Raw genomic sequence first — 288,358 nt, 5'->3', positions numbered from 1 at the left:
CGCTTCCTACTCTCATCAATGATATATCGGGGTCGTGGCTTCATACAATACAACACTGACAATCTGTCTCAGGATTACAGCAATCATGCTGCTTACCACTGTTATCCCTCCAGTGTCCCTGCTGTTGCTCATCAGTCAGCCCAGGCTAGGTGGTCAACCAGGAATTATGTCAATAGACTGGGAATTCAAAGAGGGCAACTCATACTATTTTTTCCTGCCTCCACTGCACCTGCCTCTAATGGTCCAAATGGAGGGAAACCGCAATTCCAGCACCTTCTTGCTTCCTGCAAGGTTAACAGAGGCAGTCAGTTGGAGCAGGGTGTTTGAAAATAGCTAGGCTGCCATGAAATCAGGACTACCTGATCTGCCTATTCTGCAAACTTCCAGTGCAATTCCAACTGCCCTCAGTAAGGTGGCATTAAGCACAGTGTACATGAACCGGACACATTGGTACCACAATAGAACTCATATTACAAGTCCAATCTAACAGCCTCAGAAAGGCTTTACATCTTAGGTGAACTGATATGCATTAAATAATACATAATATTTTGAAACATTTTCAGGCATGTTTACACTAAGAATACACTAGCATATGTCAAAAAGTGAGATGCCAACTTAAGACTGAAAAAAGTAAAGAAACAAGATTGGCAAAACTACATGCAAACAAAATTCCCCCTAATTGCTGGCTTACACAACAGAATGCCTTGTATTTTAAACAGACTGTCGTTTTAGGCATTTCCAGAAATAATATCAAATTTAAAACACATTTAAATCGAAAAAATTATACCAGCCACAAAAATTGTAACGAGTTATTTTCCATTCCAAAAGGATATTTTATTTAGCTTCTATTTATACACATAAACTGCCAGTAAAAATTTATATACTTTTTTCATCAGTCTCTTAGTTAATGTGGAAAATCTTGCACGTTTCTTTTCCAACACACAGACTCTTTCACCTACCTCAAGTCCTTTCAAAGGCAGTTAGTAATTTACCATGTTAATGTCTTTTTCAAAACTGACTGTTTCAAGCAGTAAAGAAACCCTCAACTGTGATATCTTCATCTATTTTGCAGCTGTGGGTTCAGTTCAAAGCGTCTACAACAGAGAATGTGATTTTTGCATTTCCCAAATCTATCAAAAATGTCTCCAGAGGACCGTTGACATTGACTCACTGAGCCTATTTATTCTTTTAGGGAAGTCAGGTCCATGCTGCATTTTACCCAAATAATTCCATAACCACAAGAAACTAGATCCATCTATCCTTTGTAACAGAAACCACACTGATTTTCCAAGGTTACACTGAGGGCACCCATTCCGTAGACAATTTCAGTTCCTATTAGTATTGGGATACAATTATGAAATGCTACAAAAAAAATTAATTATTTAAATAGCTACAAAACCCTATTTCAACCCTCCCCGACATGGCAAAGAAATAAATAAACTCGACAGATGGTTTCATCTAATTCAATACAGATGTCATGTCTGACAGGGTATGTGCAAAAGTATCATTTACTTAAATAAATTGAACTAAAGACAATTGTATTTAGATCTTATTATAGATCTTAAAGACGAAAACACTGGAAATTTGCACTGGGTGTGGATTTTTAAAATGTTGCCACTTCTTCTGAGGGCTGTAAGCCCGATAATGAGAGCTGAAATTTATGTTTTCAGGATTGTGAGGATTTATTTTAGACTGATAAGGCAAAATATTCTGACCCGATTAAATATTCAGCCTTTGAAAGTGTACAATCGCATTCTTATACTTTTGCCACTACTTGCTACTGGGGAGAAATAATCATTCAATTAAAGTTTGCGACAAAAGAATAAAATTAGACACCACAAACAGTGAATTTCTCTCCTGTTCATTAGATTGATCTCATTAAAGACTAGTATTTAGCAGTACAATGTCCTCTATGGAATGCTCTTGAATCTTTTGTACCTCGAGCACAACACTGGGGTAAATTTGTTCTTGTGTAGTTGCACTGAAAGGATGCCAGCCAGGGGCTGGCCCAAGGGTTTTTGGCGCCGTAGGCAATCTATGGCTTTGCACTAACATTATCACCCTTCTCCAAATATAGAGTTGGCATTCTGTATAGCAAGAGATGAGTATAGAGTGTATAGAGAGGGATGAGAGTTCTAGAATAAAATGTTACCTTTATTCACTTCCAGCTAATTTGGCACCAGCCTGCTGCCCTAGTTGACCATCTGGTCTATATGGGTCAGGCCAGCCCTGGAACCAACAAATTAGCAATCCTATTAGACAATCTGCCAAATTTTGATTTTGCCAAACAGTCCAGAAATATAGATGTTGGTTGCACTTTTAAAAATGCCTTGCAGCAAATCCCCAATGTCACTTTTTCTGGGTGAGAAGGCAGGAGGGAGAAGGTATTGACACGTCACCTACAAAAGTGATAATGGGAAATCCGGTGGATAGTCAAAGGAAGTTACACTTGCACAACTTTGTAGTTAAGACAATATTCTTTATCTTGTCAAGCAGGGTAGGTATGTCACCATTTCTGTGCGAGAACAATGCCAGAGTCTTTCTGGAAAGGAAGTTTGAGTATATTAATGGATCTCCCACACATTATGAAGTGTGATTTGTAAAATATAATGTGCTTCTCTTCTATCTCTGTTATCTACATCAAACTGAACTGTCTGTGTCTGCCATTTTCTGCTCCCAATTCTATTTAACTTTTGATACTCTGTACTTAATTCTTCCTTTCCTACAACTATCTTCTCTACTATTCTTGCAGCTGGTGGGTGGCATGGGGAAAAGGGTCACCAAACACTGTAGACTGCATTTGAGGTGAAGATTGAGAAGAAATATGTTCCTTGTGATTCTTGCCAATTCTTCTCCCAATCATTTGTTTTCTGACAATATTCATTCTTTAAGAATGAACCAGGACAGGCTCCAGCAATAATGGAGAGCAGCTGATGCCCTTCATAACATACATTTAAGACTGTTTTTTTGCGGTTGGTAGTTTTGAAATAAACAAAACAAAAATCATGGTAATTTTTCTGGTGGGAAGACACTTAGTTGTGTCTGCTAATGTTTCTGGGTAGAGCAGAAAAAAAGGAGAAAGCTGTTTTTTCTTTATGTGGGCTCATGCACCCCTGTCTCTGAGATAGGAGGCCTGGATTCAAGTCCCACCTGCTCCATAAGTGTGTCATAACATCTCTGAACAGGTTAATTAGAAAATATCTACAATGGCTTGGGCACAAAAAGAAAACTGTCAGCATCTGTTTTAAAAACATCTGGGTAAATGTTTCTGAACAAAATAATAAGGCCGTATTTTTCCTTATGGCACAGTGGTAGTGTGAGCCAGAAGGCCTGGGTTCAAGTTCCACCTGTTCCAGAGAAATATCATTTCTGAATAAATTGTTTAAAAAATAGCTCAAAAATAGTTTATGCACTGAGTTTATGCTGTTTTTTCCCTACTAAGGGGACCTGGTCAGGAAGGAGAGAAAGTGCAAACTGAAGTCGGTATTGAAATATGAAATACAAATAAACAATTATGGAAGACTGACAGATTCCTCCTTCCTGCTTTTGTAAATTGATGACTAGTACTGTGATATTCTTCCCCTCACTTGAATTAGATCAGAAATCACATGATGCCAGGTTATAGCCCAATAGGTTTCTTTGAAATCACAAGCTTTCGGAGCGTGGTACGAAGAGGTTACGCTATGAAATCAGCAGAAATCTGGAACATAAATCTAGTAACAGCGGTGACCATGGAACAACTGGAATGTTACAAAAATTCCACTGATTCGCGAACACACTTTAGGAAAGGAAACATTCTGTCCTACCTAATCTCTTAACTGCCCTCTAGGCTTTCTATCATTTTCTAAAGAACTATAACCATGTTCCAAGATTAATATTTTAAAACTTTCTTCAATAAGTTCATCTTTTCCCTTTGCAGTCCTGTTTTGCCAGTCTCAATCACTTCACTATCAGCTTCCTCATCATTCAGTCTCTGTTTACTTTGCACACAGTACACTAGGAATAATAACTGATGGTTAAATATACATCCTTTCATGTGCATAAAAATTTTCATTAAGTGGGCCATCAAGTATAGGTAAGTATGAAATGTGGTTCATAGAATGAAACCAATGATAAGTTCAAAACCCAATTATCATAGAGTGATACGGCACAGAAACAGTCCCTTCGGTCCATCTCATCCAGGTCAACCAAGTTTCCCAAACAAAACTAATCACACTTGCCCGCATTTGCCTCATATTCCTCTAAACCTTTCTTATTCATGTACCTATCCAAGTGTCTTTCCACTGTGGTAACTGTACCTGCACCTGTCAATTCCTCTGGCAGTTCATTCCACATATGAACCATATCCTACTGAGACTAATGTGTAAAAAAAGTTGCCCCTCAGGTCCGTTTTAAATCTTTCTGCTCTCTCCCTAAAAATAAATCCCCTAGTTTTAAACCCCCGCACCATACGGAAAAATGGTGCTTTGCTTATCACCTTACCAATGCCCCTCATGATTTTATAAACATCTAAAAGGTCTCTCTTCAAACCTCTAAGCTCCAGTGAAAATGTTCCCAAACTGTCCAGTCTATCCTTACAACTCAAATCCTCCAATCACAGCAATATCCTGGTAAATCTTTGCTGAACCCTATGCAATTTAATAATATTCTTCAGGGGAGACTGAGCAAATGTTGCAAAACAGATAACAATCAGAAAACAAATTAATTCAAAATCAGTGAGGTAAGAATACAACATGTTTGGTACAACAAAAAGAGAAGCTTACTACTGGCTGAAGCCTACTCATAGTCTAACTGACTTCAAGTAAGTACATATTATTCAATAATGTAACATTTGTGGAGTATTAAAATTTGAACATTTAGACGAAACTATTTAGTCCTGTTTGGTTATCGATAAAATGTCAAAATTAAAACAGCAAAAAAAGGAACAATATTTTAATGCTAACAACAAACAGCATGGGAAAATTTATGTCCATGCTGCCCAATACATTTACAACACTCTTATTTTCCTATGGTAACTTCAGTTCTGCTGATTTTGTGGGTAGTTGAAGCAACAATCTGAATAAATGCAGGTCAAAAACCAAGGACATCATTTGGACCCCAAAGCAATGGTCCATATCCGACTGAGACTGATATCCTTTGCGAAAGCTCAACTCAGTAAAATCTGGAAACTCAGAAGACATCTTCTCAGATAAATTTAACAGGTATCCTATGAAGGTCAGAGGAAAAAGAATCCTTCGCTCATGCCCACAAATAAAAGTCGATAGTGAGGCATTCCCCAATTTTCCCTGATTCAGGCTGCTTACCCTCCCATACAAACCTACAATGTGTGATAGTTACTGTCATAATTTCACACTTTATATTCACGAGAAGTTAGCTTTTTTTTAATCTAAAGGTAAACTTGATGCTCCTTACTTATCTGAATTGTACTCTTGTTTTTCAAACAGCTGACGTAAGTTCGAACGCTGCATATATAAATCAGACTAATGGCATTTAATAGTGGAACATAATATAATTTTCATTTCTGCCATTCACTCAATTTTATTTTATTAATCTCAATTTTGGGAAAGTGCCAAACATTTGCTTAGACTTGATTCACACTTTACTTAGCTTGCCAGGCTTTAGGGTTACCACATTCATATCCAATAATTAATACTTCTCAAATATCCAGTTATGAAAACCATTGATGCATATGGTTTAACTTTGCCCATTAATTTCAAAACTACAAATACACATACTGAAAACCATATGCACCAGTAGTAAAATCAGGCTGACTACTCATGTCTGTTGATGATGGAAATCTAACTGGCTCATAACGTTTATTGAAGACTATCTGATTTGATTACTCAAAGAATACTTCAAAGATGTAATTAAAAACTTCTAGAAACTGAAGATTTAATAAAGAGTAGTCAGTTGGATTTGAAAAGGCAAGGTCATGATTAATCTAACATGTTGGAATCTGCAAAACTAAACAGAAAGAGTAGTTAGGAGCATAATGTAGTTGATACAGTATGGTTGGATTTTAAAAAAAGCTTTAAATTACAGTTGACTTAAGAAAAAATATGTGGGATGAAGAGACATGTCACAGAATGAATAGTATGTTCACTGCACATAAAGGAAAGGGCATAGGTCAACGGTGTTACTCGGACTGGCTAGTAATGGAACTAGGCGTCACACAAGGATCAATGCAGCTCACCACTTTCATCAACAAATTGGGCTCAGAATCAGAAACACAATTTTCAAATTTGCAGATGACTCATAATCAGAGTTGTAATTAATACACATTTTTCAAATGAACTTCAATCTAGCTTATTATGAGATGATGCATTTTTCTTGAAAGATTAAAGAAGCCAGAAAAACCTTGGAAAATGTCTCAATATTATCTCACATAATGCATAAACAGGGGAGGAGCATAAGTTGGTAACCAGATCCCACGGGTAGGTCTTTGGATGGTGGTGATCCTGATGGTAGATGGAACAGGAAGGGGGAAGGGTGGATTCCAATGGCAGGGAAAATTGTAAGCTTGGCGAATATGGAGAATGCTCTTGCTCCTCATGGTCCACAAGCAGTGATGCAAAGATATTTCCACTAAGCAGTCCTCACCTTAACTCTCAGGTTTCTCACAGTCTGGGAATCCTAACGACCATATCTAATATTGAAAAGATTAAAATAATTAAAACTATTTAAATAACTGACCCACCTCCTGATCTCAAGTTCGTCTCTGGATCTATCCCATCTTCAAAGGACCAGGTGGAGGGTTAAGTGATAGGTTTTAGATGTTTTTAAAAAATGTTACATTTCACTCAACCTCAACCCATTTTTGTATGGATGTTAAAATGACGTAGAATGGCTACAAGAGGTAGAGGAACACAGGGATCTGGATGTGCAGGTGCACACTCATTTTAAGTCGCAAAAGTGTTAATAAGATTGTGATCAAAATACAAAACATTGAAGTTTATTTCTAGAGGGATGTAATTGTAAAGCAGAGAATATTAATCTTGTCTAGAACCTTGGCTGCACAGTAATAGGAATATTGTGAAAAAGGAAACTGAGACACTGGGCAAGGTGCAAGAGCAATACTACCAGAACTGAGAAACTTGAACAAGCTGGAGCACTCTTCTGAAAGGAGTGGAAGCCTGATGGGTGCCCTGACAGAAAATTTTAAGGTAAGGAAAGAGATTGACTGGCAAGACATAGAGAAGATATGTCCACTGGCTGTGATGACCAGAACTAGGACCATAGATAACCATTAATAATTCCATTAAGGAACATCTATAACCAGAGATTGCTCAGAACATAGAAATCATTACCTAAGAAGTAGCTGAAGTGACATAGATGCATCAAAGGAGAACGTGTATAAATCTATGAGAAAGAAAGGGATTAGAAGGACATGTTGATACGGTTACATGAGGAAGAGTGGGTGAAGGAGCACAGTGGGTAGAAAACAAACACTCATATGGACTGATGGCCCAATTGGACTATTTTGGTGCTATAAATATGATCTAAATCTGTTGAAATCCAGAATAAAGTGACGATGAGGACAATGTTAATGTCATCCTTCCATCAGGAACCTGGCACCTTCTATAAAAATTTACAGCCTGCCAGCAGTTGGTGTATACTAAAGCCATTGGAGAGAACTGCCTTGTTCAATAAAAAGCCAGCATTCAGCTGACTGAATTGGTTTACCTGCACAGCAAGCTAGATTTTTTTTTAAAATGACCCTGAAGTGTGGAACATTCAACTTCTGGAAGAATGCAAAACAAAGATAAAGGGTCCATCATCCACAAAACATCCTGCCTAATAACTATCTCAAACCTGCCTGTGTTGCCATCAGTGAGTTACCATTCTGCCTGTTTGGACCCAAAATGGAGAATGACTGATCGTTTGGAAAAAGCTGTGAAAATTCTCACGGGTGTAAAATATTAGCCCATGAAGAAAAGTTCCAAATGTGTATACATAGGGTAAAAACTCAAAGTAGAACAGTGCAGCAGATAAGAATCATAAGTTTAGACAGAAAGTTCTTTATTACCTCAGATCTATCAGACACATAGTGAGCGATCACTTTATTATCCACAAGAGTAAGGTTTCATTCATTCCTAGTATTGTTACTGTGTTACTGAAAAAAATATATAAATTGCAAGTTTTGATTAATTTGCTGGCGAATATTTGAATCTTAGCTGAAGTATAATTCCACTACATTTTGTCACACCACCACAATGTCTTTACTAGAGTATCAAGGAAGAGTAGTTTCAAAAAGTGTATCAATTTATCAATAAGAATAGAAGGCCAATACTCTACACAGTGTCCCAGATGCATTGTCACCAAGTGACCCATATAAATAAAGCATAATTTCCCTACATTTGTATTCAGTTCACCTCACGATATTTGATGATATTCTACGAACTTTCCTAATTACTTGCTTAGTATGCATACTAGCCTTTTGTGATTCTCTGCTGGCCTCATAGTGCCAGGGACCTGGGTTCGATTCCACCCTCAGGTGACTGTGGAGTTTGTACATTCTCCCCGTGTCTGTGTGGGTTTCTTCCGGTGTTCTGGTTTCCTCCCACAGTCCAAAGATGTGCATTTCTGAGGAAGGGTCGCTGGACCCGAAACGTTAACTCTGTTTTTGCCTTCACAGGTGCTGCCAAACTTGCTGAGCTTTCCAGAAACTTTGTTCTTGTTCCAAAGATGTGCAGGTTAGATGAATTGGCTGTGATAAATTACCCATAATGTCCAAGGATGTTCAGGTGAGGTGGTTGGCCGTGGGAAATGCAGGGGTACAAGGACAGGTTAGGGGCGTGAGTGTGGGTGGGATGTCTTTTGGGGGGGCGTGTCGTCAGTGTGGATTCGATGGGCTGTACAGCCTGCTTCTGGGAGGGATTCTATTCTATGCAGGAGGACACCCAGATCCCTTTGCATATTAGAACTGTGCATTTTCTCACCAGTTACATAATGTACTTATTTTTATTCTTCCAGCCAAAATGGACGCTTTCACATTTTCCCACATTACACTCCATTTGTCAGATCCTTCTGCACTCAAGTTGTCAACTATCTTCCATATATCTTCATCACAATCTACTTTCCTACCTGCCTTTGGGTCACCTGAAAATTTGGTAAATATACCTGTCATCCCTTCACTAAGTCATTTATATAGATTTCAAACAAGTGAGATCCTAGCACTGTTCCTGTGGCAGCTTGCCAACCTGAAAGGGTCATATTTATGCCAAGTCACTGCCTCCGGTTAGCCAGACAATCTTCTATCCATGCCAGTATGCTATCCCCATACCATGAGTTTATATTTTCCATATTAGCCTTTGATGTGTCACCTTTTCAAATACCTTCTGGTAATCTAAATTCAGTACATCCCTCAGTTCCTCTTTACCTGCAACACATTACTTCCTCAAAGAACATCAATAGTTTTCTTTTCACAAAATCATGTTGGCTCTGTCTGATTACCCACTGCTGCTGGAGCTTTGTGATTGTCATACAGTTGGACCCATACTTAAACCCCGGTTCCATAGTACTTCAGGAACAGCCCAATGCACTGTGATGCTACATTGTTATCCGAAAGGAAATGGCCCAAAGGGCAAGTTAGGTCCTCAGTTCACTGACAGGGTCCTAGAGGTGCCACTGGACTGATTGATGGAAAGGATGGAAAGTCAGTGATCATCTGCACTTTATAAGGGTAAATAACACAATCTTCTATTCACTACCTCATGCTTACAGGGTCAGCTCTCATTCCAACCTTACAACTGTACACTAGCCTCATTGAGGATCATGAACTGCAACTTACATGCATCAAGTCCGTTCAATGTCTCTGACCCACATCATCCTCCCAAGCTACTAACCTTCTTGCTTTCTGTGCTTCCTACTCACTCACTGGGGATACTTCACAGCCTCTCCATCTCATGCATCACCAGCAATTGCCTTCCAACTATGGTGTAAGTTGTGTGATATATATAAAGTTAACTATCATTTATTTTAGATTTAGGATTTTGAACCAGTACTATATGGGTAATTTGATTGCATTGGAAGAGTTTTACGATAGGACAGAGTAAATTTTCACTCACTTTCAGATAGAAGAATGAAGAATTGATTTTTATTTTGTTTAAGAGTAAAAGTATAGACGAGAGCACTTTTAGATTTCAGTGCTTGGAAGTACTGGATGAAGTTAGACGCAAACACAGAATTCCTTCTGAAGAGAGGAGATGGTTCAGATAAGTCAGGAAATAGGTTACTGGAGTATAAACATAGTTGAAAGTTTCAAATCTCAACTGTTTGGCTAGAAAGGGTTAATTGAGGTTAATAAAATTTAAGCTTGGTTGTGTGACTAATCAAGAGAAGGACTGACAAACTCTCAACACTGGAAATTAAAAGAAGCAGAAAGTCAAAGCTATGGATGTGATAGAGAAGGGAATTATCTCTAATGTTTGAGTACTACGACATGATGATGTTGGGATAAATAGAATGCATTTTGCCATTGTTTTAAAATCTTTCAAATGTATGCAGATTAAAATGTGTCAGCTATGCTTTATTTCTGTTGGTTGAGAAGGAAATAGTATTGTGGCTTACTGTCTGAGTGCCAATATGAGACATTGATATGGGCTAGTTTGGTTAGTGTCATCATGGAATATCACATTGTGTTTTACAGTCAAATGCTCTTCCTTTTTATATTAGGTATCTTGGGAAAAAAAATGAGCGAATGTATTTTTCTCATCTACCTCCAGTCACGTAGAAATAGCTCCGATCAAAATATTATAGTATTGCACTCTACAGTTCATCATCAAGATAAGACCATAACACCATAAGACGTAGGAGTGGAAGTAAGGCCATTCAGCCCATCAAGTCCACTCCGCCATTTAAATCATGGCTGATGGGCATTTCAACACCACTTCCCTGCACTCTCCCCGTAGCCCTTGATTCCTTCTGAGATCAAGTATTTGTCGATCTCTGCCTTGAAGGCATCCAACGTCCCAGCCTCCACTGCAATCTGCGGCAATGAATTCCACAAGCCCACCACTCTCTGGCTGAAGAAATGTCGTCTCATTTCAGTTTTAAATTTACCCCCTCTAAGTTTAAGGCTGTGCCCACAGGTCCTAGTCTCCCTGCCTAACGGAAACAACTTCTTAGCGTCCACCCCTTCCAAACCATATATTATCTTGTAAGGTTCTATTAGACCTCCCCTCAACCTTCTAAACTCTAATGAGTACAATCCCTGGATCCTTAGCTGTTCATCATACGTTAAACCTACCATTCCAGGGATCATCCGTGTGAATCTCCGCTGGACACGCTCCGGGGCTAGTATGTCCTTCCTGAGGTGTGGGGCCCAAAATTGGACACAGTATTCTAAATGGGGCCTAACTAGAGCCTTATAAAGCCTCAGAAGCACATCGCTGCTTTTATATTCCAACCCTCTTGAGATAAACGACAACATTACATTCACTTTCTTAATTACGGACTCTACCTGCAAGTTAACCTTTAGAGAATCCTGGACCAACACTCCCAGATCCCTTAGCACTTCTGATTTGCCGTTCTCACCGTTTAGAAAATAGTCCATGCCTGTATTCTTTTTTCCAAAGTGCAAAACCTCACATTTACTCACATTGAATTTCATCAGCCATTTCCTGGACCACTCTCCTAAATTGTCTAAATCTTTCTGCAGCTTCCCCACCTCCTCAGTACTACCTGCCTGTCCATCTATCTTCGTATCATTGGCAAACTTCGCCAGAATGCCCCCTGTCCCTTCATCCAGATCATCAATATATAAGCCGTGGCCCCAACACTGAACCCTGCGGGACACCACTCATCACCGGTTGCCATTCCGAAAAAGAGCCTTTTATCCTAACTCTCTGCCTTCTGTCAGACAGCCAATCCTCAATCCAAGCCTTTATCTCACCTTGAACACCATGGGCCCTCACCTTGCTCAGCATACTCAGATACTGCATTTGATGTGTCCACTTGCAAGATTTTACAAAATAATCTCTAAAATGCAGTCTAATTCAATGAAGGAGGGGAATGTGTTATTGAAACAATTGCCTCAAAATGGTGAGAATGAATGTGATTCCTCCTGGCATATCAAGGGCCTGAAGTACAAGTATAATCTGTGTGGAGAAGGGCATCTGTTATAAATTAATACACTTTAATAAAATCAATTATTGACATTATGTGTTCACTCTACTAGGTCGTCATTGGTTTGCACTTCACAACATCATCAGCTCTTCTCTAAAAATCCCCTGGGGCACCACAATTCCTAAGAATTAAACATTCATCCATTTTTTTCACTTTTTTGGCAGGATTCATAGAATGATGGACTAACACAAGTGTTCATCTTGAAATATCTGTTATTAAAATAAGGATTGTGAATCACAGAATGAAAGAGAATTATTTACATTCTATCTTAATATTATTGTTGATCTGAGTTTGATACTTTGATGATGATCAGTTTACTGAATATTAGAAGCTGCTGGCTGAAGGTGGTGGAACAATTGATAGATCTTAATGTACACAACTGGAGTTAACAAATCTCAAACTTTCCAGTGTGCATTGGCCATGTCTTATTGACATGCCAAGATCAGATTTTATGAAACCTCCTCTAGCACTTTTGATTTGGGCAAGAAAAATGAGTTCTTCAAACTATTGTTGGTCATAGTTTTTCTCCAAAAAGCATACCTTGAGTCATAAAAGTCCTTGACTCCTTTGAGAAACAAATATTCCCCCTCCCTTAACTAATCATAGCACCAGCCAGACTTGTACGCACAGAATGTCAGCTAAAATGAAGAAGTATCCCAGCCTCATAAGAATTAAGCAAGGACCTACACCTTAGTACAAACACAAACTTGCTCATGCTATGGACTAACTGGGCTTTAATGTCTCTAAAATTAGAAAATTGGAGGGGACATATCAAAAATTCATAATTAAGCCATGTATAATTTTAACTTGGTCATTTTAACTGCTATAAACGTTATTCTTGCGCACTCTATCTGATTGTAATTTTGCCAATAAAAGACACGATTACCATTCTGCCTGTGTTCATTAACCAAACATCAGTCTATAGCTATGAAATTAACCCTTCCAACTTTGTATGAAAGCTTTATTCACAAAGTTGGAAGCCTATTTTCAGATAAAAAGGAAGCCAGGTGTAATTTTCTCAACCAAAAAGCGGAGGTAAAAAAAATCTAAAGAATTAGGGCATTGAAGTAAAATTTAGCTTTGGATTCAGAATGCATGCACACACACACACGCACACACACACACATTATGGAACAAATTACCATGTGAGGCCTTTGAAGCAAATGTTGGACACTTTGCTGGTAGTCACTCTACTCAAACAGTAACAACTCGCAGTACCAACCCTAAAGAGGCAAGATACTTTTCACAATCCAAGTATTGGCTCTTGATGAAATCTATTTGATTCTCATCGACTAGATACAAAATATGTCATATGGCCCATCAAGATTCTTCTTTCATAAACCCTTTACAACTTTAAAGATTTAACAAAGATCTGTAGCTCGGGTTGTGGGTGAGATTGTTGACACATCCATCTTTCTTCATATCAATCAACATCCCACTAGCCAAAGAAACAGTGGCCACATTACTAGAGGAAGCAGCAACAAAGACCAGCAGTTCCATCAACAATGACAACATACTTAAACCCCTAGACCTGTGCCTCACCACACACTTCTTTAATGGTCAAGCACACAAACAGATCAATGGTATACCAAACGGGTCACACATCTCAGGACACATTGCAGAAGCAGTCATGCAAAACTAAAAAAGGACTCAGCGAGTAAGTCAACGACCTCACCACTTACGACTAACACAGCAAAACATTTACACATATTTATTGTAAACAAACAGGAGTGACCAGAAGAACACAGCAAACTAGACAGCATCTGGAGTAATGAGAGCCTGTTCCCCCTCTACGGATGCCACCCAGTCCGCCATGATTTCCAGCATCTGCTGCCCTCAGTGATAGAAAACTGTTTGAGTGACTGGAAGCTGGTGTCCAGTGGTGTACCACACAGATCTGCACTGGGAATTTTATTGTTTTCTCTATACATAAATGATATAGATGAAAATGTTGGGGGGGAGTGGTGTACATAAGCAAATTTGCAGATGACACTAAGATTGGCAGAGTGGCTAATAGCGAAGAAGGTGGTTGTAGGTTACAGGAAGATGTAGATTGGTTGGTCAGATGGGCAGAGCTGTGGCAGATGGTATTTAGCCCTGATAAGCGCAAGGTGATACACTTTTGGATGAAAAAACAAGATGATGGAGTAGTTAAAAAATGGCAGGACACTGGGTAGCTTCTAGGAACAGATGTATCTCAGGGTAATCATTCACACATCCCTGACGTTGGCAGAGGAAATGAATTCGGTGACTATGTACACAGATCCTTGAAAGTTGCCACCCAGGTTGACAGGGCTGTTAAGAAGGCATACAGTGTTTTAGCTCTTATTAATTGAGGGATCGAGTTCCGGAACCAAGAGGGTATGCTGCAGCTGTACAAAACTCTGGTGCGGCCGCACTTGGAGTATTGTGTACAGTTCTGGTCACCGCATTATAAGAAGGATGTGGAAGCTTTGGAAAGGGTGCAGAGGAGATTTACTAGGATGTTGCCTGGTATGGAGGGAAGGTCTTACGAGGAAAGGCTGAGGGACTTGAGGCTGTTTTCATTAGAGAGAAGAAGGTTGAGAGATGACTTAATTGAAACATATAAAATAATCAGAGGGTTAGATAGGGTGGATAGGGAGAGCCTTTTTCCTAGGATGGTGACGGCAAGCATGAGGGGACATAGCTTTAAATTGAGGGGTGAAAGATATAGGACAGATGTCAGAGGTAGTTTCTTTACTCAGAGAGTAGTAAGGGAATGGAATGCTTTGCCTGCAACGGTAGTAGATTCGCCAACTTTAGGTACATTTAAGTCGTCATTGGACAAGCATATGGACGTACATGGAATAGTGTAGGTTAGATGGGCTTGAGATCGGTATGACAGGTCGGCACAACATCGAGGGCCGAAGGGCCTGTACTGTGCTGTAATGTTCTATGTTCTATGTTCTAGAATAGGTAAGGTAGCATATGGGATATTTGCTTTCATCAGTTGTTGAATAGAATGAAAGAGCAAGGAGGTAATGTTGGACTTGTACAGAGCATTGTTTAAGCCACAGCTGGAGTACTGTACGCAGTTCCGGTCACCTCACTACAGGAAGAATGTGATAGCACTAGAGGGGGTTCAGAGGAAGTTCACCAGGATGTTGCCCAGGTTTTTAATCTCCTGAGAAAAATTTCCACAGCTGATTTTGCATGACTTTGGGCTGAGCTTCCACTGAGGTACCTGGAGAATGGGCAATTTCTGCTTGTGCTGTTTGATGAGCCATCAACAGTCAGACACTGTGCCATGCTTGGCCCATAATTGGGTTACTGGAGTTGGCCACATAGGCGGGGATTGGCTCCAGCCCATACACTAAGTTGGTTTTGGACTTTCCACATTCCTTGACATTGATATTCCTGTCAGAAAGCCCGTATGCCATGTACCAAGCTTTTCATAGCAGGTACTCATCAACTTGCTGCCTTTGGCCATCCCATTGGACATGTTCGCCTCAGTTCTCTGCAAATAGAAGTCATGCTACCTCAGACCTTGACAAGTGACAGACATGGTGTGCACATTGCAAAACCCTTGGCTTCTGCCCTTGCACTGGTCACTCATGCCCAGGGTACTGCAACGTGCACATCTTGTCTGTCAGCCTTTCTTTAATAGTGCACTGGTGTCAGTATCTGGGCTTTTGGCTGCAAGTGTGAAAATACTTAGTACTTTCTTCTGCATTAGCACCAACTTTTCTTAACCATCATTTCTTGGGCAAGTGGCAGTTCTTGCATATATTAAAAGAGTAAAGGCATAAAAGTAAGGTTATAGTGAGAAAAGGAAGGGAGAACAAGAACTGCATGCTTATGCCACAAGCTGCTTGTAAATCAGAAGAACGAATGGGATAAAAGGAAAGCAAAAGAAAGATTAGTTTAAAGGTTACTTTCATTTTCCGACATTACTGCTCTGTTGCTTCTAATGCCTACAGCTTCACATAAGCTTGTCCTACAAGGTTTAAAGATATATGTCAGACAATACGCTACAACATGTTTGGATAATGGAGCCGACACATGGAACTGCTAGAACTATGCACGGGCTGTGAGACTATGGAACATAGAACATAGAACATAACAGCGCAGTGCAGGCCCTTCGGCCCTCGATGTTGCACCAACCTGTAAAACCAACCTGAAGCCCATCTAACCTACACTATTCCATTATCTTCCATATGTTTATCCAATGACCATTTAAATGCCCTTAAAGTTGGCGAGTCTACTACTGTTGCAGGCAGGGTATTCCACGCCCTTACTACTCTCTGAGTAAAGAACCTACCTCTGACATCTGTCCTATATCTCTCAGCCCTCAATTTAAAGCTATGTCCCCCCGTGCTAGCCATCACCATCTGAGGAAAAAGGCTCTCACTGTCCACCCTATCTAATCCTCTGATCATCTTGTATGTCTCTATTAAGTCACCTCTTAACCTTCTCTCTCACGAAAGCAACCTCAAGTCTCTCAGCCTTTCCTCATAAGACCTTCCCTCCATATGAGGCAACATCCTGGTAAACCTCCTCTGCACCCTTTCCAATGCTTTCACATCCCTCCCATAATGCGGCGACCAGAACTGTACGCAATACTCCAAGTACAGCCACACCAGAGTTTTGTACAGCTGCAACATGACTCATTGCTCCAAAACTCAATCTCTCTACCAATAAAACTTAACACACCATACGCCTTCTTAACAACCCTATCAACCTGGGTGGCAAGCTTAACAGCAATGCTAGGTGTGTGAGGGTGAGATGATGCTGTGGATGTGAAGTATGAATTGCATTTGATATGGTGGGTAAGTGATGTGTTGTAGTGCATTGTCATTTGAGATGGGGGGTACATTTGGTGAGATATGGCATTTGAAGATATGGCATACTCTTGTCATCACTTATATGAGGTCATTGAACTTTTCACTGCATCTTGGTCTTCAGGACTAGATGGCTAACATTGACTTCAGCAGTTGTCTGGTTCCATTATGTACAAAGGTTTTCTAGAGTGCCTCTGGAACTTTTTTGGTAAAATAAGATCTCCCCTACTCGGCACCTATGCGGCTCACCTTTCTAATCAAACTGTTTCACATCAAAGGGCGGCTCACTGTGCTGTATGAGCTGCTGTTCATGAGGAAGCATGCCACCACCATACTCTTTAAGTCTACTAATTGACAGGCTATGTGATCTACAGTGGAGGAGGAAAAGCACTTAATCCTTTGGTGTTAACAAGATACCGTTTGTTATCTGTCAGCAACTACTTCCAGGTTTCATTGAGACTCCAAGCTGTTCTGCCCATTGGTCCACATCATAATGGCTGGGGCTTATGACTTTCCACAGTTCTGTCCCTTTCAGACTTAGATACAATAGTTCCAACTCCTGCTCTACTCAAATGCACTTTCTTAAGAGGTATTGGCTGGTTTTAAGCAGTAAAGACTGTTGGCCTGGGCAGCTGTTCAATTTAGCTTCGTTTACTTTTACATGCTAGGCGGGGTGGAGGCCTGACATATATGTAGCTATGCATCACAATTATGTAAAAAATTTCCATCAGTTGCATTCTATAAAAGCTTATTTTTCACCAAACAACTGCCTAGTTTGTTTCATTAAATTCTTAGCTTCTTGCAAGAACCCAACCCTGTACACAGTGATACAGTCCTATCTTGTCATTGAATAGCAATGTTTGTAAAAATAGATTCTTTTCGACTGTTGACTGTAATTGTCTGTCCATCTTAGCACAGCCAATATAAATACTATACCTTCCACATAAAAAAGATGCTCTATCAAAAATCAATCCAAGTGTAGGAAATAAACCACAAATCTTTAGAATAATGCCAATGTGGTTCTTATTATATATGTATCCATATAAACATGTGAATCCTTGCACCTTTTATGATTTGTATGGATTGGCTGCTTTAGCCAACAGTAACATTCCCAGGCTCAAATCATCTGTCGGATTTCAATGGAGGAGTTCAATTGGTTATATTAAATCACCCGTGACTCTTTTATTATAAACCACAGAATACCTCACACAAACTAACTATTTATGCAACGCCATAAATACTGTTTTACTTATACGCCATCATTAAGTCTCCTAAGACTCTTATAATTTCCCACAAAACAGTAAAGCAATATCCCAGTGTCCCATGGCACATTTGTTATTTGTATCTGTTTTGCAAAAAGTTGCTGCCTCCACTATTTGCTGATCCAAAAATTTATTTTATGAACTCGATGTACATCTCACATGTGGTATTTGTAGTTTGTACAGAAATGACAGGCCAAATAACCTTCATCTGTATTGGAATGATTCTACAATTATTCAATATTACAATTCAGCCAAGGTTTTCCTTTCACCATTGTACCTCAGTCATACAATGCTTACATGAACATAGTAATGTAGACCCCTTCAACTAATTTTGTGTGATAACACAATAAGGCATGAGGCCATTTGGGAAAACAATTTTTGTTAACTCAGGCTCTTGATTAAAATTTTGGTTGTTATTCTGCACTTTCCTCTATAATTTACTAGATTTACAATGCTAAATGCTGCATAAACATTAGGCTGCATACCTTGCAAGCAAGCCTGAACCTACATTGTATTCATACTTAAGTAGAAAGGAAACTATATTTGATATTCAGGCAATAATTGATAGGAATAAAAGTAGGCAAGCACAAATTAGAAAAATGTTCTTTTGCTCTTCTTTTGCTAAATATGGAAATCTGATCCAAAGCGGAACATGAATAGTTCCAAAATGAGACATTACATATTCCTGTACATCATGTTTTTCTTGTAGCTGATGATTTAATCAAGAATACAATGCTGTGGTTAGGTATTCACAACAATGAACTGGAAAATTAATGCAACATCGGCATGATTAAACCAACCTAAGCCCATATTGGTCTAAAAGTTCCACACAAGCTTGTCCTCACCACCCCCCCATCGTCTATCCCTAACTTCTATTCCTTCCTCCTTCATGTATTCCATCTATCCATTTATGCTTTTCACCTCAGCTCCTCGCCATGGTAATCAGTGCCGTGATCTAACCACACTCAATATTGAGTGCTCTCCAAAATTCCTTTCTACGTTTATTAGTCGCTGTCCTACGCACATGTTGCCTGGTCTTTGGTGTCCACTACAAATGCAAAACATCATCTATAAGTTTATAATAAACATATATTTAACAAAGTTTGGAAAGTACATTCAGTTCATTCCGTGCAGTATTCTGAGAAAATTTACATATCAGGGAAAGTTGAATAGGCTAGAAATCTTTTCTTCAAGAAGGAGACTACTGAGCAGTAGCTTAAGGGTTCTTTAAGATAACAAAAGCTTTGATAGGGTAAATCCATTGAAAATGTTTCCATTTGTGGGGAGTCGAAAAGTGAACTCATAAGTACAATGTAACAGTGCTTCCCAGACATGTTCTCCCATTGTGACCGCTTTTCAAGGCTTGAAAATGACATAAATCATTGGTAAAAACTGGGCAGGGAATATCTGTGAGAGTAGGTGGGGGTAGCGGAGGAGGTGAGATGAAGCTGGTGGCGAGGCTGCACAGCAACCATTTCTGTGTCAGAGTTTGCAACTCCACAATTTCAGCTGATTTTGGGAAGATATGCAGTTAAAAAATAAAATGAAGAGGAACATCAGGAAAGACATCTTATTCAAAAGAGTGGCAAAAGTCTGGAAGTGGCTATAAGTGGGAGTCATTGAGGCAAATAGATTTGATGCATTCAAGGGCAAACTGGATAAACACATAAGGGAGAAATCAACATAGAGATATGCTGATAGGCTTCAAATATGAGGGATGGAAGGAGGCTGATGTGAAGCATAAATTCTGGCTTTTACCAGCTGAGTTGACCAAATGGTTTCTGTGCTGCAGACTCGATGAGAGAAGCATTGGACTTGGTATTGTCCATTTTCAAGGTGTGATACAGACTTGAAGATGTATTTGAGATGCCCTAACCTTACCCCCCAGATAGGAAATGCCTCCAAATACTATCTCAATCAACTGGTTTGCCTACAACAACCCAACAAAGGCAGGCAGGTTGCAAAATCACTGTGATTTGGCACTAACACTGCCATTTTTATCATTCTGTTTCAACTTTAGATTAGATTCCCTGCGGTGTGGAAACAGGTCCTTCAGCCCAACAAGTCCACACCACCCCTTGAAGCATCCCACCCAGACCCATTCTCATATAACCCACACACACCTGAACACTATGGGCAATTTAGCACGGTCGATCCACCTAGCCTGCACATCTTTGGACTGTGGGAGGAAACCGGTGCACCCGGAGGAAACCCACGCAGACACGGGGAGAATGTGCAAACTCCACGCAGACAGTCACCCGAGGCTGGAATCAAACCCTGGACCCTGGTGCTGTGCGGTTGCAGTGCTAACCACTGAGCCACTGTGCCGCTCTTAAACTTAAACTCTCTTAATCTCACACAGCTGAGCACACATCAAACAACATAAAGAAAGGGATTCTGCCATCTCTCTCCTCAGTCCACACTGATGCAACCTAAAGAGATTGTGAAAAATTATAAAGTTAACAGTTGGATTATTTCTTCCGACAGATGGTTCAGCCTTCTATTCTTGCCTAAAGTTTCGATTGACTGATGAGTGATGCCAAAGTTTTATTTAGTTAGTTAACAACTTATGTCAAAACAAACATCTTTCAGATGTGCAAGACAATAAAATGTGAGGCTGGATGAACACAGCAGGCCAAGCAGCATCTCAGGAGCACAAAAGCTGACGTTTTGGGCCTAGACCCTTCATCAGAGACCCTCTCTGATGAAGGGTCTCGGCCCGAAACGTCAGCTTTTGTGCTCCTGAGGTGCTGCTTGGCCTGCTGTGTTCATCCAGCCTCACATTTTATTGTCTTGGAATTCTCCAGCATCTGCAGTTCCCATTATCTCATCTTTCAGATGTGGGTAGTTTTGGAATTGAGTGTGGATGGGAAAATGAAGAAAAGTCACAGAGCAGGATAAGCTTTTAGAAGAGGAAGGGGGAGGAGAGAGGGAAATGGACTCTTAGTCATGTACACTGAGATTCTTTAGGATACAGTTTTCTTGACTCAATTTCATTGAGAGCTAATGATTAAGACTTCTGCACTTCATAAATAAAAGTTTGTGCTTAAAGACTGCATACTGCTGCAGCCACAGCTACACTTTCAAATGAGGTGGAGAGCCACATTGTCTGTGGCTGCCTGGGTTACATTTAACTTTTAAACATCTTATTCCTTCCAGCTTGCTGCTGAGACGAGCAATATCTCAGCTTTTTATACATGGAGGCTGCCTATTCCTCTTTTCATTCCCTGTTGCTAGGAGAACACAGGCACAGTGGGCACAAGACGACAAAATGTGAGGCTGGATGAACACAGCAGGCCAAGCAGCATCTCAGGAGCACAAAAGCTGACGTTTCGGGCCTAGACCCTTCATCAGAGAGGGGGATGGGGGGAGGGAACTGGAATAAATAGGGAGAGAGGGGGAGGCGGACCGAAGATGGAGAGTAAAAAAAAAAAGAAAAATAGGTTACGTGGAACAGTCCATCTTCCGCACCTACACAGGCCCCAAACCCCACCTCTTCCTCCGGTACATTGATGACTGTATCGGCGCCGCCTCTTGCTCCCCAGAGGAGCTCGAACAGTTCATCCACTTCACCAACACCTTCCACCCCAACCTTCAGTTCACCTGGGCCATCTCCAGCACATCCCTCACCTTCCTGGACCTCTCAGTCTCCATCTCGGGCAACCAGCTTGTAACTGATGTCCATTTCAAGCCCACCGACTCCCACAGCTACCCAGAATACACCTCCTCCCACCCACCCTCCTGCAAAAATTCCATCCCCTATTCCCAATTCCTCCGCCTCCGCCGCATCTGCTCCCACGATAAGACATTCCACTCCCGCACATCCCAGATGTCCAAGTTCTTTAAGGACCGCAACTTCCCCCCCACGGTGATTGAGAACGCCCTTGACCGCGTCTCCCGCATTTCCCGCGACACATCCCTCACACCCCGCCCCCGCCACAACCGCCCCAAGAGGATCCCCCTCGTTCTCACACACCACCCTACCAACCTCCGGATACAACGCATTATCCTCCGACACTTCCGCCATTTACAATCCGACCCCACCACCCAAGACATTTTTCCATCCCCACCCCTGTCTGCTTTCCGGAGAGACCACTCTCTCCGTGACTCCCTTGTTCGCTCCACACTGCCCTCCAACCCCACCACACCCGGCACCTTCCCCTGCAACCGCAGGAAATGCTACACTTGTCCCCACACCTCCTCCCTCACCCCCATCCCAGGCCCCAAGATGACATTCCACATTAAGCAGAGGTTCACCTGCACATCTGCCAATGTGGTATACTGCATCCACTGTACCCGGTGCGGCTTTCTCTACATTGGGGAAACCAAGCGGAGGCTTGGGGACCGCTTTGCAGAACACCTCCGCTCAGTTCGCAACAAACAACTGCACCTCCCAGTCGCGAACCATTTCCACTCCCCCTCCCATTCTCTTGATGACATGTCCATCATGGGCCTCCTGCACTGCCACAATGATGCCACCCGAAGGTTGCAGGAACAGCAACTCATATTCCGCCTGGGAACCCTGCAGCCATATGGTATCAATGTGGACTTCACCAGTTTCAAAATCTCCCCTTCCCCCACTGCATCCCTAAACCAGCCCAGTTCATCCCCTCCCCCCACTGCACCACACAACCAGCCCAGCTCTTCACCCCCACCCACTGCATCCCAAAACCAGTCCAACCTGTCTCTGCCTCCCTAACCGGTTCTTCCTCTCACCCATCCCTTCCTCCCACCCCAAGCCGCGCCCCCAGCCACCTACTAACCTCATCCCACCTCCTTGACCTGTCCGTCTTCCCTGGACTGACCTATCCCCTCCCTACCTCCCCACCTACACCCTCTCCACCTATCTTCTTTACTCTCCATCTTCGGTCCGCCTCCCCCTCTCTCCCTATTTATTCCAGTTCCCTCCCCCCATCCCCCTCTCTGATGAAGGGTCTAGGCCCGAAACGTCAGCTTTTGTGCTCCTGAGATGCTGCTTGGCCTGCTGTGTTCATCCAGCCTCACATTTTGTCGTCTTGGAATCTCCAGCATCTGCAGTTCCCATTATCTCTCACAGTGGGCACAAGGGCTTTGTGATGATTGCACAGTTCCTTGTGGTGCAGGGTGGCAATGACTGCATTCACATTGCCTAAGTGAGGTTAATGTCACTCCACACACTCCATGTGCAGCTTGGTGCTATCATAGTACTTAGCTGAGTAGGTCCCAAGAGTTGTGGCAGTGTGTTGAATCCTGTACAATTTGGCCATGAAAAGACTGTGGTCCTTGCCACCATCTGTAACGTAACAAGCTGAGGAGCAAGAGGTTGAGGTAAAGGGAGAGGCTGGAAGTGGAGGAAAAAGAAAGAGGGGAACATTAAGCTCACAAAAAGTTGAGGAACACAAAGAGGTTGAGGAGCTATAGCAAAGACAGCTGCTTTCTGCTGGGCTGGTTAGAATGTTATAATTAATGACCCATACCAGAACTCTCAACCACAACTCCCCAATCTTTGGCAGCAAAATCCTAAATTTCCTCATTCAATGATCATCACGCTTTCATCATGAATAAAAACCACCAATATAAACACACATTTCAACCCAAATTTCTAAATTCAATCATTTTGAATTGCCGGGTTGAGCATAGACATATAGAGGGTGGTGGTTGGTGGACCATGGGATGGTTTGTTGAATTAAGCAGTGGTGTTGCAGGTAAGTTATGCAATGTGAATATGAACTCACTTGACAACTCATGTAGAAACTTTAAACATCTCCCCGCACTGCATCTATCTTCGTGCACTGACATCACTGGCATTGATGTCCTGCTAATTCTTCCCAATGCCTCCTGTCCACTTGCCTTCTGAAATAATGTACCTCCGATCCTTCCCAATTCCTTTTCCAGTGCAGTATCTGAAATTGTTGGTGCACACAGACTTAAGTGTTCAATTATTGTTTAAAAAGTAGGATCAGCTTCCTAGTAACTTCAATCACTGCTTGAAAGCACAATGAATCTCTTATTTCAGAGGTGGAAGCTGTTGTCAAGTATTCTTAGCTACTTCCAAAACTGGGCAACCTCTCACTGATGTTTGCAGCCAATGTACAACCTAGAGCTGGCTGCAGGCAGTAATTCTTTTCAGCAGTGGCCAGTTTCAATTTACCATGCAATACAATAAACAGGGCAGGGGTTAGTTACACATCAACATCTCTGCATCTGTTTTCACGCCAATTTAGTGCCCCATGTACTTCTGTGTTATTCTATTCTTCATTACCCTGCATAATTATGTAACATGCTGAAAAGTATTATACGTGCACAAAAGCTAATGGTTTTATTATAGATAACTTAAAGATGTGTTAAAGCTGTGTGAAACAGGGCACGTTTGTTTTCAATAAAATACTCTTCCTGTCTTTTAACCCCATTATAACCCTGTTCTAGCTTTACAGTGTCAAACGTTCTTTTTACTGTATAATGTGCGGCTGTAGGGAAAACAAAATCTAATGGCAGCAGATTTTGGTAATCGAAGATGTGTACTTAAAAAAGAAAATTCCAAAGGGAAATTATAGAATGGGTAAAAAAAATCAACACTACATAGTGTAAAAGTAAAACGGCATTTAGGAATATGTTTAAGGATTTAATATACACTTGGGACTTCGATAACTCTGTAAAATAGTTGACACTTCTTGTTATGGTTTATGACTTCATCTGAACCGCATAAGAGCGTCACAAATTAATAACATATTTTCAGTTATTCTTTTTGGTCCGATATAATGGAGTCAATTTTCACCTTTGCCATATCAGTAATAATCCAGAGAAATGCTCGCCCACCTAATGTGGAAATTGTCCAATTTTAATTCCAGTGACACTTTTGGAATGAACATCCAATGGGCCCTGTATCACACAGACAATCCTCTCCAACAGATTATGGGCCTCACAATGAAGAAGAGTGTTTATCCTTGTGTGCCTTCAAAAATCCTAAACTAATGATAACTCAAAATCAGTGTTAATTTCACTGCTTAGAAAATAAAGATTATTTCCTTAGAAACCACAGAACCACAGAACAAAACAAGGTCTTATGATCCATTATGTCTGTGTCCTTTGCGAGAGCAATTCCAAGTAGCTGCACAGCCTTGCTCTGTCCCCTTTAGCCCTCTACTGTCTGATTTCATTATGTACTCATTTCCTCTCAATAGACTGGTCTCTGCCTCAACTATTTCCTCAAAACATGCCAAACTCAACAAACCCTTGCATAAAAATATTTGTCCAAATATCTCTCGTCTGTTTTTGCACCAGTTTAGTTTGATAGTCCTGTGTCACTGACTCCTAACCAGAGAGAAAGTCATCTTTCACTCTTAATCCACAACAAAATACTGTGTTTAAAAATAGTGAAATCTTCTCATAGCCCACTCTTGGAAATTGCTACATCAGATTTTTCTTCATTTCCAGTATCCCATGGCTAGCCTATTATTATGATAATTGCCCTGTATGCCTTTAACCTACATTTTCTTACAGTAGGGTACCAGTAACTGCATTAGTGCACAGATAGCTTCCTAAGCAATTTTCTGAACATGCTTAACAATACACGAATAAGAGAATCAAAAAGAGATAGCCTGCAAATTAGGAATTCTCACACAAATTGCTGGGTGAGTTTCGAAACATCACAATTAGACCTGCTATGATCCTGACCCTCCCTGTTGTGTTTGTGAAAGTGCTGCATTTGTATATCAATTATCAGTCAAACTTGTTATAGAAAGTTACATTTAATAATTGGCAGTACAGGTACCATTTTAACAACAAAATAATGTGTAATAACTGCAGATCAGACTCGTCACATTGTGAAATGTTGCTACTCAAGATTTTAAAATGCCAATTTTTTTCTATAACATACATAATGTTTGTTATTTTTCTGTCAAACTTTAATCTTTTCCTCACTTTATTTCTCTATCTGACTGTGATGTGAGAATGAATTCACCCACCCTAATTCACATTCCATCTTCTGTTTACTTGCACTTGATTAAGGAGATATGCTGTTACTCCAATAGTTCACCAAGATCCCAACGATATTATTAAGCTGTAGTTAGGCCCCATTTAGAATACTGTGTCCAATTTTGGGCCCCACACCTCAGGAAGGACGTACTGGCACTGGAGTGTGTCCAGTGGAGATTCACACGGATGATCCCTGGAATGGTAGGTTTAATGTATGATGAACGGCTAAGGATCCTGGGATTGTATTCATTAGAGTTTAGAAGGTTGAGGGAAGATCTAATAGAAACTTACGAGATAATGTATGGCTTAGAAAGGGTGGACGCTGGGAAGTTGTTTCCTTTAGGTGGGGAGACTAGGACCCATGGGCACAGCCTTAGAATTAGAGGGGGTCAGCTAGGGAGTGTTGGGCCTGTGGAATTCATTGCCACAGAGCGCAGTGGAGGCCGGGCGTTAAAAAGGCAGAGATCGATAAATTCTCGATTTCGCAAGGAATTAAGAGCTATGGGGAGCGTGAGGGTAAGTGGAGTTGAAATGCCATTAGCCATGATTAAATGGCAGAGTGGATTTGATGGGCTGAATGGCCTTACCTCCACTCCAATGTCTTATGGTCTTATATTGTCTTATATAATAAATAAAAGTTGCTCCAGCAATTTCAGTTTTTGTCTGGTTTTATAATGGGATAGTTACATGAACCCATCAAGTTCTAATCCTAATCCCAGATCCTAATCAGCACAGTGACTCTGCGGTCACAGCACCAGGGGCCCAGGTTTGATTTCAGCCTTGGGTGACTGTATGGAGTTTGCAAGTTCTCACTGTGTCTGTGTGAACCCCTGCTGGGTGGTCTGGTTTCCTGCCACAGTCCAAAGATGTGCTGGTTAGGTGGATTGACTATGCTAAAAAATAATGCCCCATAGTGCCCAGGGATGTGCAGGTTAGATGGGTTAGCAATGGTAAAATCCCCATGGGGCATTATAGTGTTGGGATGGGTCTGGGTGGAATGCTGATTGGAAGGGTCAGTGCAGACGCGATGGACCAATGGCCTCTTTCTGCACTCTAAGGATTCTATGATTCACTGCTGCCTCCAAATTGCAAATGGCCAAATACTCAGTGCTGTCACAGTCTTACAATGACAAATATCATTTGGGATTTCTCGCCATCAATCTATTATGTTCATATAAGTCTAGTCTACTGATATATTGTGGGGAGGATGCTGGCTCAATTTTAATGACCAGCATTTCACTATATTACATGTTACTTAATAGCTAGTTACATTAAAACTAAGATACGTGATCATTCTTTTTTGTGACACATCAGACTCATCTTAACAGTAAATACACATTACTGCTACTAAAACATTCTGACACAGCATTGGCTACATGCCCAGACTCAGAAGTAGAACCAATTAGTTACTCCGAGGAACAGTCCTTGATATAGCTTGACGGACAAAGTCTGTCTCACGGTGTTGGTCAGCCTTTTAAAATCTTGTTGTTATTCATTTATGGGATGTGGACTTTGATGGCTGGGCTGACATTTATTATCCATCTCTATTTACCTTGGATAAGGTGGTGAGTTGCATTCCTCAACTCCTGCAGCCCATTTGGTGCTGTTACATTTACAATACTGTCTGCGGGGGAAGGAGGGGCATTGGTTCCAGGATTTTGACACAAAAGCAATTGTAATAAATTTCCAAGTCAGGATGATAAGTGTCTTGGAGGGGAATTTGCAGGTGAAGGTGGTGGTCTTATGTACATGCTATCCTTATCCTTCTAAGTGGTAGAGGTGATGGCTTTGGAAGGTATTGTCTAGGAGCCTCGGCAAATTTCTGCACCAAATATATAGTACACATTGCTTCTACTCAGGGGAGGGGATGGCCTACCGATATTATCACTGAACTGTTAATTCAGAGACCCAAGTAATGTTCGAGGGACTGTGGCAAGAGGTGGAGGTGGAATTCAATTTTTTTTTAAAGTCTGGGATTAAGAGTCTAACAATGGCCATGAAACTGTTGCCGATTAGCAGAAAAACCCATCCTGTTTAATGTCCTTTAGGGAAGGAAACTGCCATCCTTACCTGAGCTAGCTTACATCTGACTTCAGATCCACAGCAATGTGGTAAATTCTTAACTGCCCACTGAGCATTAAGCGCTAGCATAGCCAATGATGCCCTCATCCTCTGAATGAATAAAAACAAAAATACTGAGCTTTAGTGATAGGTAAGTTAAAGTTTGTGAATGTGCTGCAAATCAAGCCAGCAGCTTTGCCCTGGATGACGCTGAACCTTTTGAGTGTTGCTGGAGTTTCACCCATCCAGGCAAGCGGGGAGTATTTCATTATACTCCAAACATGTGCGTTGTAAATGATGAACGGGCTTTCGGGAGTTCAACGGTGAGTTACTTGCTCCTCTAGTCCCTGCCTCTCACCTGCTCTAATTGCTACAGTATTTATATAGCCAGTCCAATTCAGTTTCTGAACAATGGCAGTTCCAGGATGTTAACAGTGGTCTGGTCAACAATGATGATACCACTAAATGTCAAGGGTTAATAGTTATATTCTCTCTTTCTGGAGACAGACAATGGCTGGCACTTGTGTGGTGCAGATGTTACTTGCCAAATCTGGATATTGTTCAGGTCTTGTTGCTTACAGAGGTTTCCATAACTATGTTTGACTTGATGCATTGAAACTTCATGAGATCCGGAGTCCATGTTGTGGACTCCTAGGCCAGCTCCCTCCTGACTATATATCATAGTGCTACCACCTCTGCTGGATCTATCCTGCCAGTGGGACAGTACATGCTCAGGGATAGTGATGATGGTATCTGGGATATTGTCTGCAAAGTATATTCTCATGAGTATGACAATGTCAGGCTCTTTCTCAACTAGTCTGTAAAACAGCTCTCTAAGTTTTGGCAGCAGCCCCCAAATATAGTAAAGAAGTCTTTGCAGTGTGGACAGGGCCGGGTTTACAACTGACTGCTATGTATTCAGCTCATCCCACCAACGAATTGATGGGAAAACTGTTTCAGATGCAAGATTCAGGAGAGTCTGACTAACTGTGTGATGCTGTACTCTGGCATTTTCTGGGCCAAAGGGTTATATGGAAAAAGTAGAAAATGCTAGATTTGTTATAACTTTATTGTATAGACTTAATACATATTTTCATGATCCAGTTCCATTCGTTGGATATCTAACCTTGGATATATCATGCTAAATTATGAACCGAAACCTTTTACAAGTATATTATAATCCAACCCACAGTGCCCACCCAAATAAAAGTAAAATACTGCAGAATAAATACCAAAGGAACTGCAGATGCTGTAAATCAGAAAAAAAAACACAAAAATTGCTGCAAAAGCTCAGCAGAGGTGTGGCAGCATCTGTGAAGAGAAATCAGAGCTAACATTTTCAGTCTGGTATGACTCTGCTTTGGAACTCCAGGAGGCAGGGTGTGAAGATGTGTAGCCAATTCGTTCTGAACAAGAGTTACATCAGACTCAAAACATTAACTTTGTCACTCTTGCCCCACAGGCACTGCAGACCTGCTGTGTTTCTGTAGCACTTTCGGTTTTTATCATTGTTTTCAACATTTCAAGGACAAAATTATTCACTGTTACACTTGTTCGTGTTCCAGTCTCTATCTCCACTTACAGACATAACAGACAAAATATTATGGGGATCTAAGCAAGATGAGCTATTGCAAGGTACGGTGCAGAATCAGGCAATCAGCCTGGTGGTGGTCATCTCAGCATTAAGAAATCTCACCCCATCTTTAACACTTTTACACAAGAGGCATAGCAAGGTTCTTGTCAATTGACAGTGATAATTGCAAATTCAGATTCTTGTTGACAGCCCCACTCTCTTCCTTAACACCCCAGTTGCAACTTTACCAAACTCACCCAACAAAGTAGACATCAGAAAAACTCAACATGGAAACCAGATTAGGTGCTTGGCAGATTGACTCCACTACTTCTTCCAAAGTACCACTATATTGGACACTGTGCACCAATGTCTCAACACATGTTCCTTGAGCTCTGGCCCCATGCATATAGTGTCCATAGATATTGGCATCCAACATGTGCCAGCCATTAAGAACTCTCAAGCCACATCTCCAGTCCACACAAAAAACACCTCTGCACTTCAGTGCTGCACCTCAGGCTGCACTGGGAGCCATCATTGTAGCGCTGCAGCATGGACACTGTGTGTTCAGGGTCACAGATCCAGCCAATAGACTGGACTAGCTATATCTCAAAGTGGGGGCTAATTTCCCATTGTCTGTCATGTTCAGGGCAAATGTCAGGAAACATTCCGGATATTTCTGGACTTACAGCGGTTGAGTCCGCGCACAGTGACCTTTCAAATATAACATTGTGCCACAGATGCCTGTCAATTCCAGGATCTGCAGTTAGCAATTATTTGGTTTGGGAACAGCATGTGGGGCAGAAACTAAACATGATTCTCACCATAAGTGCAGGAATGGCAATTAATACAACAAGTTTGGTAAGGTTTGGTGTAGAAACATGATCGGCCTAATGGTGAGAATTGCACCAATAAACACATTGCAACTCACACTTAGCCAAAAAGCTCAGCCTTTAGAAAATTACTTGTCTCAAGTGCATGTTAATTTCAAATACAGCATTGTTCTAGAATCAGGAAGAATAAGAAAGGCATAGCTTTCTTTGAAACAACATCTTAGAATTGAGTTTCGATGAACCAACAAACACTATTCTCCTTCACTGTCAATCAAACTATAATCCATTTCAAACCCATCCCACTTTTGGATGCTTAGAATGCAAGGCTACAATTTATTGTTCATGATTATAATCTGCTATTTTAATGGAGGTTAACCCAGTCAAAGTAAACCAATTAAACCACCACTAAAATAATAGAGAAATGTCATACAAATGTTATACAAACATATTAAAGTTGTTATGACAACAGCAAGTGTCAGTTTATGTAACTCTTTTTACACTGCCAAAAAAGATGTATTTTCTTGTACTTTAACTAAAAATGATCACATGTTGCATTTCATTTTTAAAAATCAAGCTCTGCATAGCATAATTTGCATGGGCAGGCAAGAGAATCTCTATTCTGAATTCTATCCGTTCTGATCAAAGAACAAAGAAAAATACATCAAGGAACAGGCCGTTCAGGCCACTGGACTGCACCATCATAAAATGCTTTTCTAAACTAAGAACTTTTTTTGCCTCTAAGCTGTTGGTAACCACGTATTCTCTTCCTGTTTGTGTATCTGTCGAGATGGTTCCTCAATGTTGCTATTGTATCTGCTTTCACCACCTCATCTGTCAGTGCATTTCAGGCACTTACATCAAGACTTGCCTCACACTTCTCCTTTAAACTTACCCCTTTTTAGCTTAAGCCTACCTTCCTTAGGAATGGACATTTCGACCCTGGAAAAAATACTCTATCTATTTTTTCAATGCCTCTCATACTTTTGTAAACTTTTATCAAGTTGCCTGTCTTTCTGTGACATTCAATTGAAAGCAAAGTTTGTCCAATCTCTCCTCATAACTAAAACCCTCCAAACCAGGCAACATCATCGCAAACCACTTCTGTACTGTCCCCAAAACCTCCACATCCTTCTAGTCGTGTGACGACCAGAACTGCACACAATATTCCAAATGTGGCCTAAAATAAGTTCTATACAGCTTCAACATAACTTGCCAATTTTCATTCTCTATGACCCAACTGATGAAGTCAAGCATGCCATATGCCTTCTTGACCACCTTATCCACTTGTGTTGCCACTTTCAGGGAACTGTGAACCAGTACCTCTAGAGCCCTCTGTGTATTGATGCTACTAAGAATTCTTTTATTTACTGTATATTTCCCTCCCGCATTAGGTTTCCCAAAATGCATCACCTTGCATTTATCCAGATTAACCTCCACCTACCATTTCTCTATCTAAGTCTTTAACCTATCTATATCCTGCTGTATTCTTGGACAATTGTCCTCAGTATCTGCAGCTCCACCAATCTCTGTGTTATGTGCAAACTTATTAATCAAGCCGTCTACATTCTCCGCCAAATTATTTCTGCACCCCAGTGGACCTTTGATCACCAAGCCAGGTTAATTCCCCAAAACCAAGTATCGCCCCTTCCTAGCTGGATTATTTATATGTTGTTTCAAAAAAACTATCCTGGATACACATAACAAATTCCCCCCCATCCAAGCCCCTGGCATCAAGCGAGTTCCTATTAACATAGGGGAAGCTAAAATCACCCACCGCAAAAACACTGTTGTTTTTACACTTTTCCATAATTTACCCACATATGTATTCTTCTAACTCCCATGGCTATTAGGAGGTTTGTGGTACAATGCCATCAAAATAGTTACGTCCTTCCAATTCCTGAGATCTACCCATAAGGCTTTGCAGGGTGAACACTCCAAGGTTCCTCCCTCAGTACAACTGTGATAATCTCCTTTATCAGTAACGCAACCCCCCCACCTCTTTTACATTCCTCTCTATCATGCCTGAAATATCTAAATCCTAGAACATTAAATGACCAGCACTGTTTCCTTCTCTCTCAATCATATCTCTATAGTAGCTATAGCATCACAATTATATGTACTAATCCAAGCTCAAAGTTCATCTGCCTTAGCTGTCTTAGTCCTCACATTGAAACAAATGTACCACAGACCCGTTAGTCCCGCCATGTTCAGTCACCACCACCCCCACCCCCCCCCCCCACCCCCCCCCCCCCCCCCCCACCCCACTCTCTGTTCTTCCTCTGGTCTCACTGGCCTTAGTCTTTGACTCTTCTTTGATCACTTTACTTGCTGACTGACTGCTGTGGGTCCAACACACACAACCTTCACCCCACCTTTCCCACCATTGCTAGACTAGTTTAAACCTTTCTGAGTGATACCAGCAAACCTCCTTGCCAGGGTATTGGTACCCCTTCAGTTTAGGTACAACACTTCCTTCTTGTACATGTCCCACCCACCCACAAGACATACCTGAAGACTCCTCTCCTACACCAGCTCTTTAGCCATGTTTTTATGTGTTCTATCTCCCTCTTCATTGCGTCACTAGTATGTGGCACAGGAGGGAATCACGGAGGTCCTGCTTTTCAATTTGCTACCTAACTCCCTGAACTCACTTTCCAGGACCTCATCTCTCTTTCTGTCCATGTTTTTAGTCCCAATACGGACCACAACCTCTGGCTGCTTACCCACCCTTGTATTCTGTGCCCACCCAATAACAAGGTTGATCCTGGCACTAGGAAGGCAACAAACAATCCTGGAGCCTCACTTGCAGCCACAGAAACATCTATCTGTGTCCCTAACTATAGAGATCTATATCACTACTGCTCACTGTTGTATAACTAACCTGACTGTTGCAGCTTTCCTCTGAGAAGCCATACCCCACAACAATATCCAAAACTGTGTACAAAATAAAGGAACTGTGGATGCTGGAAATCAGAAACAAAAGTATAAATGTTCTGAAGAACAATCACTGGAGCTGAAACATTAGTTCTGCTTTCTTTCCACAAATGTTGCCAGACCTGCGGAGATTTTCCAGCAATTTCTGTTTCCAAAATGTTATACTTGTTTGAGAGGGAAATGGCACAGGGGACTCCTGCACTGCCTGCCCATTATTAATTGTCTTCCTGGGGGTCACCCAACTCTTCTCTGTCTGTGTAGCCCTTACTGGTGGTGTGACCAGTTTGACAAATGTCCTATCCACTGCATTTTGAGCCTCTTGGATGCTCCATAGTGAATTGATCAGCAGCTCCAGGCACTCAATGGAGCCAATCAAGAGCTGCAGCTGAACACACTTCTTGCACATGTAGGCAAATGGAGGCGTCTGTGATTTCTCACACGTTCAGGAGAAGCATTCCACAGGGTCAAGTACTCCTGCCATTTCAAACCTTATCAATGATAGACTACAGTCCAGGAACTGATTACACAACCTTACCCACTAGTCACAAACTTAGTTCTCTCACTCCTGTTTTCTATTCTTGGCTGACCACAGCTACAAAAACTAAGTTCTTTTATATTTCAAAAATATACTTATTCATAAAAAAAACTTTATACCCGTTTTATACAGTATCATATCTGACTTCGATGCAAAGTCTAGTGAGATTATGTCCTCAAGTGAATCTAACTCTCCTTTCTTTCAGGTACAGGTTGAGCACTGATGCTGATTCAGACTCATTTAAACAACAATGACAGTTTCAGTACAAAGTAGAATTGCATCGGATGAACATTATAGTTGTGGTCTGAATGCGCACACATTTACTAATTTCATTGCCCCAGTATTTGCCTATGGATATCACTCTTTCTGATATTGGAAATGTGGATTTTTCTCTGGTTATATCACAAGTACAAAGACACGTCTGTCACAAGCATGCAAACAGGAAATGATCTCCGAAGTTATAGAATGTAAATAAGAGCCACAGCCAATGAAAGGGCAATGATTTTAATTATATATAATTACGATCAACTGTTGCAAAATCTTAAATGGGAATTCAGTGTATTTTTATAATCAATTAAAATTTGTTTTACTTCCAAAACCTTACCATGTAATTGCAGTAGCAAGAATGTTCCAATGAAATATGTTAATGCCTAGTACTGGGAAATTTTCTTCTGATCTCAGAACAGTCTCGAAACACTAAAGTATATTTGTATTAACCAATAGCTCAGAATGCCCCACAGAATACTATTTGAAGAATAGCACTTTTAATTGTTTACATTGATATATATCCTTGCCTTGATGAGTGCAAGAGAAAAAGCTTTGATAGAAAGGGCCTTTTTTTAAAATCAAGAACTTTTAAAAGTTGCATCTTGGCTGCTTAATTTCTGTTTAAAATGTTTCTAGGGTCAAAAGCCAAACTCTTACATTCATAGCTTTAACTCTGAAATGATCAACTCATCCTAGGAATATTGAAACATGTAAAGGTCAGTCAGGCCCTCAAACCTGTTCTCCAAAAGAAAATCAAGGTTGTGACATGCCATTTTGATCTTCATACCCTTTATTATGATTAATATCTAAAATAACCTACATATCTCGGTCTTCAATATTCCCAATGGGTGAGTTTTCACAATCCACTGAAGTTTGGAATTCCAAAGGTTCATGTTACTCAGAGTAAAGAAATTCCTCCTCACCTCAGTCCTAAATGTGTTGTCTCTTATTTTGAGGTCATGTGTCTTGTTTCTAAACTGCAAATTTTAAAACATTCCTTTCCAAGCCTAGAATACAGCCTCATTTGGAGAAATTAATATGTTGGTTCGCTTCCACCTTTCAGGTGCATGACTTGTTCTGACAAGCTACATGGTCTCATTTTCCAACTAATTTGATTGGTTTCAAATATGGTTTCAGTGGGAAACGTTGTAAGCTGGCTCATGAGTTGAAATGTCATAGTTTTGGTTAGTTGACATCTATAGAATAGCTATGTGTGGAACGTATAGGAATGAGTTAGATGTCTTCTCAGCCTTCTCATGTGGCTTGTGTGAAAGCAATATGCACAAGTCCCTGTAGGTATTATTGTTATTCTACTGCCTCAAACCATTCACAGTGTTGCGACGGGTTTACATTATTTGTTCGTTTGTGGCACATCTGCTGACTCAGCATGTGGTTGTGCACATGCTAATATTATTATCGTGCCAAAGCCTTCTCACTGCCAATCTAATTTTTGCTGATAACATGCAGCCACCGATGCACACAGAATAACCAGACCCATGAAGTTTCCCTCATTCAAAGTGAAACGGCTCATTGGCAGTTTTAAAATCGGGCCAATTTTAATCCTTTTTAATGGGCATAAGGAAGTAATTTATGTTGCAAGATCTTATACATTTCACCAAACTATTTATTTGACGATTAAGCAAGCTTCATTTTACTGATTTACGACCAGCCAGTGCACACTCCATCAGAAGTAGATAATCATAAAGATATTTTAAAAGACAGCTCCATATGTTTGCAACTTGTTTAAATCCTTTGGATCAGAAATCTTATTCCCACTTTCCAATGTTGACAGCTGCTCTTTGTGTACAAAGAGGCACAATGAATAACACTTGTTATCTCAGTAGTTTGGTTTAAGGGTTACACGATCTGTCTTTATGTCCAAAAATAAAAGCATGGAAAGAGACAGAAGTGATAACAAATACAAGCAATGTGGTGAAACAGGAACCCAGACACAAACCTTCACTTTCACTGGAACAATATTAAACTTACATACAGTTGTCTCAGTTATGGCAACTGCCCAGTCCCAATTGGCTCCTCCGTATAGTATTTTGATGGACCTATAAAAGAACTAGTAGACAAATTAACTAATTAATCCAAATAAACTAGAGAAGGCCCTTTAAAAGGCACTGTAACAAAAGACAAATTGTTAAAGGGAACTTTGCAAATGTGCATTTAAGTTTGGTTCTGGGGTGTTGCAAAGATGATGTACTCCTACCCATGCAGTGCTCACCAGTCAAAGAATGCCTTAAACGTACCCGTGGACGTAACATGCTTCTTCCCTTGTGCTATCCAGGCACACAATTATCCACAGAAGAGAAGCAGGAAGTCCCGTCAAAAACCACTGACTAGACTTGTTAATGGCCATCTTGGCCAGGACAGGGAACAGACCCATGATGATGTCCTCCTCCTCATCCAAACCTCCACAACACTGATGGCAAACATCTTGAGTGTGAGGCTGACATGCAACCAAAGGTTATAGAAAGGCCACTTGAAACAATAAGCTAGGGACCACAGCCTATCACATTGAACACTGATCCCTTAAAGGCTGCAGTAGTACAGGCTCTCTCCTTTGTATGAATATATAGAAATATTTTCCAATCAACCTGCTCAGAGAAGACCCCAAAATCTGTGCCGCAGGCCACCCCCATCATATGAATTATATGGATAATTAATCATTAATATCCATCACACGTTAACCTTGACACCTATCGCCAGCTTCCTGCATTCATTTGAGATTAGCGTTAATTAATTAATTACCAGTTCCAGAAAAACAGTGAACTAACAGCAAACTGACTTAAAAGTTTACATCCACTAAATTTAAAAAGTACATTTCCACCACAACCCAAATCTAATCAGGAGAGAGATTCATACTTATTTAACATTATAAACAATAAATCAGCTCAGTGCATACATAGATAATCACTGACCAATAGAAAGTCTAGCTCATCAACCCAATGTAATCATTATGTCTATGTTTACACTCAGTTAGGGCAATCCAATTATATAATCATACAACTATTATTTTACAACAAGGATTCCCCAATTGTGAGTTAGGACATGTGCTGCTAGGCATCAGTGGATCAATAATCAGGGTACTAATACGATAATAATCAGAATGATCAATTAGAAGTTAGAGCTGTTGCCTGTATAATAATAAGGATCCTATTCCAGTAAAGCTATTTGCCAACCACATCAAATCTTATCTACATAATATCATATCTACATAAATAATCAGAGTTCAAATATATTAAAAATCGGCTTTAATACCCCATCCTCCAACTCAGCAGTTGAAATCTCCCCCTTCCCACTCGTAAGCACCAAACGATCATTTTAGGGTCACAGAGGCTTTGCAGCATTAAAATGGGGTCGCAGCAAGAAAGTTTGGGGAATATAATTTACAGAGTTACTGTTAAAAAAAATGCAGTTTATGTCATCAGTAATGTGAGATTGCATGGCAAAAATCAACTTGAGGGATGATTCAATGTAAAATCTTTGTGTTAAGCCTTGTCCAGTCTAAGTTGGAAGGCAGTGTTCAATAAAAGGTGATGTATACCAATAGCCTCACCTCCCATTGTCTCTATCAATCTTAACAATGGACCACAACACCAGCTAAGAACAACAATGATGATAATAGAAAAAGCACTGATACAAGCACTGACACAGATACTTCAGCAAAGAACAGTTGTTGGTAAATTGCTGAAATCAGGCCAGCTACTTGCTGATTCTTGTTAGGTCAACTCTACATAAACCTAAACTCTCAGTTACTGGCCCTGAAGCTGCAACCCATTCCAAAGGACCATCATCGGATTCAAATCATCAACTCTGTTTCTCTGTCTGTAAACTTGCTGAGTTTCTCCAGCACTCTGTTTTTATTTAGCTCGTTGAATAGCCCATTCATCTATCTGCTGGTGTTGATTTGAGGCTAGAACATTGGTCATGGACATCATTAAAAACTCCCTGATCTTCTTTAAACATAACCTTTTTGAACCATAAATGGGCGTAATGGCAGTGCAGCATACTCACAGTACTGCATTCAGCAGTAAGCACAGATTGTAAATTCAAGCCTTGAGCAAAGACTATTTTGATTCTACACTAAGAGGCCTACCAACTAAACCAAGATGACAACGTAGATACTGTATCTGGGTCCCAATTGGTCTGAGAAGGGTGAGGAGTGAACACTGAGGAGTGCCTTAAACACCACCAAATATGATTGTGCCACATAGACTTATGCGAAGAACACCTTAAGATCTTGAAGGAGTGAGGGTGAACAGATGTAACAATGTCCAAAGATGTTTAGGTTAGGTGGATTGGCCATGTTATATTGCTCAGAGTGTCCAGGGATGTGCAGGCTATGTGGATTAACCATGGGAAATTCAGGGATACAGGCATGGACTCTTATGGGATGCTGTTCGGAACACTGGTGTGGATTTGTTGGGCCGAGTAATCTGCTTCTGCATTGTAGGGTTTATATGATTCTATCATATTAATGTAACATTAACTACCTATATTTTCTTTATTCATTCATAGGATGAAGGTGTCGCTGGCTAGGCAACATTCATTGCCCATCCCTAATTGCCCAGAGGGCAGTTAAGAGTCAACCACATTACTGTGGGTCTGGAGTCATTAGGCCAGGCCAGGTAAGGATAGCAGTTTCCTTCCCTAAAACACATTAGTGAAACTAGACAGGTTTTTTTCCCGACACTCAACAATGTGTTCATAGTCATCATTAGATTCCTAATTCCAGATATGTAATGAATTCAAGTTCCACCATCTGCTGTGGTGGGATTTAAATATAGATTCCCCAGAGTGTTATCTGGGTCTTGGGATTACCAGTCCTGTGATAATACTACTAGGCCATTGCCTCCCCCAGTGGTTTACTTGCAGTAAACTATAATTGGTTAGCTACAAGAGATATAGTTAGACCAGGAAGTGATTTTCCACCACCCCGGCACTGGGCCAAGCAGATCCTATAATTTCTTAGACTTAAGGAAGATGGTATCAACCACCTTCATCATGAGCACCAGCTTAAACAGTGTATGAGCTGACCTGTTCATACAATAGTAAAGGGTAAAGATCCACATGCAGGTGAATATCTGCTGTGCTTTTACAAAAAGGCTAATATAAAATGCAGTTCCATAACTAATAAAGTCTTGCACATAACCTAGCACAGTTTTAATCAAACACATCTGTGCACTAAGTATATGTATAATTGTTATAAATCAGTGACAGATCACTTGCTTCCTAGGATAGCCCAGTTAAACAATCATTTATTTTTAAAACATCGGCCATTCATTTAAACAAACTCTATTGCAGTATCGCACTGAAACCTCATTTAAAAACATCCTTTTTCTCCATACTTTCTACCCAACAACGTAAAATCCACCCAAAACATACAATCAAATGTGCAACTTTTGACATCATTCAATGCAAATAGTTAAACAGTCTTACACTGGTCAATTTCGGGTCTTTTTAGTTCCTGAAGAGCTTCTGTTTCTCCTCATCTACAGCTTGACTTTAGCAATGCATTCCATCATTACAGCTGCAAGTCAGGCCAGAACAGCAGGAATATTGCGTTCTTCCTGCAACAGCCTGAAAACAATGATGTACAATTGTTGACCAAAAAAAATTATACAATAAGCTGCTTTTGTGAATGCAGTTTGCTCCAAATCTCTGTTTGTTTCCGTTTTAAACCATGTTGTAAGCATATTTAGCTGCCAAAAAAGCAAGACTAGCGCAAACTCAACGGTAATAAATTACCCAGCCTCATTCAGCAAAAGGCAAAGTACAACTATAAACTTTCCTACAGCTCTCCACGGGGCTGTGGAAAGATTTTCTTCTTCCAACGTCTTAACACAAACATCCTGAGATCTTGCGCTCAGGCAATCTGTAGTCTGTGGTAAATTTGAACTGTTAACAACGGTGACTAATCTTTCCAAGTTACATTTCAAATTATCACCACTAGTTGAAAGTACTGAAAAGGAGTTGAAATGCACTAAGACTCAGTACACACGGGAAGATTATGATACATGGAACTAAAATTGTGGATTTAACAAACAATAGCATTGTATCCTGTTTACAATATCAGCTTACCTCTATAAGATTGATCAGTAATGTTTAAGGATGAGACAACTGTACAGACACTTCTGTGCGGTCCTACCCTTGTATGATCTTTTACAAACTAACATCTCGCTGAAAAGTAGGGACAGCCACTTCATAAAGTCAGCAGGAAAAGAGTCAGATGGCACATAAAGCATCAGTACACAGGAAGAAATAATTATTTCCATGCACTCTTCCCATTATTCCCAATATGTGTCACAGATGTATTTAATTAGATGACACCATTTTGAAATTTAAGCATTTAATGGATCAAACATTTACCATTTGGCAGAATCTACTTGACCTGGGGCAATACATCAGGGAGCAGTTGAAATTTTACCCGTTCGTCCCTTTTTTACTAACTCAAGGTTGCAAACCTTGTGTGTCTGATTGAAATTATTCCCAACCAGCATGTGGCTTTAATCGCAGCACTTTGTAGTAAATATCTGCACCTTTTATTTACTGTTTTTAAATGGATAGAATGCATATGATACAACTAATATTGTTGGTCCTTGAAATATATTTGCATAATATTCCAGGGTCTCCAGGAAACTGATGTATTTTCATGCTTGCCAAAATTTGTGATTCTTTTTTAAAGTTTTTCATTTTGCTGAATATGTGAACTGTGGGAAATAATGCACGAGTTCTTTCTGTCATCTAGAGATGGAAAATCTGAACCTGAAATATTTGAGAGTTTTGAGTTTTCGACAGCAAGGTAAAATGCAGTTCCTGATCCTGCACTTGCCATCAGCTTAACTTCTCCAAATCACAGATCTGTTTTGATGCAGAAGGAGGTGATTTGTTTTTTTGTGTTTGTACTATCTCTGGACATTTTAACTTAGAGGCAATCCCCCGTTTTTTCATGTAATCTCGTGCAATGTTTCTGTTTAAGTAACAATCCACGACCCTCTTAAATACCTCAATTGAATATTCCTCCACCACATTTCAGGCAGTAAGTGAAAAAATATTTTCACATCTCATTTGGTTCTTTCACAAAATGGCTTAAAACTCTGGTTCTCAATTCACTTACAAGTCAGAACAGTTTCTCCTTATCCACTCTGTCCAGACTCCTCATCATTTTAAACACTATCAAATTTCTTCATAGACTTCTCCTCTCCAAAGAAAGCAGTCCCAATTTCACCAATCTATTGTCAGAATTGAAATGTCTCATCCCTGGAACATCTTCTACATCCAATGTGTTTATATCCCTCCTAAAGTGTGGTATCTACAACTCTAGAATACTCAAGAATAGCTGAGGTCTAACCATTATCTTATGTATGTTCATCATAATCTCCCCGCTCTTATACTCTATCCCAAATCCAGAATACTGTGTGCTATGTAACAACTCTTTCTACCTGTCCGACCACTTTTAATGACTTACATACATATGCCATCAGGTTTAGAGATAATGGGAACTGCAGGTGCTGGAGAATCCGAGATAACAAAGTGTGGAGCTGGATGAACACAGCAGACCAAGCAACATCTTAGGAGCACAAAAACTGAAGTTTCGGGCCTAGACCCGCTTTTTTTCTGATGAAGGGTCTAGGCCCGAAACATCAGCTTTTGTGCTCCTAAGATGCTGCTTGGCCTGCAGTGTTCATCCGGCTACACACTTTGTTATCTATGCCATCAGGTTTCTCTGCTTTTGAATAGTACTCTATATGTTATATGGTCTCTCCATGTTCTTCATACCAAAGACAATCACCTCACACTTCCCTAAACTTCATCTGCCACCTATCTGCCCATTCTATCAACTCCTCAATGTCCTTTTTACGTTCTACATTGTCCTCCTCACAATTTACAATTTTTCCAAGTTTTGTGTCAGCTGCAAATTTTAAAATTGTTTCTGCACACAAGATCTACATCATTAATATGTATCAGGAACATCAAGAGTCATAATACAAAAGCCTGGGAAACTTGACTGCAAACCTCCTTCCAATCTAAAAGTACCCATTTAGCATTGCTGTATTTCCCTTTCCTTGATTAATTTTGTATCCATGTTGCTGCTGTCTCTTTTATGCTATGACTTATGACTTTACTCACAAGTCTGTTGTGTGGCACTGTATCAAATACCATCTGGAAACCCATGCACATCACATCAACGGTCTTTCCCTTAGCAAAATTCTCTGGCACCTCTTCAAAAATTGGTTTGTTACACATAAATTCCCTTTCTCTGTTCATAACCGTCGCACTTTTATATCATCCAAGCCCTCAATATCTTCTCCTTTCTGTATTAGGAGACAACCTGGCTGTTTCAGACAAAGACTATTCCTTCACCAACAGGCTAATGATATCTGTTAGAAACCTAGGCACAGTCACAGAGTCACTGGTATCATGACAGACTTCAACCACAAGAGGAGAAGTTTTGTTTTTAATCACTCGTGGGTGTTATTGGCTGGGCCAGCATTTATTGCTCATCCTGAGTTACTCTTGAGTAGGTGGTGATGAGTTGCCTTCTTGAACCACCAAAAGCTGGTTTGGTTTAGGTAGGAGCCTAGAAGCTAAAAAGTCCTGGTAAGTAACCCACCTGGAAACCACAATTACAGTTTTAATGGGGCAGGAGATGGGGATAGGAAACATTTTTTTGGTAAATGTGTTGGCCATTTAATTATTTTCACGAGACCATTCACTTTCACTTTAACAGCAGTTGCACTTATTCACAATTGGTGATGTTTACGAGATTCAACAGGTTAAAAAAAATTGAATCATAAGGTAAGAGTCTATATAGCTCAGCTTTGGGGCCAATAGACAGTAAGGTGTTTCATCAAGGCCCAGCAAGTTCATCTCTAATGTACACTCACCATTGTGATTTGTCTGCTCCTTTGTCCCAGCAATCACATTACCCCTATAACTAGACAACCACCATCATTAAAATCTCACAACCATGCCCCATGGGTCCACAACCACTTTCCACAATTTCTCCCCATCCACCTCTTTCCTTCATGACCCCCTGCCTACACATTCTCAGCCCAACATGGCTGCAGCCTCTTGCTGCAGATTTTCTGAACTTAGCAATGGCCAGGGAGAGAGACAGAGATGGTTGATGTTCATGGCCTGAGTCAGGAGGGAGGTAACTGAGCCAGGGAGAGGGCATGGCAAGGTCAATCAGGGAGGGAGGGGGGTTGTTGGTTAAGCAGGGTATTAGAATCAAGTCATGGGAAGCGTTCTGGTCTGGTGGTTGTTAAGTGTCCAAGTGGTGTAAGTGGCAGGAGGATGTGTTGTTGGTGGCGAAGTGGTCAGTTCTATGTTGTAGGGGGCTGGGTCAGTGCAATAGTTACCCAGAGGTTACAGCAGGTTAATTATTAATCCTTGAGCCCTTCTTTGGTAATTATTATTCCTAAGTGACGTCGGACTCCTCCAAATCACTGACTTTAATGAACATTTTCACAGATTACCAATCAGAAAATTCAATTCAAAACCAAAAGAACTGCGGCTGCTGTAAATCAGAAACATAAACAGAAGTTGCTGGAAAAGCTCAGCAGGTCTGGCATCATCTGCGAAGAGAAATCAGAATTAATGTTTTGGATCCAGTGACCCTTCCTCAGAACTGATGGTAGCTAGGAAAACGTTAGTTTATATGCAGGTGATAGGTGGGGGAGGGGGAGGTGGAGATAGAGCCCAAAGAGATAGAAGAGCAGTTGGAAAGACAAAGGAGTAGATAATGATCTGACTAGGGCGATGAATAGCTGTTAATGGACACTGTTAGTGATTAATAATAGATAGTGTGTAGTGGCAGGCTATGTGATAACAAGGCCTGATGTGTGAAGAAGGGGACTAGGACATGCAAGAGTTCAGGCCCTAAAATCATTTAACTCGGCATTGAGTCTGGAGGGCTGCAGGATCCCCAAGTGGAAAATGAGGTGTTGTTCTTCCAGCTTGTGCTGAGATTCGGTATAACACTGCAGCAGGCCTCAGACAGAGATGCTGGCCAAGGAACAGGGTGGTCTGTTAAAATGGCAGGCAACTGGAAGCTCAGCGTCATTTTTGTGGGCAGAGCATAGATGCGGTCAACAAATCTACACTTCATTTCCCCAGTGGGGAAGAGGAGGCCACATTATGAGCAGTGAATGCAGTAGAATAGATTCTGGGAAGTGCAGGAGAAGTGCTGCTTCACCTGAAAGGCATGTTTGGGCCCCTGGATACTGAAAAGGGAGGAGGTAAATGGGCAGATGTTACACCTTACACAGTTGCTAGGGAAGGTGCCTTGGGGCTGTTGTGGAGTTGAAGGGGTGGGAAGGTTTGCTAGGAGTGAAGGAAGAATAGAGCAGGGTCCTCACAGCCTGCTTCCTGTAAAGACTCAATTCAATTCTCCCAGTTCCTCTGTCTCTGTAACATTTGTTCCAATGATACTACCTTCAACAAGGGAGTCTCCAAAATGTCCACCTTCTTCCTCAACCAAGGATTCCCCAGCACCTTTGCCAACAGGGCCCTCAACTGGGTCTGACCCATCTCCCACACTTCCCCCATTAGCCCCGCTGGTCCCTCCTGCAACAAGCAATAGTGTTTCCCTTGTCCTTACCTACCATCCCACCAGAAGATCATCAGCCATCATTTCCACCACCTCCAGCAAGACACCACCACCAGACACGTATTCCCCTCCTCTCCCTTAACCACCTTCTGCATGGACTGTTCTCTCTGCAACACCCTGGTTCAGTATTCCTTTACTCCCAACAGCCCGAACAGCCCCACGGCACCTTACCCTACAACTGGCAATGGTATAACACCTGCCAATTTACCTCCTCCCTCCTCAGTATCCAAGGGCCCAATCACACAATCTAGTTTGCTGCATTCGCTGCTCACAACATGACCTCCTTTTCCCCACTGGGGAAATGAATTGTAAACTGGGTGATGACTTCATAGAGCATCTATGTTCTGCTTACAAAAATGACCCTGCTACTTTAGCACACCACCCTGTTCCCTGGCCACAATCTCTCTCAGGTTTGCTGCAGTGTTCCAGCGAAGCTCAGCGCAAGCTTGAAAAACACATCATTCCCGACTTGGGGACCCTGCAACCCCTCAGACTCAATATTGAGTTCAATAATGTTAGGGCCTGAATTCTTCCATGTCCCAACTCCCTACCCCACACATCAGTCCGTTATAACACACTACCCATTGTTAGCCACTAACAGCCTCTGTTAACAGCTATTTACCCTCCCAGCCAGATTGGTATCTACTCCTTTGACTGGCCAACTGTTCTTCTCTCTCTTTGAGCTCTATCCCCAACTGTCATTTACTCCTTAAAACCTTCCCCCACCCTATCTTCTGCATATGAACCGGCATTTTCCTGGTTACTATCAGTTCTGAGGAAGGGTCACTGGATCTGAAACATTAATTCTGATTTCTCTTCACAGATGCTGCTAGATCTGTTGAGTTTTTCCAGCAATTTCTGTTTTTGTTTTGGAAAATTCAACTTCCCAGACAATTCCAACAGTCAGCTGAGTCAGGGGTTGCACATTGTACTGAGTCCAGTTTATGCTTTACCAATGACTCCTTCACTCTCAAAATATCTGGGCAAAATGTCTAAGTTTGCAGGTGACAGCAAAGGAGTTGGGAATGGACGTTGTGACAAGGATGTAAGGAGGCTGTAAGGGGTGACAAACTGAGTTAATGGGCACAGGTTTAGCAGATGGAAACCAATGAAGAGAAATGTGAGGGTATCCACTTTGGTAGGAAAAAGAAATGGTATTTCTTTAATGAAGAGAATCTATGAAATGTTGAACTTCAAAGGGTTTTGGTATCTTTGTTCATGAAACACTTTAAGTCAACATGCATGTACAGCAATCAATTAAGACAACAAATGCTATGTTGGCCTTTATTACAAGAGGGTATTGATACAGGAGTGAAGATGTCTCACTGCAATCATACAGAGCCTGAGTGAAACCGCAAGCAGAATATTGCGTGCAGTTTGATGTTCTTACTGAAGGAAAGATGTACTTGCCATAGAAAGAGTGCAACAATAGTTCGTCAAACTATTTCCTAGGAAGTCCTATTAATAAAAAGTTAAACACTCTATATTGTATATAGTTTAAATTTAAAATTCTTACATGGATCACAGGGTAGATGTGGTAAGGGTGTTCCACCTGGCCAGGGGGAGGGGGGTCACAGGCTCAGGATTGGGGCAGACAATTTGGACAGCAATAAGACGGTATTTTCACTCAAGGCAGAAAATCTTTAGAATTCTCTACCCAGCAGACTATGGACGCTCAGTAACTGAATGTGTTCAAGATGGAGATGGATAGATTTCTATGCGTTAAAAGCAATTAGGGAAGCAGGCTTGTGCAGGCAAATGGTGCTGAAGTAGATCAGTCATGATCTCACTGAATGGTGGAATAGTCTTGAAGGCATGAATGGTCTACTCCTGTTCCTATTTTCTGATGTCATGCCCTAATGATTTCAGATACTCCTCCAGTTGACCTATTATTACTTGTAGCAGGCTAAACCACATTGCTTGCACTACTGTGCATAGGAACAGAGTGCAGGGTGCTGAAAAATGTTGATTGGCCCCATCCTTCCTTCAGGTTTTGCTCATTATGCTCTGTATATTTTGAGACATCCTAATGTATTAAGCATGGGATAAAAATGCAAGATTTTTATTGTTCTTTATGAGTCAGAGAAGGTACTAGATACCAAAGGGAAAACACAAGCTTCAATGTACTCACCAATATTGCAAGAATGATCAACAGAGGCTTCATGCCTGGTAAGCTCAGTCACCTTCAAATTGATTAGTGCTTCTGGAATGTTATGTATGGTAGAACTATGTGCTGGTAAGAAATTAATAGTGAGCAGATTAGTTCCGAGGTTTCAACATGTAGCCCATGGCAAGATACATTTCAAAGTTGTGCATGTTAGATGGAGCAGCATTGTCAAATTGCTCAGAATGCCCAGGAATGTGCAGGTTGGGTGAATTAGCCATGGTAAATACAGTGATAGATGGGGAGCTGGGTAGGATGCTGTTTGGAAGATTGGTGCAGGCTCAATGGGCTGATTGGCCTCTTTCTTCACAGTAGTGATTCTATGATTCTATCTCCTGGATGAGAAGAAACTGTACATTTACAATACAGAGGTATGCAATTGTTGACCAACTATTGATGTGACCTGCCTGCCTGGACAGATCTCCACATTAGCATGGATTTTAAGGTAAATATTTTTGGATCTTTGTTTAGTTATGTCACTGACTAAGTCTTAAAATAGATGCTAAAAATAAATGTGCACATGTTTTCGATTCCAGCCTTGGGTAACTGTCCGTGTGGAGTTTGCACATTCTCCCCATGTCTGCGTGGGTTTTCTCCGGGTGCTCCGGTTTCCTCCCACAGTCCAAAGATGTGCGGGCTAGGTGGATTGGCCATGCTAAATTGCCTGTAGTGTTCAGGGGTGTGTGAGTGTGATGGGTCTGGGTTGGATGCTGCAAGGGGCAGTGTGGACTTGTTGGGCCGAAGGGCCTGTTTCCACACTGTAGAGAATCTAATCTAATTTCTTGTCAAAAGAGATGATTCCTGTGCAGTTCAGTAGATGAAATAGCTGAACCCAAAGAATAAAAGCAAAAACTGTTCAGAAACATTACAATGAGAGTGATCTGGCTATGGATTTTCATGGGCAGGAAATGTTGATCTGAGGCTACGGAAAGGCTTATACACAACTGCTTAGAATTGGTGGAGTGGTCCATATTCAAGAACTCAGCAGCTAACCTAAACGAGTATAGCACTACTGTTACAGACTTTATTAGTAAGTGTGTAGATGACTGCATGCCAAAAAAGTTAATCTGTTTCCCTACTGGGAATCATCGATGAACTGGGAGAAGAATCCCTACTGAAGTCCTGGTCTGAGACATTCAAGTCGGGCAATCCTGACCGATACAGGAAATCCAGATACAACATTCGTAAGGCCATCAGAGACGCCAAAATGTAATACTAAACTAAGCTTGAGACCCCAACTAACCACACAGACACCTGTCAGTTGCGACAAGGCTTACATGATATAATGGCCTACAAAGCAAAGTTGAACTGAATCAAGAAAATAATACAGCCCTACCCAATCAGCTCAATGCATCCTATGCTCACCTTAAACAGAAGGTCAGTGAAACAATGCTATCAATTCCAACAGCCTCGAATGCACCTATACCCATGGGCACTGCCACAGATGTTGGATTGGCCTTCTTGAGAGTGAATGCACAGAAACCCACTGACCTGGATAGAGGCCAAGGCTGCGTAGTCAAATCCTGTGTGGATCAGTTGATGGGAGAATTCGCAGACATCTTAACCTCTCCTTACTATAATCTGAAGACCCCATCAGTTTCAAGAAGATGACTGTCATCTCTGTGCCAACGAAAAATCATGCAGCTTACCCCAATGATTACCGCCCAGTGGCTCTGACCTCCATAATTATGAAGAGCTTCAAGAAGTTAATCATGACTCACAACAACTCTAGCCTTCCAACCTGCCTTGATCCTTTGCAATTTGCCTGCTGGCACAACAGGTCCATGGCAGATGCTATCTCCCTGGCCCCACACTCATCCCTGGGACATCTGGATAACAAGGATACCAATGTCAGTTATTGGCTACAGCTCTGCCTTCAACACCATAATTCCAAGCAACCTCATCTCTAAACTACGAGACCTAAGTCTTGGCTCCTCCTTCTGTAACTAGATCCTCGACTTCCTGACCCATAGACTGCAATTGGTAAGACAAGACAGAATGCAGGAAAGAGGCAGAGAGCTGAGTGGCACAGGATAAAGACAATAATCTCTCCATTAATGTCAGCAAAATAAAGGAACCGGTGATTGATTTCAGGAAGTGGAGTGGAGGACACACCCTTGTCTGCATCAATGGTGCTGAGGTAGAGTTGGTCAAGATTATCAAGTTCCTGGGAGTGGTGATCACCAACAATCAGTCCTGGTCTGTCCACATTAACGTGACCATCAAGAAGACACAACAACATCTCTACTTCCTCAGGAGTCTAAGCAAATTCAGCATGTCCACAAAGGCGCTTACCAATCTTTATAGATGTACCTATCTGGGTGCATCACGGTGTGGTTTAGCAACTGCACAGCCCAGCTTCCATTCATTGACTCCATCTATACTTCCCACTGCCTCGGGAAAGCAGCCAACATAATCAAAGACCCATTTCACTCTGATTACACTCTCTTCTACCTTCTTTCATTTGGCAGAAGATATAAACATTTGCATATACATATGAAAGCTTCAAGAACAGCTTCTTCCCACTGTTATCAGAATTTTCAATGGACCTCTCAAATGTTAATTTTGATCTCTCTCTGCACCTTCACTGTGTCTGTAACACTGTATTCTGCCCTCTGTTCTGCTGCCCGATGCTCTTTGTACTGTACAATCTGCCTGTATAAGCCGCAAAATAATACTTTTCACTGTATCTCGGTACACGTGACAACAATAAATCAGGCTCAAACTCAAACTCAAACCTGCCCATTACTTGAATGATTCATCTGCAGAAAGAAGTTGGTGAACACTGTAATGGTACCAAGTAAGTTAAGATACCATTCATAAACAAAACATCTATCTCTTGCAAACAACCACATTCAATAATTCAAGAGCTTAAGAGAAACAAACATAAGCAGACCCAACATCTGATGAAGTGTGCTGTGTTCATTAGATAAAGCTCAAGGAGCTAGTTACCTGGTGGCTCAGCTTGTAGCAAAATTAACAAAGGTCCATGCCACAGCCTAAACCTTCATCATGCCAGCATGTAACAGCATTGTAGGCGTGATGTCAGGGCTGGCACTGCGAAAGAGATCAACAAACCTCCACTCTCTCTTACGACAGTTAAACGGTGAGTTGAACGTCAGCTGAATGAAGAAGTGCTGCAAAAGAAGTTAGCCACTAGTGGAAAATTTCCTTTGCAGATTAACGAGTCCTCCAGTATAATCAGACACTGCCAACTGCTGGCCAACATTCGGCGTATGGTGTCCATTCAGGAGATTTTTTTTTCTTTTGTAAGGAACTACCAAGTCATGCAACTGGTGAAGAAATTTTCAGGCAACAGATATCTACTTAAGGGAAAACAACTTGGGACATGTGTTAGAGCATCTGCGCTGACAGAGCAGCCTCCCTGACAGGGAAGTCAAAGGATTTGTCAGTAAAAGCAAAACCTAGGCATGCAGACGCCTGTTGTATATCTTGCAGACATTGTCAGCCATCTGAATAATGTGAATACTAAAATGCAGGGATAAACAACACAAAGGATTCATATCAAATCTAGACTTTTGAGAGACCATGTCACTTGAGATGATTCCACTAGCAACATTAGCAGCAGATGCAGCTGTCAAGCTGCACAGTCTCATGTTCAAATATCTCAAAGCATTGCAAAAGAAGCTTGAATTCTACTTCATTTCATCAATGTGGATGACCATGAATGGATATGTGATCCGTTTTGTTCACTGTCTTCTGTTCATCAAGAAATCTGACATCAGAAGGAAAAAAGGAATATGAGGAGCAACAGCTGGAACGCACAATGAAGCTGAAGTTTGGTTAAGAGTCCTTGTATGTGTTTTGGCTGACTGCAGTACACGAATATCAGACAGTCTCTGACCATGCTACTGCCGTATTCCTGTCATTTCCAACAACGTATCTCTGCAAACTAGCATTTTCTAACTGCTGTACATGATAAACAACAGGAGATGCTTGCCAATGGGGCAGAATTTGCAAATAGTCCTCTCATCAATTCTTGTCCAGATCAAAAGGTTCTGCACATGCCAACAGGTTTCCCACTCAAATTTAATAATGACCTTACTCTTTGTGCATCCTCTCTGCAACTATAACAATGTATTCCTGACTGTTCTATTACCCTTAAGCGCTTTGTGTGGTATGATCTCATGTGCTGCATGCAAAACAGAACTTTTCATTCTGCCTATGTACATGTGACAATAATAAATCAAATCAAATCAAATCACCCAGTAAATTGCATTTACTCTACATTATTTTTTGCTCAATCCATTGTTCATGAACAGTTAGAAATTGTTGAATTGAACAGACTTTGAGAATGCATTTGTGCTTGCAATCAAAGACAATGTATCTTTTCCAGTTGATTTATAACATTAATGCTTTTAGTTTATTGTATGCATAATATTGAAAACCTCTTTAGTGAGGTTACAACCGTAGTAAATGCAAGTATGACATTAATGGGCAATCAGTTCAGTTGGAAAAAGTGGCTGTGCCATAGAATTGTTTATCGTGTTAACATGTGCCTTGATACTCAAGAGGTTGGATACAGTGTTGTGGTGGGTGCACAAGAGAGTTGAGGGAAACATGTGGCAGTAATTGGAGGAGTGCCAGGGTGATCTGGATAGGAAAGCAGTTTGAGAACTGGGGAAAACGTATAGTATGATACCCAGCAACAAATAATAATGAAAATACAAGCTTACCTTTGCTGTCCTTTTTCCATCAGCAGACTTTCTCGACACTGTAGCTATGCCTTGGTGGCAGCATTGCTGGAACTCACACACATTGCCCAGTTCTGCTGGTTAGCTTTGCCACTATTTGGTAATGGACTTTCCTCTCATCCTACTGACTTTCTGTATGAATTTTAGCCACTAATTGAGTGCCTTACAAAGACATGCAAATTTTGCACACGAAAATACATCCAGTCCAATTTCTACCTTTTCTACATATCCAACTGAATGCCAGTACTTAACAATTCTGAGTATCCATTTTCCACTCTCAAGAATATGTTTAGACACAGTAGAATTAGCATTGATGGTAAATTTAATGTATACTATAACCTCAAGTTTGACAGTCCGTCTAAACAATAGAAGAAACGTGGTGGATACAAAACTGACTGGAATCTTACAATATGGAAAGTATTTTCAAGGAGTGAATGGTTAGGATCTGGAATGTAGCACCTGAGAATATGGTGGGGGTTGGTTCATTTGAGACTCTCAAGAGGAAATTAGATTAGCATCTCAGAAGGAAGAATGTACAGGCACCATGAAGAAAGGTGAATTTCTACTTCAGACGGCAAGTATAGAAACAACAGGCCAAATGGACTTCATCTATGCTATAACCATTCTGTCCTACTTCTTCACTTCTGGCCTCAACCCAAAGATTGAGTATCGGCCCATATGGAATATGCAGGCAAAGATTTCTGTTGCCATGTTATTATGTAAAACCAGCATATGTTCCAGGTATGTAGTTTATTTTGATTACAGATATGTAAAACCACACAAAAAAATCAGATAACGGAAAAACAGAGAAACTAACTTATAGAATAATTCACGGAATGGGTCCATTCAGTACCAATCCTCTGTCCAACAAACACAGCTGTCGCTTATTTAGCGTGTCCCATATATTCCTGGAAAACAGAGTGCTGAACCAAAACATGGTGAATAAAAATCATTTTCCTATGAGAAAGCATGTAATAAAGGTAGATTACATTCCTGACCTGGAATTTGTAAAGTAAAAACTTATTTTTATGTATTTAAGTCAATGTATTTAATATAATTGAGCACCTAATTAGCAAAGAGGCAGTCGAATGACTAACAAGCAATAACTTATCAAATCTCAAAACTTGGAAGTTAGTTTCAGGATGTTGTGACACCCAAATCACTTGCCAAACTATAAGCGCCAAAATTTTTTTGCTATGATGAAACAGATAGAGATGGGATTTCAGGGGTCAGGAACACTGGGCTTGTGCTCAAAATTCTATTTTCTATGCCAAGCATTTTGAATGTGGGCTTCGTTGGGTAAACCTTGTACCTACTCAAAAATGGCCCCCTAATTCAGCGAGGAGGAACTATGTAAGTTGAGAGATAATGGGAACTGCAGATGCTGGAGAATTCCAAGATAATAAAATGTGAGGCTGCATGAACACAGCAGGCCAAGCAGCATCTCAGGAGCACAAAAGCTGACGTTTCGGGCCTAGACCCTTCATCAGAGAGGGGGATGGGGAGAAGGAACTGGAATAAATAGGGAGAGAGGGGGAGGCGGACCGAACATGGAGAGTAAAGAAGATAGGTGGAGAGAGTATAGGTGGGGAGGTAGGGAGGGGATAGGTCAGTCCAGGGAAGACGGACAGGTCAAGGAGGTGGGATGAGGTTAGTAGGTAGATGGAGGTGTGGCTTGGGGTGGGAGGAAGGGATGGGTGAGAGGAAGAACCGGTTAGGGAGGCAGAGACAGGTTGGACTGGTTTTGGGATGCAGTGGGTGGGGGGGAAGAGCTGGGCTGGTTGTGTGGTGCAGTGGGGGGAGGGGACGAACTGGGCTGGTTTAGGGATGCAGTAGGGGAAGGGGAGATTTTGAAACTGGTGAAGTCCACATTGATACCATATGGCTGCAGGGTTCCCAGGTGGAATATGAGTTGCTGTTCCTGCAACCTTCGGGTGGCATCATTGTGGCAGTGCAGGAGGCCCATGATGGACATGTCATCTAGAGAATGGGAGGGGGAGTGGAAATGGTTTGCGACTGGGAGGTGCAGTTGTTTGTTGCGAACTGAGCAGAGGTGTTCTGCAAAGCGGTCCCCAAGCCTCCGCTTGGTTTCCCCAATGTAGAGGAAGCCGCACCGGGTACAGTGGATGCAGTATACCACATTGGCAGATGTGTACTGCATCCCTAAACCAGCCTAGTTCGTCCTACGTCCGTGACACCACCCACACCCTCCATCTCCTCCAGGACTTCCAATTCCCTGGCCCCCAACACCTCATATTCACCATGGACGTCCAGTCCCTGTACACCTGCATTCCGCATGGAGATGGCCTCAAGGCCCTCCACTTCTTCCTGTCCCGCAGGCCTGACCAGTCCCCCTCCACCGACACTCTCATCCGCCTAGCTGAACTCGTCCTCACACTCAACAACCTCTCATTTGACTCCTCCCACTTCCTACAGACTAAGGGGGTGGCCATGGGCAACCGCATGGGCCCCAGCTATGCCTGCCTCTTTGTAGGTTACGTGGAACAGTCCCTCTTCCGCACCTACACAGGCCCCAAACCCCACCTCTTCCACCGGTACATTGATGACTGTATCGGCGCCGCCTCTTGCTCCCCAGAGGAGCTCGAACAGTTCATCCACTTCACCAACACCTTCCACCCCAACCTTCAGTTCACCTGGGCCATCTCCAGCACATCCCTCACCTTCCTGGACCTCTCAGTCTCCATCTCAGGCAACCAGCTTGTAACTGATGTCCATTTCAAGCCCACTGACTCCCACAGCTACCTAGAATGCACCTCCTCCCACCCACCCTCCTGCAAAAATTCCATCCCCTATTCCCAATTCCTCTGCCTCCGCCGCATCTGCTCCCACGATAAGACATTCCACTCCCGCACATCCCAGATGTCCAAGTTCTTTAAGGACCGCAACTTTCCCCCCACAGTGATCGAGAACGCCCTTGACCACGTCTCCCGCATTTCCCGCAACACATCCCTCACACCCCGCCCCCGCCACAACCACCCAAAGAAGATCCCCCTCGTTCTCACACACCACCCTACCAACCTCCGGATACAACGCATCATCCTCCGACACTTCCGCCATTTACAATCCGACCCCACCACCCAAGACATTTTTCCATCCCCTCCCCTGTCTGCTTTCCGGAGAGACCACTCTCTCCGTGACTCCCTTGTTCGCTCCACACTGCCCTCCAACCCCACCACACCTGGCACCTTCCCCTGCAACCGCAGGAAATGCTACACTTGTCCCCACACCTCCTCCCTCACCCCTATCCCAGGCCCCAAGATGACATTCCACATTAAGCAGAGGTTCACCTGCACATCTGCCAATGTGGTATACTGCATCCACTGTACCCGGTGCGGCTTCCTCTACATTGGGGAAACCAAGCGGAGGCTTGGGGACCGCTTTGCAGAACACCTCCGCTCAGTTCGCAAAAAACAACTGCACCTCCCAGTCGCAAACCATTTCCACTCCCCCTCCCATTCTCTTGATGACATGTCCATCATGGGCCTCCTGCACTGCCACAATGATGCCACCCGAAGGTTGCAGGAACAGCAACTCATATTCCGCCTGGGAACCCTGCAGCCATATGGTATCAATGTGGACTTCACCAGTTTCAAAATCTCCCCTTCCCCTACTGCATCCCTAAACCAGCCCAGTTCGTCCCCTCCCCCCACTGCACCACACAACCAGCCCAGCTCTTCCCCCCCACCCACTGCATCCCAAAACCAGTCCAACCTGTCTCTGCCTCCCTAACCGGTTCTTCCTCTCACCCATCCCTTCCTCCCACCCCAAGCCACACCTCCATCTACCTACTAACCTCATCCCACCTCCTTGACCTGTCCGTCTTCCCTGGACTGACCTATCCCCTCCCTACCTCCCCACCTATACTCTCTCCACCTATCTTCTTTACTCTCCATCTTCGGTCCGCCTCCCCCTCTCTCCCTATTTATTCCAGTTCCCTCTCCCCATCCCCCTCTCTGATGAAGGGTCTAGGCCCGAAACGTCAGCTTTTGTGCTCCTGAGATGCTGCTTGGCCTGCTGTGTTCATCCAGCCTCACATTTTATTATACTATGTAAGTTGACTTAGCCATGAATCCAGGTACTGTATTGAGAGCAGTCGCACAGTGATGTCTGACCAAACATGCTTCATGACATATGCGCAGTAAGCACCTTACATGGAAAATCAAGGCCATGGTGCTATTCAGGAAAAATCCCTTATTTAGAAAACATTTCAGATGAAATGAACCTGCCCTGAACACAGATATCTATGTTTTTAAGAATTAATGGGATTTATTACTGATTCTTGAGTGAGCAATGTTCCCAGTTGGTATCGATACTGAACAAGTCTGAATCTAGACTGGTATCTGGATTGATAGACCATATGTTTTGCGTTTGCTAATTGTGTACTGTGGTGGTCAGTCATGAAACATATTCACAGGAGTCTGCCTGTGTACTTTCAAAGGAAGAGCAAAGTTTATTATTAAACTTCTGCATTCACTCTTTAGTTCTTGTCACTTTATGAGACCCCTAAACAAACTGCTAAAACTTACTTACTTCTTAACATGTCTTTCCTAATCTCAGCAGCATTGCAGGATGTCTTTCTCTGAGGTATGATCTCGTTCTGGAGCTTTGCTCAAACTAACTTCTAAACCACTCAGTGTTTCACTTTCTTCTGCTCTGATGGTTCTGGAGACTGCTAAACTGTACTGCTATTGTTATCAACTTTTCTGCCTGAATGGCTTGCTTTTCTCTGACAGAAACCTGCACAGTCATTAACCTTCTGGATGGTTCAATCTCTTTTCTCAAAAGGAAACTTTCCAATCTGCCTTTCCATGTTGTGGAGCACCTTGTTGCTCGGTAATAATCCAGTTTTTTTTCCCTCTCTTGCTCTTATTTTCTAAACCACTGAATTACTGACCTCAAAAGGTATTTAAATGTATATAAGTTTCTAATTGATGCCATTCTAATAACTCAAAAATGAAACTAAAACTATGAGCAAAATGTTTTCATTTTATGTTAAATTGTTTTATTGAGTGAGATTTATGGCACCCAGTTCGCCATGGTTCACACCAGTTTTTTTCATGCAACCTTCCTCTCTTCACTTCATTAATTAGATAAGTGGACTGTTTGTTGGCTTCTTATGAAATCTCATGGCAGGAGTGACATAAGTGCTCATCACTAACATGGCATTGTGGCATTGACTTCACCAGCACCACTTTTAAAGCTCACCCATACATCATTTCAGACACTGCAAACTGGGGACTCTATTATGCTTGGCCATTATCACCATGGACATGGCTTAGAAAGAAAAGTTCACACCCACTTCACATACAGATACCTGGAGGTACTGATGGATAGGGTGTGGAGAGAATAGTCCATCATCCAGCTGTGAGTCGTAGGAGGCCACACCACTAGACACAGTCAGTCTGGGCACAGAAGATAGCCTGGGTCACTGTTATGTTTCAGGTGTAAAATAATGTCCATCACTGTAGGAGGAAAGTCAATAGCCTTCTGTGTTCAAGAAGGTTACCGCCCTGTTCCACTCTTCCATTGGCATGAATACCTTATCACTCCCCGTGGCATCTTTCTATGTAATTGCACAAGGTAAACACTTACTCATTTACCTCTTCCTTCCTCACTATCCAAAGTCCCAAACACCTTCCAGGTAAAGCTATGTTTCATCGTACTTCTTTCAATTTAGTCTACTGCATTCGCTACTCACAATGTATTCTCCTTTGCATCGTGAGACCAAACACAGAGTGGATGATCGCTTTGCTGAACGCATCCACTGAGTCCATAAAAATAACCCTGACCTCCCAGTTGCTTGCCATTTCAATAATCCATCATGCTCCCATGTGGACATTTCCAACCCAGGCCTGTTGCAGTATTCCAGCAAACACAAACTGAAGGAACAGCGTCTCATTTTCCACTTAAGCACCTTACAGCTTCTGGAGCTCAATATTGAGTTCAACAACTTAAGACACTGATTACAAGATGTCTTTCCTCCATTGCTCTAATTTTCTCCACTCTCTCTCATTCACTCACACCACAACCCCACTCTGATGAATAGCCTTTTTTTCATTCAATTATGGGACATGTGCATCGCTGATTGATCCCAGCATTTATTGCCATCCCTAGTTGCCCTTAAGAAGGTGGTGGGGAGCTGCTGTCTTGAACTACTACAGTCCATTTGCTGTAGGTTGACCCACAGCGCCGTTAGGGTGGGGGTGCCAGGAATTTGACCCAGCAACAGTGAAGGAACGGAGATATATTTCCGAATCAGTGTGATGATTGGCTTGGAGGGGAACTTGAAGGTATGTGTCTGCTGTTGTTGTCCTTCTAGATAAAGTAGTTGTGGATTTGCAAGGTGGTGTCTAAGGATCTTTAGTGAGTATTTTCAATGCATATTGCAGATGGAACATACTGCTGTTGCTGAGAGTCAGTGCTGTTGGGAGTGGATGCTTACGGATTTTGTGCCAATCAAGTGGGTTGCTTTGTCCTAGATAGTGTCAAACTTCTTGAGTGTTGGTGGAGCTACACTCATACAGGCAACTTGGGAGTATACGATCACTCTCCTGATTTGTGCCTTGTAGATGGTGGACAGTGTTTTGCTGAGTCAGGACGAGAGTTAGTTGCCACTGTATTCCTATCCTCAGTCCTACTCATGTAGTCACTGTCTTTATGTGGCAAGTCTAGTTGAATTTCTAGTCAGTGGTAACCTCCCGGATGTTGATAGTGCGGAGTTAGTGATGGTTACACCATTGAACGTGACAGGATGGTGGTTAGATTGTCTCTTATTGGAGACGATCATTGCCTGGCATTTGTGTAGCATGAATTGTTTCAGTATTTGAGGAATTGTGAATGGTGCTTAACAATGCGCAATCAGCAAACATCCCCACCTCTGGATGTGAGTTTGCTCGCTGAGCTGGAAGGTTCGTTTTCAGACATTTCGTCACCATTCTAGGTAACATCATCAGTGAGCCTCCAACGAAGCACTGGTTTTATGTCCCGCTTTCTATTTATCTGGTTAGGTTTCCTTGGGTTGGTGATGTCATTTCCTGTGTCGGTGATGTCATTTCCTGTTCTTTTTCTCAGGGGATGGTAGATTGGCTCCAAATCAATGTGTTTTTTGATGGAGTTCCAGTTGGAATGCCATGCTTCTAGGAATTCTCGTGCATGTCTCTGTTTGGCTTGTCCTAGGATGGATGTGTTGTCCCAATCAAAGTGGTGTCCTTCCTTATCTGTATGTAAGGATACGAGTGATAGTGGGTCATGTCGTTTTGTGGCTAGTTGATGTTCATCCATCCTAGGATAAGCCAAACAGAGACGTACACAAGAGTTCCTAGAAGCATGGCATTCCAACCGGAACTCCATCAACAAACACATTGATTTGGAGCCAATCTACCATCCCCTGAGAAAAAGAAAAGGAAATGACATCACTGACGCAGGAAATGACATCACCAACCCAAGGAAACCTAACCAGATAAATAGAAAGCGGGACACAACACCAGCACTTCATCGGAGGCTCACTGATGATGTTACCTAGAATGGTGACGAAACGTCTGAAAACGAACCTTCCAGCTCAGCGAGCAAATTCACATCCAGAACCTCAACCTGAGCTACAAATCTTCTCAAAACTCGCTATCCCCACCTCTGACTGTATGATGGAGGGAAGGTCATTAATGAAGCAGCTGAAGATAGTTGGGCATAGGACACTACCCTGAGGATCTCTGGTAGAGATGTTCTGGAGCTGAGATGACTGATCTCCCAATAACCAAAACTACCTTTCTATGCTATATGTATAACTCCAACCAGTTGAGGGCTTGCTGCTGATATTCATTGATTCCAGTTTTGCTAGGGCTCCTTGATGCCACACTCAGTCAAATGTGGCCTTGATGTCACTCTCACCTCACCTCTGGAATTCAGTTCTTTTGCCCAGTTTAGAACCAAGACTGAAATGAAGACAGGAGCTGAGTGGCCCTGGTGGAACCCAAACTGGGTGTCACCGAGCAGGTTATTGTGAGCAGGTGATGCTTGATAGCACTTGTGACAACACCTTTCATCACTTTACTAATGATCAATAGTAGACTGACAGGTTTGTCCGGCTTTTGGTGTATAAGATATACCTGGGCAATTTTCCACATTGTCACGTAGACACTAGTGGTGCAACTGTACTGAAAGAACTTGGCTAGGGGACCAGCAAATTCTGGATCATAAGTCTTCAGTACTTTTTCTGGAACGGTGACAGGGCCGATAGCATCTGCAATGCCACCAACCATTTCATGATATCATGTGGTGTGAATTGAATTGGCTGGAGACTGGTATGTGATGCTGGGCACCACTGGAGGAGGCCAAGATGGATCAACTACTCAGCACTTCTGGCTGAAGATTGCTGCAAATGCTTCAGCTTTAGCTTTTGCATTGATGTGCTTGTTTGTCTCTTGTTTACTTTGCTCTCGAAAGAGAGAACCTCTCACTTTCACACCTTATTTTACACCTATCTCGCATCTCTGTTTCTTTTTCATCACAGTCAGTATTCCCTTTGTCTTTTGCACTGGCTTTTACGCCATCTGTTCTCCTTGCTCATTCTCTACCTTGGTCAAAAACTACAAAACTTCCATTTTCCAAACTCTTTCAATTCTGAAGTAGAGTCATAACAGACTGGAAGTGTTAACTCGATTTCTTACTCTTCAGATGCTGCCAGACCTGCTGAGCTTCTCAAAAGCTGTAAGTTTGTTTTAGTTTTCCAGCACCTGTGGTATTTTACCTTTATGTAAGCTCCACTGCCCTCTCTCCCTACTTCACACGCACAGGGCCAGCATTCACTAACTCTGCCAAAGCAGATGCATGTGATCAAGGACCCATGAATTACAACCCTGAGTGTTACATGCATTACATCCACTCAGTGACACTGACCCATCTCACCCTCACAAACTACTGATCCTACCTGCCCTCTGCAGTTCCTACTAACTCACTGGGGAGAGTTCACCAGTTCTCCTGCTTCTGCATTACCATCCACTTCCACCAAACTTCATCTCTCCATTCATCTCATTGCAGGAAAGATTACGTAAGGTACATCCTGATTAGGTGAATGAGGTGCGTGTGTCCCCATGCGTGAAGCTACCTGGCAGAAGCATGAAAGTCCTAACTGTCCCTGAGCTCTAAATATAAGTGTTGAGAGATTGAATTGGTTTGGGAGTTAGTCCGAGAGTGACCATGATGTTGTGGTGAGGATGGCAGTTTGTCACGACCAACCAGCCAGGTTGAAGGGAATGGTGTATTTGAAGCATACGGATGCATGACTGTGAAAACATAGTTGGAAGATGGTTGGACAAGCAATCGGTGAGTTGAAGCTGTCAGGTATCAGCACTGAGTGACACTTCAGGGATTTGCACCATCCAGTGTCTCAGGGGAAGGAAGGGAAATTTATTGCCGTATAAATAAAGCAAGTTAGCTTTAATGACATGCAAGTATATGGAAATAAGGCCGCTGCCATTCAATAGCAAAATTCTAAAATCACAATTTAAAGCTTAAGGGGAAAATTGGAAAATAAGTTCTCAATGTCAAGTTTCTGAATTTTTCATTCTAGCTCTATTTTCCCAATTTGCACATAATTGCCCACACCACACCTGGGAGGGTATAATTTTCACCTATATCTCCCCTTCATAACTCACAAAATATGGAAATACAAATCAAATGTGAAGTTATACACAGTTCTGATCAATTTAGAACTCAATATTAATTATAACACATGAACCCTCTCACAAATATTTAATCCTATTACATTCTCACATTTACAAATATACCAATCAGACACCAGAAAACTAGCAAAACAACAATAGGAGTTCCATGTTTGAAACTAAGACAAGGTTAACTGAAGGCTATACAGATAAGTGTGACTTGTAGGACCACTGCTGCATTCTACCTACAGAGCCGTGAAATTATACATCACATTGTGTGTTATGTTAAACAGCGATGGACAGCAGTTTAAGATTTGTGCCTTGAAGGGACACGCACATTATGCTATATCTAATCCTAGTTTGTGGTGCCTATCTGGAAACTGCAAGGACCTCCACAGCTCTAGTTCAAAGCATGGACTTTAACAGTAAAAACAGGAAATAGACAAAAATTGCCTTGAAAATACTCAAAAGTTTAACTTTAACCTGACCCATGAGATGAAAAACCATTGACTTCAACATAAAGCAAAGTCAGGCAAAGTGTAAAACCAGAGTTCAATCTGGTAAATCAGTGTCCTATCAAGTGCCTGGATTTAAAATTCCAACTTCAATTCAGTTGCTTTGGCAGTTTGTAAAGTACCATGCAGTAATCACATCAAAAATTATAGCAGATACTTCTGCCTGGCTAATTCTTTTACAATCTAGAAATCCAAAGGCACACAAGTTTATTTTTATGCACATCCTGAACACACAGCACACAGTTTCAACAACTTCCCACAGGCAACATTAGGAAAAACTTAAATGAAGTAATTTTATTCAATGAATTGAAGTCAGAAAATTGAAATGCCCTGGGGGAAGAAGGCTGACAGAAAAATCATAGTAGCAGTCAAAACGTTAGCTATTATATTAACTTTCTTAGTGGGAATTATTCGTAGAAGCTATATTCTGTTGTCAATTTAAACTTCTAGATTGCCACATGCAGTATAATTAGTAGACTGGAATCATTAAGGGATATTACTGAAATCAGCGCTGGACTTGGTTGACCACTGAACACTATCTTGCCACTTAAACTTTTTACTTTGTCCATAAATTTGTAGTGGAAAATAAAATATAATTTACTTCCATGTGTTCATTTAAAAACAGCTTTTTCTTTATATCAACATGCATCACGAGATAAAACTTAGCAGCGTGGAAACAACAAATGCTGCATATCACAACAGGTCAGACAACATCCGTGAAGCGAGAGAAAGCTAAAGCTAACATTTTGAGTCTAGATGATTCTTCATGATGAAGATTCTAGCATCCGCAGTAATTTGTTCAAACTTTACTGTGTGGAAATTGGGTAGAGAAAACATGTATTGCAGTGAAATCAGTGGAAACCACACAGGAAAAAACTAAAACTGAGAGACTTGGTAGAATTCTGTCAGAGATAATGGGAACTGCTGATGCTGGAGATTCCAAGATAATAAAATGTGAGGCTGGATGAACACAGCAGGCCAAGCAGCATCTCAGGAGCACAAAAGCTGACGTTTCGGGCCTAGACCCTTCATCAGAGAGGGGGATGGGGGGAGGGAACTGGAATAAATAGGAAGAGAGGGGGAGGCGGACCGAAGATGGAGAGTAAAGAAGATAGGTGGAGAGGGTGTAGGTGGGGAGGTAGGGAGGGGATAGGTCAGTCCAGGGAAGACGGACAGGTCAAGGAGGTGGGATGAGGTTAGTAGGTAGCGGGGGGTGCGGCTTGGGGTGGGAGGAAGGGATGGGTGAGAGGAAGAACCGGTTAGGGAGGCAGAGACAGGTTGGACTGGTTTTGGGATGCAGTGGGTGGGGGGGAAGAGCTGGGCTGGTTGTGTGGTGCAGTGGGGGGAGGGGACGAACTGGGCTGGTTTAGGGATGCAGTAGGGGAAGGGGAGATTTTGAAACTGGTGAAGTCCACATTGATACCATATGGCTGCAGGGTTCCCAGGCGGAATATGAGTTGCTGTTCCTGCAACCTTCGGGTGGCATCATTGTGGCAGTGCAGGAGGCCCATGATGGACATGTCATCAAGAGAATGGGAGGGGGAGTGGAAATGGTTTGCGACTGGGAGGTGCAGTTGTTTTTTGCGAACTGAGCGGAGGTGTTCTGCAAAGCGGTCCCCAAGCCTCCGCTTGGTTTCCCCAATGTAGAGGAAGCCGCACCGGGTACAGTGGATGCAGTATACCACATTGGCAGATGTGCAGGTGAACCTCTGCTTGATGTGGAATGTCATCTTGGGGCCTGGGATGGGGGTGAGGGAGGAGGTGTGGGGACAAGTGTAGCATTTCCTGCGGTTGCAGGGGAAGGTGCCGGGTGTGGTTCAACCCCACCACACCCGGCACCTTCCCCTGCAACCGCAGGAAATGCTACACTTGTCCCCACACCTCCTCCCTCACCCCCATCCCAGGCCCCAAGATGACATTCCACGTCAAGCAGAGGTTCACCTGCACATCTGCCAATGTGGTATACTGCATCCACTGTACCCGGTGCGGCTTTCTCTACATTGGGGAAACCAAGCGGAGGCTTGGGGACCGCTTTGCAGAACACCTCCGCTCAGTTCGCAAAAAACAACTGCACCTCCCAGTCGCAAACCATTTCCACTCCCCCTCCCATTCTCTTGATGACCTGTCCATCATGGGCCTCCTGCACTGCCACAATGATGCCACCCGAAGGTTGCAGGAACAGCAACTCATATTCCGCCTGGGAACCCTGCAGCCATATGGTATCAATGTGGACTTCACCAGTTTCAAAATCTCCCCTTCCCCTACTGCATCCCTCAACCAGCCCAGTTCGTCCCCTCCCCCCACTGCACCACACAACCAGCCCAGCTCTTCCCCCCCACCCACTGCATCCCAAAACCAGTCCAACCTGTCTCTGCCTCCCTATCCTGTTCTTCCTCTCACCCATCCCTTCCTCCCACCCCAAGCCGCACCCCCCACTACCTACTAACCTCATCCCACCTCCTTGACCTGTCCGTCTTCCCTGGACTGACCTATCCCCTCCCTACCTCCCTACCTACACTCTCTCCACCTATCTTCTTTACTCTCCATCTTCGGTCCGCCTCCCCCTCTCTCCCTATTTATTCCAGTTCCCTCCCCCCATCCCCCTCTCTGATGAAGGGTCTAGGCCCGAAACGTCAGCTTTTGTGCTCCTGAGATGCTGCTTGGCCTGCTGTGTTCATCCAGCCTCACATTTTATTATTATGGTAGAATTCTGTCTTGCTTTTTGACAGAAACAAGCTTAGATACATTTTATTTTCTCAGGTTTTCACTATTAGGGAAGACACTGAATCTCTAGCTGAATTTGAAACAAATTAATCCATTCTTTAAAAAGTTGCTGGTTGTTTCTCATTTTCCAATTGGTTTATAAAGACCAATAAAATGAATGGCATGGTTATGGAAAATTTAGAAAATTTCAATTTATATCTGCAAATTCTTTCAATCTGGTTCTCTCAGGAGCAAAACAAGCTGGTTTCCTGCTAGATGGAAGACTGCAGGTAATGCCAGGGTATTCCATTTGGTTTTGACTGCAAGAATGAATTATTTTGAAACAAATATGCATGAATCAGATGATGAAGTCTGTCAGGAATCTTCAAAGGAATGCAGACAGCTGTTGTTTAGGTTGTGTATGTCTCCTTGGGGAATTAAATAATTTTTTCTTATTTAAAAAAATGAAACAATGTCTTTTTAAGAAATGTATAAAGATTGCCAAGCACAGTATGTGAAGCCAAGAATGGGACTGAGAGTTTAGAAGTAAAATATAAGCCATTTTGAGTTATTCAGTAACTAAAAATCTCAAATATGAGACAGAATATGTTTTCCTTTGGATTGTACCATTTATAAAAACAAAGGTAAAATATTCCCATCTTAATTCATTGAATAACTTTCACTGCATGTCAAGCTCAAATTCTTTGACTTCAATTCAAATGAATAGCTAGGGCCAGCAAAATTTTTGCTGTACTATGTCTGTTTTAGAACTTCAAATATCATGTCTCAAAGTTTCTAATATTTAAAGAAGGAGATAGGATATTTGACCTTGATAAGTTAGCCTTCCCCAAAGGAATCAGTTATTTATATTAACTTAAGGAAGCAAACTGTGTAATTTCTTAATAAATATTGTGTATGATTGACAGACAGGGAGATATTCCCTTGAATAGAAATAATCTGGTCTTCTTCATGAAAATAAAATTACATATTTCAATGAAATATGTTCCAAAAATGCTGCATCTATTATAAAAGGATTTGATTCATCATTTTCTGTTAAAAATATGAATTTCAGCTTTATTCAATTTGAGAAAATTACTTTATGGAAGTTTGTGTTCTTTCTATAGAGCGCACAGTTCAAAGTCTGACCCTTTGCCTGCGGCTAACAGTAGGATTGCTGGAGAGCATGGAGCCACTGACTCACACTGCTATCTCACAGCAGCTTCTTTTTATAGGTGAACAAATGTTTTTTGTTGTCGCTTCATGGGTGTATAGAGTATCCATTGTCAAATCCATGAAGCATTTACAAGTATCCATGGGCACTTCAAGCTAACATGCCACCCACCATTTCAAATACATCTTGATTTGATTACATACTTTACCCTCAAAGTAAATTTTCATGGAAAATTCCTGATTTCAATATACCCGCAATTGGCAATGATAATACATAGTTAGAATTTAGGTAATGCTAAAGCATTATGCTGTCAGACAGACCTATAAAGTTATGCTGACATACCAGCTGCTGCCTGCCGTCAATGCGAAGCTCATTAACCCTTAACCCGGTTCAGTGAAAATAGCAGAACACACATTGTATCACCAAGAAACACTAGTATTGCAATTCCATTTCTAGGCAGAATTGAGTGCCTTTACTCCTCTATGTTTACCTAACAAGAATGTACACATCATTATAAAAACTTTCAATTTTGTCTATTCTAACTTCTTTTTGAAATTTTTAAGCTATAACTCACCTTTACTCTTCTGCCACTTCGTTCTGAACTTTGCATCTAAATGGAAAACAACCTAAAACCTAAAGTTGCTCTGCAGTGACCAGACACACACTAGCCATGATCTAATTAAATGACAGACCAGGCATGAGAGGCAGAATTGCCTGCCTCCTGTTCCTACGTTTCCTCCTGTGATTCTATTGTTTAAAAAATTTAACTTTTCCCTGCGACATTTTATCACAGCTGTCAATACATTGGAACCTCCCACAAAAACATCCCCATCTTTGGTTTTTGGGAAACTCCCCAAATTGAGTCCTTAAGAGTTAACTAAATGAGTAAATGAGAAGAATTTTTCTTACTGAAAGATTGGGCCTCTTAACACTTGAAATTACAAGCAACTGCAGCTTTGGGCAACGGGTTTGATTGCAGCCACACTTTTATTGCCTCAATTAGACCAGACAACAACGACAAATCAGTACTGGTCAAATTTCTTGTAAAAAGCCAGACTTATTTGTTTCATAGAAAGTTTGGAGCTGAAACATTTTGGCTTGCTTGTCTCATTAACAATGGCAAAGCAATCAGAAAAATCTTGAGAGATAATGGGAACTGCAGATGCTGGAGAATTCCAAGATAATAAAATGTGAGGCTGGATGAACACAGCAGGCCAAGCAGCATCTCAGGAGCACAAAAGCTGACGTTTCGGGCCTAGACCCTTCATCAGAGAGGGGGATGGGGAGAGGGAACTGGAATAAATAGGGAGAGCGGGGGAGGCGGACCGAAGATGGAGAGTAAAGAAGATAGGTGGAGAGAGTATAGGTGGGGGGGTAGGGAGGGGATAGGTCAGTCCAGGGAAGACGGACAGGTCAAGGAGGTGGGATGAGGTTAGTAGGTAGCTGGGGGTGCGGCTTGGGGTGGGAGGAAGGGATGGGTGAGAGGAAGAACCGGTTAGGGAGGCAGAGACAGGTTGGACTGGTTTTGGGATGCAGTGGGTGGGGGTGAAGAGCTGGGCTGGTTGTGTGGTGCAGTGGGGGGAGGGGACGAACTGGGCTGGTTTAGGGATGCAGTAGGGGAAGGGGAGATTTTGAAACTGGTGAAGTCCACATTGATACCATATGGCTGCAGGGTTCCCAGGCAGAATATGAGTTGCTGTTCCTGCAACCTTCGGGTGGCATCATTGTGGCAGTGCAGGAGGCCCATGATGGACATGTCATCTAGAGAATGGGAGAGGGAGTGGAAATGGTTTGCGACTGGGAGGTGCAGTTGTTTGTTGCGAACTGAGCGGAGGTGTTCTGCAAAGCGGTCCCCAAGCCTCCTCTTGGTTTCCCCAATGTTGAGGAAGCCGCACCGGGTACAGTGGATGCAGTATACTACATTGGCAGATGTGCAGGTGAACCTCTGCTTAATGTGGAATGTCATCTTGGGGCCTGGGATAGGGGTGAGGGAGGAGGTGTGGGGACAAGTGTAGCATTTCCTGCGGTTGCAGGGGAAGGTGACGGGTGTGGTGGGGTTGGAGGGCAGTGTGGAGCGAACATCTTGATCTTGGTAAAATTTCAACCGGGTGACACTGCTTGTGCTTAAAAGACATGAAATGAATTTTATGTTTCCAATGGTTTCAATAGAAGTGCTTATTATTTTAATATGACAAGTTAGGACACTGAAAATGTTCAAACTTGGGGGACATCATATTTAGAATTCGTTATTTTAAAGCAATTTCAACCGTGCCTTTAACATAATGTAAGTTTTTCAACGTTTTTGTTAAGTTTGAAATGATACCAGTGTAAAAATATTTGAATCAGCAACCAGTTCTTGCGTGTCTTTTTACTTTGCCTTATAAACATTTCTAATCAACTTGTTCAGAGATATTACTACATACTTCTGGAGCAGGTAGGACTTAAACCCAGGCCTCTTGGCTCAGAGATAGCGACAATATCACTGCACCACACGGTACGTTTTTTTCAGTCATAACTGCAATGATGGAAAGTCTTGAAAGCTTTATGAGTTACAATCAAACTATATCTGTAAAAGAGCAGAGGATTAAATTCCCTTGCATTCCTAACACCATACAGCATCACCAAGAGAGAGATCAATTGATGAACAGGCCTGAAATACTCAAACTAAAGACGTTGTCACCATATCAGTGGATAACCAAGACATCATTAATCTCCTGTCATCAGCTCATGATGTGTAAAACCACAGCATGATGTCTCACCAAGAAAAAAATGGAGATTGTTAACTCGCTCTGATATACAGAAGAATTTAGGCGACTTCCATTCTGTGGTGCAGTACATTGATGCCCCAACATAATGTCCCAGTATACTGCCTAATGTAATTTTCTTTATTCTCCTACTGGCACAGTGCTCTCACCCATGGCTTTAAAGAAGGGTTCACCCTGCAAACAATCACTGCTATCTATACCTTACTATGGGGTATTGACATGTCTCTTGTAACGCAGTGACATTATCCCTACTTGTGCGTTAACAAAGCCTGGGCTCAAGATCCACCTGTTCCAGAAGTGTGAAATAACATCTTTGATCAGGTTGATTTAGAGAAATTCTAATAAATGTGCAAAGTAAGAAAATCAACATTTGAACCCATAAAACTGATATATTTCATTTTGTTTAGCGCTTTGCAGGAATTAAATAAAACATAATTCAAAAAATACTCACAGAAAGTCAAAGAGAATTAACTCTCTTGGTAGTACAGAGAGTTTATTCATTTCATAGTTGTGCCAGAAATTCAATCTCCAAAATGTCCTGAGTTAGTTGATCTCAGATAAAGTAGCATTTGGAATCTTACAATCAACCTTAATTATGTTATTTTAAAGGAGAGAAAAATTTGCTGTGGTTCCTGTTCTGAGCTATTTTGGTGTAACCCTTTCAGGAATGTGTGTGTCAAAAAGGGGATTTTGCTTTATTTTGTTTCATAGCATGCCCTTTGTTTTAAATTAAAGTTTATTCTACCAGGTATTTATTAATGTGCAATCTTCAGATTATTTCTGTGATTTAGATACATTTTTTTCAATCATAACTGCAATGATAGAAACTGTCGAAAGCTTTATAAGTTACAATCATAGTTTAACTATAAAAGAATAGAGGATTAAATTCACAATTTTTTGTTATTACATTAAATTCAGCATCCATACAATACCCATCACTTCCAGCTGTCCATTAGCTTTCCCTTTTGTATTTTTAGTACTCTAGACAGAGTACTTAGACAGTGTCTAAAGAATCTTGGAAGTTGAGTACCAATGCATCCATCAATTTCTTAGGACACTTCCTTAAGTACGCTGGGATGTAAATTATCAGGCCCTGGGGATTTAGCAGCCTTCAATCCCATCAATTTCTCCAGCACCATTTGACTACTAATGCAGATTTGCCTCATTTTCCCTCTCTCACTGAATCCCATGTTCCCTAACATTTCCGGAATTTAGTTCATCAGCCATTTCTTTGTTATACATTTAAATTATAATTTTAATTTTTTAAATAATTTATTATTTATCATTATAAATTCCCCCGCTTCTGACTGTAAGAGACATATATCAGTTTTCACTAATCTTTTTCTCTTTATTTACCTACGTATAAGTTCTTACTGCCAGTTCTTATATTCCCTACCAGCTAACTCGCATACCCTTAGTCCTCTTTTTCTGATTCTAAACCGTTCCCAATCCTGGGGTCTATTACCTTTTCTTGCTAATTTATTTGCCTCTTTTTGCATTTAATTCTATCTTTAGCTTCCCTCATAACCCATAGTTTGTCTACTGTTCTCTTGGCATTCTTGTGTCAAACAGGAATAAAAAATTTTTGTAGTTCACCCATTTGCTCTTTGAATGTTTGCTACTGCCTATCCACTGTCATATCTTTCTGTAACATTTCCCAATCCATCATAGCCAATTCATGCTTCATACCTTTTGTAGTTTCCTGTATTAAGATTCAAGACTGTAGTTTCAGAATCAACAACCACACCCTGAATCTTGATGAAAAACTCTAGAATATTATGATCACTCACTGCCAAGAGGCTTCTCACAACTACATTACCAATTATCCCTTTCACACTGCAACAGTCTAAAATGGCTATTCCCTATTTGGCTCCTCAATGTTATAGTTCAGAAAACCATCCTGCATACGCTCTAGGAATTCCTCTTCCACAATATTATGACTAATTTGATTCACCCAATCAAATGCAGATTAAAGTCACCCATAATTACAGATTATCCTTCACAAAGAACAAAGAAAATTACAGCACAGGAACAGGCCCTTCAGCCCACCAAGCCTGCGCCGATCGACATCCTCTGTCTAACCTGTCATCTATTTTCTAAGGGTCTGTGTCCATTTGCTCCCTGCCCATCCATGTATATGTCCAAATATATCTTAAAAGACACTAACGCATCTGCGTCTACCACCTCCACTGGCAACGCGTTCCAGGCACACACCACCCTCTGTGTAAAGAACTTTCCACGCATATCTCCCTTAAACTTTCCTCCTCTCACTTTGAACTCATGACCCCTAGTAATTGAGTCCCCCACTCTGGGAAAAAGCTTCTTGCTAGCCACCCTTCCATACCCCTCATGATTTTGTAGACCTCAATCAGTCCCCCCCTTCAATCTCCATCTTTCTAATGAAAATAATCCTAATCTACTCAACCTCTCTTCATAGCTAGCACCCTCCATACCAGGCAACATCCTGGTGAACCTCTTCTGCACCCTCTCCATCCTTTTGGTAACGTGGTGACCAGAAATGTACACAGTACTCCAAATGTGGCTGAACCAAAGTCCTATACAACTGCAACATGACCTGCCAACTCTTGTACTCAATACCCCGTCCGATGAAGGAAAGCATGCCGTATGCCTTCATGACCACCTTATTGACCTGCGTTGTCACCTTCAGGGAACAATGGACCTGAATAACCAGATCTCTCTGTTCATCAATTTTCCCTAGGACTTTTCCATTTACTGTATAGTTCGCCCTTGAATTTGATCTTCCAAAATGCATCACCTCGCATTTGCCCGGATTGAACTCCATCTGCCATTTATCTCCCCAACTCTCCAGTCTATCTATATTCTGCTGTAGTCTCTGACAGTCCCCTTTACTATCTGCTACTCCACCAATCTTAGTGTCATCTGCTAACTTGCTGATCAGAGCACCTACACCTTCCTCCAAATCATTTACATATATCACAAACAACAGTGGTCCTAGCACAGATCCCTGTGGAACCAATCCAATTTGATCCAATCTCCAATTTTGAGAAACTCCCTTCTACGACTACTCTCTACTACTCTCTGTCTCCTGTTGCCTAGGCAGCTTTTTATCCATCTAGTTAGCACACCCTGGACCCCATGTGACTTGACTTTCTCCATCAGCCTGCCATGGGGAACCTTATCAAACGCCTTACTGAAGTCCATATATATGACATCTACAGCCTTTCCCTCATCAATCAGCTTTGTCACATCCTCAAAGAATTCTATTAAGTTGGTAAGACATGACCTTCCCTGCACAAAACCGGTCGAGAATTACCTGGATTATCCTTGCTACCCTTCTTAAACAAGGCGACAACATTAGCAAGTCTCCAGTCCTCCGGGACCTCACCCGTGTCTAAGGATGCTGCAAAGATATCTGTTAAGGCCCCAGCTATGACCCATGCACCTGGGAGGCAATATACCATTCGGGAGAATCGTTTTCGACCGCAGAACCGCCTATCTACTCCCCTTACAATTGAATCCCCAATGACTATTGCCCTTCCACTCTTTTTCCCGCCCTTCTGTACAGCAGAGCCAGCCACGGTGCCATGAACCTTGCTACTGCTGCCTTCCCCTAGTGAGCCATCTCCCCCAACTGTATCCAAAATGGAATACCTGTTTTGGAGGGAGATGACCGCAGGGGGCACCTGCACTGCCTTCCTGCTCTTCCTCTGCCTTTTGGTCACCCATTCACTGTCTCCCTCAGCAATCCTAATCTGCGGTGTGACCAATTTTCTGAACGTGCTATCCACGACTCCCTCAGCATCACGTATGCTCCAAACTGAGTCCATCCGCAGCTCCAGAGCCATCATGCGGTCAAACAAGAGCTACAGCTGGACACACTTCCTGCACGTGAAGGAGTCAGAGACATCAGCCCTGTCCCTGAGCTCCCACATTGAGCAAGAGGAGCACAACACGAGTGTGAGATCTCCTGACATTATTAAACTTAACTTAGACAAATGAGAAAGGAACCAAAAAAGTTTTTGGCAATCACACGATATATATAAAGAAACGTAAAATAGAAAAAGCCTTACCTTATCTTACCTTCACCGCACATATCTCTGATTTTCTGTTTAATTCAGAAGTCACAAGACACCAGATTATAGTCCAACAGGTTTATTTGTAATCATAAGATTTCAGAGCTTAGCCCCTTCGTCAGGTGAAGTGAGAGAGTAGCGCACACAGACACAGAGTTTATAGGCAAAGAGATCAAGGGCAGAGAGATCAAAAGGTCATGCAACCGGTGTGAGTGGAGTGTTGAATAATAAGGCTCTGCAGGTGACCTTGAGTGTTAGATGGTGTGGGTAAAGTGTCAACAGCTGCATAACAAGCAAAAGGATGACCCATTATCCAATTAAATGAAGTCTCAACTGTAATCTTGTCAGTCAGCCAAGAAGCTGTGAAGTCAACGATCAGGGGTCTGATCGGTTATGGCTGGGGGCTGTTTGTCGAATTCAGTCACAGGTCTGGGGCAGATACTATCCATAGATCATTACGGAAAGTGCAAGGTGGGCTCTGAGAGTGAGGGGGCTGAATCATCAACAGAAGGGGTGGGGAGTTAAAGTTGGGAGGAGAAAGCAGAAAGCATTTGTATGAGTGAAAACAAGGCCGGTGACAGGACCAAACTCAAGGTAACTAGGGAGGGGAGGTTTAGCAGAACAACACCAGTGTTCTTGGTAGACTATGGGAGAGGACAGTATTGCCGGTGACCCACACCATGGCCTCCACTTAGGGAAGCATGGTGAACATATTGACCCGTCAGGGCTCAGGAGGCAGGGAGGACAGTGGAAGCCAACTTCAAAGGAGTGGGTCTCCACATGGTGGGGGTGGGGAGGCAGGTGGAATTGGCTTGTGGAGTAACGAGATGCAAAAGGCAATGTAGAAACTCTGAGGTGAGGGTGTAACTGGCAACCATTAGCTGGGACCCGAAGCTGACTGTGTCCATGGGCCTCCTGCAGTGCCACAATGATGCCACCCGAAGATTGCAGGAACAGCAACTCATATTCCGCTTGGGAACCCTGCAGCCATATGGTATCAATGTGGACTTCACCAGCTTCAAAATCTCCCCTTCCCCCACCGCATCCCAAAACCAGCCCAGTTCATCCCCTCCCCCCACTGCACCACACAACCAGCCCAGCTCTTCCCCTCCACCCACTGCATCCCAAAACCAGTCCAACCTGTCGCTGCCTCCCTAACCTGTTCTTCCTCTCACCCATCCCTTCCTCCCACCCCAAGCTGCACCTCCATCTACCTACTAACCTCATCCCACCTCCTTGACCTGTCCGTCTTCCCTGGACTGACCTATCCCCTCCCTACCTCCCCACCTATACTCTCTCCACCTATCTTCTTTACTCTCCATCTTCGGTCTGCCTCCCCCTCTCTCCCTATTTATTCCAGTTCCCTCTCCCCATCCCCCTCTCTGATGAAGGGTTTAGGCCCGAAACGTCAGCTTTTGTGCTCCTGAGATGCTGCTTGGCCTGCTGTGTTCATCCAGCCTCACATTTTATTATCTCACATTTCATTATCTTGGATTCTCCAGCATCTGCAGTTCCCATTATCACTGTGTCCATGATTACCTGCTTTCCCTGCCATCATTTGCTGTTCTCTGTTTGCAAGCTGTAAGTGGAAAATGGCGAAGACTATGCCCATGTTAGTGGAATCAATGTCAATTTGATGGGTGAACACATCTGTTGAACGTTGAAGGTGCAAATTTAGGAAGCATCCATTTGCAAAATTCAGCTACATTTCATTTGTAGTTATTGTATTTCTTTGTCCATTTGCAACACCTGCAGAATGAATGTGCTTAGGCTTCGAAGTCAGATTGCTACGTGCTGTTGGTGCTTCCATATCTAACATTGGCATCTCAGTGCTACTGAAGTTAATGGTAATGACTTAAAATCAGACAAATGTTGACCATAGGTGTCCCATCACCTTGTGAAACTTCCAAGGGTGTAGTGGGAGGAAGGGTACATCACCTCATGTCATGTAAGCATGATGTCGGAATGATGATGTAAGTATGCTATTGAATCCAGTGGTAGGTTTCATGATTGATGGTGCAGTAGGCAATCCCTTTTGATGTAGCATGTTAGTCAAGTTGGTGCACATGCTACAGCCATGGTAGATGTTGTGCTGAAGATCTGGTCCTGCCATTTGCAGCTGTGTGGCGTGCGGAGTGGGTGGGAGGGGGGCTTTCCAGTATACTCCAGACAGATTGTACCGAATCATCTTAGTGAGCCGTGCTCTGCACATTTGGGACAAGCGATGAGGCGATGTGATAAATGCTGAGGGACTGTGGAAATGGAGGCAATCATCCAGGAGGATGATGAGAACATTGAGAGGAAGAAGCTGTCCTTGCTGCTGACAGAGCTCAGCTACATTGAGTGTACAAGCCAAACAGGATCCAGTTGACAAATCCATCTCTCTGATGAAGGGTCTAGGTCTGAAACGTCAGCTTTTGTGCTCCTGAGATGCTGCTTGGCTTGCTGTGTTCATCCAGCTCCACACTTTGTTATCTCGGATCCAGTTGACTCCCAGTTCCAGTAGATTTCAAGTGGGTGTAGAAGGCATTCAAGGACTATCATTGGTGAACATGCCAGCATTTGATTGGCATTGTGGGGATGAATTGCAGCCTCCACTGGTTTTGCTCATGTTTCCTACGGTTGATTGTAAATAAACGCTCATGTTTGGAACTGTCTAATTACTTGCATGTATGTGATGTTCCCAGCTGGACAATGACAAGCTGTGGGTGTGCAATGAGCATCGTGGACAGAGTAACGGGGAGTTGTTCTGAGAATGCATGTGGTAAGATGTGGGTAGAATAGGATGTAAGCAATGACTAAGGGGTGGAGAATTTAGTTAATGAGACAAGTTTGGTAGATACACCAACAAATCTCATTAGTCCTCGCCGTGAGATTCCCTTCAAAAACACTGATGTAACTCACTGAAAAATGGCAAGATTCAGTGCAATGCGTAATCTGTTACAGTCAGCCTGACTGACCAGTTGCAACCATATTAATATGAATAGTTAATAGATGTCTTGCCAAAATAATTTTTGAAACAGCCAACATTAAAATGAAGAGACAACAAAGTGTGGAGCTGGATGAACACAGCAGGCCAAGCAACATCTTAGGAGCACAAAAGCTGACATTTCGGGCCTGTACAACATTAAAATGAAACTTGGACATGAACATTAATGTAAAAATTATTTCATTGTTAAAAATTGCAATCATTACACTTATTTATAACTGCAATTTAGTTTTAACTGTAATTATAACTGCTACAATCTTACGCAAATTACTCTCAATGCATTTTTGGCTGCTTTTATATATCATATATTTTCATAATATAGATTATAGATTGTAGCTTTTATAGATTATAGCTGAGCCCTTTCTTAGTACAGCCTCAAGATGTGTGTTCATACAATTGATCACATGTGCGTGTTAGCAAACAAACACTGGTCATTTAAATGTGCAGTGCTGAATGGCCTGTTACTTTGCTGTAAATTCTGTGTGACAGACTTTTCTCAGCATTGAGTATGATGTTATTGTAATTATGCCACTGCATTGACAATCAAATGGGCTGGATCGATGATCTGGAGCCGTGAGTACAAATCCCACCACAGCAGCTGGGCAATTTAATTCCTTTAATTCAATAAATCTAGAATAAAAAGCCATAAAATAGTGTCCATGAAGCGATTGAATTATTGTTAACGCCATCTGGTTTACCTATGTTTTTAGAGAAGGAAATCTATTGTTCTTGTGCAGACTAGTGAATACATGAATCTAAACCACCTGGAGCAATGCAATTGATTCCCAAAACACCAAACAAGTCACTCATTTGTATCTAACTGCTACGAAAATCTGTAAGAAGAATGAAACTGGACACACCACCCAGTGACACCCACATCTGGACAGGTGACCCAGCGGGCATCTCAAAAATCAATGGGGCAGTCACACTAACCAAGCCATACCTTATAGGAAATATCTCGGACCCGTCCATCATCAAACCTGGGAATGTGAACTTGTGCAATTAAGTGGTCTGCTGTTCACATGGATATCTGAACAGACAGAAATGTAGCAACATTATTGCCGCACCCCCATTCTCACTCTACATTTCAGGATGGATCCTAAGGGACAAGTACTACCCATTGCAGACCCTGTTACTGTGAGGAGTGCTAAAACTGCAGTTGAGATGAGGTACAACACTTGTCATGGACCAATCTGAACAAACATCCAAAAGACCATTAGGCTTTTAAAGATGAAATTTAGGCGTCTAAATGAACGTGGCAGAACTTTTTAGTATGGCATAGCAAGAGTGTTGCTGGAGGGGTCTAGGACATTTGCAAAGTATGACTTTGTAAATGTGACTGTCGGATTGATCTCGGTGGCCTGCCATACCTTGAACTTTCAAGCACTGAAGAGGAAGGTTGCCTGCAATAATGAGGATTGAGCATCATTGAGCATCACAGTTCATGAGGAAGATGTAAGAGTGGGGTCCTGCTGAACAATCGACACAGGATGAGGAATCCCTTTCACCAGAGTGAAGGGACATTGAGAGATGTGCAAGGGAGGTTTAGGACAATCTCATATATATACCTGTAATTCCATGCCCAACACAATAACAATTTACCTAAATGCTGAGCAGCTGTTACCTCCTTCTTATGCACAATGTCAAACCAGACAGAGTCTTCTCCTACATGGCAACAGACTGAGACTAAAATCTGTGAACCCTAAGTGTATCCTGAGCTCCACTTAGCACACGTACATGTAAATTTTTGCTCGTGGTACAAAGCTGCATTATTGGAAAAAAGGAGACAAGAAGCCAAAACTTTTTCACTTGCATTCACCAGAATAAGGAATGAGAAATAGACTTGAAAAAAGGGACAAAAATTTATTCAGCATAAGAAATTGTTTGGGCTATATTGGGAGTGGAACAGTTAACTTCAATCTTAATTCTCAGACCAGGCAGGTAGATTCTGATTGCTCAAGGTGTTGCCATGGGATTACACAGAGGCAGGCAGTCTTCATGGTTCATGTTTTTCTTAATGTCCATGAGAAAAATGCAACCAATGTACAAATTTCTTTTGCCTATATGAAACAGGGTCCAGGGCATTAATGTATGTAGCTTCTAGGTGTACAAGTACATCACACCATAAGACTGACTGATGACCTGAAATTGGCTTCTGATGTAGTTCTTAGCTCCATCCATATTATTTAATAAGTGATTCAACAGCAGAATCTCATCTAATGGTGGATACACTTTTCTGAAGCTTACAAACACAAGCTGGTCATTCATGAGTGGCATGCTGCCCAGTGCAAATGGTCAACAGGACATGTTTTTTGATATAGTCCTCCAGTTATCAAATACAGGGCCCTCCTCAATTATTGTGGATCTAGTATCAGTGGTAGAGGGGCTAAGGAAACACTGTCAGCACTTGAGCACCCCACAAGGAGCTCCCAGAAGCAGGGGCAACTGTTCCTCTGCTTTTAAAAGGTGAGCTTGCACCATCTCCACTGAGCAGAAAGCCTAATGGACACACCAAGTATTGCATCTCTCTCTGGCCTTATAAGTGCTGCATTGAGCATTTGGGCAGTTCTACACACATAGAATCATAGAATTCCTATAGTGTGGAAACAAGCCCTTTTGCCCAACAAATCCACACTCAACCTCTGAGCAACCCACCCAATCTACATACCCCTTGAACTCCATGGGCAATTTAACATCACCAATCCACCTAGCCTTCAGATCTTTGGACTGTGGAAGGAAACCAGAGCACCCGAAAGAAGCCCACACAGACACAGGGAAAATGTGCAAACTCCACACAGACAGTCGCCTGAGGGTGGAATTGAACTGGTGCTGTGAGGCAGCAGTGCTAACCACTGAGCCACCGTGCTGCCCCTAAAAGGTGGCACCCAGACCCCCATCTTAGGGTCTACTAACATGTCTGCCCCATGAGGCTGTCCATGAGGATTGCCCATCTGATGCAAGAAGGCATGTGTGCACTTGCCTGAAACAATGGCAGCATTTATGACCTGGATAGACATCGCTCACTGATGGGTGCACATTGCCTTGGGTAATCTCTGCCCACAAGTGATGCCAGATGCTCACTTACCGCTGGCTGCAACTCCAGTAGCCACCATCTGATCCTTGTGTAACTCCAGTAGTCACAGCCTGCCAACTTGACAATGACTTAATTACTCCTACTGTTGGCTTTCCATTCAGAATAATCAGGTCGGAATGGGAAACCAAAGTGAGTTCTTTTTTGCAAGGCCATTTTAGCAGGAAAGCATAAAAAGGCAGTAGTGGCCCAAGAAGAAGCAATTTTTGTTCTTCTCTCACCTTTCTCATAGGGTTAAGGAAAGCGGCACTGCCTGTTCAAGCCCATAAGGAGGCCTGGGCCTCCTTTTTGGAGATATGTGGCACACCTATCAGAGGACCCCAAACCTTACCCAGTTGTCGGCAGGCAGTGTTGGGCCGTGTGATTTTCTGTCACTTTGTATCGACTCCCTGTTTCAAACAAATGGGAGTTCAGCCAAGAGAAATTAAATGAGGCTGAGAATGTAAAGTGCTGTAACATAATTTCTGAAGCAGCGGGTATGTTTCTAATTCGCAGTGCAACTCGTCCAGTGGAAACTAGCCTGAAGTTAAATTCAGGGCAATGATTTTCATGACTATTATTGCTTTTTTTAACTCCTTAGGTACCATAGATGACTTTTTTAAAAAGCTCAACTTCCATCATTATTATTATACCATTCTTCAAAGAAAATATTTAAAAAGCAGTTACAGCTTCATAAAGAGTATTTACCATAGCCACATCACAACTTCATACTCGTACAGATCCATTTGTTTCTCAGTCAATTGCATGGAAATCTTCATTACAGTTAGCAACATGCAATGTTCTCCACCAAGAAGTGTTTCAATGCTTCAGTCTTCTGGTTACAATTTAGACAGACCATGGTCCTGCATTCACTGATATTTTTCTTCCAGAATTCTGACAGCTTGTGACTTCCTTGGGAGCAGCCATCTTTACAATCAAGTGGGAATCTTGAATCCCAGAAGCACAGCTCAACTTGACAGTCAGCTTTCTTAATCTAGTGAATGGCATCAAGGACAGGTATTGAAGCACATTGGTTCAACTGCACTTTCAAAAACTGACAGCAGCAACAATGAAAAAAGCAGAAAGATCCTATAGATAGCCTTCACACTCTTTATTTTGCCTTGGCCTGTATTTGAAAGATTGGTGATATTGTCTGGAAAGTAAACGATTCTGACTCTAACATTTAAATATGCCTGTTTTAGGATGGCAGACAGCCTTGTGAGTGAAGGAATCAGCTTCTCTAATCATTTTGAATTGTGTTGTTTTATACATTTCTCAATTCATCCTTGTTTCTTCACTTTTACAGCAAGCCTATACAAGGATCATAGCTGTTAACTATGTGAATAATGATTTCTCCTTCCGTTCAATCAAATTCCACTCTAATCCCTAATACTTTTGTCTCTCAAGTCAAGTGTAGCAGTGTTACAATGCTCCCAGGCATTGGATTTATTTAATGTCTGCAAATATGGTTTTGTGTTTGCACTAACAATCCCGGCAATGCAATCGTCTTGGATCTAGTAAGTTAATGCATTAACTTTGGAAAATGTCAGAAATAGTCAGCAGACCAGGCCCATTCCTCAAGCCCTTAGATGATGAGTCATAACTACTTCATGTTGAACGCTACTCGGAGAATGCATAAAGAGTAACAAGGGAACAGAATGTACTCTGGGCAGGGGATTTCAATGTTCATCACCATGTATATCCTGGTAGCATCACTACTGGCCAATTCCTAAAGGACAAAGATACTAGACTGGGCCTGAAGTAGATGGGGAGGGAACAAACAAGAATGAAAAACATACTTCTTCTCATCCTCACCATGCATCTGTCCATGACAGTATCAGTGGGCGTGACTTTGTTCCACCTTCACATTGAGGATACCCTCCATGGCTGCACAACAACCATGCAGAATGGAATAGAATTCAATCAGATCTAATAACTCCAGACTGGGTAGCTCAGACATATGGGAGGGCTATCAGTTGTTGCATTGTGTTCCATCACAATCTGTAACCTTAATGCTTAGTATATTGCCCTACTCTACCATTACCATCAAGCTAAAGGATCACGGTTGATTTGGGAGCAAAACCAGGCATATCTAAAAATGAGGTGTTGATCCTGTGAAGCCACAACACAGGATTATTTATAAGCCTAACAGCAGAAGCAGAGCTGAGCGATTCTTCAATGTGATCTAAGCTCTGTGATTTTACCACATCCATTCATGAATGGTGGCGGCCAATTAACCAGCTCAGTGGAATAGGATGCTCCACAAATATCTCCAGCTCGGCAAGAGGGAGCATCGCAGATTAGTGCAAAAGGACATGACTGAAACATGTGCAAGAAGAAATATCAAGTGGCTGATCAATCTCAGTTTCCCCCAGAGGTTCCCAACATCACAGGTGACAGCCTTCAGCCAATCCAATTCATCATTTGAGATTTTAAGAAATGGCTGATGGTATTGGATACTGCAAGTACTTTGGACCCTGATAACATTCCAAGAATCGTACTAAAAGCGTATGCTCAGAACATGCTGCACCCAAATAAAGCTGTTCTAATCCAGCTACAAAACTGACATCTACCTGACAATGTGGAAATATATCTAAATATGTCCAACATAGAAAGCAGGATAAATCCAATTCAACCAATTAAAGCTTCGGTCTAGTCACAATTATCAGCAACTTAACAGATGCTGTTGTTGACAGTGATATGAAGTGGTACTTGACAATAACCTATTCAGACTGAGTTTCCATCAGGGCCACTCAGATCCTGACCTCATTATAGCCTTGGAAATATGGATAAAAGAGTTGAATTCCAAAAATGGAGTGAGAGTGACCCCTTCTTGACGTCAAGGCTGTAATTGGCCATGAGTGAAACCAGGATCCCTAGCAAAGTTGGAATTGATGGGAATCAGGGGATAGCTCTCCATTCTTTGGGGCCATATCTGCCATAATGAAAGATAGGTCAGTAATCTCAGCCACAGACTGCTGTAGTATCTGAAGATTTGTAAATGGTGCTGAGCATTGCACATTCATCGGTGAAAATCCCACCTCTAATCTTAAAATGGAGGCAAGGTTATTGATGAAGCAGCTAAAGATGGTGGGGCCTAGTACACAAGACTGAGGAACTCCTGCACAGAAATCCTGTGGCTAAGTGCAATAAGGCCTGAAAAGCATTCAGACTTGAGTTGATAAATGAAAAGGTAACACTTGCATCTCACACTAATCGGGCAGTAATCATCTCCAGCTATAAACATGCTAATGACTACACCTTGACATTCAATGGCATTATCCCATTGCTGACCCTAGCCACCATCAGTTCTGAGGAAAGGTCACCCGACCCAAAACATTAACTCTGTTTTCTCCTTCACAGATGCTGCCAGACCTGCTGAGCTTTTCCAGAAACTTTGTTTTTGTTCCTGATTTACAGCATCTGCAGTTCTTTTGGTTTTTATTATCATTGCTGAGTCCCCCTCTATCAATGTTGTGGTGGTTAACATTGAGCAGAAACTGAATGGGCCATCTAAATTAGAATTCAAATTCCAATTGAGTTTTAATGTCACGTGTACTCAAATACAAGGATACCGGAGTACAGTGAAAAATATACAAGGTTCCTATTCCTAGCACCATATTACGTACAAAGGTACCTCGATACAAAATCCTAGGTACAACGTATAAAAATAAAGAAATAAATGAAAGTTAAAATTGCATTTACAATACTGTAGCTACAAGAGAAACAGTTCAGAGGCTGGGAATTCTACAGCAAGTAATTCACCTCCTGAACGCCCAAGCCTGTACACCACCTTCAAAGCACAAGTCAGAAGCATGATGGGATAGTCTCCACTTCCCTTGAGTTCAGCTTGTCACACCTCACTGGGGTGGTGTGCTGGAAATCAAGCCCCACTATTCTTGGAGCTGTCACAAAAGTTTAAAATTTTATCTATGAGAAGTCTCCAATTTACTTGTTAACAGAAAACACAGCCTAGGTTTCTGTACTTAACAAGAACAACTGCTTAATACAAAAAATAGATTCGAACCTACAGGTAAATCACTATGAACTGTCACCATATAACCCCACTAATTAAAACTCCAACCCACTTTCTTAAACCCTTTACACACACATACATACATACATAAATAGATAACAAAGATGAGGAGAAAAAAAAATTTGGGGAAACAGCTCAATAGGACCAGTCTAAGGATTCGATGGAGTGTTCCTTTTATTTCCCAAATCTTTCAGTTCTCTAATCATCTCCCTCAGATTCTTTTGCTTATACACATGGAGCCCAAACGACAATGTCTGACTTATTGTTTAAAAGTGACAGCTCACAATGACTGTTTAGAGAAAATGACCAGTTTTCATTAGTTGCAGCTAATTTTACTTAAGGAAGACACTAGCTCTCCACCTCCAAGGAGTTCTCCCAGAATCATTTACATCTACAAGCTATTCCTCCACTCAGGATTCAACCAGAGATAAAGAAAGTGCTAATCATGGTAAAGGAGGGATATAGAGATGTAGAATGGCTGTAAATGGAAGTATGAAAAGGGGAAAAATTGGTTCACTTAGCTGAGAGGCACTGCAACAAGTCATAGACAGGGCAAGAATGAGGGAAACGGAGAATGTAGGAAAAAGGATGCGAGAAGTCATGCTCTGAAGTTTTGAACTCGCTGTTGAGTCCTAGATGTTAAACTTTGCCTAAGCAGAAAATGAAGAACTGCTCCTTCAGTTTGTAAGCAGTCCTTTGCTCTGGGTACCCTCACAATCTGTTCTATTCACTGCCCCAACCCCTCTGTCCACACTATTACAAAACACTATTTTTCAGCTCTTTTCAGTTCTGAAGAAGAGCCATATCAAACTTGAAATTGTGTTAGTGATAATGGGAACTGCAGATGCTGGAGAATCCAAGATAATAAAATGTGAGGCTGGATGAACACAGCAGGCCAAGCAGCATCTCAGGAGCACAAAAGCTGACGTTTCGGGCCTAGACCCTTCATCAGAGAGGGGGATGGGGTGAGGGTTCTGGAATAAATAGGGAGAGGGGGGAGGCGGACCGAAGATAGAGAGAAAAGAAAATAGGTGGAGAGGAGAGTATAGGTGGGGAGGTAGGGAGGGGATAGGTCAGCCCAGGGAAAACGGACATGTCAAGGAGGTGGGATGAGGTTAGTAGGTAGGAGATGGAGGTGCGGCTTGGGGTGGGAGGAAGGGATGGGTGAGAGGAAGAACAGGTTAGGGAGGCAGAGACAGGTTGGACTGGTTTTGGGATGCAGTGGGTGGAGGGGAAGAGCTGGGCTGGTTGTGTGGTGCAGTGGGGCGCGGGGACGAACTGGGCTGGTTTTGGGATGTATTGGGGGAAGGGGAGATTTTGAAGCTGGTGAAGTCCGCATTGATACCATTGGGCTGCAGTGTTCCTAAGCGGAATATGAGTTGCTGTTCCTGCAACCTTCGGGTGGCATCATTGTGGCACTGCAGGAGGCCCATGATGGACAAGTCATCTAAAGAATGGGAGAGGGAGTGGAAATGGTTTGCGACTGGGAGGTGCAGTTGTTTATTGCGAACCGAGCAGAGGTGTTCTGCAAAGCGGTCCCCAAGCCTCCGCTGGGTTTCCCCAATGTAGAGGAAGCCACACCGGGTACAGTGGATGCAGTATACCACATTGGCAGATGTGCAGGTGAACCTCTGCTTAATATGGAAGATCATCTTGGGGCCTGGGATAGGGGTGAGGGAGGAGGTGTGGGGGCAAGTGTAGCATTTCCTGCCGTTGCAGGGGAAGGTGCCGGGTGTGGTGAGGTTGGAGGGCAGTGTGGAGCGAACAAGGGAGTCATGGAGAGAGTGTTCTCTCCGGAAAGCAGACAAGGGTGGGGATGGAAAAATGTCTTGGGTGGTGGGGTCGGATTGTAGATGGCGGAAGTGTCGGAGGATGATGCGTTGTATCCGGAGGTTGGTGGGGTGGTGTGTGAGAACGAGGGGGATCCTCTGGAGGCGGTTGTGGCAGGGGCGGGGTACGAGGGATGTGTTGGGGAAGTGCGGGAGACGCGGTCAAGGGCGTTCTCGACCACTGCTTGTAACTGATGTCCATTTCAAGCCAACCAGCTTGTAACTGATTTCCATTTCAAGCCTCCATCTCAGGCAACCAGCTTGTAACTGATGTCCATTTCAAGCCCACCGACTCCCACAGCTACCTAGAATACACCTCCTCCCACCCACCCTCCTGCAAAAATTCCATCCCCTATTCCCAATTCCTCCGCCTCCGCCGCATCTGCTCCCACGATAAGGCTCCCACTCCCGCACATCCCAGATGTCCAAGTTCTTCAAGGACTGCAACTTTCCCCCCACAGTGGTCGAGAACACCCTTGACCGCGTCTCCCGCATTTCCCGCAACACATCCCTCACACCCCGCCCCCGCCACAACCACCCCCAGAGGATCCCCCTCGTTCTCACACACCACCCCACAAACCTCTGGATACAACGCATCATCCTCCGACACTTCCGCCATTTACAATCCGACCCCACCACCCAAGGCATTTTTCCATCCCCACCCTTGTCTGCTTTCCGGAGAGAACCCTCTCTCCGTGACTCCCTTGTTCGCTCCACACTGCCCTCCAACCTCACCACACCCGGCACCTTCCCCTGCAACCGCAGGAAATGCTACACTTGCCCCCACACCTCCTCCCTCACCCCTATCCCAGGCACCAAGATGACCTTCCATATTAAGTAGAGGTTCACCTGCACATCTGCCAATGTGGTATACTGCATCCACTGTACCCGGTGTGGCTTCCTCTACATTGGGAAACCAAGCGGAGGCTTGGGGACCGCTTTGCAGAACACCTCTGCTCGGTTCGCAATAAACAACTGCATTTCCCAGCCACGAACCATTTCCACTACCCCACCCATTCTTTAGATGGATGACATGTCCATCATGGGCCTCCTGTAGTGCCACAATGATGCCACCCGAAGGTTGCAGGAACAGCAACTCATATTCCGCTTGGGAACCCTGCAGCCCAATGGTATCAATGTGGACTTCACCAGCTTCAAAATCTCCCCTTCCCCCAATGCATCCCAAAACCAGCCCAGTTCATCCCCTCCCCCCACTGCACCACACAACCAGCCCAGCTCTTCCACTCCACCCACTGCATCCCAAAACCAGTCCAACCTGCCTCTGCCTCTCTAACCTGTTCTTCCTCTCACCCATCCCTTCCTCCCCCCCAAACTGCACCTCCATCTCCTACCTACTAACCTCATCCCACCTCCTTGACCTGTCCATTTTCCCTGGACTGACCTATCCCCTCCCTACCTCCCCACCTATACTCTCCTCTCCACCTATTTTCTTTTCTCTCCATCTTCGGCCCGCCTCCCACTCTCTCCCTATTTATTCCAGAACCCTCACCCCATCCCCCTCTCTGATGAAGAGCCTAGGCCTGAAACATCAGCTTTTGTGCTCCTGAGATGCTGCTGGGCCTGCTGTGTTCATCCAGCCTCACATTTTATTATCTCAAACTTGAAATGTTAACTTTGTTTCTGTCCCACCAATGTGCCAGACTTGCTGCATTTCTCCAGCATTTTCAGTTTATATTTCAGATGTCCAGCATCTGCAGTATATTGTTGAGTCCGTATACACCAAATCCCATTCATTCAACACCTTGCACTCATGCTGATGTACGTTGGCTCCAAATCATGCAATATATTAAAATGCGCATGCTTACGTTCAAATCCCACTGTGCCTTCAATGTCCGTATCTCTGTATTTTCTTCCATTCCTAAAACACTTCCAGATATCTGGACATTCACCTACTTCTTGCTCCTTGAAGATCCCCAATTTTAATTTCTTCACCATTGGTGGCCATGACTTCATTCGGGAATTCTTGTCTTAAACTTCTCTATCTCTCTATATATCCTTTTGAGCCACACTTTATTCTACTAGCTGTGAGAGGATGCAAGTAGCCTTGCAAAATGTAATGGTGAAAACTTCTGTTTCATTATGAATAAAATTTCTTTTTAATAATTTTAATTAAATACCTTATTAGACACTTAATACATTAAAATGTTGTAAAGAAAATAAATTATTTTCAAAGTAAATGTTATGGAGACAGTTGAGGTTTGTACACAGTGAATCTGCTGGTTCAGGGCAGTGTTAGCATTGGGGAGCAGCATTATTAGTTTAACTGTTGCGATTGGCATTGAGCACTAGTAATCACAGAATCATAAAATTGTTGTAGTGCAGAAGGAGGCCATCACACCTGCGCTGGTCTTATTCTCTTGTTCCAATTTCCTTCCTATTCTCCATTTCCCTGTATGCCATTTCTGTCCAAATAATCTTTCAAGTAATGACAGGAGCAAGTCAGAAAATCAGTCTATGTGTCTGTAACTTTGATTCTTCACATCTGTTTTCAGTCTCCTTTTATTACACTTATTACTACTGAATCCCTCCCCAACAAAGTTCTTACAGGTTCAGTCTATGCCTCTCTTTGGGATCCTCTAATGACCCACAAGAGGTGCCTGTCACTCAACTGGCACCTTCTCTTCTCCCATTGCTTTTGCCACATGATAGACAGACTAAGGGAAAAATTTATTAAGTTCTATCCTGTCCCACTCACACCAACCATTGCTTGTGTCTAGGACTCTGCCAGTAAATCAACTATCACTGACTGTCCCACTTCCTGCAGAATGTTTGTTCATGTCTGAGCAAGGTTCTCATTCATGACCTTAATGTGAGTGATTGCATAGCAACATGGCTTTGACAGAAACTTGCTGAAAGCTATGCAGCTGGATATATGCTCATCATCTGCCTGATAAAGCTATTGTGAGGGTCACGTGGTCTTACTTTTAACCAAAACATGCATTGCCTCTGTCCAATTCTTTTGGCATATTCTTACCCTTAAATTTCTTCCTTCCACTTCTCCTTTGAGTATTTGTTCTCCTCCAGCTTCCCAAGCCCTACCCTAACTTTATTACCATCATACCTCCTTAACTCCCTTAACATTTGCACTAAGCAAATTCTCATCCTCAGTGATTTCAATCCGTATTTCAACTGGCATTTCCTTCTTTGAAATCACTACCCTTTTCTCCTTTCTTAACCTCCCCCATTTTAATTTTAATGTCCATATTTTCGTCAACCCTCTTGTTTCTGATGGCAAAGTCAATCTCATTTCTCCCAGCTTTCCTATCACAACCAGGGCTATCTCAGGAAATGTTCTCATATGCCTCAACACCCACATCATCTTATTTCCTTCCAGTTGAACTTCCTTCGATAGCTGCCAGAGTACAGGTACTTCCAAGTTGGTTACAATGCTCAGTGTTTGGCTCCCATTCACCACTGTCCTGCAGCAGTCCAAAGCATTCCTTTGTCTATCATCCTGTCTTACACCCAGACCCAGCTTGCCTACAGCCCATGCTTCAATCTCAGCACATTGTCCCAATTTCAATAGTAATCATTAACAAGCAAAGATTGCAAACAAAATGTTTCACTCAGTGACCACCTGGCAGGTCTCTTTTTTTTATTTTTTTTGAGACGAGAAGAAACAAAACTGCTCCTCTGAGCCATGGCGAAAATAATTCCAGTTTTCCACGAGCACCACCTCCCCCAGTGATCACACTCAATGGTCATATTCTTACGAGGCCTGACCACTAATTTGGTCTGTCCTTTCAGTATTGCATGAAACTGACAGCAGGCCCACAGTACCCAATCACCACAGTAAACTAAGTTTCCAGAATTCACATTTCTAAATGTTGTGTTATGTCTCACAGTCAGTATATCCGTTTACTTTTAATAGGCATGCTCATGGTATCATCTCTGTAATATTGCATGTGAACTAAAGGTATAAAAGTCTGATAGTCAGTCTTAACTCACATCACCTGAAGCATGCCATACCATTAGAAACACCCTGCTCAATGCTGCCCTGTTGGAGCTTAAGTTAATATTAGACTTGACACTTGAATGTCCAGGAAATGTCATCTTTATATATAATAGTTAGTTGTAATAAACACCTATTGGATTCTTCAACACCATTATAGCCATGTTTCAGTTTCTAATGGCCAGAAGATCATACGAGCATTGGTACAACAAGTAAAATACCCAGCTTGAAGCAAAATCATACCACCAAACCTCATCTTTTATTAAGTGAAAACAAGCCAGTCACTCTATGCCAGGACTTTTTTTTAGTTCCAGAGCCTGAAATTTACAAGGTTTTCCAATCTGCCAAACCAAACAATAATTTAACTCCAATTTATCTGAGGCCCTGTTTACTTAATGATTAGGCACAGGAATGCAGGAATTGTTAGACAAAATATTCCGAGGTCCATTTAGTTTCCCTTCTAATGTTCTGGTAGTTGCAAGATACAGCGATTATGGAGTTGTTAAATAATCATCATAAACAATCTTAATCAATTAGTCTATAAAAGATCTATGCTGATGTGAAGGTAATGTCAGTGATGGAGAGATTTGCAACCACAACTGCAAAGTTACCTCTTCCTTGTACATACACACACCCTGACTCAAATATCATGGCTGTGAATACTCCTACAGTGTTTCAACGATGATCATTTCTAAAAGAAACCCAATTCATTTACATCTGAGTGAATCAATGTTACCGCCTTCCACCATCTCTCTTAGAAGGTTATTCCATAGAAAACTGTAGGTTGAGACCTTGGCTCAGACATGTAGAAGGACAGTAGAAGGGAATTAGCTAGCAAATTTTCAGAAATCCAAAACACAGGAACACAGAGCAATGTTTTGTCTTTGGCTTGGAACGAATCGCCAGCTTATTGTATTATGTAGTTGCTTTAAGATTGACATGCAGGTGCGTGTAATTCCTTCAGGGACTGTGGTTAGTATGTGATAAATTCTGAATTGGTGTTCAGCCCTGCATAGACTAAAAGGGTGATTGACACAGAACTTCCAAGGAACTTGATAGTCTGACACCTTGATCACTTGCTCCCTCCAAGTCCTGCTGAGCTGTGATCCAAATTGACAGTCATTGGGAGTAAATAATCACACTTGAGGTACATTCAGAATAACCTTCTCAGAAGTCAAAACTGCTTCATGATTTGAGCAGCTTTGAATTAATCTTCATCAAGTGCCTTTGGTTCTACATTTCCAGACAAGAAGGAATGAAATCTCTTTGATCTCTTTACCTTGTTTCTTTAAATAAGTAATCCTGTCAATTCTCAGACTCTATTCATTAAAGCAAACCATTTCACAAATTATGTATTAGTCTAGTCCTTATAAAGCAATGTTTTGTTTTACTTTTACTGACAGAAGTGTCTCGGGAGGTTCACTAGTAAAAAATAAACGTAAGACAAAATCGGTCACATGGACTATGCATTTTTCAGCCTGTTCGAATTTCAATCATGATGAAAGATTGCAGTTAAGGATGAAAATTCCAACAACCAGGAATCTTCCATTCAATCAATATAAATTGGCACGTTTCAAAGCTCTATACAATTGGCCCCAAAATTGCTCAGGTCCTGATCTTAACAGAACCACCATTATTGCAAAAGACTGTTACAAACTTCATGGGATACTGTGAACCAAGGTAAACAAATTTACAGGATAGCACCCCTCTCCCCAGATGGAGAAATTACCAATAAGATTCCACTTACTATAATTTTTATTTCCATATAAATCTGTAACAATGGATATTTATCACAAACTCACGGGCAAATTATACCACACAGTCTTCCAGATGCAATCTCACCAATGTCCAACATAACTGAAGTATAATCTCCATACCCTTGCATTCAATTCCCCTTGCATTATCCCACAAATTTCTAATAGCTTTCCTGATTACTCACTGTACCTGTAAACTTTCAGCAATTCATGTAACAAGCCACCAAGGTCTCTTTGCATTTCAGAGTTTTGCAAACTCTCGCCATTTATATTTCACACTTTCCTACAGTGCCTTATCGCCAGAACTTTTCACATTCATTTAACCTATCAATTTCCCTTTGTAGACTTCTTATGTCCTCTTCATAACTCACTTTCCTACCAATCTTTGTGACGTCAGCAAATTTAGCTACCATGCCTTTGATCCGAGATGTCAGCATGTGCTTTGCCCGCCTCACAGGACTCCAGGTGCAGGATGAGAATGAAGAAGAATGTTAGCAGACTGAAGAGTTTGAGCTTAGTGGAAAATCAGCTGCCAGTTCATGACAAGACCATTTCACCGGACTGATGTAAATCAGTTTCTCCCCCACAAAGTATAATGCACGAATGCCTTATATATTTAAAAGATTAGTATGAGAACAAAATTCATTTGTTGGAAGGATAAAGAATAAGTGGTATCATATTTGTCATCCTGCCCAATATTCTCATCTATTTCAGTGGAACTGAATTGGGTGGAACGTCTGGTTGGCTGCAAATACAACGCCACCTGTACTGCATCCCCTATGAGGATAAAGATGATAGACAGTTACAACAACTTTCATTGTATTCCTCACTGTCAGAATTGTAAAGGATCCAGGAGGCTTGGATAAGGAACAGATGTTTTAGAGTTTTAGCCTCTAGCCTCTGGCCACTAGCCATATGGAGCCTTGCAATGCTCAAAATAACCTTATGCCAACAACTACAAGCTGGGATTCCTTTTGTTTCTGAAAGCTAAAATAAACAAATAAATAACTTCCCTTAGTTGAGTCCCTTTTCTTAACAAATATCTACTTTGCCAAGACAAGCATAATAGCAGACAGCAAGGAAATGGGAGACACCGCAGACAGAAACTTATATTCCACAAAGCTGGGCGCCTTTCTCAACTAATAATGGGACTTAGAGCTGCAGGCTGAAACATGGCAAGATAGTTCCTCAATAATTACTTTATCAGATGACAAAAGGAGCTCAAGGGCTTTTGTGTATTTGCATGCACAACAAAAAATATTGCAGATTAAACAGAAGATATAATTTTACAAATACAGTAATGTTACTTATTTCCTGCAGGAGAGAAATGTTTTCTTGGATAATGAAAAGGATCCATTTGTTTCAGAGCAGGATTTTAGCTTTTAAATCAAAAGGATCAACAAAGGTATCAGAGGAAAATGAAGAAATAAGTTATTTCTGAGCTATATTTACCTCTCAAATTATTACGATAATTTAGATGTGTGTTGTGGGGCTTTTGAGACACTTTTCACCCCAGTTAGGATCTTAATGTATAATACTCAAAACTGCACAGGGCCAAGAATATAAGAACATCTGAAATAGTAGCAGGAGTAGGCCATTCATTCTCTCAAGCCAAGGGTCATGTTCTCAATGTCATCTTTGTGCTGAGAGTACATAGATGCAGAAGATAGAAAGTGGGAAGAAGTGGAAGAGATGTGGCTGAGTACAAGTAGCAATGCATGCATTGGTGTGGGAGACCTCTTTAAAGTGAATGACAGAGGGCAGGGCAAATCTGCAAAAGCAACAGAGGCCATGAGCAAATTTCAAAGTGAGTTATAGCTGAGAATAATGTACGGATTCTTAAGACTAGAATGCAGAATGCTGAGCCACAGAGAAATCCAGAGAAGTCATTATTACAAAGCAGCGGCCAAGAGAGGAGTCATGGAAACATCTGGAATGAGAGAGAAACCAATAAGAGACAGAATCCTGACAGCAGTCAGTGTGGAGCAAAGCAATTCTTGGCATAACAGGGAAGGGTTGTAAAGGCAACCTGCCCAACACAACACAATGTAGCATGATTCATATGATCAACAATCACACGTCTCAATCTGAGCATTAAAATTTGCAGGTACTGAAGTGAATAAGTCTGTATGAAGTAACACAGGGATTCAAAATGATGCTGACTTCAAATGTACAAAGATATTCAACAAAAATGCCTGAACATGTAGTAGACAATAAACAACTTGTAAAATTTCATAAATCAAAGCAAAATGCTCAGATGCTGGAGATCTAAACTCAAATCATAAAAGGCTGGAGAAACTCAACAGGCCTGGCAATGTCTGCTGAGCAAGAAAAATAGAGTTAGTTTCAAGTCTGGTGTGGCTTCTTCAGAACTTTGGAGTCTGCAATGGCAACTTGCTAGGAACTCTGCTGTTCATGGTCTACATAAATGATTTAGAGGAAAACATGTTTGGTCCAATTAGTAATGTTGCATACGATATAAAGTTGTGGATAGGGAGGAGGATTGAGTGATCACACCTTAGTCTATTTCTATAGCCTCATCCAGTCCTTTTACGTTCCAATATGTTTGGTGTTCTCCAATTTGAGCCACTTGTCAATTTTAATTGTGCAGTTGTACCTTCATTCTGGAATTCCCTCCATACACCTCTCTACCTCACTCTATTCTTTAAAGCGCTGTTTAAACGCTGACACTTTGATTAAGCATTTGGTTATTTGTGTTTATATTTCTGTACTTCAGACATGGTTCACTATACTGTCACTTCAGAGTCAGAAGAACATAGTTTCAAATTTCACCCTCCATAATTCAGCACAAAATACAAGCTGAAATTTCAGTGAAAAATTAAGGGAGTCCTGCTGGGTTGGAAGTGTCACCTTTCAGATGAGATTCTGACCTGGACTTTAATCTGCCTTTTCAGGTGAATGTAATGATCTAATTGAGTAATTTTGACAAGGTGCAGTAAAATGAGTGTTCTGACTGACAGCTATTCCACAATGAATATCACTTCAAACTGTTTTCCTGGTCATTATCATGCCATTTATGAGACCTTTTTAAGGGCAAATTAACTGCCACCTACTTCACAATATTACCACATTGTCTGCAGAATCCTTTGGGATGTCTTTACAAATATTTTACAGGAGGTATTCTTCTTTCATTTCTTTATTTGTATCATTGGCAGCTTCGGGTGACATGCCAGAAAACTGGAAGATTTTCTTTAATTATTCATTTTGTGGGATGTGTGTGTCACTAGCTGGCTAGCATTTATTACCCATCCATAGTTGCCCCTGAGAAGGTAGTGCCCTCTTGAGCAGCTGCCAATAGGGAGGGAATTCCAGGATTTTGGCCCAGCAACAGTGGAGGAGCAGCAATGTATTTCCAAGTCAGGTTGGTGAGTGGCTTGAAGGGCAACTTGAAGGCAGTGATGTTCCCATGTATCTGCTGCCCTTGTCCTTCCAGATGGAAGCAGCTAATGTTGTCTACATGAACGTCAGTAAAGCCTTTGACAAGGTCCCTCATGGCAGACTGGTACAAAAGGTGAAGTCACATGGTATCAGAGGTGAGCTGGCAAGATGGATACAGAACTAGCTTAGTTATTGCAAACAGAGGGTAGTGGTGGAAGGATGCCTTTTGAAATGGAGGGCTGTGAGTGGTGATATTCCACAGGGATCAGTGCTGGGAACTCTGCTGTTTGTGTTCTACATAAATGATTTGGAGGAAAACATAGCTGGTCTAATTGGTAAGTTTGCAGATGGTGCAAAGATTGGTGGAATTGGTGAGAAGGATTGTCAGAGGATACAGCAGAATACAGATCAGTTGGAGGCACCGGCAGAAAAATGGCAGATGAAGCTTAATCCGGACAAATACGAGGTAATGCATTTTGAACCCTTAGGAGCATTGATATGCAAAAAGATCTGGGTGTGCAGGCTCACTGATCACTGAAGGTGGCAGCACAGGTAGATGAGGTAGTGAAAAAAAGGCTTATAGCATGTTTGCCTTCACTGGAAGGAGAATGAGTATAAGGGTAGACAAGTTATGCTGCAGCTTTATAGAACTTTAGTTAGGCCACACTTGGAATATTGCACACATTTCTGGTCACCAAATTACTAGAAGGATGTGGATGCTTTGGAGAGGTTACAGAAAAGGTTTATGACATGTTGTCTGGTTTGGGGGATTTTAGCTATGAAGAAAGGTTGGATAAACTGAATTTTTTTCATTGGAATGCAGGAGTTTGAGGGGCAACCTGGTAGAAGTTCAGAAGATAATTAATGGCATGTAAAGAGTGGAAAGTATGAGGCTTTTTTTCCCAGAATGGATAGTTAATTAGAACACAGAACATAGGACATCGAACAATACAGCACAGAGCAGGCCCTTCAGCCTTCGATGTTGCGCCGACCTGTGAACTAGTCTAAGCCCATCCCCCTACACTATCCCATCATCATCCATATGCTTATGCAAGGACTGTTTAAATGCCCCTAATGTGGCTGAGTTAACTACATTGGGAGGCAGGGCATTCCATGCTCTTACCACTCTCTGAGTAAAGAACCTGCCTCTGACATCTGTCTTAAATCTATCACCCCTAAATTTGTAGCTATGCCCCCTAGTACAAGCTGACATCATCATCCTTGGAAAAAGACTCTCACTGTCCGCCCTATCTAATCCTCTAATCATCTTCTATGTTTCTATTAAATCCCCTCTTAGCCTTTTTCTCTCCAATGAGAACAGGCCCAAGTCCCTCAGCCTTTCTTCACAAGGCCTTTGCTCCAGACCAGGCAACATCCTGGTAAATCTCCTCTGCACCTTTTCCAATGCTTCCATATCCTTCCTGTAATGGGGCGACCAGAACTGCACGCAATAGTCCAAATGAGGCCGCACTAGCGTTTTGTACAGTTGCAGCATGACATCACAGCTCCAGAACTCAATCCCTCTCCCAATAACACCTAACACACCGTAAGCCTTTTTAACAGCACTATCAACCTGGGTGGCAACTTTCAGGGATCTGTGTACATGGACGCCAAGATCCCTCTGCACATCCGCACTACCAAGAATCTTTCCACTGACCTAGTATTCTGCCTTCCTATTATTCTTCCCAAAGTGAATCACCTCACATTTATCCACATTGAACTCCATTTGCCACTTTTCAGCCCAATTCTGCAGTTTATCCAAGTCTCCCTGCAACCTGCAACATTCTTCCACACTGCCCACCGCTCCACCGACTTTAGTGTCATCTGCAAACTTACTAACCCATCCACTTATGCATGCGTCCAAGTCATTTATAAAAATGACAAACAGTAGTGGTCCCAAAACAGATCCTTGAGGCACACCACTAGTAATCGGATTCCAGGCCGAATATTCTCCATCAACCACCACTCGTTGCCTTCTTATAGAAAGCCAGTTTCTAATCCAAACTGCTAAATCTCCCTCAATCCCATGCGTCCGTATTTTCTCCAATAGCCTACCATGTGGAACCTTATCAAAGACTTTTCTGAAGTCCATGCACTCTACGTCAACTACCCTCCCCTCATCCACATGCTTGGTCACCTTCTCAAAAAACTCAATGAGGCTTGTGAGACACAACCTGCCCTTGATGAATCCATGTTGACTATCTCTGAATCAAATTGTTGCTTGCTAGGGGACATAGATTCAAGATGGGAAGGGGGGAGTTTAAAAAAAATAGTGGGCGGCAGGCAGGTTTTTCACACAACAGGTGGTTAGTGCCTGGAAGATGTTGCCAGAGGGTGTGCTGAAAGCAGATACAACAGCAACATTCAAGAGGCACTTGGACAAATAAATGAATAAGAAGGGAATAGAGGGATACAGATCCTGTAAGTGAAAACAGTTTTAGTATGGAAGAGAAAAATGTGTCGGCGCAGGCTTGAAGGACCATTCCTGTGCTGTATTATTCTTTCTTCTTATTGTTCTTTGTTCTTTGGAAGTGGTTGTATGTTTAGAAGGTGCTGCCTGAGGATCTTTGGCAAATTTATATGGTGTATCTTGTAGATAGTAGACACTACTGCTCTTGAGCGTTGGTGATGGAGAGAACGGATGCTTGTGGATGCGCTGCCAATCAAGTGGGCATCTTTGACCTCGATGGTGTCAAGCTTCTCGAGTGTTGTTCTGGCTGTGCTCATCCAGGCAAATGAGGAGTATTCCATCATACTCCTGACTTGTGCCTTGTAGATGGTAGCCAGGCTTTGGGGAGCCAGAAGGTAAGTTACTCGCTGCAGCTTTCCTAGCTTCTGACCTGCCCCTACAGCCACTGCATTAATGTGGTGAGTCCAGTTGAATTCCTAATCAATGATAACTCCCAGGATATTGATGGGGGGGATTCAGTGATGGTAACACCATTAAATGTCAAAAGATGGTGGTTAGATTGTCTCTTTTTGGTGATGCCCATACGCTGGCATTTTTGAGGCATGAATGTTACTCGCCACTTATCAGGTTGAGCCTGGATATTGTCTAGATCTTGTTGCATTTGGGCACAGGCTGCTTTGGTGTCTGAGGAGTTGTGAATGGTGCTGAACATTGTGCAATCATTGACAAACTTCCCCACTTCTGACCTTATGATCGATGGAAGATCATTGATGAAGCAGCTGAAGATGGTTGGGTCTAGGACACTAACCAGATGCCCTGGAGCTGAGATGATTGATCTCCAACAACCTCAACTATCTTCCAATGTGTCAGGTATAGCTCTAACCACCAGAGAGTTTTCCCCCTAATACCCATTGATTCCAGTTTTACCAAACCTCCTTGATGCCACACTTGGCCAAATACAGCCTTGATGTCAAGTGCTGTCGCTCTTAACTCACCTCTGGAATTCAGCTCTTTTGTTGATGTTTGAACAGGCTGTAATGAGGTCAGGATCTGAGCAACACTGGTGGAACTCAAACTGAGCGTCACTGAGTAGGTTATTGCTGAGCACGTGCTGTTTGATAGCACTATTGATGACATCTTCCATCACTTTACTGATAATCAACAGTAGACTGTTAGGGTATTAATTAGCCAAGTTCGATTTGTTCTGCTTTTTGTGTACAGGACACACTTGGGCAACTTTCCACATTGCTGGGTAGATGCCAGTGTTGTAACTGTACTGGAATGCCTTGGCTAGAAGAGCAGCAAGTTCTGGAGCAACAGTCTTCAGTTCTATTGCCAGAATGGTGTCTGGTCCCGTAGACTTTGCAGTATCCAGTGCCTCCAATGGTTTCTTATATCACATGGAGTGAATCAAATTGACTGAAGACGAGTATCTGTGATGCTGGGGGCCACTGGAGGAGGCCAGGATGGATTATCTACACAGCACTTCTGGCTAAAGTTTGTTGCGAATGCTCTAACCTTGTTCTTTGCACTGATGTGCTGATTCTTCTATCATTGAGTATGAGGATATTTGTGGATCCTCCTCCTCCAGTGAGTTATTCAATCATCCTGGATGTGCCAGGACACCTGAGTTTATATCTGATCCGTTGGTTATGAGATTGCTTAGCTCTGTCAGCCAAATGCTACTTACACTGTTTGGCATGCATGTAGTCCTGTTTGGTGGCTTTACCAGAATGACACCTCATTTTCAGGTATGCCTGGTACTTGCTCCTGACATGTCCTCCTGCACTCTCCATTGAACCAGGGTTGATTCCGCAGCTTGATGGTAATGGTTGAGTGGGGGTTATGCCGGGCCATGATGGTACAGGTTGTACTGGAGTACAATTCTGCTGCAATTGATGGCCCCACAGTACCTCATGTGTCCAGTCTTGAGTTGCTAGATCTGTTCAAAGTCTGTCCCATTTAGCACAGCGATAGTGCCACAAAACACAATAGAGGTTAATTCTCGATGCAAAGGCGGGGCTTCGTCTCCACACGGTCTATGTGTTGGTCACTCTTACCAAGACTGTTATGGACAGCTGCATCTGCAACTGGCAGATTGGCAATAATGAGGTCAAGTATATTTTTCTCTCTTGTTGGTATCCTCACCACCTACCACAGACCCAGATGAGTTGAACCACTTCAGCTCCCTCTCCCGCTCCCTGGGCAACATGTCCAACCTGGGCCTCCTCCAGTGTCACAACCACCCCTGGCACTTTTCATTGCAACCTGCAGGAGGTGCTACACTTGCCCCTGCACCTCCCCCCTCACCTCCATCCCAGGGCCCAAGAAAACCTTCCACATTAAACAGATGTTCACCTGCACATCTGCTGATGTGGTCTATTGTGTTCGCTGTTCCTGATGTGGCCTCCTCTACATCGGGGAGACCAAGTGGAGGCTCGGAGACCACTTTGTGGAGCACCTACACTTGGTTTGCGACAAACGATAACACCTCCCAGTCGTGAACCACTTCAACTTCCCCTCCCACTCCCTGGATGACATGTCCAACCTGGGCCCCCTCCAGTGTCACAACGATGCCACCCGAAAACTGGAGGAGCAGCACCTAATATTCCGCCTTGGAACCCTACAACACAATGGCCTCAATGTGGACTTTACGACCTTCAAAATCTTACCACCCCGACCTCATCCCAAGACCAGCCCCCCTCGCCTCCTTGACCTGCCCGTCTTCCCTCCCAACCACCCACCCCTCCTTCCTCACTGACCAACCCCCATCACAACTCCCCACCTACACTCACCTTTACTGGATTCATCCCCGCCTCCTTGATCTGTCAATCTTCTCTCCACCTATCTGATCCACTATCCACCTTCTATCACCACCTCCCCGTCTCTCTATTTATTTCCGAGCCCCCTTCCCCTCCCCCATTTCTGAAAAAAGGTCTAGGCCAGAAACGTCAGCATTCCTGCTCCTGCCCTGCTGTGTTTATCCAGCTCCACATCTTGTTATCCCAGTCTAGCAGCTATGTCCTTTAGGACCTGACCAGCTTGATCAGTAGTACAGCAGCTGAGCCACTCTTGGTGGTGGACATTGAAATCTCTCACCCAGAGGACACTTTGTGCTCTTGGTGTCCTCAGTGCTTCCTCTAAGTTTTGTTCAACATGGAGGAGTAGCAATTCATCAGCTGAGGGAGGACAGTACGTAGTAACCAGCAGAAAGTTTATTTGCACGTTTAAACTAAAGCCATGAGACTTCATGTGTTCTGGAGTGCATGTTGAGGGCTCCTAGAGTAATTCCGTCTGACTACACCACTGTGCCACCACCTCTGCTGGGTCTGGGCATGTCCAGCAATAGTGATGGTGGTATCTGGGATATTGTCTGTAAGGTATGATTTTGTGAACATGACTGTGTCAGGCTATTGCTTAACTAGTCTGTGAAATAGCCGTCCCATTTTTGGCACTAACCCCCAGATGTTAGTGAGGAGGACTTTGCATGTCTACAGGGCTGTTTCCAATGTTTTCTTTTCCTGTGCCTATGTTGATGCCAGGTGATCCATCCAGTTTCATTTCTTTGAGACTTTGTAGCAATTGGTACAACTGAGTAGCTTGCTAGGCCATTTCAGAGGGCAATTGAGAATCAACCACATTGCTGTGGGTCTGGAATCACATACTGGCCAGACCAGGTAAGGATGGCAGACTTCATTCCCTGACAGACATTAGTGGACCATATGGGTTTTTATAACAATTGACAATAATTTCATGGCCATCAGTAGTTTCTTAATTCCATTTTATAAAATTGAATTCAAATCCCACCATCTGCAGTGGTGGGATTTGAACCTGGGGCCCTAGAACATTATCTGGGTCTCTGGATTTATCATCTAGTGATAATACCACTAGGCCATTGTCTTCTCAATAGGTAGCTAATGTTGTGCCGTTATTTAAGAAAGGTAGCAAGGAAAAGCCAGGAAACTACAGACCTGTAAGCCTAAGTTGTTGGAGGGGATTCTGAGAGGCAGGATATACATCCACTTGGAAAGACATTGACTAAATAGAGATAGTCAGTATGGCTTTGTGTGTGGGAAATCGAGTTTCATAAACTTCATTGAGTATTTCAAGAGACGACCAAGAAGGTAGATGAAGGCAGAGTGGTAGTCATTGTTTGTTTGAACTTTAGCAAGGCCTTCAACAAGGTTATGCAGGTAGGCTCGTAGATAAAGTTAGATCACATGGGATCCAGGGAGAGCTAACCAACTGGATACAAATTCGCTTGATAGTAGGAGACAGAGGGTGATGGTAGAGGGTTGTTGTTCAGACTGGAGGCCTGTGACCAATGGTGTGCAACAAGGATTGGTACTGGGTCCACTGTTGTTTGCCATTTATATAAACAGTTTGGATAAGAAAATAGATGGCATGGCAATTTGCATATGACACCAAAATTGGAGGTATAGTGGACAGTGGAAAAGATTATCTAAAAATACAACAAGATCTTGACCAACAGGGCCAGTGGCCAAGGAATGGCAGTTAGAGTTTAGTTTAAATTAATGTGAGGCATTGCATTTTGATAAAATGAAAATACAGCAAGACTTACACAGTTAAGGGTAAGGCCCTGGGGAGTATTGTTAAGCAGAGAGACCTTATGGGTGCAGATACATAGTTCCTTGAAAGTGGGGTCACAGGCGCACAGAGCAGTGAAGAAAAGAGAACATGCCCCTAAATACATCGGTGAAACTGAGGTTGAGAAAGTGAAGAACATCAAGTTCCTCGGACTGACAATAAATGACAACCTGCCCTGGACTTCCGATGTAAATGTGACTGTGAATGCCTCCTCTTCCTCGGGTGGCTCAGGAAATTTGGCATATCCATAAGGCACGTCACCAACTTCTACAGATGCACCATTGAAAGCATACTGTCCAGGTGCATAATGGCCTGGTATGATACGTGCACTGCCCAGGACCAGAAGAAACTACAGAAGGTGGTGTGCGCAGTCTTGACCATCATGGAAGCCAACCTTCCATCCATGGACTCTATTGACACAGCTCACTGCCACAGAAAGGTAGTCAACATCATCAAAGACTCATTGCACCCTGGTATTGACTTCCTCCAACCTCTTCCATCAGGCAGAAGATACAGAAACCTGAACACACTCACAAGCAGGCTCAGGAACGGCTTCTTTCCAACTGTTATCAGACTCTTAAATGGGCTCTAGCCTCATATAATGTAGCCTGCAATGTAATCTGTATGCCTCTAAGTCTTTTTGATCTGAATATGCTTTGCTTGCTGTGATCTGCCTGTACCATTTGTAAGCATAGCTTTTCACTGTATTTCGGAACACATGACAATAAAATCAAAATCAAAATCATTTGGCATGCTTCCTTCATTGGTCAGAGCATTGAATACAGGAGTGGGGACATCATGTTATGGCTGTACAAAACATTGGTAAGGCCACATTTGGAGTATTGCATACATTTCTGGCCCCCCGCTATAAGAAGCATGTTATTAAACAGAAAGAGTGCATCAAATGTTTACCAGGATATTACGGAGGCTGAAAGGCTTGAGTTATAGGGAGAAACTGGATAGACTGGGACATTTTTCCCTGGAATGTCAGAGGCTAAGGGGTGACTTAATAGAGGTTAATAAAATCATGAAGAACATTGATAAAGTGAATAACCAAGGTCCTTTTTCCAGGGTAAGAGAGACCAAAACTAGAGGACATAATTTTAAGGTGAGAGGGGAAAGATTTAAAAGGGACCTGAGGGGCAACATTTTCACACAGAGAGTGGTGCCTAAGGAGGAAGTGCTAGAGGAAGTGGTAGAGGCGAGTATGATTGCAACATTTAAAAAACATATAGGAGAGGATATGAAATGTTTGGAGGGATATGGGCCAAATGCGGGTAAATGGGGCTTTAACAGTTTAGGAAACCTGTTCGACATGGACAAGTTGGGCTGAAAGGTCTGTCTACTTGCTGTATGACTCTATGACTGTATATGGTCAGGTGTAAAACTTCATTTGATAACAATGCTCTGAATCAACTTGGGATATTTTGCAAAGCTAAAGATGCATTACAAATGCAACTTGTTTCTGCTGTGCCCTCCCCCTTGCCATTTACTGTCTGCCTAATATTAATGTTCTGTAGCATCGCCTTCACACTGTTCCTGGCCAGTAACTTCTAAAAATATTAGTAGCTGACTAGTTGGTACTCACCACACCAGCACACACTGAAAAAATTTTGAAGCATTATGCTCCCAAAAAGTGCAAAGAGTTCATTTCACTCTGCTCTTGAGGCAAAATGTGAGATCTAGATTGTACTGCTTAAATCAAATCACATGAAATTCATTGGCTACTTTTATTGATCTTAAAATCAGATACAAAAATATAATTTGCAAATCAAGTTCTAACAGCACATAACGTTTTCTTTACACTATGCTGTAGCAAAAAAGAAGTGGAATCACTTTATGCATTAGAAACAAAAAAATTCTTGCATCCAAAGTGCTGCACAATAAGTATTACTGTTAGAAACTTGCAAGTTGCCTGAAGGACAGAATAATATGCACTGAGCTCTGTGGAATTTAAGCCCAATTAAGCATTTCAAATAAATTTTGAAAAATATTTAGTGTATCTTCCCTCAGAAAAAAAAAGTTACCACTCAGTATTAGGTATCAGGCTTTCTGTTGTATCTGCCAAAACAGAAACAATAGTTATGTGGGGAGGTCTGAAGGGAGACAAACTTTTGTGGGTTCTTTCTTGTTCTCAGAATCAGAGCCTTGAAGGCAGCATCTTCACTTACAAAATAACTGGACAAAAATTGGTCCTTGGGCCTCGTTTCCATCACTTAACCCAGTTTCCAGAGCATGCTGCACCCTCAGGAAATTCAGCCATGCGATGAAATTAAGTTTTGGTTGTGAAGTGGAGTGGTGTAGAGCGGGTCAATGCTGGTGAGATGAAGGGAGGAATTTAAACAGCAGTGGATGTTGCAGCAAATGATGAGGCCTGAGGAGTTAGAGAGCATTCCAGATCTTCTTGACCCAACTGCAATTATCATTGATCAGTTGTTAAAAGTCCATTTCCCCTTTCATTAGCAGCCATAGTAAATACCACTGAAGAATCTTAGGGTCCACAATCTCTTTGTTAATTTCAAACTAAATTGACATCAGGGGTCCTATCATAAGTGTTAAGTCCCACATTTAAACAAGTGTTCTGATACATAGTTCAGGAGGTCATGGTGCAAGCAGCATCCTTCTGGGATGTAATTTTCTGTGGCACTAATTCTTTAATAAGAGGTGAAAGATTTATATGATCTGAAGAGAAACCAGAGTATACTCAGGAGGTCAGGATAATAAAATGTGAGGCTGGATGAACACAGCAGGCCAAGCAGCATCTCAGGAGCACAAAAGCTGACGTTTCGGGCCTAGACCCTTCATCAGAGAGGGGGATGGGGAGAGGGAACTGGAATAAATAGGGAGAGAGGGGGAGGAGGACCGAAGATGGAGAGTAAAGAAGATAGGTGGAGAGAGTATAAGTGGGGAGGTAGGGAGGGGATAGGTCAGTCCAGGGAAGACGGACAGGTCAAGGAGGTGGGATGAGGTTAGTAGGTAGCTGGGGGCGCGGCTTGGGGTGGGAGGAAGGGATGGGTGAGAAGAAGAACCGGTTAGGGAGGCAGAGACAGGTTGGACTGGTTTTGGGATGCAGTGGGTGGGGGGGAAGAGCTGGGCTGCTTGTGTGGTGCAGTGGGGGGAGGGGACAAACTGGGCTGGTTTAGGGATGCAGTAGGGGAAGGGGAGATTTTGAAACTGGTGAAGTCCACATTGATACCATATGGCTGCAGGGTTCCCATGCGGAATATGAGTTGCTGTTCCTGCAACCTTCGGGTGGCATCATTGTGGCAGTGCAGGAGGCCCATGATGGAGAATGGGAGGGGGAGTGGAAATGGTTTGCGACTGGGAGGTGCAGTTGTTTGTTGCGAACTGAGCGGAGGTGTTCTGCAAAGCGGTCCCCAAGCCTCCGCTTGGTTTCCCCAATGTAGGGGAAGCCGCACCGGGTACAGTGGATGCAGTATACCACATTGGCAGATGTGCAGGTGAACCTCCGCTTAATGTGGAATATACTCAGGAGGTCTTCTGGTGCGATATGCAGTGTCTCTGCCTCTTAGCCAGAAACTCCATGTTCAAGCTTTCTTGCAGGATCACCATGTAAGTGTCTGATGGCAAAACCAATTCAGTGGTCAACTTGTATATTATTGCAATGTATTGCAATGTGGTCAGCCTTGTAATGGATATAAATTGGAGCTTCTACCATTAATATCCATACTCCAGGTTATGACATACCCATAAATGTAAAGAAAAGCTTTAATCAGCCTGCTACGACATGCATTTGCAGTCATCACAGCCTTCTGGTCCAGAAGTAGAAACGCTATCACTGCAGCACAAGATCCTCATGTATGTCAACACGCACTTTGTCAGAACACCTCAAACTTTTGTGGGAGGCTGGTTGGTTCATGGATAGCCGGAGTGCATCAGATTGATGCCAACAACATAGGATTCAATCCCTGTTCCAGATGGCATAGATTTGGGACCGGTCTCTTTGCCTGGAGATTGCAGTGCTGTGTGTTGAACCTACTTCCATTCAGCGAACTGGAGAAGAACCCCTGTCAGTCAGCATCAAAGTAAAAAACTACTTCAGCTGTGTATTTGCACAGAACATGTTGTTCTCACTTGGGAGCACATGTTCTAGTTCTCAGAGCCAAAATCTGGGATCATTTGAGGAATCCAAGGGACAACCACTTACAAATACTACGCCCCTCAAAAAAACTCACTTCAGTATTTCTTAGAATCCTTCTGCGTAAAGTTAGCTTACAACAAAGCCAAAAACAGCACTGGGCCTCACACATGTCATTAATTCATCCTCTCAGATCATTTGAATGATGATGATTAGCATTTCAGTTCATGTGCATCACATATAAACAATGGGACCTGTGAATAAATCATTTATGCCACAAATGAAGGGATTTGGCAATCCGTATATGCAACTCCCTGCCCCCTTTTAAAGTCCTTCTTTATTTTACTTTATTTTTTATTTGCAATTCTCTAGTGTCTTGAACTATCCCCAACTGATGGAGAATGAGCCTGCAGGATTAATGACCACCTTCGAGCTTCCATTAACTTCTCTCTCTCTCTCTCTCTCTTTCTTTCTCTCACACCAAGAGAAAGCAGATGTAAGTGTCCTCAGATACAATGGGACTGTAAAACTTGCCGAGTTCCACAAACATGGAGAAATTCAATACCTCTCAGCTGATTTGGTGAATCACCTCTCTCCATAGGCAAATGATGGTTAACATCTTGATAAAAGCTTGAGTGAAAAAGGAGAAAGGAGAATGGAATTCAGAGAGCTAGCAAAATTCAGAACAATGAACATCTCAGCGCTGAGTCATGACCCTATGATGTGGTTTTAACTGTGCTTTGATGCACATCCTGAAGTCAGCCTCCACTTCAAATACATACTTGTGGTAATACAGTTGTTCTTGCAGCAACTGCAATCCCAATTTTAAAACAAACATTTTAAATTGGCGTACTTAAACTAAATCATTTAATTAAAATCACACATCAGCTCAAAGCTATTTTGAGGAATTGATCTTGTGGATTATGCATCCAGTTGACAATTTTATTTAAAAAGTTGTTTCTTTGTATTTTCTCCTTCTGCAGAATGGATGGGTCGCTTGTTCCAAGAATCCTATACTTAGATTTTGCATATCTTAAGCCAGGCAAGGCACAGTAAGAACCTGAAGCTCCAATATGCTGCACAACCAGAGCAGATCAATAATGTGGCCTACAGATGACATGGATTCATACCAGAATATTGAAGGGTATAGGGCATTACTGAAGGTCACAGAGCTAGGAAAAAGTGGATGTGTGTCTTCATTACAGTAGGTAATGACAGTATTGGCGCAATAGAGGGAGATCATTAGGTTCAGGAAACCAGGATGTAGAAACAGTTTGGGTACAGATGAGGAATGATAACGGCAAGAAATGTCATTCATGGATATGATTTTCAAGCCCCTAACAGTAACTCCGTGGTCGGAAAATGCATAAAGGAAGAAGGATCTTGTCAGAACGGCACAGGAAAATCATAGAAGATTTGAATCTATATTTAGCGTGGAAACTCATAGAAATCTGAATGACTACAGCGAGATTTGTAGCAGAATTGGATGAAACCTCTGATAAGGTCTACCTCAATGTCAGAATCATTTCAATGTGTCTTTTATTCTTTAGACAAGCAGCATAGTGAGTTTGCTGCTCGACAGTGGCAAGTTGCCATTTAAGTGGGATCTTGCTTGCTATTAAATGCCCAATTCACCGCCTTAATATTTTGTATCCCATCTTACCAAAGGTATCAAAATATTTGGAAATCTCGACATGGAAATCAGAGTAATCACCTAGCAGCTTTAGCTCGCCTCTTGCTCTAAAGGATCTCTGTGTTGGAATTTCAAAAGCAACGTCTCAACGTTTTATCAATGACACTGGCCAAGCATATCCCATGTCCAAAGATATTGACATCAGACATGTGCCAGTCTCTGAAAACCCCCATGACACATCTCCAGTCAACTTACAGGATGCTTCTGCATTTCAATACTGGATCTTGGGGTGCACCAGCAACTATCATTGTAATGCTGCAGCAAGAACAGTGTGTGGTCAGAGACATACACTGAGCTCATGACTGGACCAGGTTGCATCTCCAAGCTGATTCACTTACTGATAAAAAGACTCATTCACATTAAGCCCACCTGGATGCTCACAATACCCTTCCCTACATTGCCTTGCCTTGCCTTTTTACACTTTGTCAGCCAGAGAAGCCAGGCTCATATTATTTCTGTTTTGCATGATTGTCAGCAAACCTTCTAAAGTCAAACCTTTGTTTGGTGGGACCCAGCAGCTTGAGTCAAGGGCAGCTTTGTGCATTGAACACTGTTAGTCAGTTGCTCAGGGCAGTCAGTCAGGATGCTGTCCTCTTAAGTGGTTAGGAGGTGAATGTAAGGAAGCTTATCACATATACTGACTGTTCCTACCCTACTGTAGACTGTTCTCTTCCTGGAGTGAGGTATTAAGGGAGATGAAAGTGGGTGGAACAGTTATTACTGTTGGTGAAAGTGGAAAAGTGCTTTAAAAGAAGTGACTAGTGTGATAGTCAGTGCGTTGGTTTCAATTTTCCAACTCATTAGCTTGGAAGGTGCCATCAGATTGTAAGATAGTAAATGTAGCTTGGTATCTCTGGCTTTCACTGGGCCTCACAGCTCGATTTCATTTTAAAAGCATTGCAAAATTTGCTCAACCTAGAAAAAAAACAAATACTGAGCTCACCTAACTTGCATATCTTTGGACTATGGCAAGAAACTGGATCACACAAAGGAAACCCACGCAGACACAGGCAGAACATGTAAACTCTACACAGGCAGTTGCCTGAGGTTGGAAACAAACGTGGGTTCTGCCACTGTGAGGCAGCAGTGCTAGCCACAGAGCCACCATGCAGCTCTGAAAGTAGAACATCGTATTTGGATAGGAGAGTTTCATGGAATCGCATGTTCTAGAGCCAACGAGAGAAAACTGTCCTAGATCTGATATTGTATGATGATGGAAGATTAATTAATGGTCTCATAGTGAAAGTGTTCCTAAGTAACAATGACTATCATATGATTAATTTTTACATTCATTTTAAGGGAAAGAGGAGTAGTCATAAGACTATTTTGAAAATACTAAAATAAGGACAGTTATGACTGCATGAAAACAGAATTGTTAAAAGCACTTGACAAAATATGTTAATGACAGATCAATAGAGGTGCAATGACAGATATTTAAGGGAATATTTCAGAATACACAAAATAAAAACATTCCAATGAGTAAGAAACATTCCAAGGGTTACAACCACCATCCATGGCTAACTAGAAAGGTTAAAGATAGGATCAAAATTAAAGAAAAAAAACCTTTAGTTATGCAAAATCAGGTGGCATGTTAGGAGATCGACAGAAATTATAAAACTAAATGAATAACAAAAGACTAAAATGCAGGAAAATTGAATGAGAGAAAGCTAGCCAAATACAAGACCAGATATTAAGGCTTCCTTTAAATCTTCAAAAAAGAAGAAAAATGAAAATAGGATGTTAATAAACTGTGTGTTGATTCTATAGGAAATGAGTCTGGTGAATTGACGATAGGAAAGAGGAAATGGAAGATGAATTCAACATGCATTTTGCATCAGACTTCACTGTAGAGATACAAGTAACACCCTGAAGCTGCAATAAATTAGGAAATGGAAGGGAAATAGGAACTCAGGAAAGTTACAAATCACCATAGAAGTCTTTTTTTCTGCTGAGTTAATTTCTGGAGCTGGGATTGAGGTTCAGGTTCTGATGGACTTCACCCTGGGGCCGTAAATGGAGTGGCTAGTGAAATAATTAGCACATTGGTATCAATGTTCCAAAACTCACTAGATTTGGGAAAGGTCCAATTAGATTGGAAGATCACAGATGTAGCACTTTTTTCAAAAGGTGACACAGGAAGCAGGAAACCACAGATTATTCTGGTTTAAAATCTGTCATAGGGAATCATTAGAAGCTGTAAGTAAAAATGTTATGGCAGGTTACATCAATAGGTTTAAGGTAATCTTGTGAAAAGAAATTCCTGTCTAACCAATCTATTCGAGTTTGTGGTGCATAGAGGAAATCTCGGGTCATGCTATGCTTATATTTCTGGAAGGTATTTGATAAAGTGTCTCATCAATGGAAAATAAAAACTTATGGCTTAGGAGGTAACATATTGTTATGAATGGTAGATTGGCTGGCAAAATGTTTAGAGCAGGTATAAATCTTTTCTTTTCAGTTTGGCAAGATTTAGTAAGTGGTATGCCACAAAAGCTGTTCACGGGCTGTGTACAATTTATGTAAAAGTGACTTTAATGAAGGTTCTAAAGGTATAGCTGCTAAATTTGCTGATGACATAAGATAATAGAAAAGTAAGTCGTAATGAGGACACAAAGAGGCTACAAGAAGATATAAATAGGTTAAATGAATGAATAGACCTCTGATAAATGGAGTACAGTCTGGGAAAATGTGAAGTAGTTAATTTTGATGAGAATAATAAAAACATGTTATGTAAGTTGTGAGAGATTACAACGCTGTGTGGTGCTGATGGTCTGGATAGCAGGAAACACATAAAATTAGTCTGTAGATACAGAATGGAAACCTAATAGAAAGCTACAGTTTAATGAGGAGAATTAAATACAAAAGTGGTGTAATTATGCTTCAGTTATAAAGGACACTGATGAGATTCCATCTGGAGTACTGTGCAAAGCATTGGTCACCATATTTAAGACAAATAGAAAATGTGTTGGAAGCAGTTCAGATATGACTTGCAGAACTGTGGACACCAACACAGATATCACAATATTCTAGTCAACCACAGAGTTGCAGTCAGTTGATCTCACTGTTCACCAACATTCTGTCACATGCCGACTGTCATGCTGATGCAGGAATTCTGCTTTCAGAAGCTGAGTGGCTAGAAATAAAGTTCACAGTCTTAACAGGTTTTGCCAGTTTTTATATCATATTTCAGTTTGGTCTAGTTGGACTATCATTGCAGGGTAAAGTAAGTTTTGAGGTGGCAAAGCAAACAAATGAAAGAGAAACATCAGAGATAATGGGAACTGCAGATGCTGGAGAATCCGAGATAACAAAGTGTGGAGCTGGATGAACAGCTGGGAACGAATGTGTGAAGCCAGTACTATCAGTATTAGAAACATAGGAGGTTATTCAGTCCATTAAGTCCACGCAGACTCTTTGCAAGAGCAGCTCAGCATGTCCCTCTCCTCTGCCCATTGTCTGTACACCTGTTTTCAACAACTGTTTATCTGTTAGGTATGCACAGGACAAACAAAAATTAAAGGGAATTCTGCTGTGTCCCACATCAAATATCTGAGCAACGCAAGCTAACCAGGGCCCCATGAAACAATTAGCAACCACAGAAGGGATCTATTGTGCCTCCGCACTTGAAAGCAGCCAATAGCAGTCCGGATGTTCCAGAGCAGCGGGTCCAGAAACTGACCTGCAGTATGACCAGCAGCAGAGGGATGTCATGAACTATGAGATGAAGGAAGATGATCAGTGATAGAGCTCAACCATCTAAAAAGAATCCAAATATGTACAACTTCCGCACAGAATGGCACAGTGAATTTCTGTTCTCATCTGGAATAGATAAGAGCTTTTGCCTTATACGTCGATAAATTATTATTTGTAAGAAGAAAAGGGAATTTGGAACAATACAACACAATGCATTGTAGATTCAAGGATATTTTTAACTTGAACAACATGCTTTGGACAAAAGGGTTGATGAGCTGAAGGCTATTTTGAAAGCTCAACAGTCATTTTTCTTCTAAACCTGCAGCAAAAGGTAAGGACTGCACTGGAGCATCATTTCATGTTTTCCATCTTCTGTCAAAACACAAGAAATCATTCACAGATGGTGAAATAATTAAAGAGGCAACAATTGTGACCACTAACAGTTTATTCAAAATATTTAGGCAGCGCATATCACTTAGTATTTGCACAGCAATAAATCGAGTGGATTTTTTGTCCGAAGTTGTCTTTCAGCTACTACAAAATGACCTGATGGACAATGAATACTTTGCATTGTAATTAGATAGATCCATCGACATTACTGACACAGCCCTGCTAATCCTTGTTGTGCATTTCATTTTTAAGGATGATAACAATTAAAGAAGATCATTTAATCTTTTTGCTCCCTACAGAGAGAACAAGGGGCAAGGGTATCCACAATAAATTTCAAAAGTTAGGTACTTGGAAATAATATTCCAAAGAAGAAACTGATGTTGCACCAGCTATACTTGGTACTCATGCGGGCTTTGGTGCTTTTTACAGAAATGATCCTAATTCCCCTACTTTTGTTAACTACTGCTATATATTCCACCAGCAAGCATTAGCAAACATTATGATTTTCATGAATCATCATTTTTTTTAAAATCAAGAAATAAAGTGTGCAGTGGTTGTTTAAGTTCAGGTTCTTTATGAACATAATGCCAAACCTGAACAAACTGAGCTGTGAGCTGCAGGGGGAAGGACAGATACTTTGTACAAATGATCAGTGCTGTGAATGCATTCAGATTGAAACTGGCCCTGTAGCTCTCCCAATTAAAAAAAAATGCTGCAGCACTCCCCATGTCTGAAGAAAATGCTAGAAAGTTCACAGACCAAGAAAAATGGTTCCACTCAGAAAACATCTGTGCACACCTGCAGGACTTAGCAGATGAATTCAACCTGGCAATTTCACGAATTTGATATAAAGGAACAAATCATCATGTTTGTCTCAAATCCAATCATTCAAGTAGATATTGGAGAGTTGGCTACCAAATTCTATCGGTGTTTGATCTGGGCTGGCACAATGGTTAGCACTGCTGCCTCCTTGTGCCAGGGACCTGGGCTTGATTCCACCTTTGGATGATTGTGTGGAGTTCTCCCTATGTCTGCATGGGTTTCCTCTAGGTGCTTTGGTTTCGTCTTACAATCCAAACATGTGCAGGTTAGGATGGATTGGCCATGCTAAAGTGCCCATAACGTTCAGGGATACATAGGTAAGATGGATTAGGATGAGAGATGCAGAGTTACAGTATAGGATAGAGTGGTTGGTCTAAGTGGGATGTTCCTATGAAAGATCGGTTTAGATTCGATGGGCTGAATTGCCTGCTTTCACACTTTTAGGCATTCTATGATTTTTCTATTCTATGATACAAAACAATGGAGTTGTAACAGAGATAATTGCTACACAAAATCATATTGAGCTGAAAATCAGATCAAAGACCAACAATTATTGGGGACTTATAAAACATAAAGGTGGACCATTTAGAAGAGATGAGGCAAAACATTTTCTCAGACAGCAATGGGTCTCTGGAACTCTTCCTGGAAACAGAATCTTGAAGGTACATGTGGACAGATTTTTAGTAAGCAAGAAATCGAAAGGTTAATAGACATAGGTGCAAATTTGGAATTGAGGAAACATTCAGAGCAGGGTAAGATCTTATTAAATAGCTGAGCTGATTTGAGGGGCTGGTGGCCTCCTCCTGCTCCATGTTCATATGCTTTTATGTCTTTGAAACTGGACAGACATTAACCAGACAATTTGTCTTTCTCAACAGCTGTGAAGCTGGAAATGCACAACAGGTCAGGCCAGGGAGGCGAGGAGGAGGTGGAGGGTTGGACATGGGATAAGGCTGGTAGTGGAGGGAGTTTGAAGCTGGTGAAGTCAACTAAAGGCTATCAGGCTGTAAGCTCCTGAGGTGAAATATCGGGCGTTGTTCCTCCAGTTTATGTTTAGCCTCACTCTGACAGTGAAGGAGGCCAAGGATGGACACACCACCAGGGGAATAGGAGTGGGAAGGGGAATTAAAGTGGATTACAGCTAGAAGGTTAGGTTGATTGGTGCATGCAGAGTGCAGATTCTCCATGAACCGGTCCCTGAGTCTGCGTTTGGTTTCTCTGACATAGGGGAGACCACATCGGGAGCAATAGATACAATAGCTTGGGTTGACGAGGGATTCGCAGAATCAACTGTCACTGTGGAAAGTGGACAGGATGGGGAAGGAAATATCTTTTAGCTGGTGGGGTCTGATTGTAGGTAGCAGAAATGTCAGAGGATGATGTGTTGAATTCAGAGGTTGCCAGGATGGCACATAAGGACTAAGAGGACTCTATCCTTATTGTTGTTGGTGGGAAGGGGTTTGATGGCAGGAAATGGAGGAGATGCGGTTGAGAGCATGTTTAATGACAGGGGCAAGAAAATTCCAGTCCTTAAAGTAGGGCGATATCTGGAATGCCCTGATGGCTCATACATGGACATGCAGTCCCTTTACACCTGTATCCCCCATACAGAGGGATTAAAAGCCCTGTGCTTCTTCCTCTCCCATAGGCCCAACCAGTCCCCTTCCACTGACACTCGCTTGACTGAACTGGTCCTTACCCTCAATAATTTGTCCGTTGATTCCTCCAACTTCCTACAAACCAAAGGGGTGGCCATGGTCACCCACATGTGTCCAAGCTATGCCCGCCTCTTTGTAGGATTCGTGACACAATCCCTCTTCCATAAATTCACCGGCACCATCCCTCACCTCTTTCACCGCTATATTAATATTGCATTGGTGCTGTCTTATGCTCCCACAAGGAGCTCAAGCAGTGCATCAACTTTGTGAACACCTTCCTCCCACCCTCTAATTCACCTGGACTATTTCTGACAGCTCCCTCCCCTTCTTGGACCTCCATCTCAATCTCCAGAAACTGACTTACCACTGGCATCCATTTCAAATTCACTGACTCCCACAACTACACATTCTCTCAGCTACCCTCCTGTAACAATGCTATCCCATGCTCTCAAATCCTCTGCCTCCAGGATGAAGGGGAATAGAGAATCCCTATAGCGTGGAAACAGGCCATTTGGCCCAACATGTCCACATTGCCCCTCCGAAGGGCATCTCACCCAGACCCATCTCTCTACCCTTTCCCTGGAACCCTACATTTCCCATGGCTAACATACCTAACCTATAGATTCCTGAAAACTATGGGCAATTTAGCATGGCCAATCCGCCTAACCTGCACATCTTTGGACTGTGGGAGGAAACCCACACAGACACAGGGAGAACGTGCAAACCCCACCCAGACAGTTGCCCAAGGGTAGAATTGAACCCTGGGTCCCTGGCACTGTGAGGCTAACTACCGAGCCACCAAGACATCCTAGACGTCCTCTTACTTTAATGGCCAGAATTTTCCCTCCTCTGTTGTCAAGGATGCCCTCAACCGCATCTCCTCCATTTCCGACACTTCTGCCCTCAAATCCCTAACCACCAACAACAGTAAGGATAAAGTCCCCTTAGTCCTCATGTACCACCTCACCAACTCCCGAATCCTAAACATCACCCTCCATAATTTCTGCCATCTACAATCAGACCCCACCACCAGAAAAATATTTCCTTCCCACTTCTGTCCGCTTTCTACAGGGACCGTTCATTCCGCGACTCCCTCGTCAGCTCTACACTCCCCACCAAATTTTCCACCATGCCCAGTACCTTTCCCTACAACTGCAACAGGTGCAACACCTGCACCGACACCGCCCCTCTCACCTTTGTCCAAGGACCCAAACAATCCTTCCAAATCTGGCAGAGAGTCACCTGCATTTTGTCTGACCCAAGTGATTTTATCCTTTGCTTCTGATGTGGTCCCCTCTACATCAAGGAAACCAAATGCACACTTGGGGACCAGTTTTCAGAGTTTCTGCACACTGCATACACCAGTCAATCTGACCTTCCAGTTGCCATCCATTTTAATTCCCCTTCCCACTCCCACTCCCCTGGCAACATGTCCATCCTTGGCCTCCTTCACTATCAGAGTGAGGGCAAACATAAACGAGAGGCACAACACCAGATATTTTGCCTTGGGAGCTTACAGCCCAACAGCCTCAATATTGACTTCACTGGCTTCAAAATCCCTCCACCCCCAACTTTAGCCTATATCCAGTTCTCCCGCTCCTCCTCTCTTCACCTCCCTGACCTAACCTAATCTGTTCCTGTTCATACCGACCTATCTGTTCCACACTTCCCACTGTTCAATCACTGCAACCCCCCTATCACTATCCCACCTATCCTTCCCCCAGCCCCAACCCCTCTCCCCCTATTTACCTCCAGGCTCCCTTCCCCCTTCCTGGTCCTGACGAAGTGTTTCAGCCTGAAACATTGACTTTCCTGCTCCTCAGGTGTTTTTTGACCTGCTGGGCTTTTCCAGCTTCACATCTATTGACTTTGGCTTCCAGTATCTGCAGTCTTTCCAAAGTTGTGTTTATCCCTCAGCTTCAAGTGGTTGAGACATATTGAAACAAAAAGTGCTTAGAAAGCCAAAGGTACAATCAGTTAATACGTGCTATTGCAGATGCAGTGCACATACTTGCACATCACAGCTCATTTTCTGTTTGCACTGCCTTCATAATCACAGTGCGAAAGTGCCCTCTGTTGGCCATTAATAGTAGATTCTTCTACTTTGAAAATGGGCAATTCAGTTTTATAGAGATCAGAGATAATGGGAATTGCAGATGCTGGAGAATTCCAAGATAAAATGTGAGGCTGGATGAACACAGCAGGCCAAGCAGCATCTCAGGAGCACAAAAGCTGACGTTTCGGTGAAGGGCCTAGGCCCGAAACGTCAGCTTTTGTGCTCCTGAGATGCTGCTTGGCCCGCTGTGTTCATCCAGCCTCACATTTTATCTTGGAATTCAGTTTTATAACCAGCATATAATAATTGAATGCCTACATTTATAGCAAGGCTTTATTTTGAATGCTTGTGGAAAATTAAAGAAAATAAGGTAGACGCTTCACAAATATCCCTATTCTCAATGGTGGGAGAGCCCAGCACATCAGTGCAAAAGAGTAGGCTGAATCATCTGTAACAATCTTCAGCCATACCATCTCATTAAGCAGCAACTGATGCAAGTGCCTGATGAAGTGACCTGCAGGGGACTAATTTTTAAAATCGACTGTCGTATCCTGAGTAGGAGCCCTCACAATTCTCATTCTGCCTACAGAGAAGTGTGCAGAACTCCAGAGAGGAACAGAGTACGAGGGCTAGACCACGCACAATGATGGCCACAGGCAATAAGTGGGACTAGTCCACTGGAAGGGAGGATATGATCCCTCATGCTGCAGACCTCAGCAACAACCTCCTATGAAAGCCTCAGACTCCAGATTAAGCTTTGTGCTTGGCTCTTGACCTCAAATATATCAGAAAAGCTGACACTCAGTTTATGGAACTTATTTTGGTAATATGTATGCTCGCAGCTGGAACTCAGTGTTCCCTCAGTTCCATCATGTGGATCAGCCTGTGGATGAGGGGATAGCAGGTGGTACTGCTGCTGGTGCTATTGGTGTTGCTACCGCTGCACCTCCTGTATCTCGACAAAGGGTCAGTTTGTGACTGCGTTAACTGCTGTTGACTTGTGGGGACAAGTGACAGCAAGGATGTGAATATCAAGTTGGGGCAGGTCCAAGGACAGTCATCTGAATTCCAGGATATTGCAAATCACCTGCCAAAGTGTGAAACAAGCTTTTAAGAGAATTGCAGTGAGCAATTCTTCACAGTGACCTGAACAGGGTGAGGCTGACTCGGAAAACAAAAACTCAATAAATTATGCAACAAATGTGTTTCTACTTCACATGAGCTGTCATTGCCCAATGCACTCTTGAGGTCCGACATACTGCATTCAGCTCCATGGGTGTCTAAGAACCACAGTTGGGGGTCTGTATCTACTGCCAAATTCTGCTCTGTGCTCTAGACTCCTTCACTATGAATCAGCCAATGATCAGGTTTTGGTGAAAAACTAGCTTATTGTTCTGAGTGAGTTTTCACCAGTCTTAATGAAGGTGGCATCGAGAAAGGACTTCATGGATCAAGCCTCAATTAGAAGCAATGTAAAGAATCTTGTCTTCACAAAGCTGCACTATGTGGGACAACGTTATTGATTTGGAAATCTAGGATCAAACAGTGAGTTTGACGTGGGATTAAATCAGGCATGAAGATACCACTCACCTTCAGCATTTGCCAACCAATCAGAGGCAGTGGACTGGATGACAGGAATAATCTGCCAAAACAATGACTTTACAAGAGATTCAGGCTCTCTTCAATGGTCATTGCTGACATCTACAATATCTGAACAACATTCGAACGTTGCAGTAGTTTTATGAATGTACATTAACTTCACAGGACCACCAGTGAATGTATGGAGAGGTGACCTGTGAAAGGTGACTCTCTCATTCTCACACAGTTTCTGGTTTTAGATCTGAGGAACTAACTTTAATGTAATAGACTGTCCTATCACATCAAGCAAAAGCTGATGGAAGTGCCTGACGAAGTCAGACCAGAGTCATAGGTCAAACAGTGCAGAAAAGGCCCTTCGGCCCATGAAATCAGCACCAAAAATAACTACCACTAAAGGTGCGCTAATCCCAATTTCCTGTATTTACAAAGTATAAAGAAAAAAGAAGAATATAGCAAAGGAACAGGACCTTCAGTTCTCCAAGATTGTTCCAGCACATTTTACCCTTCCACACCAAAACTGTCTTCACTTACAGGGTCTGTAGCATCTATTCGCTTCCTATTCATGTAATCGTCTAAGTGCTTCTTGAATGCTGCTTTTGTGTCTGCTTCCACCACCTCCTGTGGCTACATGTTCCAAGCACTCACCACCCTTTGTATGAAAAACTTGCCTTGCACATCTCTTTTAAACTGCTCCCTTTGCACCTTGAATCTGTGTCCTCTAGTAATTGACCCCTCCACCCTTGGACAAAGCCTCCTACTTTGCACTCTATCCATGCCATTCATTATCTTATAAACTTCTATTAGGTCACACCTCAGCCTCCTGCATTCCAGTGAAACCGAGTCCTTGAATGATATTTAAAAGCTCACCTAAATATATTTCCTTATAGCATGATTACTACATCCCAGGCAACATCCTGGTGAAACTCCTATGAATGTCCTCTAGAGTTATCGTGTTCTTCCTGTAGAGAGGTGACCAGAACTGCACACTGTCCTCTGGCTGTCGCTTGACCAATGCTCTATACAGGTCCAACATTAACTCCTTGCTCTTATACGATGCCATGACTGATGGAAGAGTCCATTATACCTTCTTACCAAAGTGCATCACCTCACACTTATCATGGTTAAATACCATCCACTACTGCTCTGCCCATTTGATCAACCCATCTTTATCTTCCTGTAACCTCCAATCATTTTCTTCACTACTAACCGTCCTACCAATCTTAGTGTCATCTGCAAACTTGCTCATCATTACCCCCACATTTTCATCTGTATCATTTATGTGTATAACAAACAATAGGGGTCCCAAAACTCACCTTGTGGCACACCACTGGATGTCACCTTCCAGTCACTCAAACAGCCTTCTTCTACTTCTCTGTGTCCTGTTACTGAGCCATCTCACCAGGGATCACTGAATTCCATGGGCTTTGACCTTCTCAATATTTATCAATACTCTGTGCCCACTCCCCCTGCCAGATTTCTGATCCATCTCACCAGGGATCACTGAATTCCATGGACTCCCCCTGCCAGATCAGATTAAACTCCTCCCAACAACACAAGCTAAACTACCAATAAGGATGTTTGTCCCAGTGTGATTCGGGTACAGACCATCCCAAATCAAAGTCATCTTTTGCAGGTCATCTTTCTCTTTGCTGATAACAAATTTGAACCATACTGTATTGTGGTCGCTATCATTAAAATTTTTCCCCAAGGCCACATTGAACCCTTGTCCAGCGTATTTTGCTGGAACTAAAACCATAAGGCCATAAATCATAGGAGCATAAATTAGGCCATTGTTCCCATCAAGTCTACTCTGTTATTCAGTTACGGCTGATAGGTTTCTCAGCCCCATTCTCCCACTTTCTTGCTGAAACCCATGATCCCCTTAACAATCAAGAACCTTTCCATCTTCATGTTAAATGTACTCAACGACCTGGCCTCCACAACCTGCTTTGGCAGTGAGTTCAATATATTCAACACTTTCTGGCTGAAGAATTTGCTCCTTATCTCCAATCTAAAAGGTCTTCCCTATACCCTAAGGCTGTGCCCTCAGGTCCTAGTTCTCCTACTGACGGAAACATCTTCTCAATATCCACTCAGTCCAGACCATTCAGTATTGTATTTCAATTAGATCCTCCCCTCATCCTTCTAAACTCCGTAGAGTATAGACCCAGAGTCCTCAAATGTCCCTCATATGTTAAGCTTTCATTCCTGACACTATTCTTATGGACCTCCTCTGAACCCACTCCAGAGCCAATACATCATTCCTGAGACATGGGGCCCAAAACTGCGCACAATACTTCAAATGTGGCTTGACCAGAGCCTTACAGAGCCTCAGAAGTACATCCCTGCTTTCATGTTCAAGTCCTCTCAAAATAAATGTAAAAGTTGCATTTGCCTTCCTAACTACTGACTCAACCTGCAACTTTACCTTGAGGTAATCCTGGACTAGAGCTCCCAAGTCTATTTGCATTTCAGACTTCTGAATTTCATCCACATTTAGAAAATAGTCCATACCTCTATACTTCTTACCAAAGTGCATGACCTCTCACTTTCCCATGTTGTACTCCATCTGTAACTTTTTTGCCCACACTCCTAACCTGTCTAAATCCTTCTGCAGTCTCCCCACCTCCTCAGTATTAACTGTCCCTCTACCTATCTTTGTTTCATCTGCAAACTTAGCCAGAATGTCATCAGTTCCATTATCTAGATCATTAATGTATAAAGTGAAAAGTTGGGGTCCCAAGACTGACCCTTACGGAACACCACTTGTCACTGGTTGCCATCCTGAAAAAGACCCTTTTAACCCCACTCTCTGCTTCCTGCCAGACAGCCAATCTTCTATCCATGCTATCACCTTGCATGTAACACCGTGGGCCCTGATCTTACTCAGCAACTTCCTGTGCGACACCTTGTCAAAGGCCTTCTGGAAGTCCATGTAGATAACATCCATTGGCCCTCCTTGGTCTAACCTGCTTGTTACTTCCTCAAATAATTCAAACAGATTTATCAGGCATGGCCTCCCCTTGATGAATTTGCCCTATTTTACTATGCACTTCCAAATATTCACAATGGGCTCTAAAATCCTCCGCACGACCAAGGTTAGTCTATTCGGTAAGATTCACCACTGCACCATCTTTTGTTACGCATTTGACATTATTGATCTAGAAGCCTCCCCGGCACACATTTCAAGTAATCCAACCCTCCAAAGCCTTAACACTATGGCTATCCCAATTCATGTTGGTGAGGTTGGAATCCTCTTGTATAATTACCCGAATATTATTCTTACACACCTCTGTGAACTGTCTCCATATTTACTTTGCTATTTCCTACTGACGCTTTGGGAGCTTAAAATACACTCCTAGAAATGTGGCTGCCCCCTTAACATTCATAAGTTTGACCCACAAACCTCTTTTGATGACCTTTCCAAGATATCAACTCTCTTTACCGCAGTATTCAACTGCTTAATTAATATTGCTAGATCACCACCCTTTTTACACAGTCCTCTGTCTGGTCTAAAGATCCTATAACCTGGAATGTTGAGTTACTGGTCCTGCCTTTCCCTCAACCATGTTTCTGTAATGGCAACAATATCACATTTATCTGTGTTAATCCATGCCTTTAATTTAACAAGTCTTAGCTGTTACATTCCTAGCACTAATGACAATGAAACTTTGCCTTACTCTTGTTGACACTCAACATAGTTGAACTCATTCTAAATTGTTTCCTTTCCTGTACTATGACATGTTTCAATTCATCAAAATTCTGTGTGCCTTCCCATGCTTAGTTTAAATTTCTTCCAAACGAAGGTAGCACATTGGCACAGTAATCGCAGTGCCTGGGACCTGGGTTTGTTTCCAGCCTGCAGCAACTGTCTACGTAGATTAGATTAGATTAGATTCCCTACAGTGCGGAAACAGGCCCTTCGGCCCAACAAGTCCACGCTGCCCCTTGATATATCCCACCCAGACCCATCCCACTATAACCTTCACACCCCTGAATACTACGGGCAATTTAGCATGGCCAATCCACATAGCCTGCACATTTTTGGACTGTGGGAGGAAACCAGAGCACCTGGAGGAAACCCACGCAGACACAGGGAGAATGTGCAAACTCCACACCGACAGTTGCCTGAGGCTGTAAATGAACCCAAGTCCCTGGTACTGCGAGGCTGCAGTGCTAACCACTGAGCCACCGTGCCACCTTAATTCAGCATGGTTAATCCATCTAACTGTTACATGTTTAGGCTGTGGGAGGAAACCAGAGCACTCAGGAAACCCATGCAGACACGGGAAGAATGTGCAAATGGCAGATGGCGTTCAATCCAGGCAAATGCGAGGTGATGCATTTTGGAGGATCCAATTCAAAAGCAAACCATTGGTAAATGAAAAAGCCCTGGGGAAAGTTGGTACACAGAGATCTGGGTGCTCAGGTCCATTGTACCCTGAAGGAGGCAACGCAGGTCAATAAAGTGGTCAAGGCAGCATACGGCATGCTTTCATTCATTGTACAGGGTATTGAGTACATGAGTTGGCAGGTCATGTTACAGTTGTATAGGACTTTGGTTCAACCACATTTGAAATACTGCACACAGTTCTGGTCGCCACATTACCAAAAGAATGTGGATGCTGTGGAGAGGGTGTAGAGGAGGTTCACCAGGATGTTGCCTGGTATGGAGGGCGCCAGCTATGAAGAGAGGTTGAGTAGATTAGGATTATTTACATTAGAAAGACAGAGGTTAAGGGGGGACCTGATTGAGGTCTACAAAAAGTTTGCACATTCTTTCTGAGTCTGAATGGGTTTCCGCTGGGTGTTCCACTTTCTCACCACAGTCCAAAGATGCGCAGGTTAGGTGGATTGGCCATGTTAAATTGCCACATATTGTCCACTCGGTGGGTTGGACATATTTAATACAGAATTTGAGGGCATAGAGTGTGGGAGTGGATTGGATGGAATTCTCTTCAGCTGGCTCAATGGGCCTATTAGTCTGTATCTGCACTGCAGGGAATCTATGATTCAATGAGCAGCACAAGTGAGCCTACCTGCAGGGATATAGTCTCCAGTGTTGCTCAGGTGCAGACCGTCTCCTTTGTACAGGTCACACCCTCCCCATCCAACATAGCATTCTGGAAACGTCTTCAGTCAAAGAAATGCCTGTCTGTTCTCCTGACTAAGGAATCCCTATCTCCATTGCTCTTCCTTCTTCCTCATTACCACTTGTGATTTGGGTGTTCAGGTCCATTGTTCCCTGAAGGTGGCAACGCAGGACAATAGAGTGGTCAAGAAGGCATATGGCATGCTTTCCTTCATTGGATGGAGTATTGAGTACAAGAGTTATGTTACAGTTGTATAAGACTATGGTTCAGCCATATTTAGAGTACTGCGTACAATTCTGGTCGTCACATTATAAAAAGGATGTGGATACTTTGGAGAGGGTGCAGAAGAGGTTCACCAGGATGTTGCCTGGTATGGAGAGCGCTAGCTATGAAGAAAGGTTGAGTAGATTAGGATTATTTTCATTAGAAAGACAGAGATTGAGGGGGGACCCGATTGAGGTCTACAAAATCATGAGGCGTATAGACAAGGTGGATAGCAAGAAGCTTTTTCCCAGAATGGGGGACTCAGTTACTAGGGGTCATGAGTTCAAAGTGAGAGGAGAAAAGTTTAAGGGAGATATGCATGGAAGTTCTTTATGCAGAGAGTGGTGGGTGCCTAGAACACGTTGCCAGCGAAGGTGGTAGACGCAGACAAGATAGTGTCTTTTAAGACTTATCTGGACAGGTACATGGATGGGCAGGGTGCAAAGGGATACAGACCCTTAGAAAATAGATGATAGGTTTAGACAGAGGATCTCGATCAGTGCAGGCTTGGAGGGCCGAAGGGCCCAATCCTGCGCTGTAATTTTCTTTGTTCTTTGTACAGTCAAACCAGTTTTGCTACAAGAAGCTTGGCTTTACACCACTCCTTTGAGGTACCAGCACCCTCATCACCTTCCAAAATGTAATACCGGTTAGGAAGTAAGACTCCAGTGCACTCCTGCACTATCTGCCCGCTCTTTCTGTATTGTTAGGTGGTCACCCATTTCCTTCTTTCATCGAATCCCTTGAGCTGTGGTGGGACCACTTCTCTAAAAGTGGTCTATCAACCTAATTTTCAGCATTGCGGGAATATCACTACGTTTCTAACTGCTGCTCAAGCTCCAAGACCCAGAACTCGACTTTTCTTTTTATTTCAAAATTTATTCTTGATTCTTAAAATCTCTTTGTATATATACATTATCACAAATGCAGTTCGGTTCTATACAGTAGCATATCAAATAACAAACAAACATTTGAGTTTGACTCTATCACAACAAACTAGAGGCATCTCTTACATATTCAAGATGATATTCACATGCATTGAGGCACTAGGAAGGTCTGATAATTTAACAGACACCCATTTAACTTTGGCAGGAAGACCTCAGATGGTGGTCTTCCTTCAGTGTGCCTTGGTGGCGTCTACCCCAATTTTTACTGTGTCCCTGAGGATGTGGTCCTGGACCACTAGTCTGCAATACTTGATCGGGGTCAATTCTTTGTTCTCAAAGACCAACAAGTTTTGGACAGATTAAAGAGTGTCCTTCACCAAGTTGATGGTGCTCTTGGTGCAGTCAATGTTTGCCCCAGTGTGCAGCCTGGGGAACAGACCATAGACCATAGAATCCCTCATCACGGAGGTGCTCAGGATGAACCTTGACAAGTTCCACTGCATCTTGAGACCCAGAATTCCAGCTTCGACTGCTGGGGGCACTTCCTGCACATGTGGTCATCTCAGAAACTGGTAATATCCAGGACTCCCCACATATGACAAGTTATATACTCTGCTTGCCTGTCCTCACCTGACATGTCTTAAATTTACAATTAATGCCTCAGACTTGAACAAATCTAGATACAAATAAATGCTTTTCTCAAAAAATAATGTTTCTTATCACATCAATTATTTAAAAATAGCCCCAAATGTCAACTACTCATCAACCAAACAACTTATCACTTTCCTGCAATGACACGCTTTGACTTTTTTCAGACTCAACATGCTATTTGAAGAGAAGCTGTTCCTTGCCAGTCCAGAAGCTGATTGTTTTCTGAAGGTCAGTGCAGGCCTCGTCCTCACTCTACCTTACCCTTTCTCGATGCAGAGTGTTTCTCGCAGGTTCAGAGCTCACTACGTCCCCAAAGGTGAGTCAAACCAAGTCTCTCAAAACTATGGTCTGACCCTGTAGAGAAATTCGCACAATTCTCATTCTCCCAACAGCAGACAGTGGAGGACTTTGGAGAGAAATAGAGTACTAGAGCATAGGTGTCCAGTGCCAGGCACCATAATAACCACAGGCAATAAGTAGGGCTGGTCTACTGGGAGGGAGGTCTTGTTCCCAGATCTGCAGATGTCAGCAAAACACTAAGAAAGCTTCAGCCTCCAAATTAATCTTTGTTACTGCTTCTCGACTCCATACATATCAGAAAAGCTGACTCTCAACCTATGGAACCTATTTTGCTATTTGTGTCAGCTCAGAGCTGGAACTCAGTTTCCCTTCAGTTCTGCTCTACGGCTGAGCCTGTGGATGAAGGGATAGCAGGTGGTGCTGCTGCTGGTGCTAGTGGTGTTGCTCCAACGGAACCTCCTGTACCTCAACACAGGGTCAGTTTGTGACCGTATTAGCTAGTGCTGGCTTGTGGGGAAGACTGATAGCATGAATTTGAAGATCGAGGTGGGTGTGAACCAAGCCAGGTCAGAAGACTTCCTGGATATTGTAAATCATCTGTCAAAGTGTGAAAGTAAGCTTTCAGAAGAATTGCTATCAGCACTGCCTCTCACCGACCTTTTCATTGGAAGATATTAGCATATCCCTCAGGAAAATCCCCAAAGGCATGATAGGAATTTCAAGTATACTTTTTACAAATGTTTTCACACTGGAGAGCAAGTCGTAGTGTTTTGACACTTAACTGGCTCCTCTTCATTGTCAACAAAAGTTATTGACATCTAAGTACAAACCAGAAAGAGCAAATGAACCAGAACAAACATTTACCACATTGGCTGGGGCACAATGAGATAACTGAAAATTGTTGTGTTATTTCCACAAGGAACATTGGAACAGCTTACAAGGCACATGAGCGTCATTCAGGTATTTGCATTGAATGCTGAGAACTAAGCAAGTATAACTGTGGCCACGAATGTTTCAGACATCAGTCAGACCAATCAGACTAAAATCAACAGATACAGTATCAACCATGAAAGTCCATCAGGACACTGTGATCTCTTGTAAAAATGAGAGCAATGTAAGATGTGAATTCATTTGGGATACACACTGTGTCCACCTCAGCTATTACCACACTGCAGAAACAAAATAATATAATCAGAATTACCAATCAAAAACCAAAGAATCAGTTGGATACCAGCACAATCCAGATCCAAGGAAATCACACTTTCTACTTAGATCTCCCACCTGCACATATCACATTGTTCAACGACTTGAAGGAACTGTACAATCTGCTGTAATCCACATTAACAGCACGAGACTGGTTTGGAAAATCAATATTCACTAAATAATGCAAGGTATGTATTTCTACTTCAAATGAGTGGGGATTACCTAGTGTGCCCCAGAGATCACACTTACAGCATTCAACTCCAGGGATGTCTAAGAACCAGAGTTGAAGGCCAGCATTTAGAACCACAATTTGTTGATTTACTCTGGGCTAATTCTCTAAGGTTAAAGAGCAGCTAATTGTGCTAATCGTGTGTTGCCAATTCTGAATAAACTTGGCACCAGGGAAGAAGTACATGGTTAGAGTTAGAATGGCTGAGATGCATATTGATTCCTCAGGTTACCTTTTCCACCAGAATGAAGAGGAGACCTGGGAAGGCAGACCCTCTGGTTCTCAAAAACCTAGTTGAAGATACAATTTTAGGATCTGATTAATTAAACTGAAGGCAAGAGATTGGTCTATTATAACTAGCCATAATTAAAGGAAGTTCCTGATGAAGTGAGCTTGCATGGGGCTCCTCTCTCAAACCTAGGGTTTCATCCTGAGTAAGAAATTTGGGCTAAAGGGATAAACTGAGAATAGGGTACTGAATTGGATGATAAGCCAGCTTGAAAGGGAAAAAGGATTTCTTATGTCCCTACTTTTTATGTATTTATATAGCAGTGTTCGGAGTAAGTTATTCAGGGACTGTTGTCAATATACTTTATCTCAAAGAAGGAAGAAATTATTTCCTGTACAAGAACCAGTTTTTTGATTCAGTTTGAAGTCTATCTTTTATTCCTGGTAAGTAAAACTCTTACTTTTTTCATTTGTTACTTAAATAGCTTTTAATTATTTGATGATTGCCTTTAATGACAGTTAATGAAATGGGATATTATTTATGCATTCAGTATCCTGGTCTTGCCTAATGGTATATCTCTGTCAAACCTGAGAGGTATCTACACCAGCACATAGGCTCCTGAGCGACAGAAAGTTCAGCTGCAAACACATTCTCAACAATATTGGACGGGGAGAGTATTATGAGCTTTGATGCCGTTGCTGTCTTTATCAATGATAGGACTGCAAGTAGACTGTGGGATTCATCAATATATCATGACCTTCTGAGATGAGGTGCATTAAGGGACAACATAAAAATTTATCTGATGAGTTTGATTATTAGACAGAACGTGACATCCTTGAGTTGAAACAGCTGTCAAGAGAAGACCAACTACTTCTAAACCAAAAAGGTTTCAGCAGAAATATTGAGAAAAAAATCTTAATTTAGAGCAATTGTTATCAGACAAAAAGAGGAGGTGAGAACCAAGTTCAAGACTTTGAAAGAGCTTCAAGAATTCTAAAAAAAAGACACCCAAATGAGATCGTGTAACAAAACCAAGAAAGCCAGACCAAAGTCACTATGCAAGTACCAAGGAAGCAGGTATCTATAAAACACAGTTGGAGGAATTAGTGAAAGAAAAATTGAATCTTCCAAGCTCCTGAATGACATGGAGAATAGCAAGACAGTTGGGAAATGTAACAAGATCAGGAAACAATAATATTTTAAATGTCAAGAAGAAAATGTCCAATTTTCCACCCAAGGTTTTAATGGCAAGTGGTGAGAGGCCAACTTACATACATGAGCATTTCATTATTACCTATATTATCTCATTTATATGCAGCTTGCTATCTTCTCAGGGAGCAGAGAGAAATTAGAGGGTGGCAATTCAAATTTGAATAGATATCAGGCAGTTCCAGCTTGCTGCTTGCTCCTCATGTCTCATCTTGCATCACACAAGGCATGCTCAATGGGCACTGATCACCTGCATCCTTCATCCTAGGTGGTTGGCATTGGACAAGTGCCAGCCTCACCATGGCACATCTCTGACTCACTTATAATACAATTCACAATTTTCATACTTTGAAACTCACCAGCATCATTCATTGTAGTAAGGCTGCTGAACTACTTTGCATGAAGGAGCAGATATCTAACACGTGCAATGAAACAGAGTGCATCTCAGAGCTCTTAGCTTGATCTCTTAGTGCTCACTCACTTTGTGCTTATTTAGATCCTCACAGTATCTCTGGCTTGGTTTGCCTTCCCTTTTTACATATTACCACTTCATTCAGAATCTTGCCTTGTCTTTTAGCATGGATACAAAGTTACACACCTGTCATGTTTTCCAGCTGAGATCTGCTGAGTGTATGGCACCACTCTTCTTTAGTTCTTCCCCTATATCATGTCTCAATAGCTTATGTGTCAAATACATTGAATGAGCATCAACCAAATGGATGTGCCCAAAGTCTAAAGGGAAAAGTCCCCAACCATTAAGGGCGCTTTCACTACTCAAGGCATTCCACCAGAGATCATCTAATCTCACTCCAGGGGCTTGGATAGTTAGTCAGCTTCATGGAGTGGGGCGCATCTAAATATTTCTTCAATGGTATGAGGGCTTGTGCCTGTACCACCCTTGCAGACAGTGAATTCCAGATTCCCACTACCCTCTGGGTGAAAAAAGATCTTCACATTCTCTTTAATCCTCCTGCCCCTTACCTTCAAACTATGCCCCTGGTCATTGATGCCTCCACTGAGGGGAAGAATTCTTTTCTGCCTACCCTATCAATACCCTGCATAATTTTATATATCTCAATCATGTCCCACTTCAGTGTCCTCTGCTCCACGAAGAATAACCTCAGTCTTTCCTATTTCTCTTTATACTAAATCTCCTCAACCAGGCAACATCCTGATAAATCTCTACACCCTGACCTGTGCAATCACATCCCACATATAATGCAAATTCCAGAACTACACACAACACTCTAGCTGTGGCCTCATCAACACTTTATAGTTTTAGCATAGACTACCTGTTCTTAAACTCCATGCCTTGGCTAATGAAGACAACTATCCCATATACCTTCTAACCACTTTATTCACCTGTCCTACTACCTTAAGGGATGGTGGATATGCTTACCAAGACCCCTCTAAGCTTTGGTGCTTCCCAGGCACCCATTGTTCATCATGTGTTCCCCTGTCATGTTTGTCCTGCCCAAATGTGTCACCTCACATTTATTCAGATTGAATTCCATTTTCTCTGATAAACCAGGCCAACCTATCTATATCCGCTTTCATTCTAAGGCTATCCTCTCCCTATTTACATCACACCAAGTTTCTAATCATAAGTGAACTTACTGACCAAACCTCCTACATTCAAGTCTAAATCAATTATGTAAACCATAAACAGTAGAGACCTAATACTGTTTCTTGCGGAACTCCACTGGACACAGGTTTCAGGTCACAGAAACAACTCTCAGTCATCACCTTCTGCCTCCTGCCACTCAGCCAATTCTGGATCCAATTAGCCAAATTTCCTTGGATTCTATGAACGCTACCTTCGTCAGCATTGTGCAGACAGTCCGGGGTTTAGCAGTAAGTCAGTTGGGAAGCTGGACAGAGATTAGTCAGGTGTCCAGTCACTCATCAGTTCATGCTGGGGTCTCATCAACAGTCACCATCGTCCTGATTTCAATGATGGGACAGTGTAACATGATGGCCAACATAACCAAGCTATAGAACTGAGGCTTGGGGTAAAGTGGGGAGATGAGGACTTAAAGAAAAGAGTTGAGTGGGAACATGTAGAAACTGTGAACTGATGGGGTCAACAGGGAATGAAGGAAGAAAGGAACATGGTTTGTGGGGAGGGGTTCCCCGAGATTGGTAAGCTGAGCCTGCAACTCACTGTGTGAAGCACAACTTATATTGCCCACTATCTTGTTCCAAATCGTAAATAAATAGATATAAAAACTGGCGGTCAACATTTCCAGAGTGGGTGAAGTCTAAATATTTTGCATGAGCAAAAGAGACCTGAACAAAGAAAATTACAGCACAGGAACAGGCCCTTCAGCCCTCCAAGCCTGCACCAACATGCTGCCCATGACGACTAAAACTCCCAACCCTTCCGGGGACAATATCCCTCCATTCCCATCCTATTCATATATTTGTCAAGACTTTAAAAATCATATGGTATCTGCTTCCACTACTTCCCCTGGTAGCAAATTACAGGCACCCACCATCCTCTGTGTAAAAAACTTGCCTCATACATCACCTTTAAACCTTGTCCCTTGCCCCGTAAACCCATGGCCCCTGGTAACTGACTCTTCCACCCTAGGAAAAAGCTTCTGACTGTGCACTCTGTCCATGCCCTTCATAATCTTGTAGACCTCTATCAGGTCACCCCACAACCTCCATCGTTCCAGTGAGAACAACCAAAGTTTTTCCAACCTCTCCTCATAGCTGAAGCCCACCATACCAGGCAACATCCTAGTAAATCTTTTCTGTACCCTCTCCAAAGCCACCACATCTTTCTGGTAGTGTGGGGACCAGAAGTGAACACAATACTCCAAATGCAGCCGAACTAACGTTCTATAAAGCTGCATCATTACCTGCCAAATTTTAAACTCAATGTCCTGGCCGATGAAGGTAAGCATGCTGTATACCTTGTTGACTTCCTTTTCCAACTGCGTTGTCACTTTCAGTGACCCATGTACCTGTACACCCAGATCCCTCTACTTATCAGTACTCGCAAAGGTTCTGCCATTTACTGTATATTTTCCATCTGGATTAGATCTTTCAAAACGCATTACCTCACATTTTTCCAGAGTAAACTCCGGCTGCCACCTCTCTGCTCTAGACACCAACCAATCTATATCCTGCTGTATCCTTTGACTGTCCTCATCACTATCTGCAATTCCACCAACCTTTGTGCCATCAGCAAACTTACCAATCAGCCCAGTTACATTCTCCTCCAAATCATTTACATATATTACAAACAGCAAAGGTCCCAACTCTGATCCCTGAGTCACAGACCTCCTTTCAGAAACGAATGAACAGAGAAGCTGGAAAATGCTACCTGATTCATCCCAAAACTGGATACAATACAGAAAGTGGTTCAATGACTTTACAAGAGCAACAAGGATAAAAACATCTCTTCATTTTTGAATGCAATAGCATTGCACCACCACACAAGGAAAGAGGGAACTATATGACAATTAGACTGATATAATTGTAACTACAATGGATAATGCTACAATTTATTATAAGAGATGTAATGACACTGGGACAATCATAATATGATTGAGTAAAGCCAACACCGATTCATGAAAAGGAAAATATATTTTAAAAATTCATTTAGAATTTTTTTTTGAGATTGTAATTAGTCAGGTCAGAGGAGCCAGTGGATACTGCACATATTATTGTTCTAATATTATAAAGTAATACATAAAAAGATGATCATTCGAAAGTAGCATTCATTGAATTAAGAGTAATATCTTAGGGTGGGTTTAGTTACGACTAAGGGATAGAAAACAAAACAGCAGGAATAAAATGGATGTTTGTAAAGTTGGGAGGCTATAGCTAGCAGGATACAACAAAGATCAGCACTTGGGCCTCAGTGATTTACAACCTATAATAATAACTTAAAAGAGGACACCAAGTATAATGTATCCAGTTTTGCTAATGGCACACAATTAAGTTGGAAAGTAAATTGTGAGAAGGACAAGGATAAAGACAGGCTGAGTAGGTGAGAAAATGGCAGATTGAGTATGAGAGATAATAGGAACTGCAGATGCTGGAGAATCCAAGATAACCAAGTGTAGAGCTGGATGAACACAGCAGGCCAAGCAGCATCTTAGGAGCACAAAAGCTGACATTTCGGGCCTAGACCCTTCAACAGAAATGTGGGAGGGGGAGAGGGTTCTGAAGTAAAGAGGGAGAGGGGGGAGGCGGATCAAAGATGGATAGAGGGGAAGATAGGTGAAGAGGAGGCTGACTAGTTAAAGAGGTGGGGAAAGAGCCAGAAGAAGTGAGCGTAGGTGGGGAGGTAGGGAGGGGATAGGACAGTTCAGGGAGGACGGACTGGTCAAGGGGCAGGAATTAGGTCAGTAGGAAGTACAATGTTGGTAAATGTGAACTTATTGACTTTGGACAGAAAAACAGTAAAGCAGAATGTTTTGAAGGCAAGCGATTGAAAAATGCTGATATTCAGGGGGATGTGGATGCCCTTATATATCAAGTTGATGAATTGCAGGAAGTTAGCCTGAAGGATTCTTGAGATAAGGAGATTGACCTATGCAGAGAGAATGAATAGACGGTGCCTATATTCCATAGAATTTAGAAGATTGGGAAGTGATCTAAATGAAACAAAAAATTCTAAGGGGCCAGGAAAGGTAAACGTTGTGAGATTATGTACCTTGGCTAGAGAATCTAGAAGTAGACAGCACAGCTTCAGAATCAAGGATTGGCCATATGAGACTGCAATGAGGAAACTCCTATACTGAAAGAGATGTGGAACTTAGCAATAATTTCTGACTGTAGCGGTTCAAAAAGGCAGCTGACCACCATTTTCTCAAGGATAATCAGAGATGAACAATAAATATTGACCCAGCCAGCAATGCCCACATCCCACATGTGAATTAAAAAAAAATTGATTGCCATACTTCATATGTGTTTAATCAGTGCTGCGCAACTGTAGTTCAAGTGTCAACTATGCATGTTTGAACTCCATCGAGATTCCATTAGCTGTTTTGATTATTACTTGCACCTGCGTATCTTTTTTTTGTACAGAGACTCCTAAATCATTCTGCTCTTCCACAGTTCTTAGCTTCTCACCAATTTAAAAAAACATTTTTCTTGCCTCTAAAATGGATGATCTCACACTTCCTCGGCCGCCTTAATTTTGCCAATTCACTTATTCTACCAATGACCCTTTACAATTTTGAGGTCCCAACTATATTACAATAACTTAGTATTGTCAGCAAACTTGTACATAAGGATCTTTTTCTCCTTCATCTAAATGGTACACAATTAGGTGGCACACTAAATATAGTGAAAAGCTAATCCACCAGTCCAGGTCCTGGGGAACAGCAGAAGTCGCATCCAATCAATATGTATCCATTGTTCTACTCTCCACCATGCACCTAATAACAATTTTCTTCCTCATTTCAATAAGTTGCCTCCAATTCCATGAACCCTTTTTTTAACTAAGTCTCTTGTGTGAATTGTGGAAAATTATTGAATAACTTCTGTAAATCTCAAAAAGAATCATGTTAGAGTGATCAACATGCATAAGAAACTGCAAGGCATGTCATTAATAATTATTAAAATAGTAATCAATTGAGAACTCCAGATTAGAAATGGCAAATCATTGGAGGACACTCTTAGAAACAAAGAAACACAGGAACAGGAATAGGCCATTCAGCCCATTCAGCCTGCCTTACTCCTCAAAGCCCAATACTTTTAATGCATTTTAGTAATCAAAAAAGTTGCAGCATTATAAAGTATTGTTGAAATTATTTGTTCTGCAAGAAAATAATTATTTTCCACTGAGTTAAAATAGGAATATAATGCAAAAACAGCTTTCGCGAATTATAGAAGACAAAATGCGTATTCTGTTGAAATCACTTCTTTCTGCTATTTTAGTGGAAGGAATTAAGCAATTTATTTTTAATCAAGTAAAATCCCTCTCCCACAATGACATATCTGTATTAAATATTCATCTCCTGAAAACAAGGTCATTTGTAATCTAAGATGTCAGAAATTGTTTAAAATGTGTCATGTAGCATCTAAAAATGGGTAAAAAGAGGACACGTTCATATGTGACCCACTATCAGAACTAAATCATAATGTTTTGTTTCAGTTATTGAGTTACGCTTATCCTCATGAAGCTACTTCAAAATAAAGGTTGCTTGTTTAATGTAGGTATATTAGCACAGAATCATTTACACATAATACCACACCTGCCTCTGGGCTGATGTGGGTCAGATGCCACAGTAAGTCAGCCTTGTATTGTTAATATAAAATGCATTGTAGTTTTGGATCATTATAAGGTTTCAGTTTACAAATTAGAATGATATACCTGAGATTAGGTTTCTTTGCAAAATTTAATTGAAGTTTCTAGAATTTCAAGAAATCTCTAGAATTATTTTGTTTGCACATTTACGATAACTGCAACATTCCAGGAAACAATAGCTTGTTTGGAGGATATCCTTCCATCACTAAATAAGATAAATTTCTTGCAATTTACACTCACATCTTCTATTCAATAAATTCTGAATTCACTGCTACGGAACATTAAATTGCTTTTTCCCTGGAGTAAAAATGATGCACTAAAGTATTAAGTATACATGACGTTGAATACTCAGATTAATTTATGAAAATCCATGTCCCACTTCATTTTCAGTATAATTCCTTGGCCAAACTCTGTTTAGATTAGTCCCATTGGTAACACACCACATTTGGGTTAGGTTGTGGATTCAAGTCTCACCAGAAACTTGAAGACATAACCAAGGCTGGAATTTCACTTCACTAATGACAAAGTGATGTGTTATATTTTTTAAAAGAGCAGGCAATTCTTCTCAAACCTGGCTACCATTCATTCCTCAAATATTAAGCTTTGTGGGGTTGTAGCAGCTTATTGAATGTGTTAATCAAGTTTTGTCAACTTTTCAGTTTGTTATTTTGAGAGATGAGAACAGGAGGCATTCAAGGAGAATGTTAAATTTATTTTGAAGTGATTAAGGGAGAAACATCAGCAATGTTCAAAATTAGGTCAGATTGGTGAATAAGGGAAACATTTGGACGGGATCACATGAGTAAATGTGATTAAAATATTTGCTCACATGGAGGGTAAACTTCACCATGTATTGTTTAGATTAATCATCTGTTTCCATATTGTAACTTAAGCATATACCTTTTGTACGATTTACACTGTGTCAGGGAATGAGGTTGACTCACGTGGACTGATATATGTGGAAGTGAAATTGAAAAAGGAAATAAGAAAAATCAGCAGGTAATAATAAAACAGGACATATTCCTATGCCAATTGAAATCTCCAAAATAGATGTTGGCCAGGAGTGGGTTGGAGGAGTTGCAGATATTAAAATATTCAATAATATTTGTGTAGTAATAGAAAGTACTGGAAATATGCAGCAATTCTGCCCATGACAAAACTCAGTCCTCGTTGGATAAAAGTTCTCCTCAGACTTGGAGCAAGGTGTTTCCACAAATTCTAAAGGTGTGAATCAAGAAAGGCAGTGCCCTCTTGTAATAGGAAACTGGCAACCAAGTTAGACTTGCAAGTAAATTGGAAACCAGAAACGTACATAACAATGTGGAATTTTGAACATTGTGTAAGGTTTTCCTTCAGGAAAGAGGTATATAAAAGCACTCTGTTATGGCCATTTGGCTATGTATGTAAAAAACCAAAAGAACTGTGGATGCTGGAAATCAGAAACAAAAACACAAATTGCTGCGAAATATCAGCATGTCTGGCAGCATCTGTGGAGAGAAATCAGAGTTAACGTTTCAGGTTCAGTGGCCCTTCTTCAGATTGGGTATGTATACATTTTGGAGACAGATGCTGGAAGCCAGATTCTATTGATGTGAGGCTGGAAAAGCACAGCAGGTCAGACAGCATCAGAGGAGCAGAAAAGTCAACATTTTGGGCTGAAACCCTGCATATGTTAAGTTCAAATGGGAGTCACCTAGTTGAGTTGGGCTCACGACTTTTTCATGTGGCTTGTTGTCTCTTTCCTGTCCACAAAATATATGACAGGATGAGTTCTCCCACCTCGGATGACAAGACTTGAAACATTGATTCAGTTGTCTTCGCTCCAGATACTGCCAGAAATGCTGAATACTTCCAACATTAAACTATAATACATTTTATAATTCACACGTGGGGTGTGTGCATCACTGGTTGGACCAGCAATTATCACTCATCCTTAGTTGCCCTTGAGGAGTTGGTGGTGAGCAGCTTCTTGAACTGCTGCAGTCCATGTGCTATAGATAGATCTTCAATGCCATTAGGGAGGGAATTCCAGGATTTTGACGCAGCGACACTGAAGGTTTAGTGATATATTTCCAAGTCAGGATGCTGATTGACTTGGAGGGGAACTTGCAGGTGGTTGCGTTCCAACGTATCGACCATTGTCCTTTTAGACGAAAGTGGTGGTGGGCTTAGAAAACGAGACAAAACAGTATGCAGCTGGATGAACATAGCAGCCAGCATCAAAGGAGCCGGAAAGTTGACGTTTCGGGTCGGGTTGCTTCTTTAGAGGTCCTGACCCGAAACGTCAGCTTTCCTGCTCCTCTGATGGTGCTGGGCCTGCTGTGTTCTTCCAGCTCCAATACTGTGTGGTCTCTGACTCCAGCATCTTCAGCTCTTGCCGTCTCTGTGGGTTTGGAAGATGCTGTCTTAGGTGAATGTCTGCAGTGCATCTTGTAGACGGTACGTAATTCCAATCAAGCAACATCCTAGTCGCTGTCTTTCACTTGTGCCTCCATTTCAGATCGAAAAACAAAAGACTAGCTGCGGGACTCTGACGATGCCAAAAGTGAATGCCTCTGCGAACCGCACCGTGGACAGGCCCGGTCTCCATAACGACGGAGGCGCTGCGGGGCGTGTTGTTGAGCGCATGCGCCAGGTCGGCCAGGCTCAGCCTCTTTACACAATCAAAATGGCAGTGCATGTATCAATGGTGTCTGTGGTGCATTTCGTGTTGCTATTGTGGGGAAGTATGTATCGCGGGGTGCGGGTTTGTTCTTCACACCTCTACCGTATTATTATGCATGCTTTTTTAGATTATAAGAAGTGGGACGATTGTCCAAGATATCAGTTTTCGAGTGTTATCGCATCATTTGACTGAGATGTGTTTTTGTTGCAGTTGCAACCTTCTGGAGCATTGCGGTCTCTTCCTTTGCCATAGATCTCGATGAAACGTAAGTAACACCGAGCGGATGACTGTACGTGACCCTTCAGCCTCCTCACGCTTTGCGCTAGCGTTGGGGAAAATGGTGCTTTTTCATTCGATAGGCCGAAAAGATATTGTGTCCTAAGTAAACTGAGTCCCACGTGCACTTGTCAGGAATGGATTAATATGGATATTAACACAGTGCATTTTTGTTCCTTGGTAGAGGGGAATGCTTAAGAATGAGTCCCGTGTATAAGGGAGATGTTGCTGCCAAACTTTTGAAGACATGATTGGTGATTTTCAGTTTCCCTTAAATTGTAAGCAAGGCTCACGCCTTTAAAACTGATAGGTGATGATGCCATTGGAAAGAACAGATTGTTAGAGCTGTATAACTGTAAGGGATTACTCAGCTTTGGGTTTGACAGACTGCCCAGAGTTACGAGAGTTCAATGGTTGATTTTATTTTGTTGACATGCTTGTAGTCTATACGTAGTCTTAGCATTTATATTTGTGGGACAATTGGAATTGGATCTGTGGACCTGCTTTAGTCAAGTCTATTATCCATAATTTGTGTGAAATTCCCCTTAAAACTCGTTTCCCCTGAAGGTTGCAGTTTGTGTATTGTTGATAGATTCAGCCTGATCGGTGCATATGCATTGTTTCTGTAATGAATATACTACTTACGTGCTGTACAGTTTCCACAGAATACTGAACATAGTAATTTAAAAGTTTAGCTACAATTTAGAACTTGAGTAAATTGGAATAGCTGCAGGTACTTTTTTAATGCATTGAAGCTGTGTTAGTCAAGTGTACCACACGACTTACGCTGACTTTCATTTTAAATGTAAGCTACCTTTGCTGAACACTAATTGATTTACGTGAGATTGTTGGTGTAAAGTTGCAATGATTCAAGCTGGGGGTACTGGTTGGTCCTGTATTTTTGTTGGAAATGGCCACCCTGTTTTATACTGGCAAGAATCTGAGCTACTTTTGCTGCTAAAGAAAATACATCTGTGCTAAAGACCAAAATAAAAGTGTTGTTAATGCACAGTTTATATTTCTTAAACTTATATTTCTGCTGACAAGATTAGAAGCGGTTTCACCTTTAACCTTCTGTTGGCTAGATTACTGTGGCCAGTTGAAATATTCAAGCTGATGCCCTGAAGTTTATCTCATTTTTACCCTAATAATTTTGAACCACATTGGGCACCATATCATTAGGTATTGATGACAAAGATGACGTTTTCAAAGCTTTCTTTGTGTACTGCTTCAAACAACCAAATTAGTTCAGGATTTTAGAAGACATATTTTAAATAAACTTCATTTCTTTTGAACTGCGATTTAGTTGTAAATGTCATACTTTTCTAAAAAAGGCTGTAGATAAGAAAGAACCAACGAACACCACAGATATGTTATGCTACACAAATGCAGTTGAATTTTTTTGGGGAAAATCACTGTAAACATGAAAACTGGATTAAACATGATTTGGACTTTTTGGTAGTAATATCAGTGAACCTGTCAGTGTTCAATGATTAGATATTCCTGTCAATTTTAAAAGAGTAGTAGAGTAGGCACAGTTCAGTGTAGAACCTTGGAAGATGTTATGTGATTATACACTTTGTTTTTCCAGAGGATGCTCTGATAAGGTCCCCTAGAATGCAATTAAGTGTCCACCATTGAACTAGTAGAACTTACACTTATTCTCACTGAAAGAATCCTTGGAAAAACTTGTCCTATTTGTGTCTAATTGAATGAAGTGCAACTGGGCTTTAATTGATGTATTAAATTTAAATTGCTGTCTTAATTCATAACTTGGAGCAATTTTTTTCCCCCACCATCGTCTCTTTGCTAGATGATCTATATAGGTCCCTGGTAAAATCGACATCCTGTTTCATTTTTGCTAATTCTCAATTGTTAAATCTGTCCGCAGCCTCTCACTTGCCTATCTCTCTCTAATAGCTTTTTTCTTTGCTCATCTAATTTAGCCTCTTGTGCATCCCCAACATTATCTGCTGTTAAAGTTACGTAGGTTTGAAGCTTTAGAATACCCTACCTGCACTTGTTTCTTCTCTACCTTCCTTTCTTACTTTAAGACAGTTTTTGAAGCCTTCCTCATTGAACAAGCTTTTGTTTATGTGACCGAATATGGTGGTTCACAGTTGTTATTTTGTTCTGTAATGCTCTGTGAAGTGCCTTGAGACAGTGCTTTTAACATAATGAACTAAATATATTTTGTTCCTGGGCGGCATGGTGGCTCAGTGGTTAGCACTGCTGCCTCACAGTGCCTGTGTCAGGGATTCAGTTCCACCCTTTTCCATGGGGCATCTGTCTTTGTGGAGTTTGCACATTCTTCCCGAGCCTGAGTGGGTTTCCTCCAGGTCCTCTGGTTTCCTCCTACAGTCCAAAGATGAGCAGGCTAGGTAGATTGGCCATGCTAAATTGCCTGTGGTGTTCCGGGATGTGTGGATTAGGTGGGTTATGCAGGATGGGTCTGGGTGGGATGCTCTGGTGGTCAGTGTGGACTTGTTGGGTCGAAGGATATGTTTCCACACTGTAGGGATTCTATAATTCCATGATTAAATACCCTCAAAAATTAATTTTATACTTGTTGAATATTACATTGTTTCATTTTACTTTAATGTGTGAAATTTAAGATTTTTAGCCAATCATTCAGTTTGCTGTCCGCAAAACCTGAGAAGGAAACAGATTCCATCATTCTTGGTTCCTGTTAGCTGGCAGTGAGAATACTTCAGTGCAGTTGGCAGCTTATCCTTGATGACATTACTTTGCCTGGATGTCTAGACATTCTAAAGTTGTTATGAGCCAGGACTGATATAGGGCTGTTAGAAACGCAGGTCCGTAGAAGTCAACCAGATCTGTGTCATTGTTGATTTGAGAGCAGGTAGTGTTCATTGGACTTTATAATGAGTGGGGAGTTGGCTTCTGGATTAGGCAAGAGTCCAGAGGAACAGGTTGACACTGGTGTTATGCTAAACTATAGGTTTAGAACTTGTGAAATAGATAGTACTGAGTGTGAATATGATGAGGATGAACCATGAGAAAATGTTGTGTTGGTAACCAAAGATTTAAGTCAGTCCAAGAGCATCTTTTGCAATAGTTGATGCACCTCACTAGACTGTGGTGTCAGTTGACTGAACAGTTATTTGGAATTCATGGACACAACAGACGAATCAGGTGAAACAAAAGTGAAAAGTCTTATTGTTTTCAATTCGAGAGTATCAATCACTATTTCCTGTGAAATTGTAAAATTACATCATTTCATCTAAACTGTTGACATCCAGAATAATGTACCATTATTACTGAGTAAGTCTTCAAAGAGAAAGGTGAAAATGCATTTGGGCTTGGAGAATGATGCAGTTGTATTCACCAAATCACTAAGTTTGCATTCAGGGGATCCAGACATTAATTTCTCAAACCAATGATTCTCCAGGCCTTGCAACACAGTGGTAATGTCACTGCCTCTGGGCCAGACGGTCTTTGTTCAAGTTCCACCTGCTCCAGAGTTGTCATAACATGTTTGTTACTTAAAACAATAAAGCTGTGTTTGTGGTTATGATTGTGGTGGGATTATAAAATTTAAACAAAAACTGTTATAACTAGGTGGTAGGGTGCATTACTTTCCCCACCAATTCCATTTTAATTTAGCCCACTTTCTTGTTGGTCGTCATATTTGGTATTGATTGAGTATTTTGTCCAATTAATGGGTTATTACAGTTAAATATGATTCGTTTAGGAAGAAGAGCAAGTTGTTTCTTAATGCCTTTCTCTCTTTTGTGATTACATCCTCATTGGATGCGCTTGGAGACGGAATGCACAGTACTCACTGAAACATGAAGCTTTTCATGATAGGTGGCCACTACAGGGAGATTTGAGATGTATTATTGACCCTTTATCCCCCATTATGAAATTTTGATTTTATGCCTCCCCCTCTCCATTTATCCTAGTTTGATTTTTGGTTTTGTCATGAAGTCTCTGTTGGGCAATTTTGACTATTTGCTGATTTAGAAATTGAAATTATTGAAATCAAAGAGCTGAGTTTTTTTTTGGTATGTGCGCTTTACTGGCCTCATGATTCAGAAGCCCATGCCCTGCACTGGTGACTTGGTTCATATCCCATTATAGAAGCTGGCGGAAGTTAAGTTCAAGTCTTAGTAATGGTGGCCATCAATAAACCACATTGCTGCCATGCTTAATATTTCCATTGTTGGCCTGCTCTGGTGCTTCAACAAGCTCAAAGCAAGCTGGAGGAACAGGAGCAAAAACAGAAGTTGTTGAAAAAGCACAGGAGGTCTGGCAACATCTGTGTTTTCTCCACAGGTGCTGCCAGACCTGCTGCACTTTTCCAGCAACTTCTGTTTTTGTTCGTGTTTTACAGCATCCGCAGTTCTTTTGGTTTTATGGAGGAACAGCTCATTTTTTTGCCAAAGCATTTTTATAGCCTCTAGGACTCAAGTCGTAGTGGAATTCAACCTCTGCTACTGCACGTAGTCTCCCTCATAATCAACAGGTAGAAATATTTTTTTAAAAACGAGACAGGGATGCTAAGTATATGCCACTACCTTCCCAGCATTGTGCATGACATCATTTAGTTGAAACATTGATGTCAGAGGGTACTGGTGGGGGGAAGTGCATTGGAAATTTACAAACACAATAATGGGGATGAAAGGATATAGATATGAATATAAATTTGTAAACAAAAGACTGTTTTCATAGTTTGTGGAAATGTCTTAAAGAAGTGATAGAAAAAACCTAAATAAACTTTTAAGTCAGAATTCTAACGAGAAAATATTATGGAAAAGGCAAATAGCATTCCCTTGTATCTGAAAAGAGAAGAATTGCAAAGTAAGCAGCAAGTATCTTTTAAATTTTATTCTTTCATGGGATTTGGGCAATGCCAGTAAGACTAATAGTTGTTAATTCTCAATTAATATCAGTATTGTTGAACTGAATGTCTTTATAAGCTGAGGGATAGTTAAGAATCAGTTGCTTTGTAGTAGATCTCAAGTCAAATATGAGTCAGGCAACGTGTGGGCAACAATGTCCTTCCGTAAAGGACATTCATGACCATTTGGGTGTTTAATATTGATTACCCCACTGCAGTTTAGTTTAAATTCCACCAGCTGGTATGGTGGGATTTGAACGCATGTCCTCATGGTAATAGTCTTATCCTTGATATTAACGTTATGCCACTATCTTCTTAGCGTTGTGCGTGACATCATTTACTTGAAACGTTGATGTCAGAGGCTACTGGGTGGGGTGGGGGGGGGGAGTGCATTGGAAATTTACAAACAATAATGGAAGTGAAAGGATATAGATATGAATATAAGTTTGTAAACAAAAGGCTGTTTTCATTGTTTGTGGAAATGTCTTAAAGAAGTGATTGAAAGGCTTAAAAAGTACAAATAAAACATTTCCTCAACTGGCTGGTGAATGGGTAACAAAAGATAAATTTAGGATAATTACAAGGGATTTGCTTAGAAAAGTTGCCATTTATCCTTGTGTACTAAAATGAGTCACCGTTGACTCAGCATCAATTACAGCCTTTAAGAGGGAGCAAATGTCAGTTTTTGTGGGGAAGATAAAGGGTACGAGGAGACAACATAAATGGAAATAGAATGGGCAGTGCTGATCAGATAGGCTCATGAGGTAGAACCCTTATTCACTGAACAAGAATTCTACCATTTCTGTGTTTTGTGAAGCCGTTCTAAACAAGGCTGCCTCTAATAGAGCTAAGGTCTCCATTATGTGTCCCATGATGTGCAAATGGTCTTTGGGATAAGCTAAATTTTTGCATTTGAAAACTAAAACTAGTGTTTCTTTACTTTCTTGACTGCAGAATCCCAGACTGGCTGTATAATTCAAACGCATGATAAGAGAACAGTCGTGTAAATCTATCGGAGATAATGGGAACTGCAGATGCTGGAGAATCCAAGATAATAAAATGTGAGGCTGGATGAACACAGCAGGCCCAGCAGCATCTCAGGAGCACAAAAGCTGACGTTTCGGGCCTAGACCCTTCATCAGAGAGGGGGATGGGGTGAGGGTTCTGGAATAGAGAGGGGGAGGCGGACCGAAGATGGAGAGAAAAGAAGATAGGTGGAGAGGAGAGTATAGGTGGGGAGGTAGGGAGGGGATAGGTCAGTCCAGGGAAGACGGACAGGTCAAGGAGGTGGGATGAGGTTAGTAGGTAGGAGATGGAGGTGCAGCTTGGGGTGGGAGGAAGGGATGGGTGAGAGGAAGAACAGGTTAGTGAGGCAGAGACAGGTTGGACTGGTTTTGGGATGCAGTGGGTGGGGGGGAAGAGCTGGGCTGGTTGTGTGGTGCAGTGGGGGGAGGGGACAAACTGGGCTGGTTTTGGGATGCGGTGGGGGAAGGGGAGATTTTGAAGCTGGTGAAGTCCACATTGATACCATTGGGCTGCAGGGTTCCCAAGCGGAATATGAGTTGCTGTTCCTGCAACCTTCGGGTGGCATCATTGTGGCACTGCAGGAGGCTCACGATGGACATGTCATCTAAAGAATGGGAGTGGGAGTGGAAATGGCTTGCGACTGGGAGGTGCAGTTGTTTATTGCGAATCGAGCAGAGGTGTTCTGCAAAGCGGTCCCCAAGCCTCCGCTTGGTTTCCCCAATGTAGAGGAAGCCACACCGGGTACAGTGGATGCAGTATACCACATTGGCAGATGTGCAGGTGAACCTCTGCTTAATATGGAAAGTCATCTTGGGGCCTGGGATAGGGGTGAGGGAGGAGGTGTGGGGGCAAGTGTAGCATTTCCTGCGGTTGCTGGTGAAGGTGGTGGGGTTGGAGGGGAGTATGGAGCGAACAAGGGAGTCACGGAGAGAGTGGACTCTCCGGAAAGCAGACAGGGGTGGGGATGGAAAAATGTCTTGGGTGGTGGGATCGGATTGTAGATGGCGGAAGTCCGACACTTCTGGAGAGACCACTCTCTCCGTGACTCCCTTGTTCGCTCCACACTGCCCTCCAACCCCACCACGCCCGGCACCTTCACCTGCAACCGCAGGAAATGCTACACTTGTCCACACACCTCCTCCCTCACCCCTATCCCAGGCCCCCAAGATGACTTTCCACATTGGCAGATGTGCAGGTGAACCTCTGCTTAATGTGGTATACTGCATCTACTGTACCCGGTGTGGCTACCTCTAAATTGGGGAAACCAAGCGGAGGCTTGGGGACCGCTTTGCAGAACACCTCCGCTCAGTTCGCAATAAACAACTGCACCTCCCAGTCACAAACCATTTCTACTCCCCCTCCCATTCTTTTGATGACATGTCCATCATGGGCCTCCTGCAGTGCTACAATGATGCCACCCGAAGGTTGCAGGAACAACAACTCATATTCTGCTTGGGAACCCTGCAGCCCAATGGTATCAATGTGGACTTCACCTGCTTCAAAATCTCCCCTTCCCCAACTGCATTCCTAAACCAGCCCAGTTCGCCCCCTCCCCCCACTGCACCACACAACCAGCCCAGCTCTTCCCCTCCACCCACTGCATCCCAAAACCAGTCCAACCTGTCTCTGCCTCCCTAACCGGTTCTTCCTCTCACCCATCCCTTCCTCCCACCCCAAGCCGCACCCCCAGCTACCTACTAACCTCATCCCACCTCCTTGACCTGTCCGTCTTTCCTGGACTGACCTATCCCCTCCCTACCTCCCCACCTATACTCTCCTCTCCACCTATCTTCTCTCCATCTTTGGTCCGCCTCCCCTTCTCTCCCTCTCTATTCCAGAACCCTCACCCCATCCCCCTCTCTGATGAAGGGTCTAGGCCCGAAACATCAGCTTTTGTGCTCCTGAGATGCTGCTTGGCCTGCTGTGTTCATCTAGCCTTACATTTTTATTATAGTCGTGTAAATCCTGTTTCTGTTTCCGAATTCCAAGATACCCAGAATCCATTCTAAATAACAAATAATACAAAAGTGACATATGATGTATAAATCACCTGAACAGTTACGGTGTTGACTTCAGATTTTCTAGATACTTTTAATCAACCTGTTTAGAAACATACCTGGGTCAGGTGGGGCTTGAAACCAGGCGTTCTGGCCCAGATACAGTGTCTGAGTAGCTTAGTATGGAGATAATTGGTAGCAATGCTCAACGCAACGGACTCAATTTGTCTCACCCAATAATCAGTCGCATGGTCCATTACTCCATGTAGTGCCATGCACTGTAGATCATAGCGATTACTCCTTCAGAGCAGGAACCATGATTGCGCAGAGATTACTTAGCCCAGAGGCACTGATGGGTAGCCCTACACCCACTGGATTGATGCTATCAAATAGCACATGGCTGATGGTGTGCACAAAGTGTTCTTTAAACTCTGAAAACACACTTTTGACAGTGGTATTGAGTGAATTAGGATCATTTTGGTATTGACACAGCCTGGCAAGTATAACTCAGCACTGGCTGACTCTGGGTAAAAGCTGGCAGGTCATGCAGCTGATCCAGGAAGTTGAGTAACAGCTTCAAAATTTGTGTTTATGTTCTTGTGTGACTGTTGTACAGGCACCCTACCATAGGCTAGTAATACTGCTTCATAGACACTGGCAAATTTGATGAAAAATTAAGAAAGGGTCTCAATGTACTGTGTCTGGAGTTGAAGACAGCAGTTCATGATATAGGTGGGGGGAGGAGGCTTATAACTGTGTAGGAGGAGACTTGCATTGGTTAGAATTTGGTGGAGGTCGGGTTGGAAGATGAGCTCATTGTGAAGTGCTTATGGATGGTACCAAGCTTGTGAGATCTATTTCAAGTCTGAACTAGTGGCTGAGAATCAAATTAAGTGGCATAGCTTCTTTAGAGATTAGCAGTTCTTGGGTATCTGAAATAGAAAACCAGAAAGGAAGGATTTGATGTAAGAAGGGAAATAAGTAGTTCAGAATGACTTGGTCTTCAGCTTGCACTTTTGTGTCTGACTGCTGTGCATTAAACTGAAAGCACTGGCAGCTGTTGGGTAAACACTATAATTCTTCAAATGAAATGGCAATGCATTGTTTGAATGTAGTCACCCTGTGTGGGAATGGGTGTGATCTGATTTTGAATGGTCACCCCCACCCGCCGCCACCGCCGCCTCCTGTCATTTGAAAATGGAAGCAAACTAATATTGGTGTGTTTAATAACCAATCTGGATTTTATGTTTTAATGTGTTCACAGTATAAATATTTTTAATCACTTGGTTTGGTTATGTATAAACACTGAAAGTTCCATCAAAGGAAGCAGTTCAAACTTTGTTTTTAAAAAGATATCACTTACAGATATTGAAGTGTGAAGTCTCCAAGTGACTCACTCAATAAATGCACCAAACAATATGCAGCTGAGTGGTACCCGCAGCATAATAGAATCATTATTGGTTCATTTTTAAGATAACTGATCTTAAAACATTACATTTGATCACTTCTCAGAAAAGATGTAGATGGAAAAAAATTACTAGCAGAATACAAGCTTTTAGCTTAGACATAAGTTTTAGTTTTCTTGCTTCCTTCTGGTTGTCATGGACCATAGCAGAAAATGAATTCTTCAAAATTTTGTCTTCTGTCCATCGATTTTTGATGCATCAGAAATGAATTGTGAAATATTTGACACCAAGAGCCATATGAAACTGGTCAACTATATGGTTTGACTCCAACGTCATAAAGTAAAAGTTTTCTACAAACACTAGGTAGGGAACTACAAATGGCCTTGCCCAAAAATGTTTGAGGACATCCAGCTGTAACTAAAGACTTTGAAGGATTGAGAAATAAACAGGTAAATGACTGAGCAATTTAAATTAATGTAGGTAAATTTGAGAGCCAGTTAGACGCAGGAAGAGAAATAGTGAAAGAAAAACACATTGAGTTAAGGGAGGAGAAAAACATTGAGTAAAAAGCAAAAGAAATTGTAGTATTTCACCAACCTGCAAGGGCTGATTATCCAGTTTTATTAATCACATTATGGCTAACTGAGGCAGATTGGCAGCCAAGAACAATAGCTTAAATTTATGTAAAATCTATTAACAAAATCAGCACCCCGAATAGGTAGCATAGGATTAATTACAAACAATTTAACAGCATACCACATCAGATGTTAGGGCTTGACCAAAAAGAAAAATTTAAAGATACACTTTAGAAGAGGTGAGAGTTTACAGGGCTGTATTCTACCAGCAGTCGGCCAAGTTTCAATTTCATACAGTTTCATGGTGGATATTTTTCTGCAAGGCTTTGTGAGTTTTCTTGTGCAGTTGCCCCGGATTTGCATTATTAACTGTGTACAATGCTGCTGTGGTACTCCTCTCGTCCAATACTAGCCTGATTCTCCACATCCCACTTCTGGGATGTCTAGAAATCCCTGATGCCAACACATATTTAAATGGCTGTCTTGCATAGGGTCAAGCGCAGTTGCCCAGATCAGCTCTGCACCATTTATAACATGTTGTCCTGGAAATAGCAGATTTGCGGAAATTGCCCCCTGCTTTGCAGGCAGGAACCTAGAATCCTGCGTGGATGGTGTGGTGCAAAGGAGGGAATCCATTTCATCCAAGACCAGCATAACAACAGACCTTTCTAGGCTAGCCCAGGGTTGTTACTGGAGTCAGCACAGTCTCAACCATCTACAGGAACGCCCACATTGTAGAAATAAGATCGTAAGCCACTTCTACTCTGCCAGTGTAAGTGCCATCTCACACCAAGGCTCAGGTTCTACCTCTTTCACTGTGTATGTAGCATCTTGCCTTGTTCATTTGCTCCAACCCATTCTAATCTCCCAAAACACTCACCTCCTTTAGCCTCTGCACTGCCTACTCTCATTCAGGAGACCTCAGTACCCCCATCAGACAGACCCGACATGCAATAGCATTAATAGCTATGCCATCCACTTTCATGTTATATATTCCCTCCCTTTCTGTCATTCCAGCAGGAAGCAGCGTACAGAACACCACAGTCAGCCAAGAAGGGTGGTAGAGTTCCTGACATTCAACTCCTCTTTCAATTTCAGACCCCCACGAGGAGAGGATCATGACCCTGCCTGACTGTGCAGAGGCCCTTGGACTGCCATTCGAGACTGTTCAGGACTTGCCTATAGACCACTCCCCTTAGACTTTGAGTCATGGTTATTTGGTTGAATTAGATTGTATTTCACTTGTAAGATGTTGGCATATGGAGTGTGTCCACGCTGTTGACTGTGAACTGCTGACAACATGACAGTTTCTTAGATTTACATGTGCTAAAAGGCATGACAAGATGCAAGGAAGCTGAGCCTGTCGGCTGTAGCTGAGGGAGCAAAGCACAAAAGCAACAAACAGGAATGGTGTAAATGCCAGGAAGACTCCACGTGAATAAGGTGAAGGGAGAAGGTGTGTAACCTTAAGATATAGCCCTGGCCCAATCTGTGAGTTAGGTGCCTATCCAGGGGTGCACTGTGTCCTTGCTGTAGCATTTCCAATATAGTTGCCATTCCAAAATGCAGTATTGGTTGGTAAATACACCTTTTGATCTTGACGTTAAGAAGGGCATAAGTCTCACGCAATTTTTCCCAAATTTCTCAGCATAGCAACATCATTCATGGCCTGGAAGTTTCTGTCCATTGAGACAGTTTTCCTCCCAGTGTTTTCGGAATGTGCAGGTGATCTACGTTAGTGCATGACTTATAAATAAAAATATATCTGCTTACCTGTAAGTTACAGAGCAAGGACAGTTCCTGAGGTTAGAGTTGCTGTGTAACGGTATAAGTTATAACCCCCCCAAACTTATAAAAGGAAGTTTTGAGAGAATTCCAGTGCTTGGGGCCTAGGCAGCTGAAAACATGTGTATCAGTGGTGGAATGATTTAAAATCATTGATGAGCGAGGAATTGGGAATTGCAAAGATTTGAGGGTTCCAGGGCTGAAGTAGATTATGGGAATGAGAAGGACCAGACATTGAATGATTTGAAATCAAGGATGAGAAATTTAAAATCAAAGTATAATCATCCCTTGTAGATTTGCAAGCACATGGAGAAAATTGAAATATGTGAGCTTGAGTTTTCGCTGACTTGAAGTTGATGGATTGTGGAAAGTAAGTTCGAGACTATTGGAATGGTTGCGTCTTGAGCTAAAGCCGTGGATGAAGGCTTCAGCAGCAGATATGCTGAAACAGGTGTAGAGGTAGAAGTATGTTGCTGAGTCATTTGTAGTTGTTTTTGAAATACAGTATTTACTGGCTGAAAACCACTGCACAAGCTTTAAAAGAAGTAAAATAACGTAATGGTGACTTTAAACTATTATTTCTAAGGTGGCTGAACATTTACGTATCAGTAAATTCAATCTTCAGGACTGCTAAAATGGAGTCAACTTGTCAGCAGGAATCCATCAAAGATAATCAGACCAAGGAGCAGTGTGAATGGGCCAAAAACTGTGGCTCAATTGCAGGACATCCAAACACCACACTTGAGCGAGGAATCCATTAGATATAAACACTTCAGCCGATAGATTCTGGCTGAGAGAGGAACCTTCCCAGCTGTAATATGATCAAGTTGAAACTATTTGTGTCGAATCCAGTAGTGACACCACTATTTGAAAAATTGTTCAGTTGAAGGGGGAGAGAATGATGTGACAAGCCAGCTTATTCCTTTTTGTGTTTAAGAGACTGTTTTCCTCCAGAATTTAAGACAAAAGCAGAAGTTACACTGAAGGGAGCTCTATCACTTTTTTGTTCTCCTTTCTATCCGTTGTCAGTTTGAACCCTGTCTTGCTAAGAATCAACCCAGCAGCTGCCAACTCCATAAGAATTGATAAGTTGTCTGTCAACATATTTTAATTTTCTCCACACTGAATCCAGACAGCCACTAAGCTCAGCCTGAAAACCAAGATATCAATGTTCAATGTCTTATTAGAATTCAAATGGTATTACTTTAATCTGTTCTCCCATTCTGCACTGTGTGTATACCAATCTCAGAGTGCATGATCATTAGTGCATTTTTATTGTTTTTATTTAATGACTAAAAGAGACCATTATTGTAATCACATTTGTATCTTTTGTAGTCACTGCATGTAAGGAGTTAAACACTAGCTGATTAGCAGTCATTTTTCTTTCAAAAGATCTGCAGTGGTCAAATGAGGAGTGGGAAAGGAGAGGAGTGCCCCATAATTCTGCACTCCCCACAAGAGGAAACGTTATTTCAACATCCATGACTGTTCAGGATCTGCTAACTTGATGTAAAGTATATCCCTCCCTGCAGTGAAAGCATACCCAATCTGTCCAACCTTTCCTCAGATAAGACAACATACTCCTTCCAAGTATCTACGTAGTAAACTTCCTCCAAACCGCCTCCAATGTATTAACATTCTTTCTACAAAAAGGAGACCAAAATGAAAAACAGTATGGATGATGTGGTCTTGCCAGTGCCATATATAATAAAAACATACAATCCTTATTTTTACATTCAATTCATTTCTTGATAGTGGAGAGCATTCCATTAACATTTTTTTGATTACTTGATATACCTATGTACTACCTTTCACTCATGCACAAGAACACTTAGATACCTCTGCATCTTAGAATTCTGAAAACATGTTCCATTTAGGCAGAGAGGTAATAGGAACTACCGATGCTGGAGAATCTGAGATAACAAGGTGTAGAGCTGAATGAGCACAGCAGGCCGATCAGGAAAGCTGACGTTTCGGTCTGGACCCTTCTTTAGATTTCTGAAGAGAATGGGCGTTAAAGTACGTAAAATGTGCAAATATTTTTGTCTTTACTGTAGGTAGATGCAAAGGGAAAAAAACCCAGTAAATCAGTAGATGGCAGAAAGAGAGGAACTTGGTGAAATTAAAGCCACCAAGGAAGCGGAATAGGATCTCTGAAGAAGGGGCCAGACCCGAAACGTCAGCTTTCCTGCTCCTCTGATGCTGCTTGGCCTGCTGCGTTCATCCAGCTCTACACCTTGTTATCTCACCTTCCATTTATGTACTTCTGTTTCTTTTATTCTTCTGCCGAAGTGAACATATTTTCATTTTCTGTCATTGTACTCCATCTGCCAGATTTTTGCTAATTAATTCAATCATCTCTATCAGTTTACAAACTCCGTGCCCTCCTTCACATCATACTTTCCTACTTATGTTTGCAATGGCACAAATTTTAGCCACCATGCCTTGCTCCCCTTATCTCAGCCATTGATGTTTATTGTAAAAACTTAAAGACTTGCAGGACTCTGTCACATCCTGCCAATCAGGCTATGCTTCTACATTGTGCAGTAACTTGTTGTGTGGCATCTTGTCAAATGTTTTTTTGGAATTTCAAGTCCAGTATGTCAATGGACTCTCTCCCTTATCGGTTGTGTGGATGCCCAATTAAGTTGGTTAAGCATGATTTCCCTTTCACAAAACCATGCTGATTCTTCCCAGTTACTACAGTTTTTCCAAGTGCCCAGGTATAGCATCATTAATGATGGATTCTAACGTCTTCTCCGTGACAGATGACAAGCTTACCCAAAGCTTTCTCTGTCCCCCCCACTTCTCGAGTAGAACAGTTATACTTGCTACATTCCAGCCTGATGTAACATTTCCAGAATCCAATGAAATCAGCCTGCAGCTCCATCAGTTTGTTTGGCACTGCTTCCTAAGTGGTTATAATTTCACCAAGATCCTCTCTTTCTTCCATCTACTGATTTACTGGTTTGGTGTTTTTTTTTCCTTTGCATCTACCCACACTAAACACAAAAATATTTGCACATTTTGTCTATGACACCTAATCTCAATCTAGAGGACCAAACACTCATTAACTCCCTTCCTTTTTTAGATACCTGTAGAAACTCTGGAAATCCATTTTTATGTTTCTAACTATCTTCCCTTCATGCTCTAATTCCTTTCTCCTGATTAAACTTTCAGTCACTCTCTGCCATTCTTCATATTCTGACCAATCATCTCACCTGCCACTTATCTTTACAGAATTATACGCTTTTCAAAAAGTTGGATGCTTTTCCCTAACTTAAGATAACCACAGATACTCCTCTTGAAGTTTCCTATTTCAATAGGAATATACTTGTTCTGAGTACTCAAAATCTCCCTATATGTCTGGCGTTATTTCTGTTTCCTAGCTTAATATCCTGCTCATTTCGGCCAGTTCAACTTTCATGCCCATGTAGTTGTCCTTTATTTAAGTTTACTATACTAGTCCTTGATGCAAACCTCTTCAATTTAAATTGGATGTAGTGTCTTCTGCTTCGATTAGCCTTTTCTCTGTGGTCATTAATTAATCAATCGTATCTCATTATACAATGCCAATTCTGGTTGGTTCCAAAATATGCTGCTCTTTTTAAAAAAAAAACTATCTGAAAAGCATTCCATTAGCAACTCATCCATGTGAAAGTGCCAATCTCATTTTTCTCAGTTTATATGTGCATTGAAATTACCTCTGATTATTGCGCAACTTTATCTCCAGTGTTTCTTGTATACTTTGCCCTGTAGTGTGTTGCTGTTAGAGACCCTGTGGATCACTCCTAGTAGGAATTTTTTTCTCCCCCAACTGTTATGTCTTAATTCCACTCAGACTGATTCTATAACGTGATCTGCTAAAACAATGTCATCTTAATGCATCAATGCCATCTTGATTAACAGTGTCACCCCTCTGCATTTTACCTAGCTTCCTAATCTTCTTGAGAATCATATAAACTCAATGTTCCGGACCTATCCTTGTCAGCCCTATTGCCATGTCTCCCTAAAGGCGACCAGGCCATATTCAATTACTTCAATGTGCTCTATTAATCCACTTACTTTATGAATGCCATTTGCATTAGTTTTGTCCTTTGTTATCTTTGTGAGATCTAGCCTTGATTTTTTTTTTGATGTATGCTTAGGTTTTCCCCTCTGTTCCTTCCTGCCATTCTCTGATGTTCTAATATGACTGTTTCGCTGTCCTGCTTTGACCCTACCCCTCGATTTGCTGCATCTGTCCAAGTTTGACCCCTCATCAGCACCACGAGTAGTTTAAACCCTCCTGCCCCAGGGAGGAAGCTTGCTAGAATACCAGCCCTGGACATGTTTCAGCCTAAATCATCCCAACTATACAAATTCCACTTTCCCTGGTATTGTTAATATTCAGTGAACTGCAACTCACTTAGCCCACACCAGTCTTTGAATCGCCTTCCACTAATCTTATGTGCTCAGGTAGTAATCCAGAGAGAGTGTGTTTTTTTTAAATTTAGCACCTAGCCTGTTATAACCACACAGCAAAACTTCCTTGTAACTCTCCCTGTCATCTTTGGAACAGCATTGTTCAGTTTCAGGTAGTGACTAGGCAGAGGGAAAAGGTTAGTTTTTCGGGAATAGTATGTTGCTTTGTGTAAAGATACTAACTAAATATCTAACTGTATAATTATCACACTATTGTAATGGAACTTACACTATTAAGTACGAAACTTGACATTCTGTGAATTTTGAGAGAAATTAAGATTTTACAAACTTCTGAATTGATGATGAAATTAACAGCAGCCAATTAACACAAGCCTCTCTAACAACGATTCATCAAATAATTGCTGAAGTGGCAGTTGAGATTTAAATCTTTTGCATTTATGAGGAGCCAGATATTGCCTTTTGTTTAGTGTCTCATCTGCAAAACTTTGAATCCAACCACGCAGAAGCAGGGTGAGTTTATTACAAATGACGGAGGATGTGGAGATCAAAGGTTATGCGCTTGGAAAAACCGGGGGGGGGAGGTTTGTAAAGTGCATCAAAACTGGAAGAGCTTCAGTTTTCTTTTGCTCAAATGGTAATGGATTAAAACATAACAGTTCTGATTGGGTTGCAAGATTTATAACAATAGGAAGCTATGTGTTTCAGATCGCATTGCATCAGATCTGCTATTTGAGCACAATTAGAAATTAGTTATTATTGACTGACCCCATGCAGAAAACGAGTAAATCCTGAATTGGCTTCTGGCTAGACATGGTACATTATTGTAAATTTTTCCAACTCATCTTCTTTGAACACCATTCTCTGGAAAGTTGTTGCATGCTGCGCAGTAAATCCTTGGTTCTATGCTTCTAACTTCCTATCTAGGGAAAATCTTGAATTTAATGTTGCAGGCAGAAAATGAAGCATCATGGCATGGTGCAAGTACTAATGATTTCATTTCAGTTAGGACCCATCTCTGGAGTGCAAACAGCAAAGAAGCAATAGCACTGAATTGCAAGCTCCAAAACTATGTGAAGCACCAAGTCTGCTTCAGCTGACGTGATGACTTCTCTGGATGTCACTCATGCAAGAATTACAATCACTACACTGGTAGAGCTTGGGAAGACACATTGTGCCACACATGGTTTGTGCATGATGCATCAGTGATCATTTTCAAATCAATCATAGAATGCTGCCTCTGATAATTTGCCGAATCAGTGGGAAAGCCCTGCAATGGAAGTCTAATACGTGAATTTCCAGATTTATCATTTGGAAATTATAATCTAGCCACAAGGAAGGATGAGGTTTTTCAGGTTTGTTTCATTTATTCTAGAATGCTGGCTTTAGCTGGGGTGTGCATTTATGATCCATCCCTAATTACGCTTGAGAAAATGGTATTGAGCTACCTTCTTCAACCACTGGTGTATTTGATGTAGGTACATCCACATTATTGTATTTGGAAAGTGCTGCTTAAGGTGCTTTTTGTGAATTTGTCAGTGTTTAACTCCCATTGAAGAGAGATTACTTTTGCCTCTGAAGCATTGATACATTGTAAACTGAGAACAAATGTTCAAGCTAGTCATTATATGGAAGAAAACATAATGTAGAATTTGTAAGTATTGACCAGGACACAACACCCTCCTTTTCAAAATAGTTTATTCATTTACATCCATCGAAGGAGGCAAACCAGGCCTTGTTTCAATACCTTATTTATATGACTGCAACTCTGACAGTGTAGCATTCCTTTAGAATTACATTAAAATTCAGCTTTTGGACGCAAATCTCCGTTGTGGAATCTAAAGACGCACGAACATATGTTAGTGATGAGGGAGGGATAAAGCTCAAGCTTTGTCTTGTAGCAGATTCATCCCACTTAATGTGCTGAAAAATAACTCTTCATTTTATTGCTTGAGCTGTTTGACTTGTCTTGATGCAGCTTCAAAAGTGATGTGTTTTCTGCTTTGAATTCCAGTCTTGCAGATTGTACTGTATTCTCAAGGAATGATATCTAAGTGAAAGATTCATATTTTGAGATTGAAGACTGTAACCCTATTGTAGATTTAAAAGTGCTGTTTTAGTTCTGGACATTCTTGACATGTTCAGTAAAAGAAGTGCTTTTCATGAGCTTACTTATCCATGCTAGCCTGCTTTTGTGATCCTTTACCAATAAAGAGATGGTCTAGTGATAATACCACTAGGCCTATTAATCCAGAAGTCCAAGAAATGTTCTGGGGAGCCAGGCTCGTACCCTGTGATAGTAAATGGTAGAATTTGGATTTAATGAAAATCTAGAATTAAGAGTCTATCGATGGCCATGAAATCATTGCTATTTGTCAGAAAAACCCATATGGTTCACTAATATCCTTTTTATGAAAGGAAATCTGCCAACTATGCCTGGCTTGCATGTGACTCCACACCCACAGTGATGTCTTTGTTTAACTGTCGTCAACACAATAAATGTTGTCCAGGCCAGTGACATCCATGTCCTGTGAATGAACGAAAATCAATAATTACGTCCCCGTGACCTGATGTCAGGTTTTGTACTTGAAAATCCGATGTTTGTTCTTTTAAACTGATTTGGCCAGTATCAGACCCAGGTACCTTCTTACTAGATATTTTGATTCTCAGCACATTTATCTCAGGAAAATATTGACAGTGACCTATACCACTATCTTTCCCAGAGTGCAATGGGGTGCAGAAAATGTTTTAAGTTTTCTTCCCCCACTTGCTCCCACTGTTTGCATGGCAGTGATTATTACTGTGAGGATGCCCTCAGCCTTCCAATAAGTTAGTGTTGTCTGACATTTGTTACCTCCAGTACTGGCCATCATACTCATGACACAAATATTTGATGCAACCTTTTAATGTACTCATTTTGTTTTTCATCCTGTGCCATGTTTCTAGGTGGATGAGTTGCATGTGCCCATGAAAAATTAATTTTATTTTTACAATTACAGAGCTTGCAAAGTGTTTAGTTTAAAAGAATTAATTAAACATCTTAACAATTGGTTCCAATTTATTTGGAAAAGTACTTGCATTTTACAGTGGAGTGATTCACAAAAGGTGAAAATAACAGTCCTGTGCACACAGGAGTTATCATTGGACAATCGCTAGGTTTCCACTGTACCTACCCATTGAGGTTCATAACATCGACGTTGTAAATTCACCATTACTGATCGTATGTACACTATCTAGAATTAGTTTTTAAAAAAAGGAAGCTGGAAAAGCACAGTGGCTCAGTGGTTAGCACTGCTGCCTCTCAACGCCAGGAACCCAGGTTCAATTCCACCCTCGGGCGACTGTCAGTGTGGAGTTTTCACATTCTGCCCCTGTCTGCATGTGTTTTCTCCCACAGTCCAAAGATGGGTGGATTGGCTATGCTAAATTGCCCGTAGGGGTTAGGGATGTGTAAATTTAGATGGGTTATGGGGAGATGGGTCTGGATGGGATGCTCTGAGGGTTGATGTGGACTTGTTGGGCTGAAGGTCCTGTTTTCAACTCTGTTGGAATTCTATGATCGTTCTATGAATATTCATTAATCTGGATGAATGTCTAATGACTTGGATACATCTGTAAGAAAAATTACAGTTTGTTGACAGCCTGATTTTTATTGCAGGTTTAAAGACAATAGAGAAGATGAAATTTGGTTAGTAGATGTGAGTATGCACTTTTCTTTTGTGGAACTTAAAAAAACAAAATGCAGCCACTTAATACTCATAATTTTAGTATACCTTTTTTCCAATGTTGCTTGTACTTCTGATGCAGCAAAAGTAACATCACAGTTGAACGGTGATCTTTAGAAGACTAAGAGTAGTTTGTTTTTCGGTGAGATATTTGTTGTTTATGCAGGACAAGTTTTATTGATCGTTGGTATTATAATGCTTATCATATAACATTTGTGTGTGATTATTGAATTGAAAGGGTTAGATTGTTGCAGATAGTCTAGACTAGTCTGTGATCTAAATATGAGTGTGTCCTCAAAGATATACATAAGAAAACCTGTTTTGCCAACTTATGAATAACCTTTATATATTCATGTCACTGAAATTGCTGCTGATCATTTTGGAAATATTTCAATATCAATATATCTCTACATCCAAATCATGGGTGTGTACATTTTGTAAGTAATTTTAATGTTAATGTCTGAATCCATTTTCTTTTACTAAATAGACTATTGATCTTTTAGTATAACATCAGAGTAACTTTGATTTTTAACTCCTAAAATATCCTGATTTATATGGAGTGTTTAAAAAATGTATTTGTATAATACGTGAATGGTTAATAGCCCAGTGATATTTTTCGTTCAAAAATTCTTGCCCAAGTTAAAAATCCTGTACTCAATTTGAGTTTCTCAAAGTAATCAATTTAGGTTACTTCCAAACAAACTTATGCTGGATATTACTTCTGGTATTCCTCCATTTGTAAGCATTCTCAGGATGTAGCCTTAGTCTTTGGGTGAGGCCATTTGAGATCATCTGACACATCTTAAAGACTGACCAAACTGAATCTGGAAGTCTGTAATAAATGTCTCGTAGCAGTGTCCTTTTGCAAGAATATTTCTGCTCATGCCTTGTTTCCAGGACGGGCTCCTCCTTTGGAACTTCTGTTACCCTTGCAGCTTGTTGATAATGGGATCTTCCCTGAGGACTAGGTTTTAGTATGCACCAGCTGTAGTTCAGCATCAATTCAGGAGTAATGCTATGTACTTCTGATTAATTTTAATAAGACTATTCAGAAGAGAGAATTCTTCTTGAACAATTACTAATTCACCACCTAAAGCGTTGAAGATAACTGTACTGACAAATGACCAATATTTTTACCATTGTCATTTATATATATCTTGGTGCAAATTTTTATAATTCTGTCATATTTAGTGGATTGTTATTTTCCAAAAGTCAACTTAAGGTTAAATTTTACTTTCCTTTCACTGATTTCCTACACGGATTTAATCTTCAGTTGATATCTTCATAAATTGAACAGAATGTTCTGAATAAAACACTGTCTTTTGAAACAATTTTACACAACTGATGACAAAGAAAATAAAATTCAAAACTGTAGGGATTCTATGATCTATGATCCTGAATTGTTTAACCATGCAAATTAGGTTAACTATAATGAGTTGCAAATCTACACAAGGCGTCTGGCTCTAAGTGTTGCCTGGGAGACTTGTATAGATGAAGAATGATGGATTTTGTAAATGCCTCGGTTCTTGTACTTGCAGCACAAGTTCAGTTGACTAGTTTAAACAACAGTAGTCTTTTAATGCCTCCCAATTGACAATTATTTTGAATAGAGAAGTCCAAAGGTTTGTCACTTTTTAATATGCCATCCACTTCATAAGAGTCATTAGAGGTATTTAATTTTTGCAGTTGGTAATTTCTTTAGACTGAAAGCAACATCATCACAGATCCTTTTAAGAACATAAGAAATCAGAGCAGAAGTTAGCATTTGGCCTCAAGACTGCTATGCTATTCAATACTATCATGGCTAAATTGCTTGCATTTTGAATTTCATATTCCCTCCTACCCCTGACTAACTTTTTGATTTTCTTTCCCAATGGGACTTTATCAGCCTCAGTCTTCAAAATATTTAGTGGTCCCACCTCCACCACTTTGCAGCAGTAAATTCCAAAATCATACAGCTCTTAGAAGAAAATTCTCTTTTGTACTAAAAGTGAAGCCCTAATTTTAAAACAGTGGCCTTGGTTTTGGAATGATCCACAAGAGGAAACATCCTGTCCATGTTCATCTTGTCCATTCAGAATCTTGTACACTTTATTTAAGTCAACCCTTACTCTTCTAATCTCCAGTAGAAATAAATCTAGTCTATCCTGTTAAACATCATATGAATCTGGTAAATTTGTTTATAAGAATCTAGTAAATTTTGGTGCAGTCTTGTTGCTCGGAAAGGCCTGTACCTATGCTATCTTGTTTTTTGTTCCACCAGTAATGCCTCCATGGCATCCCCCATAATTAGAGGGAGCTCAGTGAAACAAATGCTAGTGTTGTTTTTGATGCTTGCTCCATGAGTATTCAAGCAAAATCCCCAAAACAATCAATTTTAATGGAGTGGACACTGCCAGAATGACCAAAAAAAAGTCTCTGCTTCTAGGTTGTATTTTCCTCACTCTCAAATGACAAACATTCATGAGACCTCAGTGCATCAGGTCAAACATGAACAAAGAAACCTCCTGTTGGTTACCAGGTATCACTCACCTCTCAGTTTATGAATTAACAAGCTGCTAGAGGAGCTGGTGGAGGTTGGTACAATTACAACACTTAAAAGGCATCTGGATGGGTATACAAATAGGAATGGTTTAGAGGAATATGCGCCATATGCTGGCACATGGGACCAGGTCACTTTAGGATATCTGATCAGTGCAGGCATGGAATGTAATAACTGACGCTAATACGACACTATCCTTTACAACAAGAAATCTTGAACATAAAAGGCAGGATATTATGCTGCACTTGTAAAGGGCACTTACAAACTACATCTCAAAAACTGCGGGCAGAAGGTTCTGTTTCTGTAATGTATAACTCTATGACTGTCTGAGTGCTTCCAGTGCATTTACATTATCGTGTAAATGAGACCAAAACTGCCCACGGTACTTGAGATTTGTGTAATTTGTTTTAAAAAGAAATTTGAGCCCCAACACTGAACCCTGGGGGATTCCAGCTGTCACACTTTGCCTGTCGGGCAAAGATCCATTCATTCATTCTCTCCGCTTCCTGTCAACTAGCCAACTTTCAGAGCTTGTTAATGTGATACCCAGTACATCATGAGCTTTTATTTTCTGTAATAACCTTTGAAGAACATTATCTAATACCTTCTGAAAATCAAAATAATTACTTCCACAGACTCCACCTCCAATACTTCAATAAATTAGTTGGACATGATTTCCCTTTGAAACTATGCTGACTTTTGCTGAGTCCCTTGAGTTTTGATAAGTATGTAGCCATAATCTCTTTAATGATCAATTCTAACACCTTACCCTCGACAGATATCAAGCTACTGGCCTGTAGTATCTTGTTCTCCCTCACTCTCTCACAGCACCCCCTTCCCAAACAGGGATGTTATAGTTGCTAATATCCAGTCGAATAAAGCATTCCTTGAATCTAGCGAATTTTGGAAAATTTATCTCCAACGCAGCTACTATCTCATTAGCTGCCGCGGGCAAATCCGATCTGGACACCGAGATTGGCACCCTGCAGCTCTTCTGGCTTGTTTAGTACTGTAATGACCACATATTTTTATTTTTGTTTTTATTTCCTTGTTGACTGAAATAGGAAAGGGATTGTTTTATAAGCCAAGGCTTGTAGAAGACTGACTACAGAAGTGTAAACAGCAGTTACAGTTTCTTCAAGCATTAGAGATTACTGTGGATGAGTGGGAATTGGGTAGTATTTGCGAAGGGAAATTTGACTGGCAGCAAGTAGGTCATTGTCTGTGAAGTGGTGATGAGTTATTGATGATGATAAAGGCCTTCTGCCTGCCAACAACAGTGATTCGTTGGCTGTTAGGTAGCTGAATGGCTTGAAGATGTGAATGACATTATCTTACAAATGTTCAGACATCCAAAAAATGTTACTCTCTGTGTTTATCTCAACATTTAAAAGAAATCGAAAGCTTGAAGAAAGCAAGTTTATTTTCATGTGAGTTGCTATAAGCTGTTGCTTTTAATTGATTAGTCAGGGACTTCTTAAATTATGAACCAGTCAGCCTGAACTTCACATGCCTACAAGCAAGTGGAAGAAAGGACAGGAAGAAGACGCTCAGGAAATTCTGACAAACAAAAGGAGCATCTTGGCAAATCTTGTTAACATGGACCATTGAACTGCCATACCAGTTTTTCACTCCATAACACCATTAATCTCGTGTTGCAGTCCTCAGCTACTCGACAGAAAAGATTCTTTGGCAACATCTGTAATTTTCATACACATTGGAAATGCTACAATTATTGCATTGCAGAAAACATTTAAATTCATTTGAGCAACATTACATGAGGGAAACAATCTAGTAAAACCTGGAAATGTTGTTTGAAGGAGTGATGAAATAATGATTGAGTTATTCGTGTGGGCAATACCCCCCACAACTCCAAATTCATTTTGATGCTAAAATTTGCTTTGACACAATCATCAAACATGTATGCTGCACAACTTTCCTGTGCAGTAATCTCACTGCTTCACTTAGCATTGTGACGGAGTCCAAGGTTTCAAAGTTTATATTCGTAGATGCTAATAGGTCAGAGAAACTGAAAGAGGGATTCCCTAATCAAATTATTAGAGATCATCTGTAGTTAATACCTTAGTTCTGATCTGTCCTGTGAGTGAAAACCTATGTTTACCTTATCAAAGCCTTTTGTAAGCTTAAGAGAAATCTGTCATGTCACACATAGATCTTCCCTCTCTTAATAAAAGAAAGATCTCTAGCTTGTTTAATCTCTCAGTTCCAGTATTACTATACATGGTTTAAACGCTTTCTCTGTGGTGTCTTTCTTGCCCTAATTCAAAGACCAGACTGTTCACCACACTGAAAAACAACAGTAGATTCTTCAATTTTGTTCACCTGTCCTTTCCATTTGAATGAGATTTGGCTCAAAAACAAACATACCTTTTCTTTTAGAGGGCAAGATATTTAATCTCCAATGAAGTTTTAAGTTTTAATGAAGCTGAGTTTCTCGCTGTTCCGAGCCAATCTTGTGTGCTGTCGTTTTACTGGTTTTGGCTTTGAAATCAATATTCCCAGTTTTATACTTCAACCTAAGCTTTAATTTATTTGCAATTATCAAGCATCAGACAGTTCACAGATTTACAATATGGTGTAGAAGTTAGAGAATTCTGAAAAGCCAGAGCACGATATTAATGAAAGGTTTGGTGATGTGCAGATGGGATTTGAGGGAAAAAGCCCATGCACTTTCATGCTCCCCTGATATCCTCTTCGCACATTGAATGTAATTGCTTCGCGAAGACTATTACCTCAGCAAAATCATTGCCATTTGCTGATGTAAGGAAAGTAAAATGTTTGATGGAGTTGAGCAGTTTGATCTAATTAGTTAACATGTTAAAATTTGTTCTGTTTAAGTGAATTTATTTCCCCGATTCTTCTCCAAAATGAATAAATTATCCAGTGCTAATGATTTGTGTTTGTTTTAGTTCTATGCACCTTGGTGTGGCCATTGCAAGAAGTTGGAACCAATATGGGATGAGGTAGCTGCTGAAATGTTTACCTCAGGCTCTCCTATAAAAGTGGGGAAGATGGATGCAACAATTTACGCAGGTGAGGTGCGCCACAGTATGCCTTGTATTGATACAAAGAAATGTACGAGAAATTACTCGATTTCACTCAGCCACATTCTCATCTAAAATAATGTTGCATTTCAACTAGGGCTACTACTTTACTGAAACCAAATCTTAATATTCTGGGGTTTTTTGTAGTTGAAGAAACATAGAAAGTAGGAGTAGGAGGAGGCCATTTGGCCCATGACCCTGCTCCACCATTCTTCACAATCCTGGCTGATCGACCAAATTGGTAGCCTAATCCTGCTTTCTCCCCATAATGTTTGACTGTATCTTTCAATTAATTAATGTGTTGCTTTCAAGCTGAGCACACTATGTAACTTCTAAAGTTTAGAGTATAATGAAGGCAAATAATTATTTGTAAAACAAATCTGATCTATAAATTTACATTTATTAATTCCTCAGGCTAACATTCTCCTGTACAGGCCACTATTTGCTGTCATATTTCTGATATATCTTGCTCTACATGCATGCAACAGCTATGATCCTGTGGACATCAACCTGACATTGCCAATTCAGTCACTTTTTTTTCTCTCCCCACAAAATACCCATGATGCATTATACTGCAAAATGAAGTTATAAATAATGCTTTCATTGTCTTAAGACACAAGGAAATTGAATGTTTTCTCTTCTAATTGAGAATCAATTAACCTTTGCTTTTAACTTAAAAACATCACCACATACAGAAAATGCTGTTGCTGTGTTGATCACTTCTTCTGGAAAATATTGCTGCAAACTGAGTAGCTCACAGACAGGTTGTGAGATTTAAAAAAAAATCTCTCTCCCTATTCTCAGCACTTGTCTGTAAACAGATGATGGTTTTATTTTTTTCTTTCCCTTTTATTTGAAAGCAGTGGGATATTTTCCCTTCTCTCTCTCTCGTGGGCTCTGATTTGATTTTGCAAAGACCGTAATAGCACTGTGGCAAATCTTAAAAACAGAAGGAGGGTTTATTTCACACCCTCTGAGATGAGGGGAGGGAGGAATGCTTTGCTGGGCATCTCAGATACCGATAACAAACATGCAACAAAAAAAGGAGCTTACTTATTTAGATAATAAAGTATGAAGCTGGATGAGCACAGCAGGCCAAGCAGCATCTCAGGAGCACAAAAGTTGACGTTTCAGGCCTAGACCCTTCCCAAAACGTCAGCTTTTGTGCTCCTGAGATGCTGCTTGGCCTGCTGTGTTCATCCAGCTTCACACTTTATTATCTTGGATTCTCCAGCATCTGCAGTTCCCATTATCTCTGCTTACTTATTTAGAAACCACTTACGTACAACGTCCTTAATATTTAAAATGGAGTCTAAAACTCCAAAGTTGGTGTTAGCAGTTTGGAATACCTTTGTGGCCATGGTTGGTTAACTACCCAACAGTTGAGTTGTAGGCTTTTTCTTCTCTTTAAATCCATCTTAAAAAATCACCAGAAGAGTTTTTGCCAAATCTTTGGTAATTTGGATGAAAGAAAAACATTACTTGCAGGATGCACGAATATAGTTTTTGGCAGCTTTTTACAGGCCCGTTTTTTGTTTTCCTTTTGTAGCCCAGAATCAGCAGTGTTGATATTCAGATGTTACTTGGAGCATCTTGTTTTGTTTTTGATTTCCAGCGGAAGTCCTTTCGGTTTCCACTTTAATTAGTTCTGTTTCTGACAACCTTGATTTAAGCTGGCTGTTGATAATGCATATTTTTTTAAATGAAATTTGTAGTAACCAGTAATTTGAGGTAATCAATGCACATATCACAACAAAGCTGGAAAATAGTGCTCATAAAATCTAATCATTAGAATTAAGTGACTTTAACTCCAGCGTACCAGCTCTTTGCTATAATTATGTAGTGGCTGGCATGGTGGCACAGTGGTTAGCACTGCTGCCTCACAGCACCAAGAACCCAGCCTTGGATGACTGTGTGGAGTTGGCATGTTTTCTCCCTGTCTGTGTGTGTTTCCTCTGTATGCTCTAGTTTCTTCCTACAGTCCAAACACATGCAGGTTAGTTGGTTTGATCATGCTAAATTGTCCATAGTGTTCACAGATGTGCAGGATGGGGGAGATTAGTCATGGTAAGTGTGGGATTTTAGGATTAGGGTAGGGGGGTGGGTGGGATGCTCTTTCGCAGGTCACTGTTGACTCAGTGGGCTACATGGCTTCTTTCCATACAGTAGAATTTCCAAGATTCAGTGCTGATTCCCTAAACTGTTAGTGTTTCAGAATCATATCTTCTAAAAGAAAACAGTTGAGCTGAATACTGCAGATATCATGTGTCCAAGCTTCCTGGGTGAAAAGCATGGTCAAAGTTATAGATTGGCATTATGGATAGTCAGCTGTATGTGGCTTATTTCAGGTGTTAAGTCATGAAGATGTCTTGAAGATTGGTGTAATTTGCAAGTCTGTTATATAAAGCTTTCTGCTGCAGACGATTGATTCTGTAGCAGATTATAGAACAACAGTCAGCTTTACAAGCCCATCAGGAACTACATGGGAGTAGATTTTCTAGCTGACGTTGACTTTTGAGGGGTTTTCCATGAAATTATTGCCAAGACCACTCATGAATATAGCAGATATCTTTGTGGGGCTGTTTGGTGTGTTTTTAAAACAGTCACAGTATTTGTGATTGGTTTGGTATGCTGCAGACACCACACCCCTTCCATCCTGCACCTTCTGCTAATCAAATCTGTTAAATATAGAGTTCTGTGATTGTTGCTGAGTCCCTGGAGCATGGTTTTCTCTGGCATTAGACAGACCTCATATCTTCACATGCAAGAAGTAAAAATATGTCCTTAGGGATGCCATGTACAAATTTCTGATTAGACGGGAGACAAGTGTACCCAGTGTCATCCTCATCCTGATGGCCACCTTTGTGTAGACCATCAGTTTGCAAACATCATGTGTCACTAAGTACTCTGGTTCTCCCTGTCCTTTGTGTTGTAAACAGTGTAGCTGGTCGCATTATAGCAGAGTGCTCCAAGGAATTGAACCCTACAGTGCTACCAGTCAATTTTGAAAAAGTTTGTGCCGTTAAACATTTTTGACCACAAGTCCATCATGCACGTAATATCCTCCAGGCCATCTGAGGAAAGGTGAATATTGACCCTGTTAGTTGGCTCCCTGAGCAGACTGCCAAAGTAACTTGGCAGAATGCTTTATCATCAGAATTTTCCAACAGGTACTAAGACTTAGCTTGGATGGTGGTGAGAAGGACAAATGTTTCATGCGCACTTATCCAGCAACAGTGCATGCTGCCCCCATGACAGCTGCAGTGGCAAAAAGATTATCACACATTTTCTGTGATGTTCCTTTGCAAAGAAAGTACAGTGAATGATGCTGTAGTTTTTGTTGAGGTTTGTCCTGAATAGCTCAGTGAGCCTGTGCACTATTGCCTGATCTCTGGAACACATGTTGAGACAAACGTTAACTGTGCCTGGAAGACCATCAACACAGCTCTTTGGCCTACCTGAAACTTGTTTGTCTTCCAGTGCCTGGAGTTGTCCTTGACGGACTGTGCAGACTGGAAAATTCCCAAGGTTCAGGACTGTGTACTGAAGGATGCATTAAAGCTTGGGGCAGCAGCGGTCGAGATGCATTAGGGAAAGGAAATTCTGCTATAATATCCGTAATAGATATGCCATAATGTCTATTAATTTACAGAACCTTTTTAAGTTTCTCTTGGAATGTGATTATTTAAATGTTCCAATTTTGAGTTTGGATCAAGAAACCTACTTGCAATGCTCAAATGAAAAATATGGTACTTTAATATTTTTTCTGTAATATTTGATTGTTTTGCAATCTACTTATTGAAAATGTATGAAGAAAGTATACTTCTGCAAAAAAATGAAGGTGAGATTTGGCATTGTTTATTCTCACTTGGTGTTCTAAATGGGGAACTACAATCTTTGTTTTTCAAAAACAAATCCAGGAATTGCTGGAAAAACTCAGCAGGTCTGGCAGCATCTGAGGAGAGAAATCAGAATTATTGTTGTGGGCCCAGTGACAATACTTTAGAACAATTTTAAAAAAAGTTGTTCTAATTGTAATCCTTGTGGGGTCCAAAGAGTTTTAGTAACTGCTTTCATAGCTTTTAGTTTAGATTTTTATAGTTTAATTAAATGGAAACTTTTTAACTATAAGTTGAGGTTACTACAAACTATATCCCATCTTTCAGATCACCTACAGTCTCCATACTAAGTAAGCAGGTTTCCATTTTAAACATAGTTATTCAGTTACGTGTACAGTTATTTCATTCTGAAATTGAGGTGCTTTTTGGGTAATTTTGGAGGTAAAAAAAATTCCTGCTGTTTATTATTTAAGCCATATTGCTGTATCTGTCCTGCACATTGTAATATCTCTTAAAATCCATTTAATTCATATTTAATGACCAGCTGAATGCTCAAATCTTTTAAATGAAAGCCCAGCAATGAGCGATGTGCTAACTCTTGATCCTGTAATACTGTGAGGCCATAAATCTGAGTTCGATGGACATGTTGGCGCTGTAAAATTTAGCTTTAAATATGCTTTAGTTGCACTCCCTCATTGAACAGTGGAAAGAAGCCAAATTTAGCAGTATTTTCACGTCTAGCTACTGTTTAATTCCCCACTTTCATGTTGTACATTCAAAGCCACTTCCTCTTGAATGGAAAAATAGTTGCATCATTACAGCTAATGTTTCGTGTAATTTTCGCCTTGTGTGTGGCCTAATTGTTGCACCATGCGGTCTTGTTAACCAATGCCATGCATACCTGCATCTTAAAAGCACTGCTATTTGTGTGAGGTCTATTTGTCCAGTTTCAGTGAGTTTTTCAACTTAAAGGGAGCATTGATGACAAGTTTAAGCTTTTAAAAGGGGGATAATTTTAAAATTTTCAAGATCTGTGTAGAAGATCAGTGACCAGTTTTAGTCAGGTTATTTTGATGTGCACACTTTGACTAAAATTATGATTTTGAACAATATGGAGATTATTGAAACAAATATTTGCAGTTTTGTTTTGCTTGATCTTGTATGCAACAGTAATTGTATTACTTTGTAAAATCAGTGTAAAAAACGTAATTTTCTGCACTGTTCAATATTACTGCCATAAAGTAGATGTTTTCTTACTATTTTTGAGTTAGAGGCTGACAGTTTGGATCTTGGTGGCTTAAAAAAGAATTAATCAGCCTCACTGGTTATGTTCCCTGTAGGCCATTCGCATCAAAGGAAACTTGGTGTTAATGCTCTAAAGGATATTCATTATGTCACAGATGCAGAGGTAATTGTTGTGATGTGTTGTCACATGCTTGAAATAACTTCTATCCCCTTATTTATCTGAAATATTCTCTTTTACCCCTCTGTTGTGCTTGGCAGGATCTTTGTCAGACACGTTTTCTGTGATTTGTGTCTTCTCCCTCACCAACAGCTGTGATAATTTCTGCCAACCTTACTTGTTTCTGAATTCAACACATTAAGCAGATTATTGTCTGCTATTCTGACACTTTTGTATCTTCCACCCCATTCCACTCCACCAATCTGTCAAAGGGATCGTCCTTGCCATGACAGTCCTGGTTCACTCTCTCACCTCAATCCTTGCTCTCATTAACACTTGCTAATTCCCTTCCCCCATATGACTATCCAGGACCTTGGGTAACAAACAGTTAATCCACAAATAGCTATTGACCTTTCACCCCATTTCCAAGCGAGCCTGTTACCACTCCACATCTACTAGGAAAGACAATAGGGCAGGCCTTTATTAATTCCTGTAGCCATTTGTGGACTGGATGCCTGTTGTTGGTATCAGACTGAATCAGATTATAATTAACTGAGCTAACCAATCCACAAACTAACAGCTTTGATTGCTCCTGTATGTCTGCTGTGCTCAGTTGGTATCACTAATACTCTTCAGATCAGAAAGTTGTTGGTACAAGCCATATTTTGAAAACCAAAAGCTTGTTGACAACCTAAGTGCTAAGGGACTGCTGCACTATTGGAGGAAGCCATTGTTAGGGTGAGTCATCAAACTGAAAACCCATCTGCCTCCTTGGATGTAAAAAAGGGCACGATTTCAAAAGAACAGAGTGACCCCCAGTGCCCTGACTAAAAATTATCCCTCGATCAATGCTACATGGACAGGTTATCTGAACATTCCCACATTGCTGTTTTATGAGACCTTGCCACAGGCACATGGGCTGCTGTGCTTCCTACATTACAGCAATGACTACATTGGGTGTATAAAACACAGGAGCAGAAGTAGGGCATTCAGCCCATCAAGTCTGCTGCACTACTCTGAGAGATCATGGTTGATCTGGTTATCCTTAACTCTAGTTCCCTATAACCCTTGGTTTCCTTTTTTATTAAAAAAAAACTAAATCTGCTTAACCCAGCCTCTATAGTCCTGTACAGTAAAAAAACCCTGCAGATTTACCACTATCTGAGATGAAATTTCTCCTCCTCTCTGTCGTAACTGGGTGACCCCATTACTCTGAGATTGTGCCCTCTGATCCTGTGCTGACACACAAGGTGAAACAACGTCCCCACCGTTTTTGAAATATCTAAGAATCTTTGAAGTTTCGATGGGGTCGCCTCTCATTCTTTCAATTTCGGTGAGTTCAAGCTCCTCCAACTTACTCAGTCTACACAAGAAATCCCTCCGTACACACAATCAACTCAGTGTACCTTTGCCAATGCCAGTATATCTTTCCTTTGTGAGGACCAAAACTGTACACAGCATTCTAGGTGTGGTCTCATTAGTGCCTTCATATACTATATGTAAGACTTCCCTATTTCAAACTCCATTCCCTTTTGACATTAAGACTAACTGTCCATTTACCTTCTCATTACTTGATGGGCTCAAATACTAGCCCTTTGTGATTTATGCACAAGGACCCCATGTGCTGCAGTTTTCTGCAATTTTTCTTCATTTAAATAACAATCTTCAACTATTCTTGCCAAACTGCATAACCCCACATTTTTCACATTATATTCCATCTGCCAAGATTTTGCTAGGTCACTCAAACTGTATATCCCTCTGTAGACTTTTGTCCCATCCTCACTACTTGCCTTCCCACCTCTCAGTTATATGCAAAGTTGGTAATAGTAAGTTCACTTCCTCATTCAAGTCAATAAAAGACACCATACACATATAAGTCTTTCTTTTTTCCTTGTGTGAAATGATGATTTATATATGTTCGCTCCTTTCTTATATTGGATTAACTGCACGGGGAACAAAATGCAAATGAGGTGACTTGCATTGAGCAACTACATTGTGTTTCCCCTTGTCACCCAGATGCCTCCCATGTTGTTTGCCATTTCAATTATTTGCTGATTTCTACTTTGAACTTACTGTTGCACTGTCCCAGTAAGGCTCAAGTTAAGCTTGAGGCCGAATCATTTTACTAGACACTTTGAAGCCCAGTTGGCTTACTGTTCACTTTAGAAAATTTCGATCTTAACTAATATTTCCATTTTTCTCTCTTGAAATCATAGCTGATGATTTGATGTGGTGTGCTGAAATTTTAGGGGATATGTGGTTAGGAGCAGATGTATTTGGGTTATCTTTTTGGAACATTTTTTACTGGTGGTATATCCTGAGACCTTGGCATTATTTTTTTTTCTGGGCAATATCCCAAGCATGACCATACAGCAACTCAAAACTGTCTACACAAATCTGCCTGTCTAAATTGTTGGGTTTAGTGGTAGTTTGGGGGGGAAACAAATTAGAGGCACCAGACACAAATCAGATGTGTCTACCATGAACAAAACATTGGTGAGAACTCTGCTCCAAAACCCCTGTAGCTTTATCAAATTATTTTTTCCTTATATATTTGTTGTTTTCTGTGCAGTTCTGCTATTTCACCCTCTGTGTACATCTTTGGAATGTTAGTATGGTGGAGTGATATTAAGGGTTAAGATTTGTAGGTGGAGGTTTTATTAGAAGAACCAAAGAATACCTCTTGGGAGTGAACTGCGTTCAGTTCTGGTCTCCTTGCTTATAGGAATGATGTTGTTAAAGTTGAAAGGGTTCAGAAAATTCTTACAAGGATGTTGCCAGGGTTGGAGGGTTTGAGCTGTAGGGGCTGAATAGGCTGGGGCTATTTTCCCTGGAGCGTCGTAAGCTGAGGGGTGACCTTTATAGATGTTTATAAAAATGATGAGGGGCATGAATAGTCAAGGTACTTTCCCAGGTAGGGTAGCCCAGAGCTAGAGGGGAAAGATTTAATAGGGATCTCAGGGACAACCTTTTCACATAGAGTGGTACATGTATAGAATGAGCTGCCAGAGGAAGGGGTAGAGGTTGGTACAGTTACAATATTTAAAAGGCATCTGGATGGGTATATGATTCGGAAAAGTTTAGAGGGATTCGGGCCAAATGCTGGCAAATGGGACTAGATTTATTGAGGATATCTGGTTGGCTTGGATGAGTTGGACCAAGGGGTCTGTTTCTGTGCTGTACAATGTGCTGTGACTGTAAATACTCAACAGTCTAAACTCTTGGCATCTGCAATACATGGCATGATATTTTGCTGGCACATTTTAATGCAATACTTTGAGAGTATGCATGATTTAAAATATTATGATTACATAAAATAGTACGTTGATCAAATATATTTTGGGTCTTTAAATTTCTATTTGTACAGAATTACCTTTTGGGAGCTCGTTGGAACCATTCACTTATATTAACTGAAGCAATTCTGAATCAGAGTGTAATAATTAAGGGACTGTAAGGGCTCTTGTGGCGCAGTGGTAGTATCCCTGAATCAAGGGACACAGGTTCAAGTTGTAGTTGTTCAGAAGGTGTGCAGAGCTTAACAACTCTGAGCAAGTTCATTACAAAATAATAGATAAAGGGAATGTATCTTGAGGAAGCTTTGATCATAACAACAACTTGTATTTGCACAGTGTTTTTATTGGCATAAAATGGCCCATGGTGTTTTTGTGGTGCATTATAAAACAAACATTTATGCCAAGCTATATAAGGCAAGGGTGGAGCAGCAGGCTTGTTCTAAAAACTAATCTTGTAGGAATCTCTTAAAGGGGAAAAAAAGAGCGAGTGAATGTGAGCTGGTGAGATATGGAGAGGAAATTCTAGATTTCAAGGACTTGCCAGCTGAAAGCGCAGCAGTTAATGATGGAATATTTAAAATAGGCATGCACAAGAGGCTATAAATGTTGTAGGATGTGGGTATGGATGAAATTAGAGCTGGAGAGGTGAGATCAAGGAGAGATTTTGAAAACTGGTGTGAGTTTTAGAATGGAAGAACTGCATGACTGGAAGCCACTATAGGTCATTGAACATGGTAATAGGTGAATGAAATTTGGTGCCAGTTAGTACATGGAAGCAGAATTTTGGGTAAGCTTGAGTTTACACATGATGGAATGAGGGGCCAGAGTGCATTGATATATGAAATAATGAAAGAAAGAGTTTTGTTTATTTGTTCATTTCAGCCACAGCCGAGCTGAAGCAGTGTTAAGTGGTGCTATACAGGCAGAAGTTGGTTGTTTTGGTGTTGGTACGTATGTATGATCAGAGGCTTGTATCAGGATAAAGAATGACACCAATGTTTGAACAACCCAGTTACCATTTTTACATAGATTTGCCTCCTGAGTGTTTAATTTTGAGGAAATTTCTGCTCATTCAATCTTGGATGTTAGGCCAGCAGTCTGACAATTCAGCAACTGTGGAGAAGTTAAGAGAGGTCATGGTGAGGTAGAACTGGATGTCTTAAACCTTTGTGTAAAAACTAATGCTCTAGTTTTGATGATGGCTGCAAAGGGCAGAATTTAGATGCAAAACAGGAGGGAGCCAACAATAGCTTTTGGTGGCCCAGAGTTAATGGGGTAGGACTTGGAAGAGAAACAATTGCAGGTGATAACTCAACTCAAGTTATGATTGGGTAGATAAAGATGAGGCCAAAGAAGATGATGGAACTCTTCATTTATTGGGAACAAAAACAGAAGTTGCTGGGAAGGCCCAACCGGTCTGGCAGCATCTGGTGTTGACTTGGTATTGACTTCCCGTTTGGCTACCCTTACTTTCATTGACTTCTTGGAAAGAGTTCAGCGGGAGCACAAAGAATGAGTTGGACACTTGAGAATCTGTGTTTGGGGAGAAAAGTAACAAAATGTGGAGAAACAATCCATTTATTTTAAAATTTTGCAAAGCTCCATAAAGTTTACATGAGGCAATTAAACTTCAAACAGTGGATAATATGTTCCTCAAGTGTTTTGTGTTTAGATTACATAAGTGGATTAAACTCTCATCAGATGCTGATATTGTGTTGATTCACTAATTTAAAAAGAAACATGGCAAGTATTGAGTTAATAAAAACAAATTGCCAGTTAAGTGCTTGCATGCAAATTAACTCTTGTTTAAATTGTAGATGTGTCAACTGTGGGACGTTGTACAATGCTGTGTGACATCTGCTAATTGTACTATTTTAGTATTGTGCAGAATGAATTGAAAACATCTAACTCTCTGTGGGGCTGTCTTTTAATGAGAAGAGAACTGTTTCTTGTACATAACATTTTAATGTGAGAACGAACCGTGTCAATATTATGGAATTGTTGAGTTTTGATAGAGGTGTTTAGAGAACTTTGGGAAAATTTTGAATTTTCAACGTTCTGTTGCTTCTTCACGAAAGCAAATAAAAGGACCAAAAGAATCCATGACTCTTTAAATCATACTTTCTTTGATGGAATGGTTGGAGCTGATTACATATTTCACAAGTCTACAGTATTACACAGTCTTCTGTAGATTATGTTGCATTGGTTACGCATTATCAATATGCTGAGTCACAGCTACTTATTAGTTCAAGAAAACATGCAAATTTTGAAAATTATAATCCAAGTTAGCCATCTAAATAATTCAACTTGACATGTTCATTGTGCGCACATTTGGAGTCATCTGTAATCGTATTTGAATGCAAACTTATAAACATTCTATATTTATAGAATTTGAAGTGTTGTGAAATTTATGTGACAATTAACAAATAATTCAAATTCTACTTGAGTGACTGGTCTTTTTTTTGGGAAACTGCTGGTCACTTTGCAGAAATTATCTAATAATTTCTAAGATTATTCATGTAAACATTTCAGTGAAGTAATTTACTTTTGACATTAGTAAACCAATGCTTCTGATTTCCAATTCATCAGTATCCAACTAAGATGGAAAATTATTTTTCGGATCATTTTGTGTCCAAGCATTGCAATCTCTTACTATCTGAAACTGGAAATTACATCTTGTAACTGGACAAGTAAATTAAGTCTGGAAAGTTCTTGCACCATTTATTTGCATTATCTCAAAGCGGTTTCATTTCAGTTCCTTTGTCTGTACCTTCATAATATGAAACTCTGGTTACTTCATTCTTCACCTCCTGTTCAAAGACTAAGCACTGAGTTCTGGTCAAATAATTAAGCTGAAGCTACAGAAATATTCTTCAGCTCTGTTAATGCAGTTTTGTAGCCAGTCAAGCCAAGGTGTTGGATTACAAGGTGTGGAGCTGGATAAGCACAGCAAGTCAGGTAGCATGAGAGGAGCAGGAAAACTGACATTTCGGGTCTGGAACCTTCATCAGAAACGTTGTCTTCATTCAGCTCCACACCTTGTTATTTCAGACTCCAGCATCGGTAGTTCCTACGATCTCCAAGGTGTTAGATTGCTGTTAGAGGTGAAAATCTTAACTTTTGTTCCTCTCTCCTTGCCATAAGCCATCTCCATTTGAATTAGAAATTGCTGTAAAAGCTCAGCAGATCTGGCAGCATCTGTGGAGAGAAAGCATAATTAATGTTTTGGATCCAATTACCCTTCTTCAGATCTGAATTTTGAAGAACTTAGTTCTGAAGAAGGTTCACTGGACCCAAAGCATTTATTCTGCTTTCTCTCCACAGATGCTGCCAGACCTGCTGAATCTTTTAAGCAAATTCTGCTTTTGTTTCTGATTTCCAACATCTGCAGTTCTGTGGGTTTCCATTTTATTTAGTTCTGTTTCTGATAATCTAGGTTAGAATGGCTACTGATAATGCAGACTTTTAAAACTAAATTGAATTAACCAGTAATTTAAAGTAATCAATGTAAATATCACAACAAAGCAGAAAATTTGTGCTTGTAAAATCTCTGATGATTTGAGTTAAGTGACTTTAGCTCTTGGGGTGTAACATATCAGCTCTTCCCTATAATATTGTGGGCGGCATGGTGTGGCTCAGTGGTTAGCACTGTGATCTCTCAGCCCCAGGGATGCAGGTTCAATTCCAGCTTTAGGTGACTATCTGTCTGTGTGGAGTTTGCATGTTCTTCCTGTCTCTGCATGGGTTTTTGCTGTGTGCATCCATGACCTCCCACTGTCCATACGTTAGGTGGATTAGCCATACCAAATTGTCCCATTGGCTAGGTGGATTAGTTGTGGTAATAGGGTTTAAGGGATGCCCTTGGGAGGGTTGGTGCAGACTCGATAGGCCAAATGGCACCTATTTGCACTGCAGGGATTCTATGATTCTACAGTAAATTATCAATATAAAGAACTTAAACTAGATTTGTATTGTCTCTCAGTGTGATTCATTGCAATTAAATTTAGCTACCCTTCTCTTAAAAGAAGGGCACATATTTTCTACTTGCATTCCAGTTGGTCTTCTGAGAATTGGATGTTTTTAACTATTCCATAAGAGTGAATGGTGCAATTAAGGTTGGACACAGATGCACTAGTTGGCATTCTCAGTGGGATTTAATTTTACCTTTGCATGAAATCATTGGTTTCACTCTTTGTTAACTAGGGAATTGGATAATGAGGCAACACGTATGTTTAAGTTATACAACTTGCATCTATTCTTACTGTTCCATTCTTTGGGTACCACTTAGTAGGATGAGCCCAGAAGTTGTTAGTATTTGATTTATTGCAATTTTCAACACTCTTTGATCTGTGGGAATCAAATGTTCCATACAAAATATACTGAAACCTCTGTGTGCCAACTTTATTCCAGTTTGACTAAATGTCAGTATCTCCTGCTTTATGCTTAATGCTGTGGTCAGATTGTGTTTTTTCCCTTTGTACAAAGGGATTGATGACTTAGTCCTGAGTAAAATGTAGGCATATGCTGAAGAGTTGCAAAACAGCTGGAAACCTAATGACTGTATGATTCATTGTACCTGTTCCAGTGATATTTTTTTTTCCATTTTCTTGAAAAGTTCAATATAACAGCAGCTTCACCTTTTAATGAAATGAGCCGTTCCTTTTTGAGGTTTTTTTTTCCTGATCAGAGCTGAAAGGGCAAAGTTTAGTTTGTCACTTTAAAGAAAATTGTTTCAATGATAGCTTTAATCCAATGAAAATTTAACAAATACTGTGCACTTTTACCTGGAGAATATTTCCATTTCCAAAGCCTTGCTTTTGTATTAGCAAAGTTGAAAGATTTATATCTTTTCATGGGTGGAAGACGGTATGTTGATTAACCTGTACAATATGTGAAGAGAAGAGAGTGTTATGGTTACTCCCAAACTCACTGAATTTGGCAGTTTCTTAATTCAAGAGAGAGCTGAACACATCTTCTCAAGATCACAAGTTTCTATGTAATTCTTTGTGTGCCTGAACAGGCAGCTCCTTGACTATTAAATCTTTGGGCACATGGAATAGGATATCATGTGAGGTTATGGGATATGGAATTCGGGATCTTCTACTTCTTTTCAGCTGTGAATCCAGTCTGCCTCATCAGTAATACTGTTTTTTAACTCAAACCACGATGCAACACGGTCCCACTAATTAATGCCAATGCTGACATGCTTCAAAGAGAGTTTGTGTTTTTTGAAGTGTTTGCCTTCTCCCCCACTGGAATATTAGCCATTTGAGAGTTGAGAAAAAAAGGACTTGGCAGGGGGAATGCTTTTCAGGCATTTGAATGTCCAATCAACTAATTATAAAGAAATTTGCATCACTCCTTATGGAGATGGTTTCAGGAAGGGTCCCATAGTTCTCTACTCCTCCTTACCTCAGTGAATGGGTAGATGTGATAATGGAGGCATTGCTCATAGAATTCCTCAAGTGCTCGAGTGTCACGAGTGCAAAGACCAGCAGTCGATGTAGCATAGGAGTATGGTGATAACAGCTCACTTACATTTAAGAACATTTGCTCACTAATGGAGGTCTGACAAAAATTGACTGCTATGGGTTCATTGAAGATTGATCTTCTACAAGCTCACCAGTGGTGTCCTTTTGCAGATAGCTGCTACAGAGGTATGGGAAGTGCTAAACCTGTTCCAGAGCCCTTCAACATATATGGGAGGTGGAACATTTGGCTAAGTGTGAGTTAATGGTTTTGTTTTGGCAACATTCAAAAACGGGCTAAGTGTCTTATGTCGAACTGAAGAGAGACAATGACTTGCTGATCTTGTGCAGAGTCATTCATAACAAAATAGCCATCTGCAAACTGTGATTCTGTATGTCTGTGGTAGTCAGCTTAATTTTGCCACAGATGGCTGAGATTGCAGTTTGCTATCAAAGCAGTATTTAATACACACACCAAAGGATAGTTGATCTTTTCAGGCTTAATAACTATTGTTAGGTAGATTGTTTAAAAAAAACATACAGGTTATCATAACATAAGTAGGAGCAAGAGTACACCATCTGGCCCATCGAGCTTGTTCCACTATTCAGTAAGATCGTGGCTGATCTTTTCATGGACTCAGCTCTACTTAGCGCCTTGTTCAGTATAATGCACAATTTCCTTACTGTTCAAAACTCTGTCTTTGCCTTAAAAGCATTCAATGAGGTAGCCTCAACTACTTTACTGGGCAAGGAATTCCACAGATTCACCACCCTTTGAGTGAAGACATCCCCCTTTAACTCATTCCTAAATCTGTTCCCCCTTATTTTGAGGCTGTGCCTCCTTGGTCTGGTTTTCTCCCCCCTACTACTATTCTGTTTATTCTCTTCATAATTTTAGATGTTTCTATCAGATTTCCAACCCCCACCCCTTTATTCTTCTAAATTCCAATGAGTACAGTCCCAGTCTGCTCAATCTCTCCTTCTAAGACAACCTCAATTCTGGAATTACCCTAGTGAACTTCCTTTGCACCCTGTCCAGTGCCAGTACATCATTTCTCGAGTAACGAGGAAAAAAAACTGTACACATCACTCCAGGTATGATCACATCAGCACCCTATACAACTGCAACATAATCTCCCTATTTTTTAACTCCATCCCTCTCGCAATGAAAGACAATATTTCCATTCACCACCTTAATTATCTGCTGCATGTGGCAACCAACTTTTGTGATTCATGCGCAACGGTACTCAGGCCCCTCTGCATGCTGTGATTTTTCGCTGTTTAAATAATAGTCCATTTTGTTGTTATTCCTCCCACAATGGATGACCTCATTTACCAACATTGTACTCCAACTGCCAGACACTTGCCCACTCACTTAATCTATCTATATTCCTCATCAGACTTTGTGTCTTCTGCACGCTTTGCTGTACCACTCATTTCAATGTCATTTGGAAACTTTGACAGACCAGACTTGGTCCCCAACTCTAAATCATGTATGTAAACTGTAAATAATTGCTACCCCAACATCGATCCCTGAGGTACACCACTAGCCACTGATCACCAACCAGAAAAAGACCGATTTATCTCCAGCCTTTAATTTCTGTTAGATAACCATTCTTCTGCCCATGCTAATATGTAATCCGTAATGCCACACTCCTTTATCTTATACAGCAGCCTTTTGTGGAGCACCTTGTCAAATGCCTTCCGGAAATCCTCTTGAAGAATGCCTTTTCTTCTTCAGATGGCTTAGGAAATTTGGCATGTCCACAAAGACCCTCATCAACTTTTACAGATGCACCATAGAAAGCATTATATCTGGGTGCATAATGGCCTGGTACAACAACGCTCTGCCCAGGACTGTAAAAAAAACTACGGGAAGTTGTGTGCACAGCTCAGACCATCAGGAAAGCCAGCCTCCCATCCATGAACTCCATTTATGCTTCTGGTTGCTGTGAAAAGACTGCCAACATCATCAAAGATCCCTACCAGCATGGTAATGCTCACATCCAACCTCTTCCATCAGGCAGAAGATACAGAGCACATGTATTAACAGGTTCAATAACAGCTTCTTCCCTGCTGTTATTACCTGCTTAATTGACCTCTTTAATTTAAAACAATTGTTGATCCTGCTTTGTGCATCTCTTCTGCAGCTATATCCTTGTATGCTTTGCTCTAAGCACTTTATGACCTAGTGATAATGGGAACTGCAGATGCTGGAGAATCCAAGATAACAAAGTGTGGGGCTGGATGAACACAGCAGGCCAAGCAGCATCTCAGGAGCACAAAAGCTGACGTTTCGGGCCTAAACCCTTCATCAGAGAGGGGGATGGGGAGAGGGTTCTGGAATAAATAGGGAGAGGGGGGAGGTGGACCGAAGATGGAGAGAAATGAAGATAGGTAGGGAGGGATAAGTCAGTCCAGGGAAAATGGACAGGTCAAGGAGGCGGGATGAAGTAGTACGTTGGAAATGGAGGTGCGGCTTGAGATGGGAGGAAGGGATGGGTGAGAGGAAGAACAGGTTAGAGACGCGGAGACAGGCTGGGCTGGTTTTGGGATGCAGTGGGGAGAGGGGACGAACTGGGCAGGTTTTGGGATGCAATGGGGGAAGGGGAGATTTTGAAGCTTGTGAAGTCCACATTGATACCATTGGGCTCTAGGGTTCCCAAGCAGAATATGAGTTGCTGTTCCTGCAACCTTCGGGTGGCATCATTGTGGCACTGCAGGAGGCCCATGTCGTCTGATTATTGGGAGGGGAGTTAAAATGGTTCGCGACTGGAAAATGCAGTTGTTTATTGCGAACCGAGCGGAGGTGTTCTGCAATGTGGTCCCCAGGCCTCCGCTTGGTTTCCCCAATGTAGAGGAGGCCACACCGGGTACAATGGATACAGTATACCACATTGGCAGATGTGCAGGTGAACATGTGCTTAATATGGAAAGTCATCTTAGGGCCTGGGATGGGGGTGAGGGAGGAGGTGTGGGTATTAAGCAGATGTTCACCTGCACAGCTACACTTGCCCCCACACCACCTCCCTCACCCCCATCCCAGGCCCCAAGATGACTTTCCATATTAAGCAGATGTTCACCTGCACATCTGCCAATGTGGTATACTGTATCCATTGCACCCGGTGTGGCTTCCTCTACATTGGGGAAACCAAGCGGAGGCCTGGGGACCGCTTTGCAGAACACCTCCGCTCGGTTCGCAATAAACAACTGCACCTCCCAGTCGTGAACCATTTTAGCTCCCCCTCCCATTCCTCAGACGACATGTCCATCATGGGCCTCCTGCAGTGCCACAATGATGCCACCCGAAGGCTGCAGGAACAGCAACTCATATTCCGCTTGGGAACCCTGCAGCCCAACGGTATCAATGTGGACTTCACCAGCTTCAAAATCGCCCCTTCCCCCACTGCATCCCAAAACCAGCCCAGCCTGTCTCCGCCTCCCTAACCTGTTCTTCCTCAAGCCACACCTCTATTTCCTATCTACTACCTCATCTCGCCTCCCTGACCTGTCCATCTTCCCTGGACTGACCTATCCCCTCCCTACCTCCCCACCTATACTCTCCTCTCCACCTATCTGGTGTGGGTATTAAGCAGATGTTCACCTGCACAACTACACTTGCCCCCACACCTCCTCCCTCACCCCCATCTTTGGTCCACCTCCCCCTCTCTCCCTATTTATTCCAGAACCCTCTCCCCATCCCCCTCTCTGATGAAGGGTCTAGGCCCGAAACGTCAGCTTTTGTGCTCCTGAGATACTGCTGGGCCTGCTGTGTTCATTCAGCTTCACACTGTATGACCTATGTCTTTTTTGCTATGATCTGCCTGTACTGCTCATAAAACAAAACTTTTCACTGTACTTAGAATAAAATCAAATCAAATCCAGATACACTGCATCTGCCGGTTCCTCATTGTCCACCACGTTCATAATACTCTCAAAGAATTTCAGTAAATTAGTTAAACATGACCTACCTTTCATGAACCAGTGTTGTGTCTCCTAATGGAACAATTTCTATCCTGATATCCCGCTGTTTCTTCCTTTATTATATGTATTTTCCCCACAACAGAAGTTAAGCTAACAGGCCTAAAGTTACCCATCTTCTGTCTACCTCCCTTCTTAAAAAGTCACACAGTCTTGTTTAACCCTTATTTAGATTTTGAGGTCATCTGTTTTGATCGCCCACTCAAGACAGTTGCAGTAAATTCAGTATAAATCATTTACAAGTTGTGGAGAAGTTACTTTGACATAAAAATGTTTGGATTGTTTTCTGCAGAGCCTCAGTTTGTTGAGTGAAATGCTTTGCTTAGACTGGTGGATGAAATGAAGAATTCCTGATGGTGCTTTTGATATTTTCCTTGGATTTGTATGAGAACAAAGACCATCAGACATCCAACTGAAAAGTTTGAAATGGCATTCTATCTCCGAAAAGAAGTTTCTCACGGAATGCTGGTGATTTAGGAGAATGTGTCAGGACTTTTCCTGCTATAGACAAGAGGGAAATGCCTCCTTCCCCATCATAATTTGTTACCCCTCTTAATGGTTACGATTGTCACATTCTTAATGTAGGCAGGGATTTTGTTTTTCTTCCCACAGCTATGAGTGCATGGATTTTTTGACATGAGTAATTATTTTGAGTACATATGGAAGGGAAGAGTACAAGTTGGAAGCCTTTAAAAGCAAAAGGCAAAACAAGAGTAATGAAATGAATCAACAGAAGCCGTAGCTTATTAACAGGCATGATACAAAAGACGGTTTCACTCTGACTCAAGTGTGCTCACATTTAATTGAGACCATACTAGAAAATCCACCCTCCTCCCTTACTGGTCATCTGAGTACCAGCCATATGTTGTCTGTGAAGAGCTCTCATGCCACAGTAGTAGAGTCTGTATGTCCTGTGGCAGGAGGTCAAGGCTCAGTCCTACATCTGCCAGATGTGTCATAATGTGTTAATGTAGATATTTTTAATCCACCTGTTAACTGCGGCATACATTTGACAGTGTAGTATTGTTAGATTTGGATTTGCAGTCAGTCTGATTTGAATATTTAGTTACAGTTGGGTTCATCAGTTCCATAATCTTAATGTTAACAGATCTGTTTGCTTAAATCTTAAGTCAAACTGTATTGTAATTTACAATTCAAAAGTCTCTGCAGGCTGTTGAGTTTGCACAACTGCCCTTAAAGTTCAGATTTGCAAAGTTCCGCGGGCAAAAGTGCCCATGTCTACCTTTCAGATTGCAACCTCAGCTGGGCCTGGTGGGATCAAGAGTTCCTCGGGGAAAGGCATAGAGGAGCATGCACAGTGGCAAAGCCAGTAATTAGTTTGGAGCAATGCCTCACCATGCAGCACCTAGTGTAATTGCCCAGGTAAGTCTTCTATTTTAACTCAATAGAATTGAACTGACATCCAGTATACGGGAGCAGTGGGTGAATCCAATCCTTAATGCCCCTACATGTTTCGGAAATCTACTCAGAATAGAAAAGTCACCACTGGAGATAGAATGAAAAGAAATAGTGAGGAGCTGTGTCTCCAGTCATAGGCTTGTTCTGTCCCATGCCCCAGTTGGTAAGTGAATTAGTGAACTTCTCGGCAACAGAAACAAGAGAGAAGCAACCTTTGACTGAAGGAGTTAGGAACGTAAGTGATAGCAATGAGGATGTCACCGTCCACAGGTTGGGGGCTACCTCTAGACAGATCTGGAATTTCTATCTGCCATGAGTGGGTGGGTGTGAGGGGATGGAAGAAGGCTGCACGAGGGTTGTGAGGGAGAAGGAGGCTGCAAGAGAGTTTTTGAGGAGGTGGTGATGAGACTACAATATGAATACTGGGGGGAAGGGGGCTTCGATTGAAGAGATCATTTTTAAACCTGTCAACAAATGATTACCCAGCAAATTGGGATCTGAGAAAACTTGGATGACTGAGGTAATGAATTCTTTGCAAGCTAATGTGGACTGTAGCTGAAGGCTGTGTAGGTAATGTACCAGATTCTACTGTAATGAATGCTGTTAATTGTTGAATTCAAGTCTGAGATTGAGATCTGAGGTGCAGTGAAAAATCTTAACTGCCTGGTTTAAAAGCTCAAACTTTGTGCATATTATCATGTAAACTAGCATTGATATATAATATTTAATATTGGTTGTTCTAAGTTTGGATTTCTAGTTTGGTCTTAGCAACTGGTGGGTTTTTCTGTGTGTGATGTTATAATTAACTTTTGTAAGTAGTTCTGCAACAAAAGCAGTTCCTTTCAGAAGCTTGGCTGTAGAGTCAATGTGTTTTGTACCCTCATGATCATAGAACATAGAACATAGAACAATACAGCGCAGAACAGGCCCTTCGGCCCTCGATGTTGCGCCAACCTGTGAACTAATCTAAGCCCCGCCCTCTACACTATCCCATCATTATTCATATGCTTATCCAAGGACTGTTTAAATGCCCCTAATGTGGCTGAGTTAACTACATGGGCAGGCAGGATGTTCCACGCCCTTACCACTCTCTGAGTAAAGAACCTGCCTCTGACATCTGTCTTAAATCTATCACCTCTCAATTTGTAGCTATGCCCCCTCGTACAAGCTGAAGTCATCATCCTCGGAAAAAGACTCTCATTGTCCACCCTATCTTATCCTCTGATCATCTTGCATGTCTCTATTAAATCCCCTCGTAGCCTTCTTCTCTCCAATGAGAACACTCCCAAGTACCTCAGCCTTTCTTCATAGGGCCTGCGCTCCAGACCAGGCGACATCCTGGTAAATCTCCTCTGCACCTTTTCCAATGCTTCCACATCCTTCCTGCAATGGGGCGACTGGAACTGCACGCAATATTCCAAATGAGGCCACACTAGCATTTTGTACAGTTGCAGCATGCTGGAGAAAGCTCTGAATATATTCTGCTGAGACCAGCACCGTGTAATTTTCCATAAAGCACTTGGCAAGCTTGTGAAAGGCACTATAGAAACATATGTCTTTCTTCCTTAAGGCAAATTAAATCCACAGTACAGATATTTTTAACATACCAAAAAAAAAATCACCAATTCAGTGGCGCATTCTTGTCAGGTCATTGTTTCTCCTGATTTAAGGGGTTGGTCATCACCAATTATTCTCTAACCAAAGTGAAGTTCTAAAGGTTTACATAATGGGTGAAGGGCAGAAGGGACTCAGTTGGACGAGGGATTGTGAACGCAGTACTGCTCCAATCTAAACAGTGGCTGTTCTGCCAAATGCATTTACCGATCCTCTGAGTATGTAAAGATATCTCAGATTTCACAGTCCTCTTCTTTGCTTTGCAGTACAAAGCATTTGCAGTTTGGATATCTGTTTGGCACTTAAATTGAGTTACAGCAATATCTTCATGTAAATTGCGATATAGTCCTTTTGATGTTAAGATGATGCATGGTTGATTCGGTAGCAGAGAGAGAAAATGTGTGAACAGCTACAGAAAGAGGAACGCTACATTAAGAAGGCAAACACGACTTAGTTACAACCCTGGGATAACACAACGTGGAGCTGGATGAACACAGCAGACCAAGCAACATCAGAGGAGCAGGAAAGCCGACGCCTCAGGTCGGGATCCTTCATCTGAACAAGGACCCAGACCCGAAACGCCAGCCCTCCTGCTCCTCCGATGCCGCCCGGCCCGCTGTGTTCCTCCAGCTCCACACCATGTTATCTCTGACTCCAGCATTGACAGCTCTTGCTGTCTCTTAGTTACAACCCTATTTGTATGTATAGCAACACCCACACTTAACTGTTGTAAAAAAGAACAGCAGAAATACTGCCAATATTGGAAATGCGAAATAAACACAGAAAATGCTGGAAATGCTCAGCAGCCGCGGAGGTGGTAACAGAGCCAGAATTAACGCCAGATCACAGCCCTCCAACAGCAGTTCATAGCTGGGTTAACTGTGGGAAATGCAGGGTTGCAGGGATAGGGTAAGGGAGTGGGATACTCTTCAGAAGGGTGGAATGGACTCGATGGGCCACATGGCATGCTTCCATACTGTGGGGATTCTATGATTCTTTGATTGGACTCGAACAATGTAGAAAATATACAAAACAGCAGCAGTGGTAGGCCATTCAGTCCATCAAACTTGCCCCACCATTCAGTTAGAGAGTGGCTGGCCTGATTCCTGCACATTTCCATCCTTTTCCTGTTAACATATACGCACACTCTTCCCTTCCTTAACAAGAATTCATCCACCTTCACGTTAAAGATGTTCAAAAGCTGTGCTTCCACCATCTTTTGAGGAGAGGAATTCCACCAGAGACCTAGGTTCGATTCCAGCCTCAGGTGACTGTATGTGTGGAGCATAGAACATAAAACATATGTGGAGTTTTCACATTCTCCCTGTGTCTGCATGGGTTTCCTCCACAGGTTAAAGATGTGCAGGTTAGATGCTAAATTACCCATAGTGTCCAAAGGTGCGCAGGTTAGATGGATTGGCCATGGGAAATGCTCTGTTACAGGGATACAGTTGGAAGGGGGGTCTTGGTGGGATGTTCTTCAGAGGGTCACTGCAGACCCAATGGGTAGAATGGCCTCTTTCCGATCTGTAGGAGTTATCTGATTCTGTGAAAGACTCAGAACCCTCGGTGAGAAAAAGAATTCTCTGTATTCAGTGGGCAAACCATGTTTTGTAAACAACGAGGCCTGGCTCTAACATAACTAAAACCAAATTGGCACAGAGGGAGACAGCAAGCTCATGGCTCCTGTGCGTGTATCTGTCTGAAGAAGGGAGATGGCAGATACTGAATCTTGGAGCTGCTGTAGGATTCAGCCTCTGCAAAGGCATTGATAGCTGTTCAGGAAGGAAGGAGGCAGCTTCTCAGATTTTCCTGGGTAGTTTCGAGCCCTGCAGACTCCAGCAGCCAGACCAGGTTGTGGTTAGGGACTCAGCTAACGTCTCAGTGCGCTCCTTTATAACACATTCTCCTTGATTTGTTTGTTTGTGACTCAGCAGGATAAGTAATGAGGCTCCAAGGATTTGTTTGAGTGTTGTGGAATTTTTTTTTAAGCTTAATGGAAACACTCATAGCTGAGGGAAGAGACTTCTGGTTTCACTTTTAAACTTTGGGTGTTAATCGTATGATGACCTCTCAATAACTGCTGTATAAAGCAGTGCGTTTGAGTGGAGAAGGATATCTATAGCTAATTAGGTCCTTACAGTGAAGAGTTAGTTCCAGTTACAGACTAAACAAAAGCATGGAAATGTTTGTTAAATATAGTATATGGAAGCTGAAGTGTATGATAGTTTCTTCAACCGGAACTGTAAATAGTTTCAGGAAGTTGCCAGTGACTTAATCCCATGAAGGTATTAGATACAGGAATTTTGGTGGGAATGTTATACAATTGTGTTGTAGCAGCTATAGAAGGGGTGTTTTGGGAATTGTCCAAAAGCAGCTTTGTTACTTTTCAATTTATAAAGGAGAGTTTTTGGATTGATGGAACTACCCTTTGACTATGTTTGAAATATTTTGAATTTGTACAATAAATGGTTTGGGCTCTTTAAAGTTTTTAATTAGATTTGTAGCTCAGGTTATGGATCAGGTTATGGCCATGCTCGCCAAGCTACTGGGTTTGGTTGCAAATGTTTTGTCACCCTGCTAGGTAACATCATTCATGCACCTCCAGTGAAACACCAGTGTTCTGTCCCGCTTGTTACTTATGTCTCAGTTTGTTGGGGTGGTTGATATTACTTCCAGTTTTGTTTCTCAGTGGCTTGTACACAGTGTCTAATTCCACGTGTTTGTTGCTGCAGTTTCGGTTAGGCTACTAGGCCTCCAGGAATTCCCTGGCATGCCTCTGTTTGGCATGCGCGATTTTTATTAGTGTGTTGTCCCAGTCGAACTTGTGTCCCTCATTGCCTGCGTGTAGTGAGACAAGGGAGGTTTGATCATGTCTCTTGATGGCTGAGAAACAAAACTGGAAGTAATATCAACCACCCCAACAAACTTGGTGTTCATGTATCCATACAGACAATTTTCTTCTGGTTTGGCCTGTGCAGTGTTTCTCATAGTCCTTGCATGGTATTTTGTATACTACCCCAGTTTTGCCCATTTTGGGTGCGGGATCCTTTTGTGTTCATCAGTGGCTGTTGTAGGGTAGTTGTTGGTTTGTGGGCTACTCTGATACCTGGGGGTCTGAGTAGTCTTGTGGTCCTCTCTGAAATACCCTTGATGTATGGTAGGGTGATAAGTAACACTGGTTGTGTTGTGTCTTCCTGTTGTGGTCTGTCTCAGAAGTAATGGTGGATTGTGCTTTTCAGATGTCCCTTTATATTGAAGACTCCACATAAGTGTTCCTGTTCTGCTTTGCATAGTTACAGAACTCAGGAGACATCAGCAAGACAGACCATGAAAAAATGAAAGCAGAGGGATCCAACACATCCTGATTCTTTGGTTTTCCCCAAGGAACACAAACAAAGCGTCCCCCTCAGACCCATTGTCTCACTGCCAGGTACACCAGCATACAGACTTGCAAAAGAACTACGACAGAAATTGAAATACTTAATGGAGAACATGACCCACTCAATTCACTCATCCCAAGAATTCCTCAACGTCCTCAATGACACCAGGATAGATGAGGACAAGATGATGACATCCTTCAACGTAACAGCACTACTTGCATCCATAAATATTGCCCTAACCAAAGAAACAATTGCCACACCACTAGACAAATCAAGTAAGCAGATAATCCAGGACACCAACAACATCAATAAGGACACCATCATGAAACTGTGGGATTTGTGCCTCACCACTCACTTCATCTTCACCTTCACCTTCAAGAACAATATATACAAACAAATCAATGGAACACCATTGGGATCCCCAATATCAGGACTTGTTGCAGAAGCAGTAATGCAAAGGTTAGAACAGACAGCACTTCCCACTATACAACCCAAATTTTGGGTCCCACATGTAGATGACACCTTTGTGATTATTAAACGCACTAAATTGGAAGTAATCCACTGACACGTAAACAACATCCTTACCGGGATAAAGTTCATGTAAGAAGAACAGAACAGTAACTACTACCCTTTCTGGACTTAACGGTAGAACACAAAAACAATGGGGCACTCCAGACTAGCATATCTAGAAAGCCCACACATATGGACCAAATTCTCAATTACACTAGCAACCACCCCAGTGCCCACAGACTGCATCAGGACATTATTCAAACAGGCCGCAATGCATTGCAGCAATCCAAAACTATGCAAAGCAGAGCAGGAACGTATAATCAGAGTCTTCAAAAGAAATGGATACCCGTAAAGCATAATCTGCTGTTCACAACAGACAGACTGCAACAGGAAGACACAACACAACCAGTGTTACTTATCACCTTAACTATACATCAAGGATGTTTCTATCAGAGTTGACCACAAGACTACTCAGACCCCCAGATATCAGAGTAGCCCACAAACCAACAACCACCCTGTGACAGCTACTGACAAACATAAAGGATCCCATACCCAAAACCAGCAAACTGGGCAATATACAAAATACTGTTCAAGGACTGTGAGAAACACTACACAGGCCAAACCAGAAGAAAATTGACAATGCGGATACAGGAACACCAACTAGCCACCAAAAAGCACCACTAATTCTCAATTGTCGCACTACACGCAGACAACGATGACATGAATTCAACTGGGACAACACATTGACAATCACGTGGGCCAAACAGGGACACCCTAGGAAATTCCTGGAGGCCTGGTACTCCAATTGGAACTCCATCAACAAACACAACAAATTAGACCCTGTGTACGAACCACTGAGAAACAAAACCAGGAATAATACCAATCGCCCCAGCAAACCGTGGCATATAAATAACAAGCAGGACAGAATACCGAATCTTCACCGGAGCCATACTGACAATATTAATTAGCAGGGTGCAAAACGTTTGCGCCCAAACCCACTGCTTGACGAGCATGTCTACAACCTCCGTTTGGACTATTCTATTTTATCATAGTGCTTTTTGTAATAAACTTCCATTTTATGCTTGAAGCAAAATTTGCAGCATTACGTGCTTATGGCCCAGCAATAGTAAACAACCAAAACAAATAAAAATATGATCTACCCAACCAGGTACCTGTCAAAAGATCTGACTTGTAAAGCAGTAACATAGTTGGGATCATAGCATAGAGCTTTGATGTCCCTAGTATGTAGAAGGTGTGTTTAGGTGATGACCTTTTATCTTAAAAAAGTGTCAATTATTTGAAAAATCCTTTGTTGCTAACTTGCCTGTTGTCTTGTACCAATTTTAATACTACCTAGAAACCCTACAGTGTGGAAACGGGCCGTTTGGCCCAATGTGTCCACACAGAGTTTCCGAAGACCGTTCCATCCAGACTCCTACTCCCCCCACCCCCAAACCGCCAATCCCTGTAACCCTGTATTTCCCCCTGGATAACCCATCCAACTTGCCTATCCCTGGACAGTCCAACAAGTCCACACTGACTGTCAGAGCATCCCACCCACACCCATCCTGCGTAACCCACCTAATCCGCACATCCCTGAACACCACGGGCAATGTAGCATAGCCAATCTACCTAACCTGCACATTTTTGGACTGTGGAAGGAAACTTGAATACCTGGAGAAAACCCACACAGACACTGGGAGAATGTGCAAACTCCACATGGGCAGTTGCCTGAGGCTGGAATTGAACCCGGGTCCCTGGCGCTGAGAGGCAGCAGTCCTAGCCACTGTGCCGCTCCATACTGTGCAATCTAGGAAATGTTGTGGCTTTAATTTTAATAGTTGATTATTACTGAGAATATTCATGAGTTTTTCTAACTCTCTTGTCAAGTCCATACCTCAAGTGCATCTCACAAACAGCAGATGCTATTACTAGGTATCTGAATCAACTAATAAATGGGTTAGTGAAAATGAGAAGATTCCTCCTGAAAATGAAATGGGTGCCATTGAAGATCTCCGAGGAGCCTTTGAAATTAAAACATCTTGATTTGTGCATGAAATATCGTCTAAGTATTTGGTTTTCAGATGACCGACATTTTTGGGCACCCAGTTTTAAGCCAAAATATTGTGGATAAAATGGTTCCTTAATCATCAACCTAACATTATCTGATGGAAACCTGCTGGACATAATAAACCTGCCAGGACCGTGCATTTTTTTTTCAATATTCTAATCTGGAAGTGAATATGTGAAAAAGGTAGACCAAGTGCTGAACTCAATTCACTGCAGTGTATCTCTTCTCCTTCATTATCCTTAGCAGTATCCGTTCGTGTTGTTTAGAGTCTGATTCACTATTGGTTGATGCCAAAATAAACTGTCACAGCGAAATGGCAATGAAGATCGTTTTATTAATGTTCATCGACGTCAGTATGGTATATTTACACCAGCGACTCAATATTAATGTACCTAGGTGCACAAGGCAATCGAGTTCAAATTGTGCCTGTATCCTTCCTTAGGAGTACAACATAGCCGTTCCATTCACCTTTCTACTGAAAGAAATTGCAAGGTTTTAAAGTTAGCAGGAGGGTGTACGACACCTAGCTGCTAGACTATATATATAATGCTGTTACATAATAGCTAACTATATTAGGTTTGAAAAAAATGAAAGGGAATTATTTTATTTTCAGACAAATTGATTATAGATAAAAATACTCATGTAAGCATTTGAAGAAACCATTTGTACCCTAAATCTGCTGTTTCAGTTGTTTCTGACATCTTTTTTTTTTATCTCCCTCTCCAGGTGTTGCCTCTCAGTTTGGTGTCCGAGGTTATCCAACCATCAAATTGTAAGTGAAGGATTATAGTTTTATTTTGTACAATTAGGAACATGCTGTCTTAAAGCATAGGTGTCCCATTTGAATAGGAAATTGACAAGGCTGCACATGCAGGAAAAAAACCTACTGATATGGAATACTTTTTATTGAATTTTATTGCGGCTTCATGAGGCAAAATTTGTTATTTTTGAAATTTGGCATCAAGTTGAATTTAATTAATCAAAACAATTACTCATTCTGCATATGTGCATGTAACAACCAGGTTAGCAAGGCATTAAAGCTTGGACAATTAAAGCAAGAAGAAACACCAGATTTTAAGGTGCTCATCTGAATTGGCGTACCAAATATGCACAGCATGCTGAGAGTGTCACAACTGAGTTGCACTGGTAATGTAGTGAGAATGTCTGGGACTAGCTTACCAAAGTGAGTATATATGGAGAACTTGAGTCTGTTTGCACATTTAAGGAGATTAAAGGCATCACAAAGACTGTCTGAAGGCTTTTCTTAGGAGTTTTGATATTGCCTTCGAATTCTAAGGAAAGCGCACCCAGGTTCACTGCACCAAGTGCAACCACAAAATACGGTGCAACCTCCTTTTGAAAGACAGTTCCTATCAGAGCAGAGAAAAACGTGAGGAAAAAAAAATTGAGTCAACAACTCACCCAAAATTCAGTCGTTTGCATTATCCTGTTCTAATTGCAGTAGAACCTTCCAGGATTGGCTTAGCAGTTAACTACGTAGCCGTCAGAGCCCTAACAGACAACCAGATAATGAATATAGCTTGTGGGTCACTCTAGTGCATTAGTCATCATTGCATTATTTAATACATTTCAGTTCTCTTGATATCAAGGTCAACATTTCATTAACCTGAGAGGTACCTTTTTAGCAAACATGCAACAGCCTGTATTTATTTGTAGATACAAGTTAGGGAAGGGACCTGTGGATGTGCTCTTCAAGTTCTCCCTGTTTCCTCCGCCCCCACCCCCCCCCCCCCCCACCCCACCCGCTCTCTCTCCCCCACTCTCCCCAAATGCAAAAACCCTCACTTCTACAGACTTAATTCTATTTGCCATTTTTGGCAGAGGTTACATAACTTATTTTTTTGAGTAACAAGGAGGATTGATCAGGATAGCAGTGGATGGTGACTCCATGGAATTTAATAAGGCATTTGATAATGTCCCATATGGCAGACTGTTTAAAAATTAAATCCTGTGGGATACAAGGGAATATGGGAGAGTTTGGTCCAAAATTGGCTTAGTGACAGGAAGCAAAGAATAACGGTCAATAGATGTTTTTAAGAATGAAAGTTTAATTTAATTAGTGCTCCCCAGGGCTCAACTTTTGGGGTTTTTTGCTGTCTAAGGTATGCATTAATGAGTTAGTGTAAATGTAGGACATTGACTTAGGAAATTTGCATATGATGCAAATATTAGTCTGTTATATCTTGGTATCCTCGAGATGGCTGTCAGTTGCAGGAAGATAGTGGCAATTTTCCAAAAGTGGCAAATAAAATTCAGTCTGTAGAAGTGAGAGTTTCTGCATTTAGTGAGAGTACAAAAAGCAAGGGAATGGACATTAAACGGGGGGAATTAAGAGAGAGAAAGTAACTGGGAGAACCTGAAGTGCACATCCACAGGTCCCTTAAGGTGCCAGGTGAGATAGAAAAGGTGGTTTTAAAAAAAGGCATATGGGATACTATCCTTTCTTTGGCTGAGGTATTGAATACTAGAGCCATGATGCTGAAAGTAAATAAAACAATTATTAAGCCACAGCTGTGTACAGTCCTGGTCACCATATTGCAGTGAGGACATAATTTTGTAGTTGAGAGAGTCGATGTGATATACGACAATGCTGCCGAGTCTTGAAAATTGCATTTTTGAGGTAAGATCAGATGGGTTGGTTTTGTTTTCCTTAATAGAGGAGACTGAACGGTGACATATTGAAGTTGTACAAAATAATGAGGGTCTTGGATAAAGAGAACAGGGAAGACTTGATTCCATTAGCAGAGAGATCAATTACTGGGAAGCTCAGATTCAAGGTTATTAATGGGAGTAGTAGAGGGGACACAATAAAAGGTTGTTTCATCTAGAGTGTGGTGGCTGTCTGGAATTTGTTGCCCACTTTAAAAGGAACCTGCCTCTGTATCTGAAACACTAATCTACAAGGCTACAGACCAGGTGCTAGAAAGTGGAATTAACTGGGTAGCCAGTTTATTCAAACAGTGCAGACATGGTGGGTTTAATGGCCTGTTCTCTGCTATAACCTTTCTATGATTCAAGAAGCAGCATAGTTAATATCTCTTGAAAGGAAAGAGGATAAAAGGTGGCCCTAATGAATTAAGGGAAGGGGAGACTAAAAGACAAGAAAATAAGGTTTCTTAACAGATGTTGATGAGTTAAATAGCTGCTTCCTGTGCTGTAAAATTTTGATTTAATGGAATTTGTCAAGTGTTGTGCTAACTTACTGGAGCGTGTTGTTTGTAGTTGTAATATGAACGTTTCTCTTAATTTAAATTTTTATTTGATTGAGCAACAGAAATTTTATTTTTATCTGCATTGTTATTTTATATAACCATGTTGAATCATTTGAGATGCTCCTTGTACATTGTAGAAATTGATGTACAACTAAAATGTTTGTGGTAATGGAACATTAAGTGTTTAAATACTAATTAAATGATAGTGTTTCACCAAAAGGCCGTTGATGGTAACCAAGAAGAGGATCTTGTGTACAGAAATAACCAAACTTCTTTTGGCATAGTCCTACAATTAGTGTCCTCTATGTATACCTTTAAAATGTTTTTACACTCTTAAACAACCTGGATAATGAGATTTTGTATTTTATTTTAGATTATGGAAATTACCAGCAAATATCCCTATTAGCATGTCAGTGTTTTGTGAGTTCTACCTTGTTTGTTGAAGATCCGGCTCTATCACTGCTTTCTGTTGACACTATCCACACACTCTACAATTGCAACTCAGCAAGTTCACAAGCCCATGTTTATTTATTGTGTAATGCATTGCTTTGGCATCGTGCATGTTGAGATTTGTGATCATAAGCACTGGGAGCTGTAGCAAATACTAAGCCGGTTGAGTCTCTACTCGCTGGACCTTAAAAGAATGACAGATGATCTCATTGAAACTTTTAGGATTCTTAAGAGCCTTGACAGGGTAACTGCTGAGAGACTGTTCATCTCATGAGAGAGTCTAGGACCAGAGGGCATAGACTTAGAAAAAAGGAGTGCCAATTTAAGTCTGAGATGAAAAGGAATTTCTTCTCTAAGAGTTAAGAGTCGTTGAAATTCCTTGCCACAGAGAGCTGTAGATGTAGATTCCTTATGTATATTTAAGACTGAAATAGATAGATTCTTGTTCATTCAGGGAATCAGTTATGAGGAAAATGCAGGAAGGTGGATATGAGGAATGTCTGAGAAGCCATTATCATTTTGAACAGCAGTGCAGGCTTGAGGGGCTGAGCAGCCTACTCTTGTTTCTATTTCTTGTAGTTTTATGGTCTAATTTGGGTGATGTTATGGAGATGAAAATAGATGATCTGATTGGTTTTGTGAATATATGGCTGGGAAATCATCTTGGGTTCAAAATTGACACCAAATTATGGCAGACTGGTTTAGTCTCTCTTGCCAGGAAGAAGGAGGTCCCCAGTAGTTAGGAACAGAGTTTGGCATGGGGCGTGAAGACCAGGCTTCAGTCTTCCTAACATTTGATTGGAGAAAATTTCTGCAGTGTACTGGATATTAGATGAAGTGTTGTCAGTAAGAAAGTGATGGGTTGTGTCAGAATACATGAGAATGAACGATGTGCATTTTGATAGTGTTGCTAATTTGCAGCTTGTGGATAAGATATAGGAGGGAGCCAAAGATGGATTCTTGGAGTCACCAGAGATACATGTTGAGGAGTGGGGGAGAACCTGTTTCAAGTAATATTCTGGCTATGTTTAGTTAGGAATGGAACCAGATGAGAGCAGTCCAGACCCAGCTCGGTGGTGAAGAGATGGAGGATGGTATGGCTAACAGTGTCAAAAGCAGCAGGAGGTTCAATAAGATTGGGAAGGGACAGCTTGTCTTTGAATGCTTAAAGGTGAGTGTATTTTTAGGGGAATACAGATAACTATCCTGGTTACAGTATGTAACAATTTTTCTTTCACTTACAAGAATAGAATGTTTTATAATGCATGCAAGATTTTTAATTTTAAAAATAGGGAAAGAATTGCCTTTATAAGAAACTTCTCATGATCATAAACTTCTCAAAATTCTTGTTGAATATAGAGCTGAATTTAGTGGAGCCCACAGAACATAAAGGTGAAAGGGGTTGGGGCAGCAGAAGGTGAGAGAATCTGGTGTACCAGCTCCTGATACCCATCATTTGGACGACTATCTGTAACATAGTGGGGAGCAGGAAGGACCCAACTCATTCCAACCATGGTCATTGTTATCATCAAAGAGGAAACAGCAGAGTTTTGCAAACAGTGGAGAGATGCGTGGCAGAAGTGGTTTTGTGAACAGATAACTGGATTGCCGTTCACATTCAAAGCCATCAAGTTTAATTTGAAAAATTAATTAAATTTAAAGGTTGTGACTATGGCACCGTTGAATGCGTTATTGAAGGTGTAATGAAAAATTATAATTCAAGTGTCTAATTAACAATGTAAACCATTTGGTTGTATCTATTCTCGACTAATAATGAACTCGGATGTATGTTATTAGTAAGCCTTGCACTTTTGCATTAATTTAGATTCTATTTATGTATTTTCTGTTGAAGTTAATATACCATTCTTCACTTAACTCAATGGCAAAATATTACTTAATGATATTTATTTGTTCAAGTCTTTTTTTTCTCCTCTTAGGTTAAAAGGTGATCTTGCTTACAATTATAGAGGACCTCGTACCAAAGAGGATATAATTGAGTTTGCTGGCAGAGTATCAGGGTAAGTGAAATTTTGTTTATCTTGAAATTTTAAGTAATAAGTAACTTGTACATTAGTCTGCAGTGTGATGCTAAATAATTCAGTATTGATTAGATATTTGTTGCAGCTTTGTGTTTTGTTTTCTGTAAGCTTTAGAATGCATAATGGCTGAAAGAATGTCCTTCTTCCTAAATGAACCTAAAGCTGGTATTTGGATCGCGTCAGCTACATCACCTGTGTTTTGTTGTTGGTTAGAAAATGTAAGTATTCTAATCACTGACATCTGTGAGACACGAGTTGAATTGAGGTGATCGTCTCAATTTTAGTTTTTTAAATCAAGCACATTGAATTTTGAAAGCAGATCAAACCCCTTGAGAAAAGTATGTGGAAAATTCTGGGTACGTGTGAAGGCCATGGCAACAGCCTTTGGGATTGAGGCAAGGTTTAATGTTGTTAAGGTGATTGTAGCATGTGGAAAAATTATAGGCTGTGTACTTTCAAAATAAGAGATGGGAGAGAGAGGTTGCAGTGTCATGGGAGAATTAAAGAAATAATTGAGCACCTCAGGCTGTATTTTCCCTGCAGTACTCATTGGAAAATGCTGAAGCCACTTTGAAAAAAGAATAATGACAGAATGGGTCAAGAGCAGAGAGAGAGAAAAAGAAAAAAACCCACAAGGTTCCTCTTTACTCACATCTGGGATCTTATACTAAAATTGGAACGGCTGTCCCGTAGACTAGCCAAGCAACAATTTCATGTAATTATACTCCTGGAATGAATCTTACAGGAATTACACCTTAATGTCGCAGACATCACATTACCTGAGTGTGTGCGGTCCTACCTGCAGGACATATCCACCAAAAGAAGTGTTAGATGATTGGAGGTCAGTTGCTCATCGACATTGACCATGGACGCTATGAAGTCTCGTGGCACCAGGTAAAACATGAGGTGCAAATTTCATCTACTACTGCCCAGAGCTGGTGAATTAGTACTGTTCAGTGTTGAACACCGATTGGAAGAAGCAACAAATACAACACAGGAACTGAATGACCTTCGGATGGACATCAGTGATCAAGAATGGCTGCTTGGCACCACCACTAACAACCAAGTAGAGTCCAAAAGAATGTAGCTGCTAGACTGAATCTGTTGCCATAGTCTGATCAGGGAGCCAACTGGACAAGAAAGACCTACTTAACCCTGTCCTAACCAGTCCACTTGTCGCAGATGTATCTGTCCTTGACAGTATTTGTAGGATTTACCACTGCATAGTCCTTGTGGAGATGAAATCCTACCTTCACATTGAGGATACCTCCACCATGTTCCACACTACCACTGTGGTAAGTGGGATAGATTTAGAATAGATCTGGCAACCCAAAGCTGGACATCCTTAAGATGCTATAGATCATCAGGAGAATTGTACTCAGCTGCAATTTGTAATAATTACCATCAAGCCAGCGAATCAACCAGTTTCACTGAAAAGTGTAGGAGGGCATGCCATGAGCAGTACCAGACACACCTAAAAATGAGGTGTCACCGCATAAAGATACAACTTGGACCGGACTGTTTCCACGCCGAAAGATGGAAGCAGCATGTGATAGACTGTGTTAAACAATTCCACAGCAAAAAGATCAGATATAGAAATGTAATAGATTTTCTAAATATCAATATTTCTACTTACCTGGTAAAGTCCGAATGATCTGTCATCCTGCCGTATCAAGATATGAATGATGGTTGCTGGGACTTGAGGACTACATGGGGGAAAATCTAGAAGATAATGGATTATTTGGATATTCTTTAAGTTGAGAAGGGTTTTACCATGTGACTTCTTGGAACCTGAAGTCAACAGTTTAATATGTACTGCAAGCCACCTGCTTTATACTAGAAATCAAGACACTTTGAAAAACAGCTAAGCAAAGTTTTCAAAGAGATAAGAGATATGATTTATTTTTCTAATTACTGAAAAACTAAGCTTGGCTGAGAGAATTAAGGGCCCCTGCAATAATCAATGTCTGCTAATCCTCCCTGGTCTTTGACTGCTGTACCTGTAGAAAAGACCACACCACTGAAGATGAAAATTTCTCCTGCAATCCTGTTTGTATTTGAAGTTTCTGGGAAACTAATAGATTTTCTAAATAACAATATTTTTTTCCTGCCTGGTAAAGCCTGAATGAACAGACTGTGACCAGCTCACAACAACTCTAATCCAATTTGCTTGTTGATAAACGTCCAGTTCCGATTCCAGCCTGCAGCTGTCAACAAATCAGCTTCGTCGACAGGAAATCTAGTCCGTGTAAGAGACATTACGTTGTATTCTTTGTTTCCAGACCCTTGGCGCATGGGTTATTCTTTTCGCTTTTTTGTATTTTTAAGTATTGTCAACAGACTTGGCACCTTTGTGCCATGAGTGTATCAGTGTGTGGAATTTGTGGGATAGATTTAATTCTGGATCTTACTTTGGATGTTTATCAGAGTTTACCATTTGCTTTAAGAAAGGGGTTTGTTCTTAATAAATTGATTTTTCTTTTTTGGTTCATTTGAAGAAGCCTGTGGATTTAAAGTTTTGATAGTTGTACTATTGTGACTCAGTGACCATTTTGGTAATTGAGTAAGCAAATTTACACATAGCTAGTGACACCCACATCCCATAAACGATTTTTTTTTTAAAGCATAATCCAGAGTGTATGACGCTATTGTAGTTTTATGCCTTTGAATTTTTGCATGGCAATATACTCTTTGCAGCAATTTTGTATTCCCCATTAACTACATAAAAGTTTATAGAGTTTATATAACTTTATTTACCTTACAAGCCTACCATCTGCTGGATAACACTTCCCTGATCAATGTATACATGCATACCCAGATTTGATTGATGTCTTAACATACCCACTGTAAAGTTTAAACTGATTAGGCTCAACCATAAGCCCAAAATTTGATTATAATTCAATGTAATTTAACCTTAAATGAAATGCTCAGCATATCAGATCCCATCCGTGGAGAGAGAAAAATGGTTGCTGTTCGGGTGGATAGAGCTTGTCAAAGTTTTATGTAAATGATATAACCTGATGGTTACTAGAAATAAGTGAATATAATTTGAGATTCATTGACCTTTCGCAGGCTGGAACCACACTTTCCATTGCACAACTGAAAAATACATCTCCTGAATCTACTTTGTTTTCCTGTCTGTCTCCAATGCCTTGACAGCCTTCCAATCTTGATCATTAAAAGACTCAACCTGTGCCATGTTCAGTTAAATTGTGATATTCTGACTGACCTAGACTAAGCAAGACTGTTGCTAATTGGTTTAAGGAATGCATGCTCAGTCTCTAATTGGCATTTAAAGGTGATGGACATTGATGTCATTCTGACTATCTCCACACTGGTTCCTTTAAGTTGTTCCTCCTGTTCATTAAGTATTGTTATTGCCTTTTTATGATTCTTTTTATTAAGGTGAAAGAATAGCTTGAAATGTTGTTTTAAGCCTGTTTCTGAAAGAAAGGGAGGCATGTGCATTCGGTATCCTGTGAAATCATGCCTGAATGTCACCTAATTTGGTGAAGTGCCTGTTAAATCAGACATTTACTTAACACTTTTTTGTTTCTGCTATGTTTGAATGCTTGGAAGCAGCTCGTTACTCTTTTAGTTTTGCCTTTCAAATATTATACAGAAGGTACTCTTAAAAATTGTTTTAATATCCAGAAGATTGTATGTTTATAAACTTAAACATATTGTTATAAAGTTTATTCTAACGTGCAGGTTGCATTTAGCCAATTGCTGTACAGTACTTCTAATACACCAAAACAGTACACAGCAATGGTTATGATTCCTTGATGAGGGCCAATGAGCCTAGGAGTATGCTGTCTCTGTCTGTCTCTGTTTCTGTTTTATTCAACCTTGGAAGATTGGATCTGAAACTAAACAGACCTCTTTCATCTTTGCAGCTCTAAGTCTGAATATTTAGGTTTTGCTTTCCCCTGTTCACAATACCATGGTGTATTATTTTGTCGAATGAAGCTAGTAGAGTCGCATCATGTTGGTTGGCTTGCCGAGCCGGTTCGTTGTTTCGCAGACATTTCGTTACCATGCTGGCTATATCTTTAGTGTGGGTAATATCTTTAGTGCAGCCTCCGATGAAGTGCCGTTGTGTTTTCCCACCTGTTATTTAAACTCTGGAGTCCCTTGATCTGGATTACCTCACTTCCAGTTTTCCTCTGCAACGGAGTGTATATGGGCTCGAGCTCTATATGTTTGACAACTTTCTTCGTGCAGTCTCAGGCTCCTAGGAATTCCCAAGATGGCCTCTGCTTTGTCATCCCAGGATCATAGTGTTGTCCCAATTGAATTGGTGGTTCTCCTTATCCATGTGGATAGAGATGAGTGAGTATTGGTTGTTTCTTTTCGTAGCCAATTGATATTCGTGTTGGCTTGCTGAACCACTCTACCATGACGTCCAGGAATGGGAGCTGTTTGTTCTGGATGTCATGGTCGAGCGCAGGAAAAATGGGGAATTCCTAACAAAGATACACAGGAAAGCCACACAAACTGACTAAGTGCTGATTTTCTTCAGCAACCACCCTAACACACACAAATGAAGTTGTGTGAGAACTTTATTTAAACGGGCAACAACACACTGCAGCAGCACAGAGCTACGGCAAGAAAAAGAAGAGTACCTCTTCCAAGTATTCAAAGACGATATTATTTAAACGGGCAACAACACACTGCAGCAGCACAGAGCTACGGCAAGAAAAAGAAGAGTACCTCTTCCAAGTATTCAAAGACGATAGATATCCAAAAAACTGGGTCAGAAGATGCCAATACATGAACTACACCAAGAAGATACGACACGTTCGGACACACTCATCACACTACCTTACATCAGGAACACGTCTGAACTGACCACAGGTCTCCTAAGACAACTGGGCACCAGAGTAGCACAGAAATCCACATCAACCCTATGACAACTGCTCACCCAAACCAAAGACCCACTACTCACTATGGACAGAACCAATGTCATATACAAGATTCCCGCCAAAGACTGTGACAAACGCTACATTGGACAAACAGGAAGGAAATTAACAACAAGGATGCACTAACATCAATTAGCTACAAAAAGACACAATTAGTACTTACTCATCGGTAACCCCATGGATAAGGAGAACCACCAATTTGACTGGGACAGCTCCAAGATCCCGAGACAAGCTGAGAAGACACCAGCATGGGAATTCCTAGAAGCCTAATACTCCATGAATAAAGTCGTCAACATACACAGAGCTCAACCCCATATATGTTCCACTGCAAAGGAAAACCGGAAGTGAGATAATGTAGCTCAAGGGACTCCAGAGTTTAAATAACAGGTGGGAAAATACAACGGTACTTCATTGGAGGCTGCATTGAAGATATTATCCAGCATGGTATGAAAAGTCTGTGAAACAACAAACCAGCTCAGCAAGCCAACCATCCACAACCCGAGCTACAAATCGACTCTAAAACCTTAGAGTTTCATCATGTTCTAGTACTAAGATCTATATTAATTATTCTATAATAGATTTAGCAATAAATATACACCATGAATTTCATTAAATAGTAAATAAAGTGTTAGTTTGCCTACCAATCCTACAGAAGTTTTGGAGTAATATACAAGTATGAATAAGTTGCTTATCCAAAAGTAAAGTTGTAAACTGGAACCATATTTTCCATTGTACAATTGAAAAATTCATCTCCTGAATCCGTTTGGTTTCTCTGTCTTAAAGGATTTGGGATAGTTGGATAATTTTCAAGTTGGTAATCTATAAAAGTGAAATGCGACAGACTTCAGTGTTGTAGGCCCATCAGAGTAAAATTGGGAATCTGGAAAATGGCTTCCTGTTAATAGAGCCCTGTGAGATTTAAAGGCCATGTTTGTTGATGCACTGTTAATTAATAGATATTTGTATTAATATATAAATTAAAGAGTGAAATCTGTTTTTCAAGCAGAGATCAGAATGAATCATTTCTGCAGTTTCCCTTATCAGAACCCTACCGTTAACATAATTTGACTGTAGATTGTCATTTTGTTATTCATTTCAGCATTTTACCTTTAGAAAATGGCCCATATGCTTTGCAAAATCCATGGGAATAAATAAGTAAAAGATGTAATAACAGAAATACAGAGCCTTGGTGCATAAACTAAGAGAACCAAATCCTTGGTTAAAATAGGCTTTGAAATAATTTTCAAAAGTGGAAAGAGAGGTAGAAAGGTGGAAGGATTTAAGCTGGAACTTTAAGGTCAGACATTCATTCCTTTAACTTCTCTGCCTCCTTAGTTAAAATGGTCCTTTATATCTGTGGGTCCAAACTTCTGCTATTCCTCTATTTGTCCAGGTTTTGTTTGATAATATTTCTGTAAAGTGCCTTGAATGGCTTGTGCATTAAAGATGGTGTATAAAGTTAATGCTGAATTACGAGTCTTAATCTGCATTGCCTTGTACTTTCTGTAACTTTTGAAGCTCAGTTATACTAGTTTTTGGATCTTGCATCTGCACCATTTAAACTGCAAAGTAGATTCAACAGAGCAAGGAATGCCTTTCCTGATCTGCACTTAGCTGCTTTTAAATTGGCAATGTAGTGAATCCCTGCTGCTATCTGTTTTTGTCACCTTTTGGAAGACTTTTCACGCAGCAGAGGCTCACACCACCTTCTGTGTAAAAGAAAGACCAGCTTATTTGTTTCACCGTGCATTTTGATTGTCAGGTATGCTTGAATTTTGAAAAGACCCTAAAAATGTGTTGTATAGCCATGTTTAGTAATATACCCATTTGTTTATAAATTATTTGTTTATAAAGTGATGTTTCGTTATCTGGGTATGCCTCTTCACTTTGTTTCCTAGTTGCTGTCTACAATTAACTTCTCCATTTAGATTTAGCCATATGGATCAGTATTTCTTATTCTCTATGTAAATTATAATTGACTCCTTCACAACAAATGAAGAATCTTAACTCCTTTTCAGACAGTTTTAAAAACAATTACAGATTCCACAGACCTTTTAAGGAAATTATAAATTTTCCTCACTACTGCTTTTGGGTCAAAGATCATAACATCATTGGGCAGCCAAGCTGCTCCTGACTAAAGGATTGCAGTTGACATGCAGAAACGGACATAAATATGGATTTGATCTTAAATGGCTTGTGAATTATGTTGTGTCTTGGCTTGTGAAATAGATGCTGAATTGATTTTTCATTTGTCTTTAATAGGCCATTGGTCAGATCACTTTCCTCTCAGCAGCTATTCGATCATTGGCAGAAGAGACATCCAGTCTTCTTTGTCTATGTTGGCGGTGAATCTCCACTGAAGGTTTGGAACATGAATGTATTTTAAACACAGAATTATCCCGTTTTTAGTTTCTTTCAATCAGCTGACATAAGTTTTCAAGGTCGGGTGATGTCCCAAACACAAGGAAGCCAGCTTCTTCTAATCTTCCTGTGCATTTATATTAAACAGTTGGGAGAAACGCTACATAAAAAAATGCCCTGGCATATTGGGTGAGAGGGTGGGAAGTAGGTCACATACTTATTGCATTCCATGAGTTTCTGGAAGAGGTCAAAAAGAACATAAGACAGTTTGACCACAATTTCTCAAGTATGCAAATTGTATCATTTGAGTTCAGAGTACCCAGTGGTGCCTGCTTGCAAATGATATAACACAAGCATAGACACGCAAATCCTAGGTCTGCTATTGATACTTTCTTAAAATATGTAAGACATCAAAGAGATCAGTTTTATATTGTATGTGAGTTGCTGTGGAACAGCTAGCAAATGATTTATTAAATGTTTGACAAATTGAGTTATTTTTGAAAAATTATCAAACTGAACAAGTAAAGAGAATGTGTTAGATGCAGCACATATAGATTTTAAGCTTGACATCATCCAGGACAAAACGACCTGCTTGATTGGTACCACATCTCATAAAATCCACTCCCTCCACCATGTATGATCAGTTACAGCAGTGTGTACTATCTGCACAGGTGAACTGCAGAAATTCACCAATGCACCTTAGAAAGCACCTAAAGAAAAAAACCATGATCAGTTTGATCCGTGAGGACAAGGGCTGTAGATACATGGGAATATTACAACCTGCACGTTCACGTGACGAGATGTCAAGAAATGTTTGGAGGGACTGGATGCTGCAAAGGCGATGGGCCCTGACAATGCTTTGGCAATAGTATTAAAGACTTGTGCTCCAGAATTTGCCAAGCTGTTCCTGTATAGCTGCAACACTGACGTCGACCCAACAATGTAGAAAATTGCCTGTGTGTTCCTGTACACAAGAAGCAAAACAAACTGACCCAGCAAATTACTGCCTCATCAGTCTAGTTTGATCATTAGTAAAGTGATGGAAGGTGTCATCAACAGTGCTATCAAGCAGCACTTGCTCAGCAATAATTTGTTAAGTGATGCCCTGTTTGGGTTTCCTCATGGCCTGTCAGTTCCTGACCTCATTACGGCCTAGATTCAAACCTGGACAATAGGGCTGAATTCCAGAAGTGAAGTGATTGTGACAGCCTCTACACTGTATGGAATCAAGGAGCCCTACCAAAACTGTAATGTACTGGGGGCAAACTCTCCACTGGTTGGAGTCATACCTGGCACAGAGGAAGATATTCCTGGTTGATTGGAGGACATGTCTGCAGGAGTTCCTCAGGATAGTATTCTGGGCCAAGCCATCTTCTGCTACTTTATCAATGACCTCCCCTCCTTCATAAGTCAGAAGTGGAGATGTTTGCTGATGATTGCACAGTGTTCAGTATCATTTGTGACTCCTCATATACTGAAGCAGTCCATGTTCAAATGCAACAAGATCTGAACGATACAGTGTGGAGCTGAAGGAATACAGCAGGCCAGGCAGCATCAGAGGAGCAGGAAAACCAACATTCCTGGATGGGATCCTTGTCTCTGACCCCAGCATCTGCAGTTCTTGCTGTCTCCAAGCTCTGGATCATATCCAGGCTTGGGCTGACCACTGGCAAGTAACATTCATGCCACACAAATGCCAGACAATGACCATCCCCAATAAGAGACAATCCAGTCATCTTGACTTCAGAGTGTTTCTATCACTGAATACCCTACCATCAACATCTTGGAGTTACCATTGACCAGAAACTCATCTGGATTTGCCACATCAATACAATGGCTACAAGAACAGGTCAGAGGCTAGGAATATGAATAAATCCTCTCCTGACTCCCCAGAGCCTGTCCACATCGACAAGGTTCCAGTCAGGAGTGCAATGGAAAACTCCCCACTTGCCTGGATGGATGTAGTTTCAACAGCACTCCAGAAGCTTCACACCATCCAGCACAAAGCAGCCCACTTGATTAAAACCACATCCATAAGCATCCACTCCCTCCACCATCAACGCTCAGCAGCAATGTGTATTATCTACAAGATGCACTGCGGAAATTCCTTAGTCAGCACCTTCCAAGCCCATGATCACTTCCATCTAGGAGGACGGGGCAGCAGATACATGGGAACATTACTACATGCATGTTACCCTCCAAGCTATTCCCATCTTGGTTTGGAAATATGTTACCATTTCTTTACTGTTGCTAGGTCACAACCCAAGAATTGCCTCCCTAAGGGCATTGTGGATCAACACACAGCACATACACTGCAGCTTGTTCAAGAAGACAACTCACCACCACCTTCCCAAGGGCAACTGAGGACAGCCAATAACATGCTGGCGAGCAAGTAATGTCCACATCCCATTAGTGAATAAAAAAGCCATTCACCATCCTGATTTGGAAATATATTGCTGTTCTTTCAGTGTGACTTGGTCAAAATCCTGGTAGCCTCTTTCGAATTACATTGTGAGACTACCTAAGCAAATAGATTGCACCGGTTTAAGCAGCAGCTCACCACCACCTTGTCAAGGGCAATTAGGGATGGGTAATAAGAATCAATTACACATTTATATTGAACATTTCTGTATCATCCAATTATATTGGATCTGGATCGGATTACATTTCGGAATTTGCCAGGAATAGGGAATTATAATTACATGGACACACTGTGTGCTGAATAATTTTCGATAGAATAGTGAAAGTAGAAAGAGATTTTTAAAAAAAATCAGTTAGCAAGCATTTTAGCAGAATATGTAAGTAAAGACCTTCCTGTAACTGGGGAATTACTGTCATGGGATCACGAATTTAGAATGATTACTAAACCAGTAAGAAGAGAAATACAAAACATTTCCGTACAGAGGCTAGTGGTGGCATCCTTGTCACAGGAACAGTTGATTGCCCCATTACCTCTTATGAGGGAAGATGCTCAGCTACTTCTAGCAGAATAAGTAACAATAACTGACCTTTTTTTGACTGTGACTAAATTTTTTGGTTGCAGTAAATAACCAGCTCTGATCTGGCCCAGTGGCCACTTATACTTTAAACTTATTTTTCGCAATTAGATATTCAGCTTCGAAAGGAATCAAACATAACAAGAGAACAACTCAATTTCTGCATAATCAAATCACAGAATTGTTATGATGCAGAAGACAGTCATTTGGCCCAGCTCTCCAATGAGTGTCACGACTTAGTTTGGTGATCATAATTTGCTGTCATTCTCCCACTCTTTCCCTGTAACCCTGCATGTTATTTCTGTTAAACTAATCATCTAATTCAATCATGGATTGCATCAATTGAACCTGTTTCCACTACACTTATAGGCAGTGTAGCCTAGATCTGAACCACTCGTCGTCTATATGAAAAATATCCTGATGTATCCAATCTGTCTTCATAATCGAGATTTTCACATCCCTGCAACCATTTTTCAAAATCTTTTCTGTCCTCTCTCCAATGCGTTCAGATCCTTCCTAAAGTAATCCACCCTGAATCGTGTACAGTACTCCATTTGGTATAATGAGTGCCTCATACAGGTTCAGTGAAACTTTCTAGCTTTTGTATTGCATACCACAATTAACAAAGCATAGGATATGGTATGCTCTCTTTATCTGTCCTGCCACCTTTAATTAACATTGCACATATACAGCCAGATGTCTCTGGTCCTGCATACCCTTTACAGTACTATCCTTTACATTTATGTTGTTTAGAAATAAAGGAGATAGGAGCAGCAGGAGGCCGTTTGACCCTTTGAGTCTGCTCCACCATTCTTCTCAATCCTGCCATCCAACTCAATGGCCTAATCCTGCTTTCTCCCCATAGCTTTTGATCCCATTCACCACAAGTGCCGTATCTAGTAGCCTCTTGAATACAGTCAATATTTTGGCCTCAGTTACTTCCTGTGATAATGAATTCCACAGGCACACCACTCTTTGGGTGAATTAATGTCTTCTCATCTCCATCCTAAATCGTCTACCCAGAATCCTCGTACTGTGACCCTAGTTCTGGACACACCCACCATTGGCAACATCCTCCTTGCATCTACCCTATCCAGTCCATGTTCTTCCCACAAAAATGTACTACCTCTCAATTCTATACATTGAACATCAATCATCTGCCACTTATCTGTCCACTCTGTAACTTGTCAAGTCTTTTTGAAGTTCTACATTGTCGTTCTCCAGTTTGTGATGTTCTAATTTACATGTTTTTATTTTAAAAAGTTTTAAATGAAATCTGTATTTCTATGTTTTTGAATACAATGCTCAAAACCTTTCTGTATATTTGAAAGAACTTATGCCCCAAACCAAAAGTGTAGCTGATTAAAAACTAATAGTTAAAAATTTTAAGTGTATCTAGAAAATCTGTTTGTTAACTTTTAGCCTAACATAAATTCTGAGCTACATGATAGGTAAAACCTTGTGGAGAAGTGTATTTTAATGCTTGGCATTTTTATAATTTCACCCCCTAACAGGAAAAGTTCTTTGAAGTGGCATCAGAACTGATTGTGTATACCTACTTCTTTTCTGCTTCAGAGGATGCTTTACCAGAGGTAGTTTTTTTTTAAATATCGTGTGTGTGTCTTAAGTTTAAATGATGCATTTCTCTTTGTTTTCTGCTGCAAATACCAGTAGGACCTTCTACTCCATCTTCCACACACAAATGACTCTATTATCAACTCTTTCCCTTACTGACAACATTCTTGGTTTAGGGAGTGTGCATCTTTGAATCGTAGGGATCTGGGTTTAAGTGGTACTCAAGGGCTTAGGTACAGGAGTGATCAAGGCTATCACTCCAGTGAAGTATTGGGGGAGTATTGCCCTCTCGGTGATCTTCTGTCAAAAGAGAAGTTAAATCCACATTCCCCTGATACTAGGTCAAAGAAAAGCACGGGAGTTAGCCCTGATGTTGAGGCCAATATTTATTCCTCAATAAGCACCAAAAAACAATATCCAAACGTTGTCCCATTGCAGTTTGTGTATGCTTGCTGAGCACAAATTAGCAGCTAAGTTCCTACATTGTAACAGTAACCATGCTTCAAAAGTACCTCATAAACTGTAAAGTGCTTTGAGCTGACAGTCATGAAAAGCATTACCTAAATGGAAGATCTTGTTTTACTAATTAAAGCAACATTATCTCTTCTATTAAGCCTGTCCAAAAGGTTTTTAAAGTCCTTTTCAATTTTAGTTTTTCATAATTTTTCAACTTTTAGTTTCAGTTTTAATAGTTTGTGTGACAGTGGTAGTGCCCTTGGCTTTGAGCCAGACATTTGGGTACAAGACCTACCAGCCTCAGAGGTGTGAAATAAGATGTCTGAGCGGGGTAATTAACAATATATTTTTGTAAGACGACACTAGTTGAGTCGAATCCCTGTAATATTTTACTTTGTGAATTAATCTGCCCAAGTAAAGAATGACTTTGAATTCTTTCTTCCTTCAACTGGCTATCAGGACACTCCCCTGAAATTTTGCCATGTCCCTGTAATTTTTTCTTCAAATATTAATTTAGATCTCTTCTGAATTCTTCAATTGAACCTGTCTTCCATCAATATCATTTTATGCCTTCCAAATGCTAAACCACTCATTAACAGGGTCAACATAAATTCAAAAAAGGGCAAATCAGGCTGACAAATCTGCTGTTTATTTTTGGGATATTCCGGTGAGTCAATTAAAGAGAAACAGCGGAGGTGATCTTTTTAGATTTACTCTGATAAAGCCCCACACAAGAGGTCATTAAACAGAATTCAAGCATGAGAGAAAGGGACAGTAATATGCTAGCATGGATTGAGGATTGGTTAATGGGTCGAAAGAAAAGAGTAGTGACCAGTGGGGTGTTATAAGGATCAGTGCTTGGGACCAATTGGTCACAAATGATAATCAATGATTTGGATGTGGGGGCCAATTGTAATATTTTGAAGTCTGAAAACAATACAAAATTTGGTGAGAATGGAAATTGTGAGGCAACTGCAAAGAGAGTTCATGAGAAGTTAGATAGGTTGAATGTTTGGGCAAGAACATGGTAGCTGGAATGCAACATGGATAGGTGTGAGGTTATCCACTTTGGTTGGAAGAATGAAGATGTTTCTCAATGGTGACAGATTGGAAATTGTTTATGCCCAAAGGGACCAAGGTCTCGTTGTTCCTAAGTCTTTGAAAATTGCCATGCAGGCGCAGCAGGCAATTTGGAAGACAAATGGTATGTTAGACTTTATCAGAAAAAGGTTTAAGTAAAGGAGCAAAGAAGTCTTGTTTCAATTGCATAAAACAATGTTGAGACTGTAATTGAAGCGTTCAGTTGGAGATTTACCGCATAGAATGCTGTAGAAGTTCACTAGTCTGTTTTCTGAGGTGATGAAACTGGACTATGAGAAGAGATTTTGGAAACTGGGCCTGTATTCTCAGGATTTTAGAAGAATGGGAGGTGATGTCACGAAAAATTACGTAATTCTTAAACGGGTAGGCAGAGTAGATGCAAAATGGACATCTCTCCTGGCTGTAATGTCATGAATTAGAGGGCATAGTCTCAAATTAAAAGGCAAGCCATTTCGGACTGAGATGAAGAGGGACTCCCTCGGTAAAAGTAACAAGGGTTTGGTATTTTCAACCCAAGTGGCTTGTGGAAACTCCTCCATTAAGAGTGTCATTCAAACTGATAGATTTTTAGTTACTAATGGCAGCAAAGGATTTGCGGATAGTGCGTGAATGTGATACCAAAATATGTTTTAGAATGGTAGAGCAGACTTGGGGGGTGAATAACATATTCCTACATTATTCCTCATATCTTTGGTTCACATGTGAAGTAACACAAGTCTCTGTCATTATCAACCCTTCAGCACTGGAAAAACTTCTCCATATTTATGGAAACCTTAAAAAACTTTACAAAACTTTGGCCTGTTTGCTTGAAGAACAATTTAATAATTGCCCCTAATTGCTGGAACTTTAATAAATCTCTCCAGAGCTTTCATATTCTTCCCCAGCGATGATATACATACACAGTATTCAAGCTCTAACTTAAATGGTGCTTCATTTCAGTTTAGCATAACTTTATGGCTTTTGTACTTAAAGCGCAGGATCCCATATGCTTTAGCAATTGCTTTGAAGCTGACAAAACATTGCAGCAAAGATATGAGCACAAAGCCCATATCTGTATTCATTAACAAAAGAAACAATTTTGGCTACTTTTTGTTGAAGCTTATTCTTTTGAGAGGGTTGTATGTTTCTTCAGAGTTGAGTTTGTCCACAGGTGACCTGGTGGGTACATAAGATTGAATTTGGGGATATTTTGTGATTAGTCTGTTCAGGAGTTAATGTGCTACATATCCTCTGGAGCAGATGGGACTTGAACCCAGGCCTCCTGGTTCAGAGTCACCATCGCTGCACCACAAGGGCCTTACCAAGATTCAGTTTGATGTGATCCCTGCAGTAGATCCGTAATTCCATATCTGAACTAGTGAGGCCATCTCCTAATTTAAGGTCTTAATGATAATTTGCTAAATGCAGTACAGTTTATTCAGAATCTTGTCACTAAGAACTGAGATACCTCTCAGCTAGCTTCTGCTTCTCACATCAGCAGTTGGACAAGCAGCAATAAAATTGCTTGTGCTCTGAGTGCTTTTAGTTGGTTAAGTTGGGGAGACGATGTCTTGGTGGTATTATTGCAGGATTTTTAATCTAGAGACCCAGATAATGTTCGAACCTTAATGGTGGTATTTGAATTCAATAATAATAATAATAATAGAAGTTTGGAATTAAGAATTTAATAATAACCATGAATTCATTGTTGATCATAGAAAAAAATCTATCTAGTTCACTAATGTCCCTTAGGGAAGGAAACTCTCATTTTTACTTGGTATGACCTACATGTGATTCCAGACCCACAGCAATGTGATTGACTCTTAACTGCCCTCTGGGCAATTAGGAATGAACAATAAATGCTGCCTAGCCAGCAATGTCCTCATTCTGTAAATGAATAAATTAAAAGAACTCTAGCACTATCTTCATTTGTCCTTGAAAATTTCTGAGTATCCTTTGTATCTGGCAAGTGGAAAATATGTGGATTTCTCAGTAATTTGAGTGTTCTTAGCGTGATGTTAGAATTTTAATGGCCGAAAGCTGTGTTGAAAGGATTTTTTGGGAATGCAATATGGCCTATATTTAAGCATATATTTAGGGCCAGCTTTCCCTCTATCACAGTTAGTAGAGCAAAGGACTTTGTAGTGGATTAAGAAATTAAGGGCTGTCGTGGCTCAATTGTAGTGTCCCTACCTCGGTAGCGGAAGGCCCAGGTTCAAGTCCCATTTGCTTCAGAGGTGTGTCTAATATGTCTTAATTAATTGATTAAAACATCTATACTTGGGATCCCAGGCTGTCAATGGTAACCTTGCTGTTTTTGGTTGAAATTACTTATTTCCTGAGTAGTTTCCATGCAGTCACGCACTGCCTCTGCCTAATTTCCCAAGACTAACATCACCACTGATCAGAAGGTTATAGGAGGAGTCTTGTGAATAATTGCTGTTTTGGCTATTAATGCTGTAGGAGATTACGGAAAAAATGTGTAACCATGCAGAAAATTAACACAGAGATGTGCAGGAGCTTCCCTAAGCCATAAAAGCACAAAATATAGGCCATTTGGCTCCTCATGCCCACCTTGTAATTCAGCAAAAATGAATCAATTGAGGAAATTCAGCAACCAATTTGCACCTAACAAAGTCCACAAATTACAACAAGATAAATGATCAGATAGAAATAGTGTTTTAAGCCAGAATTCAACATTTGGTCCAAAATAATTTTAGGTAGTTGAGCCAGGTGGGAATGTTTAAATGTTATTTCAAGATGGAACAAGTTCACATTTGATCCCACTACAGAGAATAATGTTCTAGATCTTTTTGGTGAAAATAATAACCAGGCTGACTAGGTGCTTTTCATCTGTAAGTATAATACCACTAAGAAGGATTCTGGACAATTTGTAAGTGTTTGTAATGATGCTTTTCTACCAGGATGTCTCTGTCCAAGAACTTCCTGCTGTGTTGGTGTTCAAAGATGGAACCTACTACACATATGATGGTGAGTCCGGAAAACACGTGTGTATATCTGTTGTTGTGGGGAGAAATTATGGGACAATGATGCTAAAGCCAAAATGAATGAAATGGGGCCAAGCACGTTTCCCTTAGAATCTATACAAAGATGCCCGCTGTCTGTGCCTTCTTTTTAGTGTTGTGCTAGGGTGAAAATGGAATTGAAAAGCTTGATTCTTCTAAACTGAACTCAAATCATTTGTGGCCTCTGGCCTGAATATACAGAATTGCACTTATTTTTGTTCCTGGGGGACAATTGACTTTGTCCAATTGTTAGCTCAAATAAGTGACTTTGGTACACTCCTATTTAGCCAAATTTATGACCATTTTGGCACTTCATGATCACTCAAATAATTTGTTAAAGTTGTTTACATGTTCGTTCCAGGTTTGGCCGAACACTATCAAATCATCAATATAAACAATACGATTCCAACCCAACACTTAATCTTTCAGTGACTTTGTTGGATAATTGTTGACAAATTATTGCTGCATTTTAAAAAATGGTGTGACTTAACGTTGATAATACCCATACAAAGGCTGAAAAATATCTTGGTGTATCAATCAACAGAACTTATCAATATCCTTTCATTACATCAATTAGTGTAATAAGTCATGCATATCCAATTCTCCTGATACAATCCTCCAGTCATGGTGTCGGATAGGAATCTACCATTGTTACCACATTGAAGTTGCTATAATCAATAGAGTGTTTGTGGTCAATCTTGTTTTGACACTATCAAGAAGGTAAGCCCACCTACTATGACAGTTCAATGATGTCATTATCCATTGTAAACTTTAACTATTCGCTCACTTGAACTCAGTTTTCTGGATTGAGTCTGTGCAAATATTGTTTTATGGATAATGCATATTTTCCATTAACATCACAGACAGACAAAGACTGTTTTCCTCGTCAGCATACACAAGTCAATTCATGAGCCTGTAAAGTTAGATTTTTGGAAGATGGCATAATATACTATTTGACTTTTTAAGCACCTCCATGTTTCCAATCTGATTAGTAGAGAGATCCACTTTTCCAATTTTTTCTTTCTGGTTCATTTTCATATTTTGAAATTTTATTTCACTCCCTATTTCTTTCCTTGAAATTATGGATGATAGGCTGAAGACATAAATTATTTTATTCTGAAACTTTGCTTTATCTCTGAAAATTTGTGAAGTAAAATTTGAAACTTGATCTGACTGTTTCTTTGGGTAATCCATGTTGTAAAGTATTGGACTAATTTTTCCACTACTGTTGTTTTGGTCTAGTTTTCCCCAAAAGCACTGTTTTGGGAAATCTTGCTGATACATTCGTGATTGTTTAAAAAAAATACTGATTCCTACTCCTGGTTTTACAATTATTAAGATCCTGCTAAACAGTTCTTTAAAAGCTGATACCAGAATTAAAGGCATAGTTTAGTATTATTTTGAAATCATGCAATTTTAGCATAAATAGCAATCTTCAGTACTACTTTTGACATAAAGGAAAACATGGAGCAAATGTCAAACTGTTGTCCACTATAGATACTGCACTAATGGGATTCAGTGCAATTGAATGGCCTGTGAATGGATTACAAGTCTTTTTCATGTTGGAATGGAGCCATGTTGCCTAGCAGCTATTTCAATGATAGCACATTATAGTGGGTGTACTATGACAGCGCTTTGATGTTGTGGATATTGTGTTTTTCTTGTGCCTTCATGTGTTGTATCATTCCCAATAAGACAGCAAGCTCATTCAGGTATCAATCCAGTAAACCCTCTCTAACCAGAAGACCATGTGATCAAAGAGCAGAAAAAGGCCATTCAGTCTATCAAGTCTACTCTGCCATTCAGTGAAATCATGACTAATTTGATCATCCTGATGTCTACTTTCCTTCCTTATTCTCATAATGCTGGATCCTGTTATTAATTAAAAATCTATTCATCTCTGCCTTGATGACTCAGCCTTAATAGTGTGATAATGAATTCCATTGATCCACTACCCTCTGAGAAGAAATTCTTATTCATCTCAGTCTGAATTCGATGACCCTTTGTTACGACATTATGCTGTCTAGCCTTAGATTCTCCCGAAGGGGAAACAACCTCTTTGTACCTACCTTGTCAAGCACTCTATGAATTTCTGTAAGTTTCAATCAGGTCTCCTGTCAATCTTCTAAACCACAATGAGTACAAGTCCAATCCATGCAACTTCGCATATGAAAATCCCTGCATACCCTTTATCAATTTTGCACACCTTCTCTGAACTGCTTCCAATGCCAGTATACTTTTTTTAAGATAAGGGCACCAAAACTGTTACTTTTTGTTAGTTTTGAGTGATTTTTCTGACTAGTGTATAGTTCAGAATCATAGAATCCCTACAGTGTGGAAATTCTATCAGGACCTCCACATTGTTATACTCTATTCCGTTTTGAAATAAAAGACCAGCATTCCATTGGCCTTTCCTATCATGTGCTGAACTTAAATGTTAGTTTTTTGTGATTGGTACACTGGAACTCCCAAATCCAAAATTTAAATAATCAGCTCTTTGCCGAGGTGCACAACACATTATTCCACAGTGTATTCCATTTGCTGGGTTTTTGCCTATTCATTTAACCAGTCTATACCCCTCTGTATCATGCCCACTACTTGGCTCCTCACCTATTTTTTAGGTCATCTGACCATTTGTTGCTAGTACTTCAGTCATCTAAGTGTATTAATATATATTGTACATAATTGTGACTACAGCACTAATCTTTCTCAACTAGTTGTAGTTTGCCATCTTGGAAATATCCCCTTTATCCAAACCCTGTCTTCTATTAGTTAACCAGTTCTCTTTCTATACTAATACAGTATGCCCAATATCATGGGTTCTTATATGTGATACCTTTTTATTGTGCACCTTTTAGCAATCCAAATATAACACATCTACTGGTTCCCCTTTACCTGTCATATGCTAGTTACCTCCTCACATAACTCTTAAGAAATTTAACAGGCATAATTATCCCTTCATGAAACCATGTTGACTCTGCTTGATTATAATTGTGTATTTCTAAATGCTGTATTATTACAAGCTTTATTATCATATCACATTTTCCCAGTGACGGGTATTAAGCTAGTTGGCCTATTGTTACTTGTTTTTGTCTTTCTTTTTAAATAAATGATAGATTTTCAGTTTTCCTACCCTGTAGGACTTTGCCAGAATTTAAAGATTCTTGGAAGGTTACTACCATTGCACCCCCTATCTCTCATATCCTAGGATGCAACATCAGGGTCCAGGGAACTTTATCGTCCTTTAGTCCTGTTAGTTTTCCTACTACTTTTTTTTCTCCTGTAATGGTAATTGTGTTTATTTCTGTCCCTCTTAAACCCTTTGATTATTTAGTATGTTTGCAATGCTATTAATGCCATCACAGTGAAGACTGATAGAGAGTATTTGTCTAACTGTGCTGCTGTTTCCTGGTTCGCTGTTATTATTCCCCCAGCTTTGTTCTGTGTTGGGCCTGTATTTACTTTGATCCCTTTTGCTTGTGACATTATTTAAAGAAGATCTTGCTGTTTTTTTTTAATATCACTTTCAAAATCATTTTCTTAACTCATTATTTTGTTGGCTTTTAAAACTCCCCAGTCGTCTGGTTTACCACTGACCTGAACTAGTCAAGGTCAGTGACATTTCTGGAAAGATTGGTTTGATGGTGTTCGCTAGTGGAGTCTAAGGAGGTAGGAAGTCTGTGTTTGGTTTCTGCATGGTAGCCAGGTGTGTCAGATAAAAACAGCCATATCCTTGCCACAACAAGGTTTATAACAATACTGGATTTGGCTCCTTGAGCATGAAGTGCTGCAAGTACGAACGGATGACGCCAAAAAGAGATCAATTGGTGTGAGAATAATAGAGAAGGATTTACAGAACCCGGGAAAGACTTATTGAAAAATAGAAATTTTCACCTCAGCAGGAGGCCATACAGCCTGTTTTGCTTATGACAGTTTGTTGAAAGTTGTCCAATTTCCACACCTTGTTCTTTCCTCCATAGCCTTGTAAATGCTTCCATTTCAAGTATTAGCCCAGTGTTCAATTTAAAGGTTACTATTGAGTCAGGATCCACTGCCATTTCAGGCCTTCGATTTCAGACTATCACAATGCGCTTAATTGAAATAAATTCCTCAACTCCTCTTTTTTTTACAAATTATTCACAAGAAATTGTCCACCAACCAGAATTTTCAATATTCCTCCACTTCCACACCAAAACAACTGTTAGACATGTATAAGTTATCAAGTCTGAACTGTTGGTAAAGGAATTATTTTTCCTTTGGCATTCACAATGAAATGAGTCAAAAGTGGATCGACTCTAAGCCTCTCAAAATCGCAGCATATTTTGAGGCATGTTTTAATTTGATTCCTACTATTACAATAAGCTAGTGTTTCTTAACTCTATCTTCTGGTTATCAGCACTTATGACAGTAGAAACAGTTTCTCCACATTCATTAAAATTCCTTGACTCTGAACATCACTACTATATCTCCCTTTTAAACTTGTCTACTCTGAGGAGAGCAACCTGTGCTTTTACATAGGTATATATGAAAACCTAAATTAGAAGCAGGAATAGGTCATTTGGCCCCTGAAGTCTACTCTGCCATTTTAGCAAGATCACAGCTAATTTAGTTGTGACCTCAACTCGACATTCTAGCCTAACTGCAATAACCTCTGACTCCCTTTTCGTCAAAAATGTATTTACCACTGTTTTTTAAAAGAAAAATCATGGTCTTGGCCTCTATCAATCCCAGAGATGGGTGAAGAGAGCGCTAAAGCCGTGGCATTCATCAGGCTTTCTGGCCCAATAGCAGAATTTTACTCCAATTGGCCACTTTACCCAAGATTCTTGCTGGCAAGATAAGTCCTTTGGTGAAGGAGGAGTGTGTGAAAAACAGAATTGCAGCCACCAAAAATTGTTGTAGTCCTCCTAGACCCACATTCGTAACTAAGCAAATACTTTTATTTATTAACATATACCCCTGACTGTTGAGTATCACTGTTTAAGTTGCATCCACATTAACAAATCCTAATCAGTGCAGGACTAATGGTTCGCCCTTTTTGAGGCAACTCAATTTTCCAAGAACTTTAAAAACAGGTACAAAACCCTTCATTGACATTAGCAAAGAGTCCACTGTCTGTTCTCAAATGTCAAGATGACTGTTCTCAGAAATCATCAGGCCTTTGCCCATCTTTTCTGCAGCGTCAGAAGTGCGAATTAGTAAATGTGGCAATGCAGAAAGTCATGGGTTGAACCCACATCCTGTCCTGTTAAATCGATTCTATTAATATAATACTACTGTTGAGCTCGTTGTTCCAGAAATTTTTTTTGTCTATTAATGTACTGCAGTGGAAGGCAAATTATGGGCTTTCACTGTACATGTACTCTGCTGCTTGTAGAAGTCAATAACAAACTCGGTACCATTTCTTTTGCTTTGACCAGCTCTTAAGCTTTAGTATATTTACTATAATTTCTTCTTCGAGGAAAAGCTTAACATGGGTGTGTTTTCTGAACCTAGATTTGGTACTTTTTGAGTAATGCACATACCCATTTTCAGTTTGTGTGCTAAGCATCAGAATGCATAACCACCTGCACGAGGTGTAATGGACTTAAGGACAGCATGAAATATGCAAGAGGCCAGTCAGTGGAGCATAGTCCTTGAAGTGTGCTTTTGTGTTGGGAGTGGAAAGGTGGAAGCCGGTGAGGAGTTAGGAGGGGAGTGTAGAGGTGAGACATAGGACTCAAACATTTAATCAGACTGCGGTTCAAATAAAGCAGTGATATATTGCCAGAGCTGTCATTTTGAGTTATTAGATTTATATTCCTGCAGCTGAATATTAAAAATGTTTTGGCAATGTTCTTGAGAAATTGTTGATTTATTTGCATTGAAATCTACATTTATCTCCAGCAAGTTCACCTAAAGTAGATTTATCTTGTTGTTTAAGTCTGCATTTGTCTGCATAAGTCATTGCACTACACACTAATTCATTTGTATTTGAAATTTATGCAATGTATCTCATTCTTTAGTATCTCTTTATGTGCATCTTTTTGGGTGGAGTTCCTAAATCTGAATCTGAAACCAACTGGTGTCAAAAGTCCCTGCATTATTGCATAGTTTTTATGCAAAATTCTTTTGTAAAATGTATTGAAGTATGAACAGTGCAGCAATTTGTGAACATACTTTTCAGAAAATTCCTGTAAATCAGGATATTTAAAATTACCCAAGAGGGAGATTTTACAGATCCTACTGTGGTGTGTGGGGCAATTGAATTTGACAGGCTGTGAAATTTTGATTTTGTGGTGCCAGTTGAGTTCCAGAGACTATGTCCTCCGTACATATGCAACAAGTCAGGCCTTAGGCCGTTCTATGACAAGTTCACAATACATTATTAATACTATTGTAAAGCATGACTACTCATTAGCATAAAACATTTAAAATTATGTTTCATCTTCAGTGGTCCATGAGAATTTTTCAGATTTGTTTCAAGATGGCTATATTGGTTGGCTTTGTACAGTTGGCTGAGGCCAATGGTATTTCTGGTTGAAGGTAAGCAGGACAGTAGCAGCTTACAGGAAGAATCTAGATCAGCAAGGACCAGGGTTGGGAATTTAAAGTTCAGGGTTCTGGTACATGCAGCAGTGCAAGAGCAATCTAAACTGGGGCACAGGGTGAGGTCAGGATTGTGAAAGGTAGGGCCTGGCATTGGTGATGACAGTGAGAAAGTCAGTCAAGGTAAGAAAAGAAGGAACCCAAAAAACAGTGCCATCTAAGACCATAAGACATAGGAGTGGAAGTAAGGCCAATAGGCCCATTGAGTCCACCCTGCCATTTAATCATGGCTGATGGGCATTTCAACTCCACTTCCCTGCACTCTCCCTTGATTCCTTGTGAGATCAAGAATTTATCAATCTCTGCCTTGAAGACATTTAACGTCCCGGCCTCCACTGTGCTCCGTGGCAATGAATTCCGCAGGCCCACCACTCTCTCTAGCTGAAGATATGTCTCCTCGTTTCCGTTTTAAATTTACCCCCTCTAATTCTAACTGTGCCCACGGGTCCTAGCCTCCCCGCCTAACGGAAACAACTTCCTAGTGTCCACCCTTTCTAAGCCATACATTATCTTGTAAGTTGCTAAACTTCCAAACTCTAATGAATACAATCCCAGGATCCTTGGCCGTTCATCGTACGTTAAACCTACCATCAGGGATCATTCGTGTGAATCTCTAATGGACACACTCCAGCGCCAGTATGTCCTCCCTGAGGTGTGGGGCCCAAAATTGGACACAGTATTCTAAATGGGGCCTAACTAGAGCTTTATAAAATCTCAGAAGCACATCACTGCTTTTATATTCCAAACCTCTTGAGATAAACGACAACATTACATTCGCTTTCTTAATCACGGACTCTACCTGCAAGTTAACCTTTAGAGAATCCTGGACCGCCACTCCCAGATCCCTTTGTACTTCTGCTTTACGAATTTTCTCACCGTTTAGAAAATAGTCCATGCCTGTATTCTTTTTTTCTAAAGTGCAAAACCTCGCAATTACTCAAGTTGAATTTCATCAGCCATTTCCTGGACCACTCTCCTTTAACTGTAAATCTTTCTGCAGCCTCCCCACCTCCTCAGTACTGCCTGCCTGTCCACGTATCTTCGTATCATCGGCAAATTTCGCCAGAATGCCCCTGTCCCTTCATCCAGATCATTAGTATATAAAGTGAACTGCTGCAGCCCCAACGCTGAACGCTGCGAGACACCACTTGTCACTGGTTGCCATTCCGAGAAAGAGCCTTTTATCCCAACTCTCTGCCATCTGTCAGACAGCCAATCCTCAATCCAAGCCAGTAGCTCACCTCGAACACCGTGGGCCCTCACCTTATCAGCAGCCTCCAGTGAGGCACCTTATCAAAAGCCTTTTGAAAGTCTAGATAGATAACATCCACTGGGTTTCCCTGGTTTAACTGACTTGTTACCTCTTCAAAGACTTCTAACAGGTTTGTCAGGCATGACCTCCCCTTACTAAATCCATGCTGACTTGTTCTAACCCAACCCTGCATTTCCAAAAATTTAGAAATGGATTCTAGAATTTTACCAGCAACTGAGGTTAGGCTAATCAGCCTATAATTTTCCATCTTTTGTCTTGATCCTTCCTTAAACAAGGGGATTACAACAGCAATTTTCCAATCATCTGGGACTTTCCCAGACTCCAGTGACTTTTGAAAGATCACAACCAAAGCTATTTTCTCAACCACCTCCCTCAAAACTCTAGGATGTAGCCCATCGGGGCCAGGAGATTTATCAATTTTTAGACCTTTTAGCTTTTCTAGCACTTTTTCTCTTTTGTAGTGCCTACCATACTCAACTCTGCCCCCTGACTCTCCTTAATTGTTGGGATACTATTCGTGTCTTCCACAGTGAAGACTGACGCAAATCTAAATATATGTCTTCTCTGTGTAGGCTGATGGAGCCTTCATACCACACTGAGTTCACCTTCAACATTTCATTATCTTGGACAATAACCTTTACATTCATTTGAAAGCAAGATCAACTGAGCCTGTCAGTTCAGCCATATCCCACAGATGTTTGACTTCACACTGGACATTATCCATGAGCTCTCAATGATGAAATGAATGAAGTAACACAGCATTGTTTCCTCATTAATGAAGGAAATACCTGACTCCCCTGTAACTGTCAATACATTTTAACTGTGAAGTGTGCCAGTGCATTTAGTTCTCTGACCAAGCTAGTCTCAACAAATAACAGTGATGGTCATACAGATAAAGTGAACCCAGTGTCGTGTGAAATACTTAGCAGTGTAATTTAAATTTTAAAAGTCACCCTGCCACCTCTATACTGTCAGTAGTTTTTTTAATTGAAAATGGAGTTGGGCGGGCAAGTTGTAACTATGATGCAGAGATTCCCTGTTTGACCAAGAAGCTCCCCTAACCCAACAAAACCTGCAGCATTTTTAACAAGGCTTCCACCACTGCGGGTCTCTTCCACATCAGAATCTCAGGTTTCCTGTGCACGCTGCTGGACTTCAAATTTTAATTGCATTCCTTTAGGAACAGTAAGAAGTGGAGAGTGATGCGTACTTATCCTTCCTTTATGATGAGTGACAAATCCAAATAAAGTTGCACCTGAATTCTTTTGTCAAAACATGGCTTCGAAGACAGGCTATAGTTGCATGAATTTTATTATTTTTTATTGAAAATAAAAAACAATACATTTCTGAATTTTGAATAACATATTATATTCTGTTATTATAGCATTGTGTAACTATGAATACAATAATAAACTGGGAAACAAATGCAATTTGATCTGTGGAAAATTCACTCAACTTTTGCATGACAACAGATCTACATAAAGGGCAGAGGAAAAGGAGCTACAGATCAACTAAACAATCCATTTGACGAAACAGTTTTAATTTGAATATCTTTGGTATTATCAACTTAGTCTTAAATAATGCCAAAACACAAATTTGATTTTCAGAGAGATGTGCTCCATTGTTTCAACTTCAAGGTTTGATATTGCTTAAGTACAGAGTTCTTTAGTTCAGATCCTTTAGGAATCAGTATTTTCAGTTACAATTTCTGTTGCTGTATATCTTCTTGTACTTCTGTAGTGGGTCCCCTTTTTAACGATAGACATCGTTTCAAGCACATGGGATGTAGCAACATGTAGTCCTGTTGCTCCTTAAAATAATTTTTGTATTTATAAAGTTTGTACCCTTGTTTTGACAAGCTAGATAGCAGTTGTTTGATAACTGATGTTTTGGATTCTTCAATGACATCTGATGAATTACTTGCAGTTTGAAAGTTGACAGAAAGTTTGGTGTAGTCGCTAACAATTGTTACATCCTGTTTAATGGCAATGGGCAGATTGTATGAAATCCTCTTTAAAGTGTTGATTACAGTTTTTTTTTGACAGGATGCTTTTAAAGTAATTCTTTGCTTAGTGGCATTATGCTCAATAGATACTGTGAATGGGTGCAGACAATGACACCCCCTGTGGAAGCAAAATAGATCAATTAATTTTAAATCTCGGATACAACAATTTTTAATCATTGAAAACTAAGATCTATTGATTAATTTTCAAATTTGGTTAGATATGCTGTTTTCAAAATTTTGTAACAATGTCAAAATTTAGTCTTAGTAAAGGTAATAGTTGTTGGATTTCAGTTGTAGGTCTAAATGTTTTTTAATGCGATAGGAAAATCAGTGGCTACAGAGGAGTTCTAGCTGCATATTAGTCTCAGTCAAAAACTTATTTGGGGCTGACTTTTAAAATTCTGAAAGAGCCATATCATACTCAATGTTAATTCTATTTCAATCTTCACTAATGCTGCCACACCTGCATTTCTCCAGCATTTTACTTGATGGTTCAGTGTTGTGTCTAGGAAAGGATTTGATCAGATCTGTCCAGTTGGAACATTATTCCTGGTTGCCAAATGTGGGTTTATCCTAGCATGCCTTCAGAGAATTTGTAATGCTTGCTACTCGAGAATGCTTTTCCTAATCGTCATTAATACTGTATGAAAGAAAATAGCTTTTCTGTTCTAAACTCTTAATTACATTTTCAGTTTGCACAAGTGGAAGGAAATACTGTATATCTCGATAAAACATAAAATGACAGCTAATATTTTAACCCTGATAGAATGAAAACAATGCAGATAAATTGCTGATTTGTTTTGGATTTAAAACAATTTTGTTTGTTTCCTTGTTTTAAAAAAAGCAGAAATTCAGTTAAAAGTGAAAAATATCAAATTTAAAAAGAGCTACTTACAAGTGAAGAATCAAGATTACAACCAGCATTTCTTGAGTCAGTGTAGCAGGAGCTCTTTGAGGTGTGTTACTTTCGGTTCCACGTGCTCTTATATACATGCAAGGATTCCATGTCAGGGGAAAGTCCCATTTCATCAGCTATGTTTCATTTCATTACAAAATGAAAGTGAAAATCGTTAATTATGCAGTCAGGAATGTACACCAAACAGCAACAAGCTTTAGCAGCTTTTTTTCAGTATGTATTGTAGATGATAGAAGAAGGTGGGGGGGATAAACTGGTGAACTAAAGGTCCTTATTCCTAAAGAAGTTACAGATACTTTTAAATTTTAAGTTAAATTGCTTATATTTGCATATAAGCTGGAGTAATGAGTATTCACAAAGGTTTTTGGTCTAAACATATCCTTCCATTTTTGTTTATGGTATTAACTATTCTACACCCTGCCTTAAAAAAGCAAAACACTACTGAGGGTCAAATTTTTCCATGCTGGCAAAGTTTGAAAGTGGGAGAATTTTCTGAATAGAAACCCAGAGCCTACCTTTTTCACAAAGCTGACTGGATTTGTCTGAATCAGCGAGGTAGATTGGCTGCTGAAATTATGAGCTGGGAGCAGAAAATCCCACCTTGCTGGAGCTGCTGGTCATTCAAACTGTCACCTCCCATATCCTGATAACGACTCAGCAGTCTGTGGCTGCTGATGGGACACGCCTGCGTCTTCCAAACCTCCAGAAGAGGCTGGATTTCTGAGCTTGCAGCCCTGGGTGGGCTGGAGCCCTTGAGTAGTTTTTAATTGATTCCTTTAAGGGCTTTAGCTGGTGGTGGAACAGGAAGATCAACCATGGACCTTCCCATTCTTACCACCCGGAGCCTAATTTCTAAAGTGCTGGGAAATGGCTGGGTACCTCCTTGATACCAAGTTGCCTGATTAACTGGTCATTGCCACTTTTTAAAGGGTTTTGTTTTGCTCTTCTAAAGCCCTCCACTTTCTTTCAGTTTTGTTTCCCCTATTCTGAGTCTAAATCTAAAATTGGCAGCAATACTGGATTAAGACTTTCAAAACATAGAGAAGATTTTTACCCCAATTATTGATTCAGAATACATTATCCTCAAGAGGACGGTTAGAAGCATGTTTTCCTCAGTTATGAGTTTGTATCAATACAACAGCAACATCCATGTCCCTCAAATGAAGAAATTTTTATTTTAAAATCAATCTAAGCTTTCAGTCTCTTCTTTTGACAGGCAAAGGTGGAAAACAATATGGTACATCAGGGCCCAATAACTGATACCCATAGAAGCCCACTGCGCTAGGAAGGGCTGAGACTGATGTATGGTCCAGGAACGTCACCAGGATCTATGATTTATGGGTTCTTGCCCCAGTCCATGGCTGCTGAATCTTTTTTCCTGTGCTGTTTTGTCATTGCCTTTTTCTGTTGGCAAATTGTGCTGACCTAAATGTGGGTGGGTGCGTCAAAATGACACAGCTGAAACCTTGTTTCTTGCAATATGCACACAAGGTGCTAGAGCCAACCACCTAGTGACAGCCAAAAATTGGCATTCACTACGAAGGAGTCTCTGGGGTATAAATTCTATGCACATGAATGTAGATACGCGTAGGTCTCTTGACCTCAACTAGTTTCAAAAATGTAAAAATGGTTTTGAATCAAGAAGTTTGCCTCATATTTGCCTTTTTATGAATGCTCATTTTTCTATTGAAAATTCCCCAGAGCCAAATTAAATAGGGCACATGAAAAGTGTTCAGAATTCCCACCACACAGCAGTGAGTCCTGAATTAGATTGTTGAGGATAGCGGAAAGTCTACAAATATGATTGTTCAGGATTGACAAACTTTAGCAAAATGTTTGAAAATGTGGGGATTTTCTGATCCGTGGATCCGACTAAAGTCTTAAAAGGTGAATTGAGATTATTGCCTAATAAGTCAAGCAGGGTTCTTTGTCATTCCCAAATTTTATTCATGGTCCTTATGTGTAAAAACACCACCTTTCCTTTAATCGCTTTCTTGCTGTGCATCAAAATAAGTCAGTTTTGCATTTCTTTAAATTTTCATGTGCTGTCTTGCTGTTTTTACACTGCCTTTGGCTTTTTGTCAAACATTAGACATTTCCTCTTTCTGGGCTGTTGATTCCTGTAAATAATTTCAGGTTGTGAAATGGTTGTTGACCAGGTGGTTCTTCTGATGTCATCAGTCACATCAGTAACCTGTATCACCTAATTTGGTCATGCTATACATTGCTTCCCTTTATCTGGGTCAGTATTTGTATACATAACTGTCATTTGCTCATAATGTGAATTAATTAACCTTTCATTATTTATTCAGAGAAGGTACTGATCTACCTTATTCAAAGAATCTGTGTTGTTTACATGTTCATCGACTCATCAACAGATAATTGAGACAGAAGAGAAAAATAACTAGTAAATTTCTACATGTTTTACTTCATGGGTCAGAATGCACAGGGCAATGTCTTTCTGATTCTTTTAGTACATGAAAAGTTATTTGCTCTTTCATATATTTAGTAGTAGCTTCGTTTCTGACTTTTTTAGACTGCTTTATCTCCCCATTTTGTATGTATTCACCTTCAGTTCTTCAAGGTCAAGACAAGTCACCATTGTCTTACTAGACTATAGGGCTGCGCTTTCATTAGAGAGAGACATGACTAGCAGTGATTTAACCCGAGAGCCACTATACCTCAGGGGAGGGAAGAGCTTGACAAGGGCAGTTCTGTATGGTGACCTCAGCTGGTGATGGGAATTGAACCCGCACTGTTGGCATCGCACTGCTTTGCAAACCAAATGTCCTGTCAACTAAGCTAAACCGACCTCCTCCCCTCTATTCTCCACCCACCCTTTGGTTTTCAGTAATAACACTTTGCTTCTAGTTATTATGAATTCACACTCCCTTCTGGGATTCAAGAGTATAATCTCAGTTAACATTGATTGTAGTACTGAAGAAGGGCAGTGATGTAACAAAAGCAGGAAATGCTGGACAAACTCAGCATACCTGGCAAATACGTGCTTCAGAGAATAGTAGGAACTGCAGAATTATCCGCCTCCCCCTCTCTCCCTCTTTATTTCAGAATCCCCTTCCCCTCCCCCATTTTTGAAGAAGGGTCTAGGCCTGAAATGTCAGCTTTCCTGCTCCTCTGATGCTGCTTGGCCTGTTGTGTTCATCCAGCTCTACACCTTGTTATCTGGTAAATACTTTCTCTTTTTGTTTCAGATTTCCAGCAGTTCTTGGTTTCTTTTGAGGGCAGAATTGTATTGTCAAGGTGTTGTCTTTCACCATCCCACTTGTCTGTTCATGTGGATGTAAAGGAAATTCCCTTTATTACTGAAAAGACATGATGTGGTACTGGAGAGGTTACTACTGAACTCATAAACCAGCCTGGGTTAATAATCCAGCAAAAGAAAATTCAGACCATATACCATGATGTTTTCAGAATTTTAGTTCCATTTTTAAATTTTACCTGATTTTTATTTCCAGATATAAAAAGTGAACAAGAAAGCAGACTAACGTGAGGATTTAATGGTTCACTAATGTCCCATGTTGATGGAAGAAAACTTGCCATTCTTGCCAAGTCAAGACTGTATCAGTTTCCATCCCCATGCCAAAATAGCTATCTGATAATGACTGTCTGAAATAGCCTAACAATAGGGTTCCCAAGTTAGTGATTACTATGCTGAGTGCATCCAACAGGCTGGGAGCTTGTCAATTTTTAAATTTCCCTCAACTGTGTAAACTATGCAGATCACTGGTATTTGCTTTAATTGTAAATAAACAATCGGGGAGATGATGGCCTAGTGGTATTATCGCTAGACTGTTAATCCAGAGATTCAGATAATGTTCTGGGGACCCAGATTCAAATCCCACCAAGGCAGATGATGGAATTTGGATCCAATAAATAACTGGAATTAATAATCTAATGATGACTGTGAATCCATTGTCAATTGTTGTTAAAACCCATCTGATTCCCTAATGTCCTTTTAGGGATGGAAACTGCCATCCTTATCTGGTCTGGCTGACTCCAGACCCAAGCAATGTGGCTGACTCTTAACTGCCCTCTGAGCAATTAGGGATAGGTAGTAAATGTTACCTAGCCAGCAACGCCCTCATCCCATAAATGAATAGGAAAACATTAATTGTTGGCCTGCATCAGGATTCAGAAAGAGGTTTAGCTGTATTGAATTGAATTAATTTCCACAGAGCTTACCACTGATACAGTTCCATTCTATCTGTGGACCAGTTGGAGGACAATCAGGAGTGGAATAGTTTAGGAATAGGGATTTGATGCAGTGGTCCTTGAAATTGGTTTCATGCAAGAAGTATAGCGTTTGGAGTTCAGAATGGGAGAAAATGATGGAGATTGGGTGTGGCTACTAACAAGGTGTTCCTTTGTCTGGGATCATTGTGGTGAGTGGAACCAAAAACCTTGGCAATACTGAGGGTGGAGCATAGAGTTTGACTTTGTGGTTGCTTCAGTAATGAAAAAGAGGCAAGTTATTGTATTGAGAGGCCTAGAGACTGCACATTATAACTTCTAGGAGGTCCACAGATGTACAACTTCCAGGGTACTTCCAATCTCTGACTATGAAGACCGGAAGATCTGGGCCATGAAATTGAGGGAGAAAAGGTTTATATGGGTACAAAGTGTATTAGGTTCCATAAACTAAATGATCAAGCATGTTAGCAATTTTATATTGTACTATCCGGCATTACTCCCTGTACTTTATTACGTGGATTAAAAAGTTACATATAATTCATTCCACACTCCTGAAGTAAAGTGTGTATAACAGAACAAGGTAGCATGGTGGCTGGGTGGTTAGCACTGCTGCCTTACAGCACCAGTGATCCGGGTTCAATTTCACCCTTACGTGACTGTCTTTGTCTTTGTCTTTGTCTTTGTGAAGCTTGCACATTCTCCCTGTGTTTGGATGGGTTTCCTCCAGGGGCTCCGGTTTCCTCCCGCAGTCCAAAGATGCGCAGGCTAGATGGATTGGCCATGCTAAATTGACCATGGTGTTTAGGGATGTGTAGATTAGGTGGGTTACAGGGGATGGGTCTGGATGGGATGTTCTGAGGATCGGTGTGGACTTGTTGGGCTGAAGGGCCTGTTCCACACTGTAGGGATTCCGCAAAATAAGAAGTCACATTTGATGGTGTAATATTTGTAATATTAATTACGATTTCACAAGAAACAATAATGTAAGCCAAAGCCATTTGACTGTGCTTGCTGGGTCAATGATTATAGTTTCAGCATTAGAATTTGTTAACTTTGCACTATTTTCACATGAAAAGGTAGCAATGTGGAATAAGTTGATTGAATTGCTGTGATCCATAATATTCTGGTAATTGCTAACTCCATCAAGTGACTAATGATTAATTGCTTTATACTTTTCTTTTAAAATTCATTTGTGGAATGTGGGCATCACTGGCATCCCTAGTTGTGCTTGAAGATTTTGGTGAGCTGCCTTCTTGAACCGCTGCAGTCCACCTGCTCTGGGTTAACCCACAATGCGATTAGAGAGGGAATTCCAGGATATTGACTGAGTGACAGTGAAGGAATGCCAGTATATTTCCAAGTCGGGATGGTGAGTAGCTTGATATGGGACTTTGCAGGTGGTTGTGTTACCATGTATCTACTGCCCTTGTCCTTCTAGATGGAAGTGGTCATGGGTTTGGAAGGTGCTCTCTAAGGACCTTTCGCGAATTTCTGCAGAGCCTCTTGTAGATAGTAGATACTGCTTCTACTCAGTGTACATGGTGGAGGATATGGATGAAGTTCCAGGCAGGTGTAAACTAAAGTAAAGTATTCTGTTACATTTCCAGCTTAAGTCTTCTGGATGGTGGACATACTCTGACACATCAGGAGATGGGCTGCTTTCTGCAGTAGTGCAGCCTCTGATGTACTTGTGTGTGTTTATGTGGCAAGTCCAGTTGAGCTTCTGGTCATTGTTAACCTCAAGCTGTTGATAGTGGGGGTTCAGTGATGATAACACCACTGAATGTCAAGGGACAGTGATTAGATTGCCTCTTATTTGTGATGGTCATAATCAAGCATTTGTGAGGCACAAATTTTAGTTGCCATTTGTCAGCCCAGGCCTGGATATTGTGCAGATCTTGTTGCATTTGAAAACTGCTTCATTATTTGAGGAGTTCTGAATGGTGCTGAACATTGTGCAATCATCAACAGAACAAAGTGTGGAGCTGGATGAACACAGCAGGCCAAGCAGCATCTCAGGAGCACAAAAGCTGATGTTTCGGGCCTAAACCTGTCATCAGAGAGGGGGTTGGGGAGAGGGTTCTGGAATAAATAGGGAGAGAGGGGGAGGTGGACCGAAGATGGAGAGAAAAGAAGATAGGTGGAGAGGAGAGTATAGGTGGGGAGGTAGGGTGGGGATAGGTCAGTCCAGGGAAGACAGACGGGCCAAGGAGGTGGGATGAGGTTAGTAGGTAGGAAATGGAGGTGCGGCTTGAGATGGGAGGAAGGGATGGGTGAGAGGAAGAACAGGTTAGGGAGGGAGAGACAGGCTGGGCTGGTTTTGGGATGCAGTGGGGGGAGGGGACGAACTGGGCTGGTTTTGGGATGCAGTGGGGGAAGGGGAGATTTTGAAGCTGGTGAAGTCCACATTGATACCATTGGGCTGCAGGGTTCCCAAGCGGAATATGAGTTGTTGTTCCTGCAACCTTCGGGTGGCATCCTTGTGGCACTGCAGGAGGCCCATGATGGATATGTCATCTAAAGAATGGGAGGGGGAGTTAAAATGGTTCGCAACTGGGAGGTGGCACTCTCCATTGAAGGGTCGATCTCCGGCTTGTTAATGGTTGAGTGAGGGACATGCTGGGCGATGAAGTTGCAGATTGTGCTGGTATATGGTGTAGAGTTCTGCTGTTGATGGCCCCCAGTGCCTCATGGATGCCCAGTCTTGAGTTGTCCGATCTGTTCAAAGTCTGTCCCATTTAGTACAGCCATAGTGCCAAAGAACACAATGGAGGTTCTTCTCAATGTGAAGGTGGGACTTGATCGCCACAAGGACTGTGCGGTGGTGACTTTTACTGATGCTGTAATGGGCAGATGCATCTGCAGCCAGCAGATTGGTATGCCACTCATAATTTTATAAACCTCTTTGAAGTCACCCCTCAACCTCCTACGCTGCAGTGTAAAAAAAAAAACAAATCCCAGTCTCTCCATATAACTCAAACCTTCCAGTCCCAGCAACATCCTGATAAATCTTTTCCAAACTTTCTCCAATCCAATAATATCCTTCCTATAGCAGGGCAACTAGAACTGTAGACAAGTACTTGAAAAGTGGCCTCAGCAGTGAGTAATTTAAGTTTGGTAAGTGTACACTTTGAATATAATATAAGGAAACTGAAATTAATGCATGATCTTTGAGCAAACTCCAAGCATTGTTATTTTGTTAATAAAATAGCCTTTTCTTTAAGTAGTTGCTTAATGTCTCCATTCCATGTTGTTCTGGAAGGCAGTTGATAACCACTTGACAACGCATCCAACACAAGTCCAATTACAAAGGGTGTCCAGTAATCACAGTTTTGTGATGAAGGTGAGCGATGCACAACTTTCAGAACAAACTTGATGCTGCCATTTGTGTTTGAAAGCAGAGCCTGGGTTTGTTTTATCTGAGTATTATCAAAAAATGCTTTTTCAGACCAATATTGTAGCAGCATGACATTATCACAAGTTGCCTGGACCACAAACATGGAACTCTGTGCATCATCTTCAAGTACCTTAATTGACAGATGATCTGCACTGTGAGATTGAGCCATGACATCAATTAATGGAGATACCTGTAAGCTGAGAGAGAAACCATCAGTGAAAATAGGAAGGGACAAATTAAGTGTTTCCCTTGCAGGTTCTTTACTAAAAGGCACACTTTGATCTATGCAGCGAACGCATTTAGATCTAACTGGCCAACGTGTGGTGGTTTTGAATTGGTTCCGGTCTAGACATTGACCAAAATGTTAGAAGTTGTCATACCTGCGATTGTCCTTTTCAAAGTTGTGACTTTATGGAAGTGTTAATATGTTGACTCAGAAGTAATGGTGTTTGCCAATATTTAGACTTGCCATTACACCTTTCAGAGAAACAAAAAAATTATCTACAAAGTTACTCAAAATGCAACCTGATGAGAGCACAGCAAGGGCAACAGAGCATTTGAGACCCAAGTGAAAAAGGCAGCCAACAGAATATTTACTTAACTGATGAAATTAAAAGATTGGGAAATAAATAGCAGATGGCCTAAGATGGAGAGTGAATTAAAGGAACTAAATTCAATGTTCCATCAGATAGTGCTAAAATAACTCCAGAGGATGATATCCCGTCTCCAAGCCATCCTTTATTTTCACTGGCGTAGTACTTGACGCTGGTCCGACTTCCTCAGAGTTAGTTCTCAGCAAACAGAACCTTTGACACGCTTACTGATATCTATCAACCAGGGATCCCTGATTGGAACTGGTAACCTGTCCAATTAGGGAACTCATATACTATGAAGCCCACCTAGCTGAAGTTGTTACAAATCACTACATCCCTTCCCCTCTAAATCTGGGGCCATTTCTGTGGCTTGGCACCAAACTTAACACCCTGAAGTAAACTCTCTTTTTCACTTAGAGGAGTCATATGTCCAGCATTGGCATTCCTGATACCAAGTCACCCCAACCACCACCCACGGCCATTCCACTCCAAGAAGATCAGATTTAACATAATGGGGAGTCTCCTTGCTATTAGCAACTCTGGTAGAGCTTTCCTTGCAGTTGCATGAGGAGTGATCCGATAATTCAGTAGGAACTGAGAAAGATTGGTATTGAGTGAAACTATGGCTGTTTTTTTTAAGGCTGCCTTCAAAGTTTGTACTGTCTTTCTACCAGACCATTCAGTGATGCCCCACCAATGCAGCTATGTCTGCATTCAATCCTGGCCACCACCATCTAACAGTTATCTTTGCTCGGGACAATCATTCGTGCTCCCCATAATAAAATGCCATCCTTTATGATTATCTGGTCTCGCTAGTTCTCTGAAGGTTTCAATTCTGGTTGTGATGGCCCTTTTGTTTCCACCATCACCACCAACTGCTTTAAGTTTTTCAAAAGCTCCAGGACAAATGTGGGAGCCAAGGCACCTTTGATATCCCTCACTTTATCTTCCAATGGGTCTAACTCTGAGCAAGCAATGGGTTTTCTCTGTAGCCTGAGTAGGCCACTTGTAATGCCTGGAACACCCATTTTTTCCCTTCTCAGGTATACACCCACCTTGGACAAATGTCTAATGACCATGTCCAAGTTCACTAAGTAGCCTTTATTGGCCTTACCTGTTACTGACACATCATCCAGACAAATAGCAATCTGGGCTAGGCCTTGTGAAGTATTCTTCTTTGTCCACTGAAAAATGGCACAGATTGATGATACTCCAAATGGCATCTAACCACAATTGCAGGTACACGTGCTTAATGAAGGGCAACGCTCCCCTCAGTTTTGCATACAAGTCCTCTGAGTGGTTGGGTTATATCCAGCTGCTAGAAGCAGGTTACTCTTTGGTTCACCTTTTGTGAGAATTTTAAACAATCTGTCAGGCTTCATAATTGGTATGACCTGTGCTGCCCATCTGTGAACTGTACTAGTTTGATGATTTCTGCACTTTCCAGCCTCCTGATTTTTACCTGTACTTATGCACGTAAGGCAAATGGCTTTGGACAGGCCTTGCAGAATTGTGGAATTGCTTCCTGGTCAGTGTTGAAGGTGACCATGGCTCCTTTGGTCCCTAGACCTTCTTGAAAAACTTTCACTTATTGAATTAGGACTTCAACCAGGCAGCCATTTTCTAATCGAAAAATGTTAAGTCAATCGAGATGAGTCTTCCTCAACCAATTTCTCCTCATCAAATTTGTGCCTAAGCCTTTTACTACAATCAGCGGTAACTGAGCCACCTGTTTCTCATACGAGACAAGATCCAAAGTTGTACCTTTAAAGGTTCCCCGGTGAAGGTTCTCTGTCTGTCAGAGGCCTTAGGCAAACGTAAGTGTTGGCGTCCAGATCAAATTTTGTTAAAGACTCATTCTACAATCATTGATATAGCCACGTTGTTATCAATCTCCATCAGAACTGGGTGACCATTTAACCAGACGTTTATTTTGATTGGTTCTAATTTGGAAGTTGTTAGGCAAGTTAACTGTTCCAAGCCTGATGTAGGAAGGCTTTCCAGGGTGTGAACTGTGCTGGATGCCAGCCTCTTGAGTTCTCTTACTCAATTTAGCTCTAGTGGGACCCTCTTGCTGTCTAGAGTCTGCATACTGGCAACACCTACAATGATTTGCCACTCCAGATCCAGAGCAAAATTTTAACTATTTGGCTGAAGGCGTGGCTTTGTTTTGGTGTTTCGCTGTGGGCTGGCCTAGAGTCCCTTGGCCCAGGATATATCCTGAGTGAGGTTATGCAATTGCTTTTACTCAAGTGGCATCCCCCAAGCTCAGCCGGCCTGGCAAGAGTGTCCACTTCCATCAGCATACCCAGGAACTCATATGCTCCACTTGCTACATTTACTAGTGACAGTGTCTGTTGTAGTGCCCGTTTTGAAATCCACTTGAGCTTCAGCAGTAAGTGCTTTTGCATGGTCATATCATTAATCACTCTCTCATCACAACTGAAATAATGCCACAGGCACTGGTAGCCATCTCCAAATCACCCTTTATTGATCCATGCCGAGCATTGACACTGGTCCACCTTCCTCAGAGCCAGCTCTGAGTGACCAGAACCTCTGACAGCCCTGTTCATACCTGTCAACCAGGTCTCTCTGGTTGGGGCTGTTAACCTAGTCTAATCAGGGAATTTATATTCTATGGTCTCCACTTGGCTGATTTTGTTACAATCGCTACAAATACAGGGAGAGATATAAAGATGAAGGATAATAGACATTTATGTCATTTTTCAAATCTCCTCAACAGTTCATAACCTGAAGGAATTAGACTCCGCACCAAAACAGTTTTATTTTGTTTGGAGTCCAGGAGGTAGATTGGTAGCCATTAATACTAACCATATTCTTAACAGAATACTTAAGATAGTCATGGCATGGGTTGCTGTTCCATTGATGTATAATAAAACAGCCAAAGCCACTAGCTTCACTCTGATTTTTGCAGCAAAATTTAGCCCTGGCTCACTGAGACATCAAAAATGTATGCTGAATAACTACTAAACCCTAAAATGAAGAAAAGAATCTTACACATCTGTAAGCTGGCAGTTATTGAAGCATTAAGCATAAAAAGGGATTTTAGTTAAAGTTGTATTGATGCACATAGACAAGATTAATAAGGTTTTGCTCATGAAGTTTTAGAATGCATTTAATATTTAAAAGTATTTGTTTTAACTGACAAATTAAAGGAGTGGAGATGAAGCTAGCCTGAGGGAAAATGGATGGGGGTATCTACATCACTTAATACAAATTGTCTTCATTAGGCTCACATTCAGCAGAAATTCAGGCGTGAACCAATTTAGCCAAATGACTTGTTGTTTGCTGTACTTTTTATGTATGATAAATGTTTTTAAATACTTGGCAGCTCTGGTCTGATTGTGATCTCCAATTCACAAGGTTCCAAGTTCAAGTTCCATGTCAGAACATAAACATGAAATTCAAGGTTTCACTCCATTCAGATACTGAGATAGTACTACACTGTTGGAGATGCCATTTTCTGCATGAGATACAAACCCCGCCCCCCCACCCCCAAGACTTCATTTGCTTCTGAGGTGAATGCAGAAGAACTGAATTGCACTATTTTGACAGGGAGCAGGGATTATCTGCAGTGCCCTGACCAAATAATTATTCTTCAAAGAAAAATCACTAAAATAAATTAGAATCATAGATTCATAGAATCCCTACAGTGCGGAAGGAGACCATTTCACACAATGCGTTTGCACCAACCCTTTGCAGAGCATCCCACCCAGAGTTGCGCGCACGCCCCAACAATACTGCCATAATCCTGAGAGATAGTGGGAACTGGCGATGCTGAAGAATCTGTGATAACAAGGTGTAGAGCTCGGTGAACACGGCAAGCCAGGCAGCATTAGAGGAGCAGGAAAGCAGACGTTTCGGGTCTCGACCCTTCTTCAGAAATGGGGGAAGGGAATGGGACTTTGAAATAAATAGAGACGGGGAGGCGGATGGAAGGTGGATAGAGAAGCAGATAGGTGGAGAGGAAATGGACAGGTCAAGGAGGCGGGGACAAGGCTGGTAGGTTGGAGGTGGGGGTTGATCAGTGAGGTGGGAGGAGCAGATATGTGGGAGAAAAGACGGACAGGTCAAGGAGGCGGTGTCAAGTTGACCTGGTTTTGGGATGAGGTTGGGGTGGGGTGATTTTGAAGCTTGTGAAGTCCACATTAAGACCATTGGGCTGCAGAATTCCCAAGCAAAATATGAGATGCTGTTCCTGCAACCTTCAGGTAGCATTGTTGTGGCACTGTAGGAAGCTGAGGATGGACATGTTGTCCAGGGAGGGGGAATTGAAATGGTTCACGACCGGGAATTGCAGTCGTTTGTGACAAAGCGGTCTCCAAGCCTCTGCTTGGTTTCCCCGATGTAGAGGAGGCCCCATCAGGAACAGCGGATGCAATATACCACTTTAGCAGATGTGCAGATGAACATCTGTTTAATGTGGAAGGTTTTCTTGGGTCCTGAGATGGGGGTGAGGGGGGAGGTGTAGGGGCAGGTGTGGTACTTTATGCGGTTGCAGGGAAAAGTGCCAGGGGTGGTGGGGCTAGTGGGGAGTGTGGAATGGATAAGGGAGTCACCGAGAGAGCAGTCCCGCCGGAAGGCAGACAGAGTGGGGAGGGCAAAATGTCCTTGGTGGTGGGGTCAATTTGCAGGTGGTGGAAGTGGCAGAGAATGATGCGTTGAATCTAGAAGTTGTTGGGGTGGTATCCCGTGAGGAGATCAAACAGTTCATCCATTTTATTAACACCTTCCACTCCAACCTTAAGTTCACCTGGACCATCTCCGACACTTTTCCTTCCTGGACCCCTCTATTTACACCTCTGGCAATCACCTGGAAACCGATATCTATTTCAAGCCTACTGACTCCCACAGCTACCTAGAATACACCTCCTCTCACACACCTTCCTGCAAGAATGCCATCCCCTATTCCCAATTCCTTCTCCTCTGCCACATCTGCTCACGAGATGAGGCATCCCACTCCAAGACATCTCAGATGACCTCATTTTTCAAGGACCACAACTTGCCCTCCACACTAGTCAATAACACCCTCGACCACATCTCTCGTGTTTCCCACATCTCATCCCTCACACCTCCTCCCCGCAGTAACAACAGAGACAGAAACTCCCTTGTCCTCGCGTACCACCCCACCAACCTCCTGGATTCAACGCATCATCTTCCGCCACCTGCAATCTGACCGCACCACCAAGGACATTTTTCTCTCCCCACCCTTATCTGCTTTCCGGAGGGACTGCTCTCTCCATGACTCCTTCATCCAATCCACACTCCCCACTAGCCCCACCACCCCTTGCACTTTTCCCTGCAACCACAGGAAGTGCCACACCTGCCCCTACACCTCACCCCCATCCCAGGCCCCAAGAAAATCTTTCACATCAAACAGATGTTCACCTGCACATCCGCTAATGTGGTATATTGTATCTGCTGTTCCCGATTGTGGCCTCCTCTACATCGGTGAAACCAAGCGGAGGCTTGGAAACCGCTTTGTGAAACACCTATGCTTGGCTCCTGACAAACGACTGCACCTCCCAGTTGCAAACCACTTCACCTTCCCCTTTCGCTCCTTGGACGACATGTCCATCCTGGGCCTCCTCCAGTGCCACAAGAATGCCACCCTGCAGGAACAGCACCTCATATTTCACTTGGGAACCCTGCAGCTCGATGGTTTCAATGCAGACTTCACAAGCTTCAATGTCTCCCTACCCCCAACCTTATCCCAAGACCAGTCCAGCTTGACCCCACTCCTTGACCTGTCCGTCTTTTCTCCCACCTGTCCGCTCCTCCCACCTCACTGACCACCCCCCACCCACACCTCCTATCTTCCAGGCTCATCCCCACCTCCTTGACCTGTCCATCTTCCCTTGACTGACCAATCCCCATCCCAACTCCCCACCTACACTCACCTTTTACACCTCCATCCCCACCTCCTTGAACAGCCCATCTCCTCTCCACCTTTCTGCTCCTCTATCCACCTTCCATCATCACCTCCCGCTCTCCCTATTTATTTCAGAGCCCCCTTCCCCTCCCCCTTTTCTGAAGGGTGCAGATCCGAAACATCAACTTTCCTGCTTGTGTGATGCTGCCTGGCCTGCAGTGTTCACCTAGCTCTACATCTTGTTATCTCTTTGTCATAACCCTGCCCATTTTACTGTGAGAGGAAACTCACATAGACACTGCAGAGATGTGGAAACTTGGCATAGACTTCACCAAGGCTCAAATAGAAACCCAGATCCTTGGTGCTGTGATAGTCATTATCACATTGCTGTTTTGGAGACCTTGCTGTGCGCACATTGTTTGTTATGGTTCCTCAAGTATTTCGTCATGAAAAGAACTCTCAATATGCTAATTATTTTAATACAGCAACAATGTGGAATGAATAATCCATTTCTCTTGACTCAGAATTTTAATTTCACTTTTATAAGTAGTTGACCTCCAGGAGGATTATACATGAGTCAAGACTAGACATTGTTTTGAGGTAAAACAGCATCTAAGAGAAGGGCGTAATTGGACCAGGAGATTCAATGAAACCAGAGTAGGTCATTTAGCTCTTGGTTTCTTCTGCCATTCTTGAGATTTTGGCTGAACTGTGACCTAACTCTCTTATAACTTGACTTGCCTCATATCCCATAGTACCTTTTGGTTAACAGTGTCATAATATCTCACATAACTAAATGTAAAAGTACTAATTCTATTTCTGAAAATCCTGGCTACTTTTTTTTTGAAGTATGCTCCTTTAGCCCTGTAGTATTTAATCTTGAAAGTTTATGGTTAACCTCCATATCTAGAAAATATCTACCAATCACCTATTACTTTTCTAAATTTGAGGAAGTACATCCATTGAATTACAGGTATAATTCTGGATAACCCATGCTGCCCTCCCTCTAAGTCCAATCCAATGTATTCTTTCTAAAGTGTGCTCAAAACCAAACACCGTGCTCACACTCAATATACCTGCTTCACCCTGTTACCTCGAATACCCTCTGCTAAACAGCCTTTATCAATCTCGGTTGTTAAATTAACAATTGACCAAGCATCAGTTGCCATTTGTGAGAAAAACTTCCAAACTTTTGCCTTCTAATAGAGATTTCACCCTGAAATGTCAGATTTATTTTTAATTTAACACATTGTCCTAAATTCCCAACAAGCAGAATTGTTTTTTCAATTTTTTCTGTGATTCCCTTTAATACCTTGAAAACGTGAGTCAAATATTCTTTAAATCTAGTGAATTCCAGGAAGTACGGTGCTAGTTTGTTTTAACTCTTAGCTATTTCATACTTGTATTCTTGTAAATATATGCTGTGGTGTCGCCGTCCTCAGGTATTGTTTCAGAGCTGCTGACAAGACTCCATGTGGTTCAACCAGGGCTTTACCATATTTTAAGAATGACTGTCTGATGCATTCTTGCATTCTAGTCCTTTTGATATAAAGGCTAGCATTTTCTAGTTTTTTCAGTTTTTCTGTAACTGTATGTGACAATTTAATATTTATTACCAGGGCTTCCCAAGTTTCTTTGCAGCCCAGGACTTTAAAACTTCTTGCCACTCAAAATAGCCTGTGCTATTCTTCGTATTCTAAACTGAACAGCTTTTTACTTACATAGAAATCCGTTTCTCACAATTTTGTCCCTTCATTTAAGCAGTAAATATCTCTAGCTTTATGCTTACAACTACATTGCTTACAATGTCACTTTGCATCATTGGAAAAAATTGATATGTGCTACTCTGTTGCGTTAACTAAATCATTAATGATTACAGTGGACCACAATACCTGACACCAGCAATCACATCCTGTTATTTAATATTACCTGCCCATTATTCTTAATGTCAGTAGCTCTGTGCTCTCAACCTCTTTTTTTCATCTTCAGTCTTGGATGAGACTTTATTTTTGAAATATTGAGAAGACTACCTTCAGCCATTGCGACAAACTCCCTGCCCTTGGCATTGGTTCAATTTCCTTCCCAGTCACTTTGTCGAGGAACCAGTCTGTTTTCAACATCCAAACTCAATTTCTGACGCAATATTCACTCTCATGAAAGCCACATATTCTCATAGCATCATGTGTCTTTGCCCATCTGCTGCAGAAACTGAGCCTTGCTTTTTGTCATTTCTAGACTCAGCAAGAAAAGCACATAAATTGCAAGCCTTCCATCCCTGCACTGTTAATATTGGCTCATCCAGTATTTGTTTGTATCATTCTACCCATCACTCCTTTGTAACTGGCTTCTAGTTGTCCAACATGTAAAATTTAAATTACACTTCCTCCTGTTTCCTTTTGTGGCCTTGCATGCTGTTTGAGCACCATAACATCTTTTAATCTGGTCTCATATCCCACTCTCCCTTGTTTCCAAAATCAGTGCAATACTTTGGAATTCATTCTTTAAACTTCTTCTTTTCCTTCTTCAAAATCCTCTTTTAAACTCATCTGACAAAATATCCAGGGCACACTTATCCAACCAGATTTCCCCTCCTGTCCTTTGCCAAAAGGGCTGGCTGAACCTAAATCACACCCTCCTTTCGTAATCTTTTCTACCTTTTTAAGACAACTTCCATTAGTCTCCCCATTTTTTTGGAGAGTTTAGTTACTTGCAAAGGTGCAGTTCACATTTGCACACTGTTGCCCTGGCTAAATCACTGTTCTTGTAGACTTTGCAGGAAGCAAGACAGCAACGACTAATCCTCTCTTTACTCACCATTCACATACTGTCCATATTCTTTTCTTCCAACATTTTCCTGGTGTTCCACCCAAAAGGCAGGTATAGATATCACCCCTACTGGCTTAAATCATACGCAACATGGTTCAAGCTCTGCAACATCCCTGGCTCAGTTCTTTCTCTCTCAAAGAGCTGAAACTTTGCAATATTTAGTTTAAAGTTTTGCTGTAATTATTATATTTTTAAAAGAAAAGTTAAATAACCTACCTGAGTTGACTCAGAAGACTTTGTTGAACAATTGGTCAGTTGTTTTCAGCAAAATGAGCTGTGAATCTATTTTTATACCTACTTCCCAACTTGATAATTGGCTGATTCAAACTTAACAATTGTTAACATATATGTTAATTGTTTTTGTGATCCTTGCACATTTACTAAATCCTAACTTCAGTTCTGTTAAACCCTGGGTTTAGAGGTAACATTGTGTTAGCGAGATGTTGATCATTCTAGCAAATGATTCTCCCAGCCAGTAGAAACAGCATTATGGTCTCTATTGGCTAGAGTGTGTGTGTTCAAATGTGTCTTGTGCTTTGCAAATTTAAATTTGCATAGATTAACATTGGTGATGGAGCCTCTGAATAATCTGTAAGTACAACTTATCTTTCTGTCACTTAAAACATGTTGACAGGCTTTGTGTGTATATATACAAGGTCTTTCATAGTTGAGTAGAATTTGCATTTAACTCTCAGAAACCAAAATAAGCCACTCAGCCCCTTGAGCCTGTTTGCACCATTCAGAACAGATAGAGGTCTGAACAATGTTGGCTGTGGCAAGAAATCTGGGAGATTCATATGAGAAGTTCACTAAGGTCTTCATTGATGTTGGGAGGAACTAGTTGCATTTTTCATCAGAATTCCAGGCATTGAGGTGAGATTCTTGATCTGTAGGCAGCGGCTGCACATACCCTACATCCATGAATCTTGGCGTCAGACACTTGTCAGCCTCACCACATCGTCACTGCATATTTCCAATCCACTTGAACCATACTGCTGCACAGGCATCTGCACAAAGCTGCTTGCAAAGCTAACACATCCGTTCTAAGGTATAGTGCAGAGAACAGTACCCTTCCTGCAGCTATCAGCTAACCTGGGCTTTGTACAGCTGAAGCAATGATTCCTCTTTTTAGTTCAGAGCTCCAGTACAGTGGCAGTATTATATCTTGTGAAACTGAAAATGTTCTTCATAATTTTGCTGTAATGATGGAAAACCATTACAAATTAACCACAGATAAATAATGCTCTTGTTAAATAGCAGCAGGACCTGTAAACGGCGAGCTCTGCGGCCATTGTTCATTTACTGGACTATTGGCCAGTTTTTGTTTGGTTTTCCTGTTGATTGTGTGCCCTTTCTCTTTGCTTTTTGGAGTAAAGAATCCCCTATATCTGTTGTGGCAGTCAACATTTTATGCCCTTTTTAAAAAGTTAATGTTCATTTCTGAGTAAGCAACGAAGGAAAATTGAGAATTCTTTTATTATTTTTACAATGTAATCGATCATGTTCCTTGTGCATTCTCCTTAGTAGTTTCTGATGTTGTGTTTGGGTGTCCAGACACAAGTTCTACATCTATGCAGCATTTATGCAAAATATTAGTTGAGCGTTTGTAGTTGTCCTGATTATACAGAATTTCCTACGTTAGCTACAGCAAGTAGAAGAAAATCAAACTATGATGGAGTTGGCCCTGTTTGCTGTACAGTTGGTAGCCAGGAAATCAGCTGTGTTCCATTTTGTGCATCCAGTCAGCCTCACCTATGTAGGCATTTCTAAATTTGTGATCAAGATGGTGCCTTTGATGATGGACAATTAAAGCTAAAATGTTTCACTCAAGCATCTATATTTCCAGCATGGCTCACCATTCAGGTAATCTTGGGACACTGACTTTTTTTTCTTCTTTCTTAGTCTAGGCAACTGAGGCTATTATAAGGCTCTCTTATTGCTCGCCTATCTGAGTTTCCCTCAAACTTAAGATAGAACCGGGATGCTGCTGCTTCAGAGCACATTGGGCATTGCATTTATGAAAAGAACCGACCGGAACTTGAGCACATTTCTGCAGAAACAATGTTCCTTGAAAAAAAAATATGAAAATCGGAAAAGATTTTTCAAATATTACAGAAGTTTTTCTTGGAATATTATTGAAAGTATTTGGAGGCTCTGATGATGCATTATTGGCTATGGAATGAGCAAACTGATGGATCTTTCTCTTTGCATGCTGTCTTTCTCTCCACAAGTCAACAAATGTGTGGGATAAACATAGTCCCTCAATTACGTAGAAAGGCAGAATACTGTCAACAGAGTGAACAATTAAATTGTAACTTCTCAATCAAAATTGTTCTTTATAGGTGTGTTGACTTCACATTTAATTCGTGGACAAAACTGACTATATCTGTTTTTAAACTGTTTTTCCATTCAGAATATGAAGATGGTGATCTGTCATCCTGGGTGACCAAAGAGAGATTTTTAGGATACATTCACATTGATGGTTTTGCTTTATATGAACTAGCAGAGACAGGTACTTGCAGCTCTCACTTTTTTCTTAATTTTAAAGTTCATGTTTGTTTGATTTTAAAGTTGCTCTTAAATTTGCGACATTTTATATTAGGTGTTGGGTTTATGCCCTCAATCCTCATGCTGTAAATTCATAGCTTTATCTAAATTATTGCAGGATTTACCGAGTGAAAGGTGAATTGGATGCATACAGGAAAATGATATCTTGTCCATGATAATGAACCAGGAGAACAATGGAGCATTTATCTAAGAGCTAGATATGGAGATGGCATGCTCATTGAGGGAATCTAATGGGTGGTAGAAAGCATGTTTAAAAATGTGGATTTACAATGTGGAGTGACCCTTCATTGAGCTTTAAGTTCCTCTGCAGGGAACAGTTACTCTGAAGCAATGGGAATTTTTTATTTAGTTGAGTATTAACATAATATCTTGCCCCAGAAGAAGGGAAGGAAACTGAAGTTAAAGATCCATAAAATCAAAAATGGATGAAATTTTATTTGCAAAATCTGTCCACTAATTTGATTTGTAAAGAAAAATGCTTCTGATTTGGCTGAGTGATTTTCCTGAGTGCCTCTCAGCTATGCATTTTAATTACAATGCCTGTATCATACCCCACAACTATCATTCTTGATGGTGTGCATTCTTCCCCTTGACCTCATACCTGATTAATGGTGAGTTCAGAATTTAGAGTTGCACCATCTTCCAAAATGTGTTGAACTCAAGTGACCCACAGATGTTTGCCTTTTTCAGCTGTTTTGTCTATCTTCCGACTTGTTCTCTATAGTATCAGGAATAAGAAAACATTTTTACAGTAATTGTGAAAATCTTCCATGTTCAGTCAGTTCAAAGACATTGGCCATTAAACTTCTGAACAGAACCAAAAGCACCATAGATCATCATTTGGTTGAGAAATGTCAGTCTAGCCATAGTTGCCTCTTTTTTAACATTTGGATATAATTGTTTTAAATTGACTAGTTGCATTAGATTAAACTTATAAATAAATGGGGCTTTGCAAATAGGACATTTTAGAAAGCCAGCAATGGAGGAGAAAAGAGGTAGGTGTACAGAAAGTAAAGAAAAAGGTGTGTGCCATATTTAACAAATGGAAAGTCAAAAGTAGAAATGAGCCAAACATCTAATGCTATTAATAGCCACCAGGAAATCAGATTGAACAACTGGTGCCTGAGTCTTAATCTAATATTTTAAATCTTGCTGACTTTAATACTGTGTTTGTGCAACTAAAATACAAAATGGTGCTTATTCTAAGAATAGTGTTCATGCATTGAGCTAATTTGGTATAAAATTATTCTTTGCAAATTGTTTCATGCTTAACGGAATCACTTCACTTCTAAATCTTTGTTTCTCTAGGAAAACTGGTGGTGGTTGCAGTTATTGACAGCAAGAACTCATCAGAAGTACATACTAGGTAATATGATGTTCCTTAGACTTGCTCGCCCTTCAGAATTGTGCTGGAAACTCCACGAATTGCCAGTTTAACCTGCTGGACACTTCAACCTTGGGAAACATCCCTATCAACCTTTTAAAAATAAGTTTTTCCTTTTCTTTGAGCTCGTTATGGCCAGTGAATCAAAATATCGGGCAGGTGAGGGCAGGCAGGCTTGTGTGTCAAAGTCTGCCTTTATTGGGTAAGGTGACAAGAGGCATGCAACAAAACCTTGAAAATATGTTCAATCATGATCACAGCTTTCCTGTATCCTCAGCTATATAAATTAAGTTGAATATTGCTAGGTAGACCAAAAACTGACATTTCTATAATTATCTCTTTTTGTCACCCTGCTGGAAAAAATAAGTATTTAATATTGAGTTGGTAGTTTCCTTTTCACAACAAGCTTTTTATGTTCTCTTGCATATGTACTGGGATGAACAAGGTTATGCAAATGAGGATAGAGTTGAGTTCTGTGTTTTGGGTATTAATGCAAATGATCCAGTTGCCTTAGTGCAAAACTATATTTTGTCTCGATTGCACCTTTCGTGAGAACCATAAGAAATTGTATGAAGCATTGTTTTCTACTTTTCAGTCATACCCTCACACATCCTTCAAAGATACTTATGATGTAACTGATATTGCATGGTTTTGGTGCCATTGTCCTGTGGAAGTTAAAATAAATCATGTAGGGATGGGGAACCCTTACATACAATAAGATCTGATTAGCAGGTGCCAGTAGAATTACAGAATTGCATGCTGAATTTTTGTACTGAATGCTATTGCTTTTACTTCAATCAATGTATCTGTCATCAGATTTTCAACATCACACTCTAGATCCTTTTGTTGGTCCTCAATCAATTCCTGTATTGATCTAAGCATTGCCTCACACACCTCAGCATGTGTAGAATGATTAACTGCTTAAAGTGGGATATTCTGATTAAGTAGTCATCATTTTTTACATGCAATATTAGCATTGTCATCAGTTCAGTTTCCAATAAGCTATTTCATTGAATTATTCCTCTTCTCTTTCAGTATTGATTTATATAAAATACAGTGGATATATAAAGTACGTATTTGCACATTAAAGACATTCTGTTCAAAAAATAATCCAGTGCATTGAAACTTGAATATTTTTACCATACTTGTGTTTCACACAGATCAAGTCAGTTAAGGTAGCAAACAGGAAATTAGTAAGACTAAGAAAAATTCTTGAATCCTGGAAATTTCAACTAATGCCTTTTTATTGCCTTCATGAATTTGCATTCACTACTTTGTTAGTTGCAAGATAAACTGGTCCCAACATGTGTGAAAAATAGCACATGCAAATTGATTCTGTATAAATATTCTGAAATTTTTCTTCGAGTTCTTATCTGCTTTGAAGCTCCGTATCAACACAAGGCCACTTTGCGAGGCTGGCATGAATGCTAAGTTGTCTGCACAGTTGCTCTAGTTTCAGCACCTGCAGGATGTTCACATCATTTCTAGCACATGAATTATGAACAAATTCAATCTGAATCTGTCCTTAGATTACAGTAAAGAAAGAGTTTGCCAACCTTTAAGCAAATTAATAAATTTAATTATCAAATCTTGCAAGAGTGCTTTCTTCAGTTGTGCATTGTTTGTTGTCAACAAAGCTTGGCCCTTCCCTGCCCTCAGCAGGGTTTTGCCCTGATGGGCACCTTTAAGAAGATGCCTGTGATTCTACTAGTTGTAAAAATTGCTTTCTACCAGTTTTTCAACCATCATTTTCATTGGGGTGTGGTAACTGCGATGACAAAACTGAATATCATCATCAGTTGTTAATAGGTCTTGTGTATTAAGGTTTAGAGTTTTGTTACGGCTATCTCAGTGGCATTTCTCAGCTCAAAGCTCAAAATAAATTGTGATATGTTCGGACAAGCTTATCCTTCACACTACTGTCTCTTTCCCTCACAGAGTACAAGTTCAGTTTGCGGCATTCGGGACAGGAATAGGCCATTCAGCCTTTTGAACCTGTTCTGCCATTCTAGATCATGCTGAGCATCTATTTCAATGCCATATTCTTTCACTAATCCCATGCCCCTGATGTTATTAGTAATTGGAAATCTTACAGTCTCCCTCGTGAGCTTATTGATTCACCTTTTACAGTCTTTTTAGAGAATTCCAAAGATTCACCACCCTGTAGGTGAAGAAGCTCTTCCACATCATTCCTAAATGATTTACATTTTAACCTGTGGCTGTTCCCCTTGGTTCTTTAATCCACAGGCAGGGAAACATTCTTTATGTCTATACTATCTGTTTTAATAATGATGTAAATTTCAATAAAATTCCCTGTCAATCTTCTAAACTCCAGAGAATACAGTCCCAGCCACCTCTAGTCTGTCAGGACTCAGTTTGATGAATTGTGGCTGCAATCCCTCATTGGCAAGAATTTCCTTCCTGATAGTGGGGACCAGAGCTGCACTCAATACCTCAGATGAAATCTCACTAGTGCTGTACAAAATTGAAACTAGACTCCTTTGCTCTTGACTCAAATCATCCAGCAAAAAAGTTAATACACAATTTGCCTTCCAGATTATTTATTGTGACTGCATCCTAGCTTTTCAGTGACTTAGAAACCTAGAGGTCCTTATTCCTCTTGTAACTGTATCACTTTCCAATCTCCCATCTAAGAGATACTTCTGCACCTTTGATCATTGTATCAGAATAAACAACCTCACATTTGTGCATACTATATTTATCTGCCTTGCTCTTGCCCACTTATTTAACCTGTTAAATCCTCCTTGCGTCTTCCTGAAAACTCTCATTCCAACCAAATCTATAAACTTGGAAATATTACATTTTATCCCTTCATCCAGGTTATTTTGTGACACCTAGTGCTCAAGCACTGATCCTTGCAGCACCCCACTGATTACAGTCTGCCAATCTGAAAATGACCCAGTTATTGCTGCTACAGGAGGTTCTGTTAAAACTTACGTTGTTGCGCTGGAATGCAACTATTATTATAGAAAATCACGCTATAAATGTAATGCGGCCTATGGGAATAGTGGGATTAGGGGCACAAAGGACACATAATTACATTTTCCAAAATTGTTCCTCACCTGCTTAGCTTCATTCTTATAGCTGCAGTTATGACAGTTATCAGACTCATGATGCAGCAAGGAGGCGTTACACTTACAAATCTGGCCTTGTCTTTGCAATGAGGTGATGGCCGGGCTTTATATAGAGTTTTGATACTGGAAATCCCAACAATGGTCAGTACTGCATGATAGTGCGAGCTTGATCCAAAAGAGGTGAGCAGTGCAAAATTGTGGGAGATAGAACTCACAGCCAGCAACCCTCCATGAAACTCCCCTATGATTGACATGTCAGCAGTTTTTAGTAAAATTCCCCTATGCATTTAAATACTGATCTGACCTGACATTCCATTGGCAGACTTCTAGATAGATTTACAGATAAGTGAAGCAGAGGAGCCTGACCTTTTTACTGTAGCCCATTGGCAACGTTAATTGTAGGATTAAAATGTGTTGTGAACCTGAGTAACATTGTGTTCAAATAGCGCTGAGAAAGAGCAGGTTGTAACACAGACGGATTTGAATTAGCAAGTTCAAAAATTCCTACATATTAAATATGTAATAAATACAAAATCCAGGCAAATCTACGACACACAACGTGAATTTTTTAACAGCACTCATTATTTTAAACAAGACTTCCATCTTTTTACTTGTACTGTCAATTTAACATTGGAGTCCATTCTTCTGTTAAATGAGCTGCATTTTTAAATAATGCATTTGACGTGTTCAGCATAAACTCGCCAAACTAAGACTTCACGCATTATCCTAATAAGACAGTTGCTCTTTGTGTGCTATTATATTTGAGGTTTTTGACATGTGATTCCATTGACTATGGATTGTATTATAGCCAACAGTTTGCTTTTAACAAGTACCGTTCCCCTATTTGTCAATCGCCTTATAGCCAATTTGCATTGCCGGAACACGTGTTAGAGGAGAACCCCCATGCAGTTTTCTGCCTGTTATCCAATCCTCTGTCCATTGTACTTTATCGTCTCAATCCCATGCACTTTGATTTTGTTTACTAACCTCCTGCGTCAGACTTTACCAGAATCTTTCTGAAAATCTAAGTGCACCACATCCATTGTGTATCTTCTTATTGATCTGCTAAAAATATGCTCAAACTCTGTATCAGGTTTGCCCATCATGCTTAAAGCTGTCCAGTCAGACAACTATTTCAATATCCAATAATCACATCCTTGAAAATGGATTCTAATATTTTCCCTATTACTCACTTCCCTCCGAACAGGTCCCTTGTTCCCTGTTTAAGATAACAGTGTGGAGCTGGATGGACACAGCAGGCCAAGCAGCATCTTAGGATCACAAAAGCTGACGTTTGGGACCGAGACCCTTCATCACCCTTGTTCCCTGTTTTCTCTGTTTTGCACAGTGGGGTCATATTCGCAACCTCTCATTCTGTGGTCACTGTTGCAGAATTAAAGGAATTTTAAAAGATGATCAACAATGCATGCACTATCTCTGTAGTCATCTCTTTCAATACTCTAGGATGAAGGCCATCATGTCCCAATACTTGTTTCCTGCTGCTTTAGATACAGATTCTCTTTTCCCTTTCTTTATCAATTCCTTCATCATGCTTTGATGAATTTAAAATTTTTCCCTTACCCAGGCTTGCAACATTTGTTTTTGGAAACCTTATAAACCTCCTTGGTTCATCTAATATTTTATTTAGTGTCCTGTGTTAGCTGTAGCACTCGTGCCTTTCCTGTTGGGCACTTTAGCCTTAAAAGAAGTTGTTCTTTGAAAATCAAACATTTATTTCTTTAAATATTAGCCATGCCTATGTAGTGGCGACCATTCTATTGTATTTTTCCAGTCTATTACAACCAGCTTTCTCATATCTGCATTATTGTCTTGTTTAGGTTTAAGATCCTAATTTCAGAATGAACCGACATCTTTTTCAAATGTAATAGCAAATTCTACAATACTGTGGTATTTCCTAAAAGTTCTTTTACAACAAGTTTATTGATTAACTCTTTCTGATTGCAGAATACAAAAACTAAAACTGTCAGTGCCCTTGTTGGCCATCAGTTCACCTATCTTGCAAATACTGTGTGTATTCGGAGAAGATCTTTTAAATCTGCCTTCTTAATGCTACTCTGGTTTCTTTCTGCTGCTTTCCACTTTCCAGCTGTAACAATAGCTTTGTTTTTATTCTGTCTGAATTCCCACTTAGATTCCCATTCCCCTGACCGTTTAAACCCTCCACAACAACAGCAAATCTCCTTCAATGCATATTAGCCACAGTTCTGCTAAAGTGTAACCTATCAACTTCCCCAGAAATCTAACATTATTAATTTTTGCACCACTTTTCTAGTTGCATGTTCATTTGTTCAATCTACCTCCATTCCATCTCCCACGTTGTTGAGAAATGCGATTAGTTTCCCACTTTATTGTATTTGGCTGGTGTGAGTCTTCTGTATTAAAGATTTATCCTTTCCATTTGTATTCAAAAATAATTTCACTCATGCCTAATAAATTATGAATGGTCTCAAATTTCCAAGTCACATTTCTCATGACACCATCTCTGACCTCGTCTCATCTGTAAAATAAAGCACCTACTCTTTGGAGTCCTTTCCTGCTATACTTCTGATCATGCAACTCCCTTCCAGGCTCTCTTATTAGCTGATACTAGTAAGCACTTCACTCACTTCTGGCATTGTCCTTTTGACTTTGGAATTCACTGTTATCACCTACCCTCAAATTCCACCATTTGACTCCTCTGTCCTTGAAAACCATCATCTTAATTACAGCATTTTTATTGCTAATGCTGTTGAACATGTTGCCTCTCTTTGAGAGTTCCTTCTGGAAACTACAATCTAATTTCCATCTCTACCATAATATCAAAGTCAGGAGTGCCATCATTTGACTGACAATGGCGCATTATCCCTCCTCAACTTGGGACAAACTTTGACATTGTTGAATAAATAATTATCTTTTTTTTTGTGTTGTCCACTCAGCGGTTTGCTCCTAATTGAGTTTACTTTACACTCTTGTCTACAGTCATAGCCAGCGCATCAAAACCAATGCAATCCCTTTTAAAAAACATCATTATTTCCACAGTCACCCATGGATTAATCACCAATCCTCTCCCTCTCTTTCATATTTGGATGCTCAATTGCTCCTTCATTCCTCCTTTAACTGAGTTCAATGGTAGAGATGTCTTCTTGCAGTTATGCAGGACATTGGTGAGACCACCCCTGGAATATTTGTCTGCAGTTTTCAACTCCCTACCTAAAAAAGGGTATACTTGCATAGATTGCAGCAGAAGTTTTCCAGCCAGAGACTGGTCATGACAGGACTTACTATGAGGAGAGATCTATTCCACTGAGCCTGTATTCACCAGGGTTTGTAAGGATGAAAGTGAATCTGGTTAAAGTTTATAAAATTCCAACAGGGCTGTACAGACTAATTGTAGGGAGAATATTTTCCATAGCTGGGTAGACCAGAACCAGCGGACACAGTCTCTGGATACAGGATAGACATAGAGTCATAGAAATCTGCAGCACAAACCAAGGCCCTTCAGCCCATTGAATCTGCACCAGTTAAAAACAAAGCACTTAACGATTCTAATGCCATTTTCCAGCATTTGACCCCTCTAAACCGGTTGCCTGTTAGCTCAGATCTTTGCAGTGGCCATCAATCCATCCATCAAGGGGAAACATTCCATCCTGTCTACCCAATTGTTCCCCTCATAATTTTGTACATGTCTGTCATGTCCTCACTCAGTCTCCTACGTTCCAAAGAAGACAACTGCAAGCTATCCATTCTCTCTTCGTGAGTAAAACTTGCCAGTCCAGGCAATGTCCTAGTAAATCTCCTTTGAGCCCTTTCCAGTACAATCATGGCCCTTTTATAATGTGGATACTAGTGCTTCACTCGAAGGGCAGAGAACCTGTGGTGTTCTCTACTACAAAAAGCTATGGAGACCATTTTACTGAATGTAGTTAAGAAAAATGTACATTTTTAAATTTTACAGTCATCAAAGGTATGAAGAGGAAAGCAGAAACATGGCATTGAGATAGAAGATCAGCTGTAATTGTTTTGAATGTCCTAGCTAGTTCAAAGAGTCAAATGGCAAATCCTGCTCCTAGTTTTTATTTTTATCTCCATATGACTCTCATACCCAACAAACCCACCCACTAAACTCTCTATTGCTGTATTCTCTCCTCCTTGAACTCTGACTCTTCATCTTTCATCCCTTACTTGTTGTGTATTATATTCTCCTTATATAATTTCACCATCTCATGTGCCATGTTCACGCACTTTTCTTTGTTTTCCATTTGCTATTCCATTTCTTGTCCCTCATATGTTTTTGAAGTGTTGTACTTGAGAAGCAATGATCATCTGCTGTGCTTCAGAGTAGCCTTTTATAGTTCGATGAAAGTGTTTGATAACTTGGGCGAAATTTTACACATTACTTAGTTGATTAAAGGAATGGATTAGAAGAATAGCAGCGTTTTGCTGAGTTAAGTGTTCTTGATCCATGCACTGATATTATGTATAAAATGCAAGATAAACTGCAATGCATATGTATGTTGTGAAACGTCTAATTTTTAAAAAATCTTTTTTCAGCTTAAAGGCCATTACTCATGAAGTTGCTACTGCTTACAGGGAACAGTTTCACAGGTTTGTTAATAAATATTTTGAGCATGTAGTAAACACATTGAAGAGGATACTAGCAGACTTCTGGAAAACAAAGTCTGATGAAATGGGCGAGACTGGTTACAGGTGAAATTTAGTGCACAGAAATTTGACTTGATACATTTTAGAAGGAAGAATTTAAGAGAAGCATTTTAAACAAAATAGTAGAAATTTAAAGATAGTTCAGAAACTGAGACCTGGGGTTCACATATGCAATCTTTGATGGTGACAATGTGGTTAAAACAGTTTAAAACACGTGCAAGGTCTAGGTCTTAAAATGATTAGCATAAAGCACAGAAGTAGGGAAGCTATGCTGAATTTTATTGAAAATTCAAATGAATTATGTTCACTTATAAGGACCATACCTTGGGAGGGATGCCAGGCTTTGAAATCAGTGCAGAGGAAATAGACTGAGGGACTTCATCTCAATAGATGACAGAAACTACGATTCAAGCATCGATATTTGAGGGATATTTAATAGAGATACTCAAACTTATGAGTTTTAATACATAGTTGGAAATTACTTACACTGCCAGAACAGTCAATAAACAGAGGAGGTGGATTTAAGACAATTGGCATGAAGCCCGAAAGGGAAGGTGACAATTCCTTTATGTATGAGTTCTCATGGTCTGGAGCATCCTGCCTGAATCGGCCATTGAAGCAGATTCAATACTAACATTCAACAGGGAATCAGAAATACCTTCGAAAAGGAAAAAAGGTCTGTGTGAAAGAGTGGATTTAATTGCCTAACTCTTTATAAGAGCTTTCATGACGGGCCACATGTATTATGTAACTCTGTGATTCTCTAAATACTACCTGTCTGAAAGAAAACTTCTGAAATCATAATTCATCCTCTTCAGAATAATTGCAGTCGCACAGAGGAAGACTGTTCCCAGTGACCAGGGAGTCTAGAACCAGGGGTCACATTTTAAGGATACAATGTAGGCCATTTAGGATTGAGATGAGAAAATTTCTCCACCCAAAGAATGGTGAGCCTGTGGAATTCTCTTCTGCAGATATTGGTTGAGGCCAAAACAAAGGAGTTTCAAGAAGTAATTAAACATAGTTCTTAGCCCTAAAAGGATCAGTGTGGGGAGAAAAAGGGAACAGGGTACTGAGCAAAAGAACGGTACTGAGCAGGATGATCAGCCTCACTCAAAGGGCCAAATGGCCTACTTCTGCACCTTTTCCATGTACATATTTATTTCAGTTTTGAAGTTCTGAAATTGTATCTATTTCAATACCACCTAATCTATATGGTAATCAGAACAGAATAGGGTATTGCAAAAGGAATGTAACATTTAATGAAGAAAATTTTAGTTAAGGTATTATTGCAGTGCTTCATAATCATTTCATAATCTTGTTGAAACAACTTGGGACAGAAAAACATGTGAGTGGAAAGTTACATATTCAACAGAAACCAATCTTGTTGGCAAATGTAGTGTTCGCATTTTAACATGATTTATTTAAATTGATATTATCCATAAATAATTCTGAACAAACATACCACAGTAAGGTTGTAAAAGACTTGCAGATGTTTTATTGCTAATAGTAAACTGTCAGCATACCTGCCTGTACGTCTTACGTGACTGTCCTGCCCTAATGCAAAGTCACAAATAGAATATTTCCAAATGACACAGAACAGCCAAATTCCAAATGAAACTTCATCTAATTCCTATCTAACTTCTCTTTAAACATAAAGGGATTTCCACAATATGAATAGTAATAGTCAAGCAAGAGGAGGTGGGTGGGGTTGATGAAGCACCAAAAAGGAATCTGCAAATGGAGGCAAATAATGTGGTTGAGGTACTAAATTAATAATTTGTACCTGTCTTTACAAAGAAAGAAAATGTTGCCAAAAAAGGAGTTAAGCAAGATGCTGGATGGGCTAACAGGTATTAGAAAGTGAGTTTGTACATAAAGCTAATAAAAAACCAGGACATCAGATAATGCTGAAGGAAAGTTGGGATTTATGGAGGTCCTGGCCATAATTTCACATACCACCTTGGTTAAGGGAGTCATGCTGGAGGACTTGTGAATTAAGAAATGTTACACCCATATTTGAAGAATCGTGTAAAGATCTATTCAGGAACTCCAGTTTGTCAGTTCAATCTTGGTACTGGAAAGGTTTTGAAAGTAACATTCTTGGACAAAGCTAAAAGTTGCTTGAACAAGTCCAGTTTTTTAAATGAAAGCCAGCATAGTTTTTAAAAGAGGCAATTTGTATTTCGCTAAAGTTATTAAATTTTAGGTGATGTTACAGTGATGGTTGTTGGGTGTAATGTAGTTGATGCATTTGTGCTTCCAAAAGGTTTTGGATAAAACAGCACGGAATAGACTGGCCAGCAAAGTTGAACCCCATGGAGTAAAAAGTAAAGTGGTAGCATGAATGGGAAATGGGGGTGGTGACATTAAGCTGGAGAGGTCTCAGAAGAGATTTACCAGGATGTTGCTAGGAATGGAGCATTTGAGTTATAAAGAGAATTTGTATAGGCTGGGATTTTTTTCACTGGAGTGTAGAAGGTTGAGAGGTGACCTTATAGAGCTTTATAAAATAATTAGGTGTCTTTGCTCAAGGGTGGGGGATTTCAAGACTAGGGGACATTTTTAAGGTGAAAGGAGAACATTTTTAAAAAGATATCGGAAGCAGTTGTTTTGCAGAGAGTGGATAGTGTGTGGAATGAACTTCCAGAGGAAATGGTGGATGCAGGTACAGTTGCAATGTTTAAAAGACATTTAGATAACGACGTGAATAAGCAATGTTTGGAGGGTTATGGGTCAAGTGCAGGCAAGTGGGACTAATTAATTTAGTTTGGGATTATGGCCAGCATGGACTGGCTGGACCAAAGGGTCTGTTTCCATGCTGTATGACTTTGCGGTTAAAGACTTTTTTTAGGGAAGATATGCATTTGGGATCTCCAGAGGTCAGTAGCAGGACTGCTATTTCTGGTAATGAAAATTCATTGCCTAGATTTGGTTATGCAAGACACAAAACTTGGCATTCTGAACTGTGGGAGGATAGTGATAGAATTCAAGAATACATTGACTGGTAGATTTTAATGCAGAAAAGTGGTACATTTTGGCAGGAATGATGAGAGGCAGGGAAGGATGAGAAGCAGTTTAAAAAGCCATATAGGATCATGGCCATGATTTTCTGGAGAAGTGTGAGAAGGGCAATTAGGGCAAGTTAACGCTGGAGAGAAACATGTTTTTTGTCTCTGCCTCAGCAATTAAATGCTAGATGAGACAGTCCAGGTGACATTCTTAATTTGCCAGCAGTTAAGGCCCTTTTGCCTGGTCAATTATTCGCCAAAAAGGGCTAAAGTCACCATCTTCCCAGTCACCTGATTCTACAGTGGTTGAGAAAGGTGGCTCATTTCCCAAATGGGAAACTATGATCCATGAGAAAACTTGATCAAACTGTTTAAAATCATGAGACATCTGGACGTAGTGATGAGCATAACTTCCTATTGATGGAAAAGGAAAGAACCAGAAGAGACCAGTTTGGGGTAATTGGCAAAAGAACCAATAACAAATTAAAACTTTTAAGTACGACTGAATGTGTGATGGAAGTAGATACCTTCAAGGCTGCTAGATGGGGATTCAGTGGATAAGCATCTGAATAGAGGAAAAAGGCCATAACAGGCGTGCGGGACTATTTTAGTTTGGGATTATGTTGGGCATGGACTGGTTGGACCAAAGGGTCTGTTTCTGTGCTGTTTGATGCTGTTTGATTCTATGATGATCCAAAAGATGGAGGGCATAGTTTCAAATCATTGCTTGTGAGGTTTCATGGAGTTTTAGGACTGAAAATGTATTCACTTTCTTATTAAAATAAACAAAATAAACATCTAGGAGAAAATGTGTGAAGGATATGCTGATAAGGCAGTGGATTGAGTCAAATAGATTTTCCTTTGAAAAGGAATCGATGCAAATGCAAAAGTTGAATGTTTAAATTTCTATCATTCTGTCATTCCCCTCTTGGCACAATGGTAGTGTCCCCCTATCTCTGGGCTAGAAAAGCCAAATTCCAGTCCCACCTGCTGCAGAGGTATCTAATAACATCTCTGAACAGGATGATTTAGAAAATACCTTCTGTCGTTCCTTGAAAGAGAGCCTTGTATTTATAAAGCGCACTTCCAAGTGTCATGGCATCGCAACATGCTCCGAAGCCAACAACAATCAATTGTAATTCACAGAAATTCACATGTCACATTACATAGGTGAGACTGCACAGATAACAGTGTGATAAAGGAAAGATGATTTGTGTTCAAGTGATATTGATTGAGGGCACGTTGCTGCTCATGTTTGAAAAGTGCCATGGAATTTTCAACATCAACATGAGCGCTTGGCTTAAAATCTCACCTCTTATGCAACAACAGCTGTACAGCACTGACTGAACTCTGCACTGAAGGCAAAAAATTGTGTTCATCAACACAGCTGTGATTTATGTAAATGAGTACCGTTTCATGGGGTGTGTTAAGGATTCTTAAAATACACTTACTTGAAACATATTGTGTCAATTTGTTGACAGGAATTTCCAGTTTGGACATATAGATGGAGCTGACTACATCAACAGTGTCATAATGGAGTAAGTATTTACTCATTTTTAACTAATTAATTAATTGATGTGAAATTTTAAGATGTGCTAGGACCTTTCTTAATGCACTGTTATCTTTTTTGAATAATTCCAATGTCTTCAACAGTAAATGTTTCTTTATGTTAAAAGCATTGGTGATTATGTTGTCTGAAACTTTGTAGATGTAGCTTTCTTTGACTCGAGGTGAGGGCAGCACTAAATAAATAGTAATTTTCATTTTCTGTATTACATGACTTGTTTTACCTTTTCACTCATAACCTGTGGATTCTAGGGATAAGTTTATAAAGAATACACTGCAGCTGGCCCATTTTTCATTCCATGGTTTTGTTTGCATTTGGAACGTACTATTGCTTTCTCTTTCCAAATATCAAGAAAAGGAAAATCTCAGAGAGCAAGAGAAAGAATTCTGGGAATGTACAGACAGAAATGGAGAGTTAAGTAGAAAGAGAGTCCGAAAACAAAATGGGAGGTTATAGGAACAGTGAGTGACAGCAAAAGAGGAACAATGATACCAAATATTTCTCAATAGTGAATTTAAGTTTTACAGAATTTTTTTTGGGAGTGGGGTGGAGTCTGACATTGAAGTACTGGGAAGATGTAATTGTATCTTTACCAAGTGTACCACATATTTTAATCTCTTCAGGATTTTGTCTTCATTTCTGTGTAGGGAATTGCACATGGATTAGCAGAGAAGACAGTAACCCAAAGGAAAAACTTAAAATATATGTGCCTCATCAATTTTGATGACATTGGGATAAGGAAATTTTCAAATGCCTTCTAATAAATAGGATCCTGCTGCAAATTTCAAAATTGTGCCTTGGGCGAAAATGGCCCCAATGCCAGTAAAGTTTATGTTTTACGTTTTATGAGTCTTCTTGTGAAGACACCTTTCTCTAGTTTGATGACCCTTGGCAGCCTTCTGGTGTCTAATTGAAGTGATTTAGATGGTGTATGCCAACAAGTTACTTTATTGTAAGAGGCATCATAGTTGAGACCCTTGGACAGCATTCAGAGGCAAGTACATGAATGAATTTTCTTCCCATTGACACTTCTGCAGCACCAAAGCCTTCCAACCAGTGATGGCTACCCCACTTCCCTTCAGATTCTTCAGATTTCCGGGATATAGTCCAACTGGTCTGAGCGATTTATCCACCTTCAGACTTCACAGTTTCCCCCATTACCTTTTCCTTAGTGATGGCCACTACACTTACATCGGGCCTCCGACTCTCTTGAAGTTCTGGTATGTTGCTGGTGTCTTCTGCTATGATAACTGATGCAAAGTACCTATTCAGTTTTTCTGCCATTTCGTTGTTCCCCATTACTACTCCAGCCTTTGGAAAATTTACTAAATCGTTGGGACATCCACACTAAAACTTAGTTACTTGTGCATATTTCAAAACTGCAGTGATCTTTGTTTTAACCTGCACTTTATGAACTGGCAAAAATCACACACCTGAAATACTGGAAATTTACTGTATTACTGTAGTGCCTAAGTGGTTAGTTGAGGGTGTGAGTGATAAGGCTAACTGCCAGTACGTTTTAGTTAAAGCAAAGTTGCATTATTATTTTAGTGATTCATGTTGTAAATAAAGTGTAACAGCGGTATATACACCCCCTGCATTACATTTCTATTACTTAGTGTGTGTTTTTATTATTGATTATGTGGACCACTTGAACAACCGGTACACTCCTGACCCCATAGGTGCTGGTTAATAAAACATTTGCTGTACTACATTTTGAATAGGATCAAGAATCAAACTGATTACTGTAGAACGTGAATTTAAAACAAAAGTGACTTTTTAAATTCACTCATGGGAAAAGTGTGTCATGGGATAAGTGTGCCATGGGCTAGGTCAGCATTTATTCCTATCTGCAATTGTCCTTGAGAAGCTGATGGTGAACTACTTTTTTGAACCACTACATTCAATGCTAGGTAGGTATACGTACAGTGTTGTTGGGAAGGAAGTTCCAGGATTTTAACTCTGTGTAAGTGACGGAACAGTGATATCGTTCCCAGTCAGAACATATGTGGCTTGGAGGGAGACTGGTAGTTGGTGCTGCTTCCATATTAGGTGGCAGAGTTTGTAGTTTTCGAAGTTGTATTGAAGGAGGTTTAGTGGCTACAGTGCAGCTAACATGGTTGCAAGATCAAACTTGCCTTCCTAACTGCTTGTTTGATAACCACCTGCAGTGCACTTACTGATCCTTTGGGAGAGCCCAGTTTTTATTTTGGCAAGGACATGTAAGAGGCTGGGAATCTTGCAGTGACCATATCTTTAACTCCTCAAAATCTGTCCAGCGCCTACAAGATGCAAATCAGGAGCATGCCCCCTTGACTAACTTTAATTTTCACTAGCTTCACCACTGACAGGCAGCAGGTGTGTATACCGTCTACAAGATGTACTATAGCTGCTTCAGGTGTATTTCTAGATGCCACCACTAGATGGGGCTATACGTTCATTCATGCATATTTATTAACTTCAGTTTAACAAAGTTGATCAAAATCTTCAATAGAAGTGTAAGCTGAAATGTTAAATTATTTTGTATAAATTCTCTTCTGCATTTTCTTTCAGTGAGGTCATTGTTCCTTCCATTGTTGTACTGAATACTTCAAACCAACAGTACTTTATACCAGAAACAGCAATTGAGAGCATCGAGGACTTGATTAAGTTTATTAATGCCATCGTGGAGGGATCAGCACAAGTAAGTTTTAAGGATGTATTAACGCATGTATCTTTAAATAGTATGTTTAACCACTAAAAATTTCTCCCAGTCTCTCTTCCCCATATTCACCATTTCACCACAGCCACATTCATAAGCTGCATTATGCACAAGGTTAAAATTTGGGACATAGGTGGTGTGGGCTTGCTTTCTAGGAGTATCCTGTACTGAACAGAAGAAAACATTTCATGAAAGAGTTTGAATTTGAGTTTTTTTCTGTGAAGGATATCAAAAATGTTTCAGTTTCAGAAGAAGTTGGCTTTGGTGGTCTGGGTATGATGCTGAGCTTAGTAAGTACTGTGTTGAAATTGCTCATAAATTCAAAGAGAATGGTGTATTTGTCCTAGTGGACATTTTCAGATTACCAGTTACTGCCACTTTGACTGAATTATGCTGTGAAGTTTGGAAGTTTGTTACAAGCTTTCTCTGTATCATTCAAGCCTAGTTCATGATCTTAAAATTAAACCATTTTTGATTTTATTTCTGGATTCCATTTGTCTTGCTTTTGTGTTTTAATGTTTGACAGTTATTACAGATATTCTTGCACTTTGATTTTCAGGCCCAAGGTGGAGACAGTTTCTATTATCGTGTTCGAAGACTGTTATATGATGGAAAATCAACCATATTAGTGAGTATTTGCAAATTTCATTGCCCTTGCACTTCTTTTTCCAGAAGTTCTACTTATGGAATAAAATTACTTTGGTTAAAAAATACAGTGCTTGGTTTTGGGACCTTTTTGTTTGTTGCATTTTTAGAATTTCTGCATGAAAAATAAATTATTTGTGATATTTTAATTGTTTTTGTGACCCTTACCAAACAAAAAGTTTGAAGTTAACAATTTTCCACATTTGGTTTGTTTTTAAAAAACACACAGCTTTGTAAAAATGGTACACGGCACATTATCAGTTTAGTAAGAGTCATAGAGTTGTACAGCACATAAATAGACCCTCATTCCAACTCCTCTGCGCTGACCAGATATCCTAAACTGATTTAGTGGTGAAAAGTGACTGGTACCTGGTAACTAACAGGAGGTTTCCTTATTCATGTTTGACCTGATGCACTGAGGCATTTGAGAGTTGGGGAAACATGCCAGTGAAGCAGAGTTTTCTTTTTGGCCATACAGGCAGTGTCTACTCCATTAAATTTGTCCACGAGCATTTGTTTCACTGTACTCCCACTAATTATGGATGATGCCATTGAGGCATTGTTAATGGAACAAAGAACAGGACAGTACAGGAATAGACCCTTCAGCCCACCAAGACTGCACCGAAATTTACTAGTTTCATACCCGGAATGAGTGTGATGTTAAAGGGATTAGATTGGATTTTTTTCTACTGGGAGGGCTAATACAAGACACTAATGAGGCTGCATTTGGAGTACTGCATGCAGTTCTGGACACCCTGCTATAGAAACGTATAATGAAACTGGAAAGAATGCAGAAAAGATTTAGTAGAATACTACCCGAACTGGAAGGTTTGAGTTATAAGGAGAGGTTACATAGGCTGGGACTTTTCTCCCCTCAAGCATAGGTGACTAGAGGTGATCTTAAAGGTCTATAAAATCATGATAGGCTTGGATAAAGTACAAAGCAAATAGCTCTTCCCTTATTAAGGGAGTCTAACACTAGAGATACAAAAAGAGATACAAAAGGGTGCAGAGAAGCAAACGTTTTCACACAGAGGGTAATGCGTGAATAAGGCGAGCTGCCAGTGGTGGAAGCGAGTACAATATTGTCATTTAAGAAGTTTTAAGACAGGTATCTGGATAGGATGGGTATGGAGGAATATGGACCAAATGCAGGCAAATGGGACTCATTTAATTGTGAAAATTGCGCAGTATGGGCAAATTCGGCCGAAGGGTATGTCTCCACACTTTAGCGCTGTATGACTAGAAGTGGAGGGAGGGTTGACTTAAATGAAGTGTACAGGATCCTGAATGGACAAGGTGAACATGGAAAGGGTGTTTCCTCCTGTTGGTCTGTCCAGAACGAAAACCACTGTTTTAAATTTAGGCCTTCACTTTTAGTACAGAGAAGGGAATTTTCTTTTGAGGGCCATACATTTTTGGAACTTACTGCCACAAAGTGCTGGAGCTGGGGTCACCTAAATAGTAGATAAATTCCCGTTAGAAAGGACAGTCAAAAGGTTAGTCAGTGGTAGAAGGGAATATGAAATTCAAAACGCAAGCAATTTAAGCCATGCTTTTATTGAATAGCTGAGTTAGCCTTGAGAGACCAAATGTTCAATTTCTGCTCTTATTTCTTTGTTTGCAAAGGATCTCTGATGATGTTAGTTGTAGGCTGAGTAAATTATTAGCTGCAAAAGTTAAATCCTCCTAATGACTCTTACAGTGGGAAATCCTTCTAATGACTCTTGGGAAGTGGGAGTTATGAAGGGTGACTATAAAAGTGACAAATTTTTGGGTATCTCTATTCAAAATAGTTGTCAATTGGGATGGCATTAAAAGATTACTATTATTTAAACTAGTCAACTAAACTTTTGCTGTGAGTACAAGAACTGATTCATCTTTACTTCATATTGAGAAGAAAATTCATCACTTTTCATCTATGCATATTTCCCAGGCATCACTTACAACAGGATACCTTGCATGTAAATTTGCAGCTTACCCACACACAAGCAAATACAGTTGCTTCAATTAGTGTTCTAAACTGACAATATCACATTTTTGAGAGGCAGTTGCCCTTGTTACAGCTAGCCTAATTTGGATGGTTAAGCAATTTAGGATTAGTTTTGAATTTTATTTCCTTCCTCCTCCATTGTGCAAAATTGTTTCAAAAGACAGTGTTTCATTCAGGCCACATAGTTTAATTTGTGAAGATATCATAACTGAAAATTAAACCTGTATAGGAAATTGGTGAAAGGGAAGCAATATTTAATCTTTAAATTGACTGTTGGAAAATAGTAGTCCATTATACATAGATCGTAGGAACTGCCGATGCTGGAGAATCTGAGATGACATGGTGTGAGGCTGGATGAACACAGCAGGCCAAGCAGCATCCCAACCTGAAATGTCAAGCTTTCCTGCTTCTCTGATGCTGCTTGGTCTGCTGCGTTCATCCAGCCTCACACCATGTTAGTCCATTATACAGTACAGGATTATTAAAATTTGCACCAAGCTACGTTTAATTGGCATTGGTAAATGCTAGTCATTTCTCTATAGTAGCCTTCATTGCTATATGTACTAAATTAGTAATTGTTCAAAAAGAATTTTCTCTGCTGAGCAGTCTTTTTAAAATTAATCAGAAGTACATAGCATTACTCATAAATACACATCGAACTATAGCTGTTGCATGACAAAGCCTAGTCCTTAAGGAAGGAAAATCCTATGTCAACAACTGCAAGGGCAGCAAAAGTTCCAACAGACGAGCCAGTCCTGGAAACAAGGTACGAGTAGAAATCCTTTTGCCACCAGCAAAGGACATCACCATGAGACACTCATTATAGACTTTGTCCGTCCAGATTTAGCCTATTCAATAATTAAAATGTGCCTGATGAGCTCAGGTGGCCTCACCTAAAGTCTAAGCCTGCAAGTGTTTTCCTTCTCTTTCTTAAACAGTATTTATCTTCAGCCTCCTAGCACATTTTGATTTGCTTGTGTATTGGGGAGACAAATAATTAAAGGAAGCAAAGTCATGATTCAAGCCCTTGCACAATAATGTAAGGATTTTGGCCTGTAAGAACATTGTATTCTTAACAGAATCACACTTTATTGATTGGCAAAACATTTTCTTCAGTTTAAAATAAACTCCAACTTCTATGAACTTTGGAGTGTAAAATTCAAAAGGAATCATATTTTAAAATACGGTAACCTTCCCCTACTAAAATCCGAGCCTTGGAGCGCAACTGATTTACTGTCCGTCCTCAGACCGCCCTGAACCACAGCTTGCATTAGTGGGCCTTGTTCTCCTCTGCCAAAATCACCAGTTTTTTCCCCATTCTGAATAGCCTGCTTAAAGACCAACCCTCCCCTGTATTTCCCAACAACATTCGTAAAGAACTTCTGGATGGCATAGTCTGCAACATTGAGGCCCCTTGGTCAATTCTTGCCATCAATCCAAACGTCCTCCAGACCTCTTTCCCTAACCCTCAAAATTACAATTTTCTAAAGTTCCTCTTTTGTACCTACAATGAGTTCATCTTGTCTATGACATCTATGACCTTGTGTATATTTGTCCAATCCCACGAAACCTCTGAACAGCCATTACTTTTGTAGAACCAGTGCTAACTGATATTGAAAACCTTTCTTTCTTTACAGGCTTTGGTCTTCCCTTTTCAAAACCTCATCATATCTACTCCGTCAAAACATTGACACAATCCCTTTGATCTGGTGAACTATCAACCCATTTTCTTTACTTCTCCAAATGCATCAGTATTTATGTCACCTCTCAAATGCCCGCTCATCATCTCTCCAACCCTGCATGTGAATCCCTCCAAAGCAAAATCACAAGTAACATTCTGTGTGAAAATGATACATATCCCTTCTCATTCTTCTCAATCAATCTTTCCCCTAAGCGTGGCCTCGGAATGGGGACAAGGCATTTAGGACTGAAGGCGTTGAATCTTTGTAATTCTGTACCCAGGCAACTGTGGTATCTCAGGCACATAGTATATTTAAGACAGAGATTGATAGATTTCTAGACATTAAAGATGTCAAGGGATATGGAGACCTTGCAGAAAAATGGTGCTGATGTAGAAGACCAGCCGTGACCTAGTCAAATGTTGGAGCAGGCTTAAGGGACTGAATGACATACTCCCTGCTTCAGGTTTGCAAAATTACCATTGCTTTGGTCCACTATTACTAACCCAATTGGAGTCATAGCATCTCTAGAAATTCTTTCTGTTCCTGCTCTCCGCTCCCACAGTTTTGCTTCCAAAGTTCTGTACTAGATCATTCCTTAATTCAACCTCTTCCACCTCTGCAGCATGATGGCTGCATTCACAAACAGGAGCTCAGTTTTCTATATTTGTCTTGACAACACATAGAATCCACCTTTCCTTATTTTGTCCAACACTGTCTCTGCACCTGTCAGTCTGTTTGACAGAAGCACGATAACAGATGAGCTATGATTTCCTCACAATTAAACATAGGCATAGTCTCGTATGGTCATCACAAATTCCATCACTTCCAAGGTGAAAGCAGTCATGGGTTTAGAATGTGCTGTCTATGGATCTTGGGTGAATTTCTGCAGTACATCTTGCGGACAGTACACACTGCTGCTATTAAGCATTGGTGGTGGAGTGAGTGAATGTTGTGCCAATCAAATGGGGTGCTTTGAATGGTTCTCCAGAGTTGGTGGAGCTGTACTCATCTAGGGAAGTAAGGAGAATTCTGTCCCACTCCTGGCTTGTGCATTTTAGATAATGGACAGGCTTTGAAGAGTCAGGTGAATTACTCGCTGTAGTATTCCTGGCCTCTGACCTGCAGTTGTAGCAGTATATTCATTTGGCAAGTTTGGTCAATGGTAAACCCCAGGATGTTGACAGTGAGGGATTCAGTGATGGTAACGCCATTTGGTTGTCAAGGGGCTATGGTTAGATTGTCTTCTTTTGGAGATGGCTATTGCCTGGCATTTGTATGGCATGAATGTTACTTGCCACTTTTCAGTCCAAGCCTAGATATTGTTCAGAGTTTGTTTCATTTAAACATGGACTGCTTCAGGTATCTTACCACTGCAGTTCTCATGTTTACAGTGTTCCCTCAATAGAGGGAAATAAGGAAAGCACTGGTATAGCTGAAGTGAGGTAACAAAGGCATAGAGTTATGTTTCCAGCAGCAGATGGACTTGCGGAGGTGGAAATGTTGCAGAAATGGAAATAGGCAGTCTTTGTAACATATAGAACAGTACACAGGGCTAGTAACTCAGCTCCAGATAACTTTTAAGCAGAGATCCCAAATGGATTGATTTGGAAATATATTGCCGATCCTTCACTGTTGCTGAGTTAAAATACAGGATTTTTTCACTAACAGCATTGTGGTTCTATCTATAGTGCATGGGCTGCAGGGGTTCAAAAAGGTAACTCACCATCACCACCTTCTCAAAGGTAATTAGGAACTGGCAGTAAATGCTGGTCAGTGACACCCATATCTCACGTGTGAATTTCAAAAAAAACTATGGTTAGCAAAAATCTAGCCGTGACTTTGTCATGACATTTAGAGAATTTTTTTAATCTCTGTCAATGACAGTAAGTTTTATTGTTTGATTGTAATTACAATTTGCTTTTTCTATTTGAAGTATAATGGTTTAATTTGTTAAAATCTATTGCTACTTGAAGTCGAGAGAGAATTGTGCAGGAAGTTTCCAGTAGCTAAAAGTAACTAACAGAAATCTTCTGTTTGTTAATTCTGCATGATACCAAGATTTTATCCAGTGAGTGCTAGGGAGCAACCTCTCAAAATCATTTGAAACTGACTTGTGTCTAAGAATGATCTAAAACAAAGGTCCGAGTCAGAGGTAAGAAAGAGCGGATTCTAAGACAGCATAAATTTGCATCTATTGGATTGACCAAAAATGTCATGCGATTTTATCAAGGACAATAGACTGATAAATTTAAACTGCACTATTTCAATACAAGAGGCCTGGCAGTTAAGGCTGATGAACTTAGGGCATGGTTGAGAACATGGGATATCATAGCTATTACAGAAAACGTGGCTCAGGGAAGAGTACGACTGGCAGCTTAATTTTTCCAAGGTTTAGATGCTACGGGAAAGATAGAAAGGGAGGCAAAAAAGGAAGGAGGGTGGCATTTTGGTTAGGCATAATATTAAGGATGTGCTTAGGGAGGATATTCCTGGGGCTACATCCAGTTATGTTATTTGGGTGGAACTGGGAAAGAAGAAAGGGATTATCACCTTATTGGGATTGTAGTCAACATGGCTTTGTGCATGGGAAATTCGGTCTCACTAACTGGATTGTGTTTTTTTGAGGAAGTGACAAAGAAGTCTGAAGGCAGAGCGATGGATTTTGTTTATCTGGACTTCAGCAAAGTGTTTGACACAATTCCGTATGGTAGACTGGTTAGCCGAGTTAGCTGATGTGGAATCTGGGGAGAGCTACCCATTTGGATACAAAATTGGCTGGAAGGAGGGAAATGGTGTGGTGGTGGAGTGGGGTTGTTTTTCAGACTGGAAGCCTGTGACCAGCAGTGTGCCACAAAAATCATTGCTGGGTCCACTGCTTTTTGTCATTTATGTAAATGAAATGGATGTGAATATAAGAGGAATGGTTAGTAAGTTTGCAGATGACACCAAAATTGGTGGTGTAGTGTACAGTGAAGAAGGTTACTTCAGAGTACAATGAGACTTTGATCAAATGAGCCAATGGACCGAATCATTTTTGTAAGGCACCTGAGGGCAGCACTTGTACACTTAATGGTATAGTTTTGGGGAATGTTACTGAACAAAGAGATTTTAGGGTGCAGATTCATAGTTCCTTGAAGGCAGAGTCACAGGTAGACTGTGCACTGAAGATGATGTTTGGTATACTTGCCTTTATTGGTCAGTGCATTGAGTATAGGAGTTGTGATGTCATGTCGCTGTACAGGAGATTGGTTAGATCACTTTTTGGAAGATTATATTCAATTCTGGTTTCCCTCCTTTCAGAAGGATGTTTTTAAACTTGAGAAAAAAAACATTTACAAGGATGTTTCCATGGTTAGATAGTTTGAGCAAAAGGATAAGGCCGAGAAGGCTGTGGCTTTCTTTCCTGGAGCATCAGAGGCTGTAAGGTGACCTTATCAAAGTGTGTAAAATCATGAGGGGTGTGGATAGGGTAAATAGTCAAGGGTAGGGGAAGTCCAAAACTAGAGGAACATGGGTTTAAGGTGAGAGGAGAAAGATATAAAAGGAACCTGGGGGCAACTCTATCACGCAGAGGGTGGGCAGTTAATGGAATGAACTGCCAGAGGAAGTGGTGGAGGCTGGTACAGTGACAACATGTAGAAGTCATCTGGAGTGGTACACAATTGGGAAGGGTTGAGAGGGATCTAGGTCAAATGCTACCAAACAGGACTAGATTAATTTAGAATATCTGGTTGGCATGAACAAGTTGGACCAAAGGGTCTGTTTCAGTGTTGTACAACTCTGACTCCATGACAATTCTTGATGGTGTAAATTCACAATTATGACATAAAGGTTTTGCACCACCAAGAAAACAATTTGATCCAGTGATCATTTTAGAATGTGTTGGGTACTATCCATTAAAATGGTTTCTCTGTTGTCTTTTGTGTGCGAAGAGTAAAGAAATTGATCTTTTTGTGTTTTGTTTTAGTCTGTTTTCAAGACTTCTCCTCTCCTGGGTTGCTTTCTTTTTGGTCTCCCTTTGGGTGTTATCAGTATCATGTGTTATGGAATCTGGACAGCTGATGGGGAATATGAACCGGAAGAAGGAGAATTGCTTCAAAACGAAGCCATCGAGCAGGGAGATGCAGAAGCTAGTGAAGAAGAAAAGGAGGAAAACAATGACGAACATCACAAAGTTGATAATGGAGTTAAAGAAAGTTCTAAAGAACATAAGGACGAAGAACTGGAAGAGAAAAGCATGGTAGAAAAGAAAAGGGATTAATGTGTGCTTGAGTGCTGAGTTTCCTTTAGGATTTCTAAATGGTTGAGTATATGTTACATTTTAACATCAGTGAATACTGTTGGAAAGATGATGCAAGTTTTTTTTTTCTCTTCCACAGTTTGATTGGTGTTCCATACAGAAACATCTGGACTATGAGTTAGAATGATCACGCAAATTAAATTTTGTTCCTTAGATGCAGAGAGTCACAATGGAACTTCTTAACTGCCACAATAGCTAACAAATGATGATGGAATTTTGGTCTTCTGGGCATAATATTCCAAGGCATAGGATGAAGACCAGCAAAAATAATAATGGATTGTGTAGAGAGGTGAGATGATATCTTACACAAGGTCTTGTCCAGCAAAAAGTTCTGGCAGGTGTAAGAGTTCCATTGTAGATTTTTAAATAAATATGATGGTTCAGGAGGTTGTAGGAAAAAAAGAGTTCACATTATGAGCAGTTTTTTTTGTGCATTATTCCATCAATTCAAACACTCCCTTCTTTCTATCTGTCCATAAAATGAAAACTGCTAGTGAAAGGCATAATGCCTGGTCATTCTGGGCATTTGACTATTTTGTAAATAGGAAGTGCATCCCCGTGGTAGAAGGTGCAAACTACTTACTAACTTTTTGGGTATAACTGATACTTTTTTCCGTGATTGCTATTTGCTTTTAGTTATAACCAGAATGAGAGACTTGAAAGGATTTGAAAAATTCATGCCAGGTTTTTTGATTGTAAAATGAATGGTTCCCTCAAGCCCACCTTTTACATTATTTGTATTACTACCAAAAGAATTACTTCAGTGTCCATATTCTCAGTAGTGAACAAGGAATGAAAACCAAACTGATTATTTTGTAATTTTGTTTGACAATTATGAATTTAAAATGAAATTTTATTACGATAGTTTTCCAATAAAGATGTTGACATCTAAAGAATAATAACCCAAAGGCTACTGTTACAGTGGCTGAAGCTTAAATTTATTATAGAAAGTGAACTGTTACTAAAGAAGTCACTAATAATAGACCAGGGAAAATGCTGATATTTTCAGTTTAAACAGAAATAGCTCTTCCACTCTTCTTAAAATTGTCAGCAAGTTTTTTTTTATCTGATCATGTTACTTATGTTCACATTTGAAGCATATAGAATAATTCCCCATGAATGCTGCATCGTAATACTGGTAGTTTATCATAAGGCATACAGTTATTGTGAACAATTCGACAAGCTTCTCAAAGATAGGCACTTACCTTGTGTCGGCAGAGATGTCAGTACTTTCTCCTTAATGTCAGGTAAGGTACAGCATTATTTAGGGTCTAAGCTCTACCTGGTGGAAGCAGCATCTAAAGTCACTCCATTTGTATTTTTAAGAAGCCTCAAAGCGAAGTGTCATAGTGTAGACCAAATTGTATCTGAGGCTGGAGCTTCAGTGCAAAACAAAATAGATTTTACAGCAGCATCTGTGTGATTGAGATAGAACCAACAAAGCCAATGCAGCTACGGAATTAAAGCACTTCCTTAAGATAATGTTAAATATATTGCTTTTAGATCTAAATAACACTGTTAAAGCTCTTTGCACCCAGAGTTTAAATCAGCAATAGTTTATCTAACCAGTTATTACCACAAACCACTGACTTAAACAGTAGCATATCCAATTAATGCACAACTTGTGATCTTATCTGTTTACAGCCATATAGGGATACAGCAAAATTAAGCAGTGTGAACTTGTATAAATATGGACCTTGGGCTTCTTGGATAAATGTGCTACATGACATGAGATTGGGACCAGAAAATGGCACCCTTTGTTTCTTGCACTGTGTTTAGTTAGCTATCTCAAACTTCACTATGCAGAAGATATACCTCTGTCATGCTTCTGCATTGATGAGCTGGAGGTGGAATTCACCAATGATTCTCACTCATCATTGTTGCCCAGTGACTCTGTTGAGGTAAGAGTACAATTTGGCTAAATTGCAATACCCTATTATTTCAATTGCTGCCTGCTTCACACATAAGAAATTGAAATTTGGGTAAGATAATGGAGAATTCCTGGGAGACTGGAACAGTATCTTTAGCATAAAGGATGAGAAAGAGAAAATGGTATCTACAGGATAAATCATATCTCTCTCAAAATGTAACAACAACACTTTAGTACATATTCCCTTTAATGCAGAACCCACTTTAGTTTGCTAGCTGCTGAACTACACTTAAAGTAAATACATAGATTATAGAAATTTCAGTGTTCGAAACTTCCAGAAAAGAGGTTTGTTTATAATGATGAAATAAAGGCAAAATGTGATTAATATTAAGTACTTGTCCCATGCCATATAACATGTGGAAGACATATTGACCAATGTGAAAGCTTTGTTTTGTTTCAGTGTCTCAAAAAATATTAATCTTAACAATGGCACAAGTTTTAATTTATGAATTTTATATAACTTATAACTGTTGGTGTCAAATTTACTGAATGGAGCAGTGGAAAGATAAAACAACTCTGAATAATAATGTGCCTCAGTAGTATAAATTTCATCATAATATGGAATCATATTTTAATGTTGCTCATGTGTTTGCGTAAAGGGAAATACTGAATATAGGCCAAAAAAAGGATTACTGAATGACAATCATGCTTCTGCTGTCCATTTCCAGCCTTTTTTAATAAACGGACCTTCATATCTTTAATTTTATCTTGGCAAAATTGCCTATTATGCATTTCTACTGCAATATAGCTGGCCTATAAATTACCTTAAATTCAAAACAGGAGATACCAGTTATCTATGAATGGTTGTTCCAAATAAATCTAATTTAGAATTAGAGTAGAATTGTCTTATTCATTTTCAAAAGGTATTGCCTGTCTTCTTATATCAACTAATGATACGGTCACTGGCAGTGATCCTGGAAAGTAGAGAACCACACATCAATCAACTAACTTTGATTTAATCTGAGTTAGTTCTGATAGAAATCATAAATTTAGAATGAGTTTCTGAATAAAATACTGACAAGTAACTTTAATTCCACTTTTTATAGTACAGAGGTTACCATTGCAAGTTTGCTGTCAAAACCACTTACTGGTGTACTAACTCATTTTATTATGCTGGAGTATTCTTTTAGCTTTGTTTTATGGGCAATGACAGTTTGTTTTATACAAATAAAGTTGACGAAATGTTTTAGTCGCATTTTTCCTTGATTTTAAGTCATGATGTACTAACTTTTCCATCTGCCTATATTTAGCATGTACCTTACAAGGCATTCAGTTAAACATTTCATTATTTCTAAAATCATATTGGTATACAACAATTCACAACTTTGAACTGATTAATCGATGGCAAGAGGAGAGAAGAGGCTAAGTTAATTCCATGCAGTTTAAGATTTTGTTAACAGTTCTTGTGGAGACACTGTAAACAACAATACCCAACTTTACAGAATATCCCTCCCTCCCTTTAATATAAATACATGAAATATCATTTGCCTGTTAATTCAGTTATGTATTGTATTTCATTTTAATTATTGCATGTAACAGATCCATCTTGTCCAACTTCAAGGACCCACATCACTTACTGCACAAATATGGCACCATGTGCAATCTCTTAATTCTTCCAATTCTGCCTTGTGGCACATAAGATCTCTCACTTTATTCAATGCAACAGATTGTTGGTAGTAATTTCTGGAGTCACTTTGTAGATATTAGTGACCTCTGTGTGAATCCTGAAAGATACCTGCAGGGTTGCAACTCCAGCTTGATAAATATATTTAAAGGAAAATGCAGTAGGTTGTTGCAAACTATTATTAAAATAAATTAACTTAAGGAAATAATACCTATTGTCATTTGAACCACAAACTTTTATCTTTGGAATGTTAGTTTTACGCTTCTAATATTTCCTTTAATCAGTTTTATTTTAGGCTCTGCTAATTTGCTGTTAATACAAAACAAGTCAGCATAGCTTTGAGCTAACTATCACCAGTGTTCCATCTGGAACAGGATAGCATGTCAAGGAGGACACTACCTAGGCCAGTGGTACAATGGATAACTTGTCTGACTAGGACTTAGGAGATTGTAGTTTTTGACTCCTATCTGGTTTGGATACAGTTTTTAGGTGCAGTATGGTGGCTCTGTGGTTAACACTGCTGCATCACAATGCCAGCGACTCAGTTTTGATTCTAACCTCAGGCAACTGTCTGTGTGGGGCTTCTCAGGCTGCACTGGTTTCCTACCACAGTCCAAAATTGGACATGACCAATCCACCTAACTGGCACATAGTGTCAAGGAGTGTGCGGGCTAACCATGGGAAATGCAAGGTTACAGGGATAGGGTAGGCATGTGGGATGCTCTTTTGGAGGGTCATTGTGGATTTGATGGGCCAGTTGGGCTGCTTCTAAAGCATCTGTTGATTTAGGGGAATTAGCTCAAATGGTAGAGCACTGGCTTTGCATGTGAGAGGTAGTGGGATCAATGCCTACATTCTGCACTCCCCTTTCAAACTGGAAGTGTACAGTCTACTCAGCAGGTCTGTTGCAGATACAAATCACTTGTTACCTTAGTGTCCAAGATCCGATTCCAACCTTGGGCAACTGTCTCTGTGGTGTTTGCACATTCTCCCCATGTCTGTGGGGGTTTCCTCCAGATGCTCCAGTTTCCTCCCACAGTCCAAAGATGTGAAAATTAGGTGGAATAGCCATGTGAAACGCAGGGTTATAGAGATGGGGTGAGGGGTGTGGATCTTCAGAAGGACAGTGGTGACTGAGTGAAATGACCTGCTTTCACACTGTAGGAGTTTGATGGAAAATACCTAGTTTGTAAAAACAAAAGGCAGGTTTCCTGCTTGCCTACATATTTGATAAGTATGATTTACTGCATTCTGCATCAGATACAGGCCATAATTCCCTCTGATCACTTGTAAAGCTGAGGACAATTCCCACAGGGATAGCCATCCTTTGATCCTTCTTGGTGATCTAATAGCCACCCTACTTGTTCCAAGACCATGTTTATACTCTGTATTATCCTTATACCACCACTTTTTTGCCATTTGCTGTTGCATCACTTCCTCAATAGCTGACCTTTTCTATTCCACCAGTTCTGAAGCAAGATTTAGACCATAAGACATGGGAGTGGAAGTAAGGCCATTCAGCCCATCAAGTCCACTCCACCATTTAAATCATGGCTGATGGGCAGTTCAACTCCACTTCCCTGCACTCTCCCCGTAGCCCTTGATTCCTTGTGAGATCAAGAATTTGTCGATCTCTGCCTTGAAGGCATCTAATGTCCCGATTTAATTTTTTGCAGTCAACAAATCATTCACTTTTTACCTACATACCATCCCAAGCTATGGGTTGGGTAGAGAAAGTGCAACTCAGCAGTCTAAATATCATGCTGACTGCCTATGAGAATAAGTTGTTTCTCCCAACATAAATATCAAAACAAAATCCATACTTAAAGCTTCAACCTTGGTTTAATGCTGGGCTGACCTTTAAAATTCATTTCCATCACTCTCCTTGCCTCACATTTACACCTTTCAGAACCACCTATGTCCCATTGTTGATCTGTTAGTCTTTTTATGCACCCTTTCCCAAATTTCTTAAAATATTTTATCTTTAGTAAGCATTGCAAGAAGATTGAAGTTGAATTGTTCTGGTGTAATATGTGTGAAGGGCATTGAAGCAAGAGTTGTACTGAAGGAACTATTGTATTCAAGTTCCATTCATCTACATGAACAGAAAATCAATGCGTTGGCTATCAAATTAAGTACCGGAGAAATGTCTGATAAGATGTGTATTCTTGGATAATAATTTAAGGAAACTGGACTTAGTGGCAGATATGCACCAGATAAAGGCCTAAGTAGTGACAGTATTCCATAGTTACAGCACCTATCTTAATGGACTGAATATTTGCTTGGTTTTTGGTTAATTACTGCTTAGATACTAACTTTTTAATTGTCATTCCTATTGGGTTTCCTCACTGCATGGCTGTACCTCAACTAGTGCACACTTTTGCTTTACCTACACTCAGACATCAACCCATAATGAAAGACTCAAGCCGCAAATAACTTGACCTCACATACTTCCTATAAATCCCTCCTAACCTACCATTTTTTTGTCTTAAAAAATCAACTGGTATTGGCCTGACATCTAGATTGTTATTGATCATGCTATCTCACATTAACTGCAAGTTATAAACTGATCAGTTTCAAGGTTACAATTACAATTGGCTATAGTAAGACAGGGAGAGATTTTAAGATAGATTTGTGAAAAAAAAAAATCATTGGCACAGCTGATCTCTAATATTACCAAAACTGTGGCCTGTTCTGCTGCTAAGCAAGTGCTAAGTTTCAAAGTTCTGTAGATAACGGCAATGAAAATACAAGCGTTCGAGGGTAAAGAATTTAATATTTTATTTGTAAGTCAGGTATAGAACACAAAGTATATCTCTCCATTTCCCCAATGTAAGGCGGAGGAGCAATCTTGTCATTCATTCCAAAGTTCCTGTTTTAATAGGAAAGAAAATCATTAATACAAGTCAGACATATCAAGTCTTCTACTACAAAAGGCTGCATTCAAAATGGTTTTGATATTACCATTCATTGGTATTAGTATTTTTAAGATTTGTCATAAAGGAGATATTGAACCCAAACATTGCAAATTTTATATTTAACATTAGAAGCAGCTCAATGTTTTCTTCTTCAGGGGAGAAATTAGTTATTAATACTAGAGTAGGAACTTTGATCTTGGAAGGATGATGTGCAAAATACAATCCCTACTGTCAACAGTCTATGAAGCCAATGTATTTCTCCAATGTTTGGAATAGCAAGCCTGTAAAAACAAAATTTGCACTGTTGGCTGTGCCTTAAGCTATAAAGCACTCAACAAATGCTGTTTATGATGCTGGCCTGTCACAGAAGAATAATAATACTAATAAACTGGTTTACCATATTTGTACATAAACACCCTGCAGTCAATCTGCCCAATTGAAACAAGAGCAAGCATAGGAGAATTGTTTCCTCTCAATGAATAGCAATCTGTTCATTTTCTTTTGCATTGTAGCCAAGAATCCAAATCTACATTCCCATTCCTTCAAATTTGGTATACGCCAATTCACCAGAGTTCCTCTGCAGTGAAGGTCCTCATAAAACAATCTTCTCATTCCAGACATCAGTCTGGTAAGCTGTCTCAGAACTGCTTCCGATGGAATTACATCCACAAACAAGGTGACCAATGCTATGCAGAGGGATGTCCAGATGCAGTCTCACTACTGCCCTGTAGGACAAGCATAACTTCCCTACTTTTGTATTCATTCTCCGAATAATTTAGTATTTTGTGTGGCTCAGCAAGTAATCAGAAAGCTATGGAAGAAAACTTGTTTATGCACTGAGAAAAAAAAAAACAAGCAATCATGCATCACAACCACTAGCTACTTCCCGAAATATTAAGGCTTCTCACTATTCCCATGGCTCTCTAAAAATTTCAATATATTTTCCTTCCAATAAACAGATGCAACAGAACCAATTTTCATACAATGTTGTTAAACAGCTGTTGAGATGCAAAGGATTCCACACTTTCATTTAACTGCAATGTAAAGAATTACCTTTGAAAGACTACTTCCTTGGTTTCACACTTTCAAATATACCAGCATCCCTCATGGCCTCAAAAGCCTTCATGGAATCATACTTCTTATAGAAGTCAGCATATGCTTTCTTCCTGGGTTCACCTACTGCAAACTACAATGGATTAAGAAATAGGACAAGTTTACATTTTCAACATTTTTAGGAACTTAAGCATAAAACAACTGCAAAAAGAGCACGGTTTCACAATCAAAAGTTCCAGCTTATTGAAACAAAATTTACTATTTATTTGTATCAGGGTTCTGGGTCAATCAGATTGAAAGACAAAACACATCATAGACCCCAACAAACTTAAGAAATACCTACAACTTAAATTAATTCACAGGATTTAAAATTGAGATCAAATTTAAACAATACAAAAAGATTGCATGTGGGGATAAAATAAAAATCAGTCCCATTATGTAAATTATGCAAAGAATTACTTTGAAGAAAAAAACTTAAAGCCAAGCTGCAAAAAAACAATTCAAGTAGATGACTAAAAAAAATTCATGGAAATAAGTTTTATTTCAGGAAAATTTTAAAAAGAGAGGTAGACACATTAGAGTTTAAGACCTTGGCAGCCTCCAGCAGTGGTAGAGATCTGGGGTGTGCTCAATGTCAGATTTAAAGGACTGCAGATGTCACTGAACAATCAGTATCTTGCTCAACACTCAATTAGCTCCCAAACATCATTAACAAGGACAGTTTGGGTTTTTATAATAAAAAAAGTGCCACAGTCAAGACAAGCATGGTGCAAAGACCAAGTAACTGATCTGTTGAGAAAAATATCTTTGTTTATGGTACTTACTGCTTTTACTACAGAAACTTACATTCTCAATATGTATAATTGAGTCATACATCTGGAAAAAGACCCTTTGGTCTAACCAGTCCATGCAGACCTTAACCCCAAACTAGTCCCACCTGCCTTGGCCCATATCTCTCCAAATATTTCTTGTTCACACACTTATCCAAATGTCATTGTAACTTGTAACTGTACCCACATCCATCACTTCCTCAAATGTTCATTCCACACACCAATCACAAGAAATTGCCCCTCATGTCTTTTAAATCTTCCTCCCGTCAACTTTAAAATATGGCCTCTAGTTTTGAAATCTCCACCCAACTGAAAGACAGCCACCATTCATCTTATCTATATCCTTCATGACCTTATAAACCTCTCCAGTCAGCCCTTAACTTCCCGTGCTGCAGTGAGGAAAAAAAGTGTGCAGCAGCCTATCCATCCTCTCCTCAATCCTCCAGTCCCGGCAACATCCTGGTAAATCTCTTCCGAATCCTCTCCAGTCTAATAGTATCCCTTTCCTATAACAGGGAGACCAGAATTGGACACTGTACTCCAGAAGAGGCCTTACCAACGTTCTATACAAACTTAACATGTCCCTACTCCTGCACTGAAAGGTCTGAGCAATGAAAGAAAGCATGCTAAACACCTTAACCACCTAGTTACATGTATTCTTGAATGCATCTCAACATTCAAGACCAAGATGTAGCAACCAACTTCCCATGAGATTACAACACAACAAAAACAGTGCAGAGAGGCTCGTTAGCCTAATATGCCTCTGCCAGCTCTTTAATTCAACTATCAATTAATCTCACACCCTTATTGAATTCACTTTCACCAAGTTCACTGAAATTAATGTTATCTCAAGTCAGCTCTGATTATTTTGCCAATCACCTTAGATCAGGGTCATTTGGTTACCAAACGTACAACCATCAAGAACAGTTTCCCTTATTTACTCTGAACAGAACCAGTTTGAACACGTCTATCAAATCTTCTCAATATGCTGTGCTTTGAAAAACCCAACTTTGTCAGCTTCCCCCATTACTTTCATTCCTGACACCAATATGATGAATGTATTCTACACCGTCCAAGATCTCAACATTGCATGAATATACTGCCCATTAACTAATATTAGTTCAATTGGCCAATGAGAACTTATGAAGTTTCATCATTATTTCCTTACTTTGTATTCAAGCTTCAAAAAAAAAAAGCAGCATGATCTTTACTGTCTTCTCAGCTCAGCTTGTGCACATTGAGTTCAAGTCTCTGGTCTTGCATCCCCTTTTAAAATTGCATCTGCCACATGTCTGCCTGTATCCTGAAAATGTGTCACTACCCTCATGACTTAGCACTTTTCCAAATTTCATAACATCTATAAACTATTATGCACCATCCTTAATATGAACCCCTAGGAAACAACTTCTTACCAGTCCAGAAAAACCACATCACCATTCTGTAGCTAATTCTAATATTTATCCATACACCCATGGACAGTAATTTGAGCTTTTAAATTTTAGTAAGAAAGCTACTTTGTTGTACTTTGACAAACATCTTCTGGGGCCCATAAAATTAACTGCATCATCCCTATCCACCTGCTTTATTACATCAAAAATTTGATCTAGTCAGCCTTTAAGGTAATAGCACAGTAGAACTTTGTGAGAATTGTCTCTTTTTTAATATAAGGAGCAATCTCCATTGTAATGCAGTGACCAGAGTGGAGGAAATAGATGATAAAAGGATTTCTGCAAAAAATTATTCAGAGTAGTAAGATTACCTTGAAGGTGCCAGCTGCTGCAAAAGCTAAAGTAAAAGCCACAGCCAAGTGAAACCGTAAACGTTTGGCCAACAGGCCTCGCATTACAGGCTTGGCAACCACAGCAGATGACATGGTTTATCTGGTGGGGAAAAATAGGTGGTCATTATGAACACGTTTAATATAACCTTTTCACTTAACATTAGAAGGAAATAATGTATTGATGCATTTAATAAATGCATCAAATTAAACTATGTGCAGTTACTACCTGAAATCAGACCAAACACATTCTCTCATTACTGAAAAGACTTTACTCACCATATCACAAGGGATCCACTCCCCCTTGCAGAACCTCAGGGACCCTCATCAACATTCTGACAAAACTAAAGGATCAGAGAACTACTGACCCCCAAGCTCCATTTGATTCAGCGAGATACCATAGCTGAACATGTTCCTTTGGTGCATTTGCCACACTAACATGTTAACCAGCCAACTAAGCAACCCATAACACCATACATTTGTCTTCAAATGCTTTCAGCTCAATTCTCATTTCTTAGCTTCAAGTCCCTGTAATTTACCTTTTCCACTAGGACTCATTTTCAATTCAGTTCATGTGGAGCTCAGAGGTCTGGGTCAAAGAAAACAAGAAACAGCCCATCATATATCCCACCAATTAATTTTTAAAAATATCAGCATATTAAATGAATCAAAATGTTTAAGAGATCCAATTTCAACAGTTAGTTCCTTCCTCTGTCCATACTGTAGTCAGTATTCCTTGAAATGAAAGCATTCACCCACAAACCATTCCTTCAGCTGCCTGTTTCACCATTTTAACTTGTTCATTTTGTGTGACAAAGTTCCACTACCTACTCCTAGTTCCTATATCATCCACTATGACTTGCCTACTCATTCCATGTTGTTGGTCCAACAGACCACAGCAATTGAATCCTCCCCCTCCTTCTACCTAATATTCTTATAAGCCAATTCAGGACCAGTACTCTTAACTTAGAGTCAACAGCCCAGTGCTTGCACTACAGTCTCTATAATATTCCTGCATAGCAACACCTGTGCAAAAAAATCCATATCCTTTAGTTCACCACACAATTACCATTGTTTGCAACATCCCAGGTACTACGTAGACAGCTCTCAATCCAGAGCCCATTCTCAAGCAATGAACTCACTATGACCAACACTATATCCTCCAACTTGGAAGCAGTGAGGACTACAGATGCCAGAAACTACAGTCAATAAATGTGGAGCTGGAAAAGCACCGGTCAGACAGCATCTTGTAGGTCCTGCTGCGCTTTTCCAGCATTACATCCTCCAACATCATTCTAACTCTCCAACCCACACTTTGCACAAGTACCCTTCCCAATTGCACCTCAGCATCACTACCCAAAGAGCTATCTAACCCTCAACAAGGCCATCATCTGTACTAAACAAAGCCACTATCCGCACCCACTACCCTGATATTCCTTCCTTCCCAATCCTCACACCATGAGTTCCCTACCTCACGTTAACACACTTCCCAGGAGTGCTCTACCCAACGAACCACGCCCTGCGTTCCTACACCACATCCCCTCAGAGCTGTCAATGCCCACCCACCGCTCAGGAGCCCCCCTTCTCCTCAGGATTCCTAAACCGAACCCAAACCCCTTCCCTCGCATCTCACTTCCTACTCACAACCCTATACTAACACTCACCTTGTCCCACCACCCGGTACCAAAAGGATCATCTCTCTCCCCCCCCCACCGCCCCCAATATTTTCCTGTCCCAGGGCCCGGTGTGGTTTACGGGGAGCACGGGTCAGAGTTTCCCGTTTCCCGTTGCCTTCCTCTGACCCTGGGAAGCCGCTCCAAGGTGACCGGCCGCATAGGCCGCAGCGCGGGCCCAAGGCGGATCGTGGGCTACACAGACTCAGAGTCCTGTCAACGGCCCTCTCGCCAAGGAGGGGTTTCAGGCTCCATGCCTTAACAAACCTGAGCCACACTCACACTCTCTCTCGTCCCACTGCGGGCTATCCTGCCAGCGGATCCGGGCCACAAGTCAATACGCACGCGCCAAAACGGCACTTCCTCTCCGACTATTTCCGGTCACACGCCATCAAGCGGAGCGTTTCTCCGCCCACCAGCCGTCAACACCTGCCCCGCCCTTCTGCAACGTCATTGGCCCTGACCCATTAGGAATGTTGTTGCTGCCGCGGCTCAGCTTAGTTGTTGTTGATGTGCGCACGTAAAATCTTCCGCTTCATTTAAGTGTCGTGCTGTAAGTTCCTTGACAAAGCTGCCCTCTTAACACTTTTGTGTAATGGTGATAATGGGAACTGCAGATGCTGGAGAATACAAGATAATAAAATGTGAGGCTGCATGAACACAGCAGGCCCAGCAGCATCTCAGGAGCACAAAAGCTGACGTTTCGGGCATAGACCCTTCATCAGAGAGAGGCATTGTGTAATGGTTGCCGCATTTGTGTCTTGGCTGTCCCTCTGATGGAACACCCACATTCTTCCTTTTTAAAATAAACCAGTTTTCTTTTGAAGGCCTCAAATGAAGCAACCTCCACCACTTTGTGAGGAAATCCATCCCAGATTCTAACCATTTGCTGCTTGAAATAGTTCTTACTGCTTCTGTTGCCAGTTATCCTCAATCTTTTTCCTCTGGTCCTTCTACCAATGGCATTTTTGTCCAGTAAGCTTATGATTTGAACAATCTCTACTAATTATCCCAATCTTCTCAAGGAGCTATGCACATGCACCCATAAGTCTTTTTGTTCAACAGCGGAGGCTCCCCAGGGCTCTACCTTTAATTGTGCAAGACCTGTCCTGGTATAGCTTACTAAAATGCAACACCCCACATTTACCTAAATTAAATGCTATTTGCCACTCTTCAGCCGTCTGATCAAGGCCCGTTGTAGTCCGAGATAATCTTCAGTGTCCAATCCACCAGCTATTTTTGGTGTCATCTGCAACTTACTAACCATATCTCCTATGTTCATTTCCAATTTGACATTTATATAAATGGTAAAAAGCAGTAGACACAGCACCAATCCTTGTGGCATACCGGTAGTCACAGGCCTCCAGTCTGACAAACAACACTTTACCACTACCCTCTGTCTCCTACCTCCAGCCAACTTTGCATCCAATTGGCCAGCTTCCCTGGCTGCCATGTGATCTAACTGTGTGGAACCTTGTCAAATGCTTTGCTGAAGTTCATATAGATAAAATGTACCACTGCCTTCAACAATTTGTCACCTCTTCAAAAAAACTCAGTCAAGGTATTAATTCATGTTTTTGTGCACAAAAAGCCAGGTTGACCATCCCTCATCAGTTCTTACCTTTCCAAATGCAGAGACCCCGCTAACAATTTACCCACCACAGATGCAAGGCTCATCAATCCACAGTTTCCTGGCTTTTCCTTGCAACCTTTCTTAAATAATGGCACCACATTAGTCGATCTCCAGTCTTGTGGCACCTCATCCACGGCTGTTGATTACACATATATCTCAGCAAGAGGCCCACCAATCACTGCCCTAGCTTTCCATAAAGTTCTGTGATTCACCTAATCAGGTCCCGAGGATTTATCTATCTTAATGCATTTTAAGACTGCCCGTACCTCCTCTTCTGTAATACGATCTCTTTTTCAAGACATCACTATTGATTTTCCAAGATTCCTACCTTCCATATCCTTCTCCACAGTAAATACAGACATGAAATATTTGTTTAGTATCACACCCATCTCCTGTGCTATTCTTTACTTAGTTACACTTTTGCCATTGATGTATTCATAGAATCTCTTTGATCCTCCTTAACTGTATTTGCCAAAGGTATCTCATGACCCTTTCTACCCTCGTAATATCTATTTTAAGTATACACCTATTGCCCTCATACTCTTCTATGGATTCACTTTATCCCAGTTGTCAAACAAAAATCCAGGCCTGCTGGTTCAGAGGCATGACACTACCACTGTGCCATAAGAATTCTTATTCAGTTCTACCGTTGTCTCTTAGTTGCCTCTTAAGCTTACTGTCATGGCTGAGTTCCAACTTGCCAGAAAAGAGCAGCACCAGTCATGATAAACTTTCACTGAGAAGATCCAGATAGAAATTTTTCTGCTAAATATTTTGCAACTCCTGAAATTATCCACTGCCTTCATAAGATCTGTCTCCCACCATGTCTCAACTCCATCTTTGTAGCTTCACCAGATTGACACCTCACTTTGAAGTATGCCTGATGCTGCCCCTGGCCCTCTTCATTGAACTAGGCTTGACAGTAATGGTTGAGTCAGGTGTATGCCAAGCCATGAGGTGTAGTTTACGTCAGAGTATAATTCTGCTGCTGCTGATGGCCCATGACTGCTACCATCTAGAAGGTCAAGGGCAGCAGGTACATGCCTAATACAAGTACACCAGGTGCAAGATCCCTTCCAAGACACTCACCACCCTGCCTTGGAAATATATCGCTCTTTTTTTATTGGGCCAAAATCTTGGAATTCCCTCCCTAATAGCATTGTGGTTTTACCTACAGCAAATGGACTGCAGTTGTTTAAGAAGGCAGCTCACCACCAATTTCTTTAAGGCAGCTAGGGACAGGCAATTAATGCTGGCCCAAGTGGTGAATAAAATAAATAGTTGTTGAGGAAGCATCATTATCTCACAGTTAGAAAATGAAATTATCAACCAAAATTATTTTTCAGAAGATGAACAAGTGACGAATCACATAATTATAAATACCTGCACAAATGAAGAAAAGCATAAAAATGGCTATATCAAATGTGCAGCATTTGTAGAAGAGCTTAACATACTGTATTCATTTCCTGCGTATCTTCCCATCATTGATGAAATTGATTAAGGATTGGGCTGTCTGTTAAGATTACAGAGATTAAACAGTTCTTTAAATACGTCTGAAACAGTTATCAGGGTTTCCTGTATTTTGAATAACTGTTCAGAACTGTTAGCTGCTGTCATGTATCTATTGGTAACTCAAGGTTACTTCATTTGAATTATGTTGTTTTCTTTAGCACTAAAAGTGAGTGAATTGACTGTAATACACGATGTTGAGAAACTGAGGTCTGAGGTTCTTGAACAGAAAATTTCCATTGCCCCATACACCCAATTGTGGAGCAGATTTGGCAGATTCAAATTTGAGGTTGGAAATATGTCGGTGAGACAGAATGCCAGCTCCTTGACACTCCACCACCCCTGTTACAGGAATTGGCTGCATTAAGAGGATTTGTTATTTTTGAGCCATATAAACATCTGCTTTTCCTCACTCATGCTTTGGAAGCACTGGGCTTTTCAGCACTGCTATACCACTCAAGGTAGTGGGGAGGAGTCTTTAAAACAGACAGGGCTGCCACGCTCAGTGCAACTGATCACTCCACAGTGTCTTCTGTCACTTACTGAATTTTCTGATGAATGTGCCAGCAAATGCTGATTTTTTTGTAATGTAAGAACACAGAGAGCATAAGGCATAGAATAATAGAGCTGTACAGCATGCAAACAGACCCTACGGCCCTACTTGTCCATGCTGACCAAATATTCTAAAAAAATCTAGTCGCATTTGCCAGCATTTGGCCCATATTCCTCTAAACTATTCCTATTCATATACACATGCAGATGCCTTTTAAATGTTGTTGTTGTACCAGCCTCCACCACATCCTCTAGCAGCACCCTCTGCATGAAAAAGTTGCCTGTTTGGTTCCTTTTAAATCTTTCCCCTCTCACCTTAAATCTTTGCACTCTAGTTTTGATCTCCCACACCCCAGGGAAAAGACCTTGTCTATTCACCCTATCTATGCCCTTTATGATTTTATAAACCACTGGTGACCACTGACGCTCCAGGGAAAATAACCCCTGACTGTTCAACCTCTCCCTATAGCTCAAACCCTACAACCCTGGCAAAATCCTTGTAATTCTTTTCTGAACCCTTTCAAGTCTCACAATATCCTTCCTATAAGAGGATACCAAAAGTGGCCTAACAAATGTCATGTAGCCGCAATATGACCTCCCAGATCCTATACCCAATGCACTGACCAGTAAACGCAAGCATACCAAACACATCCTTCACTATTCAGTCGATCTCAGACTCCACTTGCAAATAACTATAAATGTGCTCTCCAATGTCTCTGTTCAGCAACATTCCCAAGGATCTTACCATTAAGTGTGTAAATCCTGCCCTGATTTGCCTTTCCAAAATGCAGCACTTCACATTTATCTAAATTAAACTCCATCCACCACTCCTCGGCCGACTGCCCCATCTGATCAAGATCACATTATACTCTAAGGAAACCTTCTTCGCTGTCCACACCACACTCTACTTTGATGTTATCTGCAAACTTACTAACCATACCTCATATGTTCACATCCAAATCATTTATATTAATGATGAAAAGCAATGGACCCAGCACCAATCCTGTGGGACACTACTAGTCACAGGTCTCCAGTCTGAAGAGTAACCCTCCACCACTACCCCCTGTCTTGTACCTTCGAGTGAGTTTTGGATCCAAATGGCTAGTTCTCACTGTATTCCATGTGACCTAATCTTGCTAACCAGTCTACCATGAGGAAACTTGTCAAACACCTTACTGAAGTCCATAGAGATCATGTCCACTGCTCTACTGTCATCAATCCTCTGCAAAACTTCTTGAAAAAACTCAGTGAGACATGACTTCCTGCACCCACAGTGATGTTGACTATCCCTAATCAGTCCTTGCCTTTCCAAATGCATGTAAATGCTGACCGTCAAGATTCCCTCCAACAACATGCCCACCACTGATGTCAGTCTTACCAGTCTGTACTTCCCTGCCCTTTACTTGAATACTATGTTAGCCAACCTCCAGTCTTACAGCACCACACGTGCGGTTATTGATGATACCAATATCTCAGCAAGGGGCTCAGCAACCACTTCTCTCACTTTCCACAGGGTTCTTTATGTGTTTTACGACATTCAACACTTCCTCTGTTGTAATATGGACAGTTTTCAAGACGTTGCTCTTTATTTCCCCATGTTGTCTATCTTACATGATCTTCATAGTAAACACTGTTGCAAAATATTTGTTTAGTATCCCCTCATCTTCCGTAGTTACGCACATAGGTGGTCTTGCTGCTCTTTAAAGGGCCTGATTCTCTCCCTAGTTACTCTTTTCTGTTTAATGTATTTATAAAACCCCATCTGCCCTCCTGATTTCCATCTTAAGTGTACTCATATTGCCTTTGTACTCTTCTTCCTTCTTTATCTTGACGAAAACCTCTAGTTTTTCTCTAGTTACCTAGCATTCCTTACACCTACCACTTGAACTCTGTGGGAAGCTAGGGGAATGATTTGCTGGGCCCCTTGCTGAGGGACAGGATTTACATCTATTTGGAAAGGCAAGGATTGATTGGGGATGGTCAACATGGCTTTGTGAGTGGGAAATTGTGTCTCACTAACTTGATTGAATGTTTTTGAAGAAGAAATGAAAAGCATTAATTAGGGCAGAGTGGACGTAATCTATATGGACTTCAGTATGGCTTTTAACAAGATTCCTTATGGTCGACTGATTAGTAAGGTTAGTCATTTGGATGTATAACTGGCTCAAAGGTAGAAGACAAAGGGTGGTGGAAGAGGGCTGATTTTCAGACTAGAGGCCTGTGACTAGCAGTGTGCCACAAGGATCAATGCTGGGTCCACTGCTTTTCATCATTTATATAAGTGATTTGGATGTGAATATATGAGATACAGTTATTTAGTTTGCAGATGACACCAAAATTGGAGGTGTAGTAGACAGCAAAGAAACTAACCTCAGAGCACAACAGGATCTTGACCATATGGGCCGTGGAATAGCAGATGGAGTTTAACTTAAATAAATGTGAGGTGCTGCATCTTGGAAAGGCAAATCAGAGCAGGACTTAATTAGACTTAATGATAAGGTCGTGGGGAGGATTGCTGAACAAAGAGACCTTGGAGTGCAGGCTCTTAGTTCCTTAAAAGTGGAGTCACAGTTAGATAGGATAGTGAAGAATGCATTTGGTATGCTCGCCTGCGATGAGTATAGGATTTGGGAGGTCATGTTGCAGCTGTACAGGACATTGGTTAGACCACTATTGGAATACTGCATGTAATTATAGTCTCCCTGCTGCAGAAAGGATGTTGCAAAACTTGAAACAGTTCAGAAAAGATTTACAAGGATGTTGCCAGCGTTGTAGTGGTTGAGCTGTAGGGAGGGGCTGAATAGGCTGGGGTTATTTTCCCTGGAACATTGGAGGCTGTGGGGGTGACCCTTTGATGTTTTTAAAATCATGTGGGGCATGGGTAGGGTAAATAGATGAGGTCTTTTCCACAGGGGGGACAATTCAAAACTAGAGGGCATAGGTTGAAGCTGAGGGGGGAAAGATTTAAGAGGGACCCAAGGGGCAGCTTGTTCATGCAGAGAGTGATGCGTGTATGGAATGAGCTGACAGAGGAAGTGGTGGAGATTGGTACAATTACAGTATTTAAAAGGCATTTGGATGGGTATGTGAATAGGAAGTGTTTAGAGAGATATGGGCCAAATGCTTGCAATTGGGAGTAGATTTATTTTGGATATTTGGTTGGCATGGACAAGTTGGCATGCAGGGTGTGTTCCCATGCTGTACAGCTCTATGACTCTATTTACAAGGGAGATGGTGGCATGGTAGCAGTGCCACTTGATAGTAATCAATAAAATCCAGGATTATGGGGACATGCATTTGAATCCCACACAGCAACTGCCAGTTTTTAAAAACTTGTAATGTAAAGCTAGTCTCAGTATAACCAGGATACCAGGATAACTGTCATTGATTGTTGTTCACTAATGCCCTTTGAAGAAGGATTTTTGCCATTGTAACCTGGTCTGGACCCAGTCCTACGATGATATGGTTGACTCTTAGTTGCCCTCTGAAATGTTCATTTCAAGGACAGTTAAGGGTAAGAAACCAATGATGGTCTTGCTTGTACTGGCCGCATTCCATGGAAAATAAAAGTAAATAAAAATGTTACTCATTGTGGCTTGTCCACAGTGTTTGTAGAAAGAAATTAGGAACCCTTCATCAATGTCTGACTTTATCTACACTGCAGAGTAATAACTTGTTTCTGTTTATGCAAATTGGATAGAACAAATTATACAGCCACAGTCCTGAGTGTGTGGAAATTAAAATGAAAACATTCCTGACTAATGATTTCTAAGAAAAATTGTGAACAATTTTTGTTATGTTGCAGCTTGTGATTGCTGAAGTTGATGCGGTTAACCTAAAGTGTTTTGTGTTCGCAAGTCAAAAAAAAATTTGCAAAAATTTCTTGACATCAGAAAGCTTTCAAAAATTTTTAAAGTCTTCCTGTGTTTTCAAAAGCTTGCTTTTGTAAAATGGGAGATAAAAGCTGTGCAAGTGTCAGAAATGCCAGAGATGTATTTTTAGTGAATTTTGTGGCAACCTTTGTGAATTTCTGGTACATTTAATAGAAGATTATGTTTGGTATTTTCCTTTCTAACATGTGTCAAGTCACAACTTCCAACCTATTCAACAGACGGTGCAACTATTGAGTCCAAAAATGGAAAATCCAAACCCTGATCTATTTGTTTGATCAAAGGATCAACTTAGTTAGATTCTTTGATTAAGAACCAGTATTATTAGCTATCAAGAATGTGTTCTTTAGCAGTAATTTACAAGATTAGTAGACGTGGAGAGCTAAAGAAGGCTTATGGCCCTTTATTGAGTGCAAGGTTCACAGTTGATAAACCAGCTCTGCTCATTGCTATTGAGGCAGGAAATGCACAAACCTGGCCCAGCGTCAGCTATTAATTATGGTTTAAGCAGAGCTCACAGAGTGCTGAGCAGGAGGCTAAGCGGTGTGCAGATTGCAGCTCTTAAAGCAGCCTGCCCCTCTTAAAGGGAAACAGTATGCAGTGAAAAGAAGTTGTTGTGTGCACTGATCAGTTCCTTTGGAAGCTTTATGAATGGAGCACCGTGGAAAAGAGTTTCTCCTAGTTTCACAGGTACTTGAAGTCTTAATGTTGGAAATTAGCAAGAAGAGAAAGTTTCTGCTGGGGTCCAGATGCATAAGGAGAGTGGGCACAAAAACCAGCGAGATTATTGACCATAACCTGGACCTCAGGACAGGGCAGCAAGGCCTCAGAAAGCGCAAAGGCTTCATGCTGGCGGTAATATCAGCAAAAGTGCCTTCACATGATATCTCCGACCAACTGAACCGTCATACTGTTCAAGGCACCACACCCCCATTCTTCAGCCAGCAGTTGCTTCTGGCACTCAGAACATATGCCTCATATCCAAGTCCAATCTCGCTCCCTCTCTCTCAAAAACACACACACACACAAAACACAAATACACATTCCAGTGATGCCAGCATCCACTTCTGTTGCTTTGATTTCGCTCCAAGCAGGTAAATAATACAAAAATACTGTGATACTAATATTGTAACATTATGCCCTCTCTGTAACAGGGCAAAGCAATATATTATAAAGGGGACAAGAACGGAGCAGGTAGAAAAGTACATTTGTGTATCCTGAGCCACACAGAGATGATTCTCAGCATTGTGTGTCTGGTTCTAACAGCTGACATCGTTGGAGAAATTGAAGATGACTTTATACCCTGTTTTCTGCCCATTCTCAATTCCCAACTCTCACTGTCAACCTGGCAACTGACATGGTAAGCAAGCTACTGTTGGTGTGACTATGGACATCTTGCATTCACTTCCTATGCCAAAGAAGTCAAACCAGACTCGAAAAGCTAACTCTGTCACTCTCTCCACAGATGCTGCAAGAACTGCTTCATTTCTCCAGCATTCTCTGTGTTTGCTTCGTTCCTGATCTACATGGACTTCAGTGAGGCATTTGACAAAGTTCCCCATGGTAGACTGGTTAGCAAGGCTAGATCACATGAAATACAGGAAGAAATAGTCATTTGGATACAAAACTGGCTCAAAGATAGTGGTAGTGGAGGGTTGATTTTCAGACTACAGGCCTGTGATCAGTGGTGTGCCACAAGGTTTGGTGCTGGAAACATTGTTTTATGTCAATTATATAAATGATTTGGATGTGAACAAAGGAGGTATGGTTAGTAAATTTGCAGATGACACCAAATTTGGCGGTGTGGTGGACATTGAAGAAAGTTACCTCAGAGTACAACGGGACCTCGATCAGATGGGCCAATGAGCCGAGGAGAGGCAGATGGAGTTTATTTTAAATAAATGTGAGGTGCTGCATTTTGGAGAGGTAAATCAGGGCAGGACATATACACTTAATGGTAAGGTCTTCGGGAGGGTTGCTGAACGAAGAGACCTTGAAGTGTAGGTTCATAGTTCCTTAAAAGTGGAGTCGCAGGTAAATAGGATAGTGAAGAAGGCATTTGGTAAGCTGGCCTTTGTTGATCAGTGAATGAGCATAGGAACTGGTAGGTCATGTTGTGGCTGTACGGAACATTGGCCAGGCTACTTTTGGAATACTGTGTGTAATTCTGGTTTCCCTGCTCATAGTAAGGATGCTCTCAAACTTAAATGGGTTCAGTAAAGGTTTACAAGGATGTTGCCAGCGTTTACGGTTTGAGCTACAGGGAGAGGCTGAATAGTCTGGGGCTGTTTTCCCTGGAGTATTGTAGGCTGTGAGGGTGACCTTATAGAGGTTTATAAACTGGTTCCTTCAGGACAGTTTCGAGAAAATGTACAATTTTGGATCATGGCAGACAGTCTACTCACAGCAACTTCAAATAGACTATTTTAGGGAATAAATCTGTAAATAAAACTATAATGAAGGAAATTCTGAACTGAAGAAGGGTCCAGACCCGAAACATGAGCTTTCCTGCTCTTCTGATGCTGCTTAGCCTGCTGTGTTCATCCAGCTCTACACCTTGTTATCTCAGATTCTCCAGCATCAGCAATTCCTACGATCTATGAAGGAAATTCTACTTTATTTACCTTTGTAAGCTTTTGCGTCTATTATTTGAGGAAATAGAACTTAATGCAGTATTGAATGACATTTCTATACAAAACTAAGCAAAGTTGATCATGTTAATCAGAAAGTAGTGTTGAGGACAAAGTCTTCCCTGAGGTTGATACTGGTGTAGTTTCTATTAGCATTCTGGGATTTGCTCCTCCTGCTGATGGGCTTCTGCTATTTCTGGCAATTATTCTTCCCAGTTTAATCACCAAAAGAGTGAAAAGTAGTAAGTTTATCATAATTTTAAAGTTGAAAATTGCTGATGTCTGCACTACAGGAATCTATTTTAGGACTCCATTGCTCTCACCACCCCCCCAGCCATTTCAAGCACCATCACATTGAAGAATTATTTATACGACAAAATTAAAACATAGGGATAACTGACAGATTTCATGACATT

General features: G+C 40.9%; 3 protein-coding genes across 9 annotated transcripts in view; 1 reads left to right on the top strand and 2 right to left on the bottom strand.

Moving 5' to 3' along the window:
• Window positions 1-40,099, bottom strand: part of LOC125451394 (coiled-coil domain-containing protein 102A-like) — a 554,142-nt gene extending 514,043 nt beyond the window's left edge. For 3 of the 5 annotated variants that reach the window (XM_048528428.2, XM_059646003.1, XM_059646004.1), the window contains exons 1-2: window positions 39,792-40,099; window positions 36,333-36,411 (exon numbers count right to left, since the gene is read on the bottom strand). The gene's annotated coding sequence lies outside the window, so the exon portion shown is untranslated. The remainder of the gene's footprint in view (window positions 1-36,332; window positions 36,412-39,791) is intronic. The other 2 variants (XM_048528431.2, XM_048528429.2) reach the window with 2 other exon arrangements.
• Window positions 40,100-135,467: 95,368 nt separating this feature from the next.
• On the top strand, window positions 135,468-269,039 carry LOC125451721 (protein disulfide-isomerase TMX3-like). Of its 2 annotated transcripts, none has more exons than XM_059646002.1 (16): window positions 135,468-135,585; window positions 136,022-136,076; window positions 155,821-155,860; window positions 161,360-161,483; window positions 189,201-189,246; window positions 194,095-194,175; window positions 201,381-201,480; window positions 205,990-206,067; window positions 210,511-210,577; window positions 240,729-240,827; window positions 242,192-242,249; window positions 249,914-249,967; window positions 254,517-254,573; window positions 257,156-257,285; window positions 257,863-257,931; window positions 265,591-269,039. In XM_059646002.1, the coding sequence occupies exons 1-16, from the start codon at window positions 135,561-135,563 to the stop codon at window positions 265,882-265,884; spliced, it is 1,377 nt and encodes a 458-aa protein (XP_059501985.1). In that variant the 5' UTR covers window positions 135,468-135,560; the 3' UTR covers window positions 265,885-269,039. The 2 variants fall into 2 exon arrangements, with proteins under 2 accessions (XP_059501985.1, XP_048385214.1); XM_048529257.2 differs by lacking the exon at window positions 135,468-135,585 and adding an exon at window positions 135,768-135,872.
• Window positions 269,040-272,233: 3,194 nt separating this feature from the next.
• LOC125451809 (cytochrome c oxidase subunit 6C) lies at window positions 272,234-278,144 on the bottom strand. 2 transcript variants are annotated; one of them, XM_048529409.1, is made up of 4 exons: window positions 278,011-278,144; window positions 276,038-276,158; window positions 273,449-273,581; window positions 272,234-272,349 (listed from the first exon to the last, which is right to left on the bottom strand). In XM_048529409.1, the coding sequence occupies exons 2-3, from the start codon at window positions 276,149-276,151 to the stop codon at window positions 273,459-273,461; spliced, it is 237 nt and encodes a 78-aa protein (XP_048385366.1). In that variant the 5' UTR covers window positions 276,152-276,158; window positions 278,011-278,144; the 3' UTR covers window positions 272,234-272,349; window positions 273,449-273,458. The 2 variants fall into 2 exon arrangements, with proteins under 2 accessions (XP_048385366.1, XP_048385367.1); XM_048529410.2 differs by having other exon boundaries at window positions 277,996-278,107.
• Between the last annotated feature and the right edge of the window lie 10,214 nt (window positions 278,145-288,358).

This window comes from Stegostoma tigrinum, chromosome 5, assembly GCF_030684315.1.
Source record: "Stegostoma tigrinum isolate sSteTig4 chromosome 5, sSteTig4.hap1, whole genome shotgun sequence".
Taxonomy (NCBI): Eukaryota; Metazoa; Chordata; class Chondrichthyes; order Orectolobiformes; family Stegostomatidae; genus Stegostoma; species Stegostoma tigrinum.
This window is presented reverse-complemented; position numbering and strand designations above follow the sequence as displayed.

Coding starts and splice junctions, on each gene's coding strand:
- LOC125451721 (XM_048529257.2), top strand. CDS start 135,773: ATGCGCCAGGTCGGCCAGGCTCAGCCTCTTTACACAATCAAAATGGCA. Junction 136,077..155,820: donor GCCATAGATCTCGATGAAAC/GTAAGTAACACC, acceptor TTTTTATTGCAG/GTTTAAAGACAATAGAGAAG. Junction 257,932..265,590: donor ATGGAAAATCAACCATATTA/GTGAGTATTTGC, acceptor GTTTTGTTTTAG/TCTGTTTTCAAGACTTCTCC.
- LOC125451809 (XM_048529409.1), bottom strand. CDS start 276,151: ATGTCATCTGCTGTGGTTGCCAAGCCTGTAATGCGAGGCCTGTTGGCC. Junction 273,582..276,037: donor CAGCAGCTGGCACCTTCAAG/GTAATCTTACTA, acceptor AATCCATTGTAG/TTTGCAGTAGGTGAACCCAG.